Consider the following 262,873-nt stretch of genomic DNA (forward strand, 5'->3'; position numbering starts at 1 on the left):
CTTGGAAGAATGTTTGTGAGAAGATTTCAGGGATTGTTTCTCCAACAACCTGATTCCAAATTAAATCTGTCAGGAAGGTAAAGATGTGAATAGATTCCACAGCTAGGAATGCTTTTCAATGAATACTTTTGCTAGGCTTTGCTGCCTTTAGTTCTCTCCAGCAGGAACACCTCCCTTCCCCCTCCCCCTACCCCCTCACCTTCCCAGCTTCAACACAGTCTCTACTTGAAGCAGTCACTGAATAAGCCCTTTTGCACTGATGCTCTAAGCATATAGGGCAATTGCTAGATATCCAGTTCATGGAATGTCTGTCCACCCAGCACTGAAGAAGCCTACTTTCCTTTCAAAAGGCAGGGAAAACCCTTTCAAGCCAAAATCACAAGTCATGGCTAGAATGGATCGAGAGGGTGATTCAGGTTATCATACTGATGGCTAATGAGAGAATTTATTTTGCATGTCTACATTTTTGTAAAAGGTTTTGATTTTTTTGCCTTCTCAGTGGGTAGGGGAGGGGAAGGAATGAGGGAGAGAATTAGGAATAAAAACCTTCTCTGTTCTCCCATTACCATCCTCTCCCCAACACAGAAAGGACAGTACTCAAGACAAGGGCAGAGGGAGAGGACTCTGAGATAGCCGATCAATCCTTCTAACACAGTTCTTGTTGACATACAGAATTTATAAACCACACAGTGTAATACCACTTCCTCTAGTCTGGAGGGCATGTTACACAGCCTGGGGGAAGTCCCTACTTATCAGATGACTCAGTAATCAAGGACTGTGCTGCTCACTCAACACTTATGAGATCTGAAGGGTGTAATCAGCCATTTCTGTATCTCAATGCATCAGCTCCTTACATCTGGGATGGGTACAACACTTACTCAATATGCATGTAATGGAAAATGAGTGCCAATTAATGCCTGGATGGTAAAACACCCCCTCCTTTCCCTGTGGCCCCTGGATATATACAATATTGCTGAAAACTCAGAACCCAACTTCCTCTATGTTCACGAAGTAGTCATTTGGTGCTTCCAACTAATCTGAGAAACTATGAGACCCTTTAAAGTAGGAGATTCTTAACTGGGGTCCATTGGAAGGGGGTGGGAAATGGCATCTTTATTTTCATTAACCTCTAACTGAAATTTAGCTTTTAATTCAATTACGAAGTCTTTTAAAACACTTTGGGGGCGGGTAGAGACAAGGAAATCAGGGTTAAGTGACTTGCCCAGAATTGTACAATCTGTCAAGTATCCGAGGTCAGATTTGAACTCAGATTCTCCTGACTCCAGGGCCACTGCTCTATCCACCACACCATCTAGCTGTCCCTTAAAGCACAATTTTTAAAGAAGAAATGCCTAGGTGTCACCAGATTGCTGAAGGGGTCCATGACACAAAAAAGGTTACGAACTCCTATGTGAGAGATACAGAAGCATAAATTGTGCCCAAGAAGCCCTTGCTAAGCACTTGAACAACATTGGAGGGTTACTAAAGAATAGATGAATATGGAACAGAAACGTTTGCAGACTCACTGGGCTATGGGTTAAATTCTTAGACCTACCGAAGAAGCGAGAGACTCAGGGTTCCATGTTGACAGATAGATTGTTTAGTGGTGTGGTAGAAGTGGGGTGGGATGGGAAGGGGCAGCACAAGATGACTTTCATTTTGTTTCATTTTGGTGGAGCAAGATAAGGCTTTGGGAATGTGTGAGAAACAGAGGAGGAGGTCAGACAAGGAAGAAATGCTTGATTTTGGGTGAAACAGGATGAAGGTTGGGAGATGGGAGAGAAAAAGAAAAAGAAAACAATGGAAGGAAAAATATGTTTGAAGGTCTAGAATTTAAATTTAACCTCCTGAGACAACTGGTTTAAAAAAACATTTTTAGTGACTTCCCTGAAAGATTAACAATAAATTCCTGGTTTTGAGTAATAAGGAAAAGTAGGAACTAAATAAGTCATTCTAACCAAGTTGGCCTGGTTGAAAACAGTCCAGAAGAATGGAGTGTTTTCTTCAAGGGCTATGTTACTATGTTTTCTCTGTGATATACTATTTGTTTTATCCCCATTCATAGAGTAATGGCTTTTCAGGGGATCATATGATCATCTTCTAGCAAGCCAAGTTTTTTGAGCGTACATACTTGGCTCCTGGTAGCAAGAATACTTACTTTTGAAAATTGTAGTTTCCAAGATTTGAGCCATTTCCCCTCCTCCTCAAAGCAGTTAGCAGGTAAAGAGGCAACATGGTATAGTGGGATGAAAGCTACCCTTAGAATTGGAAAGACCTGAGTACAAGTCTCACCTCTGGCATATCCTGGTTATGTCACCCTGAAAAAGTCACTTAACCTCTCCAGTAATTTAGGCCACTGTCTGAGACCACGTGTTGCAGAGAAGTGCTGAGCTGCATTGATAGAGGGAGCTTCCACATCAATGAAATCATAAATCCAATCTCTATTGCTATCTCTACGTGTATCAAGTATTCCTAGGTATCATCCATGCAGGGCCTCTCCAGGGTATGAAGGTACCAGATGGTGACACCAATCAAGAGGGGACCAGAAGTGTGGAGTCATTGCCAGGGAGAAATAGAGGAGAGGAGCCCTTGCCTTCATGAAGAAGGAGGAGGACCGTGATTAATGGTACTGTGAGCCAGGTAGATTATGAAGTTTCCAAGAAAGATGGGACCCATCAGATCATCTCACATAGGAGTCTAGCAACTTGTTAGACCCTTTTTCTTGGCAAAGATACTGGAGAAGTTTGCCATTTGCTTCCCCAGCTCATTTTGTAGATGAGGAAACTGAGGCAAACCAGGGTCAGGGTCACACAGCTAGTATGTGTGTCTGAGGCCAGATTTGAACTCTGGAAGATGAATCTTCCTGACTGCGGGCTTGACACTCTAGCTTCTGTGCCACATAGCTGCCCCATTAGACTCCTTAGCAGTTAGAATTTTTCCCCTCATTTGCAGGGATGAGACACCCATTATGGTACCATAAATCGAGCAGACACAGAGATGCCTGTGAGTTGTGGACAGGCTCAGTGGAGGAGGAAGGTAAGCTGTCTTGGCTGTTTCTGCTTGCATGCTAGTTAGTGGTTTTTGTAAAGTTAAATAGAACCTCTCTTATTTTCAATGTTTTGTTAGTCTGATGCTAAGAACTCCTTAGGGAACTCAGCCAGATTCTCATGGTTACAGGGGAAACCCTGGGTGTTAACTATTGATAAATCTCCAAGATCATCCATGTGAGGTTCAGGTTGCATTTCTGAGACACGGGTTACGGAGAGAGTAGGGCGAGGTGAAAAACTCGTTTTGGGAAAAGAAGGAGCTAACATTTATGAAGTAAGTGCTTTCTATGTGTTGGAGCTTTATAAGTGTTACCTCCTTTGGTCCTCACAACAGCCTCGGAGGTAGGTGTTATCATCACCCCCATTTTACAGGTGACAAAACTGAGACAGAGATTAAGTGATTTGTCCAGGATCACATAGCTAGGAAGGTATGTGAGGTTGAACTTGAACTCAGGACTTCTGACTCCAGGCCATGTGCTCTAACCTCTGAGCCACCCAGTCCCACCTCTTGAAGTGTTTTCCTGTTTATCTCTGAAGCTCCCTGGAGCTTACCCCACCCCAAAGGCTTATCATTATTATTCTTTTGAGACAATTTTCTTCATTTTCTTTCCTTTTTTAAAAAATTAAATTGTTTGTTTTCAGTTTTCAACAATCACTTCCTTAAGTCTTAAATTTTCTCCCTCTCCCTCTTCCCTCCCTCCCTCCCTGAGACGGCTTGCCATCTTATAGGGGTTCTACACATACCTTCTTATTAAAAACATTTTCACATTAATCATGTTGCAAAGAAGAATGAAAACAAATGAGAGAAACCATGAGAAAAAACAGAACAGAGCATAACAAAAGAGAAAATAGTCTGCTTCATTCTGCGCACTGATTCTATAGTCCTTTTTCTGGATGTGGAAGGCGTTTTGCCTCGAGTCCTTTGGAAATGTTTTAGGTCCTTGCATTGCTGTGAAGGGCTAAGTCTATCAGAAACAGTCCTCGCGCACTGTGGCTGTTACTGTGTGTAATGTTGCTTCTTCATTTTCCATCAGAGATGCTGCATTATTTTGATTCCAGGAACTTCATGCTCCCCCAGGACGAGCTCTTCACTTGCACTCTCATCACCAGGCAGATTGATTCAGCTTTGATGGGAGGGGGATGGAGCAATCAGCTCCTCTGAAGCCCTTATTTATAGCTGGCTTAGTTCAGGTAAATCCTGATTTTTCACCAGTGCCTCTGCTTAGTTTTGATTTCATGAAGATCAGGCCCCCCGTTGCTCCCCGTCTTTGCTTTCAGCTTCTTTTTGTACATTGTAAATATCCCCCATTAGATTGGAAATTCCTTGAGATCAGGGACCATCTTTTTCTTCTTTGTATCCCCAGCACTTCGCACAGTGCATGGAGCAAGGATGGTGCTTAATAAATGCGTATTGACCAACTGCTATCCCCTCCACTGCTTTCCCTCCTTGAGGCTATTCTGGATTCACCCAGATTTCATTTATATAAAAATAATAGTGATTTGGGAGAAAAGTCAGAAATCTAGGGGGAAGCCCCAAGCTCTCTGTCTCCCTTTCTTTCTCTTTCTTTCTGCCTCTCTCTATGTCTCTCTGCCTCTTTCTTTCTGTGGATAGAGGGCCTCTTTCATAAGAGATAAAATTCCAATAGTCTTGAGTTTCCTTCAAAAAGATTCTTTCTGGGAACACAGCAAATGAGCTTACTATCTCAAAATAACACTATTCTGTAAGACTTGAAACCGTTTCTAAATTGTAATGGAATTTCTTATCTCTAACATAATTACTAAGTGAATTCTCCTTTTACCTCCATTCAATGGAATGGCATTCTTAAGGTCCCTTATTTGGGTGGGAAAGGATGCTTTCATGGACATTCTCAAAGAGACTATTTTATCAGACTTTACCATGTGAAAAGGGGAAAAAAAAAAGACATTGAACCACTTCCAAAGTGTGGTGGAATCTCATCTCAACTCTCACCCTCCCCTCTTTTCTTCTTGGAAAATACATGCTCTGAGTTTGCCTGTGAAACCAAGTTTTCCATCTAAATAGTGGCCAGAGATGAATGGAGAATTTGTGTTCTAAAGTATTTCTGCACAAAGTAATGTGCATCATAGTAACAATAATCATGTTATTGGACATGAAAGGAAAGGCTTTTTCCTTAGACCTGATAATATATACCCTTCACAGAATCATGTATGCATTTGTTAGCATCTGAGGGAAAATTCCTGGCACACTGATTTCCTACATGATGGATACATAAATGAGAATTTCATTTATCCACTAATGAGTCTTAAGTGTGTGTAATTAGCATCAGGCATGGTCTCATTGGTTGGACTCTGGAATCTGTGTTACTAGTAATATCTTAAATGCAATTGTACATTATTGCAGCATATGCTATTCTGTTGCAGCCTACAAGATCATGACCTTGTTAGAGAAATTAATATTCAGCTATGGACTTCACTGATAACTTTCTAAAAATGGATCTGATTGGATATGAGGAAAAGGAAGAATATTCTTGGAAAATCGGTGAGTTTAAGACACAGAATACATTAACCCACAAATTCCCTCTTTTAAAAAATAGACTTTTACGATTTAAATTGAGCATAAAGAAGGTATTCAAGCAATATTGCTTTGTAACCTGGCAACCTGGACGTGATGCTTCAGTTTCCTAGACCGTTTCAAAGCAAACTCTCTGAAGACTTGATAGCAATAGGTGAAAAATCTGCCACTCGTGAAGAACTCTTTGGTTGAGTTTTAGCAAGCAGACTTTAATCAAACATTGTTAATATCCCCGTTCTTTTTCTAAATCTTGATGTTAGGAATGCTACTAATATTATTTGATAACGTCTAGGTAAGTAATTGTGTGAGGAAAAACGCTTGTATTTATGTCTCACAATGCGAGAAGAAGACTCAAATTTGCTGACAGAACTGCCTAGCGTGTGCTCTTGTTAAAACCAAAAACAAATATATCCTGGCCCAGATTGCACTGAGTGAACTATTTAGTTCTCTATTGCAAAAAGACATTTTTTCATGGAGAGGCTTTAGGAATAAAGATTTTTTGCAAGCAGAGCACCTCTAGAACAGATTAAATTTGGTAGTGGTGGTGGGGAGGACAGAGCTTTAATTAGGGTGGGGAGATTGGGGCTTTGTTCCAGGGTGCTGAAATTTAGAGTGCTGCAATCCTTTAGCAACACAGAAACAACTGAGCTTAACACCTAATTAACAAGAAAACTTAATCAAATTAAGAAACTACCAAGATATCATGCTGACTCAGGCTTCTGTTACCTCTTCTCCTTCTGCCCTATGACCATAGGCCTCTTCAGGTTACCTTTGCCAATGATTTTCATGCAGCTTGCCCCAGGAGCATTTTCACTACTTTCTTTGGATTATAGCTTTATAGTTATAGCTGTAAATGGGTGGGGAGGGATGTGGGCAGGGAGCCTACTGCCTAAAACTGGAGAAAGTACAGGTCAGGCAGAAGAAAAAGGAAATGCTGGAATTAGTGTGTATTGAAAAAGACATCTAAAATCAAGGCTAAGGGGCAACTTTGTTCCCAGTCTATGTGTCCCTCTTTTATGAATTTCTTTCTTTTCATTCCCTCCGTAGAACTTCCTCTATTGTTCATTTGAACCAGATTTCACCTTAATAAAAATATGGAGTTAATTAGTCCCTTAGGTACAACCTGGTTCACAAGGTTTCCTGACATTTAGAGCCATCCATTTAGAAACCTGAAATGCCAGAGCCCAGTTTGTCACATTCTATGACCACCCACTCTCTTTTCTACCAATAACAACTAGAGTCTCTCTATCCTTAAGGAAATGTCAGAAACCTTCCTGCTGAGTTAGTTACTCACAGACTAAAGTGCAGTGCTTAAAAAAATAGTTTCCAACATTCATTTTTATAAGATTTTGAGTTCCAATTTTTTTTCTCCTTCCCTCACTCTCCTCTCCCTTCCTCAAGACAGAAATCCATCTGATATATGTTATACGTGTACAATTATATTAAATATATTTCCACATTAGTCATGCTGTGAAAGACAGATCAGAACAAAAGTGAAAAATCCTAAGAAAGAAAAGAACAATCAAATAAAATAGTCCGCTTCCACCTGCATTTGGACTCCATGATTCTTTCTTTGGATGTGGATGCATTGTCCATCATGAGTCTATTGGAACTGTCTTACTTAGATCCTTGCATTACTGAGAAGACCCAAGTCCCTCAAGGTCAGTCATCCAACAGTGTTGCCGTTACTGTACAGTGTTCTCCTGGTTCTGCTTACTTCACTCAGCGTCAGTTCATGTGTCTTTCTGGGTTTTCCTGAAGTCTGCCTGTTCATCATTTCTTATAGCACAGTAATATTTGTTCAGCCACTCCCCAGTCAATGGACATGCCCTCAATTTCTATTTCTTTGCCACCACAAAAAGAGGTGCTATAAATGCTTTTGTACACATGGGCCCTTTTCCATTTTTTATGATCTCTTTGGGATACAGACCAATAGTAGGATTGCTGGACCAAAGGGTATATGTAGTTTTATAGCCCTTTGGGCATGACCCACACCACTTTTAGCAATTTCTTTAAACATAGGCAGGTACAAGTCACCGGGTCCATGACTGAACTATATGTCAGAGTACTTAAAAAAAAGAAAAAGGAAACAATGGACTAATTTGATTACTAAGCCGCCACTGATAATGTTTGAAAAGTTATAGTATCATGATTTACAGCAGGAAGGTACCATGAGGATATCTAGTCCAATCTTCTTATATTACAATGGGAAAACTGAGGCCTTGAGAGGTTAGGTGACTTTCACAAGGTCATATGAGTGTTGTTGATGACAAGATTTGGACCCTGGTCCCTTGACTCCAAAACCAGAGCTCTTTCTATCATACTACACTGTCTCAAATCATAGAGAGTGGGGGAGTAAGGTGTTGAAGGATAGTAGAAAGTCAAATGTCAACCTGATTTTCCAGAGAGACATGCAAAGAGAGAGACACAGACGGAAGGGAGACAGAGAGACAGACAGAAATAGAGAGAAGAGGAAGAAGTGGAGGAGGAGGAGGAGGAAGAAGGAGGAAAAGGAGGATGAAGATTCTTTGAACCACAGGCTGATGATTTGGCTTTGGATTCTTTTAAAATTCTGATATAGTACAATCTATATTGAATTGCTTGCCTTCTCAGTAGGGATGGTTGGGGAGGGAGGAAGAGAGAGAAGTTGGAACTCAAAGTTTTAAAAACGAACTGGGAAATAAGATATACAGGCAATGGGGTATAGAAACATATCTTGCCCTACAAGAAAAAAGAGGCTATGGGGATAAGGGAAGGGAGGGGTGTGATAGGAGGGCAGATTGGGTGAAGGGGTAATCAGAATGCAAGGTGTTATGGGGGAAGGGGAGAGATAAAGGAGAAAATTTGGAACTCAAAATCTTTTGGAAATGAATGTTGAAAATAAAAAATAAATAAATAAATTTTAAAAAAATAAAATAAAATTCTGGTATATATTATTAAATGGATGACCTTTGAATCTGAAGGATTTCCTTTAGAAAGGGAATCAGTGATACTTTAGCACCAACAAGATTTACGTATAACGGATATCGTATCGCTTGCCTTCTCCATGGGTGGAGGAGGGAGTGGAGGTGGAAAGAGAATTTGGAACTCCAATTTTAAAAAGAAGAATGTTAAAATAAATTAGATAAATAAATGAGAAAAAAAAAGAGCTAGGGATAGAAAGAAAAGCAATAATCTTGTTCTTGCTCTCGAAGAGCTCATTGTTTCCTGAGGAGACAACATGCAAAGGACTGCATATAAACAAACTATAATCACTCAAGCAACAAACATTTATTTAGCAAAAAACCTAACATAATTTCAATAAAAACTTCATTCCAGACTAGTCTAATTTCCTTCTTTTTTTAAGATCAGGTCCATATTATCAGCATCATACACCTGAGTTTTAGCAAGGCATTTGACATAGTTTCTTATGACACTGCAGAGAAGACAGATTTGAGTTAAGAATAATAATTGAGCTAATAGCAGTGATAATCATAATGACTGACGCTTGTGTAGTACTCTCATTGGATTCTTATAACACCCCCCTGAGGTAGGTAGTACACGTATTATTATTCCCATTATATGTTTAAGGAAATTAAGGTTTAGACAGATGAAATGGCTTGTTAAGGATGGAATAGTAAATATGGTAGGGCAAGGATGTTGCACTGTATTTTGATATGTTTTGTTCAACATTTCCCAATCACGTTTTAATACGATTCTAGCCACAAGGGAATGTTGGAGCGTGTGGCCTTCGTGTTTGACACCTCTGAAGTAATCCATGGAAGCTCATCACACTCACATAGTTTTTAATCTTGAACGTTTTGCTATTATATTTCCTCTCACGGCCAACAATAGAGAATGCTACCGTTAATCTTCCCAAATTCCTACTTCCCACTCCTCTTACCCCTAGTATAGAGGTAAGTACAGGGGAGGAATCATAATTCATAACTCACAGGTCAGTGGTAAGAGCAAGTAAACAGAAGTAATAACAAGTAATGACAAAAACCAAGGTTCTATGTCTTTTGCCTCAGTCTGAAATCTGTAGAACATGGTAGCATTTTCATGGTAGGCAGAATCCTTCTGGAACTCCTGGATTCTTCAGGGATGCCATGGTCCTACTATTGCATGTATATTCTTTCCATCTCTCTGGACCAACTGCAGTCAGCAGATAACCACTCTGTCTTCTCTCACTCATACCTCCCATCATGCCACTTTTTAAACCTTCTACCTTCCCAAAGACTCCCCACAATCAGCCCCCTCCCCATAGCATTGTTCTGTAACTAGATATGCAGTCTTCTGGGAAATATAGTCCAAGTCATTTCTCCAGGTGAGAAAAGGTCTCTGAACCTGCCCTAAGCATCATGGGAAACAAAGTCTCAGAGGCTTTTCTTCTGTGCAATGTTCACTACACCACATTTTCTGCCGGCTGGAGGCTGATCTCAAATGATTCCAAATGACTATAACAGAGATCCATAGCTAATGAAATGAAATTGAATAAAGAGAGATAAAAGATTCTATACTTGGGTTCAACTGCACAGACATGGAATGAGGGAATGGGGAAAAACATCTCAGGATTTTAGTTGACTATAATATCAATCTGAACTTCAGTGTGATATGGTGGCCAAAAAAGCTAACAGGATCTTGGATTGCTTTTATGTTCTGATGAGGGATATAATGGTCAGTCCTGGTCAGACCACAATGCAGTGAAGAGTATTGTGTTTGGTGCTGGACTCTACATTATAGGACAGGCATTGACAGACTGGTCCATCTCCCAGATTATTAGGATCATGAGAGGGGGGCTAGAAATCATGTTCTTTAAGGAATGTTTGAAGGAATTGGGGATACCTAGTCTGGAGAAGGACGTGATTGAGGATGTGATGCAATAGCTATTTTCAAGTATTCTAAAGCCTGCCATATGGATGAGGGATTAGATTTGCTCTTCTTGGTCCCAGATAGTAGAAATAAGAATGGGGGCCATTGCAGCTAAAGAGATTTCAGGTCAATGTAAGGCAAAGTTTCTAATGATCAGAGATGTCTAAAAGTGCAAAGGAAGTGCAATTCTCATCATTGGATGTCTGAGCAGAGGCTAGGTTACCACTCCAAAGATATGTTATAGAGGGAATTTCTATTCAGTTATGGTTGGACTCTAAGGTCCTGCAAATCTGAAATTCTATCATCCTGTGTAGAAGTACCGATGATGGCATGGTTATGTTTCACTTTCAGAAGAGTATAGGATGTCAGATGAAAAAAAAGTCTGTTCACAGGATGAAAAATGAAGAGACACGGTCACAAAGAAACATAGGCTAAAATATCCAGTCATGCCGTTTCCCTGGAGATCATAAGATAGTGTGGTTACCAATCTTTTGCTTCATCTATTCTGATTCTGTATTCATGCTGAACAGACAGATTTTGTTTCAATTTCCAGGAGAGAGGCATAGGATTATCTAGGGCATATCTTGGATCAAGTGCTTCGCCATTGTATGGATGAAGGCAGTCCTACAGTAGCGTCATTGTGTCCTGCCTTGGACATGTGAGAACCATCTTGTCCTTTTGAACCTTAGAGACAGGGCATGATGACTTCCTGAAAGAAAGTTGGAGAAATTTCCCAGGGATCAGGTCACTAGGCAGACTTTTTGCATTTCCAAAGGTTGACATAAAACATAAGAAACATCCAGAAAAGTACAAAACATCTCTTTCTCTGTCACTTTGTCAGCTCTCTAGTTATCTTGTGGGTCAGTTTGACATTGTATAGAAGGAACTGATAAAAAAGTCCACCTATGTTTCCAGTACTGCTCATCTTCTGGGTACCAACTTGACTATTTTACATAAAAAGTCACAATAGCAGAAGTATATACTGGTGCTGTGTGCTGGTATTTTATTTTTTCTTGCAAAATATGAATACATAGGCCATTAAAATGATGTATCAGGTAAAGTGCCTTATGGGAGGTTTGCAAAGTACAGGTAAAATACGGCCTCTTTTTCCTCAGTTAAGGTATATGACTTGGAGTGAAAGGTACCCAATCTACTCTATTAATCAATAATTATAGTCAGAATAATAATAGTGAGGATGGTGATGATAAAAACAATTGGCATTTACATAGCGCTTTTCAGGCTTTTCAGTTTGTATCCTGTACTCTTCTGAAAGTGAAGCATAACCTCACCATCATTAATTCTTCTACACAGAATGGTCGAATCTCAGATCTACAGGACCTTAGCATCTATACGGAGCTGAATAGAAATCTCCTCTATAACGTATCTCTGGCATAGCAATCTAGCCTCTGCTCAGAGACATCCAGTGATGACAATCCCACTTCCTTTGCACTTTTAGACACCTCTAATCATTAGGGAACTTTCCCTTGTTTGAGCTGAAATCTGTCCAGAGATTTATTTTTGTTTTTCACATGTTTTCTCGTTTTTCCTCATATTATCCTATGGATAATAGATGTTATTATTATCCTTATTTTACATATGAGAAAACAGAGGTTAAGTGACTTGCACAGGGTCATGCAGCTGGTCAGTGTCTGAGTCAGGAGTCAAACTCCAAGCTAACTGCTCAGGCCTGGAGAGTCTAGGCTGGGGTAACTTTGGGGCATCTATCGGTTTCAGCCTAAATTGGAAATGTAACATGGGTCAGATCTATGGTATATTTTGAAGGCTTGAGATTGTCTTTCCTGACATTAGTGCTCTATGTAGATCATGTCTTTGTATCAGTTTAAACTTTAAGCCTTCTAGTCTGGTCATGTCCTGAAAACGAGTTTCTAACAATCAATCAATTCATCAGTCAGTCAATAGATATCAGGCACCTGTCATGGCCCTGTGCCATGGTCAATCCTTTGAGGGATATCAGAGCAGCTTAAGGCACAGTCCCCACCCTTAAAGAGTTCCTAATCTACTTTGGAATGGTACCAAGCAGAAAAGAGAGTGACGAAAGTTACACACAAAGCAATTTGAAAATAATATATAGAAGACAGAATATAATTTGTGTGATACTGACTATAAAATTTTAGGAGTTTAAAGAATGAAGGAGATATTACGTGTTAGAATAATGCAGGAAAATTTCAGAGAGGAGTTGAATTGAATGGTCTATGTGGATTTATGCAAGCAGCTATGTGGTGTAGTGGATAGAGTGCCAGGCCTGGGTCAGGAAGAGTCATCTTCCTGTATTCAAATCCAGCCACAGGCACTAGTTGTGTGACCCTGGGCAAGCCACTTAACCCTGTTTGCCACAGTTCACTCATCTGTAAAATGAGCTGGAGAAGAAAATGGCAAACCACTCCAATACCTTTCCCAAGAAAACCCCAAATGGGGTCATGAAGAGTCAGACTCGACTGAAAAAAGACTAAACAATAAGGTGTATGAAGCATTTGTGGAGCTGGACATTTCAGGCAAGAAGCCAGAAACAAAGACTTAGTGCCTGGGATTGGCTTGCTGTATAAAGAGCCCAGTGAGAAAATGTCCTGAATCTAGTGGAGGGTTTCATGTTGGAAGGGAGTGTGGAGTCATGCAGGAGACTAGCATTCATCGTTTTAGTTCTGTGTTTACTCCATAAAGCAGTTATTTGATTTCTTTGAGTTTTAGCTTCCTAATTTATTTTACAAAGGAATGAGATAGTAATCCCTGTGTCACAGGATAATTGTGAGTAAAACTCTTTCTAAAATAGCACAGTACTATTTAAATGTAACATTATGATGTTAGAGAGTAGTCAATTCCTTTTCGGAGGGTGTGACTCCATTTAGGATCTCTCTGGCAGAATTCCAGTTTTCTTTCCAGTGTGGAGGCAGCTCCTTTGAGGATGAAGAGGAAAGCTATTTGGCTTATGCAATTTAATTTCTCTGACTCACAGAAGAGGAGGCTGCCACAAGTGTGGACAGCATACAGCTCATCCCCTGACACTAGTGTCATATGATTTTCTTAAGCAACGAAGGAAGATATTTCAGCTAATTCGTGAACCATTGGGCTGGAGCTAGGATGGCACCGAAGTATTCTATGGAGGTGTTTATTTATTTTAATTAAATTTGTTTTTGTTACATTTTAGGTTTCAAACTTTCTCTCTCTCTCCTTCCCTCCTACTCATTAGAGAAGATCACCATATAACACAGTTATCTATATCTATCTATATCAATGTATGCATGTATCTATGTATATATACACATATGTATATATCTATATATACTTTTATGTTTATATACACACATATATGTAAAACTATACTATACACACTTTTATTTTTCAATTCTTTTCCTGGATGTAAATAGCATCTTCCTCTGCAGTCCCTTTGTAATTGACTTGAACATTGATAATACTCAGAATAACTTAGTCATTCACAGTTTTTTTCAACAATGTTGCTGTTACTGTGTACAACAGTTTCATGGTTCAGCTCATTTCACTGTTCATTCATGTGGGTGTTATAATTAGAATTATATGTTTCTAGTTAGTGAGGTGTCTATGGTAATGTGAGACAGGAATATATATAAATATGTCTTTCACTTTATAGCAATAAATTTTTTCCCTTAGTTTCCTTATATCAGGCATGGCTATTTAAGTGCAACCTAAGGACCAGTCCCACCTCCTCAAGCCCTGGACTCACAAAGATGAACCCAACATCAGGGGCTGGTCCCAAAAGCTTGATTTTCTTTTTGGCTCATTATGTTGTTAAGCAGAGTTTTCTCTGGGAAATCTCCAAATGTAGTTCATGCTAGGTTTCCATAATATAGGCAACAGGGGACCCAACTCTTATAAAGCTCTAAAGGTAATAATTGGATATGAATATGAGATAGTCTCTATTGCACCCTAGAGAAAATGCAGAAAGCACAGAAGGCTCATGGGAACTCACAAATATGAAAAGGCACAAAACATTTAGAATTGCCCGTAAGACCCTCTTGGAAGGTAAATATTCTTTAGGGCTATTAAACAAAGAACCATTTATCCATTGGACCTGCACTGTCCGTTAGTCAATAAGCATTTTTTAAGCACCTTTTATGTACCAGGCACTCTACAGAGCACTGAGGTTACAAAGAAAGCCAGAAGACAATCCCTGCCCTTGAAGAGCTCACAATCTAATGGGGGAGACAAGTAAACAACTACGTGTAAATAAGATGTATGTACACACACATACATTCACACATGTACACATATATGTACACAAACATACATATGCACATATATACCTACACAGACACACACACACACATATACAGGATAAGCAAGAAATAATTAAGTGAAAAGGTGCTAGATTGAAGAGGGATGCGGAAAAGCTTCTTACAGAAGGTAGAATTTTATCTGGGACTTGAAGGAAGCCAGAGGAGCCAGGAAGTAGAGATGAGGATGGAGAGCATTCCAGGCGTCACAGACAGCCAGCGAAAATGCCTGTTGAGAGATGGAGTGTCTTGTCTTGTTCAGGGAACAGCAAAGAGACTGATGTCACTGGATTGAATATTATATAGGGGGAGGGGAGGTATCAGGAGACTGGAAATGTAAGTGAGAGAACTAGGTTATGAGGGCTTCGAATGTCAGAGGATTTTGCGTTTGATGCTAGAGGAAAGTTGTCTGGACAGCTCCTAGTAATAGGTGGTAGTTATCTCTTGCTCCTCTACATCACAACTTTAGGTCCCTTGCTAATTTTCCTCAAACTTTGAGTGTTTGTGGGGGATCCTCTTCTCTCTCCCCAATATACGTGCTGCTCAGCTAGATTCCAAACACTCTAACTTGAGATTACTCATGAGGCAGTCCCCAAAGCTAGTGTTACACAAGAAATATCCCTTTTCTGACTAGTAGGCAAGACTCTGGCATTACACTGCCTAGGAAATCAAAATCATCTCTTTCTATACATAGGAAATTGGGTTTTAGAATATTGTACATGAAAGGCAGAAGGGTAAGCATGGGTCCACTTCAGCCATGTGTTTCTGCAGGAACTCTTAGTACTTCACTCGTGATCAAAGGCTGCTGCCATTTCTCTGGCTAGGACAGTGTATTCTCCATACTCTAATGTGTACTTAAAAAGAACACAGAAAAATAGTCAGGAATCCAAAATCTAGGAACTTCCCTCTTAGCCCACGTAGTCACAAACAGACAACTGGCTTCAGTATATGCTTCTGCCAAAAAGCATAATTCTGCCATTACTTAGTCTTAGTGTGTTGGGAGAGGGAGTGGTGGTGAAGGAGCAGTCTACTTCCCATGTGAACTCCAGAAGAAAAGCTCAAGGGAAAAGAGGGGGAAAAGTGAGTGAGCTGGTCTCTTAGCTCGCTTTTTTAGGCCATGAGAGAAGGGTGATTCTTCTCACAAGTATTTATCATCCCAAGGATTCTAGCCAACCAAATCGTGTTGTATTGGAGGTAAGCCAATTCTGCGAGAATTGCTAAGAGGTGACTCCAAATATGTCAGTTCATCTTAGGACAGCCTAAGTCTCTGAGACCTGATCAAGGGAGGCATTTGGCCATTTACTAAGGTGCCAAAGACAATATCTATGTTCTATAGCAGGGGTTTAGTGCCCATGAATTTGGTTTTTTAAATTGATAACTGCGTTTCAATGTAACTGGTTTCTTTTGTAATCTTACTTATTTTATGCATTTATAAACATAATTCTTAGAAAGGGTCCACTGCCAAGGCTTCACCAGATTGTCTAAGGAGTCCATGATGCAAAAAAAATGTCAAGAATCCCTGCTCTACTTGGAAAGAGGTAAATTCATTAAATTGCTTGGGGAAACTCTGATCAAATTTCCATATAAGAAAATGGAAATTTCAATTCTATGTATTTCTATTTCCTTTTCTCTATTATTATCATAAAGGTTAGAGATGATGATTATTATCAGTAACTCAATTTTTTATAGCACTTGATTTTCACATAATTCTAGCCTATTTCATTTCCATATTAAACTGTGGGTGATGTATGTGGAGTTCTGCTGGACACGTAAATGACCCTTAGCCTCAACTGTCATGCAGATTAAAACCTTCCAGGAAACTAAAATCAGCCCCAGAAATGAATTTCAGAGAAGAAGGGGATATAAGCTCTCAGAAGGAGGAGAATTTAACTGTACAAATACCAGACGGAGCAAGAATGTTCAGAAAAGCACTAGGATGTAGTAATGGTCACTGCTTGTTATCTGTATCACCTTGCACAAGCCCCTTAGCTTCTGGGCCTCAGTTTCTCATCTATAGGATGGAATTATTCATATTCAGGCTATCTACCTCACAGGGATATTATGGGGAAAGAAATAAGAGACTGTGTTTAAAACTCTTTGAAGACCAAAGCACCGAATAAATTTAAACTATGTGCAACTGGGTATTCAGAGTGAAACCATAATTGGGAATCATGGAAGTTTTTGTTGCCACAGCTCTGGAAGTGACTAGGCCTATTGAGGTATTTGAGTGTGGAGAGTATTCTCTCTGGAATGGGATCATTGCAACAGAGCAAAAGATTCATTCAGGGTGTAACAGGACAGTCAGAAAGGCAGCTTCCATGTAGCTTCAAGAGTAGTCTGGAAGGCATCAGCTCCAGCAGATGCATGATGTCTGATGTTTGAACTGGGGACTGTTCAGGTGGCTGGAACTTTCCTTTCTTGACACTGCCTATGGAATATTCCCTGCACAGATGTGTGGTGAAACTGTGTTTTCCCCGGCAGGCTTCTGGAACCAGTAAAATAAAAAAATCTCCCTCTGCCTCTCGGTTTTCCTTCTGTCAGCAAATACCAGAAATTTTGTTTCTAAGTTTCTATATTATTTAAATTTGTTGTAACTTAATATTAAATCTGTATCTTTAAGATCACTTTCCTTTATGTAAAAATCCATCCTGGTCATACTCGATGTGTATTACGTATCTCTATATAGTTTATTCCCTGCCAAGAAAGGGAAAATGGTGGAAGCCAGTAGTTAGCTGAAAAATCCACAGAACAGAGATCTAAGTCTCTGTATAAATGTTGAAAATTTTCTGTGGGATGTTATGATTTTGTTAATAACCTTTTGTCTTCTATACATGTACCAGGAAATGCAAATTTTCTTCAAAGAGCTTACATTTTAAATAGAAATTAATTTAAACATGAATTTGACATAATTAATTTATTTAGTAGCTCCCTACATTTTTATTTTATCATTGTAAAGCATCATTTTGAGGAGGAGTCCATAAGTTATATCAGACTAGCCAAAGGGTCTGTCTAGGAATATGCTGGAGCCAGACTCGAGAACTGATGGTTACATTTTCAGTTTGAGCATCTATAAGTTAGGAATTGACAAATAACAACTTGATTTATTGTTTTGCTGATTGTCTAGACTTGTGAAAGTAACATAGCTATTGTGAGAGCTGTCCGTCACAGGAACCTACAGGGATGCTGTTGCATGACTCGAAATGATACAGAATAGACATATCTCTAGGCTTTTCTCCCCCCACCCTTCTCAAAGGGAGACTTCAGTCCCTTCCAGAAGGGAAAGCAGGAAATTGGGGCCAGAAGCTTGGCTACTTTACTGTCTTCAGAGAGAGGGAATACTGGGCTAGAATTATGTCTACCTGCCTCCTTAAATATTATTAGTCTGGGGGAATGTGATTTTCAGGTCCAATCTAACTTCTGATCACTGTTTAATTAAAGGGGGAAAACATGACCCCAAACTTTATATCCAAGGTTTGGCCCGTTTCCCGTTCAACTACCAGTTCCACAATTTAGAGTCCCACACATACACAGTATAACAAGGAAACTCCTTTATCCAATTTGATAATAAAACAGAGATACTAGACAATACAGGTAAAGGAGCTCTTTCATTGTGAGTGAAGTAACTCAGCTTAACCAAGAGGGAGGCTCTCAGGGGAAGTTTCCTGAAGTCTCTAGTGTTGCAAGCTAGGGATAGAAGCATGGTAGAGATTCCCAGCTTCTCTTGTATCTTCCCAGAGTCTGTTCCTTCAGCCACCTGAAGTGGGATTGGCCTTTTCCCCCTTTACTCTCAAAGCTGTCCACCAGTGTCTAAAGCATTCTGCAGAACCTGAAGAAACTCTTGGGCATGAAGAAGATCCAAAGAAAACTGAAGAGTTCTCCTCTCACCTACTCTTGCCAACTCTCGCCTGCCCCTCACACAGGCATGGGGTATTGATTTTCCCCAAGAAGGAAAGAGTCCTGGAGTATTGTTCTCTGTTCTGGGTACCACATTTTAATGGAGACATGGACAAACAGAAGGGTGGCTGGGTTAGGAATTGTCATGAGGAATGGTTGAAGAAATTGGGGCTGGTTAGCTTGGAGATGAAAAGACTTACTGGGGGACATGCAAGATCCCCCTATATATGTGAAATGAAGTTATGTAGAAAAGGGAACGGTTGTTACACAGCACAGAATTAGAACTAATGGGTAAAAGTCATAGAGAAGGCAATTTCAGGTCAGCATAAAGAGGATCTAACAATTAGAAAATGTCTAAATTTGGAATAGGTCACCTTGTGAAGTAGTAAATTCCCATTCCCTGGAAATGTTTAGGCAACGGCCATATTGGCCTTTGGTGGGGAGTGGTGTGGAGGAAATTCTTGCTTTGGCTGAGATATTAAATGAGATGATCTTTAAAGGTCAGCTGAGATTTTGATTCTATGTTTCTTTCTAGGTTGGTTGCCAAGAAACAATAGACGTCTACTGAATTACTGTAAGTCTGGCGAACTTTTCCAGTGAACCAGAATTGGAGAAAAGACCAAGATGGAATTATTTATTCTATTTGGATCCAGTGTGGCAAATACTTTGCTCAATATCCCCCCCAAAAAACCCCCAAAACTTCAATTCCTATTAATCTATTCTTATACATGACATCTTTGTCTTTCAAAGGATCTCAATTATTGTAGCCCCCAGAAAGTACGCCCACTTGGCCATAAATATATTCATTTTGTACCTGCGTCCCACTGAGATTTTGAAAGAGAATCTATCCATCTTTTCCACCTGTTTCCCCTTCCAATCAACATGTGACGTTTACTGAATGACTAACAACAAATCTAACTTCTTGGGGCTCTCAGGTTCCTTAGGTGTAAAAAGGGCAATGATACTTGAACTGACTATAAGTAGGAGAAAAAAACTTTGTAAGCCTTTAAACCCTATGGGCAGGGAGTTCTTAAATTGGGGTCTAGGAACTTGTTTTAAGTTCACAGATTCATAAATTAAATTTGAAATTATAATTGTTTCAATATAATTGACTTTGTAATCCTACATAGTTTGTTTTACATATTTAAAAACATAATTCTGAGGAGATCAGAGGGTTTACTAGACTGGCACAAAATAGGTTATAAACGCCTGCCCAATAGAAATGTGAGTTAAACTTATCTTCCCTGCTCTCCCCTCTTATTTATCCCTTTTCTCCCTCCAGTCCTTTCCCCTCCTCTACCAGTGCCAAGCATATGCAATGCCATTTAGTAATGAAAGGCAGTCATTTAGTTTGGGAGGCAGCTAGGTGGCACAGTGGACAGAATGCTAGGCCTGGATTCAGAAAGACTTGAGTTCAGATTTGATCTCAGACTCTTACAAGCTGTGTCACCCTGGGCAAGTCACTTAACCTTATTAGCCTCAGTTTTCTAATCTGTAAAATGAGCTGGAGAAAGAAATGCAAACTATTTCAGTATCTTTGACAAGAAAACCCCAACTGGGGTCACAGAGAGTCAGACACAATTGAAAAAGAACACATCATCAATCTAGGTTTTATGATCTAATCAGGTACTTATAATCCTAGTAAACTACAAGTCGATGTATTAAAGTGATTATCTCTTGAGACATTACACAAAGGTGTTTATTGAATGATGTTTATTTTAGGGCTGGTTACACAGCAGATGTTTAATTCCATGACTCATGCCTGTCCTTTTCCTTGAATTAGTACCTTGTATGTACTAATATAAAAGGTAGAACTGTGTTCTTGGGCATCAAGTTATTGACATTCCTTTCCTCCAGGTTTGGAAAGACACAGTTGAAGTAGTATTGGAAAAGAGGCAACTTGATAAGTAAGAAGTGTGCTTGACTGGGAGGTCAACTCCCAACAGTTGGTCCTCAACTGTTAGAACAAGGACAATTTGCTTAGCCTCTTGGAGACTCAGTTTCCTGATCTGCAAAATGGGGGAAAATAACACTTGCATTAATTACCCCAAGACCTATTGTTAAGAAAGGACTTAATAGACTGTTAAGTGTTGTAGATATGAATGAGTTATTATCACTTGAACAAATCTTAGAACTCTGCCTCTATCATTATTGTAATGCAAGAGTTGGCACAATTCTCTATGCATGCCAAGTCAAGTTTGTGTGAGTATATATGTATGTATCTGTATGTGTATATATCTGTACATGTATCTGTATCTGTATAGATATGTATATATGTGTGTATACAATCAGTCCTCAACATTCACATGTTTAACTTTTGTGACTTCAAGCATTCATGTGATTTTATCAGTAACCTCATTTTCACTTTTGTGTTGGCAACTCTGCCCTTTCTTGGTTATGAACAGTAGAGAATAAAACAAGATTTGTGCAAGTTTGTAGAGTGACTGGCATCCGACTAGGTGCCACATTGGTCTTGTTCATACTACCATTGTAAAGAGCTCTTCATGAATTCACTGTCAATTTTTTATTGTTTGCATTTAAAACTCAAAGTTTTGCATTGCAGTTTTTGTGTGTTCGTCCTTCGTTCTTGAAGAGGACCATGCCATTAAGATGATGACATGACTTGCAGTTCACTTTAATTTGAGGTAGGGAGGGCTGTGCAAGGTCACCAACCTCACCTTCTTCTCCTGAGCCATCTGGGTCCAGTGGCCTGATATTCATCAGGATGGTTGGAGAAGGCCCAGGATGCAATGGGAGACCCTGGCCTTTTCAGGCTTAGGTCTTATCACAATCTTACTTTGAGTGAGATACACCCATTCAATGAACAGGCTTCTTTAAGTTACTCAAGGGATGGCCCCTTTAATAATAAAAAAAAATCAAACTAGGAGGGGAAGACCCTCAAGGTTTGTAAAAGAGAAACAATGGCTCTTTAGTTATTACATCCACTCTGTGCTAGGTGGATGGGGACTTGATGTCCAGTCTGTGAACTCCAGAGTGAATTGGGTTTAAGGCTTGATCTTTGAGCAAGAAATGTTGCAGCTATGTCCCCAAAGAACAGTGGAAGTCCTTTGGGGTCTATGCCCACGCATCAGCAATGCAGATTAGTGACAAAATAAAAATGTTAAATGAAATTTGTGCCAGTGTCTGTAACCTCTGTACGCTGAGAGCTTGGTGTTAATGAATCGACAATTCATTATATCTGCAAAAAGGAAGGAAAGTATTTATGCTACAGTAGACTTCATGTATGATGAAAAGTGAATATTGTCAGAAATCAATGAGGTTTTTTTTTGAGATATCACAAAATGTCACAAAGCTCTAGGGAATTATAAGAGAAAAATTACTTTGCATGTTATCAATTTTATTTTGTACACTGCATTTTATAGGTTAATTCATGGTTACTGTGTCAGGAAAAACGTTTATTACCAGAATTAATGTTTTGTTATGAAGTATTATATCTAGAAAACTATATTTTCAGTAATCTCTAGTGAAAGATAGTAGTTTTTGTTGTCCCAGAACCCTAAGCCCTTGCTTCCCATAGGTTCCATGTATCAACAGTCAATAATTTTTTGTGTTATTTCTAGGAACATTATCCCCATGAATGCTGAGGATTTACTGTGTGTGTGTATGTAGGTGTGTATGTGTGTGTGTATGTGTGTGTATGTGTGTGTATGTGTGTATGTATGTATGTATGTGTGTGTGTATGTGTGTATGTGTATGTGTGTGTATGTGTATGTATACATATCTTTGGGGGGGCATGCACTTAGATGTGTAGGGGACAGTTAGAGGTGCTCTTGGCATTTGGGGGCATCTTTTTCATTTGGGGCTTCTTAGAATGAGTCAGTTATAACGAAGGATGGAGTGGTTCATAGTGTCACATGAGTTAACTTCAAGATGTTAGGGGGCTAGTGGAAATAAGGAAGAGCTATGTATCTAAAGCAATGGGGCATAAAGCTTCCTGGGCTTATCTAAAGTTACTATGATATCATAGCCTCAGGCGGCCATTGGTTATAAAGTGGTTGGAAATTAACTCAGAGGTGGTAAAGGTCACAGAGAGAGAATTACCATTTTGTTTAGTGTTTGGGAGAGTGCATGGATTGAAGGTAATTGAAAGGGGGAGCATGGAATTTGGTTGGGGGAGCCTAGAGTGACTGGAAAAAGGAGACTATCCAATGAAAGTCAGAGAGGGAGAAGAGAATGTTAGAATAAATGTGCTACTACTGCTGCTCCGGGGCTGAGCACTGTGCCCCAGTCTGTGAGAGACTGGGCTTGGGGATGAGGTGGAGAGTTGGGTCCTAGGGTTCCCCTGACTATCGTCTATCTTTCTATCTATCTATCTATGTATCTATCTATGTATCTATGTATCTATCTATCTATCTATCTATCTATCTATCTAATCTATCTATCTATCTACCTATCTATCATCTATTTATTTATCTATCTACATGTCTGTCTATCTACCTGTCTGTCTATCTCTAGTACCTGCATAGATAGTTGGAATGAGAATCTATTAATCATATTTGGTCTAATACTCTTTTGGAAGCTTTTTAAAAGCTGTTTTGGGAAGAGAGTTCCAGGAGGGAGAGGTAGAGGGGAATCAGAGTGACCTAAGATCTTGATAATATTTGACAGTGAGAATTAAGGTTGTTATAATACTGTATTACCAATGCTACTGTCAAGACCAAAGATTCTTAGCTGGAATGGACTCTAGCAGTCATTTACTGTAATCCCCTAATTTTAGATATGCAGAAACTGAGGCCTAGAAAGGTAGGATTTCCCCTCCCTCTTTCCCCATGCCCCACCCACCTCCCCACCCCCAACTCTGGAAGGAATGATCAGATTGGTACAGAGCTTAGCAATTGCAGGCATTCTAAGCAATAATAAGAAATAATACATTACATTCTTACAGCCCATATCACATTTGCTTTACCCACTTCTCAGAGCTCCCCAAGAGCCATTCCCCTTCCTATCTCTCAAGCGTTAGGGAGAGGAGGTGCTGGCATTTCTAGGGCATTTAACATTTAGGCTATTATTCTTACATTTGCTTTGGAGTACACCTGACCTGACTTGGGCCATCAGGGCCATTGATGAGGAAAGGCTACCCTTTGCTAGGAGACCAGCAGCTCCTTGAAATGTAGTTTAGGGACATTTTTGGATATTCTCACAGGAAATGAGCCGTATCAGTGTCAGTGATGAACCTCAAGCAGGAGGCGAGGCTTCTGATGAGCCTAAATGTGCTCAGAGCTCAGCTGTTTGGGATTGGAAAGAAGTGATCTTGGTAGCAACACTGATTTTTTTAAAATTTAATTTTTTTAAATGAACAAAAATCTATTTTTTCTCCCTCTCACCTCTTTAACCATTTGAAAAAAAAGCCCAAAGAAAAACAAAATCCATGTAACAAATATATATATAGCCAATCAAAAGAAATTCCACCAACGGCCACATCCCAAAATGCACCTCATTCTACAACGTGAGTCCGTCACTTCCCTGTCAGCAGATGGGTAGCACGCTTCATCTTTAGTTCTCTGGAACTGTGGATGGTCCTTTTATTGATCAGACTTCTTAAGTCTTTCAGCGTTGTTTGTCTTTACCATGTTGTTGTTGCAGTTGCGTATTTATTCCATTGTATTGTGTGACTGGTTCTGTTGACTTCACTTTGTATCCGTTCATCCAAGTCTTTTCAGGTCTCTCTGAAACCATCCCTTTCATAAAACAGTGACATCCTATGGCGTTCACATACCATTATTTCTTCAACCATTCCACAACTGATGAACACTCTCTTAGCTTCTAATTCATTGCCACTACAAAAAGAGCTGCTATGAATGTTTTTGTATATATGAGGTTTTTTCCTCTTTCTTTGATCTTTTTTGGGATGGAGGAGTAGTAGGGGTATTGGTAGTTTAGTAGTGCTATTGAAACGAGGGCTGAAGACTACCTTGAAACTCCTAAATTGGACCCAGGTAACTTGATAGATTTGATGGACATGCTTATCCCCTCCACAATAGATTGCACAGGTGGGAAGAGGGGAAGCATGTGACCCAAAGGCCTGGGGATGAGAGCATTCAAAATCAGGCAATCTAGGCTGTAGCTCATGCATCTGGAGTATTCCTGGATCTCCAGAAGTAGAAGCACAAGTAGTAGAAGACAAATCAGAGTTGTATTTTTCAGTCCGGAGCCCCAAGTCATCTAGGCTGCCAATGTTGTTGGGGTTGGCTGCAGAGAAACATTAGTGGAAATGGCTATTAATGGTCTGATGGAATTCTTTAATTTCCAGCATGCAGTTGCACTGGACTGGCCTGAATTCATCATTTTGATATGGGTAGCTCAACCAAAAGAGAAGACATGATATAACCTAAGGGAAAACTCTTTCTCTAACATTTGAGGGAGGCAATCTAGAAATCAAGGGCAAATTGAGAAGCTGGCTTCCCTTACATGTCTATAGCTTCCAAAGCCTTTTCATGTGTCTTTCCCAAAGTGTGTCTAGAATCTTTCATGTCTTTCTCCCTCAGTCTCTGACTCCCAACTCCACTGCTTACACAGATAAAGTGTGTAGCATCCCATCTTGCTCAGCATCACAGCACTTAGCACCATATCTTGCTCAATATTCTCTCCACCAATCAGGAGTCAGGTCGCCTTAGGCATATGCGGTAGTTCTCAAAATGCCCCAGACTTGAGTGAAAGTCCTATTACATATGTTTGTGTACATTCTAATTCATGCTATGCTATCATGATCTGCCTAATGGCCTTGCTCTGACCCTTTATACCTGCTCGATCTTTCAAACCCTACAGCCTGAAATTCAGATCCATTGCTTACTTTGACAGCTGATATTAGATCAATCTTAACATTGTTTGAGTTTGCGTAGTGTTGGTTCCTTACCTTGCATAATCGTAATGAAAGCTCTTTTTTTGTATTTTTATTTATTTGGTTAAATATTTCTTAATTACACTCCTTTACAGAGGTATATTTTAACACCTCTGGTTTAGAAAACTTCTTTCTTACCACAAGTCTGTAAATAGAAACCATTATTTACAAATGGACACAGGGAATCACACAGACAGCTGTTGTCCATGACCCAACATGTCAGATAGAATTTCTTCACCCTTTATCAGAACTCTTTTCTGGTGATAGTGGATTGGGATAATCTCCCTTGATCTTTTGCTTTTTATTCCTCCACTACATTCCCAGCATTGCTATAGGAACCAGGCATTTGATTGCTGGAATATGACTCAGAGAAACAGCTGGTAGAGCAAATCACTTAATCTCTTTGGGATTTGTTTTCCTCAATTGTAGAATGAGGTAGCTAGATTATAATCTTTCTCATTCTTCTAACAGTCTATGTTTTTAGGAGGTAACTAGTCTCATATTTTAAAAAAAGATTATACATACACATACTTATAATACTATATATGATTATATAATTTATAAATATGTATATAAAATTGTTGTTATGGTTTAGCCATTTAAGTCGTGTCTGACTTTTTGTGACCACATCTGAGGTTTTCTTGGCAAAGATATTGGAAGAGTTTGTTATTTCCTTCTCGAGCTCATTTTACAGATGAGGAAATGGAGGTAAACAGGTTAAATGACTTCTCTGGGGTCGTATAACTAATAAATGTCTGAGGCCAGATTTTAATTCAGGAAGATGAGTTTCTGATTCCAGGTCTGGTACTCTGTCTACTGCCCTCTCAAGCTGTCCTCCCCAATTTTTTTAGTATATATATATATATATATATATATATATATATATATATATATATATATATATATATATATATATATATATATATATATATATATACACACATATATATGTAAATACATATGTATATGTATAGAAGTATGTATGTTTACATTGTATAATATATGTAAAAACTATTTTTAGTACTAGCCTACATATATACATATATATATGTAAAATCAATCTGTAATATTCCCTTTACCTCTGACCCTCTTTTCTCCTACATACAGTCTCTATTTCACATATACCCCTTCGAGTTGCTTGTAGTATTTTATTTTCCCCTTTTTGTGATATTTCCTGCCCTACTTGTTTCCTTTAAGAACATCTTTTGATGTAATTTTAATATGTTAACTTCTCCCCCAAAATGTTGGAAGTAGGGTGTAAGTATTCTTTACTTCCTAGGATGGCCTCAAATCCCAAACACTGTAAGGAATGGCCCTGCCCTTTGCAAACTAATCAATAGGAGTCTGGATCAAGGATATTTTGAAAAAATATCTTGCTTGGTCACCTACTTTTTATATTATTAGAGTAGGTAAAAGAATAAGCAGAAGTCTGTTACCATTGGAGATCCTTTCTACTGTTTCAGTATCATGAGATTCTACCTATTTGGGAGAGGCTGTACCATGGCTCATTTTCCCTTTTGTCAAGTAAAGAGAAATGACAGGACAGCTCTAGTTTCTTCTCAACAGGAAGATTGGGTTTTTTTTCCACTCTCCCCTTTCCACTTGACTTTGGGCAAGTGACAGAGGTGTTTTTGGATGATCATCATCATCATCATCATCATCATCATCATCATCTTCTTCTTCTTCTTCTTCTTCTTCTTCTTCTTCTTCTTCTTCTTCTCTTCCTTCTCCTCCTTCTCCTTCTTTCTTCTCCAGCTGCATAGTGGGAAAAAATAAACCCTATTTGTTAGGAGACAGATTCACAGTTAAGATTTTTTGGGGGGCGAGCTACTGTTTAGGAATAATAGTGGTGAAATTTTTTTTCAGAATTCTAGTCTCCTACAATCAATCTCACTTATTTATTTATCAATTTATATGGAAGCTTTTTTTATTTCTTAGGTCAATGTCATTTCCCCGGGACTCCCCTCAATCTATATGGAATCCCTCTTTGTACCAAAAAACTCCCCCCTCCCAAAAACCCACATTTAAGCAAAGTAAGTTGATACATTGGCCGTATAGTGTCTGCCTTAATCTGTACCTACTGTTTACCACGTCTCTACAAAGAGGAGAGAGGCATGCCTTACTACCAGATTTCTTAAGTTACAATTGGTCACTATATTCATCAGAGCTCAGATGACTTTCAATGTTTTTCTTTACTGTTGTCTCACAATAGATCTCCTAGTAATTAATACAATGGGAATTTTACCCAAGCTCTACAGTAATTCTTCAGACTGTGTACCATCTTTCTGTATTATATGATGCTATAACAGTAAGTTGTGACAGCACATTTTTAATCTGGATCAAATTAAGCTTACTTGGTTATCTGTTAATCTACTCTTTCATAAAACTTGCTTACTCTAAGTGAATTAGTTTTTCCATTCATTCAATAAGATAGGATTCATTAACATTTTGGATGTATTTTTAGACAAAATTGTCTACAAGTAAATTTTATGCTTTGCATCAAAAGCAGTCTATGACCTTAGGAAATAGAAAAGCTTTTAAAATTGGAAATGAGTGTATAGGCACTTAGCCAGTGAGCATATGAGTGGAACAATCTGCAACAGACAGCATTTATTGGGGAACAGTGAAAAGAAATTAAGGAGCCAGAGTAAGGAGGAGAAGGCTGTGAGCTAATCAGTCTCCAAAGTGGGAATGATGACCTGACCCCAAAGGGGGTGTGATTAACCAGCTGGGAGGTGGGACAAATCTCCACTACTCCCAACCTTAACCCTCCAACAACTTCACCCCTTCCTTCCCCCATGAAAGCTCACAATTTCCCTATGTGAGATCTGAGTCTAACACAGGCTCTGTGGGGCAGGTGCTGCTGGAAAAGAACTGCCTCTCCTCTCTGCAATTTAGGTGGGGCAGAATGAGTCAAACAGGATGAGTTGGCCCAGATGGGCGTGATTTTCATCACAGATCTTAGTATGTTATCTTAACCCCTTCCAAAATTTCCTATTACTTTTAAGGACACTACCGTCCATCCAGTCATCAAGCTTCACAACCTCCAGGTCATTTTTGACTCCTCCCTCTCACTCATCTCACATATCCAATTGGTTGCCAGATCTTATCATTCCTATCTATACAACCTCTCTCTTTTCTGTTCCCTTCCCTTCACTCACACGGCCAGCAGCATGGCCCAGGCTCTCATCACTGCCTTTTAAAGTTTTATATTTTTGTTCTGCACTCAACAAATGCCAATTAAAATGAGCATTTTTATACAAAGTAGAGCAGTAAATGAGGGTGGTACATGAAACTCCAGAACTCTATTATGTACAGATTGCTTTTCCTTTTCAGTATATAATTGTTACTTTCAAAACTGTTTTTCTGTGTTCTCTTTTGTGTTTCCTCCTGTTTCCGTCTGTGCATAAAAAAATGCTTCAATGATAACTCTGGGGCCAAGCAAGACAAGTTTAATGCCAGTTCTTCATGGTTGATCTTTATTTTTTTCCTAATTAATTAATGTACTTTCAGTTTTCAACGTTCACTTCCACAAGACTTTGAGTTCCAAATTTTCTCCCCATCTCTCCCCTCCCCCACTGCAAGGCAGTGTGTATTGTGATCACCCCTTCTCCCAATCTGCCCTCCCTTCTATCACACCCCCCTTCTCTTATCCCCTTCCCCTCTATTTTCTTTTTTCAAATTAATTTGTTTTCAACAATCATTTCCACATGTTTTAAATTTTCTTCCTCTCCCCCCTCCTTCCCTCCCCAAGACAGCATGCAATCTTATATGGGCTCTACACATACATTCTTATTAAGCACATTTTCACATTGGTCATGCTGCAAAGAAGAGTTAAAACAAGTGAGAGAAACCATGAGAAAAACTAAACAAAGTATAACAAAAGACAAAACAGTCTGCTTCATTCTGCGCTCTGATTCTGTAGATGGATGGCATTTTGCCTGGAGTCCTTTGGGAATGTTTTAGGTCCTTGCACTGCTGTGATGGGCTAAGTCTACCGGAAACAGTCTTGCTACATTGTAACTGTTACTATGTATAACGTCCAGGGCGGAGGAGCCAGGAAGCCTGGCTGTCCTAGCTCCTCCCAGGCAGCAGAGGGCGTGGCGGAGGGGGGCGTGGCCAGGAGCTGGAGCCATATCAGTGGCTGGAGCAGGCGAAGGGGCGGGGCTTGGAAAGCAAGGCGGAGTCATGCAGGCCTCACTGACGTCTCTGGCCAGAAAGGACGCGGTTCAGGCCGCAGCCCGCGAGCTGCTCGACTTTGTGAACCGAGGGCCCTCGCCCTTTCACGTGGTGGCGGAATGTCGACGCCGACTCCTGCAGGCCGGCTTCCAGGAGCTCCAGGAGACGGAGAAATGGGACGTGCAGCCCGAAGGCAGGCACTTTGTGACCAGGAACTCCTCCGCCATCATCGCCTTCGCAGTGGGGGGCCGGTTCTCCCCGGGCAATGGCTTCAGCCTCATCGGGGCCCACACGGACAGCCCTTCGCTGCGGGTGAAGCGCAGGGCCCGGCGGGACCAGGCAGGCTTCCTGCAGGTCGGGGTGGAGACCTACGGGGGCGGCCTCTGGAGCACCTGGCTGGACCGGGACCTCACCGTGGCCGGCCGAGTCATCGTCAGGAACCCCGCGTCGGGCCAGGCTGAGCAGCGGCTGGTGCACGTGCAGAGGCCCATCCTGCGCATCCCGCACCTGGCCATCCACCTTCATCCTGCCGCCCAGGAGAACCCCGAGACCCACCTGGTGCCCATTCTGGCCACGGCGGTCCAGGAGCGGCTGGAGCAAGGGTTGCCTGACTCGGAGCCCCCTGCGGCCCCCCCGGACCGGCACCAGCCGGTGCTGCTGTCTCTGCTGTCTGCCCAGGTGGGGCAGCGCCCCGAGGACATCCTGGAGATGGAGCTGTGCCTCGCGGACACTCAGCCCGGCGTCCTGGGAGGCGCCTACGAGGAGTTCATCTTCGCCCCGCGGCTGGACAACCTGCACAGCTGCTTCTGTGCCCTGCAGGCCTTGATCGAGTCCTGCTCAGCCCCAGCGGCCCTGGCCTCCGAGCCGCACGTCCGAATGGTCGCCCTGTATGACCACGAGGAGGTCGGGTCCCGCAGCGCCCAGGGGGCAGCGTCGGCGCTGACGGAGCTGGTGCTTCGGCGCATCTCGGCCTCGGCCCGGAACGGGACCGCGTTTGAGGAGGCCGTGCCCAAGTCCTACATGATCAGCGCGGACATGGCCCACGCGCTGCACCCTAACTACCCGGAGAAACACGAGGAAAACCACCGACCCCTGTTCCACAAGGGCCCGGTGATCAAGGTGAACAGCGGACAGCGCTACGCTTCCAATGCCGTTTCTGAGGCATTGATCCGAGAGGTGGCTGCCCGAGTTGGGGTGCCCCTGCAGGAGTTCATGGTTCGGAATGATTCCCGCTGTGGCACGACCATTGGGCCCATCCTGGCCGCTCGTCTGGGACTGCGGGTGCTTGATCTGGGCAGCCCCCAGCTGGCCATGCACTCCATCCGTGAGATGGCGTGTACCTCCAGTGTGCTGCAGACCCTTACTCTCTTTAAGGGCTTCTTCGAGCTGTTTCCAGTTGTGAGCGGCAGTTTTGCAGTCGATTGAGGCCTCTCGGGAGTTTCTCTTCCTTTCCTCACCCCATTAAGCCCAGACTGTCAGTTCTCAGCAGATTAAGAACTGAAATATTAAAATGAATTTTCTATAAAAAAAAAACTGAAAGGAGGACAAGAAACATCTGTTTAGCTTAAGCCTTCTGAAACCTTAATTTCTGGAATGAGAAACCAAAATAAAGACTTGATAAGCTGCTTTGCATGTGGCCTGAACAAGTCCTTTGTGTTGTGTTTTAATGTAATTCAAAAGTCCTGGGACCAGTCTTATAACCTAAAGAGTGAAGATAATACTAATGGAAACTCCTTGCATTTGCCAGTAGAGAATTTACTAAAAATGACTCTCATTATCTCTTATACAAATTGGAATTCTTGGCTTTGAAGGAGACTGTCCTAAATTCAAAGACTGTGTATACAGAGCTAAATTCCAAGAGTGGGGCAACTATATATACATATATATATATATAGTGTAGAGGCATAATGGGGATTAAGTGATTTGCCCAGTCACACAACTAGTAAGTATCTGAGACTGAATTTGAACTCAGGTCCTCCTGACTCCAGGGCTGGCGGTCTGTCCACTATACCATCTAGTTGACCCCAATGAGTTTTATTTTAACTAGCACTGAGTTGGATGCTTTCTTCCACAAATGGATATTAGGTCTGTCAATTCAGCAAACACTATTGACTAGAGAAGAATAAGGTGGGAGGCAGAGGCTCTGTTCTGTAAGCCATGTGACTCCAAGGACAGGTGATATCTGTAGAAAAATTAGAGGTTATTCATGATATCCTAAGGAGCTGTGCTGTAGTCAACTGGAAACAAACCTGAGGGTCTGAGACTTCCAAGAGAGGATATACCACAAGTGAATGTGAACTTTCTTTCACTGAACCATCCCCTGTGGTCTCAGTTGTCCTAGGGTAATTGTCCTAAGAAAAGAACCCAGTCAGCTGGGCAACTCAGTTCATCCTCTTCCTCTCCAAAGGAAGATAAATTTTGATGGCCAGAAGCTGCCTAGTTAACTTGGGGTTTACTAGCCAGATTCCTTCCTTCCTTCCTTCCTTCCTTCCTTCCTTCCTTCCTTCCTTCCTTCCTTCCTTCCTTCCTTCCTTCCTTCCTTCCTTCCTTCCTTCCTTCCTTCCTTCCTCCCTCCCTCCCTTCCTCCCTCCCTCCCTCCCTGCCTTCCTGCCTTCCCACCCTGGAGCCCAGAGATTGGACCACAATAGCTCCCTGCCCAAGCTCCACTTACTGGCTATATTTTGGGCCTTTCTGGCTCAGAGTGAATGTCAATAGGTCTTCCTCTCCCAATTTGTTTTTGTTTTTGTTTTTTTTAATTTAAGGGCCCATCCCTTGACTCACTTCTGAAAGAGATATTAGTGATGTAAAGAAGAATTAGAACCAATGAGAGAAAACACGACACAGAAGAAATTCTTTGTTTCCCTCATGCTGAGTCATAAAATTTCCCATCTTCCTTAACCTGCCCTTATAAAAACAAACTCCTGTCCCTCTGTAAATTGCTAGTCCTTCTTCCAGGCCTACCCTGCTGCTTTTGCCTCATAGAGCTCCCCTTGGTTAAGAGAAAGTCATCTAAGTGAATTCTTTCATGCCTGAATCACACTCTCCCAACTCTGACCTCTGCACTAGGTCTCTTAAAGAACAAGCACAATTCACATTTATAGACCCGAAGTTTTTACTGACTCCAAGTCCAATATACTTTCTACTATACCTATTCAGAAAGTCACTGTTTATAAGAGAATATAAAAGAAAAAGCAGTCTAGCAAAACCTGACAGTAAGTTAGCTGAGTGACAGTATATTCAATATTCTACACTCATGGTGCTCCAAGACATCTAGGTGGCACAATGAATGGAGTGTCGTGCCTGCAGTTAGGAAGACTCATCTTCCTGAATTCCAATTTAGCCTGACACTGACTGTGTGACCATGGGCAAGTCACTTAACCCTATTTTCCTGAGTTTCTTTATATGTAAAATGAGCTGGAGCAAGAAATGGAAAATGGTTCCCGTATCTTTGCCAAGAAAACCCCAAATAAGGTCACAAAAAGTCGAACATGACTGAGTATCAACAACACAGTGCTCCAACCCTACAAAGAAGGGAAGGAACTCTAAATTCTCACTTATTCTTTGGGGCCAACTTAGTTATTATAATTACAGAGCGTTGGGTTTGACTTTGTTCTTTCCAAGATCAACTCGTTCTTGGGATTATCCACCTTCCACCTCAGGATGACCCTGCCTTGAGGCCTGAACACTGATTGCTGAGCTACTTCTGGGAACTGGAATTTCCTGAGAAGCCCCAATCATACTGTTCACTTCATTCTCCTTCTTGGACAGCTCTGCTTTCCCACCAGGTCACTACTACCTCCCCCTCCCCCCTTAACAGGGATGGAACAATTTTTTTTTTTAAGGACAATGAGGGGAGCAAACTTACTTTAGGTTAATTTCCTCTGAGAAGAATGTCTTATGCCATCCAAGTATGTTCTTTCATTATCCTTTACCTGGATAGTGGTCCCAAGTCAGTGGTGAATGCTTCTCTGCTATTAAGAATTTCATAATAGTTATCAATAAACATAAAAACCCACAAAAATCTTTCATAAGGCTCAAGCCTCCAGGTGAGGTGCAGCTTGTCAAGCTGTTATTCCTCTCATAAAATATATTAATCCATTTATGGTGAATTTGGCCCATGGATAATTCGTTCAGTTCCTTTGCCTTCCTTTCCCCTAATTCTTCAACCTAAATGGATTCTAGTCCCATAATCCTTAGGTGAGAAGGTTCCTTTTGGAGCTGGCTCTGTATGACAGCATTTTCCACTTCTGTTTTCATTGGCTCAAATTCCTCTTTTATCTTTAGCTTTGCCTAACAAATTTAGCCTCTTAGGTCCTTTTTGTCTCTTTACTATGTCTCTTTGTTCATTCTTGTACCCTTTAGTCCAATTTCTTTTCTCTTTTTTTCTGAAATAATATTAGCCTATACACATGAAGGAATTTATTTAATTACTCAGATTTTTCTTGTTGTACTTACTTACTCTTTCACCCTGCCTACCAGCAGGTTGGCTTCCCAGAGTTAGGCTAGTTATAGTTTTCCCCTCAGGATTCTAGGGGGTAACCCTGAGTGGTTGGGGTCATCTTTCTCTAATACTATTGGCTTGAAACCCCATTCTCCCCAATGTTAATCCCTAGTAAATAGTGCTGCAGTATAATTTAGCCAATTAGTATCAGTTAGTTTTTACAAAGAGATATTTACTGCAAAGAGGTAGCAAGAAAACATCTTACCAAAAAACATTTTCCCCCAAATCTGAGGCTGTAGTCACACTTTCTCATCTAGTCCCTGAGGAAAGTGGACTCACCCTTAAAGCATTTGTCTCAAGAAGTTCACTTCCAAGCTCACTTTTGGAGATTAGGATTTCATGTGTGGGATATGCTGTTCTGGGTCACAGCTTGAGCAACTTCGTTTTGTGTTGCTTTTTTTTTGAGTATCATTCCACTGTTTCCCTTAATTTACCATATTTCACTGCATAATTGTTGCAGATTTTATGCCAAATTTTTTGCAATAAAGTGAGATGTGACCATTATGTGAAGCCTCTTTTTAAAAAAAATTGTGCTGATATTACTTAAAAATCATTTATTACCAAATTGTTTTAGGTACAAGATTAGGATGCATGGAATACTCATGAATATGCATTAAAACTGAATAGTCCAAATCTTTGTACATCATTTCTTTGCAACAATTGAACATTTTTCTGGTCTGAAAAATAAATTTAACACATTAGTTCTTATTGATTTGTGCATTATAGTAGAAATATTACACTTGAGAAAATTTACTACAGTGTTGCAAAGTACAGACTTATAAAATTTAATCTTCTGTGTCTGAAGATTCTGCACTGCTCTCATTGGTTTTGTTATCTGACCAGCCATCCTCAGGGCCACTCATATTCGATGTGTTTACTTTGTTGTCACTCGTCAGCTTTAGAATTATCTAGTGCTTTTGAAATTCTCACCCTTCTGAAGCTTTTCATGAAAGTTTCGTATGGTATGAGGTCCCAACTCTTAAATACTATGGTGCATCTTTCCAGTAGTTGTCATATGGTGATCACTGCTTATCATTGACTGGTTGCAGAAATGGTGAAAGTGGTATTTAACTGGTTTGTTTACATGTGGACAATGTCTTTGTGCTGAGAATTCTAGGCTCCCAGCTCCCAGTGTGCAAGAGGTATGCATATGCCACTGATGAATACGTTGCTGCTCTGTTTACCTTTTAAGCATTGTGACAAACAGAAGTATATCTTGTGACAAGTATGCAATGAAAGATTAGAAACCAATTGTGGGACTGAAAAAAACAGAGTGCAATGATTATGCAGTGAAATACAGTATTTTGACTTAGGAATCCTAGGTTAACACATTTTTTTTTTCCGTAAAAACAGAAGGACTTTCTCTTGAATTTATAAATATTGTTATTTCTTCTTTAAATTTTAAAATTTAACCACTACATGACTCAAACTTTTAATAATGGGGTTTTTCTTTGGTGATCATGTGTGGATTTTTTTTTTTTAATCAGGATTTTGTTGGGTATATTTTAAAGTTTTGGGCAGTTTCCCCAGACCTATGACTGCAAGTGACACTTAAGACATGGATTTAGCATTGAAGAGTTACAAATGAATAAAAGGAGAAAATATTTATGAAACATTCTTTCTTCCTTTTTTCTGTGTTCACATTGTGTAAACTTGGGCAAGACACTCAACTTCTTTTATGCATGGATTTCTTATTTGTGAAAGGAAGGGGAAGAGATTAGCAGATTCCTGGTCTCCCCAGAGTTTTATCAAGAAGAGGATATGAACACAGACTCCTCCTCACATGGCATTGTCTCCATGTGACTTTGCTCACTTGAGTGCTCTCTTTTGATGTCTTTGGCCCCCATGGGTTTGTCTTACTGTCTGTTGGCAGCTTCCTCTTTTAAGTACTTTTGTATTTGGTTTCCAATCTTGTGAAATCTTTTGAATTCAGTGTTGTACTTCCCTCTCTGGATCTATTCTTACTCACTTTATATCTCAGTGAATAGCAGCATCTTACAGATACACCTCAATCATTCTCATTGACTGAGTTGGCTGTTAGTTCCAACATCATGACTTCCAAGGTCTCTTCTAAGTTTAAAAAAATTTGGGTGCTTCAGTTTTCTCCCTTCTCTCTTTCTTCTCATTAATTTTCCTGTTCCTCTCACTTTTCTAGGCACACTTGTTGATATGTCCTTAGACTACATTTCATTCAGAGTAATAGAGTGATTGCCCCATTGTCCTCTTACCCTCATGAGACCATGGCACATTTTAGCTCAATATAAGGAAGAACTTAACACAGATATTTGAAAATAGAATGGACTGCCTCAGGAGATAATGAGTGTTCTGTCACTTGGAAGTGTGCAAGGAGAAGATGGGTAGTGAATTGTATGGGAGGATTAAAGGAGTAGGAGAAAAGGGAGGGAAGGGGAGTCTTAGAAACAAGATACTGTTGTGAAAGGATGCTCTGGATTTGGAATCTAATATTACAAGTCAACAGACAAGTCACTAAAGTTTCTGAGCCTCCGTTAATTGTAAATTGAGGATAATAATGCTTGGGGTAACTTGAGGATAATAGGATTATTATCAGTCAAATGAAATGTGTGTGAAGTCCTTTGTAAGTTTTAAAGCATTATGTAAACGCTGGCTATTATTGGAGGAAGGTTAGTTTTAAGTGATGGTGTAAATCAGGCAAGGATTTTACTGGTCAATGGTAAGAATTGTCAGGATAAGTGGTCACCAATGTAGGATGAGATCGTCAATGTAGATGTTGAAGTCTGTGGAACTGACAACAGGGAAAAAGATGGAGAAGAAGACAGGAAGCTCATTTCAATATCGTGGAGAAAAGTGTTAGAGTATTGGGAGAATTTTTAGGTGACAGTGAAAAAGACTGGGAGAGAGAGTGGTATAGCTGAATCTTATGAACTTTAAAGCTGAAGACAGTGTGTGTCAATGGAAGTTGGAGCAAGGGGCATACTAACTCTGCTGCCAGACCTTGTGAGTTAGGAGAAGTGATAAGAAGAGGAGTCAGCTCTTACAAGGGAATGTTAGAGATATGGAGTCCTCCGGGGGAAAGCCAGGTTTCTGTGAATGCACATAGATAACATGATTCATGAGGGAAGAACTCTGGTCTTGGAATCATAGGACTTCCGTCCTCTGTCACTGGTGTGACCTTAGGCAAGTCGGCTTACATCTAGCTTCAATTTTCTCATCTGTAAAAGGAGAAGGTTGGGACAAGATGACCTCCAGGGTCCCTTCTAACTTGAAATCTATCAAGCTATGGAGGGGGGATTGTGTTTTGGGCAAGAGTTGGCCTAAAGGATCCAGAAGAAGTATGGTATAGTGGATAGAATATTGGATTTGGAGTTGGGAGACTTTGGTGTGAATGTTGTCTTGCTGTGGGATCCAGGGAAAGTCACTTAGCCTCTTTAAAAGGCTGAGTTTTCCCATATATGAAATGGGGACTATAAAGTTTGTATTATCTGCTTCACAGGGTTGCTGTAAGAAAGATGATGTCTAATTTGTATAGTGTCTATGGGAAACAAAGGAAGAGTTCTGTGTCCACAGGATTAAAAATTCCTCCCAGTTTTGAGTGATAACAGCTAATCAGAGTTGTGACCTAGCAGAAACAGGCTCCTAATCAGGTAAAAGGTCAGAAACTTGTATGCATGCTTGAGGAGCTGTTTGAGGGGGAGCCTATCAGAGAGGAGAATGTTGGGGCAGGGGCTGCATTTAGCCAATGAAGGGCAAGGCAAGAGACTGAATTTCTACACACACACACACACACACACACACATGCACATGCACACGCACACGCACATGCACATGCACACACACGCACTACAGAATTATATCACTGATTATTGGCCATTACTGTAAGACTGGAAATCTCACTAGTTTTGGAGTCAGAGGACATACTGATACTTTCTACCGGAGTAAATGTTGGGCAAGTCACAACCTCTCTGGGCTTCCATAACTTTCCTCATCTATAAAATGATTGAACTGGATGGCTTCTGAAGTCACTTCTAGCTCTACAATATGATCATTACTTAATTACTTATCTGATAGGTTTATTGTTGTGTGAAAAATGTTTTATGAACCTTAAAAAGGTTTTATATATAGATATATATGCATATATCTATATATACACATATATCTATATATATGTATATATGTATGTATATATACATATATCTATATATCCACATATACATACATATATGTGTGTATTATAGCAATATATATGTTTTATTACAATAATTCTTGAGACCTCTTTTTACTCTACAAATCTGTAAAATTCTAAAAGAACTGTTTGTGGCAAGAGAAGGAACTAAACGTGAAGGTTAGAACAGAAGTAGGGACTCAGAGAATGAGAGGACAGGATTTCCAAAGAGACTTTACCTTGATAAAATAAGGTTCTTCCTACTCTTTAGGGATTAGGATCCTTACTCCCACACATCTAGCTAAGCAGAAGCATTAATGAGTGAGTATAGCCTTCAGAAACAAGTTATTTACCTGGATAAATAGTACTAAGCAGGCTGGGCAGTCCCATCAAATTACACGTAAAGATAAGTGGAAAAGAATGATGAAAATATCTCTTTGTTTGTGAATATGAAGTAATAATAGTAATAATTATACTACCCTGTATTTTCATAGTTCCTATCTCCAGAGAATGCAAAATATGAATTTGTACCTAAGCACATGTATTATGCAAATTAAACAACCAAGAAAATTTTATAATCTACAAAACCTAAGCAATGAGAAATATCAAAGTGTATTTTGAAGCTACATCTTTTCTAGGGATAGTGAAGCATGGACGTAATGGCCTCTAAGGTTCCTTCTAGCTCAACATTCGTGCTCCTTAAAACTTATTTATGGTTGATTACTTCTTTAGTTCACTAAAGTCTTACTCTGATTTTCTGTTGTGGTCTGAGGGTGACCCTGAATTTTTAAAGGCTATGGCACTGGAACATAAATTATGATTGGCTATATTGTTGTGATTGAAATTAAAATAAACTAAGACACAAACTCTGAACATGATCACTTTATTGGCAAAGAGTGAATTTGCCAATAAATAGAGTCTCAGCCTCCTCAGCAAGCTAAGACCCTGAATGAAAGCTGACGGATCACCTTTATAGACACAAGAATGAACATCCAAAAAATAGAAGGCAGCATGATAGATGGGAAAGACAATGTGATTGGTTATAAAATCAGAAGTGTCGTAGGTGTGGGAAACAATATGATTGACTGGGAATTGAGAATGCAGGGCTAGCAACGACCCTTCCTTCCGTCTTGCTAGGAAATTCTGCTTGATGTAGTCTACTCACAAGAATAACTAATGCTAAGTAGATTACAGATTTCCTCTAATTGCACAAGTATTTAGAGATAACAAGTTTATTTTAATTAAAGTGATTTATAGGGAAGCTTACCTTCTAAACTTTACTCAGAGAGGAAGACAACTTCTGAACCTACAAACTTCTGGAACTTAATCCAAAGAAACACGACTTAGGCAGTCACAGAAAATGTTGGCAGTGATATAGAATTGAATCAATTATAAAATAGAATACAATTTGATTTCCTTAATTTCAAAGTGGAAAAAGCTTCACGTATGGATTAGACATTGTGTGTAATTTCATGACTGAAATAGGAAAGTTTCTGTACAAGAAGGATGATCAACAGGTGCATGGTAATTTATAAAGACAATGTGCTAAGGTATAGTGGGAATGTATCTTGGTTATGGGGAGGGGCATGTCAACATAAATAAAATCAGGGATCCTGAAAGTATTTTAAGAACTTTTAAATTTATAAGTTGTGGCAAGTCCTAACTTTTCAATTACATGGAAAGCCACTAAGGTTCCAATTTTTACTCTATGAGCAATGTTATTAAGTGTTGGCTGATATTGCACCCATATCTAGATGGGTAGCCGTGGGGGATTGTGATAACCACTAGCCGTGGTAGTTGGCTTTGGTTGGTTGTTCTTCCTTTGTTTTTGAAGAGGATTGATGACATCACAATATTGAGTTCAGGGTAAAATGTGTTTGGCTGTGGCTGATCAGTTCTATATGAGTTTGGAAGATCTATCACAAGTTGGGCACAGGTAGTCCATTAGAACATTTGGGATGGAGATGGTTCTGGATTTGCACAGCTCATTCTTACTCTGTGTTACTGTGGTTTTGCTTTGCTCATGGAGTACATTGCCTTCTTTTTTTTTTTAATAAAAAAAATTTATCGAATTCCTATTCCTACTAAGTTCCAAGTGCTATGCTCAATACTAGGGATGGATGACAACTACAGAAAGACAGTCTATGGTCAAGTTCACATTTTGTTGGGGAAAGACAACATATTACAGAGTTTAGTTGCTGGGTAAATGAAAAGACTTTTAAAAGTTCTAAGTCCTAAAAGTGATAAGAATGCACCAGAAGGGCAGATTGCTTGGTCCATACAGGCATTTTTAGATTGTTGGCAGGCCAGATGATATTGGGAAACTGTAGGGCATAGAATCAGGGCAAATGGTAAAACCAGGAAGTCCTTAGAAAGCAGTGTCAGGGCAGATAGCAAGGTTTGTTTCACAGTCCATTTTACCTAAAAGTAACCCCATTAACCCGAAGTCATATGAGCAGTCAACCAGTCTGGATTGGTGGTTTGGGGCAAGCATTGAGCAAGTCAAGATTTCAGTTGGATCTGGCAGAGATGAAGATATCTGCATTTCTCTTTCTGTTATTAGTGTATGTGAACAATTTCTACAGGTATTCATAATATGTTTATAGGATAGTATACGATATTTTGTTGGTATTATTGAAGAAAAATTAAAATAGCATATAGAAAAACCAAGAAAACAAATGAAGAAAATGCCTAAAGATAGCCATGGAAGATAGCTGCAACACACGGAGGGGGAAAGGGTAAAGAGATCTGTTTGGAGATTATATTACGAGGTCAAGGAGAGTGGCACTTTAACTTTTACCATCTGCAAAGTATTGATTGAGTTCTCACTTTCTAGTTGCTTCTCTGGCTAATCTTTGAGCTTCAGCATTGCCTTCAACTTTCCAATGGGTAGGTACATACTTCCTCCCACTCAGCATTCATGTCCTGAGTCATGTTATCCAGCTTAGTGAATTGGTCTTTGTCGACAACATCTTGATTTTTACTTGTTTTCCAGCCACTTTCTTTCCAGGTGCCGATCCATTCATTCATACCTTTGGTGATAAGTTGATTATCTGTGTACACAGTCCTTATTTTGGGCCTTTGCTTGCTCAATCTCTTCCGTGGCTCGTTGCAATGATGCTCTCTGGTGGCTTGTTCTACTGATGCTCTCTGGTTTATCTGTTGCCCAGAACGTGTACCACTTATGTTTAGATCATGGTCTGGTCTCCAGTAGACACTGATACCTACTTGTGCTCCTTCTCTTCCATTATTTTTGCAAGCACCCTTGATATACACAGTATTAGGGTCTGATACCTCTTGTGACTGCCCATGCCAACTTTCAGAGCCTCTGGTCTCCCAGCCATAGTCCTACCTCCTTGGAATGTGTTTCCAGCTCATCTCCAGTCTCTCCAAAGGCTTGGTGACAAAAGAAAATGAGTCTGACTTCAGAGATGGTGACTTCAGTGCCTTCTTTGATGTAGGCACATCATGCTGGGAGGTCCTGTGTCAGTGTCTCCTGTGTCTCACAACTGATACTAAAGTTCTTCACAGAGACCTTGAGACTATCCTTGTACTGCTTCTTCTGACCACTTGCCTTCTGTGAGTCCTCTATAAAATAATCTTTTAGGTATGCATGTATTTGGCATGAGGGCCACACGGCCAGCCCATCAGAGCTGCATTCTCTGCAGTAGAGTTTGAATACTTGGCAGTTTAGTTTGAGAAAGGACCTCAGCGTCCAGTACCTTATTTTACCAGGTGATCTTCCTAAGACAGTTCAAGCGGAAGCAGTTCAGTCTTCTGGCATGGCACTGATAGACTCTCCAGGCTTCACAGGCGTACCGTAGTGAAGTTAGGAACAGTTTATTGCTGGCCTAGAGGGAAAGCTGAGCCAACACAGTGGTAGCTGGCATAGTTATTATGTGAAAGTATAACCAATGGATTGGGCAGGTCAGAAAGACACATGGTAGACAGTGCTATGTTATGGGTAGGAAAGCAGGTAGTGTGCAGGGAAATAAAGGATTGGTATGTGAAATCGTGAGCCTGACCAAAACCGCAACTGATTTAAAATGGATAGAGGGCAATTAGGTGGCACAGTGGACACAGTGCCAGGCCTATAGTGAGGAGGACTCATCTTCCTAAGTTCAAATCTGACCTCAGACACTTACTAGCTATGTGACCCTGGGCAAGTTACTTCACCCTGGTTTGTCTCAGTTTCCTCATCTGTAAAATGAACTGGAGAAGGAAATGACAAACCACTTCACTATCTTTGCCAAGAATACCCCAAAAGGGGTTATGAAGAGTCAAAACAACTGAAACAACTCAGTAACAACAACAAAATAGATAGATGTGAGAAGTGAAGACTGAGTAAGGGAGGAGCATATTCTGTCTATTGAAACCCTATCTTAAGGTCCATTTTGTTTAAATGTGGTTTTTCTGAAGCCTTATTTTGTGGCCCAGCATCTTGAAATTTTGGATACCTGTGCTTAGGGATTAGTCTATTTCTGTGTCACTAATAATAATGAATTTAAATGATTGTGTTTTAAAGTAAGAGCAAAGCAGTAGGACGGAAGTATGAGGAGCTCTGCCAGAGCCAAGAATTACTTAGCACTTGGTTTTTCTCTAGAGCTACGAAAAGTAGAAATGAGGAAAGGCAGAGGACGGGATAAAACATCAAAGCTTCTCAGAAATTAGCCTCCCTTTGCTGGTACCTATAGGAAAAATTACATAATGTCTTGCTCTATCATATCAACATGTATTTACATAGAAACAAATGTGCATATATATGTGTATATATATGTTTGTGTATATATTTATACTATATATATGTACGTACATATATATACTCTATATTTGTGTGTGTGTATATATATGCATACGTTCTTCCCTAGATTTTTGAAAGATACAGAATAACATTTTCCCAAATGTTCACTGACTTGATCAGCACTTACTCATGGAAGTTTCCAAATGTCAGGAATTTACTGCTATTGAAAGGCAACCTACCATAGATCCATGGGAGCTGTAGAAGTTTTTTTCCATCTGGAACAGTCTGCAACAATTGATCTTTCTAATCTTGTTAGATATTAGCCATAATCCAGGAAAGAGATGATTTTTTTTTTAAAAAGACTTCTCTTTTCTACTTCAAATAGAACACAATGATTTGCTTTTAAATTGATGAGATGGTTTTTCAAGTACATTTTCTATACAAATTGGGTATTTGGATAGAAATATTTGATTACCGAACCACCACGCACAGTCCAACAACGCAAAAACAGGTCGTTCCCAGATATTGGCTCTTTGTTTGCTTATGTTACTTAATGTTATCAGGCTACTTATTGTAATGACATTGATAATGGCTCGTGCATCTTTGTATAAGCAATAAACGGTGCATGATTGGGCATATTTATTTTAATTATATATTGAATACCATCTCTGTTACTATGGTACCACAACAAAATGGAGTTAATGGAGTAGAACAAAAAACTGGAAAGGTATGGTAGAGAATTTGCTCCTTTGAGCGGTGCTTCCTAACATGCTGGAATTGCTACCTACTATATCACTTGCTGAACATTTCCTTCTTTTCCTGGACATCTTTGTCTCTCTCCCCTCAAGTGCTATAGAGCATGTATATTTTTAGTTATATTTTCCTTATTTTATATATTCTTATGTATAAGTTATTTCCCCATATATCTGATGTTGAATCCAAAGAAAAGTTAAGCAAAAATGACTCTTTCAGCGTGCACAGCATTTCATACTCATAGTTCCTCCCCTTTATATTAAGAGGAGGAAAATCGCTTTCATCCTCAGTTCTCTTTCATTCTCAGTTTGTTTCAATAAAACTGACTTGAGGTATCTTTTACTATTCTTTCCATGTTGCTACTTTAGGCGCTGCATATATGATTTTCCTGGTTATACTTACTGCAATCTGCATCAGTTCATACAAACCTTCCCAGGTTTCTCAAAATTCCTCATATTCTTTATTTCTTAGGTTGTAATAGTAAATTAAATGAATAGTCATCACTTGTTTCACCATTTCTTAGCTAATAAGTACCCACATTGTTTTCCAACTTTTGGGTTAGCCCCAGTCCAATTTAATGTATGAAGACATTTAATGAACATATTTTACAGTATAAAAGCAATGATCATTTCTTCCCTTCCTCCAAAGAAAAAGGTCACAAAATATAAGAAATGGATTTATTTTTATATTCTAGCTTGTGGAAAGCACATTCTCATTTTCTTTTCATACCACATAGCAATTTATTTCATGCTGTTCAGCTAAAATATAGGTTACCTAGAATGATTGTTTTTAGTACTAGCAATAACCACTCATTGTGAACACCTGAGAAAAAAACCAAGCTAGTTTGAAATATTAAGGATTTGCATAAGACTGCCTCTCTAAGTAAAGTGCTTCGTACAGTGCCTGGAAAACAGTAGGTGCTATATAAATATTCATTGTTGTTAGTATTATTATTGCTTGAAACACCGTCTCCCCATGCCTGGAATGTTGTACCTCCTTATTTCACCTCCTGACTTCTTTCAAGGCCCAGCTAACTTCTGGCAAAACTTTTCCCATTTCCCCTTAATTCTAGCACCTTCCCTCTATTGCTTATCTACGTTGTATCCTAGATACATCTTGTTTCTACACAGCTGTTGGCGTGTTGTCTCCAGTACTAGTACTGGAGAAGAGGGGTTGTCTTTGGCCTTCCTCTGTATCCTCAGGGTATACACAGTGCTTGGCACATAGCAGGCCTTTAATAAATCCTTATTGCCCAACTGATTGGATATCCTTTCCAGGATCACAATTGTCAGGCTATCAAAAAAATGTATAACTTGTTTTAAGGGAAGAACTTAAAATCATGCTCCTTAAATCTTAGATCTTTTTACACATATCACTTATTTTATGAACTCTGATAATTTATTATAGACCAGAGAATGTTAGAAAAGAGTCTCTGTGTTAAGAGTAAATATTCTTAGGTTGTACAAATCAAATAATTTGGTTGGTGTTCTTTAAAGATTTTCTTTTAATTTTTAGTAGGACAAATTTAGTGGCAAATAAACATATAGGGAAATAAGAGAAAATGCATAAAAGAAGATCAAAGAGTAACCCTAGTGTCATATTGAGCTCAGCCTTAAAATAAAGCTGTGCATGTTATGTAGCAGGTATATGTCATATAGCATACAATTTTATGTTACATAACATGCATTTTAAAAAATAAAGTGAATTAAGGATTTCAGAATATGTCAACAGTGTTGGGGGAAAAAACCCTGAAAAACAAACCAACCACTGTCTTGGAAGTCAAGAAGCCTGAGAACTAGTCCCAACTTTACAGCTAACTCCCTGCAGGACCTTGGGCAAGTCACTGTGCCTCAACTTCCCCATCTGTAAAAAAGGGGGGGGTGAACTAAGGTGTTAAAGATTTCTTCCAGCTCTGTAATTCCACCAATCTATCTGACAACTTATTTTTCCTTTCTATGTAGGTAGTAGGTAGAATGAAAATGAAGGACAATAAAGTCAGTCCTTGAGAACAGTAGAATGAGGTAACAGAGCACTGGACTGAGAATCAGGCGACTTGGGCTCTACTGTCAGTTCTGACACTAGGTAAATCAGTCACTTCTCTGGGCTTCTGATTCCTTCCCTTCTTGTAAAATGAGGGGATTGAGACAAATGATCATAAAATCATAGGATCTCAGTCGGAAGGACCCCAAAAAGTCATCAGTTCTAGTGATCTCCAAACTTTTTTTCATCACGAATTCCTATCAGCAAAAAAAAAAAAAATTGAGCACATACCTTCAACATATGGATGTTACTTATTTATAAATTACAACATACAAGGGAGAGGGACTGGATCTGTGAAAACTCTAGTAATTTAGGTCAACACTTGCTTAGCAACTTATAGTGTTCGTGTTGCCTAGAGCACCGAGAGGATTTTTAATGATTTTGCTAGCGTCATCTTGTCAGTACGTATCAGATTTCGGACCTGAACTGAGGTTTTTCTGGTTCTGAGGGTCTGATGCCACACTGCCTTCATATAACATAATGAATGTGAAGCACTACCACTATTAGTAGTTATGAGCATTATACAACTTTTCAAAGTAGAAATTAAGGAAGGATGATACAAAGTTGAAATGAAATTTTATCTTAGAATATTATTGTATAGGGGAAGACACTGTCAGACCTGTACTTTAGGAAAATCATTTGGGCAGCTGTGTGGCAGATGTGTGGGAGAGACTTGAGGCAGGGAGACCAATTATGAAGTTATTATAGTAGTGCAGGCTGAGGGGATAAGCGTCTGAACCAGGGTGGTGACAGAATGAGTGAAGAGAAGTCAGGTGGGAGAAAATCATGGAAGTAAAAAAGATAAGATGTGGCATCTGACTGGATGTATGGGGTGAGTAAGAATTAGGCACAGAAGATGAAAGTGAGGTTGTGAACCTAGGGGATGGTGGGGGCCTCAACAGAAATAGGGAATTTCAGAAGAAAGGTGGGTTTTGGAGGAAAGATTTGAGATGCACAGCATCATCCATCCATTTCTGCTCGTCCTGTGCGACTCATTTAGTTCCTCCCCAAATGAAAAAAGGAGTGGGGTTTAACCCCCTAGTCACTGGCCTGGATTGCAGAAGCCAGCCACCCCTCTCCCCAAGGATAGTAGAAGCCATTTTCTGAGGGGTATCTGCTATAATAATGCAGTAACTTGGATTATAGAAGGTGGACAAATAGGGGAAAGCATCTGGTTAACTGTTACTTTGGGTACTAAGGTGAGTCATGTTTATGGTTAGATTATGATTGTCTAAAGGGCCAAATTCTTATGAGCTGTAAGCTTGTACAGGGAGGGATAGGACAGGAAGAAGAAATGTTGAGAGGAAAGGGTAGGTGTGATTGTGTTGGTGGTAAGCCTCATAGTTAGCTTTTATGAGATGGGTGAGATACAACTCATTCTTTCCATTGTCTGATTGGTTAATCACATACTTGTTGGGGTCAGGTTGTGGCTCTCCAGAAGTCCCAGCCCCAGCTTTCTAGACTACTGATCTAGTCCAACCCATACCACCAGAGGGATCTCCTCTGACAAGTGGTCCTTCAGCCTCCATTTGAAGACCTCCAGTGATGAGGAACCCATTACCTACTGAAGAAGTCTATTCCACTTTTAGATAGCTCTAATTATAGGCTAAAATCTACTTTTCCTCCACTTCCACCCATTGGTCCCAGTTCTGCCCTCTAGGGTTAAGCAGGGCACGTTTAATCCATCTTTTCTTAGGACAGCTCTTCAAATACTCGAAGATAACAATCATATTTTTGCTAAGTCTTCTCCTTGGGCTAAAGGTCCCCATTTTTCTACTAATTTTCATATGACACAGTTTCTAGGTTCCTTCTCTGCATGTGCTTCGGCTTTTCAATGATTTTCCAAAGGGACACCCACAACTGAATACAATGCTCCCTTTGTAGTCTGTCCAGGATACAGTACAGTGGGAAGGTCACTTGCTTTATTCTGGACATTAGCCTTTTATTATTGCAGCTAGGTGGCACAATGGATAGGGTGGCACCTGGCCTAGAGTCAGGGTGACATCTTTCAGAGTTCAAAACTGATCTCAGACACTTACTAGGGTGACCCTGGGCCAGTTGTTTAACTGTCTTTGCTTTAGTTTCCTCATCTGTAAAATGAACTAAAGAAGGAAATGGCAAACCACTCCAATATTTTTGCCAAGAAAATCCCACATGGGGTCATAAAGAGTTGAACATGCCTGAAAAACAATTGAACAATTACAACAAGCATTTTTTTTATTAATGTAGCCTTAAGATCGTATTAGGAATCTTGGTTTTTCTTACATGACCTATTTGGGTTTTCTTGGCAAAGATATTGGAGTAGTTTGCCATTTCCCTCTCTGGTGGATTAAGGCAGAGGTTAAGTGACTTGTCCAGGGTCTCAAAGCTAGTAACTGTCTAAAACCAAATTTGACCTCAGATCTTTCCAACTCTAGACCTAACAGTCACCCACTGAGCCCTGTACCTGCCCCATTAGTTTAAAACTTTATAAAAAAAAAAAAGAAATGAAGTTAAGTTTTGCATTGTTTTTTCTTGATGAATCCATGTTAGTTCTAGTGATCACTTTTCCCCATTCTATGTATTACTTTCCATGCTTGGAGTAATTCATTTGAGAAACTTACCAGGGGCCAAAATCAAATTCCCTCATCTGTACTTTGAACAATCTGCCTTCACTTTTTTGAAAATTTTGTCTACTATTTGTCTATCTCTAGTCCTGTGGTACATTTCCTATTTTTCTTTAATGTTTCAAGAATCTCTACAGGAGGTTCAATGAACACATTAGCTCATTTAGTATTGTGGTATATATTTTCTTTTTAAAAATTTTTATTTATTTAATTTTTAATTCATGAAATAAAAGAAACATTTCCACAACATAGTAGAAAAATAAAAAAAATTATTGCACATGAAACTGCAGATCTGTTATGTACAACTTGATATTTGTTTTTTGAATGTCCTTTGTTTTCTTTTTTCTTTTTTAAATTTTATTTATTTGTTTTTACTTTTCTTTTTTTAAAATTTATTTATTTAACTTTTAACATTCATTTTCACAAAATTTTGGGTTCCAAATTTTCTCCCCATTTGTCCCCTCCCCCTACCCCCAAACACTGAGCATTCTGATTTCCCCTATCACCAATCTGCCCTCTTTTCTATCATCCCTCCCTTCCCTTGTCCCCATCTTCTGTTTTGTCCTGTAGGGCCAGATAACTTTCTATACCCCATTACCTGTATTTCTTATTTCCTAGTAGCAAGAACAGTACTCAACAGTTGTTCCTAAAACTTTGAGTTCCAACTTCTCTTCATCCCTCCCTCCCCATCCATTCCCTTTGGGAAGGCAAGCAATTCAATATAGGTCATATCTGTGTAGTTTTGCAAATGACTTCCATAATAGTTGTGTTGTGTAAGACTAACTATATTTCCCTCCATCCTATCCTGCCCCCCATTGCTTCTATTCTCTCCTTTGATCCTGTCCCTCCCCAAGAGTGTTGAATTCAAATTGCTCCCTCCTCCCACTGCCCTCCCTTCCATCATCCCCCCCACCCTGCTTATCCCCTTCTCCCCCACTTTCCTGTATTGTAAGATAGGTTTTCATACCAAAATGAGTATGCATTTTATTCCTTCCTTTAGTTGAATGTGATGAGAGTAAACTTCATGTTTTTCTCTCACCTCCCTTCTTTTCCCCTCCACTAAAAAGTCTTTTGCCTGTCTCTTTTATGAGAGATCATTTGCCCCATTCCATTTCTCCCTTTTTCCTCCCGATATATTTCTCTCTCACCCCTTAATTTCATTTTTTTAAGATATGATCCCATCCTATTCCATTCACTCTGTGCTCTGTGTGTGTGTGTGTGTGTGTGTGTGTGTGTGTGTGTATGTAATCCCACCCAGTACCCAGATACTGAAAAGTTTCAAGAGTTACAAATATTGTCTTTCCATGTAGGAATGTAAATAGTTCAACTTTAGTAAAGTCCCTTATGACTTCTCTTTGCTGTTTACCTTTTCATGCTTCTCTTCATTCTTGTGTTTGAAAGTCAAATTTTCTTTTCAGCTCTGGTCTTTTCATCAGGAATGCTTGAAAATCCTTGATTTCATTGAAAGACCGTTTTTTCCCCTGAAGTATTATACTCAGTTTTGCTGGGTAGGTGATTCTTGGTTTTAGTCCTAGTTCCTTTGACTTCTGGAATATCATATTCCACGCCCTTCAATCCCTTAATGTAGAAGCTGCTAGATCTTGTGTTATCCTGATTGTATTTCCACAATACTTGAATTCATTCTTTTTAGCTGTTTGCAATATTTTCTCCTTGACCAGGGAACTCTGGAATTTGGCCACAATGTTCCTTTCTGGATCTCTTTCAGGTGGTGATCAGTGGATTCCTTGAATACTTATTTTGCCCTCTGGTTCTAGAATCTCAGGGCAGTTTTCCTTGATAATTTCATGAAAGATGATGTCTAGGCTCTTGTTTTGATCATGGCTTTCAGGGAGTCCCATAATTTTTAAATGGTCTCTCCTGGATCTATTTTCCAGGTCAGTTGTTTTTCCAATGAGATATTTCACATTATCTTCCATTTTTTCATTCTTTTGGTTTTGTTTTGTGATTTCTTGGTTTCTCATAAAGTCATTAGCCTCCATCTGTTCCATTCTAATTTTGAAAGAACTATTTTCTTCAGTGAGCTTTTGAATCTCCTTTTCCATTTGGCTAATTCTGCTTTTGAAAGCATTCTTCTCCTGATTGGCTTTTTGAACCTCTTTTGCCAATTGAGTTAGCCTATTTTTCAAGGTGTTATTTCCTTCAGCATTTTTTTGGGTCTCCTTTAGCAAGGTGTTGACCTGCTTTTCATGCTTTTCTTGCATCTCTCTCATTTCTCTTCCCAGTTTTTCCTCCACCTCTCTAACTTGATTTTCAAAATCCTTTTTGAGCTTTTCCATGGCCTGAGCCCATTGAATGTTTATTTTGGATAACTGGGATACAGAAGCCTTGATTTCTATGTCTTTCCCTGATGGTAAGCATTGTTCTTCCTTATCCAAGAGGATGGGAGGAGATATCTGTTCACCAAGAAAGTAACCTTCTATGGTCTTATTTTTTTTCCCTTTTCTGGGCATTTTCCCAGCCAGTTATTTGACTTCTGAGTGTCCTCTCCACACCCACCAAGCCTCCAGATCCACCCAGCTAGCGCTTGGGGTCTGAAATTCAAATGCTGCTTCCCAGCCTCAGGGAAGGGGCGGGGGTGGGGCTGCTATTCAGTGTGAGATTAAGTTCAGGTGCTCAGGTGGGGGCAGGGCCACCTCATGGGCCTCAGTTCCCTCATGGGGTTTATGCAGACACCTTCAACAATGGATCTGGGTTTCAGCCTGCTTTGGGAGCCCTTGTCTGCTGCTGCCTCCTGAGCGGGCCTGAGTTATGGAGACACCCCGCTTCCCTCTCGGCCAGCCAAAGAAACTCTCTCACTGACCTTTGCCACCTATGGGTGGAGGGACCTGTGTGGCCACTGGAGATTCTGTCCCTGGAGCCTGCTCGGATCTGCTCCTCTTGGTGCCTCGAGGCCAAGCCAGGGCTGGGCTCCGCTCCAAGTCTAGTGCTTGATGGACCGTGTTGGTTTTTCAGGGCTCTCTGGAACAGAAATCTCCTCTGCTCCATTGTTCTGTGGCTTCTGCTGCTCAAGAATTTCTTGGGAGTTCTTCTTTACAGGTATTTTATGGGCTGTGGGTTTGGAGCTAGCATATGTGTATCTTTCTACTCTGCCATCTTGGTTCCTCCCCCCTGTTTTTAGTTTTCAATGTTCACTTCTATAAGATTTTGAGTTCTAAATTTTCTCTCCCTCCCTCTGCCCTCCCCCTTACCAAGACAGCATGCAATCTGATACAGGCTATACATGTTTAATGACATTAAATATATTTCCACATTAGTCATGTTGTAAAGAAAAATTAGAACCAGAGGGAAAAAACCATGAGGAAGAAGAGAGAGAGAGAGAGAGAGAGAGAGAGAGAGAGAGAGAGAATATCCTTTGATCTGCATTCAGATTCTATAATTCTTTCCCGGGATGTGGATAGCATTTTCCAAACATGAGTTTTTTGGAATTGTCTTAGATCACTGTATTGCTGAGAAAAGCCATGTCTATCAAAAGTTGTCTATCAAAGTTGGTGTTCCAACAACTTTGCTGTTACTGTGTACAATGTTCTCCTGGTTCTGCTCCCCTCACTCAGCATCAGTTTATGTAAGTCTTTCCAAGTTTTCTGAAGTCCACCTGCTCATCACTTCTTATGGAACAGTAGTATTCTATTACATTCATATACCCCAGCTTGTTCAGCCATTCCCCAATTGATGGGCATCCCCTCAATTTCCAGTTCTCGGCCACCACAAAAAGAGCTACCATAAATATTTTTGTACAAGTGGGTCCTTTTCCCATTTTTGTGATCTTTTTGGGGTGCAGACTTAGAAGTGGTATTGCTGGGTCAAAGGGCATGGACAATTTTATAGTCCTCTGGGTTCTTGGTATGTATTTTCATTCAGGCTGGTTAACTTGAACTCACTGAGGATAATGAGGTGCTCTCTTATCTTCTCAGTTACCTTGGGATTCAATAAGCTATTAACCATATTTGCTTTATTTTTCCCAGCCCCAAAATAGTTTTCTTTGGCAAAGAAATTGAAAGCAAAATAAGAATTAAGGATTTCTGCCTTCTATCTCTCATTGATGGTCATTATTCTATATTCCCAGAATAGAGGCTCTATCCCTTCTTTGATCTTTCACTTAATCCCAAAACATGGTGAAAAGAGAATTTTTATTACTCTTGGTGTGGTGAATTTATATCTTGTTATGGTCCCCCCATATACTGCACCAGTTAGTAAAGTAAGTATATAAGTAGCCAGTAAGGGAATAATAAATAAGAAACTGAACGTAAGAGTGTAAAGGGGAACAAATAAAGGTACTAGCCAAAACAGACTCTTAAATTAATTAAGGCTAAGTCCAGAGATAGAGCCCAGCAAATGGCCCTTTGTCTGCAAACTGCCTATAAGCTCCAGATATAAGCAGTAAAAACAGAAAAAACATTATGCTAATAAGGGATCCCTAATCCCTTAGCCTTAATAACTTTGAGATGATATTGTTATACTAATAAACCAACTCCTAATGTGATAACCATTCAGAATCCTATAAAAAAGGGACCCTAAAGCATTGTCCCCTGAGTACTTCTTCAAAAGATTGAGTCAGGCAAACAATGGTAGAACTTTCGGTATCTTGCTTCTTAATTTGGTACTGACCTGGACTGAAATTTGGCTCCTATAATCAGTTTTCCCACTCATCTTAGCCTCCTAGATTTGGGGACTCTAGGTAGATATCATAGCACCAACCCAGCTGAGTCTTTTCATTTATGCTTGTGCATTTCTTATACGAGACCGCACCCTTACAAAGTAGGGAATCTCCTTCCATTACCTTAGTGGATACCTATCTCCAACATCTTTTGGCTTTTCTCCAGTGATATTTAACAGTATTACTGATTTTCTAAAGTAGACAAGATGGCAGGTAGCCCACGGCAGGCAGTTGCCAGTTCCTCCTGTTTGGCAAGTCATTCAGCAGGGAGCTTCAGAGATCATTGAGCTGTAGTGACAGTCTTCTAAGACCTCTGAGGGAAGCAAACTCTTAGCTTGGGCATTAGTGTCAGTAGCCTTGGCCCCAGACAGTACCTGAAACTCTGCCAGATTCTTTTGCCAGTTGGGTACAGGATTTCCCAGAGTTCCTGGACCAATTCCAGTTGTTGCCGGATTTCTAGCTTCAGAGATTCCCTACAGACTTGACTAAGGTGTCTGGACTAGAAAGCCAGAATTAGACCTGGGATTCTCCCTGCCTCACTGAAAATAGCCCTCTATTGGACTATGTAGCTTCTCTTGCAAACTCAGAGAGGTTTCTGATGCTCACTTTGGAGCTGAGATTGCTAATGAGAAAATTTATCAACTCGAGAAAGGGCAGTATATGTCAGCCTGAAGGTCTGGATCTTCAAGTCAAAATCTACCATAAAATATCTTTCCTTGCTCTGGTAAATTTCTGGAGAATTTGTCATGGCTTATTCATGAAGAAGTAACCCTGACAGATCTGACTATTAAAGTGTTCCCACCAAGATCGAGGAAAATGCAAGGAGTGTCTGACCTTGTTAGGATATTAAAGTTTCATCGCTTTTCTTGACTAACAAAGTGCCTGGCACACAGTAAGCAATTAACAAATAACTGACTTAGCTTGAAGCATATGATGAATGCATTGGCAGATGTGGGATTCTTAACAAGTTTGCTGGTAAGCACCAATTGTTTGGTAGTGCCAGTCAATAGGCATTTATTCAATGCCTACTATATGCCAGGCACTGTGCTAAGGCCTGGGTATATCAGGTTAGGGGAGGAAATCACTCACCTCTCTTTTTCTCCTAATGTCACTGGCTGAATGATTAACCAGGTAGCTTTAATTGGTTATTATAAAAGGCTGTGCTGATTACTGAAAAAAGCAGCGTTTGAATTCAGGTCTTCTGACTCTGAATCTAGTGTTCTTTTATTATACCACACTAAAGTTAAAAAGGAAGCATGAACCTTGATCTGTATAATCTGATAATCCCGAGTTGACATTAACAGGTAGTGATTCCTGTCTGAAAAGTCTAGATTTAAAGAAAGTTTGTACAAGATCCAAGAAGCTTTGTAGAGCTTTCTGACTAAATACCCTCAGTCCAATTAACTAGTTAGTGAACAGAAAAATACTCTATCCTGAAAACAAAGAAGATCCCTTAGGTAGTCCATTTGTGGAACTGCTAATCTGACTCTAAGTGTGCTCTGGAGAAGCGCTGATTTCTAGTAAAATGCTTTGCTGATTCTTTCTTAAGTTAAAACCAAAATTGTATTTTTCTCACCTGATTCTATGTTCTGTTTAGACTGATGAATTCCATCATCTTTGCTTACCAAAAATTATTTTGGTCTGCATTAGCATAAAATTATACACTCTGCTAATATATGTTAGCACATTCCCCCCATATATATTTGACTGTAAATTCATCATTTACCTGATTGCACAAAATTGCAAACTGTTTCAACTCACTGTTACGGTGTAGTTAATGGCAGCTCAGATTTAAGTAGAACTTTATGGTTTACAAAGTGCTATTTTCACAATGACACTCTGAGGTAAATGGTACAGGTAATATTCCCATGTTACAGAAGGGAAACTGAGGCTCAGAGAGGTTCTATGGCTGCATTTGGAAACAGGGAATCTAGTATTGATAAGCTGTCATTTAGTGGCTTGAGACTCAGTTTCTTCATTTATTATATTGCGATAATACAGGCCTGTTGCGACACTCCAATGAGACATGTCAAACCCTTTGCAAACTTCAAAGTGCTAGGTTAACATTAGTAATTATCATTATTGTTTGTGCTAATACAGATTTTGTCTAAGCCTGACTTCGGACTCCAAGTCCAAGGCTCATTCTACTACGTGATTTCCCATTACACCACGTTTTCCATTCCAAATGCATTCTTCCCAGAACCTCCCTAGCATCAATAAAAAAAAAAAATGAAGCCACAAGGAAAACCAAAATCAATCACAAGGCATTTGAGTGCTTCCTGAGGGCAAGGCACTGTTAGGTGCCATGGGAGATACAATGATACAAGCCTAAGTGTCAACAAGTGATCCAACTTTACCCATCAAACAAGTGAGCTTTGGAGACATCTCTAAGTGGGAGTAGGTGGCCTAGAAAGATTTTAGTCAGCCAGTCACCTAACAAGCACGTATTAAACGTTTACTATGTGCCAGGACTGTGGTTTCAAAGGGGATACAAAGAAAGGCAAAAAACTAGACCACAGTTTTGAAATGCACAAAATGAAATGCACCGGACTGCAAAGTATTGTACAAAGTGTTACAAAGTATCCATGATACTGAGCTATCAAAGCACACCAGGAACACCTGACCGAGGCCCAGTTAAGAACCCCGGAAGGCCTACGAAGGCAGGGGCAGCATCTCTAAGACCACAGAGCCTGGGCGGTGACAGCCCGGCTCCCCCACCCCCCCACCCCGCGCCGAGGCCCCGCCTCCTGGGTCCCGCCCCCTCCTCGCGTCAGGGGCTCCGCGCGGGCCACCCTTAGAGGGCGCCGCCTGGAAGGGAAGTTTGGCTTTGGGAGGATTGAGACGCGTCCCCTCCCCCCGGCAGGACAGGGCGGGGCGGGCGGGTCCGCCAGTCGCGTTTCTCTCGCCGTGGCTGTGGGGAGGCTGCGGGCCGGGGGCACCATGTGGCGGGCAGCGATGCGGTAAGGCGGCCCCGAAGCCCTAGGGAGCCGGGCTGGCATGGGGCTCCGGCCTCTCCTCCCGGCTCCAAGTGAGGGTGGGGGACCAGGCGGGGCTCCCTCCCCCCCTCGCTCTCCCTTCTCTCCACGTCCCTCCCCTTTCCTCCCAACTTCCTCCTCCCTCCTCCCTAATTTCTCTCCCCCCATGATCCTGGTGTTTCTCTCCCCAGTCCTCCCTTTCTCCCCCATCCTCTTGCCTCCCTCTCCTCTCTTTCTCCCCATCCTTTCTTAGTCTTCCCATCCTGTTCCTCATCCTCCCATCCTCATCCCCCCATTCTTCCCTCTCCTCTTTGCTTTAAGGCCTGCCCCGGTCCCACCCTCTCCTTGCCCATGCTCCATGTGTGCCCTTCCTAGTTGGTAAAGGTGATGGGTGGGGGGTTTTGCCCCGTGGTGGGCAGCGCCTGCCGAAGCTGTCGGTGTCCTGCTTTCCGCTCCGGTTATTAAGCCCGGGCACGGATTGACAGACGGCAGGCGAAGTGCCCGGGGCTTCCAGGTCATCTCGGGGCTCCGTGACCCCTCCCCGTCCTGGCTGGCACGCCGCGGGTGACTAATGCCTTGACTATTTGTGCCACACCCTGCTTCTCCCTCGTGTTTTTGTGCACTAAGGGACCGCCTGGCCGGCGGACTGTATTGCCCTGGGTTGGTCTTGTTGGGAGTTTCAGCCCCCAGTGAGAAAACTGTGGCACGGGGCACAGGAATTTGATAAAAACCAGGCAGCACTTGGAAGGGAGGGAGGAGGGCATTTCTTGCCATGGTTTTATCCTTGGGCACAGGGTGTGATTGGAAACTGTTGTAAACCTTTCTCAAAAAGTAAGGATTTGGGTTTACATTGTCCAAACCAAGGGCCTTTGTTGGGCTTTTGGGAGCTTGCCAGGTTTCAGAGTAATGATGGCTCTGAAGTGCCAAGAGCAAACAATTCAGCATGATTGGAACACTTTCTGGAGAAGTGGCTCCGATGACTAATATTGACAACTGTGGCTTTGTGTGTGTACCTACATGCACGTGTGTGTGACCAAACTGTATTTTAAAGAGGATTTTCTTCCCGAGACACAACTCTGAAAACACTAAAGAACTGTCTTCTTGTCATGGCTTTGCCACTCACTAGGGGCAAGGGGTATCTCCGGTGGCCGTGATCTATATTTTGCCACTGGGCCCTGATGGCTCTGGAGGAGAAAGTGAGGCTGGTGACTTTGCACTGTCCTCCCTCACTTAAATCCAATCCATTTGCAAGTCATGGCATCGCCTTCCTAATGCCTTGGTCCTCTTCAAAAATGAATGACAATCAATCACGAACAAGTCACTCACTACCTCTGTACTCTCCATTTAGCTCCGTACCTCTGATTTGGGCAATTCGCTTTCCTTTTCTGGGTCTCAGTTTCCTCTTAGAATGAAAGCATTGGAGAAGGTGCTCTCTAAGATTTCCTTTCAGCTCTTTGATCTTGGGGGAGGCACAAAAAGCTTCCTAGCTTTCTAGATACTTTGTTTCCTTCTACACTGTGAATGATCTGGTTATATTAACCTAGACCCTCCCTCTCCTATCCATCTAGATGCCTAGGTTGTCCTGTATGCCTGGAAAGCTTTGTCCTGTCACATGTTCTTGTCTTCTTTCAAGACTCAACTCAAATCCCACTTTTTGCAAGGGACGTTTCCCTGTCTCCCCAGCTGCCAAAGGTCTCCCTCTTTCTTTCAGACTCCTTTACATCTGCTTTGTATATATCTTGTATGTACATAGTCACTTTAGTTTTCTCATCCTTAGAATTAAGTTCCTCTAGACTAGAGCAAGGACTGGTTTTTTGATCCTGTTTTATTGCAGTGCCTGGTACATAGTAGGCACTTAATAAATGCTTATTGACCGATATTCTGTAGGTTACAATATTGCAATAAAAAGTTAACTTTAGGAGACAGGATGATTGAATATTCTGTTCACCACTGAAATACTTCATTTAAATAAGATATTTCATTTTTACAGATCTTTTAAAAGGTGTCACATAATTTGAATTACCCTCTCATTGACTCTATACCAATTTCCTTTTGAACTTTTGGAGGCTAAAATTGTGAGGCAGTGGGGTGCCACAATATTCCTGGTTCTGGGACACATTAGCCTGGGTTCAAATGCATTCTCTGATCCTTAATCCCTGCTTTAGGTAAGTCACTTAACTTCCTGGGTCTTAATTCCCTCATCAGTAAAAGTAAGGCACTTGGATTAGCTGACCTCTGAGGGCTCTTTCCACTTTAGATTTAGGACCACATGAGATTCTGTAGCATTTCCCACGATTTTCTGAATAATTCAAGCAAAAGTTGTTTTATTACAAAAATATAGCACACATGTATATGGTACTTTAAGGCTTAAAAAAGCATTTTTCTTCACAAGAACCCCAAAATGTTATCATCATCCCCATTTTACAATATCAGAAAAACAACTCAGATAGTTTAAGTGACTCTCCCATGTTTAGACAGCTGTTAAGTAATCCAGTTTGGGATTAGAACACATATCCTTACCATAAATTCACCATTCTTTATATTGTACCAAGATGACAATTCCAGTGTCTGAGATGGTGTCTGATTTGTTTATACTGAAGACATGACAACAGATTTTTAGGGACAAGAAAAGTCTTTGGAAGTTGTCTTGCCTGATCCCCTTGTTTTACAGAAGAGGAGATTAAGGGCCAAATGATTTGCTCAAGGTTACATAACTAGTGTCAGAGCAGGTCTCTGACAAAATCCATTTCTTTCCTCACTCTTCTATGTAATAGCATATTATGAACAGTGATATAGTATCCTTTCTTAACTGCTATTAATAGTATTTCCCCTAACATACTACTCTGATGACTCAGATTGTCATAGAGTTTTCATAGGATTTAGAGCCAGAAGGAGAACAATCCCAGTATTTTATGCATGACGAAAGTGAGGCCCAGGGACGGTGGGTGATTTTTTTTCTCTCTCAGGATCATCCAAGTAGTTCTATACTACCTGAGCTTTAAGGAGATCGTACCTCGACGAAAAGGCTCTGACATTTTGCCTCTCTTAGCCACAGACTAAGTCAGTCAAATTCAGAGAGATTTTTTGCCACAATGTTGGTCACCAGGTGATGAATTTCTTTGGCCACGTTAATTCCTGCAGTCCATCTGCTAAGATGTGGTGGACTTGTATGATGTATGTTGGTGGTGATGTGGTATGCATGTTGGTAAAAATGACAGATCTTTATAATAACAAGTAACAGTAAGCCCAGTTTACTTAGTCTAAAAGTTAATTATTTATTGAGAGTGCTAGGAATCTGTTTGAAGCTGTGTTGACTTTTTTGGGGGGGCAACTATGACATCATTCAATAAATGATTGCTTCACTTGATTCTTTTGACCTGAAAGAGTCGTTGTAGTAGAAATCACCTCTCCCTCCACCCCTCGCTGTTATCTGAAGTCAGAAAATCTGACTTCAAATCCAAGTTCTGCTATATTACAGGTGTATGACCCTAGGCAAGTCATTCAGCCAGCATCACTGGGACTCCCCATCCTTCCTTACGTTCCAGACCTCTCAATCTATCCTTTTTGACTTAATGTATCCCTTAGATGTGCCTTCCCTTTTTTTAAATCTTCCCCCCTTTAAAAAAATTTATTTTTAGTTTTCAGCGTTCACTTCTATAAGATTTTGAGTTCAAAAAATTTCTCCTCCTGCCTCCCCTCCCCCCTTCCCAAGACAGCATGCAATCTGATACTGGCTATACATGTGCAATCATATTAAACATATTTCCACATTAGTTATGTTGTGAAAGAAGAATCAGAACAAAAAGGAAAAACCAGGAAAGGAAAAAAGGAGAAAGAAAAGAAAATATTATGCTTCCATCTGTATTCAGACTCCATAGTTCTATCTTTGATGTGGATAGCATTTTCCATCATGAGACTTTTGGAATTGTGTGAGATCATTGTATCGCTGAGAAGAGCCAAGGCTATCAAAGCTGATCCTTTGCCCAATGTTGCTGTTACTGTGTACAGTGTTTTCCTGGTTCTGCTTACTTCACTCAGCATCCCATGTGGCTTTTGAGGGAGTGGCTTAAATACTGGAAAGATGTGGTGCCATAATAAAGAAAAATTAGCTTATCTGCTAAGACTTTCTCATCTAATGTGACCTAAACTCTACCAGCTACATTCACTACTCATGGAACTGAGAAACTGGAAAGGGCAAGACTAAATATACTTATTTATATGATAAATCACAATTCTTATTCATTCAACAAACATTGTAGGGCTAATTGTGGAAGATACAGTTTCTACCCTCTTTAGACGGGTTCTTAACCTGAGGTTTGTGAACTGACTCTTTTAAGAAAAAAAAGTGGGTTTTTTGGTGATTTCTACTTTTTTATTAATTATTAGTTTTCAGTTTTCTATAAATCACTTCCATATATCTTAGGTTATTCCCCCTCCTTGCCCCTGCCTGCCTCCTCTCTTCTTGAGACAACGTGCAGTCTTATATAGGTTCTACACATACATTCTTATTAAATACATTTTCACCTTAGTCATGTTGCATAGAAGAATTAAAATGAAAGGGAGAAACCATAAAACAAAACAAAACATAACACAAAAGAAAATGGTCTGCTTCATTCTGCGGTCCACTTCCATAGTTCTTTCTCTGGATGTGGAAGGCATTTTGCCTCAAGAGTCCATTGGAAATTTTTTAGGACCTTGCATTGTTGTGAAGGGCTAAGTCTACCAGAAAAATTCCTTACACAGTGTTGCTGTTGCTGTGTACAAAGTTCTCCTGGTTCTGCTCCTTTCACTCAGCATCAGGTCATATAAGTCCTTCCAGGCCTCTCTGAAGTCTTCTTGTTCATCATTTCTTATGGCACAATAGTACTCCATTACATTCTTATACCACAACTTGTTCAGCCATTCCCCAATGGATGGGCATCCCCTTGATTTCCAGTTCTTAGCCACCATAAAAAGAGCTGCCAAAAATATTTTTGTACATGTGGGACTCTTTCCCATTTTTATGATCTCTTTTGGATACAGTCCTAGAGGCGATATTGCTAACTAAGTCAAAGGGTATGCACATTTTTGTAGCCCTAAAAAAAAGTTTTGATAACTGTATTTCAGTGTAATTGGTTTCTTTTGTAATCCTTTGGGGCAGCTAGCTGCTAAGTAGATAAATGTCTGAAGTCAGGAAAATGCATCATCCTGAGTTCAAATCTGACCTCAGACACTTACTAGCTGTGTGACACAGGGCAAGTCACTTAACCCTGTTTGCCTCAGTTTCCTCATCTGTCAAAAGATCTGGAGAAGGAAATGGTTTTCTTTGCTAAGAAAACCCTAAATGGGGTCACAAAGAATCAGACATTATTGAAAAACAACAGAACAACTTGTAATCCTATAGATTTTATTTTATACATTTAGAAACATCATCCTGAGAAGGGGCCCAAATTGGTGAAAGGGTCTATGACATACCAAATATTAAGAGTTCAGAATCTGGGAACTTATAGTCTGTAGCACCAATGAGATACTCACAGTGCCTATGGTGGCCATGAATGACACAGCGGAATTCTGAATTGTGAAATACCATAGGCTCTGTGCATGGAAGACAGAACCAAAACATTTATTCAGACGTCAGAAAGCCAGATCCATCATAGTAACAAAAATCTATATACAGTAACAATGCAGAGGACAACACCAGGCCCAAGCCTTGCCCTTGTTAGGTTTCCCACAAACCAATCACAAGCAGTCTCCCTTAAACAAAATCAGTCTCTTTCACTCACACTACTCAGCTGCCTGTATCCTTCCTACCTCTGACTGCTCTCTGACCAATTTCCTCTCAGCTCTGCTCTAGCTCTGCCTCTTCCTGCTCTACCCTTCCACCCATTCAGCAAACTCTTCCCACTGTAGACTCCATGTGACTCAGATTTCCATGTGACCTAGGTAGGTCACATGGACTTATCAATGGATGGGAAAGATCTTCCCATTAAAATGCAAAATTATTTTAACAATAAGCAAAAATATATTATCAATACATGGGGAGCTGAGACAACAGAACAATAAAAGGTGGTATCTAATTAGCATGATGCAAACAAGTACTGGGATAGAAAGAAAAGGTTCCTGTTCTCTAGTGGGGGAAAGGTTTCCCTCCATTTTAAACAATTCTGAATTCAGTTTATTTTCAGTTGCAGATTTTGTGCATCAAGCAAGGGACAGGCAATTCTTGGCAGATCATCTGGCCAAGAGACATTGAATAATAGAAGCAAGGGAACCCTTGTTATGGAAGGAGGTGAGTGGTACTGGATGGACCTTTGGTGATGATATGCCTAAAATGTCACTTCTGGATCTGATATGCCTCAATTACCTGAGTTAGAATTTTGTTGTACATCACATGGCTTCTCAAACATTTGTGTGAGGGTGTGAAAGACAGGTTTTTGGTCAGTAAGAATTTACTAAGTGCCTACTGTGTGCCAGGCATAAACGACTAGTGGCTTGAGATGTAGTAGATGTAGATGTAGCTGCCCTGAGGGAAAGCTTCATTTGGGATGTGGGCTGTCCTTCAGGGCTCTTTGGAGCCCTTTACTTGAGTGACATCCACCTTCCATGTTCTCCTGTTAGATGTGTGGGAACTGAAGGGGAAGCCATAGAAAGAACGTGCAGACTCATGGCAGGGGAGTCTGACTCTTCAGCTGTCTTAATGGCACTGGTAGAATGCTAAGCAGTGGTGGAATTAACATTTAATTGATCAAATTTAAATGAATAATTTCAAAGAACCTTCAAACTATGGATTGCCTTTATCTGTGCAGGTGTGTTTGTTATAGTTTAAAGTATGGTCTCTGAGATGGACTAAATTGGTAGGTTTTAAGATGTGAATATGTAAAATGTGTCCCAAAAGTCTTAGTGCAATTTTAAGGTATTAAAGCAAAACTATTATAAAGCCATTTAAGGTATTAAAAGGAAGAAAATAAAGCTTAAACCTGCACTAAGACTTTTTGGGACACCTCATATATTGAAATTAAAGTATATTATCTGTGTATTTACATACATGTATTTATACATTGTATTGTATGTATGTATGTGTGTGGGCAGCTCGGTGGTGCTGGAGTTGAGAAGACTCATCTTCCTGAGTTCAAATCTGGTCTCAGACACTTACTACCTGTGTGACCCTGGGCAAGTCACTTAACCCTGTTTGTCTCAGTTTCCTCATCTGTAAAATGAGCTGGAGAAGGAAATGGCAAACCACTCCAGTATCTTTGCCAAGAAAACCCCAAATGGGTCACAAAGAGTCCGACATGGCTGAGATACATGAACAACTACAAGTGTATGTGTATGTTGTGTACACACACACACACACACACACACACACACACAGAGCTCAATATTTTTTAAACCAACTTTGTTCACCTAGTAACATCTTAGTAGTGAACATTTGTTGGTCTTTGCATCCTCACTCATGGGTCTGTGTTGTAAGAGATCCAGATGTGCCATGGTGTAATAGATCCAGATGTGCCGTGGTGCAGTAGATCCAGATGTGCTGCGGTGTAATAGATCCAGATGTGCCATGGTGCAGTAGATCCAGTTGTGCTGTGGTGTAAGAGATCCAGATGTGCCATGGTGCAGTAGATCCAGATGTGCCATGGTGCAATAGATCCAGATGTGCCATGGTCCAGTGTGGATGGAGCCTTGGACCTTGCTCCAAGTGCTGGCTCCATCACTTGTATCCGGAGGCAGCTCACTTCATGTCTCATTTCTCACTTAATAATCTACCCCTTGGGATAATTACCTTGTACTTTTGGGAAGAAATATTTCATAAATTGTAAAGGACAATATAAATGCTTATCATCGTCATCATTGTTATTTCGTGCTCATATTGTCATCATTATTTAATTGTAGCCGACTTTTCTGGACAGTTGTCATTTCACATTTTTTCCTTTAGTCATGAGGATTAATTAGACTAATTTTTAGATATTACTATTATTTGACATTAATTGGTGGTACCCCCTGAAATGTCCATGAAGTCTTTGGGTAGAATAATCACCTATGTTTTGCACAAAGTGAAAATTCATGTCCATCTAGACACAGCTGTCTTTAACCAAATTAAACTGAGGGAGCAAGGATTTTACCTTCATTCTAGTTCACAGTACTGATGTATAAAGTGTGAAGTACCATTAGAAAGATAAATGACAAATCAGTCTATTATTTGAAATTGTATAATTTGTGTTTTCTGCTTCCACTGATACTGATTATCTAATAGACTTTTCCTCCATTCTTATAGCAGGCTCACCTATTCCTATGGCTGATGGTACGTGATAATTTGTGTGAATGCTTTTTTTTTCACTTTCCATTTTTAGCATTAATATTCTCTTGCTTTTTATGATGGAGGTTGGGAGGAGATATGAAAATAAAATAATTTTTAAAAAATTGCCTTTTGGCTTTCTTGCTTAAACTTGTTCAGCAACTGAGGGAGAAGTATATTGGAGCCTTGTTGCAAATCAACTTGCTATTACATAGATTTGGATATTTTTATGAATCAAATGATATTCTCTGAAACAGAATTTTTAATCTTATACTTCAAGGATTCATGATTTCCATGGAGTGTGTACTACCTTCACCAACACAACTTACAACCCTTCAGTAGCTTCATGGACAGTCTTCATGAACTGATATGGCTAAAGAATCCATTACCCTTTAGAGAACCTGGTAATGAGGCCTCTCTGAACTTAGCTAGGCTGCAACTTGGATTAAAAAAGATGAAAAAGAATTAAATTGCTGCTGGGAATGCATTTGAAGCCTTTCTAGTTTGGAAGGACCAGCTAAAGCAGGTGTGACAGGCTTCAAGAATCCAGGTGACCTTTATGTCACAGAGGGGCCCTGGAGGGAGCTTTAGAGTTGAGGAACAAAGTCTGCTCTAATTTTGCCTTGTTCTGGATGTTTGCACTGTCCATAGATCCAAAGGGGTACCAGAAGAGTCATCTAATTTGAACTATTATAATTGTACTGTTATTTGAGGCAGCTTGGTTGTGCAGCAGATGGGGCACTGCACTTCAGTCAGGAGCACCAGAGTTAAAATCTGATCTCAGACACTTACTAGATATGTGATCTCACGCAAGTTACTTCATCTCTGTTTGCCTCCGTTTTCCTGTCTGTAATGTATCTGTTAAAAACTACCCATCTCCCAGGGTTGTTGTATGGATCAAATGAGACAATGTTTGTAACGTGCTTCGCACAGTGCCTGTTACGTAGTGGGCCCGATATAAATGTTAGCTGTCATCATCCTCATCATCGTTAATGCAGCGGATAGGGCACTGGGCTAGGAGTCAGGAAGATCTAGACTCAGATCCGGCCCCAGACTTGTCGGCTGCGTGACCTTGAGTAGCTCATTTAACCTTTCTTTGCCTGTTTTCTCATCTGTAAAATGAAGGTGATAAGAGCATCTGTCTTGCAAGGGTGTTGTGAAGATCAAATGAAATGATATTTGTAAAGTGCTTAGCATACAGTAGGTGCTGCATAAATGCTTATTTCCCTTCCCTATTCTGTCCTATTATATTTGTTTATATAAGGCCTAATGATTAACACACACATTCTTTTGGGTATTTCAGTTCTTGAGGGATATTAACGATTCTAGATCGACTGTTTGACTTTAAATGGTAGCCTTAAAGTTAATCTTAGTTCTTCTTAATTTGGATCTCTGTCTTTGCCGTCTGCTAAGGGCATGAGTCTTTTTGCATGGAGCTTGAGCTTAATGGCTTGATTCTTTCATATTCTTCCAATTTACTTTGGTAAGTTTCACCAATTCATCTTTTTTCTTTCAGTTCGACATAAACTTCGGGAGATAGTAGGAATATCCAGACGCTGGAGGTATGTTGAGGATTATCAATGCATTGCTTGGTTGACCTCCTGGTCGCATCAGTGAGCCTTGTAGAAAGAGGAGGAGGAGGGTGTGTGTGGCTTTTTTGTTCTAGGAAGGGTGGTGGGTTTGGGAGAATCAGCATGTGCAGTGCTGTGGAAAGTGTGTTGTGCTGAGTCAGGAGAGGCCTACGTTGAAGTCACATCTCTGACATGTTCTTACCATGTTGGTCAGTCATCAAGCACTTCTGCAGTATTTACAATGTGCCAGGCATAGCAGGGAGCACTGAGAATACAGAGAAAGGGAGCTCACATGCTAACAGGCAAATAACCATGTATGTGTAAGTTATGTGTGGCGTTAAGGAAGAGAGAAGATACTAGGAAGGGAAAGGCTTCTGTCAAACAGAGGCTTTGGGCCGATTCCTGAAGGTAGCCAGGGAAACACAGAGGTAGAAGTGGAGAACGTTGGCGCATAGGGGACAGGCAGTGAAAAGTTGGGAAATCGCGTGTTGTGTTTGACGAGCAGCATCGAATCATAGAGGGGAGTAAAGTGGGAAAAGACTGGAAGTGTAGGAAGGGACCAGGTTGTGAAGGGCCTTAAAACCTCAATACAGTATTTCCTATTTGATCTTAGATGTGATAGCAAATCACTGGAATTTATTGAAAGGAGAGAAGTAATATTAATCAATCAATCAATATTTATTAAGCATCTACTGTGCTGAGGCATTTGGATCACTTAGTGGACAGAGCCCTGGGCCTGGAGTCAGGAGGACCTAAGGTTAAATCTGGCTTCAAGACACTTGCTAGCTTGTGACCCCTGGGCAAGCCTTAGTCTGTTGGAAAAGGAAATGGTAAACCACGTCATTGTCTTTGTCAAGAAAACTTCATGGACAGCATTGGTGCGCTCTAGTCTGTAAGATCATGAAGAGTCAGACCCATCCAGGCCCTATGCTCAGCCCTGGGGATACAAAGAAAGAGAGAAAGCAGTTCCTGTCCTTAAGGAGCTTACAAGTCTGATGGAGACAAGATGCAAACAAATGTTTACAGAGCAAGCTATGTTCAAGATAGATAAGAGACATTTATTAGAGGGAAGGCCTTGAACTTCAGAGGGGTTGGAGAAGGTTTATGGTAGCTGAATGGAGGATGGCCTGGAAGAGAGACTTGAGGCAGGGAGATCAATTATAAGGTGACCATTGGCAGTCACATCCATGTAAAATGAGAATGATTATACCTGTAGTGTTATTATCAGAAGAGTTAGCATGGCCTAGTGGCTGGAGGGCTGACGTCAGAGTCTGGAAGGCCAAGATTTGTATCTGACACAAATTAGCATGTGACAAACTAGGAAGTGTCCTCACCTCTCAGTGTCCCAGACAAGATTATGAGTTACTGATATGCAGTAGTGGAAAGAATTTCCCTGCCAGGAGTTCTCTATGTGTGTGACATCAGATTAGGACTAAAAAAATACTCCTGCTACTGACATCACAAGGTTGTGGCCAGACTGTGGACTGTGGACTGTGGTGCAGCAGAAAGAACGCTGGAGGACCTGACCCTGATCAGACTCTCTGGGGCTTGCTGGCAGCTCACTTGTCAAATGAAGGGGTTGAGCCAGATGGTCTCTGAGGTTCCTTCCAGCTCCAGTTTTATGATACTTCGTAAATCTTAAAGTGCCATGTGAACGCTAAGTTCTTCCTGGGAAATAGTCCTTATGTTCATAGGTTTATTCATCGATACTTGGCCCCTTCACTTGTTAGATCACATGAACCCTTCTTGTGACCCTTGCCCTCTCATTGGTCTGTTTTCTTACATGGAGAATGACTGTCATTATACTTGCCCTTCCTGACTTTGAGGCTAACATGAGAAAATACTCTGGGCTTCCTTATCTATAAAGTGGGGTTAATGCCACCTGCCCTACCAGGTTGTTGTAAGGATCACGTGAATTAACTTGTAAAGCACTTTGCAAACCACAAAGCACTGTGTGAATGCTAACTGCTGCTGTTATTATTGTCCTGACGGTTATCTATCCATGCTAGATACGTGAGCTTTGCTGTTTTTGTTTTAGTAGAAAATGCCTCTGATTGAATCTTGCCTTTATCAACCAAGAGTCTTTACTAGGAGTTTCTTTAACTAGAAACAGTGTATATATGTATGTGTAATTTTAATTATTTTAATGTGATTGAAGAGCTTCCCTACCCATTAATGGGCCTGGGAAGATTTGTTGGCAGGCCCACACCCTTTGTTAATGAGACATTGATTCTCAAGGGTTGTGATGCCCTCTGACTGTAAAAAATGTAAAAGCACTCTGAGGGTGAGATTTTACTTTGCAGCGTACTGACTGCAAGTGTTTGTTTGGCCAGACTCTGGGAAGCTCTAAGGAGCCAGTCCCCGGCTTTAAAAATCCAGATGTTGGTGTTTCCCTCTCTGCTAACTATGATCAGACAGTTGGATCTGTCTGTTGGTCTATGATGTATGTATTGCTTATGTCAGACATTTGGAAGCCTGTCTGTTGACTTTTGATTTCTCTGTATTTTCTCTGACGTTCAGGGTGCTGACGTTTCCCTCTGAACTAAGTGAATGATACATGTGTTTTATTAAAGTGATTATTGACCCCTCAAAAGTTGCCTTTCCTTTTATAAATGCAGATCTAAGAACCTGTGATAGCAGCTCCCCTGTGTATGTTAATATGCTTACTGTTACAGGGACAAGTCACTCAACCTTTCTGAGCCTCAGTTTTCTCCCCTATAAAATGAGAATAATCCCTTTCATGCCTTTCGTTATGGGTGAGAGGTGAGAAACTGAGTAGAGCACTTTGTAAATCTTAAAGTGCTGTATACATGTCAGATATTATTCATGGCTGTAGCGTCTGTCTAGTTATCCCATTTGCATGAAACTCCCTTAGTTCCCTTTTTTTAAAGCACTTTTAAGCTCTTTTAGAGTACTTTAAGGTAGAGTATTCGCTTTAAACTTTTACTGTAAAGTACTTTTAAGCAGTTGTCCTAGGAACTTTTCCTAGAGTAGCTCTATATTTTCCTCACAGGGTGGGCTGGTGGGGGTTGGTGGAGGAAGGAAGACTGGGGAGGTGGAGGACATAAGAAATGGGGGAGCTTAGTACAGATAGGAGAATGGGGAACCTGGTTTGCAGGGGTGTGTTGACAATATTCCTGATTCTGTGTTACGTACATCTTGCTCCCTTTCTTCCCAGTGACCATGTGAAGATTATGGAGGAGAGAAAGTCCCTTCATGGTCTGTTGCCTAAGAGCCAGGAGGAGCTGCCTCCAAGGAGAATGAAGGACAGTTATATCGAAGTTATTTTGCCTTTAGGAACTCAACCTATATTACGGGAGAAATATTTGACTGTATTCAATAGTGTAAGGTAACGGTTGTTTTTTTTTTTCTTTATCTATGGTTTGAACTTTAAAAGGAAATGAATGCCCTGTGGTTTCCACTTGTTAAATCCCACTTTCTTTTATTTCCAGATTCGGCAGGATTCTTGAAGACCTTGACAGCTTAGGAGGTACTGAGGTGTGCCAAACATTTCTGTGCACAGTTGTAATGATTACTATTTACTTAGAACCAGGGAACACTGTTGAGGAAAGGAGCCATCAGAAATTATCTAATTCTTTTCCCTTCCTTCATATGATTCAGCCTGTGTAGATGACTATACCGGATGAGGAGAGACTTGAGGCAAGGAGACCACTGATGAGTTTACAGCCTGCTGTATTAAAAAGTTTGTTCTTAAACCTTCCTCCCTGCTTTAGACTTCCACAGTTGAACCTTCAATTTCTCCAATATTTATTAAGTCTGTGTGCAGTTGTTGCGCTAAGTCCTGGAGTGGAAGAGAGTAAATATGACGTATTCCTTAGTCTCAAGAAACTTAGGGTCTAGTCCTAATATATAAGGTGTTCCAGAAGCTTCTGTTATTATTATTAGTCATAGTAATAATTATAATAAGAGCAAATTGTAATTGTAAGTTATTAAGGCTTAAAGCTGCGCCAAGATTTGGAAGGATGCCCTCTTGAGAATTTGCAAACCATTTTCGATGTAACCCCAGGCTTCCTTTCCCTCAACCAAACAAGGCAGTTTCTTTTTAGTCCTTCTTCATTGACATTACAGTCCCAATGCATGTGACTTCTCAAAGGTCTAGAGCAAGGGTGTTCTCTAAAATGTGGATTCAGTTAAAAGGTGGCACTTAAGGATCTAGAAACCCACATGTGATCTCAAGGCAGGAGGTTCTTCATCCTGGTCTCGAGTTTAGCATCTTGGCAGTTTCATTTAAGTTGAGTTCTTTAAAATCAGTAATCTCTGTTTTATATACTTGATTTTCAAAATACTGTTTGTTGTGCCTTGGGAAGATGTCTGTAAGGGGAGCATCCTGTGCCAATAATACTGACCCGCTTTCTGCAGATTAGTAGATTTTGTGTGTATTGATGCTTCTGTTTTTAAACCAAATAGTTTCTTGAACTGATAGCTGCTTGTCTTTATTAGAGACTCTTAATATGCAAAAACAGTATTTGAGCCTTACGAAGTGATACTTTGTGCTTATGCCTACCCTTTTGTTGCCAAGGCTTATTTAAACACATATATTCTAGTACCAGCAGATGTTGGTAAAACGTCTTAGGAGGACATCAACAGTTGAATAAATCAACTAGTTTTTTAAGGTGAAAATAGAATATTAACACAATTTACCAAGTGACTGGTCAGCAGTTGTGATTGTATACAGACCTAAGGGTTGGATGGGAATGAAGCACCTCTGTTTCATGTTTTGCATGGAGTAAGTGCTTGGCAAATGTTTGCTGAATGAACTAAGAATGAAATGCTAAAAGAACAAAAAGGTATTAGAAGAGCTAAGATCTGATGGCACTATAAAATCAGAGTATTTGCATCATTCATATGAAACACTAAAGGAAAGTTTTAAAAGATGCAAATTTTGAGCTTGTTTTTCATAAAGAAAAATAATAATTAAAAAAAATTAAAAAATCAGAGTTGAAAGGTATGTACCTTAGAAGTTAGCTGATCCTACCCATACCGAATAATATTCCTTCACAAGTGGTCTTGAGTCTTCCATCGGAAGATTCTCTAGCCCTTCCTTCCCGAAGTTCTAAGTCCTTTGGACAAGGCCAAACAAAGCCATTTTCTACTCCATTAGAGACTTGCATCTGGAATGGTATTAACCCATTAGTTACTATTCTTTGAATCCCATGCTTCAACCAGTTTGAAGTTCACCAAATTATTGTCATTGGTGCCTCTCACCAATCCTGTGGTGCCTCTCACCAATCCTGTGGTGCCTCTCCCATTTTTCATAATATTTTAGATTTTACTAACTGTGGTCTAGCTGTCATATCAGCAAGTACTTTAACTATGAAGCAATTTGTCTGGACGTAAGAACTTTATTGGAGGTAATTATCTTACCCTTTTCTCACTTTATCAGTTTCCTTTGGGCCCTTCTTTGTTCTATTTTTTATTCTTTTTGGTAGAAAAAACAAAAGTAAAACACAATTGAGTAGTTCTATCTTCCCTTAGTTTTTCTGCTGCTATCAGATTCACTTTCAACAGTGATCTGATCTTTTCTTTGATTTGACTCCATTGTGCAAACATTTGTTAATCTTAATCTTAGTGGTTTCCTTCTGAGATTCCCCATTTTATCCTGTATACATCTTGTTTGTACCTAGAATTAGCACAATCCCTGGCACATAGCTGACTGACTGATTTGTTGATCTCTGTGTTAGAAACTGAGGATATACTAACAAAACTGAAAAACAGTCTGTAATCTCAAGGTGCTTGCTTATATTCTGCTAGGGAATACAACAGTATCTCTGTGGAGATACAGATGCATAAATATAGATATCTTTACATAGACTATATATGTGTTGAAATATATCAATACACATGTCTACCTGTCTGTCTCATATACATGTATAAATATGTATATGTGTATATAGATATGTACATGTGTGTGCATACAAATACACACATACACACACATATATTATTTGAGGAAGAAGAAAATACTAGCAGTTGGAATGGGAATAAGGAAAGAGAAGATAGGTGCTGAACTGAACCTTAAAGGAAGCTGAGGATTATAAGAGGCTAGTTTTTTACTTTGACACAATTTGGCAAAGTATATTCCATGTATAGGAAACAGGCTGTGCAGAGGCCCGTAAGTGGGAGATGGAACAGCACCTAGGCTAGTTTGTCTGGAACAAAGAACATGTGAAGGAGACTGAATGAACTATCTGGAAAGGTCCGTCAGAGCCACATGGTGGGGGCTTTAAATGTCAGCCTAAGTAACTTGCGTTTTATCCTCTAGGTGAAAGGGGATCACTGAAGATACTTGACCAGAGGAGTGAAATAGTTAGACTTGTGCTTTGGGAAAATTATTTTGGCAACTCTGTGGGAGGTAGATTTGAGGTAGGGAGGATTCAAAACAGGGAGATCCAATAAGAGACTGTTGGGTTAATCTAGGTGAGAGCAAAACTGGTGACTGAGTCGAGAGGAGAGGACAGGACAGAGGAAGGAGATGTTATGGAAGTTGAACTGAAAAGTCTTGGCAGCTAATTGGATGGAGGAGATGAGGGAGATGGAACAGAGTCAAAGATGGTGCTGAGTCTGTGAGCCTGGTAGTGTTCTGACAGGTAGTGTTCTCAGTATTTTCCTTTTACCTCAGCAGTAGAGTTTTGTCAAATCCCAATTTTTTGGTCCTTCCTTCCTCAAAAGCTTCATCTCAATTTGTGCTTTGATGTTCCTGACATTCTGATAGAACATTTCCATTTGTTTGTATCCATCCTCAGTTTTGTCTCAGATTCAAAAGATCTGAGTTGACAGATGTGCATCTACCACTGTGCATCCTTGCCTTATCTTCCTTTTTCTTTTAACATCCTCTGCCAGGCCTAGAGGCCTGAGGGCTACCCGAGTCTTCCCTTACCTCTGTCGGAGGTCTTCGGTTGGCCAAACCGGATGCTCGTATGAGAGAAAGGACGTTCCAGAGTCGAACAAGGGTTGAGCTTTATTTCAGGGTCTAGTTACAAGTGCAGGGGAATTCTTCCTTAGGAGGGAGCGAAGAATCTCCCAAGGAGGCAAAGATCTTACAATAAGAGATTGGAAGTAGAAGTATAAGCGGGGGGAGAGAGGGGGAGGGGAGAGAGGAGAGAGGAAAAGCGGAGCCTTGTTGTCCTCAGACGTGGCCCCTCCGCCCAAGAGAACTTTCAGGCTTTCCTGATCCTACTTAAACTCTCCAGCAGCATAGTTTGCATCTGAATACCGTGCTGTTAGATAACAATAGTGTGCCCAGATCCGGGACAATCTCGAGGGCGGGGAGAGCTCTCTCCCATCATGTTTCTCACGGGAAGAGGCGGAAATACACGAGATAGCTCGGTTCACCTCGATTCCCAGTGGTTTCCTGGGGGGGGCCTCGTGAGAACTCTAAGATTTAGAAGTTCCCACCTTTACCCGCCCGAGACTGTCCACCTGGAATTGAGCTTCCATCCCCAGCAATCCTCATGTTCTTTTGCTGGTGCGGATGCAAACATTCCCTCTGCTCCAGAGGTCTTCAGTTTCTTTTCTAGAGGGTCATCATTCTTAGAGCAGTTTTCTAGATTCCTTCCAGTAGTCTCATCCATCCTCAGATGAATAACCAGAAGTGAGTTGTCAACTGTCAGGTTTGACAGGCCTTGGAGGTTCTTGGTCATATCCCATATATGTTCCCAGATGTTTGTGTTGGGTATTTATTTAAGTGCATGATGACTGGTATATGGAGATGAGATTAAAAAAAAAACCCACGCCCTGCCCTCAAGAGGCTTACAATGCTACTGTCGACATCCTATATTCAACAGACAAGTTTGGAAACCATATCAGAAGGGACCAATGAAAGATTTGGGGACAATAGTCCTAGACAACATGTATAAATAGCTTATTTACTGGCCTTAATTGTGGACGATAGGAAAGAAAATAATTGCTTAAAAATTAGGAGTTTTTGTTTTTTTGATTTTTAGAAGGTGGAAAGTCTGTTCCTGCCTAAAGGAAGGTGAGAAGCAGATGATTCAAGCTATGAGTTGTAGTGGTAATGGACTAGGTAGAGGATAGGTGAGTGGAATAAAGTATTATTGTATCAGGATGAGTGAGAGGCCTAGGGTAGGGTCAAGATAGGTATGAGGATTTGTATCTTACAGAACAAGAGACAAGTCTTGATCAGGGAATTGCTTCATGGACCAGTACCTGAGAACAGGGAGCAAAAGAGATGTCTTAGCTTGAAAATTTCAGCTCTTTTAATTTTCAAAACTTTATAAAGTAACAGCAACATAATAGGTTCGAAAGAAGATTGAACTAGAAACCATGGATCCATGGTTAAAGGATTTTGCCACTGCCCAAATATGTGACTTTGGAGAGCTCCCTTCCCCTTTCTGAGCCTTTCTTTCCTTATTGCTAAAACAAGGTAGTTGAACCAACCTCTTTCAGTCAAAGCCTATGATTCTAAGATGAGATCAGCACCTTCCATAAAGTGGTGCCAGAGGAGGGCCCAGAACTTCACAAACTGCCATCTGATGTTTGTATGTTGTAAGTAAGGGAGCTGAGTGTTGAGAAATACTTTTACTTTCCTACCACTGACAAATTCTCTCATTTCTCCTTAGTTCTTATTAGCTATACTCACACCAAAATAGATTCCGGCAAGATGTCCCCTTTCTCTATCGTGACAGCCTTGGTTGACAAAATTGGTAAGTGCTCTCGTCAGTCTCTGCTTCAGTTGAATTCAGTTCAATTTCATTATTATTGAAATATTCAATAGGTATAGCTTGATTTGAGCAAAAACAATTTCCTTTCATATGGAATTTTATTATACTCAGTTTATTTCTTCTTGGTTTACTAGCAGGCCCTTTCCAAGACAGGATTAACTCTTCACGTACAGCTGTTTGGAATTGACTTCAAATCTTATTGTGTCAATTTTCTAGAAGTTAGCATGTCAGTCTGTCTTTCCAGAGCCGTCTAACCTAGATCTGGCACCAAGGTGACACCAAAGCAAAACTTCTCTGGTTGTCATCTTCATCACTTAGGTGCCTGAGAAACTCTTAGAAACTCTCCTAAGTGATATATTTTTTTAAAAAATGAAATTTTTTTCTGATAAATCTGATCATAAAAAAGCATATATTAGGAATACTTTAGAGGTCGTTTATTCAGCCCCTTGCTCCACACAGGAATCCCTGCTACAGTGTCTAGGGTGGATGGCCACCTAGTTTGTGCTTGCACACACTCAGCGAAGGCAGGTTTACTACCTAACGAGGGAACCACTCCACTTGTACGTAGCAGGCAGCTATGGGTGGAGTGCTGGACCTGGATTCCAGAAGATCTACCAGACACTTGCTAGATATGTGATCCTGGGCACATCACCTAACCTCTGTCTGCCTCAGTTTCTTCCTCAGTAGAAGAGGGGTAATAATAGTACCTATCTTCCAGGATTTTTGGGAGAATAAAATGAGATAATATTTGTAAAGCATTTGGAAAACCTTAAGGCAGGATGTAAATGTTAATTATTATTATTCGTATTATAATTTATTTTAAAAAAAAATTTTCCTTAGACAGCTTGGTATAGTGGAAAGAACTCTAGATCTGGAGTCAGGAAACCGGATTCAGATCATGGCTCTGACACTTATTAGCTGTGTGACTTTGGGCAAGTCAAGTCATTCATTCCTCTTAACTCCTCATTTGTAATAATCCTTGCACTACCCCCCTCCCAGGGCTGTTAAGATGAAAGGATCCTGTAAACCTTAAGGCATTATGTAAGTTGTTATGGATTCTTTTCATGCTATGATGGATCAGTGATTTCATAGGTCCTCAGTTGGTCCATGTTGTAAAACCTATCCATGCCTTCTCATCTTGGAGAACTCTTGTGTGTCATAATATAATAATATATTATTACACTGAGTCAAATGCTGCCTCTCACTGGTATGTAATATTCCCTGTAAAATATTTAGAGCTTTTAAGGAAATAGACCTCTCCCCTAAAAGAGGGCAATTAACTTAACTTGGAGCCAAATATGAACTAGGAGAAGTAAAAATGGGCTCTTTTAAACACACATGCCTCTCTATTTTTCTACCTATTAGAGGAGAGATTCTTCAACAGGAGTTGATTTCAGGGAAATCCATGAATTGAATGGGGGAAAAATGATATCTTTATTGTCACTGACCTTTGGTTTCATAATCCCATGTATTTCATTTTGTGCATCTAAAAGTGTCAGTTTGAGAAGGGGTTTCATTAAGGGGTCCCAAGAAAAAAAGGTTAAGAACTCCCTCTCTAAAGAGTTACAAGGGGAAGGCAGTAGGGGAAGCCTTGTTGCTCGAGAGATGGCTTATCCTTCCCAGTTCCTGGATTTTTCTCTGGAGACATTGCCCAGGCTCCTTTCTCTTCCAAGGATAAGCCAGATAGGAAGACAGCTGTGTAGCCTCCATTCATTTCAGTTTGTAACAAGCGTTTGTTGAGCACTTGTTACGTCTAAATTTAACCTGCCTTAACTGCCTTCTTCGCTCAACTCCCCAAACATTCTCTCTGGCAATCCAACTTCAGAATAGGGAGAAGGGGGCTGGAACCTATTCAGTCAAGTTTCTCTGTGTATTTTTTTTTCAGATTTATGTAAGAACGTCATAAGTCCAGAAAATGATATTAAGTTCACTGGACACGTGAGTTGGGTTGGAAAGACATCTATGGAAGTCAAGATGCACATGTGTCAGGTGAGTAGCTGCTGAATTCCTGGTTTATGTGAATCCTGTAAAAGGGTGGATTATATGACCTCTGATGTTGCTTCCAGCTTCAGCTCTGTGAACTTATGATCCTATATTTGCTCCTCTACATTTATGCCAGGCTAGTAAATTCCTCCCCACCCCCAGACAATTGGGGTTCAGTGACTTGCCCAAGGTCACACAGCTATTAGGTGTCTAGTACCTAAGGCCAGATTGGAGCTCAGTGCTCTGTCCATTGTGCCTCCTAGTTGCCCCCAGTTAGTTCCTCTTAAAAGAATAAGCTGCACCCTTCATCAGAGCTGCCATATTGCCAGCAGCTTGCTAGTTGGTGACAGGAGGGAATAAGGGAGGACAAAAATGTTTCTCACCCTTACTGGGAAAAGCAGTTAAAAATGTACTGTTGGTAGCCGTAACATCCTCTTTACATATGTGGGGGCCCACATTGTTTCATGTCTTCCGACCCTTTTGAAATTACAGACAGCAGCTTCTTGTTAAGGCATTTTTCTAGTTTTGCTGGAAGAATTACACAAAACAGAAATATATTAAGAATAAACAAATAGCCATACGTACAGTAATAATTACAGCTGACATGTATAGCATGTTAAAGTTGATGAAGGGCTTTACATGTGCTGCTTCATTGGATCCTGACATAGTCACCAAAGTCACCTCCCCAACTTCATTTGATCCTAAATGTGAGTAACAGTACGGTATAGTGGAGAGAATGTTGAACTTGGAGTCAGAATACGGATGTCGGAGGCCACCTCAGGCACTTGGTGGCCTGTAGGCAAGTTAGCTTTAGCTACCTTCTCTGTTAAATGGGGTGTTAAATGATTGTGGTGCCTGCTTCACAGAGTAGTGATAAATGGGATTTGTGAACGGTGTAGCACGATATAAATGCCAGTAGTAATTGGGAACCATGGTTTTTCCAAGTAGTTATTGGAAAGAGGAAGAGATTTGACAGTAAGAAGTTAGGGCATAGCTTTTATGTTTTTACTGCAAAGAGAATCCACAAAATCTATTACCTGTGAACTAATTTAGCAGTACTTCAGTACTGTGATCTCACTGGTGTGGTTTGGCATAAGGACCAGCGTTGTCCTTCTTTCTTCCCACCCACAACATGGGGAAGCTTTACCTAAATGAAGATAAAACTGCCCTGATTGTCCCACATGGTTGGCCCTGGATTTTCTGATGAAATGGGACACTTGTAGAGTGCTTAGCACGATGTAGTAGGCACTTAATAAATGCTTGTTCCCTCCTTCTTGGTCATCTAAGGGCATAAAAGTCTCAGCCACGTGGAATCTAGACCCCTTGGACTTGGTGGATTTCTGAAGCACATTTGAGTAACCCTGCTTGCCCTGCCCTGCTGACCAGATGGGTCTGCGTGGAGACAAGGAGGACTGTTTCCAAAAGAGCTGAGTTCCCCTGTGTCCTTGTTGTACGTTCTTTTCATGTTAGGGCAAAATCAACCTCCGTGTATTAAATGGTCAGTGACTTTCAAGTACCTCATTGTGTCCCAACCTTGAACCTGATCTAAGAGATGCTGGGGTCAGAGTTGTTCTCCACACATGGGTGTTCCCTTATCAGTGATGGAGCAGACAAATTTTTAAAAAACTTTTACAGTTGTTTCCCCCATTTCATCTGTTTGTATATTCCTTCCAGTTTCTTCCTTAAGTGCTCCAGGGATGATCTCATCCCCTTGGGTCTCTGGCCAAGCATTCAGAAAACTTGTTTTTGTAGGCAGTATCACATGCATGTGATTGCCCACTGACTTCCCTTTTAAGATTTAAAAAAGGGATCCTTTTTTTTTAAAAATTGGTGTTGTTCTGGTCTGCTGTTTCTTTTTACCTGGCAAAGTGCTCAGACATTTTGTGATTGATGTAGATTCTTAGATTTTTTTTTTTGACAATTTAAGCCATTTTAATATAATGCCTTTTGGTTTACAAAGCACTTTGAATATGTTATCTCTTTCAATACAATTGATTTACATAAGTTAAACTTCCTTAGGAGCTGGTAAAGGTCATAGATTTAGAGTTGGAAGGGATTTCTGAAGTCATCGAGTCCAAATCTCTTATTTTATAGATGGAGAAATTTAGGCCTAGAAAGGTTAAGTGAGTTGTTCTAGGGTCATGTAGTTAGTATGTGAGGCAGATTTTGAAGCTGGTTCTTCTTGACTCCAAATCTGGCATTTTATCCATCGTACCACCTGGCTGGTGGGATTTATGTTAGTATCTGTTCTTTTATTTTTTCCATTTTTCAGTGTCACCAGCTTGTTTAGATAGGTCTTGATAAAGAGTAGAAGACTTAACTTCATAAGGCTTATCTGACCGTAGGCCTGTGGGAGTTAATTGGTAAGATTAATTTAACATTTGTGAAAAACTTTGGAGCATTGTATGGGAGAGGGGTTTTTTTTTTGATAGAAACTGTGATTTTGTTGGTATAGAGAACTACTGAGGAAACTCCCTTCACCGATGCAGATGAATCCCTGGTGTGTCATGTATAATCTCAGAAAGTTGCCTGGTACACTGAAAGGTTAAAGGGCTTGCTAGGGTCCTTTACCCAGTATGTGCCAGAGGCAGGACTGGAATTCAGGTCTTTCTGACTCTAGAGCTCTCCACCCACTATCCCATGTCAGTCAGATGACTAAGTAAGGATGATGTAGATGTTCATAGTTATTTTCACATGATTATTTCTTAAAGCGATAGTACTAATTTGGAATTGTGGCATTATTTATGGTCAATATCTGCTCTATCTGAACTCCTTCCTTTTTTATTTTAGTTACATGATACGGTTTACCAGCCTGTCTTGGATGCAACATTTGTAATGGTGGCCCGTGATCCCGAAAACAAAGGGTAATTATTAATCTAGAATTTTGCAACTGTGTAATATGTCACCAGTATTTTTTTTATCATTTTTTATTCCACAGGAACTAAATTTAATTTCTAGGTTAATTGATTTAGTTATTTCTAAAGTTCATTTATTTGGTTAAGAAAAAGCTAGATGCCGTAATCTGCTTACTCATATACTCATATACTCTTCTTGTCCCTTCCCCTTCAATTGACTTTAAACATATTTTGCCTGTTTTTGAGAATATTTGTTACCAATATTTTGTTCATATCAGTAGAGTGAATCACAAATCAAATTTGAGTTCCATCTTGACGTCTTTAGCTGTGTACTAGCTTTGAACACAATCAGTCAAAGTCTTAAAAAAATATTGTTGAACGAACAAATGAATACCAAATACTATGTGGCTAAGTTAAAGCAGAAATCTCACTTCATCCAAGTAATGTACCTGGTGTGGGACAGTTAATCCATATATATTTAAGGATATGTGCTTCCTATAGCAGACTTTTAAAGCACGCCATATTTAATTCAGTGTGGTCTAGTATAGCAAATTCTCAAACTTTTTGGTCTCAGGTTCCCTTTACAAGACTTGAAAATTGTTGAAGACCCCAAAGATGTTGTCATTTTTCAGTCATTTCTGACACTTCATGACCCCATTTGGGATTTTCTTGGCAAAGATATTGAAGTGGTTTGCCATTTCCTTCTCTAGTCCATTTTATAGATGAGGAAACTGAGGCAAACACAGTGAAGTAACTTGTCCAGGATCACACAGCTAGTTAGTGTCTGAGGGGAGATTTGAACTCAGGTCTTCCTGATTCCAAGCCCAGTACTCTATCCAGTGCACCACTTAGCTGCCTCTGAGTACCCCAGATAGCTTGTTGGTTATGTGTATGTGTATATGTGTGTGTATTTATGTATGTGTGTGTGTGTATACACATACGTGTATATATGTACGTATGGGTGTATATATACATATATAGTATATGTGTGTATATATGTATATATACACACCTACACACACACTCATATATATATATGTGTGTGTATATATGTATGTATACATATATATATATATATATACACACACACATTGGTATTTGCCATATTAGAAATTAAAGCTGATAAATAAAGTATTTATTAATTCATTAAAATAATGATAAGCCTATTACAGTTAACATAAATGACACAGTTTTATGAAAATAATTTCATTTTCCAAAACAAAAATTAGTGAGAAGAGTGGCATTGTTTCACAGTTTTTGCAGTTACTTTAATGCTTGGCTTACTGGAAGACAGCTTGATTCTCCTATATGTTCCCGTGTCTACTCTATTGTGATACGTTGTTTTTTTGTTGAAGTATATGAAGAAAATCTGGCTACACACCTGTGTCATTAGAAAAGGCAAGAGTATTTTAATAAGGAAATGACGTTTTAGTGCTGTTATGAAAATGGTTTTGACCTTGAGGACCAGCTCCGAAAGGGTCTTAGGGATTCTCAGAGATCTGAAGACTACACTTCAAGAAGTGCTGGCCTCATGGACAGAGAATGTTTCAGAGACATGGAGACATGAGGCCAAGCCCTGGCCCTGACCTGTATAGTACACGGGCAGGTCACTTCTAACCTCTCAGTACTCCAGGCACCTTTCTCAGTGTATAAATGCCAGAAGATTGGTAGAAGGAGTTTCTTTATCCGCTATTTCATTGTACTGGTGAGATCCCAAGTGTAGTCCCTGCACCTGGCCATATTGGATTGCTTACAAGTGACCCCTTCCAGGCCAAACTCGTTTTTCCCTCCATCCTCATTTTCATTTTGGCAGAGGGAGATCTGGATTCAAATTCTGCCTCTAGCTATTTTGGGGGTCACAAGGAAGTCACATGACTCTGGCAGTTCTTTAAGACTGCAAGAAAGAGGTAAGTTGAAAATCTGAATCAGTGGAGGGAATTTCCATGGCAGAGCATTTCTTCATACTGTTGAAATCAGAGTCCTGGACCAGAAGAGGGGTCGGGGGTTAGGAGACGTTATCAGAGTGCTTGTGAGTCGCTGTTGATATTTGGGTTTTGTGGTAAGATTGTTAAAATATATAATATTGCTCAAATAGTTGGCTAAACATATAATAAATATGTATAAATATTTAAAGATAAACGTATGAATGAACTCGTGGAAACGCCCTTGACGGCTTCAGGGAGAGGACTGAGAGAAGTTCGCTTTTATTGCCTTTTAGCTTTTTATTGTCCAGGTGCTTGTGCCTTTGATAAAATAAAGAGTCCTTGCCCGCCGCAAGAGTCAGTGAACACCTGTATCGTAAAATCTTTAGGAGTTTGTTCCTTTTTATCAGTTACATGGAGAATAAGTTGGAAGATTTGGAAAAATGAAAGGACAATTGTACAACCTCCACTTTGACTGAATAATACTATCTCTTGACATGCATATATACATGTATACACATGTAAATTAAGGCATACGTATATTGACTATGTATGTGTATATGTATACCATATGTGTGTATGGATACACACACACACACACACACATATGCATTTATTTTTTTCTCTCCTCTTCAGGCCAGCTTTTATAAATCCACTCATCCCCGAGGGTCCAGAGGAAGAGGAACTCTTCAAGCAAGGAGAATGTATGCCACTTTGTATATAATAGCCTAAGAAAACAAACTCAATAGAATCCTGGGGAGATTTTAAGATTGTTTACTGAAATTACGTGCTAATCAAATGTTGTCTTCATGTGGGACATTACTAATTTGTCAGGTTTGCTTCTTAGAAACCTCACCCACTTTGACCAAGAACTTGGATTGAACTATAAACCCTAAATTGGAATGAATATTTTTAATTTGTTGAATCCCAAATTCAAATGCGGATGTTTTTACTGATTTATAAACTGAGCCAAAGTCTTTCCGCCCAAGGACTATGTAATATGATCTAATAAATTAATCAAACTTATTGAATGATTTCTGAGCTGTGGGGCACGAAAGGCAACAAAATATGAGTATAACACACGACCCCTGCCTTCCAGGAGACTGCAGCCGAGTGGGTGGGGGCCTGGGGTGGAGGTTGGGAGATAGGGAAAGAACAGGAATGATACAAACAGCACAAAACAGAGTGTGACAGTGTATGAGGTGCTAAGGGCTATGGGCCATCAAAGGTAAGGGAGATCACTTCTGGCTGGAAGAAGCTGAGAAGGCTGCTTAGAAGAGGTGGTATTTGAGCTGGACCCTTTTTGCATGAAATTACCTACATAGTGCTTTTAGATGAATGAAGCATTACTGTACTTCATGTGAAAGTGTACTTTGGTGGGAAGAAGATAATTCAATTTCTTTTATTATAGAGAATTAATAAATCAAAGGCAGCTAGGTGGCCCAGAGTCAGGAGGACCTGAGTTCAAATGTGACCACTGGCTATGTGACTCTGGGCAAGTCACTTAACCCCAGTTTCCTCCTTAAAAAAAAAGAATGAATACATCAGCTTTTAAATAAACTCTATCCTATATGCTTCCTTAAACCACCAGTTTAGAATATAATAAAAATAACAATGTTGCTGAACCTGTATTTCATTTGGATCCAGCTATTACTCTCGACACTGCATAATGCTGTAAGGATGGAGACATTTAGAGAGACAAGATTATATTAGTTGCAGCTGATTGTAAGAGTATAGTATAGACTTGGATACTGCTTGCTATTCTAATGGTGGTGCGTTGTGGGCTTTTTGAATTTCCCATTTTCTAGTGAGTAAGGGGAAGAGGATTGCCTCCACTACTGCATCCTTGTTGAAGATGGCCCCCACTGCAGAAGAAAGGCATGCAATTCACAACATGTTCCTTAATACGCTGGACCCAAGGCAAGTTGGGGCAGACAACAAAGAGAGGGAGGAGAGTGTCTGTTGAATATGAACTGGTGTACATATTTTAAAATGATTAATTAGCATTGAGTCATTATCCAGTGCCTTATGGTATCATGGAGGTGACCGTGGGATCTTAAAGACTAGGTCAGTGGAATACAAACATTGGCAGGAACAGTTTCTTTCTAGGAACTGAGATGTCAGTACATACGTGATCCAAGAATCACTGTGTCTGGGTTTGAAGACTCCCATCACCAGAAGACTGGCCACCAGGGGGTGAACCTTTTCATCCATAGCGACTTAGGAAATTTTCTGTCTGGTCTGCATTGGTGGAAGTGGAACCTTCACTGATGAAATAGGAGGTCCTTGAAGAATTGGAGTGTCTGGGGAGCTGCGTATTTTTCCACTTTGTGTGGCAAAAATGCGATTATCTGATGGGAAATGTGTCTGCAGCCTGTGTGCAGCTCCTGGAGTGCCCTGGGCCTGGTTCAGATTGCTCTGATCAGAGCTCGCACTGGCATTAGATTCACAGAGAAGATAATGTTTCCTTACCTCTTTCTGTCATCTCAAACACAGAAAGTTTTTAGACCTTATTAATATATTGGAAGGGATCTCGAGAGTTTCTCTCTCTGTCTCCAGGAAAGGAGTGTGATGTTTTTACACTTACTTCATTAGCTCTGATCTTAATTGTTCTTCAGTAAATTGAAGATTAGTTTTAATGTTAGTAGTGGCTTCTTCAAGTACTTGGTTCTCTAGTTTCTGAAACAAAAAGGACATTATAGGAGGATATAATAGGAGATGGTTTCGGGGTCACTGCCTTTCCTTGGCTGTTCCAAGTTGGGAAGCTGTGCCTTCACTTATTCAACAAGTATTCGTTAGATCTCTGTGGTGTCTTCAGTACTGTGCTAGGCACTGAGAATAGAGAGACAAGACCAAAAGGAGCCCTGCCCTAAAGCAGTGCTTCTCAAACTTTTGGATCTCAAGTATCCTTATACTCTTAAAAAATTTTGAAGATCTCAAAGAGTTTTTATTTATGTAGGTTATATCTATCAGTATTTACCACATTAAAAATGAAAACTGATAGCATTTTAAGATATTTATTGATTCGTTTAAAAATGACAATAATAAACTGATCTCATGTTGATTTAAATAACTTTTATGAAAATAATAATTTTTACAAAACAAAATTTGGTGAGATGAGTAGTGTTGTTTTACATATTTTTTTCCAACCTCTTTAATGTCTGGTTTAATGGAAAACTGCTGGACACTCCTATCCAGTAGGCCTCCTATAGGAGAGGATACCTGACCTGAGCTTTGAAGGAAGCAAAGGAAATGAAGGAAAACAGAGCTTTCTGAGGCAGAGGAAAGGAAGAAAGGAAATCCTGGAAAGGAGGTTGGAATGGATACCAACAGCTTCCAGAGATGTCCAACTCATACGGCAGTCAAGGACCCTAATTCCACTCTCCTTCTGACTTGACTCAGCTCTGTTTCCACATCGTAGTTCACCATTTATACCTTCTAGTTGCTAGGTATTATTGCACATCTTGTGATAATCCTTACATATTTTTGTGCCAGGGATTTTTGGTGGAGAGTTTTACATACTTAGTAATTTACCATAACTTTTTAGAGAAGGTAAACAGTGAGGAAGAGGAAGATGAGGCAGCAAAGATGAATTGCATCGAGAGCAAAGAGCTAGCTAGGATTGTGTGGGAAATCATGGGAGAAGGACGTGAAAAGTACAAGATATGTTTGACTACAAAGGAGTATATCTTGTGTTTTGTGTAGCACCACCAGCAATAAAAACAAAAAACCCAGAAGAATGTGATGGAATCTCTTGCTTTTGGGCTCATTAGTGGCTAAAGTCTGAACTCAGTTTGCTCTTACTGTTCAGTCATGCAGTCCTGTCCAATTCTTTGTGATCCCATTTGGGGGTTTTCTTGGCAAAGCAGATGAGAAAACTGAGGCAAACAGGGTTAAGTGACTTGCTCAGGGTCATGCAGCTAGTAAGTGTCTAAGGCCAGATTTGAACTCAAGTCTTAACCCCAGGCCTGGAACTCCATCCAGTGTTTCACTTAGCTGCTGGTCTCAGTTTTTTAATTTGTTAAAATGAGAGACTACATGATTGCCAAAGTTCCTTCCAGCCCTAAAATTCAGCGAGTCTGATTTATTTTAGGGCCTAAATATTTACAAATAAGGATTGTGCTATAATGTACATGATACTGTGACAGTCTATGTCACGTTATTTTTTCCTATTGATGAAATGTCTGTTATTCGTAGGGCCATTAAGTTTTCTTCATTTTCCATAACGCTGCCATATCCAAAGGTTTTTTGGCCTTTTTGATTTTCCCCCTGCCGTATTTCCTGCTCCCATCATTCTCTTTGCACTCACATGACCCCTGCTCTCGTTCAGGCATTGGGACTGTTACCTGGTTTTTTTTTTTTGTTGTTGTTCTCTTTTCCCATTTTTTAATTTAGACCTAAATGATTTATTGTATTAATCTAAGACTGCTTCCTTAAAATGAGTTCTCTTTGAGAGGAAAAAAAAACCTGTCAAGGCATACGTCAGAAAGTGACACTTTTATGTGTAATACCACATGCAGATTTCGTACAAGGCAGGATTTGTGAAAAACAAAACAAAAAACCAACGCAGCCTGGATTTGCAACAATGGGGCAATTTTCTGATTCCTTGATTGTTCCAGAAGTCTCTTGTTGAAGTTTGTATCTTATTAATAAAATACTGAAATAATTGAACAAACCTTAATTTGTACAGGACTGTAAGTTTTCAAAGTCGAATTTTACCTCCAGATTCGGTGTGGATGGAAGATACAAAATTGAAGAGCCTTGAGATATGCCATCCTGAGGTATTATCATGGTGTGGGTCTGTGCTTGTCTATGCCTGCTGGTGAGTTATTCACACGTATGTGACTGTTCGGAGAGTCCTTCTTAAGGCTGGATTTCTCCTGTTTCCTTGGTACAATTCTTTCTTTGATTTATGTGTTACATGTAAGTTTGTGTATTTTACACACAGGAACGGAACATTTTCAATAGAATCTTTGGAGGTTTTCTTATGAGAAAAGCATTTGAACTTGGTTGGGCGACTGCTTGTAATTTTGCGTAAGTCATAATGTATATATTGACAGTAATTCTAAATATTTTGGTGAGGTCTAGATGTGCTTTTCCTAAAAATAAAGATTTCCAGTTTACATGCTGGAATTGAGTTTTCATTGAAGAAAAGTATTTCTGTTAATTCTCATATTTTAGACCTTCTGAGAGGAGGGTGCTTTTTGGCGTGGGTCTGATGTCAGAGTGGCTCCTTTGGTTTTCCCAACATGATAATAGTTTTTTTCTTTTTAAAACTGACTTTTGTTTAATAGTGAGTCCACCTGGCATAAGGAAGAATGAATGAAAAAGCATTTATTAAATGTTTGCTGTGTACTAGACTTTGTGCTAAGCTCTGGAAATACAAATACAGAAGCAAAGACAGTCTGCCTTGAAAGAGTTTACATTCTAATAGGGATGTCAGCACACATAGGAAAGTTGTGGCCCCAGGCAGGGCACTTTGGTCCTTTGGAGATGGTGAGTGGGGCCTAGTTGATTTGGATCATGATGGCAGAGTTGGAGATTAGGGGCGGCTGGGTTGGCAGGGGCACACGTTAGGGTGTAAGTTAGCTGGTGAGACTGTAGAGAAGAGGACTTGGCATTAAGGAATGGAGTGAAGCATTTATTGGGGTTTTCCTGAAATTATGGGTCTGGAAAGGCCATCACCATCCAGACTGTGGGGTCCCAGGGCCAAAGAGAAATAGCTTGAAACGCAGCTCTCTCTCTCCCGTCAATAGTGGTACCAGACCTTTTCTGGCGGCGGTAGATGACATCATGTTTCAGAGGCCGGTGGAGATTGGATCCCTGCTATTCTTTTCTTCCCAGGTGGGTGTGAAATGAGCAATTAAATAATATTTCCTTTGTTGATTGGGCAGTAAAGGATGGAAGAGGAGATGTGTTTCTATATCTTAGGGTTATTTTTTCTCTTATAACTACCTTGTTTTTCTCATTCTTAGCCATGTGGTGGACTAAGTTACTCTTTCTTTTTAAATATACTCGCTTAGGTTTGTTTTACTGAAAAGAATAACATCCAAGTTAGAGTCCACAGTGAAGTCTCGGTCCCTGGTACTAAAGAGCACAAGACGACCAACGTCTTCCATTTCACATTTTTTGTTGAAAAAGATGTGCCGTCAGTGATTCCCAAAACTTACGGAGGTAAGCAACAATGGGGGATGTTTTTAAGGAAGGGGAAAACATTGTCAGAATTTTGTGTCCTTGTTACTTATTATATTTAGACATGCACACACACGCACATTCACTCACTCATACACAAAGCTCTCTCTGTTCTGATTCCTGGACACAATACTTTGTATAGTAAATTCTCAGCCTCCAGCTTGGGTTTAAGAGCCCCTGCCAAAGAAGGCGGGTGGGCCAAGTGCATTAGCATGTGTCCTTTCCCGCTCTTGTTTTTCACTCTTGTTTTTACATCATCTTCATTTTCCTTTCCTTCCCCACTTCCCAGTGAGTCATCCTTTCTAATGCGGAAGAAAGTAAAATAAAAGTAGTTTCTGAAATTAACCAAGGCATGAAAGCAAGTCTTGTGGCATATGTAGTTTTCGTTTTTTATGTATAGTCTCCCATTTCTGCAAAGAAAAGGAGGGAGCTAGAATGCCTACTGCTTGTGAATAGCCCATGAGGACTCATAGGAGACACTCATTCCTACTATTAGTGGATTGGTGGTAGCAACCAGAGCCTGCTGCACAATCAGCACCTCCGGCCTGTGAGCAGCAAGGTGGGAAGGTTTTCATACGACTGTTCGAAGGTCCCTAAACTTCCATCTTGCAAATGATCAAGGAGCTTCCATTTGATCAGGGGAACAGAGCATGTTTATATTATTAGCTATTATTATTATTAATATCTTCCCCTTCATTTTCTAACATGAATTGGGTGACAGATTGGAGCCAGGAGATACCCTGGGTGATCTTCAGTCTAGCAAATCATTGTCAGACAAGCGTCTTAGAAGATTTTGGTGGCCTGTTACTGTCACTGGTTCACTTGTTTCCATTATCTACTCATGTCCTGATTTGCTGAGATGTTTTATGTTTCTCAAGTAGCAATCTTTCTTTTGTTTCAGATTCCATGTTATATTTAGATGGTCAGCGACATTTCATGGGCATAATGCATCAAAAAAACCAAAGGAACAGCTATTATCCAGTGACACCCTAAAAAATGCTACTTTTTGGAAACTGAGGATGAGAGAGCATATGGTATTTAAGGAGGGCAAGAAAAGAATTGTGGGGACTAAAAAAGCATTCTCATCTTCATGGAGAAGAATCACACCTGTCAGAACTGCCAGAAAGGGGATTTTTTAATAAAAAAACAAACACCAACCTCTTAAAATAATTTAAATTGTGTTCATAGCCTAATTTAGTGCGGTATTGCTTCCATTTTCTTCTCTGCCAAAGAAGCAGGACGAGCTGATTTCTCTAAACATTTGGGACCTATTATTTTGCTGCACGTGGAGCACTAGTGCATGTCAACATTAAAGGTTCACTCTCATCATTTTACCATTTATTAAACCTTTGTGGCATTGTTGCTGTTCTTTTACGTAAAAGTCTGGTGAGATCTTGTTCTTCAGTATTTCTTCTGCTTCCACCCCAGGCAGCCTGGCACAGTGCTGGACTTTATGTCTTGCCTCAGATATTTATCAGTTATGTGACTCTGGGCAAGTCACTTAACCTCTCTGTGGCTCAGTTTCCTCATCTGTAAAATGGGGATAATAATTGCACCTGCCTCAGGGTTGTTCTTAGAATCAAATGCGATAATATATGTGAAGTGCTTTGAAAACCTTTAAAATGCTATGTAGATGTTAGCTTTTATTATTGTTTCCCCTTAGTTTTCTGACATAGAGAGTGGATGGATAACATTGGGGTAGGGAATGCTTCTTAGCATTCTTGAAGATTTGTAGGAAGCTGAAAGATAGGCTCTCCCACCCCCTTCCACCTTTTGTAGCTCCTCGCTCTCTGCAGGACTCTGTTCATTGTTACCTTCCAGAAGCCTTTCCGGCTCTGCCAAGCCCACAGCAGACCCTTTATTTATTTTGTATGTATGTACTTCTTTGAAAACTCATTTTATTCTCTTCTTAAGATGTAAACTCCTTGAGGACAGAAACTGTGTTACTTGCACATCTTTTATCCCTAGTGCATGGTGTTTATTAATTGTTGGAGCAGGAACAGACATTAGCCGTAGCTGGGGAGTGGTAGATTTGGGCCTAGAATCAGCACCCCCCCAACTCAGCCCCTGGGTTCTTTCCACTCATCCAAACTGCCTTGCTGTTAAGTCTGATGTGGCAAATTAGATTAGGCCTGATTGTGAATTTCAAGATAGAAACTTGTATAAACTGCACAGTCTAAGCTGAGGCAGGAATAATTGAGGGTGGGCCAATATCCCCAGGAGCAGAAATAGTGCTTTGACTGAGGTTAGGACATGCCCAGTGAGTTCAGCAGGCAGTCACTCCTTTGGGGATAAGGAATGGTACAGGTCAATTTCTGAATTTCAGAAAAATACAGTGAAAAAAGTGGAAAGATGTTGGGATTGGAAGCTCAATTCCGTGTGGACGGTCTCGGGCGGGTAAAAGTGGGACTTCTAAATCTTAGAGTCTTACGAGGCCCTCCATGAACAGCGGGGATTTGAGAAGGTTAGACTGAGCTAGCTCGGCTAGCTCGGGTATTTCTGCCTCTCCCTGGGAGATACGTGATGGGTGGAGTCTCCCTGCCCTCGAGGTCGTCCCGGATCTGGGCACACTATTGTTATCTAACAGCACGGTATTTAGATGCAAACTATGCTGCTGGAGAGTTAAGTAGGATTGAGGAAGCCTAAAAGCTCTCTTAGCACGTGTGGAGCCAAAGAGGACAGTAGGGCTCCGCTTCTTTTCTTTCCTCTCTCCCCTCCCCCTCTCTCCCCGCTTGTACTTCTACTTCCAATCCCTTAAGCTTAGCCTCCTTAGGAAATCTTCCCCTCTTCCTCCTAAGGAAGAGCCCCCTGCACTTGTAACCGAAACCCTGTAATAAAGCTCAACCCCTGTTCGACTCTGGAACGTCCTTTCTCTCATACGTTTATCCGGTTTGGCCAACCGAAGACCTGGGACAGGTAAGAAAGACTCGGGTAGCCCAATACAGGCCTCTAGGCCTGGCAGAAAGAAGTGAGAAAATCCTGGGAAGTTCATTTGAGATGAATTGTGAAGGAGAGGATGGAATAGATTGGGAGAGCGGAGAGCTGAGAAAGGGAAGGTTTGGGGCGGAAGGAGACAAAGGCAGAACAGAAACAGCCTTGGATGGTATTTGTAAATTTAGTTCAAGGGATACCTTGCCAGGCTTATTTCTTAATACCCCCTTAGCCTACTCTACGATCTATTCTGATTTGATTCACTGTACATGTTGAAAGGCTTTGTATTCATTCATACATTCATCAAATCCAAGTTATGAAATTTCTACTGTGTGCCCAGAGGGCTGGCCTTGGAGTGAGGAAGTTCTTGGAAGTAACTTGTCCAAGTTGTTGGAAATGACTTGTCCAAGGTTATTAGCACCAGAGACAGGATCAGAAGTTATACATATTGGCCATTTGAATCAGGGCAGCTCACTTGAACTCTTAGTAGGGCGGACAAATTAAGCCCCTAAATTACAGAACAGCTGCTGATCCGCATTTTTAAAGGAGGTCCTTAAACAAATCAGGTCTAGATTTTTAAAAAAGCCAGACACCATGTCCAGTCTAGGTTTGAGGGGTAAAAAGATAAAAAGAAAGCAGTCTCTGTCCTCAAGGATGTTACATTATACTGAGTGAAAAATGGGGGAGGCAGGGAGGCAAGGAAGAAGCATTTATGAAGTTCCTACTATGTGCCAGGCACTGTGCTAAGCACTTTGCAAATATCTCATTTGGTCCTCATAAAAACCTGTCAGTGAGACAGTCAGTAAAAATTTATTGAGTACCTACTATGTGCCAGACACTGTGCTAAGTACTTGGAGATAGGTGCTATTATTATCACCTCCATTTTACAGCTGAGGAAAGTGAGACAGAAAGAGGTTGAGTGACTTGCCCAGGGTCACACAGTGAACCTCTGAGCCCAGCCCAGTGTCTATTGACTGTAAGACCTAGCTGTCACGTACATCTCTACACAGCAGGTGGGGGGTGAGGAGGTGAGGTTGGATCAGAGGAGTCCCTGATCAGATTGAGGAGTTCTTTGATCAGCTTGAAGAAGTGACAGGATATGAGTCATTAGTTTCTGTTTCCCCCACCCCCAAACAATCTGAGGAACACTGAGAACCCCTCCTGACTTGGCTCTCTGAAGAATCAGCCACTCTTCCTTGTGGCATATAAAAGCATGCCAATTATTTTCTTGCGGGCTTACACCTTTCCTTTATTTTGCTGCTGCTTTCAAAATGTAATAAGGTGGGGGGGAGGGGATTGGGTTCCTCTGTCTCAAGGAGAAGCTGCAGTAGTGATTTGCAGTGAAAGTAGTTGGCAGAAAAAGGTGAGCTCAAAGTTGTCCTCAAAAGAGAGGAGGTAAAGGACTGTTCCTTTTGCATTTGGGGGGTGACGGCAGAATTTGAATTTCCCAGAAATACCATCTCAGAATTTAGTAGCAGAGAAGGGAGCAGGCAGATTTCAGAAAAACCTGGACTTACATAACTGATGCTCAGTGAAGTGAGCAGAACCAGCAGAACACTGTATACAGTAATAGCAACATTTGTACATGATTAATTGTGATAGATCAGAATTGGTAGCAGAGAAGAGAGATTTCTTGGGCTACTCCTGCTTTGAGAGTTGCCTCATGGGTAATTCCAAGGCCAGAAGTTCCTGTGTTGAATTTGGGCATTGGCACCTTCTAGAGAGGAAAAATTTCCTGATGCACCCTACACTTTGGAGAAGGAGGAAGACAGTCCACGTTGTTCCTGAACAAGATCCTGCTAGGAAAGCAAAGCCAGTAAGTTTCTTGGACAGCACAGGTCTAGTGAGAAAAGGCTGTTCAGTAAGCTCCTAAGGATATTTACTTTCTGGTGGGAGTCTGAACCACAGAATGTCTGAGAAGTCTGGGGAAACTGTGTAGGGACTCTGGAGAGCAGAGACTCATTCGTATGACAGAAGAGTTCTGTGGCCAATGCCTCAGGTTCCCAGCTCTTGGGAGTCCTGTAATATCTTATGCATTTTCTGTGGGGTGAAATAAAGGCTGTAACATTTGTATGTAGCGTGCCTGTGTGGGATGTAGCAGGCAGTGTGGTTCAATGGAGAGAACACTGCTTCTGGGTTCAGGTTCTGCTTATGATACTTAGGACCAGTGCAATCTTGGGTAAGTTGCTTCATCTTCCAGAGCCCCTTTTCTCCTCTGGCAAATGAAATGGTTTCACAGGATAGCCTGAGGTCCCTTTCAGAACCACATCTGTGTACCTGTCATCCTGTCAAGCTGTATCTAAGTCTTTGAGACTCAATTGAATGAATCCAGGAGGAGGGAAATTAGCCAAAGGAAGAGAGAGTGACATCTCAAGAATCAAACTCCCAGGACTGAACCCAGCTCAAAGGAGTCCAAAATCCTGAGGTGATTTCCTCATCTTTCAAATAAGGATAACAGTAACAGTATGACCTAGGGTGGCTGTGAGGATAAGTAGGTATTTGTAAAGTGTTTTTCAAACCTTAAAGCACCATGTGTTGTTATTCTTATAATTGCTTATATGGCCTATAAAAGAAGAATCAGAACAAAACAGAAAAACCACAAGAAAGAAAAAACAAAAAAGGTGAAAATAGAATGCTTCGATCTGCATTCTGACCCCATAATTTATTCCGTAGATGTGGATAGCATTTTCCATCATGAGTCTTTTGGAATTGTCTTAGATCCTTGCATTGCTGAGAAGAGCTAAGTCTCTCACAATTAATCATGCACAATGTTGCTATTACTGTACACAGTGTTCTCCTGGTTCTCACTTCACTCAGCATCAGTTCATGTAAGTCCAGGTTTTTCTGAAATCTGCCTGCTCATCGTTTCTTATAGAACAGTATTCCATTACATTCATAACTACAACTTGTTTGGTCATTTCCCAACTGATGGGTATCCCCTCAATTTCCAATACTTTGTCACCACAAAAAAAGTTGCTACAAATATTTTTGTACATATGGATCCTTTTCTCTTTTTTATGATCTCTGTGGGATGCAAACTTAGTAGTGGTATTGCTGCATTAAAGGGTATGTATAGTTTTATAGCCCTTTGGGCATAGTTCCAAATTGCTTTCCAGAATGGTTGGATCAGTTTACAGCTCTACAAACAATGCATCAGTGTTCTAATTTTCTAACATCTTCTCCAACATTTATTATTTTCCTTTTCTGTCATATTAGTCAGTCAATCTGATAGGTGTGATGTGGTACCTCAAGAGTTGTTTTAATTTGCGTTTCTTTATCAGTAGTGATTCAGAACATTTTTCCATATGAGTATAGAAAGCTTTAATTTCTTCATCTGAAAACTGCCTGTTCATAGCCTTTGACCATTTATCAATTGGGGAATGACTTGTATTCTTATAAATTTGGCTCATTTCTTGATATATTTGAGAAATGAGACCTTTATCAGAGACACTCAGTGTCAAAATTGTTTCTCAGCTTTCTGCTTCCCTTCTAATCTTGGTTGCATTAGTTTTGTTTGTGCAAAAACTTTTTAATTTAATGTAATTAAAATTATCCATTTTGCATTTCATAATGTTCTCTATCTCTTATTGGAAATAAATTCTTCCTTTCTCCATAGGTAAACTTTTTTAAAAAAATTAAATTATTTTATTTGTTTTCAGTGTTTTACAATCACTTCCATATATCTTAGATTTTTTCCCCCTACCTCTTCCTCACTTCTCACTCCCTCCCTGAGATGGTATACTATCTTATGTAGGTTCTACACATACATTCCTATTAAATATATGTTGCATAAGAATTAAAATGAATGAGAGAAACCATAAAACAAAACAAAATATAATGCAAAAGAAAATGCTCTGTTTCTATCTGTGATCCACTTCCATAGTACTTTCTCTGGATATGGAAGGCATTTTGCCTCAAGAGTCCATTGGAAATTTTTTAAGTCCATGCATTACAATGAAGTACTAAATCTGCCAGAAAAATTCCTCACACACTGTGGTTGTCGCTGTGTACAAAGTTCTCCTGGTTCTGCTTCTTTCACTCAGCATCAGTTCATATAAGTCCTTCCAGGCCTCTCTGAAGTCTTTCTGTTCATCATTTCTTATAGCACAATAGTATTCCATTACATTCATACATATCCCACAACTTGTTCAGCCATTCCCCAATTGATGGGTATCTCCTTGATTTCCAGTTGTTGGCCACCACAAAGAGAGCTACTATAAATACTTTTGTACATGTAGGACCCTTTCCTATTTCTATGATCTCTTTGGGATGGAGTCCCAGAAGTGATATTGCTGCATCAAAGGTATGCACATTTTTGTAGCCCTTTGGACATAGTTCCAAATTGCTCTCAAGAATGGTTGGATCAGCTCACAGCTCCACCAACAATGAATTAGTATTCCAATTCTCCCCACATCTTCTCCAACATTTATCATCTTCCTGTTTTGTCATGTTAACCAATCTGATAGGGATGATATGGTACCTCAGAGGTGTTTTGATTTGCATCTCTCTAATCAATAGTGTTTTAGAGCATTTTTTCATATGATTATATATAGCTTTAATTTCTTCCTCTGAAAACTGCCTGTTCATATCCTTTGACCATTTATCAATGGGGAAATGACTTGTTTTCTTGTACGTTTGACTCAGTTCTCTATATATTTTAGAAATGAGATGTTTATCACAGACACTAGTTGCAAAAATTCTTTCCCAGTTTTATGCTTCCCTCCTAATATTGGTTGCATTGGGTTTGTTTGTGCAAAAACTTTTCAATTTAATGTAATTAAAATTATCTGTTTTGCATTTCGTAATGTTTTCCATCTCTTGTTAGAAATAAATTCTTCCCTTCTCCACAGGTAAACTATTTCTTACTCTCCTGTTTTGCTTATGGTAAGACCCATTTTAACCTCAGCTTGGTATATGGTGTGAGATGGTGGCCTATGTCTAGTTTTTGCCGCACTATTTCCAGTTTTCCCAGCAGTTTTTGTGAAATAGTGCTTTCTTATCCCAGAAGCTGGAGTCTTTTGTGTGTGTCAAATGGTAGATTACTATAGTCATTGACTACTGTGTCTTATGTACCTAACCTATTCCACTGATCCACCATTCTGTTTCTTAGCCAGTACCAAATACTTAGGATGATTGCCACTTTATAATGTAGTTTTAGATCTGGTGTGGCTAGGCCACCTTCCTTTGCATTTTCCCCCCCATTAATTCCCTTGATAGTCTTGACCTTTTGTTTTTCTAAATGAATTTTATTATTTTTTTCCTAGCTCTATCAAAGAATTTTTTGGTAGTTTGATTGATATGGCAATGAATAAGTAAATCAATTTGGGTAAAATGTCATTTTTATTATGTTAACTTGGCCTATCCATGAACAATTAATATTTTTTCAGTTGTTTACAGAGCTGACTTTGTATAAAAAGCGTTTGGTAATTATGTTCCTGGGCTTGTCTTGGCAGGTAGACTCCCAAAATTTCTCTGTCTTTTGCTGCTTGACTTTGTTGGTAATATATAGAAATGCTGATGATTTATGTGAGTTTATTTTATAATCCTTATCTCAAGTAGGTTTTTAGTTGATTCTTTTGGATTCTATATAAGTATTCTAAATCACATCTTTGGCAATGAGTGATAGTTTTGTTTCCTCATTGCCTATTTTGATTCCTTCAGTTATTTTTCTACTCTTATTACTATTGCTAACACTTCTAGTACAACATTAAATAATAGTGGTGATGATAGGCATCCTTGTTCCACTCCTGATCTTATTGGGATTCTAGCTTGTCCTCGTTACATATAATCCTTCTCCTTATTTTAGATAGATACTACTTATAATTTTAAGGAAAACTCCATTTATTCTTGTGCTCTCTAGTATTTTTAATAGGAATGGGTCCTGTATTTTGTCAGAAACTTTTTCTGTATCTATGGAGATAATCATATGATTTGTTAGTTTTGTTATTGATATGGTCAATTATGGTGATAAGTTTTCCTAATACTGAACCAGCTCTGCATTCCTGGTAAAAATTCTACTTGGTCATAGTGTATTATCCTGGTTATAAATTACTGTAATCTCTTGCCTAATATTTTATTTAAAATTTTTCATTAATATTTATTAGGGAAATTGGTCAATATTTTTTTTCTCTTTTTTGGCACTTCCTAGGTTAGATATCAGCACCATATTTCTATCATAAAAAGAATTTGGTAGGACTCCTTTGCCTATTTTTCCAGATAGTTTATATAGTATTGGAATTAATTGTTCTTTTAATGTTTGGTAGAATTCACTTGTAAATCCATCTGGCCCTGGACAGTTTTTCTTAGGGGTTCATTGATGGCTTATTCAATTTCTTTTTCTAAAATGGAGTTAAGTATTTTTTTCCTCTTCTGTTAACCTGGACAATTTATATTTTTGTAAATATTCATCCATTTCACTTAGATTGTCAGATTTATTGGCACACATCTGGGCTAAATAGCTCCTAATTATTGCTTTATTTTCCTTTTCATTGATGGTGAATTCATCCCTTTCATTTTTGATACGAATATGATTTTTTAAAAAAAAAAAATCAAATTAACTGAAGGGTTATCTATTTTATAGGTTCTCCCTCATAAAACCATCTCTGTTTTGTTAGTTCAATAGTTGTCTTATTTTCAATTTTATTAAATCTCTCCTTTGATTTTCAGAATTTCTAATTTGTATTTAATTAGGGATTTTAAATTTGTTATTTCTAGTTTTTTTTAGTTGCATGCCCAATTTTGATCTGCTTTCTCTATTTTATTTATTTAAGGATTTAAAGACATAAAATTTCCTCTAAGAACTACTTTGGCTGCATCCCAAAAATTTTGATGTGCTATTTCATTATTGTTCTCTATGTGTCTCTTTATTGTTTGTATGATTGTTTGACCCACTCATTTTTTAGGATTAGATTACTTAGTTTCCAATTAATTTTTAATCTATCTTTCCATGGCCCTTTATTGCATGTAGTTTTTTATTGCATCATGATCTGAAAAGGAACCATTTAATATTTCTACATTTTGGCATTTGTTTTTATGCCCTAACACATGGCCAGTTTTTGTGTAGGTGTCATGTAGCACTAAAAAAAGGTGTATTCCTTTCTATGCCCATTCAGTTTTCCCCAGAGGATTATCATATCTAATTTTTTCTGAAATTCTATTCACTTCCTTAATTTCTTTCATTTGTGGTTAGATTTATCTAGTCCTGAGAGGAGGAGGTTGAGGTCCCCCACTAAAATAGTTTTGCTGTCTATTCTTCCTATAACTCACTTAACTTCTCCTCTAAGAATTTGGATGCTATACCATTCAGTGCATGTATGTTTAGTATTGATAATTATTTCAGTGTCTCTGGTACCTTTTAGCAAGATGTAGTTCCTTCCTTAGCTCTTTTAATTAGATATATTTTTTTCTTTTGTTTTGTCTGAGATCAGGATTGCTGCCTCTGCTTTTTTTCCTTCAGCTGAAGATTATGTTCTGCTCCAGCCTTTTAACTTGCCTCTGTGTGTAACTCTCTGCTTCAGATGCATTTCTTGCAAACATATTTGTAGGATTCTGGTTTTTAATCCACTCTGCTATCTGCTTCTGTTTTATGGGAGAGTTCGTCTCATTCAATTCAGTTATGATTACTGTGTATTTCCCTCCATCCTATTTTATCCTGTTGATAATTTTCTTTCCTCTCACTGTCCCTTCTCACTAATGTTTTGCTTCTGACCACTGCCTCCCTCAATCTGCCCTCCCTCTCCCTTTCTTTCCCCTCCTACTTCCTTATAGGGTAAGATAAATTTCTATATCCAACTGAGTGGGTATGTTATTCCCTCTTTGAGACAAATATGATGAGAGTAAATTTCCAACAATGCTCAACTTCCCTTCCTTTCTTTCCCCTCACTGTAATAGGTCTTTTCTGCCTCTTATATGATGTAATTTACCCTATTCTGCTTCCCCCTTTCCTCTTCCAGTACAATCCTTTTTTCACCAGTTGATTTTTTTCAGTATTATCAGTCAGTTTATAACCACACCCTCTATGTATGCTCCTTCTAACCTAATAGAGATACAGTTCTCAAGCGTTACGAGTATCATCTTCCCATGTAGAGATGTAAACAGTTTAATCTTATTGAATAACATTTTCACCTGTTTACCTTTTTATGTTTCTCTTGAGTATTGTATATGAAGATCGAATTTTTCTGTTCAGCTCTGGTCTTTTTGATCAGGAAAGATTAAAAGTCCCCTAATTCATTGAGTATCCACCTTCTCACTTGAAAGATTATGCTCAATGTTGCTGGGTAGTTTCTTGATTGTAATCCAAGCTCCTTAGCTTTCTGTAATATCATTCATATTCCAAGCCCTCTGATTCCTTAATGTTGAAATATTAAGTCATTGTGTAATCCTGAATGTGTCTCCTTGATGTCTAAATTGTTTCTTTCTGACCTGAAAATTCTGGAATTTTGCTACAGTATTTCTTGGAGTTTTCATTTTGGGATTTCTTTCAGGTAGTGATTGGTGGATTCTTTCAATGACTATTTTACCCTCTGGTTCTAGGATATCAGGGTAGTTTTCTTTGACAATTTCTTATAAGATACTGTCCAGGCTCTTCTTTTTATTATGGCTTTCAGGTAGTCCATTAATTCTTAATTATCTCTCCTGGATCTATTTTCCAGGTCAGTTGTTTTTCCAATGAGGTATTTTATATTTTCTTCTATTTTTTCATTCTTTTGATTTTCACTGATTCTTGATGTCTCATAAAATTATTAGCTTCCACCTGCCTAATTCTAATTTTTAAGAAATTATTTCTTCCGTTAGCTTCTGTATCTCCTTTCCATTTAGTCAATTTTACTATTTAAGGAGTTTTCTTCAGTGGATTTCCCCCTCCTCTCCCCATTTGGCAAATTGTTTTTCAATCAATTTTTGTCCTTCCTTTTCCAAGCTATTGACTATTTGTTGCATAGCTCTCTTTGCTTTTCCCAATTTTTCTTCTACCTCGATTTTAAAAATCTTTTTTGAGCTCTTCCAAGGTGGCTTTTTTTGTTTTGATTCCAATTCATCTTGAGGCTTCATGTGTAGGCATTGTCCTTTTCTGAGTTTGTTTTGATCCTGTCATCACAGTGGCTGTAGTCAGGCCTCTTTTCTGCTTTTTACTCATTTTTAAGCCTATTTTGTGACTTTTAAAGTTGAGCTCTGCTCCTGGAGTACAAGGGGGCCCTGTCCCAAGCTTCTTGCACTAGGGGTCAGGAGCCCTGGTCACTGGCTTTCTGGACTGGGGCCTTAGGTGCTGGTAGCTTGCCTACTGCCCTGGGGTGGCCTGCCTTTGTTGCACCTGTTGTGGAGGTTCCTGGGTTGGCAGTTTACCTGCTGGCTTGCATGGACACCATGTGTGCTGGGCTGTACTCCTTTTATCTATGAGACAGAGCTTTCCTGGTCCTTCTAAATTATCTTAAGTTGGAAAATTGTTCCACTTGGCCTTTCTGTATGTTCTGTCACTGCAGAATCTGTTTAGAGGCTTGATTTAACTGTTTCCGAGGGTAATTAGGGAGAGCTCAGGCAACTTCCTGGCTTTTCTCTGCCATCACCTTTCCAAATATTATTTCTCTAGTTGACACACCTTATGATCTGACCATATTGGCCTAGTGACTGTTCCACACATGCCATTTCATCTCCTACATGTGCCTTTGCACTGACTGCCCCCCCACCCCCAGCCTGGAATGAACTCCCTCCTCTCTGACTTTTGAAATCCCTTTGAGACCCTGCTCAAGAGCCAACTTCCATATGGTCTTTCCTGATCCCTCTAGCTGAGCTGCTGATGACTTGACCTCTAAGACACCTTGGATTCACTTTGTATATATCTATATCTATATCTATGTATACAGGTGTATGTGTTCTTTTCATAAACTCCTTGGAGGCAGAAACTATTTTTGTCTTATCTTTGTATCCCTAGCACCCAGCACAGTAGCTGGCACATAGTAAGTGCTTCAGTAAGTATTTGTTGATGTATTCATGATACTTTTGGTGTACGAAGAAACGTTTTAGGGCAAGTAAGAGGGGGCTCAATGGGCACTACATTTAATAACTTGTGACCCTGAGAGTACATATAGAAACTGAAAGAATTTAAGGGTATCGATACATATGCAGAGATGATGGATAATTACATATTTAAGGGCTATCATGGATCTGAAACTCTTTGAAGTGTATATAATACAACAGAATTATTTATTTCATTTGCATGTGCCAAACAGACTCTACAAGAATTCCTGTCTGTCAAACAACTGTGCTGAATTCTCAACTTCAGCATTACAGTGCCTTTTGATCATATGGATTTCTTTTTTAGAAGCAGAGTATCTTTGCCTGCCTGTTCTCAGCAGGGAATGAAAACTTGAATACTTGTCCTTTTCATGTTTGCAATGAAAGAGAACAGAATTCTCAGTAGATTTTCCTTCCTCATCGTGAGTCATCCAAGAAATACTGCTGTCCCCTTTGAGCTTTCACTGTACCACATATAATTTATAAAGAAAAAAATACTTGGTGTTGTAATGCCATGTCCCCTTCTTTATCAAGAAAAAAAAATACCTGGCGTTGTAATGTCATATCCCCTTCTTTTTCTCCTACTAAGATGCCTCCCAATCATTACAAACACAAAGTAGTATCAAAACCACTAAAATTTTATTTGTAACCTTTGAACTAGACATGACCTGAGCAAACATTTCAATTTTGTTTATCGAAATACTTCAGTTTTCCAGCTGGATCTGGAATTATCTGTAGAAGAAAAGAAGAAAGTCATTAATTTATTCAGAAGATACATCGTTACATCCGACGTAGAGATTAGTCTCACTTTACCTGAGGACCGTTCTGCAGACATTTATGTAAAGTGAATTTGCCTGCATGTGGGGAAAGAAGAAAGGTAGGAAGGGGGGGGGGGGGTCTTGAACCATTGGAGGGAGGCGGCTGGCACAAGGCTTAAAGACATGACAGAGACGTGAGAACAGAAAAAGAAACACAAAGGGGCTGGGAAAGACATGTCGAGCACAGCTAGAACTGAGAGGAAGAATACACAGGGGCCAAATATGTGGGGACCAGACACCAACATGTGGACAGACAGGACAGATGGGCAGAGTGGAGCAAAGGTTTCAAGCCAAGCCCCCATTCCTAGGGTTGGCGGCAATTTCTCTGCTGTTCTGCTTTCACTGGCAGGATTTTTGGTTTTTTTTTGGTTGGAGGTGGTGGTGTGTGGGAGGCTGTGGAGTGTGGAGCTGAGGGGCAGGAGCAGGGACAGTACTGTACAGTAACAGAGGTGTGCTTTTGTACAATGTGAATTTATGTAAAGCGAGAATTGTCTGTACATTTATTTATGTCTTCACATCTGAAAACACTTGACTGAGCAGTTGCCCTTCACTTGTCTGTTGAAAATGATGCTTATTCCTATGACTTAAATTCTATATTCATATATGATCAAAGGATCGTAGGCCTAGAGCTGGGAAGGACCTGAGAGGCAAACTGTCATTTTATTGATGAAGAAACAGATCCAGGGAAGTGAAGGGGCTTGCCCAGGATCCTAGAAACACTGCCAGCAGATGGGTACATTTGGCACAGAATGAGTAAAACTAATTTCTTTATATTCATCCATTTGAAATGCTCCAGTGACAAATCTATAATTCATTTAATTAATTAGCATCTGTATACAAATTCCCTCAATATACTTACAATTCTTCTTTTGGCCACCAGGCTTTCATAGCTTCTTCAGGTTTGATCTAATTAAGTCAAGGACATTGAAAGAGCATGTCTACAGATGTTAATGTATTCTAAAAGTAATTTCCTCCTAGAGAAAATTTCTGGTTAAGTGATCTAAGCTATCTCAAATTTTAATGGGAGCATTAGAGTTCTTCTAATTTATAATTTTCGGAGGTGAAAAAGGTCAGTGATTCTTAAAATCTGAAACTGCTGCTAAACTTAAAAAACATAAGACCTAGCAGAATACCTTGGACAAAGTTGTTGTCCTATAAATAAATACTTGATGAAGTATATTCAAGAATAAGTACTGGCTGCACTGATACTTGGCTTAGTAGCTAGAAACCCAAAGGTTTCTGAAGCAATGTTACACTTCACAACAGCAGTTTCTGACAAGTTGCACGCAAAGTGCTTGTAATGAAATACAATGAAAAAATACTAACACATCACAAAATTTCCCTTAATACTAATATGATATTGAAGAAGACTTTTGCCTTTGTTAGTGTAAAATGTACAGGTAAATAACTCTCCACAAGTAAGTTAGTCAAATCCAAGTTCATGGCATGACTTTTACACCTTAAAGCATACGCTAAAATACGCTTTTGCATTTCATTGAGAATTTTTACTGACTCTCTAGGGCTTTATGATTTAAGGAGGAATTTGGTGTAATGGAAATGGGCTTCCCATGGTTCTGTTAAGAAGAACTTCGTGCACTGTAAAGAGTGTATCAGCGTAAATTCTGACTAGTGATACTGACTGGATGTCAGGAGACTGATCTGTCGGCCCAGCTCTGCCACCTCAGCAAATTGGTATTTTCTATGCTAAACAAGCACGAGTTCCCCTCCATTGGGAAATGATACTGGATGTAGTAAACAGGCTCTAAGATACTGTCAAAATTTAACAACAAAATGGTGGAACTGGCTCAAAGTAGTGATTCTCAACTTTTTCTTTCCTTTTGCTCAAAGACTTATCCTAAAATTTACAAGGTAGCTCTGACCTAAAGGGCCTCCACTCACTCCTTCCCTAAAAGGTGACAAAAGAACAAGGCCACAAAGCTTTAGCTTAGATGTAACCTAAGTCAGGTTTACTCAGTTTTTTTCATTTTTGGAACTGTTATGACTATTTCTTGTTTTGGACTACAGAAAACAATTTTACTAAGTAAGGGTCCACATTTGAACCCTGAAGAATTCTCTAACTTATCCCAATATCTCCATAATTTTCCTCCCTTCTAAAAAGCACATTTCTCTTAATGCTTGGCTTCCAAATTTACCCTATCAAAACTGGCTTTCTGTTTCCTCCAGTTCCAACTACCTTCCCTAGAGGCCTAAGAAGTTTTACCCTCAGACATTTCTGCCTGTCAATGCAGGTTTATTTGCCCTATTAACAAAATCAAGATGGTGCTACCATGAGAAACAACCTTCCAAGCTTGGCTGGTTTTTGCTTCTAGTCCCAAGCCAAATCAGTTACACTTACCGTTTCACTACCAGGTTTCCAGCCAGCAGGGCAGACTGACGGGGAAGAAACAAACAAACAAATGTGAGCTTAAAAAAATAACCTGAGTCCTTTTAAAACAATGTGTCTTTTAATTACTGGAACTGAATGTTGCTGCTACTTACAGAGGACTTCTGGGGGCCAAGTGTTCTGCTTTTATGCGAAACTGTTTTCCCTTAGTGAGGAATTTAAAATGCTGAACTAGCCAGCAGAAAATTGGCTTACTTTCACACACTGCCAATTTATGTTTACTTAAATTTAACAATGAAAAAAATGGACTGAATTAAGTGCTCCTCAAATATTAGTTAGAAAGTCTGTTCATGAAAAAATATGAAGGGACTTGAGCTAAGTTATTTATAAAGAATTCTTACCATAATGCAAACTACATAAAAGTTAGGACTTTGTACCCAAAGGCATAGTTCCCTCACTAGTCCATCAAAAAGAATATTTGAAAGACAAACAAAAAAGGAACTTTCCCTTTAACCAAAGTGCATATTAAGCCAGATACTAACTTGTACTTTTAAGGAAATTATGATCAATACCAGAAGTTGTACAACCTGAAATTTTAGTTTAGTTTGGTCGCTATTAAAACTCCCTAGAGAAAGAGGACTTAATGATAGGTATCCTTTAAGTGTCACAACAAGGAGACACGTCTGGAACAACAGGCAAATACAGAGTGCTTGCTGCATTAAAACGGTAAGAATATGTCAAACTTTAATTATAGAAACCTAATCTGAAAATAAAACACTCACAAATGTATGACTATTTTCAGTAAATCTTGAGAGTAACCCAATTTTAAATTGTGTGGGATTTAAGTACTTGGATTCTTCCCTTTTTGTAAGTTTGATTTTTATTTTCTCCCTGATATGGTATGTAAGAATGTATTAGTAATAATCTGTTAAAATGAATTTTATAAACAAATTCAATCTGTCTTAAAATTGAAATGAGTTAGCTCTCAATTTGAGCTCAGTTTGATCAGAAGACTAAAATTTCTGTACTTAAATTCATTTCAACACAAAAAAGGAAGCCGCATTGCTACTTTTTAGACTAATGAGACAAAAGGTCTGTGATAGCTGCCAACTCTAAAGCAACAAAGAAAAGAAGGGTACCTTCTCCATGTTTGTCAGTGTACTGGAATGCTTGGACTAAACGAAGTGTTTCATCGACTGATCTGCCAACAGGAAGATCATTCATCGTAATCTGTCGTAGGATCCCTTTATCATCAATAATGAAAAGGCCTCTGAAAATTGAAGAATAGTTAAGAGATGACACTCCTTTTCAGTGAAGGTAATGTTATTCCTCTCTCTCTGATGTCCAGGATGGATGACCCTGACGCACAATCTGAAACAGCCCCTCGGGACCTTTCTCCTTTAACTGTACACAAGTATATTCTACCACCTTTTAGTCTCTGCTAAGCAATTAATCCACAAATTTTTGTTATGCACTGATTATGTGCTAGGCACTGCCAAGTACAAGGAGAAAAATCAAACATTTTCTGCCATGAAGGAGTTTACTTCTATAGGAGGGAACAATGAGTAGTTACGTAAATGTAGACAAGATAAGTATACACTGAGGGAAAAAAGGGAAATGATAATAAACACTGTCACCCAAGAACTTTTATCACCTGTTCTACTTAATTATATCAGTAAGAATCTGAAAGCAATATTTACTCTGGAGTGACCCAAGATAATCCCCAGGCAGTCTCTCTCCTCAGTCTTTGACAGAAGCAGCCCTTCGCCCCCTCTCTTCCTTCTTCTACTTCTTCAGCAACTTTCCTTTTCTACTGGGTCTCTCCCTACCTGCTTCAAACAAGTTTTTCCCAAGCTCCACTAGACCCTCCCAATCCTGTTTCTTCAAGTTATGGTGTCATTTCTCCTAGAAAACCCATCTCCTCATTGCTCCTAACCTCCTTCCCTCCCTTCCCCATCAGCCATTTGCCACCTCACCTCCCACTTCATCTCTCAGCTGAAACTGCTCTCTCTGGAGTTCACAATAATCTTACAGTGAGCAGATCTGACAGCCTTTTCCCAGTCTTCATCTAATGGGACCTTTCTGGAGCCCCTGACAGTGACGGCTACCCGCTCTCTTCCTGGATACTCTATCCTTTCTAGGATTCTAGGACAGTATTCTCTCTTTATTCTCTTTCTACCTGTTTGACTGGTCCCTCTCCATCTCCTTTGCTGGCTTATCCATGACAGCACTTGGGTGTTCCCAAAGACTTTTGTACGGGGCAACCTTCCTCTTTCCACTCTCAGTGGTCTCAGTAACTTGCATATACATTTAATTATCACCTCTATGCCAATCAATTATTAATCAGCAAAACCTTTATTAAACACTTATGAGTCAGGCACTAGGCTAAGCACTGGAGATACAAAGAAAGGCTTTCTAACAGGGGATGAAACATGCATAAATATAGGATCTAAATAATATATAGGATACATACAGAGCAGAAGGAAGTTTAGGGAGAAAGACTCCATTTGAACTGAGTCTTGAAGGGAGTCTGAGATATCAAGAGGGAGTGGACTGCAGCCATGGGAATCAGTCAATGCAAAGGCTAGAGACTGTAGGGGACCAGGTACCATGTGAAGTTAAGAATGAGTTCTGGACACCACTTCATTTTCTCAATATGACTGATTAATATTTTTCTTTCAATTTTGTTTACTACTATTTTCGATTCTTCAAGGATGTAAAATTTTATCAGTAAAGGTTTTCCTTCCATTTGGGAACTGTGGCTAAAATAATTCAATACCACATTCCTGACTTAGCTAGGATAATCCTCAGATAGTCATCCAGGCCACCAGTGGGCTTGCACTGAAAGCCTTTCCTGCAAAAGCTTGTCTCTGCAGCCATAGTTTTAGAGAACCCAAGGTCCCCGCTACACCAGGATAGAAATCAGAATAGGAATGAACACGAATCATTAGTATTAACAATAACAGCTAGAATCTATATGGCATTTTAAGCTTTACAAACATCAATCTCTTTTTATTATTATAACAACCCTGGCAAGTAGGTGTTATTATTCCCATTCTACAGATGAGAAAAATGAGACAGAGGTTATGTGACTTATTAAATTAACATCTATTAAAATCGGAGTTTCCCCCCTTCAATATTCTTCCATATTTGTGTCTATAACAAGTTAACTATTTGGATTTTAGAAGATAGTACTAATAAGACAAGGTCATGCGATAAACACTGGTACAGTAAAGACTAAAGATAGAATCTATCACTTTTATTGGAAAAATAATTCATACTATTAATGTTATTAAAATGTGACAGAATTATTATTATCTTCCTATATGTGGAGGACATCACTGGCTCAAAGCAGCTTGTATCAGGTAGCTTGTTACTGGACTAGAAAGTGAAACAAAATTAAGTGGAAGGAGAACCTAATCTTAAAACTGGCATAACTTCCGAGCAAAGTTACTGACTTCGGGGAATTATCAGAAAAGAAAAGCAGAGCTCAAAAATAATTCTACCTACAAATCCAAATTAAGTTCTTCAGAAGATTATTAGCCATCTAATGCTGTTTAAACCAAATTGTTATAAAATTCTCTTATTTAACATAACAGAACTAGTGAAACTGTTCAGAGAAACGTCTCTTTAACTTTCATTCACGCCAATGGTGAGTTGGTTTTCAGTATATCATATGTGCATACATATAGCATATTTCAGTGTATAGTATACACACACATATATGATGCACTGAAATAGCTCATTTCAGTTCTTATTATATGTAAACATACAAAGATATTTATCAACACTACATTCATCTAATATTCCAAGAACATTTACAGCAGTCTTACAGATCTAAATAACTGTATTTTGAACAAACTTTGTTACTACTAAACCAAAGAAAATTCATTTTAAGAGAAGTAGAGAGGGAAATATAGTTGGAAGGTACCTAAGAGTGTGACCTGAGTCCTCCAGATAAACTCCATAATCCTTTGAAATCTGGTGTGTCAAATCTGAAAGAAGTGGAATTTTCATTGGCCCAAGGCCTCCTTGCTTCCGGGGGGTATTAATCCTTTAAAAAGAAAATCAAGTGTACATTTCTTAGAGAGTGTGATTCTCATTAGCTAAAAACAGTTAAACCTACACAGCACTTGTGAGTTTGGAATCATCTCCACTTTATATACAACAAAGTAGAGCGCAATGACAAATACAGGACTGACTGACCTTGAGCACCCTCATTTCCTCTTTACTTGACCCTTGAAGATTTAGCAGAGTCACACCTTCTGCTCACCTCTAACTGAAATGTCTAGTGTCTGCTAACAAACCTAATTCCTTTGGGCAGCATCTTTAACATTTTTCTAACAAACACCTGGCAGGCTGGGTAACTTAGGGACTGTCATCATTCTCAGTTAAAGATGAGCAGGCCTGGGAAATGACTAGTCACTGAAGTCCAGGTTTCCTCACTCGAACCCTAGTCTTCAGTTCTGGTGTCTATGGGCCTAGCTTCCACGTACAGGTGGCACTGAGGGCTAAAAAGACTACTGGTCCCTAGTCTCTTTAATATAAAACTGAAGTGGAAGTAGGGATCGTGCCCATCGCCGGGCTGCTTCTCCTAGATTATCACAGGGTCATCTCCCCTGAGGTGAAAAGGATATGCTGCTTTTTTTTTTTAGTCCAACCCTTTCATTTTAGCAGTGAGGGAACTGAGGTCTCCAAGCTCACAAGGAAGAGCTGGGGTACTCAAGTTTCAGAAGACTCCAAGTTCAGCATTTTCAGCTGCACCATGGTGCCTCCCCCTAAAAAAATTTGCCAATAAAATAAAAAATTTCAAAGATTTTACTTTCTCTCGGCTCAAGGTACAAATCAAATACAGACACAACTTAAAAATTCCAGTGTTTTTACCCCTATCAACATCACATTTTTCCTTTCTTAAAAAATTCAGTTTAATTGAACTATTTTCTTTTCCTCCCATCTCTCCCTGCTTCTATTTTAAGAAAAAAGGACATGTAATAAACATTCACAGTCAAGCAAAACAAGGCATTTGTGTTGTAGCTGTATCATACTTTTTATCCTTTCTCCTTCCCTAAGTTTTCTCCCCTGGCAATGGTTTTTATCAGCAACTTTCCCCTCCTCTTAGGAGGAGTTTGACCCATTCCACATTGGCCACATTCAAAAAAATGTATTTCATCTTTTTGTAGCTTTTACATTTAATTCACCTTTGCCTCAATTTAAAAAGTTAACAGTTTTATTTTAAATAAATCTATAATAATAATAAATAGAATCATATTTTAATTTGATGGGACCAGTAGTTCATTTTCTACTTTATAAACCTATTATTACTGAATATTGTGATATAGAACCTTATTGTGTCATAAGGGAACTCAACCTATTATAAATTTATATATATACATATATATTTTTAGTAAAAAACATGTAAAGGTAAGTCACATACCATGCTAAGTGGGTAAACTGTGAATCAACAGAGCATGCAACCACTTCAGTATTTATAGTTTTGAATTCTTCAATTCTGTCACTAAAAGCGATAATTTCAGTGGGACACACAAAAGTGCTGAAAGTCAGAAAAAAAACAAAAAGCAATTCAGTTTTCTTAGAATATTCACATTTGTTTAGTACCAACATAAGTTCCATTTTCTCTAGAACATTCTTTAGATTCTAACAGGTGTAATATACATTAAAATAGCAGTTTTATATATGAAACTATGACGCAACAATCAATTAAGAAGATACTTTTAATCAAATGCAGTTTAATAATAATGATTCCCAATTGTACTGCAAACTTTTATGTACTAGAATTTATCAAAGACTATCAATTGATCCATTTCTTTCAAGAATCCTAGAATTTATTTTAATGTGCTACCCCTCCTCACTCCACTCCCCCTCATTGATCTCCGATCTAGTGAAGACACTGGCCTCCTTCTGGTTCTTTGAACAAGACACTCTTTATCCTGAATGTGCATTGTCACCAGTTGTTCCCCATGCAAGGAAGGCTCTCCCTCCTCAACTCTGCTTCCTTCAAGTTCCAGCTGAAACCCCACCTTCGACAGGAAGCTTTTCTCCATCCCTCTTAATGCCAATCCTTTCTTGTTCATCATTCTCCAGTTTATCTTGTCTATAGCTTGTTTGGACGTAGTTATTTACAAACTGGGTCCATTATTATATTATAAGCTCCTTGAGAGAAGGAACTTTTACTTTTCTTTGTATCCCCAGGGATCAGAACAGTGCTTGGAACTTAAATGTTTATAGACTCACTATTGCAAGGAACTTATCCAACTTCTAGGTGATTAAGAATTTCTACATCCCTGTGTCTTCCCCCAAAAGGATTTCTCCCCAACCTGGGAGAAATATTGTGTATACTGGGGGTGGTGTGGGGCTGGGGACTTCATTATTCTTTTGCTCAATTTAGGTTCTCCAACACTTTGATTCCTCAGGCAAATTTTCTCAACTGTCTTAGGGGAGATAAATAAAAACAGTGGCAGAAAAAAGACTTACATCACTTGTTCTGTTCTTGGTGGATTGTTGGGTGCCCTGACATTTCATTCCTTTGTTTAAAAGCATGTTGGGACAGAATCTCAGGAATCTTTCTTATGTGCTCAGGACAGGAGAACTGACACTACTTTGTACATGCAGAATGCTATTTATTTCTTATTTTCTACTGAGTTTTTTTTTTAAATAAATCAGAATTGCAAACACATTTTCAATTGCATCAGACTACTGTTAAAAAATCTGTTTTATCAATCCATATTTTTTTTGCCTTTACAGCAAAAGCAGCCTAGTCTTATCACTAAAGAGAATTCTAAAAGTTCAATCCTATTTTCTGTATAGGCGAGGGTGTGCCAGAATTAGCTCTAACAGGACAATCTGATTGCTAAATTTTCAGAGTGAGCACCTATACCTCAAAAACTGGAAACTGCTATAATTCAGGACTTGATTTATTGCTTTGTTATTTTAAAAAGTGTTAATAATACAGATTAGCCTTAAAAGTGGGTGGTACTATGAAAACCAAGTTGTTAAACACTTACCAGCACACTCCTATCTATTATGTATGTTCATATACAGGTATTTTCAGCTTGACCTTTATTAGAGGTTGTCATGTACCAACTGCAGCTGTTCAAATATTAGACTTTTCTTACAGATCTAAAGCTAAATAGCTTAATTATGACACATACTCATGCTCTGTCTCAGTAAAGTTGATTTGGTAGAATTCAGAGTGAAATACCAAATCCTCTCAATTTAGAGAAATCTAAGAAGGAATTGATAAAAATGGGTTTATGTAGTCTCCCAGTAAGCTTAAGTCATAATGAAGAATTTCCATGCTAATTCTAACGAAACAGTAACATGAATTTGTGGCAGATAAGCCAGGAAACATTTTCCTATTTCCTTTTTTGGTATCATAAAAATATCAACGAATTGTAATTTTGTCAATGTGGGTACCTCCTCTATGGATGTTGGTAAAAATCCCTCACTACAGCACAGTCTTTCAAATCGCCGGAGCTGAAAAACACACTACCCTGAAGCCTACATGGTAATGATCCTATCAGAAGTTAGCTCAGCTAGTTTTTGCAATCCCTTACTGGGTCTGAACTCAAATGTTTTTCAGCTTAATGGCATCTACCAGAGCTTATGCTCCCCTGTTGTGGTCTCCCAAGAATCAAGAGTCATCTCCACATGGTGATGAAGCACTTTAAAAGGGCTTTAATGGAGAATTAAACAATTACTGTATTCAAATAGGAAATTAGGGATTATTTTTGCATACTCTTATTTTCATGTAGTTTGAAAATGTCACATTTGAGCATACTCCCTGGAGAAAAGCAAAGCTCAGTTAAAGCCACTCAGTTAAGTGATTTGCTCATGGTTCCATGGCTTGTCACAAATGAGAGTCAAAACCAAATTTCCCTTCTGACTCTATTTTTTGGGACAAAATTTCTTGTGTATATTACTTTGGAGAGTCTTACTTACAAGTCAAGTGGATAGAAGAAGAAAACCAAATATTTTCCTCGATAATCAGTTAATTTGAGCTCCTTAAATTCTCCATTTATCACAGCTGTTCCTTCCCAATAAGGTGCTGACTTAGAAACTTAAAAAAAAAAAAAGAGAGATTGCATAGTGTTAATCTGACTGGTTATGTCACATAGAGAAAGTTGTTGGATTGTTGGAGGAACTGCTGGAGGTAGTTTCTTAGGAAATCACCTTTCATGCTAATGAACTCTTTAACACAAAACAGGGCCCAGAGAGTTACCTAAGACTCCAGACAGTTTCAAATGCCTGTTTTTGGGAAGATGGTTCCTAGGTATAGGAGATATTTCCCATGTCTGCTTAACACAATCTGTTATTAGTGTTGTATCTTGATGCCACTTATCAGCATGTTAAACCTTCACTAAAATTGATAATAAAGTGCAAATGAGGCAGCTGTTTGACTTCTGGAGATGAGTAAGACAATGACATTTCCCTGAAATTTCTGGAAAGCAGAGGTTACCTTTGCAATACAGTACTCATCATGATAGGTATTCAGCAAAGATCCATAAACAGGTACCAGGGGTAGGGAGGAGAGCTTAGTTAGAAAGCTAATTTTCAACTCATTCTTTCTTTCCAAAGCCAGTATCTATTTACAAAATTTCCAAAAGTGGCACTTTCAAGGATAGGTAAGGAGAATCCAATAGCAGGTTTGAATTGAATTTTATGTTTTGTGCCCAGAAAGATTTGAGTATCAAAAAGATTACTATAATAAATGATGAAATTACTGTCATCAATGATCAAAATAAGAAGTTATTAGAGCTCAAAATATGGGGATGCTCATAAATGATTAATGACAATTACCTAGGTAAATGATAGAAAAAAGAAAAAAATTTGTTTTTGTTCAGCAAGTTTTGATATTTGCAAAGTCAGGATCCTGATTTTATCATTACTTGGAATAAAAGTATTTGGAAAAACCACGTAGGCATTCAAAGGCGAAGCTATATTGATTGTATATGAATTGAACTCCAGATACAGTTCTTTGAAGCATTAATTTGCTAAGTGGCTATACAGAAATGAAGCAGATACATAAAAGTAAAAAATGTGTTTTCAGGCAAAGAGGACAGTGGGTTGGTTTAATTTTTTAGTAAATGCTTACCTGCCATAAACATTTCAAGGTACCTTACTATGCTAGAGTATGCTAGAGAAAATCAGTTTAAGATTTGGAAATTATAATAGTTCAGAAGTGACAGAGTAATTTTTTCAAAATGAAGTCCCTAATTATATGTTCACTGAATAATAACATGGAATCTGACATAGCAGGCTTATAAAACATTTTTTAAAGTTAAATGCATGTATATCTATATATTTCAGAGATCTTTAATTCTGTTGGTATGGAAAGTTCCTTCAATATAGATAGCATTCCTTCAATACTATGACATATTATCTTTGAAATTTACTGTGGTTGAAAAAAAAATGGATCACTCAACAAAACTGGTGATGAATTTCCCTGAACTCAGAAAAATTAACAGGCTCTTGAGAATCAAGGGTCATCTCCATATCATGATACTCCATCTGAGTATGATTTCACTGGGAAACAGGTAAACATATAGAATTATACACGATAACTTAAAAATACGTTCTTAGAAAGCAAAATGGTAGGACCAACTTAAACTCTTACCAGCTGTTGGAGCTGTGGAAGATTTGTCTCTCGTTACATTTATTCCACAGTGTAGGAATGTAACCACTTGGTGGTGGTAACAGTAACAGCTACATTGGATTTTAAGGTTTTACAAATTATCTCAAGCATTTGTCTCCAATTACAAAGCATATGGCTTTTCTAAACTACAAGCGTGTCTCCCAGCTACCGTCTTGGTGGATTTAATCAGGATCAATCCACAAGCATTCCTTAGGTCTCTTCAGCACTGTGCTGTGCTGGGGATACAGATATATATATACCTGTGACGTAAAACTAATTTTATCAAAAACACTGAAAATTGTCTTCAGTGTTTCCCCGCAATGCTGTGGTCCTAAGCTCTTCCCAAGGGCACATCATCTTTTTTCAGCACTTGAACCTGGTATGATTTCACTGACGTGTCCTTCTCTAAACAGATTAGAAAGGCAAATAAATAAGTGTAAGTTCAGACTGGCTGGGTACGAAGGTTTGTGAACCCCGATTTGTAAATCCCAGTGCCCCGGCTCCATGGCCTTCTCCATCGGCCCCATCCCCACTGTTACACAGCTCTGGGAGACACAAAACAAGGGTGAGGAACGTTAGAGTTACTGGTCTCCACTGCCCTGTGGGTACAGGACCACCCATCCGGGGCTGCTCGGGGGTCTGGGGGCCAGAGTCCAGTTCTTTCCTTCTGAAGCTGGGGAAACTGAGGTGGACTTTAGTACGTACCACTTCGTTTTAGCCTGAATAACAGTGGTAGTCGTAGGTGTAGAGATGGATGGGAATTTAGAGGCCATCTGATCCGGGGGGTGGGGAACCTGAGGGCACACGTGGCCCTCTAGGTGCTCAAGGGCGGCCCTCCGAGTGAATCCCAACTTTCATTATCCGGGGTTCCCCACGCCGAGGATGGGGAAACTGAGGCCCAGGGGCAAAGCCGGCCCCGGAGTGACTCCATCCAGGCCCGGGGCTCGGGGCTCCCTCCCCTCCCCGCGCCGGGCCCGCACCTACTCTTGGCCTGGCTGAGGTGCAGGGAGTGGTCCGACACCGGCACGCGGGCCGCCTCCCCCGGGTACACCTGGCCTCCGGCGTAGAAGTGGCACTCGCCGTCGGGGGCCCGGGGCCGCTGCTGCTCGGCGGGCTCCTCGGCCGCCCGGCCCGGCCCGGCCTGCAGCAGCAGCAGCAGCAGCGCCAGCAGCGGCCCTCGGGGCCCGCCCGCGTCCTCCATGGCCACGCAGGGGCAGCGGCTCCGCTCGTGGGCCCTCCGCACGTCCGCGCTCCGGGCAGGAGGCCGCTCTGGGTGCGCGCGCAGCCGGGCGGGCCCTGGGGGGGCGGGGGGCGGCGGAGCGGGGCTCAGGATGAGGGAAAGGGGCGGGGAGCGCCTGAGCGACGTGTCAGCGCCCGAGGCGCGCCCCTCCCCCGCCCCTCCCCGCCCCCTCCCCAGCCCTGCAGCCTGGGCGCCCGGGGCCAGGAGCCGGCACGTCCCGCTCGGAGGCGCGTCTCCAGGCTGGGCACCCTGCGGGCATGCTCCCTTTGTGCGGGGGCAGTGCGTGGCACGCGTGGATTCTGTACTAAACCGGGCTCGGTGGCGCTGCCTCTGCCCTCCCTGCTGCCTCTGGTCGGGCCGTCCTTCTCCTTGTTCCCAGCCTAGAACCCGAGCTGGCGGCGCCTCCAAGGCCGGCCCGCCCGACCCCCTCAGACGGGTGGGGGAACAGACGGTGCCATTTGTACCGCCAACAACTGTTAGCCTGTATGTGGCGCCTAAGGCCTGCAAGGGCTTTACCAAAGGTTCACTTGGTCCTTAACGCCGGGAGGTGGGGGTTTATCCTCATTGTACAGATGAGGAAACTGAGGAAGACAGGGGGTCGATGACTCTCCTTGCTGGGACGTGTCTATCTAGTATCTATCCAGAATACCGCCTAGCTGCTCTATTCAGATCCAGCCCCTGATTTCGGAACCAGTGTTCTTGGACTGATTTTACAAAGATTTTTCTTCGTTTCCAGTGATAGCTTCTAAGAGAAGTACAGATGTCAGATAATACAAAGTCATAAATACGTGGAAAGAAAACATCTGACATGCACTGATAGAAGATACCTAATGAGATGGAAAAGATTCCTTTGAGAAAGATGATGTCCCAGTGTTTCCTTAGTCTTTCTCCGTGGAGCCAAGAGTTCTGTGTGCTCCAGGTCGCATAATCAAGTCTGCGGTGGCCATGGCTCCACATTGCATCTGACTTTCCAACTATTCATAATGTTGGCTGACTTTTACCTAGTGCTTTGTGAAAATGGATACCTTGATTCGCGTGAGCCCCCCAATTGCTTAGGCTTACAGTTTTAAGATTTATATTATTCTATTACAAGGTTGTCAGATGGGTCATATGAGTGGGCCAGTATTGGTCTAGGCAGCATTGGAGATGCCCTTTGTGATGGGATTTTGAGGTCCCTCTCCAAAATAGAATCAACCCCATTGGTCAAGTTTATGGGTTGGGAACCTGGGCCTTGAGGCCATATGTCCTTGGTTGTAGCCTTTTGACTAAATCCAAGTTTTACAGAACAAATCCTTTTATTAAGGGGATTTGTTCTGTGAAGTTTGGATTCAGTCAAAGGGTCACACCTGAGGACCTAGAGGGCCACATGTGACCTGGAGGCTGCAGCCTTCTCGTTCCTGGCTCTGCTTGATAATTGAAATTATACCATTCTAGTCTCATTCCTTTGTGCTAGAAATTGCCTTGTTTGGTCCCTTTTTTTAACTTTGAGGACAGCTTGTTGTTAGTACTTCAGTATGACTCAGTTTATATGAACATTGTTTCCTTGACTGGAAGGACTTTTTTTTCCCCAGAGATGTTCTTCCTCTTTCCTAAGGGGAGTTCTGCATCAAGGAGGGGACTTTGAAAGGCCAGAAGAGATTTCAGAAAGAGAAGGTAGGATAACTAGGGCATAGCAAATAAACTTTATATATGTATATCAACATTTTCCCTGTCTTCATGACGAGTGAATTCTAAGACACTTTTTTTCTTGTGGTTTTTAGAGAGAATAATTATGCTCCTGCTAGGCTGAAAGCAAGGGACTGTCATTAATTTAAACTTTATAACCTTTCTGCACATGTCTAACACACCTCCAGGCAAACTATAGGTGCTTAATTGTGGTTGTGGCTTGTCCTACCTTCTCAAAAAGAACCATGACATCAGGGAGATGAGGACATGACTTACAATTGACTGATGTGAGGGAGGGAGGGCTGTGTAAAGTCACCATTGTATTAAATATATTACGGAAGGTTTGTAGTTGAGAAAGCTTGAATGGGACCTGATTTTGCACTGAGAAGAGTGTTGTCCATCCCATGAGATAATAGGTCTATGAACCTACCCTTCATACTCTATATTCCAATAGTGACAGCTCATTGAGAGAATAACAACATAATGGAAGAAAACATAGAATAAGCCTTCAAAGTAGCTCAAAAGTGTCACAAGAAAGAAGGCCAGTACTGGGGGCAGGGGAGCCAAAGAAGAATGGAGGATTTAGAGCTGACAAAGACCTTAGAGCTCATCTAGTCCAATCCCTTTGTCTCCCAGGTGAGGAAGTCTTGCCTAGAGTTACCCCAAAAGTTGGTGACAAGAGTCTAAACATTAAAAAGAGCGCAAGTCTACTGATTCCAAATCAGTGTTTTTCTGCCCAAGTCCCAATCTTGCTTTCAGCTAGCCTTGTGTTAATACATCCAACCATGTGGTAAGTGAAAAAAACCCCCACACAATGTGTTTGGAGTCAGAGGATGTGAGCTTGACTCTGGGATCTGCTATTGACCTTTGTGACTTCCTTGGACATGAATTTCTCTTTCTGTAAAATGAGGAGATTAGATTAGATGATATCTAAAGTCCTTTCCAGCTCTTGATTCAATATTATGCTACGGCTGTGTTATATTTGCATACTGATTTACATACATTACTAGAGACCATCCTTTTTAAATTCATCCCTGGCCTGAAGGTTCCCAGGTGCTGCCCAATATCTGTCTTCTTTCACCCCTTCCTGGTCTGTGTTTACAAGCTGGGTGAGGAGGAAGGGGATGAAGAAAGATTTCCTAGGAGTTTGAACAGAATGGCGCAAGGGGAAGTATGGTTTCTTACCACAGATGCTATCAGATAATTCCTCGATCTCATGAGTCCCATAGAATGAGGCTCTCTGGCGCTGTAACTCTCGTTCTCGCTCCCTCTCCCACTCCTGCCCCTCCCTGGCTTCCTGTTCCACATGGAGGGGGAGTGGGGATATGGGAGGTCGGTTCTGGTGTCCAGGAGCTCGGCCTAGACCGGTTCCTCGATGGCGGTTTCGGTGCTCCAGGGTGTCCACTGGGTGTTGACGCTGGCTTCAGAGGAAAGTTTGGACCTGGGCCTGAATTAATGTTGGGGAATTCCCCAGGAGGAGGTTTATCCTTATGGACAGTTCTGCCTCCTTGCTCTTCCACTGTCTTGTCTCAAAAAACAGCTGATCCTTTTCGCATCAGTGACTGGCTGGTTAGTCCCCAGTGCTCTGGAGACCCTCTCAGACCAAGGCTGACCTTGCCATCCCATAGGTGTCACTGTGGAAACAAGGGCAGAATTGGAATTCTGAGCTTCCCTCTCATTCCATTCTGGCTGTTCGCCTTAACTGCCACATTGCTGTGACCTAGAACTAAGCCATGCATCCATCCATCAACTCATATTAAGTGCCATATATTTACTATATGCAAGCCAAATTCTATGTGAGTGGAGAGCATGGAAGATGGCTAAGATAGGGTTCCTTCCCTCAGCCGTTTTACAGTCTAGCTAGGGGACCTAGAATGGCCAGTCATTTTTTGATCTCATGATGGAAGTAGGTAGCAGGAATATAACAGTTGGAGAATTTAAAATGTGTGTGTGTGTGTGTGTGTGTGTGTGTGTGTGTGTGTGTGCCCATGGTTACAAAGATAGGGACCGGATTTGTGATTTCATTGATAGAGGACTCCTGATGACACCTTCTCTGCATGGTAGAGACTTAGACAGCTGCCTAACCTGCTGAGCCCTAGTCTAGAGTCACATGGCCTATGCTGGTCAGAGACAAGACTTGAACTCAAGTGTTTCTGCAGTGAACATGCTGCCTTTTAAACACACACACACACAGACACACACACACACACTTGTATACACACATATTGTGTGCATCTATATGTAAATATGTATATATATACAATATTTTCTATTTAATTTATAAGTAGGAGAGAACATTTGACCCCAATCTATCTTTCCAGTCTTATCAAACATCACTCCCCCACCTATAATCTGGCCAAAGTGGACTTTGTCATGTTCTTTATGTTCGGTACTCCAGTATCCCTAATATGTTAGTTGAATGTCTAAATTTCTGCATAAGTTTATGACCTTTGGGCAGCGAGGTGACCCTGGAGTCAGGAGGACTTGAGGGACCCTGGGCAAGTCACTTAATCCTGATTGGCTCAAAAAAATATTTATGGCTTGGATCATATGCATATGTGAAGTAAGTAGTCATCTAGGTGGGGTGATTTGAAAGACTCCAGGGAGACTCTCCTACTAATAGTATCTTCTCCATCTGCCTGACCTACCATCTGGAATACACAATTAGACATTCGGTCTCTTAAGATCCAAAATTGTGAGTAGCAACATAGCATTTTTTTTTCAGCAAATAGTTACTGAATATCTATTTGTTATTCAACATATGTAGTCTCATACTTTTAGTTTCCCTTTTGAATATAAGGTACTTGAAGTTAGGATCTCCTAGCTTCTTAGTACAGTGCTTGGCATATAATAAATGCTATCTATCTATCTATCTATCTATCTATCTATCTATCTATCTATCTATCTATCATCTTTCTATCAATCATTTATCTATCTATTCATCTATCTATATATCTGTCTATCTATCCATCTGTCTATCTATCATCTATCATCTATCTATCTATCTATCTCTCTATCTCTCTATCCATCCATCCATCCATCCATCCATCCATCCATCTATCCATCTATCTATCCATCTATCTATCCATGTATGTATGTATGTATCTCTATCATTTTTCTATCAATCATTTATCTATCTATCCATTCATCTATCTATCCATCTATCCATCCATCTATCTGTCCATCTGTCTATCTATCTATCTATCTATCTATCTATCTATCTATCTATCTATCTATCTATTTTTCTATCTATCTATGTACTACATGGCTCAAAGTCTCACCTTGTATAAGAAATCTTTCCTAGTCCCTTTTAATGCTAGTGCCTTCCTTCTGATGTTCCTGCATAGAGCTTTTTTGTAGTTGGCTGTTTGCATGTTGTCTCCCCATTAGACTGTGACCTCCTCAAGAGCAGAGACTTTCTCTTGCCTTTCTTTGAATCCCTGGTGTTTAGCACAGTGTTGGAGTCACACGCTTGATTTGACTTAATGTGAACTTAATTCTTAGATTCCTAAGTCAGATGGGAGAAATGAACTAAAGGAATTAGCGTGAACTTGATCAAGTCACTTAATTGATGGCTTCTAGTTTCCTTAGTTCTGTAGCTGGTGCCCCTATGTTCCCCTTCCCCCCATTTCTGTGGATATCCTTGGAACTAGAAATTTTTACACAGAGGGAGATGGCTGGAGGATAATTTTTGAGTCCCAACCCAAAGTGGCAGTAGAATAACTAGAGAGTGAAAGCTGCTTTGCTCTGAGGGGAGCTCTGGAGCAAAAAGCCAGAGACAGATTAAAAGGGGGCACATGATAGGTCCCTTTTTGGATTTTCTATTCTTTTCCTTTTTTTTTCTTCTGCTGCTTCTTTCACAGACTTCCTTCTCTGACCTGGTGGGAGTGTCCTTTAAGATGGCAGTGCCAGAGGCAGAGACTAAGTGTATGTGGTATGAGGGGAAGAGAGTTATTGGACAGTCAGTACCATCTAGAAACAGCCAAAGTGCAGCAGCCAGCATAACTCTCATGTGTCTGTTCTACAGGAGGATGAACTGAGTGAAACACTGTCTTCTCAGTTTTCTCTTGTTGCTCATGCATGATTCTGCGATAGAGACCATATACCCCTTCTTCTATTGCTTCCCCATGAGTCATCAGTGAGTGCTGTAGGAATGGATTCTCTCTGCTCCCAAGAGATCTGGGAGGACAACTAAAATATAAGCCAGGAGATGGCTGGAGGTGAACATTGCCATACAGGAACATTTGGCCTAGTTCTTTCCCCCCTTTATTCTATATACAATAAGCTATATGCTTATAGTCTGCTAATATTCTGAATCGTTGAAAGCAGGGAATAGTGAATCTAGATAGGGCAGAGGCTGACGAACTAGGTTACAGATAGCTGATTTAGTATTATAATATTTTGAATAATATTGAATTCAGTCCCCTAGATTAATTTCAGACTTTGCTAGCTAAGGGCTAATCCAGTGGTGATATACTGTTACTTTTAGGAAAGGACTGTCCTTTAGAGGCACGGAATTACTAGAAAGTAATTTACAAGTTATGACTGCTGGTTCAAGTAGCCTGCCACCTGGTGGGCAATTCAGATTTTGCATGTCCTGTCTGGATAATTAACATTGTCTTTCTATATAGGTTTGCTGGTGATAATAACAAGTCATTATCCAGGGGTGTGGATTACTGTGGATTGACTTTACCAAAATTTGCTCTTGAGCCCCTACCTCTGGCAAACTCTGTCTCTTCCCTGAGCTTACAGTGACATGACCTTAATGAGACAGCAAGCCAATTTTGGATATCAGCAAGGAGGCTAGTTTGGCTAGAAGTTGTCAACAAGCATTTATTAAGTATCTACTATGTGTCAGGCACTATATTAGCAGTAGGGATACAAAGAAAACCAAAAACAGTCCCTACTCTCAAATAGCTCACAGTCCAATGAGAAAGACAACCTGTAAACGATTGTGTATGAGCAAGACATAGAAAAGATAAATTGGGAGATAATCAAAAGAAAGAAGGTGCTAGCATTAAGGGAGACTAGGAAAAGCTTCTTGTGGAAAGTAGGGTTTTACACCTGAAGGAAGACAAGGAAATCCAGAGGTGGATGAGGAGAGAGAAGATTCCAGGAAAGAAAAACAACCAGTGATAACACAGTCAGGAGATGGGGTATCTTGTACAAAGGGCAGCCAGAAGACCAGTGGCATTGGATTATAGAATGCATGAAGGAGAATAAAATGGAAGATGACTGGAAATGTAGGAAAGGGCTAGGTTATAAAGGCTTTTAAAAGATAATTTTGTAAAAGAAAATTTTATACTTGATCCAAGAGGTCACAGGAGTTTATTGAATAGAGGGTCAAACTTTTGTTTTTGAAAGGTCAATTTTATGGTTCATTGGAGGATGAATTGGAGTGGGGAGACACTTGAGTCAGGGAGATCAACCAACAGGCTATTACAATAGTGCATGAGTGATGTGGTAAGGGCCTGTATTGGGATGGTGACAGTGTCAGAGGAGAGAAAAGGGCATATACAAGAGATATTACAGAGACAGAACAACAGGGCTTTGTGACTGATTGGATATGGGGGGGAGTGAGAGAGAGTGAGAAGTTGAGGCATCTAGGTTGCATCTATATTGTCTGGGTTACAGGGAGGAAGGAAGAAGGTAGTATCAATAGTAAATAATGACTTCAGCTTTGGATATGTTGAAGTTAAGATGGGACATTCAGTTTGAGATGTCTATTAAATAGTTAGAGATACAAGATTGGAGATCAGGAGAAAGGTGAGGAATGAATACGTAGATATAAGAATCATCTGAATAGAGATGACTATTGAATCCATGGGAGCCATTGAGATCACTGAGCTAAATAATACATAGAGAAAAGAGGGTTCAGGACAGAGCCTTGGGAGTTAGCCATAGTTAATGGGCTAGTTAGTGTATGGAGGTCCAGAAAAGGAGACTGAGAAGGGGTGGGGGGGTCAGACTGGTAGGAGAAAAATCAGGAGAAATCAGTATGACAAAAACCTTAGAGTATCAAGGAAAAGGGGCTACTGATGGTGTCAGAGGTTGCAGAGAGATCAAGAAGAATGAGATAGAAGAAAAAGTCATTAGACTAAGAGTTGAGAAACTACAGCAATTGAGAAATCATTGGTGGGGCACCGAAGTGGGAAGCCAGATTGCACAGAGCTAAGAAGGAAGTAGGAGAAAGTGGAGACATCCGTTATAGACAGCCTTCTTAAGAATTTTAGTCGCAATAGGGAGGAGAGATATAGAATGATAGCTGGCAGGGATAGATGGATAAAATGAGGGTTTTTCAAGGATGGGGAAGACACAGACATGTTCATAGGCAGTAGAGAAGCAGCCACTATGGACCAAGAGATTGAAGAGAGTGGGGGTGATGGAGAAGGCAATCAACTGGAGAAGATGGGATGGAATGAGAGCACATTTAGAGGAGTTTTGCCTTGGCAAGGAAGAGGGCCAACACCTGGTATCAGAGAAAGGTGAAGGAGAAGATAGTGGCAGAAAACATCTGAGTGATGTGAGATGTGAAGACAGGGAGAAGAGGGAGCTCTTAGTAAATGGCCTCATTTTTGTCAGTGAAACCTGAGGCAGGGTTCTCAGCTGTAAGAGTGAGGGAAGGGAGAGCCAAGGGAGGGTTGAGGAAGAACAAAAAAATAGCTAGAACATAAAAATACATGAATGGTAGTTATATACAATAAACCTGGAAAGTTTGTTGGAGCCACATCTTAAAATACATAAAATGTCAAGCAAAAAGGTTTGTATTTTATCCTAGAGGCAACAGTGATTGATATTTTTATGAACAGAGGAGTGACATGTTCAGATATGGTTTAGGAAGAGTATTATTATTACTTAGAGAACTGAATAGGGGAGAAAATGGAAGCTGGGAGTCTGATTAGGAAGCTATGACAGTAAATTCAAGTTAGAAGTGATAAGGACTTGAACTAGAAAGAGCCAGATAAGAGATGTTGTGGAAGTAGAAACCATAAAATGTATCATCTGATTGGATATAGGAAGTGAGGGAAAGTGAAGAGTTCAGGATATATGTGTGTGTATGTACGTCTATTTCTATATCTATATATATTTGCAAGCCTCCGTGATCAGAATGTTTGTGCTACTCTTGACATGTAATATGGGATTCACTGAAGACCCAGTCCTGGGAGCACATGCAGGGGCTCACATGGCTTTTTCATAAGACTGCTTCTGGAAGTGTGTGATGACCTGGAATGGGGAATTTGGCTCTCTACTTCAGAGCACACACAGGCATGGGGTGGCATTTCCCCTGTTCTTTTCATGCGTGGTGAAGAAAGGCTCTTTTTCTGAGCTGGAAATAAGAGTACATACAAAAGGCCTCAAGGGAGAAACTTGCTTCCCTTTTTTCCTACTGGTCATGAGGAGTGAGAACATTTCTGAGTTCTGGAGAGCTTGTATATGGGGGGTGATCTTCCTCCCTTCCTGTCTTCCCTTGTTGCCCATCAAGTTGGTCCACGAGCACATGACCTTCGAGGCAAGCCTGTATCTGAGATGGAGCCACCCCCTCTTTCTGTCTTCTTCAGGGCCTTGTGAGACTTAGAAGGGTTAAAGGAGCAGTGGTCTAGAGATGGGAATCCCTACCAGAGTTTGCTGGGCCTGATGCTTTAGGGCAGCCCACAGGAGAGAAGTGCTTTACTCACTTCAGCAGTAGATAAATCTGGGAGCTCAAACACCACAGGTTATTATTATACCTAGTTTACAGATGAGGAAATTGAGACAAATAGAAGGTAGGTGACTTGCCCAGGATCACGTAGTATTTGTGTCCGAGGTCAGATTTGATTTGGAGGTTTTCCTACTCGAGGTCTAGTGGTTTGCCATCTAGTGTAAAGGCAGGTAAAATAGGATCTTTGGCTGTTTTTGTTTTATTAAAAGTGCCTTGAGTTGGATTGAATAATGTGATTAAGGAAGATTTTTCCCACCCTTTGATGGGCTTGCCTGTTGTGGGAAGCTTGATTAGGGGAGTTGTTTTGTAGGAGAGTCGAAAGTACCTTCTGTTTTTTCTAAGAGGGTTATGCCCTGTGGCTCTAAAAGCTGTATAAACACTGAGGGTGAGGTTTTACTTTGGGGCTACTGCCTGGAAGTGTTTCTTTGGCCAGAGAGGCTCTGGGAAGCTGCTAAGGAGCATGACTGTTGACTTTGAATTTTTCTGTATTTTCTCTGAAATTTTGATTTTCTCTGATACCTGTGCTCGATTAAAGTGATTGTTAACCCCTTGAAAGTTGCTTTCCTTTTATGAATGCAGATCTAAGAAACTGCGGTAGTGGTTTCCCAGTGTGTGTTGGGTTGCTCCTGTTACACCTAGCTGCTACCAGAATGGAGGCATGAACTGATAGCATTATAAGAATCCCATAATTCCTCCTTGCACTACTGGAACACTGAAGGGGAGATGTAGCTACCATCTGGGGAATCCAGCTTGCCAGTGTGAGCAGGAGTTGTGAATAGTGCCCCCCAGAGTCTAGAGTTAATGACAGTGTGTGGGATAAAAAGACTCTTACTCAAAATCTTAAATAAATGAAGAGACTTCTCAATAAGAACAGAAAGAAATGGATTTATTACAATTCTTGAGAAAGGGACGTCCCTCCACCAGGTAGGGGAATCTGGTGGAGGGAGGTAACTTATAGAAATTGAAGCACAATTTTTATTCCCTAACGCAGAGAATCCCACCTCCCCACTATCCCACCTCTCCATTGGCTGGGAGGCAGGCTCACAATCTAAAAGTGAAATACTAGACAAACCCCGGGAAATCTTCATCTATCCTAACACAATTACCTCATCTAATATCTAACTTAACTGCTGATGTGGCTTTAGAAAAGAGGGGAGGGGGAGAAGCAGGAGCTGGTAGTGCTGATGTGGGGACAGTACAACAAACAATGGGGAGATTTGAGTCACTTCCAAGTTTCAGCTACAGCCCACAGCACTTTCACAAAGAAAGCTGGTACCTGGTAAGGGGAGGGGGGATACATGAAACTCAAGTATCCAGGGAGAGAGGCCTTATGGAAGAGAAATTTTATTTAGAAAATCCAATATTCCCCATATTTTTATTATGAAAAGTCTTCACAATCTCCTCATCTCACTCAACAGGAATAGTGAAGTTTGGATAAGGGTTAAATTTAGGAGGGAAAATACACCAGTTGATTACAAAGTAGGTGCTCTCCTCAATGGTTATGTTGTTAAATCACCCCTGGAGGAACATTCTTGTTTATGTTTATCATGGTGATCCCACTTGGGCCTTTTCACAGATTTGTGAATTTTGTGTGACCCCAGTTGTAGGATGGAACGCAGTGGGAAAAATTCTTCTCTCATTCTCTATGGCAAGGTTCACATTAAAAAAGAACTTAAGATCGTTTTTGCACTTTTGGTTGCTATGTCATACTGATGGGGTTCAGGAGGGGAACCTTCCTGAGCACCCCTTGAATCATCTCATTTGATCTGGCTTTTCTTACTCAAATCTAATCTTCCCATTTGTTCTGGCTATCTCCAGAAGCCCATGGGTTTTCGTTATCTCTGTGCCCAAGTTTCTTTTGCACTTCCCACCCTTGATCCTATCAAAACCCCATTCCCCAGGCTGCTGACCACTCCCATCAAGATCCTCCCTAGAGTCTGTCTGTATTCACCACAGGATACCAGTCATTCCCATACAGCCCCTGTCAAGACCATCCCTGGGACCCCAGACTAGTTGGTGGCACCTAGATCCTTCCCTTCTACAGTCATTTCTGTATTTAAGTTCCATCTTGCCTCCATGAAGGCACTCAGATTCAATCCAGCTCAGACTCTGTCCAGCTGAGATTCTATCTGGCCCACTTGTGAATACAAGTGTTACAAGTGCTTAGGCTCCTTAAGAGTCAACCCAGTATGGCGAATCTTTAATAAACTTTGTTTTCTTTGGCTTTAAGAAGACTTGAGTGCAGTTCATTTGAGCAGGACCTGGCATTTGGGGTCCCCAGTACCCCTCACACTTCAACAATACCACTGACTCAAGTAGAACAAGTTCACTCTAATTCTCAGTGTTTTTTTCACATTAGTTTTTGTCTAGCTAGATTTTTTTTATCAGATATTTATTTAATTGATTTTTTTTTTGAGCCAGAGGGAAGGAATCTTCATTTGTTTATTTTGTTAGTTAGCTTAAAATTTTTTTCATTTATCAAAAATGTGTTTTTTTCCCTTTCATCTTCCCCTAACTTGTAGAAAGAAAGAAAAAAAAGAAAAATGAATAAAGGAAAAGAATTAAGGAAAAACAGAGAGGGAAGAAGGAAGGAAGGAGAGAAAGAAGGAAGGGAAGGGAAGAAGGATGATCCCTTATATCAGCATTGTCAAACCCAACAAATTTCCACTTGGCCATGTTTAAAAATGCATCTTTTATTTTGCATATCAGTCCCTCTTTGGATGTGTGGTGAACAGCTTTCTTCTTCATCACTCCACTGGTTGATCATTTAGTTCATCAGAGTTCTTAAGTCTTTAAGAATTGTTCATTTTGACAGTATTTATGTTATATTATAAATTGTTCGTCTGGCTCTTCTCAGTCCCCTCTGCACCAGTTCTTTGCAGATCTCTTTGAAACTGTCTTTTTCTTAATTTTTTTTATAGCACAGTACTATTCCATTACGTTCATATACCAAAATTTGTCCAGCTCATTCCTCAATTGATGGACACTCTTTTTGTTGTTATTCAGTTGGATTCCTGTTATGTCTGACTCTGTGTGACCCCATTTGGGGTTTTCTTGGCAAAGATACTGGAGTTCTTTGCCATTTACTTCTCCAGATCATTTTACACATATGAAAACTGAGGCCAGATTTGAATGCAGGAAGATGGCTTCTTCTTGATTCCTTTGTGTCACCTAACTGCCCTAGGTACCCCTTTAGTTTTGAGGGATTTTAAATTTTTTTTAATTTTTTAATTTTTCAATAGTTTTATTTATTTATTTTTAGATTTTGCCATTCATTTCCACAAAATTTTGAGTTCCAATTTTTCTCCCCATCTCTCCCCTCCCTCACCCCATAACACCTTGCATTCTGATTACCCCTTCCCTCAATGTGCCCTCCCTTCTATCATACCTCACACTTCCCTTATCCCCATTTTTTCTCTTTTGTTGTATGGCAAGATAAATTTCTATACCCCATCACCTACATTTCTTATTTCCCAGTTATGTGCAATAACAACTCTCAACATGTGTTTCTAATACTTTGAATTCCAACTTCTCTCCCTTCCGCCCTCCCTACCCATTCCCATTGAAAAGGCAAGCAATTCAATACAGGCTATATAGGTGTCATTTTGCAAAAGACTTCCATAATAGTCATGTTGTGTAAGAGTAACTATATTGTCCTCTATCCTACCCTATTCTGTTCTCTCATTTGACCTTGTCCCTTCCCAAAAGTGTTTACTTCTAGTTACCTCCTTCTCCCAATTACCCTCCCTTCTATCATCCCCCTTACCCCACTTGTCCCCTTCTCCCCTACTTTCCTGTAGTGTAAGATGGATTTTCATACCAAGTTTAGTGAGCATGTTATTCCCTCCTTAAGCCATATGTGAAGAGAGTGAGCTTCACTTTTCCCCTCTTACCTCCTCCTTTTTCTCCTCCATTGAAAAAGATTTTTCTTATCTCTTTTATGAGTGATAGTCTGCCCCATTCCATTTCTCCCTTTATCCTCCCAATATTTTCCTCTCTCATCCCTTAATTTAATTTAATTTTTTTTATGGATATCATCTCTTCTGGTTCAACTCAACCTATACCCTCTGTCTATATATGTGTGTGTGTGTGTGTGTGTGTGTGTGTGTGTGTGTGTGTGTGTGTGTGTGTATAATCCCTCCACCTACCCAAATACTGAGAAAAGTCTCAAGAGTTACAAATGTTATCTTTCCATGTAGGAATGTAAACAGTTCAGCTTTAGAAAGTCCTTTATGATTTCTCTTTCCTGTTTACCTTTTCATGCTTCTCTTGAGTCTTGTATTTGAAAGTCACATTTTCTATTCAGTTCTGGTCTTTTCATCATGAATTCTTGAAAGTCCTCTATATCATTGAATGACCATTTTTTCCCTTGGAGTATTATACTCAGTTTTGCTGGGTAGGTGATTCTTGGTTTTAATCCCAGCTCCTTTGACTTCTGGAATATCCTATTCCAAGCCCTTCAATCCCTTAATGTAGAAGCTGCCAGATCCTGCGTTATCCTGACTGTATTTCCACAATACTCGAATTGTTTCTTTCTAGCTGCTTGAAATATTTTCTCCTTGACCTGGGAACTCTGAAATTTGGCCACAATATTCCTCAAAGTTTCTCTTTTCAGGTCTCTTTTCAGGAGGTGATTGGTGGAGTCTTTCAACATTTATTTTGCCCTCTGATTCTAGAATATCAGGGCAGTTTTCCTTGATAATTTCATGAAAGATGATGTCTAGGCTCTTTTTTTGATCATAGCTTTCAGGTAGTCCCATAATTTTTAAATGGTCTCTCCTGTATCTATTTTCCAGGTCAGTTGTTTTTCCAATGAGATGTTTCACATTATCTTCTATTTTTTCAATCTTTTGATTTTGTTTTGTAACTTCTTGGTTTATTGTATAGTCATTAGCTTCCCTGAACTCCATTCTCATTTTTAAAGAACTTTGTTCAGTGAGCTTTTGAACCTCCTTTTCCATTTGACTAATTCTGCTTTTTAAAGCCTTCTTCTCATTGGCTTTTTGGACCTCTTTTTTCTATTGAGTTAGCTTATTTTTAAAGGTGTTATTTTCCTCAGCATTTTTTTGGTTCTTCTTTAGCAAGCTACTGTCTCTTTTCAAGGTCTTCTATGGCGTGAGTCCATTTCATATTCATTTTGGAGGTACTGGAGGCAGAAGCCTTGACTTCCTCTGACAGTATGCATTGTTCTTTCTCTTCTAAAAGGATGGAAGGAGATACCTGTTCACTAAGAAAGTAACCTTCTATGGGGGGGGAGGCAGCTAGGTGGTGCAGTGGTTAGAGCACCAGTGCAGGAGTCAGGAGGACCTGAGTTCAAATCTCACCTCAGACACTTGACACTCACTAGCTGTGTGACCTTGGGCAAGTCACTTAACCCCAGTTGCCTCATCCTGGGCCATCTCCAGTCATCCTGATGAATATCTGTTCACTGGATTCAGATGGCTCTGGAGGAGAAGTGAGGCTGGTGACCTGCATAGCCTTCCCTCACTCAAAACAAAGTCAAGTGCAAGTCATGTCATTATTTCTCTGATGGCATGGTCTTCTTTGGCAATGAAAGATGAGCACACACATTCTATGGTCTTAGTTTTTTTCCCCTTTTTTGGGCATTTTCCCAGCCAGTTACTTGACTTCAAAATCCTTTGTCAAGAGGAGGGTCCTGGTGTTCTTCCTTTCCCCAGAACCGTGCTCAGGGCTGAGCTTCAGATCCCCTGCTCAATTCCCCCAGAGCCTTTAAGGTGATCTGCTCAGACAATGGACCCAGGTTGCTTTGGTGCCCCATATCTACCAGTTGCTCGCTGCTGCTGCTGCTGCCACCACTTCTGCTACTACCTGGGGCCAGTGCTGGGGGGACCCTGCTACCCTCTCACCCAGCTGGGAAAGCCCTCTCACACTGACCTTTGAAGCTTTCTTTGTCACTTATGAGTTGAGGGATCTGGGACCCTCCCTTCTGGGGATTCTGCCCTGGAGGCCTGTTGCAGTCCTGTTCCTCCCCTGATGCAAGGCCAGGGCTGGGCTCTGCTCTGCTCAGTGTCCCATGAGATAGACCTTTCCTGTTGGCCTTTACCTTTGGCTGGAAATCTCTTTCGCTCTGTTATTCTGTGGTTTCTTCTGCTCCAGAATTTGTTGAGAGTCATTTTTTACAGGTATTTTGTGGGCTGTGGGGAAAGCACTAGAGTATACGCGTCTTTCTCCTCTGCCATCATGTCTCTGCCCCCCAAGGGATTTTTTAGTACCGCAAAAAACAACTGCTAAAATATTTTTGTACATATAGGACCTTTTCCTTTTTCTTTGATCTCTTTGGGATATGGATCTAGCAGTGGTATAATTGGGTCAAAGGATATACATTTTTTAGTAAGTCTTTTTTCATAATTCCAAATTACTTTTCAGAATGCTTTTCCAAATTTACAAGTACACCCAAAGTGAAGCAGTGTACCTTTTTCTTGTATCTCCTTCCACATTTGTAATTTTCTATTTTTGCCAACTTTGCCAGTTTGATGGATGTGGGGTGAGAACCTCAGAATTGCTTTAGTTTTCATTTATTGAATTATTAGCCATTTGGAGCATTTTTTTTTCACATGGCTTGGGTTTCTTCCCTTGAGAATGCCTGTTCATAGCCTTAGATCATTTATCAATTGGGGAATGACTCTTATTCTTATACATTTGAATCAGTTTCTTATACACCTTGGAAATGAGAACTTTATTGGAAAAATTTTCTGCAAAGATTTCTTCCCAAGTTAACTGTTCCTCTTCTAATCTTAGCTGTGTTGGATTTGTGTAATATTTTTTTAAATTTTACATAATCAATATTGCCCATTTTATTTTGTGAACCTCTATGTCTCTTGTTTGATTATTCCCTATCTATAGGTCTGAGAGGTAGTTTCTTCCTAGTTCTTTTGTTTATGATGCAACCTTTTATGTTTATATCATATATTTGTAGCTTCTCTTGGAATAAGGTGTGAGGTCTTGGTCTAAACCTAATTTCTATATACGGCTGCTGCCCAGTTTTTTTCATAGCTTGTTATCAAATAGTAGTCTTTACCTTAATATCTCTATTTATTCTTATTAAATATTATGTTGTTAGATTCAGCTAAGACTTTTGAGAACTTTTTGGATGCCAAGTTGTTAGGGGATTTTTCTTAATTGTTCCAAAATCATTGTTACTGTATCTTCTACACATGGGTCCCAGAAGTACCCCTGAATCCATGTAGGCTATATGTCATTGTAAAATGTACGAAGTGTACTAGCTTTATGTCTTCATCTAAGTTATTAATTAAAATATTGAACAAAAGAAGACTGAAGACAGATCCCCGATGGCTTTTATTGGAGAGTTATTTCTACTAATCATATTCTCTGTGTTCTATCTTTAAATCAATCCTAAAGCCAATTAACTGCTATCAGCCAGTCCCCATCTCTCTGTATTATCTACAGGAATTTTATGAGAGTCTTTGGTCAGATGCCTTGCTGAAATCTAGACAAATCATGTTGGTAATTTTAACTTTATCTAACCTATAGAAAAAGGAAATGAAATTCATCTTCCAGGAACTTGTTTTCAATGACTTTATTATTAGTACAGTCTGGTAGGCCATGTGTCAGCATTGGGGTTCATGTGAGCATAGATTTAGAACTGGAAAAGGAGCCATGGAGTCCATCTAATTCAAACATTTATTTAAAAAAAAATGTGAAAACTGAGGTCCAGAGAAGTTAAGTGAATTCTCCAAAGTCACTCAGGTAATAAGTGACAGAAAGAAATGGGATTTCAAGCTCATGCCTTCTGACTCCAAATTCAGTGTTGTGTCTCCTTTTCCTTCCCCCACCCCTGCTTCCTATTGCAGCATAAAGTGATGGGTAGGAAAGCACACTGGTATTTCTGCCAGTACCTGTGTTGCTGGGATTTTTGACAGAGGTTAAGTATTGCCATCATGCCTACTTTATCGAGGCTGGACCCCTAATATTTTCTGTACATAAAGCACAAAGTAAGTGAACATGAGTCGAAAGAGATAAAGAGTCAGGAAGGACTCTTGTATTAAGATAGCATGGCTATGTTAGTTTGGGATACCTGACGTCTTCTCCCTGTGTGCATTATTGGATGTCGATGCTGCTCATTCTGCGTGGGAGTGGAGTCCAGGAAGTCTCTATTGTGCATGTTTCCCCAACAACGTTCTGGGCATCTTTGAATATATTATTGTTTTGTAGTTTCAGTTGTGACTGACTCTTCATGAGCCTACTTAGGGTTTTCTTGGCAAAGACCCTGGAGCAGTTTGTCATTTCCTTTTCCAGCTCATTTTACAGATGAGAAAACTGAGACAAACAGGGTTAAGTAACTTGCCCAGGGTCATGCAGCTAGTAAGTATCTGAGGTCAAATTTGAACTCAGGAAGACTGGTGCTCTATCCACTGCACCAACTTGCTGCCCCATTGGATATATTACTGAACTGCTTTGAGATCTTGGCATGGTTAGCACTACTGGGGAGTTGGTTTCCCCAAGTCAGTCTGGGAGATAGTTCTATGACTCAGGTCCAGAGGTAGCCAGACCTTCTGAGGTGGTTTCCTCCTTTTGGAGGCATACCTGGTAGAACCCAGGAAGGTGACCCTTATTTAGCTTATAATTTGGTAGAGTTTGGCTTGTTTTGCTCCTCCCCTCATCCCCCATTTCCTCTGAGAACCTCAGAAGCTCATGTTTAGCTTTCCGTGTGTGTGTGTGTGTGTGTGTGTGTGTGTATGTGTGTGTGTAAAAGGGTCCCCAGAGTGTTCATAAGCTGTTAAAGGTGACAGTATCTATCAGGAAGGGGTAGTGTGACGCTCAAATGAGATAATGGATGTAAAGTGTTTTGCAAACCTTAGAACACTATATAAATGCCAGTTATCATCATTGTTATTATTAATTATTAACCCATCCTCACTAGACCTCCAGTCTGGTGATGACTTCATTCCCTGAGCCTTCTACTGAAATTCTATTGAGATGGGGCAATGTTTATAGAGAAATACAGGGGTATGCTAGTAAATGTTTAACTAAAGGGCGGGGGAGAGGTGGAAGACATATGCACATACTTTTAATCTGTATTATTAACATTTTCTTAAGTTTAGAAAACATGGAGAAAACAACAAACCAGTACCTGATTTATAGTGACTGGTGATTTTCTGAGGTGTAAATGGTCACACTGAACATTTAACAGTCAGCTGCCTTCAGCACACCCTTGCTGTTGGGTGCAAGGCAGCCTTAATTATAGCCTCACAAACAGAATGCAAATACACAAGTGACTCATAGTGGCTACTGACCAATCTAAATAATTCCCTTTCTTTCCCAGCTTCTCCCCCCCAGCCCCCCCAACTATAGTTTCTTTATCCGTAAAATATCTCTAACCACATTCATGTTGCAGTTCAATTGTGTCCTACTTTCTGTGACTCATTTGGAGTTTTCTTGGCAAAGATACCATTTCTTTCTCCAAATCATTTTACAGATGAAGAAACTGAGGCAAACAGGGTGAAGTGACTTGCCCAGAGTCACACAGCTAGGAAGTGTCTGGGGCCAGATTTGAACTCTTGCTGATTCCAGGACTGGCACTATCCACTGCACCACCTAACTTCCTCAGCAGCATTCATACCTCTGCTATTTTCTTTTCAACTCCTGCCTTCCTCCCTTCCTTCAGTTGCATTATGATTGTCAAGTGCTTAATGCCCTTTTACTTTCTGTATATTTAAAGATCCTCTTTTATTGGTTGGGGAGTTTCTTTTTAAAACTGCTTCTCCCTTTCTATTTCCCTCATCTTATCTTTTGCTTATCCTGACCTATCATATTCTGTTCATGCCTCAGGCTAGCCTTTTTTTTTTCTCTCCCACATTTTCCTTTTTCTCACTTAGATACCTGATATATCCAAACACATCTGGATGTCTTTTCTCTCTGTGTGTGTGTGTGTGTGTGTGTGTGTGTGTGTGTGTGTGTGTGTGTGTGACTACATTCCTTGCAGTGACAGTTTATGAGCCTCTTCCCAATGGGTTTTGAATGCCAAGCTCTGTCCCCATCCTCCCCCCCCCCCCCATCTCCATTCCGACTTTTCTGGAATCTGCCAGCAGGAAATCAGTGTATCATCTTGTGTGGGTGTGGGTGTGTCTAAAGTGACTTCAACATACTGTGCAGCTTGCATTTATTTCCTCATGTCTGACTGAGTGGGCAGTACCACGGAGCACCGCTAATGCCCGTGTGTGGACAGTCTGTGTCTTGGGTGTCTGATTCCTTTAATATTCCTAGGTTTTGGATACTGCCATTATCTAGCCACATTAACAAGTCACTTACATTTTTTGCATCCATAATCATTAAGGATAGGCAAGCCAATCTATGGGCGTAGAGGCCTGACTGTTCCAGGAGTCTCTCACTCTGCTCTTGTTTCTTACCAGGCTGCAATTCATACTCCTCTATAGATGCCAGCCTTAGCTGAGAAGAGGAGCCAGATCTTCCTGTCATTACGAATGTGAGTCTTCTACCTCCTGTTGAACCTCTCCAGCCTCAGGTGACAAGAGAAAGCTTCCCTTTGACCTCAGTGTCCTGTTGCACTTGTCTCTTGAGGTAAGAGGAAGGGGAAAGTAGATGGAGAGCAGATTTTCATCTGCTGTAAAGGTTTGATTTCCATTTCATGCTTTGCCAGTCTCTTGAACCTAATCTCCAGCCTTCTCTGGGAAAAGGGGTAGCCCATTATACTCAGTGATGAATATTCTCACATGTAGTCATACCCTTCACATCACAGTAACTCTGAACTCCTATAGATCATCATCCAACTCCACCCCTCCCCCATTCCCCAGCCCCTTATTTTTTATTCTCATTCCCTTTAACCATCTCAGGCAAAAGACACAGGACCCTTCCACTCTGCCCTCTAGAACACCCGAGTGATAGGGGGAGAACCTGGGAGTGGCAATGGGGAGCAAGGAGTGGCCATGGGGAACAGTTCTCCTGCCTTGACCAGCAAGCCAGCAAGGAGAATGAATAAAGGTGCAGCCGGTATTGGAAAGGGTGGGCAGGGAGGATGAGTTATCAGAGATTAGCTTTCAGTGACTGCTAGAAAATGGAAGGAAGGTGGGAAGATATAGGTTGAAGGGAAACTTACTGCCTTTGAATCAAGTCTGTGCTTTTCATATCTACCACCTCAGTCACACGCAAAGAGATCAGCAAATGCACCATCTCCACATTCAAGGATTCAGAAATCCCCTTCTCTAATCATAACCTCTTGGCTTTTTACCTCTCTTGTTTTTTTCTTACAAAATTCTACTCTAATTTTCCTTCCTTCCTTCCTTCCTTCCTTCCTTCCTTCCTTCCTTCCTTCCTTCCTTCCTTCCTTCCTTCCTTCCTTCCTTCCTTCCTTCCTTCCTTCTTTCCTTCCTTTCTTTTTTGAGGCTATTGAGGTTAAATGACTTGCCCAGTAAGTGTGTTGGGTCACATTTGAACTCAGGACCTCTTGATTTTAGGAGTGGTACTCTGTCTGTCTAAATTTTGATCTTCATTCCCTTGACTCCTTAATTCACTTCTCCCCCAGGCCATCTCCTCAGCACTAGCCACTCTCTCCTCTTTTCCCTATCTGACTCCTTTGTGAACCAGTTAACTTCTACTCTGTCCTCTTCTCTTGAATCCCTGGCTGAGTGCACAATGTCAAGTCTCAGCCTTGGATGACTCAGCTCTTATACACATGCTGCTGAATGTAGGTGGGGAAAATCCACACAACCCTTTCGACTGGATCTGCTACAAATTTATGTTACCCAACCCTCAACTGGGCCCTGGGGGCTACTAGACAATTTTACTATGCCTCCCTTATCAACTCACAGTACCACTTTTCATAGAGATTCCTCAGATGTCACATGACTTGACCTCCCTCCACTCTCTCAGCTGAGAGCCTTGCCTCATATTTTACAGAAAAAATTGAGGCCATTTAAAAATTGAGCTCCTTCTCCCCTCTTCCTCATCTGATCTTATTCAGATGCCCTTTGCCACTATCTGCTCCTCCTTCACCCCTGTCTTCCATGAAGAGATGACCTTACTCTTTATGAAGTCCTTATTTTCTTTCCCCCTCTGCTACTTCACTTGGTGGTCTCATCGGCTCCTATAGATTTAATTATTATTTCTATGCTGATGATGCTTAAATTTAAATATCCTGGCCTAATCTCCCTGCTGACCTCCAATACTGCATCTCCAACAACCTTTCAGACATCTCAAACAGGGTGTCCAGTAGATATCTTACACTCAACATGTACAAACCTGAACTCATCTTGCCTCTTAAAGTCTCCCCTCACATTATTGTCGAATGTCTCTCTCCCCTTCAGGCTCTAAACCTACATGTCATTTCTCCACTATTTCCCACTCCCCATATACCAACGCCATCAAGTTTGCCATTACAACAATTGATCGGCTACCTCAGATTTACTGAAATTTGATCACTAAAGTGGATTATTTTTCTCACGTTTACTGATTTCCCTCATTCATTCCCTGAACCAATATTTTCTCAGTGGTTACTACAGATAAAGGATTGTGCATGGCAACAGAGGAGATGTAAAAATAAATAAAGACTTCAGGGACCTTACACTTTAGTTATAGCTGATAAAACATACTCAACAATTCTTACATAAATTTGAATATAATTTTATACGAGGATAATGTCATATTATAATCATATATTGCTATCATATAAATTAGAATATTAAAATACATGAGGATTGCGGTGTAGTAGAAATCATCCCTCAGAGTCATGAAGACAAAATCCTGTTTTTGGTAAATTGTTCTTTATCCTTCATTTTGAAGAGGACCAGTGACATCATGGGGTGATATCTTGACTCGTGTGTGAATTGGATTTAAGTGAGACAGAGTTGCATAAAGTTGTCAGCCTCACATTCTCCAATCGAAATCCAGTGGTGAGACAAAAGTCAGGAAGACTGTCAGTGGCCCAGGATGCAATGGATGACCTTGGGATCTCAATGTCTGATCAAGCTCTAAGCTCTACACAGTGCCTGCTGCAGTTGCCTCCATGGCCCTTGGAAGTCTTAACATGCTGGAATAGACATCCCTCTAACTCACAAAGGGTTTGTCCGTTACCCTCAGTCTAGTTTAGCTTCTCTGCTGACATGATTTATTGTCCAGGCTCCAGCTTCTTGGAGCCTCAGGTGAGAGTTGGCTAAAAGATAGATAAGCAGCCATAAAAGGGCTCAGCAAGTCTTCACATCAGAGGTGCTAGTCCTCCCTGAACACCCCATACTATCTAGGTGACTAGGCAAATCATCAATTATCCTCTTAGTTTCCCATAACACTTTTTGAGTTTAAAAATTACGTATCAGTTACCAATCTTCATTGGCAGAGTATGGTAGAGACTGGGAAAAAAGTAGAAAGAAAATGAATGTGGATAGATGGCAGGCTGGTAGTTTGAGAAAATACTGGGACACAGCCATTACTGAAGCTCCTAGTCCACTTCAACCCTCAATGTTCTATGGGACAGTGGAGTCAGGGTCAGAAGCAGATGTTACTGGCATGTGTTTTAAACAAGTTAGGAAATGGAAAGACAATTGGAGCAGAAGACTAAAAGCTTGGGAAGTCAAGCACTGAGGTGCCAGAACTGCCTGTGGAGGCCTCCTGGGCTTTGGCTCCAGCAGCTCTCTCCCCTTTCTGTGGTCAGAATGGAGCCAGTCGCTTTATCTCCATTTAAGAGAAAAGGTTCCAGACACGAAAGGGACTGTTTCCCAGCTCTCCTTCTTGCTGCCTGAGATGGTAGACATTTAATCCAAAGTTTTTCTGTCTCTTGAAGTTAGAGTTCTGTTTTAATTTGTTGATAAGGATATATTTTTCGAGAAAAAAAATTAAGATCCATATTTACGGCTTTTGAAATAATGTTTGTCCTTAATTGTGAATAGAGAGGTTTCAAGGAAAGATTTATAGTGGTAGTATTGACATATGGAGAGAAAGACAAAAATCTGAAGCTTTTCTAGAATGTTATAGTTTGTATGCCTAAAGTGCAAGTCCTTTGATCCAGCAATACCTTTATTAGGTCTGTACCCAAAGAGATCACAAAAAAGGGAAAAGAATCCACATGTACAAAAATATTTATAGCAACCCTTTTTGTGGTAGTAGAGTTGGAAATTGAGGGGTTGCCCATCAACTGGGAAATGGCTGATCAAGTTGTGGTAGGGGAATGTGATGGAATACTATTGTACTATAAGAAATGATGAACAGGCAGATTTCAGAAAAACTTGGAAAGACTTATATGAACTGATGCTGAGTGAAGTAAGCAGAACCAGGACAATATTGCACATGTTAGCAACAGCATTGTGTGATGGTTAACTGGTAGACTTAAATCTTCTCAGCAATACAATGATCCAAGACAATTCCAAAAGGGATGGAAAATGCTATCCACATCCCAAGAAATATGGAGTCTGAATGCAGATTGAAGTATACTATTTTCACTTTTTTTCTTTCTTGTGGTTTCCCCCTTTTGTTCTGATACTTCTTCTACAACATGATTAATGTGGAAATATATTTAATATGCTTGTACATGTATAATGTATATTAGACTGCTTATTGTCTTGGGGAGGGGAGAGGGGATGGAGGGAGGTAGAAAAATTTGGAAATCAAAATTTTACAAAAATGAATGTTGAAAAGTTTACATGTACCTGGAAAAAATACTACTAGAGAAAAAAAGTTATAGTTTGGTTTTTTCTTTTATCCTAAAAGAATAGCACAGGGATGCTGTGCTAAAAATGAGAGAATCTTATGGGTTTTTAAAAATTAATTTCCAGAAGATCCAACTCATCTGGGTTTGGGGTTCTACTGCCCTCAGACTAAAATGAGTCAGGTCAGCATTTTTGCCCTTTGGGGCAAGCTGGTATTGTTGGGTCACGTTCCCTTGTTCACCCTTTCCTACATCCCTTCACAGTTGTGCAGAGCAAAAAGCTCTTTACATGGGTGGAGTCAAGGCTGGTGACCAGGAAGCAGGGATGCCTGATGGAGAGAAGAAAGATATGGCTGAACTTGGCCAGCAATGCCTCCCTCCCAAGAGTAGGGGCGAGAGAAAGAAGGGAGTGCTTCCCCCTTTCAGCTTCATCTTTAATGTCACGCCCATGCAGACTCAGAAGGCAAGGAAAGTCAAGAATCAAAGCGATCTCAGCCCAAATGATAGACTGAAAATCAGGGAGAGAGAAAAGGCGATGGCGCAGGCTCCTAGAGGAAAGGGGAGGGACACAATGGCGCGTTTCCACACTTCTCATTTTATAGCACTTTGTACTTCCCCATGCATTTTTTTAAGGGAGCAACAGACCTATGTGCATTTTCTCTCTCCCTCCCGCCCTCCCTCCCTCTCCCTCTCCCTCTCCCTCTGTCTCTCTGCCTCTCTGTCTCTCTCCCTCTCTGTCCCTCCCTCTCCCCTTTCCCTTTACTTTTTCTTCTCCCTCCCTCCCTCCCTCCCTTAAGCACTAGCATCAATGGATTCATCTGTCCTCTATCCACAGATGATTCCCAAATCCACCTGAATATCTCAGGCATCTCAGACTCAACATTTCCAAACTATACTATTTACTTTCCCCTTGAGCTCTTATCTTTTGAAGTCTGCCTCCAGCCTATTGTTCCAAGCTGATGATACATCACTTCTCTTGACCAGCTCTATTTTCCTGCCAACTGTCCTGCTTTTTACTCTCTGTAGGGGAGATTTCTTCTCCTCTCTGTGTTTTTGCAGTGCTGGAATGAGCTCCCGCCTAACTTCTGCTTCTTGGAACTCTTAGGTCCTTTTGAGACATAGTCTATGTGACACCTGTGAAGGACTCCTTTCCCATTTGTTCCAGTTGTCAGTTTCCTCCCCACACCTTACCAGAAATTCTGTATTTTGCATATAGCTTGTATTTTTTGTGAACAAGTTCTTTCCCCTTAGTCACTGAGGGCTGGGACTTAGTATTCGTAGCCCATGAATCTAGTATAATGCCTAGCACATCATAGACATTTTGATAAAAGCTTGTTGATTGATTGACTGATTAAGGTAGGTTTTCTGCTGTCCAAGTCCTGCTTTTGCTAGCTGTACAAACGTAAATAAAACACAGATCTCAGTTTTGTTACCTGTAAAATGAGGTTGCTGGACTAGAGCTGTAAGATCACAAGACCTTGGGACTGTAGGATTTTGAGCTGTGACTTTAGACATCATCGAAGTCAACTTCCTCATTTATACAGATGAAGAAATTGAAGCCCTAAAAGTTTAAGTAACTTATCCAAGTTCGCATCCACATAAAACATTTGGATTCTATGGTTTCATTGGCTATTTTATTTTCCTCTTAAGCTTGACACTTTGGAAAATGTGGAACATCTTGGATTAGGTTGGTTCTACTGACTGTACCTAAATTATTTCTGTGTAGCTGAAAACTTCCACTAGATGGTAGCATCCTATTATCTCTTGAGTTTTATGAAAAGAAAAAGATAAAAAGTTTCCGAGGCTCCAAAATGAGGTTAATCATTCTGGAAAAAGAAAAGCTGTATTTGACGCATTGCTTCTTTAGGAGAAGGGCAAATGTAAGGAGGTTTCAGTTTTAAAGAAAGAAAGTATTATTTATGATGATTGTCCATATATAGCCTGTATCAGATTGTATGCCGCCTTTTGGGGGGGACATTTAGAACTCAGAATCTTCTAAAAATGAGTACTGAAAGCTAAAAATAAATAAATTAATCAATTAAAAAAAGGAAAATATTACATATGTCAAAAACTTTTTTTTTTATTGCTCTGCCAAAAGATAATGTTGTTCTTGCAAGTTCTCTACTGTACTCCTAAGGAGAGAAAGTGATGTCTAGGTTTGGCGTCATTTTGTACAAAACCACTAAAGAACCTTCCAACGCTTGTTATTTCATAAATACATTAGTGTACTGTATTCAATAGTAGTTATTTATTGAGCGTCTTCTATATGTAAAATGCTATGCTAGATGGTAGCCTTTTGACTGAATCCAAATTTTACAGGATGCCTTTTTTCTTTAGGGGTTCTGTGAAGTTTAGATTCATTCAAAGGGTTGCCCTTGAGGACCTAGAGGGCCACATGTGGCCTTAAGACCACAGGTTCCCCACCTATGCCTATCCTTTCTTCTGACCTCCAATTTTGTATCTCCAACTACCTATTGGACATCTTGAAATGAATGTCCTATAGCTATCTTAATCACTGTCTTTCCTCCACAAACCTTCCCCTAACTTCCATATTATGGCTGAGGGTTGTTATTTTTTGTCCTTCATTCTCAGAGAGGACAGATGGCATCACATGGGTGAGGTCTTGACTTGTGGTGAATTGGATTTAAATTAAGTGAAGTAGAGTTGTGTAAAGTTGTCAGTCTCTTTCCTCCAGTCATTGAAGTCCAGTGTCTAGACAAAGGTCAAGATGACTGATGGTGGCCCAGGATACACTGGGTTGGAGCACCACCATAGCAGTCACCCTGGTTTACAACCTATATGTCCTCCTCGCTCTTACTCATATTCGGAGCAACTAGGTGGTGCAGAGGATAGAGCACCAGTGCAGGAGTCAGGAGGACCTGAGTTCAAATCTCACCTCAGATACTTGACACTCACTAGCTGTGTGACCTTGGGCAAGTCACTTAACCCCAATTGCGTCATCCTGGGTCATCTCCAGTCATCCTGATGAATATCTGGCCATTGGATTCAGATGGCTCTGGAGGAGAAGTGAGGCTGGTGACCTGCACAGCCCTCCCTCACTCAAAACAAAGTCAAGTGCAAGTCATGTCATTATTTCTCTGATGGCATGGTCTTCTTTGGCAACAAAGGACGAACACACACAACTCCTTATATTCAATCAGTTGTTAAGTCTAACATCTCTCTTATCCTCCCTTTCTTTCCTCTGACACTGCCCCCACCATCGGGCAGGCTCTCATCACCTCACTCCCGGACTGTTGTAGTAACTGGCTAGTTGGTCTCCCTGCCTCATGTCTCTTACCATTCTAATCCATCCTCTACTCAACCATCTAGCTGAACTTGCTAACACCCAGGTCTGACCATATCACCCCCTTATTCAGTACATTTCAGTAGCTTTATTGCCTCTTGGGTCAAATATAAAATCCTATTTTGGGCTTTTAAAACCCTTCATAATCTTGCCCCTTCCTACTTTTCTAGTCTTGTTACACCTTATTCAACATTATATCCCCAGAAATCCAGTGACAATGGCCTCTTTGTTGTTCCTAACTCATAACATCTCCTGACTCCAAGAGTTTTCAGTGACTTTCCCCATCTCTGGAATGCTCATCATCCTCATCTTTGCCTCCTAGCTTTTGTGACTTCCTTCAAGTCTCAGCTAAAGTCTGAATTTCTGTAAGAAGCCTTTCCTATTCCTCCTTAATCTCAGTACTTTCCCTCTTGAGGCTACCCTCAATTTATTCTGCATATATCTTGTTTGTATAGATTTGTTTGCGTGTTGTCTCCTGCATTATACCGTGAGTGTCTTGAGATCAGGGACCAACATGTTTTGCCTTTCTTTGTATCCCTAGTGCTTCGTATGTTGACTGGTACTGAGTGAATGATTAATAAATATAAGTTAACTGACTCATTGTAATAGCAGTTTTAGGTTAAGTTACTTAACCATACCTTAAGTCATTGTGTCCGTGGGCACTTGGGAGACTTTTTTGTGTTTTAGCATTTCCTTTGTGTATAGGAACAAAAACCTCTCCCATGACTTATTTGCATTGTACATTGAATAACTTTTTTATTCCACCACTTGGGGAGATCTAGATGTGAGCCAAAACCTAAACTATAATTAAATAATCACTATAGTCAGGGAGTTGGGTTTAAATTGTTGAAGAGTTTGAGAAAAGAGTCCCTAATCCCTTTCATTAGAGTCCAGGCTCCCCTAGGAATAGACTCAAGTCTTGACTGTGTACGTGGGCCCAAAGCAAACAGACATCTTAGGAAGTGGGATCAGGTGCAGTGCCTGAGTCTGCCTGCGTCCAGCAGCACTTCCTGAATGTTATTGCATTTGCATTCAAAATATCTAATCTGAAAGAAAATTGCAGGTCCCTTGTCAAACACTTCCTTTAGCATTGCGTTACTGGTTCGTAAACAAAAAAAATACTGACCCTAAATCCTCTATAAATTTCTATACACAGAGTATCGATTTTTTCATTGAGTAAAAAAAATAGTATGGTAGGAACACATGGAAAAATAAACACATGTGAACAGCGGAAATGAAAGGAAGACTCTTCTGGTTTCCTTGTCTGTTTCTTTCAATTCTTTAGAAAGGAAGATTCAATTTTATATTGTACATAAAGAATCCTTTCATTAGATACTAAAATTATGCACAAGAATAAAGTTTATATGATATGAATAAAGCCTCTTAATTCCAAATAACATTCACAAATTAAAAGTACTTAAATTAAAAACATACAATTCAAAAGTTATTTTCTTAGTGATCTTAGGAAGGAGGTTTTATTTTCATCTCCCTGCTGAAATGATCAATGCGTGTTACTTGTTTGTGGGCTGACCAGAGGAAGTGTCATAGTTATATGCTTTCTATCACTTTATACCCCTAAATCTTATGGGGACAAAATATAATCCCCCCTCCTTTTTTTTTTTTTTTTTTTTAGTATTCGGACAGGAACAGACAAGTACTCATCTCCTTTGTCTAAGAACTGAGCACAGTGAGCACAATATGTAAGAATCCTTAGTATTGTTTGGCTACTATGGTTATTTTTAGGACATTGCAAAATAATTGTGTTAGAAAATTTAAACTCCCAAATTGTTCTGTTTCGTATCAGTATGGAAAAGATTTACAGAAAAAAATGGATAACCTTCTTAAGAAGCCTTTGGAAAGAAATCAGGTTGATAATAAAATGGTAATTTGAAATGCAATGGTAAGTAATATAGTGGAAAATAGACATTGATAGGGAAGGAGTTAGGCGTAAATGACTCCTAATTTGCCTACTAAAGGAAATCTAGATTCATGGAAAAGCAAGGCTGCAGATGTCAGCAGTGGTACATGCTGCTTCTACTTTTCTGATAGCCAGAGAGGAAAGACCATATAGGCAACTAAGCTAGGGAAAAGTCATGTACAGGAAGGATAGTTCTTTGTGGAGAAAAAGGTAAGATATAGAAGTGAAGAAATCTTAGGATACTTAAAGGAAGTAGATAATTGCTTGAAGGAGCATACTTTAATGTAATTCCCAAACAGCAAAGCAAAGTGAAATCCAAAAGTAGTAAGCCACAGGACTTTTGACCCCCAAGAAAGGATCCAACAGGAACTCAAGTTGTTTTCCACTTAGATTTCCACTTAGATAGGGAAAGTCAAGGTTTAAGTAATCAGTGATTGGAAACAGTTGAAAAAAACAATTAAAAAAAGCAGTTGAAATTTAGTAATAAAGGTTCTAGACAATACCAAAGTCTTTGTACTTAATTGCTTTTTATCGTATATAGACCTAAATTTGTTCTGAAAAACCCTAATAATTTAGAGACAAATCAATATTTTTGTTATTTTAATAAGGAATTACATTTTTAGGTGAAAGAAGTCCAAATGGCAATTCTTGCCAATTTTGCTAAATTCTTTTTTCCCTTCCTCTCAGTTATTTCGATGCTTATTTCAAGGACGCTGCCTTGGAATTAAACAGGAATAATTCACCTTTTGTCTCCCTTCTCTCCCAAAAGCCATTCCTTGGGTCTAATATATAACCCTTCCTCATAGCCAGCCTTCTGAATTCTTGTCTTCCTGCTAGGCTCAACTCTATCACTTTGCTTTGTCTGAAGCTTTCCCTGATTCTCCTAGAGACGTTGATATCCTCCAGTTTTTCGGTTTCCCTTTGTACTATATTCATTCACGTTGTATTCCATAAATAGAATATAAACTCCTTGAAGACAAGAGGACATTCTATTTTTTTTGTGTGTGTCCTCTGCCCAGAACAGGCTGACAGGAAAGGTCTATCACACTGGGCACAGAGCGCAGTGCAGCCAGGCCTTGGTCATGCCATGGCAGGGACAGGACTAGAGTGGGCTTCAAGGTGCAACCACCAGCAGCTGCAATTACCAGATTCCTCAGCCCACAAATGCCAAAGGCAGCTTCAAAGGTCAGTGAGAAAGCTCTTTCACCTTGGTGAGAAGGGGATGCAGCAGTCCAGTTTTAGTCCCAGGCAGTAGCAACTTCCATTGTTGGAGCCCTGGCCTAAAGACCCTGAGGGAAGTGAGCTACTGATCTGGATCTCAGCCCTGAGTGGTGGCCCTGGGGTGAGGAGGAGTGCCAACTGACGTGGTGGAGCTGGGGGAGGCTCTGGAGAGGGAATTCTATTGTCTGATCCTGGGCAGAAAAGAGTGCTTGTAGTTGCTCCCAGACCAGACTGCAGATCAGGAGAGGAGTAGACTTCTCTCCCTTGATTGTGCCACCTTGGAGAAACTGAGAACTTATAGGTCCCCAAAGTATACCCTCCTCCTGACAAAGAACTCAAAAGTCAAGTAACTGGGAATATGCCCAAAAAAGGGAAAAAAGAATAAGACAATAGAAAATTACTTTCTTGGTGAGCAGGTATTTTCTTCCATCCTTTTGGATGAGGAAGAACAATGCAAAAGATCAGAGGAAGACCCAAAAGTCAAGGCTTCTGCATCCAAAACCTCCAAAATAAATATGCAGTGGTCTCAGGCCATGGAAGAGCTCAAAAAGAATTTTGAAAATCAAATAAGAGAGGTGGAGGAAAATTGGGAAGAGAAATGAAAGTGATGCAAGAAAAGCATAGTGAGTCAACAGCTTGCTAAAGGAGACCCCCCAAAAAATGCTGAAGAAATTAACACCTTAAAGCCAATAAGAAGAAGAATGCTTTAAAATGCTAATTAGCCAAATGGAAAAGGAGGTTCAAAAACTCACTGAAGAAAATAGTTCTTTAAAAATTAGAATGGAGCAGATGGAAGCTAATGACTTTATGAGAAATCAAGAAATTACAAAACAAAACCAAAAGAATGAAAAAATAGAAGACAATGAGAAATATCTCAATGGAAAAACAACTGACCTGGAAAATAGATCCAGGAGAGACAACTTAAAAATTATGGGACTTCCTGAAAGCCATGATTAAAAAAAAAGAACCTAGACATCATCTTTCATGAAATTATCAAGGAAAACTTCCCTGATATTCTGGAACCAGAGGGTAAAATAAATATTGAAAGAATTTACCAATCACCTCCTGAAAGAGATCTGAGAAGAAAAACTCCTAGGAATATTTTAGCCAAATTCCAGAGTTCTCAGGTCAAGGAGGAAATATTATAAGCAGCCAGAAAGAAACAATTTGAGTATTGTGGAAATAAATCAGGATAACACAGAATCTGACGGCTTCTACTTTAAGGGATCAAAGGGGCTAAAATATGATATTCCAGAAGTCAAAAGAACTAGGATTAAAACCAAGAATCACCTACTCAGCAAAACTGAGTATAATACTTCAAGGGAAAAGATGGTCATTTGATGAAAAAGAGGACTTTCAAGCATTCTTGATGAAAAGAACAGAGTTGAATAGAAAATTTGACTTTCAAACACAAGAGTCAAGAGAAGCATGAAAACGTAAACAGGAAAGACAAATGATAAGGGACTTACTAAACTTGAACTGTTTACATTCCTACATAGAAAGATAATATTTGTAACTCTGGAGACTTTTCTCAGTATTTGGGTAGGTAGAGGGATTATACACACATACACACACACACACACACACACAGACAGAGGACACAGAGTGAGTTGAATAGGAAGGGATGACATCTAAAAAAGTAAAATTAAGGGGTGAGAGAGGAATATAATGGGAGGAGAAGAGGAGAAATGGAATGAGGCAAATTATCTCTCATAAAAAAGGCAAGGAAAAGCTTTTTCAATGGAGGGGAAAAAGGGGAGGTGAGAGGGAAAAAGTAAAGCTTACTCTCATCACATTTGGCTTAAGGAGGAAATAACATGCACACTCAATTTGGTATGAAAATCTATTTTACACTACAGGAAAGTAGGGGAGAAGGGGATAAGTGGAGTGTGGGGCGGATGATAGAGGGGAAGGCAAATGAGAGGAGCGGAGTACTTAGAAGTAAACACTTTTGGGGAGGGATAAGATCAAAAGAGAGAACAGAATAAGTAGGATAGGATGGAGGGAAACATTGTTAGTCTTTTACACTATGACTATTATGGAAGTCTTTAGCAAAACTACACATATATAGCCTATATTGAATTGCTTGCCTTCTCAGTGGGAATAGGTGGGGAGGGAGGAAAGGAGAGAAGTTGGAACTCAAAGTTTTAGGAATGAATGTTGAGGATTGTTTTTGCATGTAACTGGGAAATAAGAAATACAGGTAATGGGGTATAGAAATCTATCTTGTCCTACAAGAAAAGAGAGAAGATGGGGATAAGGGAAGGGAGGGGTGTGATAGAAGGAATGGTAGATTGGGGGAAGGAGTAATCAGAATGCATGGTGTTTTGGAGTGGGGGGAAGGGAGATATGGGGAGAAAATTTGAAATTCAAAATCTTGTGGAAATGAATGTTGAAAACTAAAAATAAATAAATAATTGAAAAATAAAAGAAAAAAAGAATAGTGGAGACATGGGTATGTTTGTAGGCAGTAGGAAATAGTCAGCAGGCAGAGAGAAACTGAAAATGAATGAAAGAGTGGGGGTGACAGAGGGGCCAATCTATTGGGCGAAATGAGATGGAATAGGATGACTTGAACAAGTAGAGGGTTAAGGAATTCCTTGGTAAGGAATAAGGCCACTTCATCATGAGGAATAGGGAATTCACAGTGAATAATCTCAGTTTTTTTTCCTATAAAATAAGGGGCAAAGTTCTCAGCTGAGAGTTGGGGGAGGGAGCCATGGGAGTTTTGAGGAGGGTTGAAAAGGTTTAGAAGAGTCAATGTGTAGAGTGGGATAGTGAGTTGATAAAGGGGGATAGTATAATTTCCTGCCAGCAGTGAAGATAAAGTTGAAGCATTGTGACAAATTTGTAGGGGACCCAATAAGAATGGTTGCATGATTTTCCCCACCTTAGGTCTGCAGCACATTTGTCAGAGAAAAGGTGACCAACAGTAGGAGTAATCCAAGGCTGAGACTTGACTGGGCATAATCAGAAGTACAGTAAGGAGGCTAGAGATTCAAGAGAGGAAGACAGTGTTGAGCTGAGCTGGATAACCAAGGTGTCAAGATGAGGAGAATAAGAGAGAGCAGGAGAGATGACTGGGAGAGAATTGATGGGTCAAGAGATTGAAGATTATGGTGTGGACAAAGAGTGGAGTGTTCAAGAGGAAAGGATTTGATTACAAAAAAAGAGAGGTAAAAAGCCTTTCAGCATGCTAGAACATGGAGGTGGTATATTTGTGAATGATTGCAAGATCAAGTGACAACCATTATGTGTGGCTCAGGTGGAATGAAGGAGTAACTCATGGGAAATGAGGAGGTTGAGAAACTGAGTAGCGAGGATAGTTGAGGGTCAATATGTATATTGAAGACTCCTAATATGAGGTCAGGAGTTGAGGAGGAGACAAAAGTTACAAGCCACGTATTGAACCCATTGAGGAAGAAAGGAGAGTGATCTTAAGGTCTGTAGACAAGAGCTACCAGGATTTTGATAGGTGGTAGATATGAATAGTGTGAGCCTCAAAGGAAGAGAGGTTACTGAATGATGGGAGAAGGGGAAGAACCTGGAAATGTCCCAACTCCCCTACCTTGACCAGTGAGCTGAGGAGAATGAATGAAGGTGCAACAACTATTGGAAAGGGACCCAGGAAGGCTTTGTTATCAGGGGGAAGATGGCTTTCAGTAAGAGCTAGTAAATGAAAGAAGTAAAGAAGAAAAGATTTAAGAAGAAGGGAAGTTCCATAAGGCATTCCATAGGGCACATTGGAAGAGCTGGGTAGAGTTAGGTTGAAACTTTGGGGCGAGAGGGATAAGAATGAGAGCGAGTGGCAATGCTAGCATGTGAGGGGTATGACCAGGTATGAGAACGTTTGTCACTGAGTGGAGAGTGCCACTCCTTTAACTTCAAAGGACAGGCAGAGTAGAAAATGAGAGGTCTGAAGCCAAAGGAGAGTTGCTCTTCTTTGCACTGGAGGCTCTCTACATCCCAGATAGGAGATCAGTTTGGCAGTAGGAAATGGAAATTGTCTTTTGCTGGCACAGATGGAAGTGGTTACTTTGGGCCAGATGGAAGATGCCTGGCCTGGGCCCAAGCAGTCTTTCCTCAGTGGATATGCTACTCAGTAGGATGTAGAAGGCACTATCTGTTGGTTTTGGATGGGGAAGGCCCAAGTTTGTTCCCTTATGCATTGTCTCTTCTCTTACCAGAAGACTACCAGTCAGGGAATAGTTAAGTTCGGAATGGAAGAATGAGGTCACCCAATGCCGTTTGAAGGCACCCTCAGTTCTAGGTACTCAATTGTAACTAATTGAAGAGATTCCTGTTCATCACAAGGTTAGGAGACTGGAGCCATTTCAGAACCTCTGCCCATGTTCCAAATGTTTCCAAGGCATTTCTATTAGATATCCTCATGACTCTCCAGGAAACCGACTCCCCTGACTCTTTATGTACAGAATTACATCAGCGGGTCCTCTGCATATATGTGGAAGGACTGGGCTCATTAGCCAGTCTCCAGTTAATGCTTGCCATTGGCTCTCATATTAACACTGGCTCTGGATGAGAGGGGACCAATCTCTTGTTACACTTGCGCCGTAGTTTCCACTCAATACCATAGTTTATAAGCATGTACCTTGTTGGAATGAATAAAAGACTTTATAGAAGTCCTTGTGTATTATGTTTATTGATTACATTTGTAGCATGATTTGAGGGAAACCATTAAGTTTCCCTTCCTCACTACTCGAGAACCCAAGCCAAAAATATCCCCTCTAGATGTCACACTCGATGAAATTCAAGTATTAGACATTCACATCTTTGGATGGAGCATTACTCGCTGCCTCATTTAAAAATGTAAATGTTTCTAGGTGTGACACATTGCAATAGTTTGAATGAATTTATCAGATTGATCTCCTCTCTGACAGAAAAGACATGAAGCAGCAATGAGAGCATTGGAAGACCAGTGGGGGCAGAATGTGGGGTGGGAGTGGTGTGGTGATGTTTACAAAGCTTGCATACTTCGCAATCTCACTGGTGCATCTCCATCAATAAGACCTGTCGCTTCATCTTAGAAAGAAATTCACTTGGTCCTAGACAAAGCCGTCTTGGTTATCACGCCCTACCTGTGCTCTTCTAGGTGGGAGGAAGTTGCATCTTTGATGTGTTCCATTATCCTTTCTGGAACTGAAGACAACTTTTCTTTTTGTTCATGAGAAGACCTCTGTGACCTAATGGTAACTTCCAGTTTTTTAATTTATGTTCAAGGATTTTGTTTCCTTCAGGAACTTGAAAGCCCTGCCAAAGACAAATACCACTGAGACTCCTGAGGAAGTACTTTTAACTTTTAAGGAATGGGCTAAGAATAAGCCAGTTAACCAATGATTAGTGGGAAATGATAAAGGCTGGGTGGGGAAGATTGTCTAGTAATTCTTAAGAAAAAACACTGTGACTATTATAATTATAAATATTATTATATTTTATAATACATTATTATAATATAATATTATAATATAAAGAAAAGGCCATCTTTGAATTTGATACTATAGGCAATTGCTCGAGTCATGGACCAAGTGGCACGAGCATAGTTTTAAAGAGGCATTGTTCAGTGACTTTATTTGGGATCTAGGGGAAATGGTGCTGGATTTGGAATTGGCATCTCCACTGCGACTCCGCTACTTTCTTTCCTTTGTGAGATTAGGCAATTCTCTTCAGTTTTCTAGGCCGTTCTTTCATTTTCTGGAAAATAAGGGAATTGGGTTAGACAGTCTTTTAAGTCACTCCAAGCTCTAGATCTATGACTTGGATCTGGCATTCCGCTCTAGAGTTGTCATCCTCTGATCTCTTTTGTGGAAAACCTTTTTTGGAATTTATGGTTTCTATGCCTTTCTCTTCAGTCTTGACCCTACCAGAAAGAGGAGCTACTGTAGTTAGGTATTTAATTAACAAGTATTTATTGAGTGCCTACTAAACATTTGAAGGAAGAGGAATAAGAAATATAAAATAACGAGAGAAACACTCTATTTCCTGAAAGTTAAGGAATCCAGTTGGAAAAGGCAAAGCACATACTCAGCAATAGCAGTTGGAACACTCAGAAGTTCACAGGAGATAAAATCCAAGAACTGGGCCAGGAGTAAAACCTCTTATCTCAAGTATCTATGCGCAAATCCTACAAGTACTAAAAGTGAGTGGAGGCAAGCTTAAGTTCATAAGTATAATTGAGACTTGGTGGAATGAAACCTACCACTGGAATATGGCCCTGGAAGAGTATACCTTATGCAAAGAAATAGGCTATGTAAGAGGGGGTAAGATGCATAGTGAGAAGACACACTCATGTGAGTAAATCCAGGAATCAGAAGAGGAAGTATTTGGGTAAAGATCAATGGAAGGGAGAAACAGAAGTAATTTTGTCTTTGGAACATATAGTGATTCTCAGACTTTTTGGTCTCAAAAAGAATTTGGTTACACTTTAAAAATTATTGAAAAATTCCCCAAAGAACTTTTGTTTACATGGGTTATATCTAGCAATACTTATTGTATTAGAAATGAAAATATCTTAGTATCATTATGAAAATAGTTTTTGATCTTACAAACCCTCTAAAAGAGTCTTGGCTATCCCTGGGCACTAGTAACTACACAATTTCAGTTTTTTAATATGTAAAATAATACCAACCTAGCTCCTAATATCTTTCCTCCCTCCTTCCCCTTTCTTTCCTTCTTTCCTTCCTTCCTTCCTTCCTTTCTTCCTTCCTTCCTTCCTTCCTTCCTTCCTTCCTTCCTTCCTTCCTTCCTTCCTTCCTTCCTTTCTTCCTTCCTTCCTTCCTCTCTTCCTCCCTTCCTTCCTCTCTTCCTCCCTTCCTTCCTACCTCCCTTCCTTCTTCCCTTCCTTCATTCCTTTTCTTAAGAGCACAGATAGAAAGGAAATAGACAAAGGATCTAGGAAAGAGATCTCAAGTTTGGAACAAGAGATTCTGGCACACAGCTAGGAATTGGCTATTGGGGCGGAAATGTAAGAACCTTGAAGGAACAGTGACCCCTACTTCTAAGGGCTTTTGCCAGAAAAGGATAGGAAATCCAGACATAGTCTCATATATACCCTAGGTTGTAGGAAAGCAGATTTTGAAGGGTTCAGAGAAAGGATTAACAGGATCCTATGGAATAAAAATCTACAGGACAAGTCAGACCAGGAGGGATGGGTAACTCTTAAGAATGAAATTCTGAAGACCAGAAGAGAAACAATTCTAGTGAGGGGGAAAAACCAATGTATATTTACAGAGAATCCACTAATCAACATATATTTTAAAAAAAGATATGTACAGAAGAGGGGGATAAGGGTACATAACAGAGAAGGAATATAACTATATCACGATTGTGTAAAAACAGTTTAAAGAGGGCTAAAGCTCAGAATGAACAAGCGAAGTTAAGATCAATAAAAAAGATTTTTAATTTAAAAAAATTTTTTAGTAAGCTATACTGGGGGAAAAGGAGGATCAAAGAGACTATGGCACCAGGGCTTGGGATGAATGGGAGGATAATAAATGACAAAACAGAGAAGTCACAGTGTCAGTCAAGAGCAAGCTCCAAAACCCCAAACGATTTCTAGAATGTTGTGAGTTTGTCAGACAAAAGAGCTGGATAAAGCTATAGCACCCTTCTCAATTCACTGTAAGTTTCACATTATATAGAGTTCAAACAAGGGCACAAATTGAGGGACCTCTACATAGGCAGTTTCCAAAAAGGATGATTTCCAGATGTTGTCTGAGATATACATCACCAGGTAAGTATAAACATTAAACAAAGTTTGTTCAAAGTTAAAACACCCAAAGCAAGATTTGGGTGGGATTTAAGCATTCTATGCATTAATCTCTGGTCAGTCAAACCAAAACTTCACATTCTGGGTTAAATAACATCTAGCCATATAAATCTAGGTTCAAATAATGTTAATAAATAATAAATTATAAAATATTTTCCCCACAGTAACTGCTCTTAATTTTTCTTTTGGCTTATCTTTCAAGGACAATGACCTTTATACTAGAAATGATGGAATAAAAGTAGATAAAGGGGAATTGATATTCCAAATTAAGTACAGAGATAATGAGAGAGCACTTATCTGCCCTTAATGAATTAAAACTACTAGACCCAGCCGAATAACATCCCTAGATACTAAATATATGATTTCTAAGTCACTGTTGGCATTATTTGAAAAAATAGTGGAAAACAGGAGAGATTATATAAGACTTCGTTGTTATTCTTCAGGTGTGTCTGGTTCTTCATTTGGGGTTTTCTTGGCAAAGATATTGGAGGGTTTTGCCACTTCCTTTTCCAGATGAGGAAACTAAGGCCAACAAGCTTAAATGACTTACCCAGGGTTACACAGCTAGTAAGTATCTGAGGTCAGATATGAACTCAGATCTTCCTGACCCTCAGTCTGGTGCTCTATTCACTGCACCACCTATCTGCTTATTTAAGACTAGAGAATAGCAAATATTGTCCTGATTTTCAAAAAAAAAAAGGAAGGGTACAGAATCCACAAACCATAAGATACAGAACCTCACTTTGATTGCTGGAAAAATAACATATCTTTAAAGAGATTGTTAGTGAACATCTAACGAAGAAAGTGAAAAAGTGACAAAGTAACAAAGAAGCAACATGACTTCATTAAAGACAAATCATTCCAAACTAATCTTATTTCTTCTAAGACAGGACTAAGAAGCTAATAGATTAGAGGAATGCATATTTTATATAAATTTTTGCAAAGCATTTGGTAAGTTACCTCATATTTTATGTGGAAAAGATGGGGAGAGATGGACAAAAGCAGTGATGTCAAACTCACATAGAAGTGAGGGCCACTGAACCATACAGAAGGATCTCTGTGGGCTACGTATTGACTTACAAAGCCATATATTAACACTGTCTATGTTTTACTTATTTTTAATTTTTTTTATTAAATTTTTCTAAGGTATATTTTTTCTTAGAGAGCTCATCCATGCATAACTCCTTCAATTTCTTTTTCTAAGTAGGGTTATTTAAGTATTTATTTTTTTCTTTTGTTAATATGGGCAGTTGATATTTAAAAAAAAATTCATCTGTTTCATTTAGATTATAGGTTTTATTGGCATGTAGTCAGACAAAATAACTCCTAATAATTGCTTTTGTTTCATCTTCATTGGTTGTTAATTGACTTTTTCATTTTTTGCAATTTTATTAATCTATCTTTTGTTTTTAGGATTTACTTTTTGATGTTTAATTGGGGGTTGTTAGATGTTATTCTAGCTTTTTCTTTGGTTGTTGTTGCATGTTCAATTTGCTGATCTGCTGTTTCTCTCTTTTATTAATCTAAACATTTACAGATATAAAAACTAAGTATTGTTTTGTCTTCATCCCACAAATTTTGGTATGCTGCCTCATTGTCATAATTTTTAATGAAATTATTGATTGTTTTTATGATTTGTTCTTTGATTCACTTATTTTTTCAATTAATTTTAATCTATGCTTTTAAGTCCCTTTATTGAATGTAGTTTTTATTATGGTCAGAAAAAGACACATTTACTATTTCTGCCTTTTTGCAATTGTTTACAAGCTTTTTATGCCCAAATACATAGTCTATTTTTGTGAAAGTGCCATACCCAGGTCAGATATAGTTATACTCTTTTCTATTCACATTCAATATCCTCCAGAGGGCTATCATATCTGACTTTTCCAAAATTCTATTCATCTTCTTAACTTCTTTCTTATTCATTTTTATGGCTAGATTTCTCTTGATATGAGAGGGGATAAATTGAGTCCCCTACTATGATAGTTTAACTACCTATTTTCTCCTATAACTCATTAAACTTTTCCTTCAAGAATTTAGGTGCCCTATTATTTATTGCATATATATTCAGTATTGCTATTAATTCATTGTTTATGGTACCTTATAGCAAGATGTAGTTTCCCTGAATATCTCTTCTGTTTGTATTTGCTTTTCTTTATCTGAGATCATGATTGCTATCCCTGCCTTTTCAGCTGAAGCGTAATAGATTCTACTCCAGTCCATTATCATAACTTTGTGTATATCTTTCTGTTTCAAGTGTATTTCTTGCAAATAACACATTGTTGGATTCTGGATTCTAATCCATTCTGCTATCTTCTATTTTTTGGGTGAAATCATCCCATTCACACTTGCAATTATGATTGCTAAATGTGTATTTATCTCAGTTCTTTTTTCTTATATGTATATATATGTTCTCCTATATGTCTTTTTTTTACCCTCTCTCCTCCTCAAGGATCTGTTTTGCTTCTCTCCAATGCTTTTCTTAATCTGATGTTTCAACTCCTCCCCTTTCTTTTAACCTTTTCCCCTCCTAGTTCTCTTTTGGGTAAGATAAATTTCTATACCCAAATGTGTGTAGGTATATTCTTCCCTCTTTAAACCAGTTCAAATGAGAGTGAAATTCATATGTTACCTGTTCTCTTACCCCACCTTCTCCTCCTTTATGGTATAAACTCATTTCATGTCTCATTTATGTGAGATAATTTCTCCCATTCTTCCTCTTCCAATGTTCCTTTTTCTAAACCTTCCATTTTTTTTGAGATCATTCCAATGTGGAATCACACCCATGCCTCTGTCAAATAGACTCCAACAGTCCTAGTAATGATAAAATTCTGTGGGGTTGCATATGTCTTCTTCTCATATAGGGATGAATAAAGTGTAAATTTGTTTAGGCCCTTATGATTTCTCACTCTTGCTTACCTTTTTATACTTCTCTTGAGTCTTACGTTGAATGTCAGATTTTTCTGTTCAGCCCTGGTCTTTTTATGAGGAATGCTTGAAAGTCCTCTATTTCATTAAATATCTATTTCTCTCCCCTCCCCTCCATGGGATTATGCTCAGTTTTTCTGGGTAGGTTATTCTTGGTTGTAATCCTAGCTGGAATATCATATCCCAATATTTCTACCCCTTTATATTGGTAGCTGCTAAAATCTTGTGTGATCTTGGCTGTGACTCTGTGATATTTGAATTATTTCTTTCTGTCTGCTTATAATATTTTCTCCTAGACCTGGGAGTTCTGGCTTTTGGCTATAATGTTCCTGTAGGTTTTCATTTTGGGATGTCTTTCAGGAAGTGACAAGGAGATACTTTCAATTTCTACTTTATGCTCTGGTTCTAAGGGATCTGGACAGTCCTTCCTTTATAATTTTTTGAAATATGTTGTCTAGGCTCTTTTTCTGATCATAGCTTTTCAGGTAGTCTAATGATTCTTTAAATATCTCTCCTATTTTCTAGGACAGTTGTATTTCAGAGATATTTCACATTTTCTTTTATTTATTTTTTGGTCTTTTGACTTGGTTTTATTGTTTCTTGATGTCTCATGGAGTCATTAGGTTCCACTCGGCCAATTTTAGTTTTTAAGGAGTTATTTTCTTCAGCAAGGTTTTGTATTACATTTACAAAGCTGTTAATTCTTTTATCATAATTTTTTTTTGCATAGCTCTTATTTCTTTTCCTATTTTTCCTCTGCAGCTCTTATTGAATTTTAAAATAATTTTTTGCCTTTTTCCCCCAGTCTTTTTAAGACTGCAAGGAATTATTGTTGATTCTAGCACATCATAAATACTTAATAAATGCTTGGATTGGGCCCAATCTACATTTTTCTTTGAGGTCTTACTTGTAGAAGTTTTCAAGTCATTTGTCTTCTGTGTTTGTGTCTTGAGTTTTCCTGTCACCAAAGTAGCTTTTTATGGTCAGGTTCTTTTTTTGCTTGCTCGTGACTTTGGACTTTACATTAGTGTTGGCCTCTGTTCCTCTCTGGGGAGTCTTTCTGACCTGAGATTTTGTCTTTCATGTCTTTCCACTGCTTTAATAACTCAATCAGGGGGCTTGTAAGTTCCCAAAATGGTGTGATCTGGTGACAGATCTGTTTGTTTCTTATTCTCTCCTAGTTTGCAAATTGCCAAACCAGATTGAATTTTTTGACTTGTGTGTGTTTGAGTTTTTGCAAACTGCTGCTGGACTCAGTCATAGATCACTAGGAGGTTCTATAGGTGCAGAGCAACTAAACTGTTGATTCTCTCTTGGTTTTCATCTTCTGTTCTAGTCTACTCCATTGTAGGCTTATGTGTGGAACTAAAGATTAGATCTCTAACCTTCTCTGTTCTTGGATTAAGAGTCAGCTGAATTTTTGAAACTTGTTCCTTATATAGGTAGGGTCCCTTCTTTCTCATGAACGTGATTTCTCCTCTCCACCTGGGAATTGTAAACTAGAACTGGGTAAGGGAGCAATGGAGCTGCTAGATGGTACCCATTCCTGTGACCAGTGCTAGTACAGGGGTCCTTTATGATCTCTTTCTATCCCAGGTGTCCTTAGACTTTGGGTAATTCTCTGTTGCTGCTGCTACTTCCATAGACTGCTGCTACTTCTTCTTGCTGCATTCCACTTCTGGCCAGTCACTACCTTAGTGTTTGTAGACCTTTCTGACTTCCTAAGCTTCCCCAGGCTAGAAAAATGACTCATGATTTTTTTCATTGCTTTTCCAATCAGAATTTGGTCTGGTGTTCTTTATCATTCATTGTAGGGGAAGATATGAAGAAGTTATGGCAAAATTGCTCTCTCTCACTGGTCACCTTGTTTCTACTTTCTCCCAATTAAACTTGAAGTTTTGATTAGGGCAGTATTGGTGATTGTTGTGGGTCAATGTCCAGGCAGTGTGTTTGACACCTGTAGATGAGAGGATAATGAAATTGGAAGGATTCAGAATTGGCTATATAGTCAGATTAGAAGAGAAGTTGTTAATGTTTCAATGATTTTATGCTTTAAAAAAATTATCAATGACTTGTATAAGGCATGCGTAGCATGCCTATTGGGCAACTAGGTGGTGCAGTGGATAGAGTGCCAAGTATGGAGTCAGGAAACCTTGAGTTCAAATCTGACACAGAAACTTACCAGCTGTGTGACTCTGGGCAAGTCACTTAACCCTGTTTGCCTCAGTTTCCTCATCTGTAAAATAAGCTGGAGAAGGAAATGGCAAATCACTCCAATATTTTTGCCAAGAAAACCCCAAATGGGGTTATAGAGAGTCAGACAATAAAGCACCAAAACAAGAACAAGAACCAGAGCAACAACAACAGCATGCTTATCAAGGTGAAAATGATACTCAGCAGGGAGGCAGAGCTTCAGGTCATCTCCAAACCTTCTTCTCCCACTGGAACTTGGACCATTGCCCCAGGGACCTTGGGGCCACATTATTGAAAAGAGACCCCAAGGTCTGAAATAGTTTTAGAAAGAAATTTATTAGGTTATTTGGTAGAAGAGAGCAAATCAGAAAGGAAGAGTGACTGTTGTCCAGGCTCGTGAGGGTTTATGCTATGTAAGATTTAGATAAGGGTGCCTGCACATAAAACAACCACTCATTCATAGTTAAATGTAGCAGCAAGCACCCTGGTACATGCAGAGTGGCCTGCTAGCACAAGTTCTTAGATCTGCTTTTCTAAAAGGATAGCAAGTTTTGAGGGGTAAACAATCTCCTTTAATCACATAGACCAACAGTGAAAATACAAGCAGAAAAATAAAGACCAACAGACAGGGCTTCTAACTGTCTGACCATAGCAATACATACATCACAGATCAACACACAGATCCAGCTGTCTGACCATTGCATACATACATAGTTGCTAGAGAGAGAAGCACCAACATCTGGGTTTTCAAAGCCAGGGCGGCTTCTTAACAGTTGCCCAGAGTCTCATCTGGCACATGAACCTTCTTCCAAAACCTAAGCCCAAAGTAAAACCTCACCTCAGAGTATACATACACTTTTCAGAGCTGGAGAGCACAACCCTTGAGAACCAGTGCCTCATTAGAAATTAACAAGTGGTATGGGTCTTCCTACAAAACAAGTCTCCCCTAATCAAGCTTCCCTTAATGAACTCCATGTGAGGCCTATTCATGGGTGGGGAAGATCTTTAACTCTCACTAACACTAACACTAAACAAAGCAAACTTGCCAAGAGAACAACTTGAAGTCAAGGTAAATTAAGATAGATATCTGTAACTGTAAGCATTCAATAAAGTTTGGGTGAAGTCAAAGCACAGGCTTGGGTGGATCCATTGCAAGTCTTGGGTATGGTAACCTAAAACAAGAATGCTTTAGGCAGACCAAGGACCTGGGGAAACCCAAAATACCTTGTAGCTATCTCAGTATTCCTAGGGAGCTATTGGAATCAGGTGACATTTTAGATGTAGACAACCTTTAATCATATAGTGTTGGATTTAAACAGAATAACAATTTTTTTCCCCTGAACAATATAAACAAATTATTTTTTCCTACATGAATTTTCCTTCATCTTGATCTGCCCTAGGCTTATCTATCATACCACTTCCCTAATATCACCAAGTCATGTGTCCAAGAATCTGTTCTTCTTTTTTCACCAGAATTCAGATTCCCTCTTCTGGTGCTCTTGTTACCCCCCTCTTTTCAACTCTAGGTCCTTTATATGTGTTATATTTCTGTATTCAAATGTAATCTCCTTATGGTTAAGAACTATTTATTTGTGCTCCTAGTCATCAGCATACCACATGATATATACTAAGTGACTGACACTTTTTTGGGGTTCATTCATAGTTAACATATTAGATGATAGTGTCAGTAGTCAAAAGATTTTGACAGACTTGATAGAATATTGGACTAAATTTAACCTGAAATTCAATACAGATAAATGTAAAGTTTGTATACTTGGATGTATAAAGTCAACTTCATAAGTGTAAGCTGGGGTTAGATATTTAAATAAATGTTTGCCTAAAAATTTGGGCTTTTTGAATGTACTTCAAGTTCAATATGAGTTAAATGTGATATGACAGCCAAAAAACCCTGTCTCATTAAGAGAGATATAGGTCCCCAGGAATAATAAGGTGATGCTATCTATATTCCATATACACATACATACACATACACATGTGTATAAGCACATATACACATACACATACACACATGCACAACACACACACATACACACACAGATATACATATAAATACATATGCATGTGTATATATACATAAAAACCCTGTTTAGAAGAAATTTGGAATAATGCGCTCAGCTCTTTAGCACAGTATAAGGACCCAGATTACTTGGATAACACCCAGAGCAAGGCAGCCAGGACAATGAAGGGCATCAAGCCCTTTTCAGGTAAAAACAGATTAAATAGACAAACAAGCAAATAAACAGATTAAATAAATAAATACAAAATAAACAGAAATATATGATTTTATAAATTAAATAAGGAAAAAAGCTTGTCCGATCAAAGCAGATGAAAGCTAATGGTTTGCCCGGGAGAAACTTGGGATGGGGCAGGAATGGTAGGTATTGTCATGTATTTGAAAGGTTATTGTGGGATAGCAGGATTAGACTTGTTTTCTTTGCTCTCTGAGGGTAGAATCAGGAGAAACAGGCAGAAGCTGAAAAATGGGAGACTTTAGACTTGATATCAGAAAAACTTCCTGATAATTGGAGTTTTCCAAAAATGGACTTCCTGGAGAGGTGATAGAGGTCCCCTCTCATTTGGAGATATTCACATACCGACTGAATGACCATTTTTCAGAAGACTTGTGGTAGGGATTCCTGTGTGGTATGTGTTTGACCAGATGGCTGTTGAGGTCCCTTGAAACTTCAACATTCTATGCTCCTATATGATTCTTTGTAATCTGCGTGAAACTGACGGTTTAATCCATGGGAACCTATTGATGCATTGGGAGATGGGGGGGTGGGGGAGAGAGAGAGGGAGGGAGGGAGGGAGAGAGAGAGAGAGAGGGAGGGAGGGAGAGAGGGAGGGAGAGAGAGAGAGAAGGAGGGAGGGAGAGAGGGAGAGAGACATGGACAGACAAACTGATAGAAAGAGACAGAGAGACAGACAGAGAAACAGAGAGAGAGAAAGAGACAGACAGACAGACCTACAGACAGAAAGAGATGGAGAGAAACAAAGAGAGAGACAGAGAGAGCACAGAGTGGAGGAGAACATTCATGACAGTCTTCGGTACGTCCCTGAATGGGGGGGTGGGGAGGTGGGACATAAATGATGATCCTGAAAAGGATTCTCAGAAGGATTAGTCAGGCAGGTCAGAAGGCATATGATAAGACAGTGTCATGAAAACCCAGGGACAAGGAATTAGGAAGCAAAGGTTGTCATTGCAGAGGTCAATCAAGAAGGACAAGAACTAAAAAAAAAGCCATTGGATTTTGCAACAAAGAGATCACTGGTGTCTTCAGAGAGAATGATTTCAGCAGAGTAGTGGAAACGGAAGCCAGATTGCAAAGGGGTTGAGAGAGAAATAGGAAATAAGAAATTGTGGGCAATAAGTTTAGATTTTTTTTTCTAGGCGTTTGGTCATGAAAGAGAGGAGAGAGTGAGGAGGGTATAGCCAACTGAAGGTTTTGTTTTGTTTTATTTTAAGAGTGGGGGAAATATGGGCATGTTTATAGGTGGCATAAAAGTAACCAGTAATTAAGAACAGTTTGAAAATCAAGGAGGGGGAGGGGATGATTAAAGTAGCAAGCGTGCAGGCCCCCCACCCCCCGACAAGGTATGGGCTACTTAAGCCCCTGAAATGAGATAAAGGAGAGATGGATGGGGAATGAAATTGAGGTGATTTGAAGTGTGAAATACTGGATGACAAGGAGTTGAAACAGATGGCTTTTATTTTTTCCATGAATTATGGGGAAAATATTCTGCTGAGAGAGACCCAGGGAGGTGATAGATGGTAAGGGGGTGGATTGAAAACAGGAGGGTTGCAATACCTCCTATAGGGATTGTGGATAGATATTTCCTCAGAAAAGAGGATTAGGATTGGTTTGCAGCAGTGAATGTATCTTGTTGAACAGCGATAACAAATTATTGAGGTCCTGATCAGCAGAGTTGTGTGACTTCTTCCATTGGCATCCTACAGCATGGAAACAGGATTGGAGGAAGCATATGGTGGGATTAATATAGGATTAGGGTTTGGAACGGGATGAGTAGTAATAGCATGATGGGGTGAGAGACTCATAGGCAGAGAATAATAAAAGATGGGAAGGGTCAAAGAATGGGTCAAGGTTTTGAAGGGAGAAAAGTGAAGCCAGAACAAAGGTGATGGTATTGGGAAGCAGAGACGGATAGAATGGCTGAAACACAGGGAAAATGCAGTGATAGAAGGCAATGGTTGAATTCAGGGATTCCTCAGTTATACACACTAGGAATGGGGGTGGGGTGATCTTAGATTAAAGATATGACCATCCCAGTGTGTGGCTGAATTGAAAGGAAGGGTATAGGTTATAGACGTTGAAGTTCGATAAAAAAGATGTTTTAGAACCTGTTCTGCTATGACTATCTTGATTAATTTTCATAGTGTCTGGTTTGTGGCTTCTCTGCAAGGATAGATTTACTCAGAATTTTGTACCAAGAGTCATCCTTCCGGTAAGGAATGTCAATAAATGGATAATGCTTGCTAGAGAATATGTACACACATATAAACAATTACACAGAGCTATATTAATAACTGATTATTATATGGCCTCCCTCATATCTTTGTATACTGGAAATTTGTTTCCTCCTCCCCTATTGAAATCTGAGTTAGCATCCCAAATGTAGAATCTGAGGTGGAAAGCCATAAGCATCTTCATCAGAAGGGCTTTGGTCTGTCATTTGAGAGAACAACCTAAGACCACCCTCCTGGCAAAGATTAACTCATTTAGAAACAAGACTCTCTGAGAAGTCCTGTTTTCTATAAATTAGTTACTTTTCTGCATACCTATGTAGCCTTAAGTACTTTTCACTTTTCTTTGCTTTTACCTCTATAACTGACTTAGAAGGTTTCCCACTGACTTCTAGTTATAATTTCAGAGATAAGTGTTCTCAGAGGTCCACATGGCCCCAAAGGGCCCCAAAGCACTTGGGATTATAGACCAACATCTTTCACAACCCACCTTGTGTCCTGCCATGAATAACTGGGGGCAGGGCAATCCGGTCCTATGCCTCTCAACCTCCTTAATCACTTATAATGCTCAAAGATCCCAAAGCATAGAATTGGAATTGAGGGAATAGGTAACATTTTCTTTCTCTACCAATCACCACCTTCAAGCTGCTCAGAAGTGACGTAGCAGCCCCAACACATCAGAGCAGAATCTTTTCCCATACAAAAACATAGCCATTTTGGGGGCTGCCATATCACCTCTCCAATATCTGGGCAGACTCAGAGGACCCTCTCATTTGCAGTCATCAATATCCTTTAATAAATTTCATGTGGACACAAGCTTTGAGACTGTGTTCGCGACTTCTCACTTCCTTAGTAAAGATTCTGGTTTACCTTGTCAATCACTGATTAAAAGAGGCCTTTGCCATTTAATATAGAAACTGAAACTGGGAGGAGAAACTGATTACGCCCTCTAATTTTTAACTCCTAAAGTTCACACAAATTGCCCTCATCAAAATTCATTTAAATGGCCTTAATTCACAGAGAATCAGCAGTATTTAAGGGGACATCTTTTCGATTAAATTCCCAGAACTTTAAGTGTCAAAATTAAAATGAAGAAGACTGGAAGTCAGACACTGAACTGTGGAGAAAAGAGGGAGAATGCCTTGGGATCAGGAGATAACATCTTTCAGGCCCTGGATAAGGTCACTTTGGCTTCCATGTACTTGTACTTCTGCCCAGGAGGTATGGATGTCATACACTGAGGTCCACATCTGTAATACTTCGAAAAGAAAGTAATATTTGTCCTGATCAGTTCTAACACAATAGAGATATTTGTTGGATCTGGATATACCAAGTTATGTAGACAAATGGCAACTCCCATAGTGCTCGTATAGGGTTTAAAGGTAGATAACAGATACAGTTATGAATAGATAGACATACACACATGTGTGTATACATATACATATACATGTATAGATATATTTATAAATAGCTTTCATAAAATGGCTGAAACACCATTGCTACTTGAAATCCATTATCCAATATAGCAGGGCATGCCACATATTCAATCCTTATTTTTCTCTGAGTCCAAATGGAAAAGTTCCAGATATGGTTGCCTGGGAGGCACAGATTAATTTTTTGGAGTACTGTATTTCACCTGACCCATTTTTTTGACATTGGTTTGGTGGACATCAGCTTCTGCTGAACCAGTTCTCCATTTCATCTTTCTTGGGCATCCATTAAGCATATGTCCACCTAGACCACTGTTTTAACAAAATACAAGCCCGCTTTTCCAGTTGAAGTCTGGTGCTACAGTTTTTGTATCAGTTTATTTTGATTTTTGGTTTCCTGATCCTTTGAGGAATTGTTTTACCTTGTTCCATTTCTTAGCAGGCTTGATGCTGAGTGAATGGAGCAGAACCAGAACATTGTACACAGAAATAGCAACATTGTGTGATGATCAACTTTGATAGACTTAACTCTTCCCAGCAATACAATGATCTAAGACAATTCCAAGATACCCATGATGGAAAATGCTAAGAGAAAACTCTGCATTCAGAAATACAGATCGAAGCATACTCTTTTCTCTCTTTTTCTTTCTTGTGTTTTTTTTCCCTTTTGTTCTGATTCTTCTACAAATGACTAATGTAGAAATATATTTAATATGATTATATGCGCATAACCTATATCAGAGTGCTTGCAGTCTTGGTGAAGGGAGAGGGGAGGGGAGGGAGGGAGAAAAGAATTGGGAATTCAGAATCTTGTAAGAGTAAATGTTGAAAACTGAAATAAATTTATTTCAAAAAGATAGGTCTTCCTCACTCCAGGCCACCATCTATCTACTTTATCTACTATCTATTCTAGTAACTCATGTTTAACATTGTTAAATTTGTTTTTTAACATATGTTCAAGCTGTGAACCACCATGTCCAGCTAAGGGCAGCCCACAGAAATCAATCAGTGTCTCAAGTTAATATTAAGTCTTTTGGTATGTATCGCCAAGGCAATATTCATAGCACCAATGAGGACTATAAATATGCCAGTGTAGTTCTGAATTGCAAAGTATAACAGACTCTCCATATAGAAGGCAGAAGAAAAACATATATTCAGACATCAGAAAGCCAAATCCCAACACCAGACAGTCAAATCCATCAGAGTAACCAAGAAGTTAATACATATTAGCATTGCAGGGGACACCATTTCCAAGCCTTCTCCCTGATGCTCCCTCTGCCCCCAGGGGCCTTCCCACAACCAAACATTCACAACGCTAGCTGTACCCTGCCCGTGTCTTCTCTCTTCTGCTCTAACTTCTCTCACCAACTTCCTTCCAGCTCTGCTCTACCCTTCCTGTTCCACCTGTTCAGCAAGCTCCTCCCACCACACATGACTTAAGCTTCCTTGTGATTTAAGCAGATCACCTGGGCCTATTAATGGGTGGGAAAGATCTTCAATAAGCAAAAATACATTAACAATACATTTGGCCCCAAGACCTTTCTTAATCATTACATAGGTCAATGGGGCAGCTGGTGTCGATAGAACTTTAAACAATACAACAGAGCTCACACAAAAATAAGCACATAGACCAACATCTTAGGTGGGACTTGAGCACAATCACCCCATCATTCCCCCTTGAACAAATGGGGCTTAAAATCTTGGGGAAAGGGGCGAAGATCTCTTCTTCTACAGCTCCTTCCTGCTGAAATTGGATGTAGAGCTGTCACTGCCCTAAGAGGTCCCATTCAAGATTAATTCTTTAGCTGGCATCCAGAGCTTAGTGGATGCCAGATCCATGGGTGACATGGTGACATCCAGTCATGTACAGGGGTGATACCTGGCTTAAGCTATCAGGTATCTGCAGGTGGAGGGTACTAAGGCTGCAGGAAATAAATCTAGCAAACAAGTTTAATAGACAGAAAGCCAAAAAGAAACAAGGAGACAGTAACCAGAAGCAAGGCAGGTAGGGTCAGTGGCGCTTCTGGAGTCCATGAACCCACTATCATAGCCTCATTTGTGGTAGACAGGGTACAGTTTGGTAATCATCTTCTGAATAAATGACAGTTACAGTATTATCTTTCCCATGTACTGTAATTTCTTCAACCTTTGGAACATCATCTGGCTTTCTGTTTTACCCAGACTTTAGCTCCTCATTTTATTCAATCAGTAGAACCCAACTCTTCAGTTCCTCTGCTAGTTATTTTGGAAGAAGGTATCACAGTGGGCATCTGCGTTTCAGAGCATTATGCAGTCTTCGTTACTTCCTCCTTTAACTTTCTCAGACGGTCCCTAAGTGAATGCCAGGGGTCTATCTCCACTAGGTCACATAGAGTCAGAAGGATACTGCTTACCCTGCTTTTTGTTAAAAATGTTTTAAAAATTTTAAAGAAAAAACCCCACTTGTAATATATATGTAGGAAAGCAGAAAGTTTTGCATTTTTCTTTAAAATTAAACTTTTTCAGAATTATTAACTTAAACATTAACATTTTAATGAGCAGAGAATTTTGTATGAAACTGAACTTGTGTACAGTTAAAAATTTTTTTAAATTTTAATTTGTTATAATTTTATAGGTTTAAACATAGACATACTATATAAATATAAAAATGTGATAAATATGAACATAAAATTATAAATTTATAAATTATATTATAAATTAAATAAATATATTATATATAAGATTAATTTAAACTCTTAAATTAAATTCACCATGATAGCAATAGAACCGTCCTGCTTGTCTGTGTCCCCTTCTAAACTTCTGCCTATTCCTTGCTGTGTATTTTTTAAAAATGCTTTATGGGTGATATTTTCTATTTTTTGAAAAAAATTATATCTATCATCAAAAGTAGTTTTTGGGAGAACATGACACTCCATTTTTATGCTATGTTTGCTGTTATTATATTTCTTTCTTTTTCTGTGTGACACTGAAAGTATGAAATGTACCTTTCAGTACTTCCCTTCCCCTAATCACTTTCTAGTTACAAAAGAAAACTCTTAGAACAAGAAATCAGTCATTTTTGATCTAAGAAGGCATGCATGCCTTAGGAGCTTAACAGACTCTAATTAACAAACTGACTGATAAAGAAGATAGTTTTCTTTGGTCTGGTGTAAGTGCCTATGCTAAAATCCTTTGTAATAATTTCAGCATTCTTTTTTTTTTTTCTCTTAAAAATGTGTCTTTTCCTTTCTTCAAGCCCTACCAGAACTTACTCAAACTGCTTTTTTTCTAAGCCTGCATACAGAACCTTCTTTATGTTACCCAAAGTGTGTGTATGCATGTATATGTGTGTGTGTGTATATATATATATGCATATATACATATATAATATATATATGTGTGTGTGTGTGTGTGTATGTATGTATGTATATGTCATCAGTGGAATTGTGAAACATGCATATCCGTTACCGATGGATGGGGTGCGTCACATCTTGAGTGTGAATGGGATAAAAAGACCCTTACCCAAAATTTTAAATAAATGGAGAGCCTTCTCAATAAGAACAGAAAAAAAAAGATTTATTACAATTTTCTAGAAAGAGGCGTCCTTCCACCAGGTTGGGGGAATCTGATGGAAGGAGGCAACTTACAGAAACTGAAGCACAATTTTTTACCAGAACGCAGAGAATCCCACCTCCACACTATCCCATCTCTCCATTGTCTGGGAGACAGGCTTACAATCTAAGCGTGAAAAACTAGGTAAACGCTGGGAAATTTGACCCTATCCCAACACAGTTACCTCATCTAATATCTAACTTAACTGCTGATGTGGCTAAAGAAAAGAGGGGAGGGGAGAAGCAGGAGCTGATACTGTTAATATGGCAACAGTACAACAAATGAAAGGGAACTTCCAAGTTTCAGCTACACTTGGCAGCACTATCACAAAGAAAGAAGTGGGGGGAGACCCACAGATCCTAGATACCTGAAACTCAGATATCTAAGAAAAGAGAGACCTTATTGAAAAGAAATTTTATCTAGAAAATTCACTGTTTTCCATATTTTTATTATGAAAAAGACTTTACAATATCCTTATTGCACTCAAGTGGATAAACTGGAGTGTCTACCTGACTGGCTGTAGCCTATGCTGGCTTCTTTGTGCAATGGTTAGCAAGGACCCTGAAAATTCTTGTAACACCAATTCTTGTAATCACCTTCCTTACCCTCTCTTAGTACCCTTCCTTCCCAATCATAGATGTTTTCTCTTGGGACCCAAATTGTACAAAGCAAATAAATGCATTGGTGATGTTTCATTCTGCATTTCTAGTCCAGAAATATTTAATATAACTTTTTGAAAGAAAAGGATTTTGATGGATATGAGAGAGATCAAGGTGGATAGAAGGGCATGTACAAAAATATTGAGGCAAGAATTAACAGGTAATAATGTGGATACAAACGGTGACCTAAGAGTTAAAAATAATATTAAGGATTGATTTTGTGAAACCTCTGGTTTATTTTCTAACCTGAAGGTGCCCTAAAGTCTTCCCTTACCTCAAAACTTTCCCTTATCCTGGACCATAAAATTCCTTGTCCCCACCCCTCATCCTGGGAATGGGATTTCCTTATCTCCCTTATCTTGCATCATTCATAGTTCTCTTCATGCGTCTTTATCTTGTAAGATTTAGCCCTAGATCTCCAACCGCATAAGGAAACCCCAAAATAATCCTACATAACTTTCATCCTTTTCCCATATCACTGCCTTTGTTTAGCTCCTTGCTAAATCTCAGGTCTGCTGCTTTTGTGTCAATAAAGCTCCTGGTGACTACAGAGGAGGTCTAAGTGAATTCATTCACATTTTGAACCCATATCTCTCTCTTCAACAGTATGATTGACTTGGCTAGAACAGGCAATTCAGAACTTCTAGTTTTAATGAAACAATAGATTAGATTGGAGAGCAGATATATGGTGCAGTAGATAGAGTGCTGGGCCAGAAGTCTGCAGGACTCATCTTCCAGAGTTAAAATCAGGTTTCAGACCTTTACGAGTCGTGTGACCCTGGGCAAGTCACTTAACCCGGTTCACCTCAGTTTCCTCATCTGTAAAATGAACTGGAGAAGGAAATGGCATACCATTCTAGTATCTTTGCCAAGAAAAATGGGGTCACAAAGAGTCAGACGGGACTAAAAAAGTAACTGAACAACAGATTAGATTGGATAAATCCTTCAATGCTTAGAGTGAAGAGTTTACTGAGACCTTCCCCAAAAGGTGTCACTGTAGATTCTTGTGTAGATGAGTGACAAGCTAACTGTATCCTTTGAGGAAGATTGTTATGCCCATATAGCAGTCCCTCAATTTCCCCATGTGTAAAATAGGGGTAAAAAACCCTGACATTACCTACCTAGAAGGATTATAATGAGGATCAAAAATTGCATATAAAACACTTGGTATAATGTAAAACTCTAAGTGCCACCAGCTATTACTTATTCAATCTAACATCACATTTAATAGAAGAACCAGGAATTGAGTTGTTATCTAGTCATAGATTCATAGATTCGGAGCTGGAATGGACCTTGAGATCATTTCGGCCAGCACTTTAATTTTGCATATGAGGTAACTGAGTTCTAGACATGTAAAGTGACGTATCATTCAAATACCTCATTTCCACCAGGGTCTATCATCCCTACTCTGAGATATCATTTTATCAGTGCTAGAGCCCAGGGCCCCAACATCTTTGGAAAGTTACATAGGCAGGTACTCCCTGCTTCTTCTTTGATTCTAATCTACACTCCCCAACCCCCCACAACTCCCTGTGAATGCAGAATTGGCTTTGAGGGTCTGCATGTGGACATCTTTAGGTCACTCGTTGAGAGCATGGAATTGACTTCAGAGTTCACTTTTGCTCCCTGATACACTACACCCACCTTCCACAGGCAGGCAACTGCTCATTCTTCATCTTTCTTTCCGGCTCACACAATTGTTTCATTTCTCTCATGCATTTACTCACCACTCCATATTGTCACAGATACGCTCAGGGGTTACATTTAATACCATCATACCAGACAAATGTCACAAGAACATCTTGATATTCTTTAATAGTTGGAAAAGAGTGATATAATTAATAATTTTAGACAGGTATACCAAAGCTACCTCTTCTACTAAATGTGGTCTTGGACTGAATCAGTAATAACTGGTGGTACTTAAAGAGTTTTACATTATACCGAGTATATCTGTTTGCCTTCCCCTGGAGTTCTCAACCCTGCCTCCTCCAAACGGTTGTGATAACTGTGTGACAATGCAGAGTCAGAAATCTCAAATGAATGAAAAATTATTCTGAAGTGGCAATAGCAATGCCTGTCGCATTCCCGTATAGGCACAGAAAGTATCTAGAGTAAAATTAAAAGTCTGTATTTAAGTGTAAAGTAAATTTAATCAAGTGCTGAGTATCAAATTAACATGGGAATTGCCTAAGGGAAACACAAATATTTTAAGTTAGTTAATGACTAGCTAAAGCTGCAAGAGATTTGGTTTTACCTGTTTCAATTAACAACATCAACTGTATTTGCAGCTTAGAAATTGCTTCTCTTTAAATCGTACTTAGCAATTTGGGCTTAGAAATTTTCTGTTCTATATTTGAGGGATCATTTGAATTTGAATTTGTCGCAGATTTGTCTCCCTTGTCTTTTGCTATAGCCACTTGAATTATTCCAGTTGAGTTTGTGTAAGTGATTACTTTTTATATCAGTCTTCAGGGAAAAGAAGTGTAATAAAACAATTTTACCAGTAAGATTCTACTTGTTAATGGGTTTACTTCTTGCTTGGAGGATCTGTGATTTCACTAATGCGGATGTTCTGTCTGTGCATGCAGATACATCACAGCTTTTCCACACTTTAGTAGACAGTCTTCATGAAGTGCTGTGCCTGAAAAAAATATTAGTTGGTGGCTGGCTTTTGGGGAGGAAGTTCTCTGAATTTACCTGGGCTGATCCTCAGATGCATGAACCCAGTTGGTTGCCAGAGCCATGTTCAACTTCATTCCAGGTTAGACTAAGACTTCCCTAAGTTGACCTTCTGGTGGCAAAGCTTTCAATCATCCAGGGTCATTTGCATGCCATGATGAAGCATCTGAGCCGGAGTTTGGTAGAAAGTTGGTAAGTATAAACCAATATGTTCACAGAATCTCAGTGTCGGAATGAAACTTAGAGTTCATCTCAGCCAACCTATTCTTGAAAAAAAACCAAGTCTTCTGTAATAAATCTGACAATTGGTAATTCAACCTCTACTTAACCATCTTCAGTTTAGGGGAACCCATTACTACTTTTGTCCGGTCTACTTTTGTATTATTTGAATTCTTAGGAAGTTGTTTCCCTTTTTTGGCCTCCAGTCTCACTGGATTTTAAGACACATTTCAGACACATTGAAATGGATGGCCAGTAGACATCTTAAACTCATCATGTCCAAAATGGAACTCATTATCTTTTCCCTTACTTCTTACTTACTTCTCCCAACTTCTACCTTCCCTCTTTCTGTAGAGGGCAACACCATTTTCCCACTTATTCAGGCTCACAACCTAGGAGTCATCCTGGATCCCTCACTATTTCCCATCTCTCATATCCAATCTGTTTCAAAGGTCTGTTGATTTCACTTTTGCAACGTCTCCTCAGTTATACCCTGTTCTCTCCTCTGACAATGCCACCATCCAGTATAGCCCCTTATCACCTCATACCTGAATTGTTGCAAAAGCCTGTTGGCAGATCTACTTCTCTTAACTCTCTCCCCACTCCAATACATCTTCTATTCAGTTACTAAAGAGATTTTCCTAAAGTTCAGGCCCTATCATATCATTCCCCTGCTCAATAAACTCCAGTGGCTTCCCATTGTCTCTGCATACAAAATTTTCTGTTTGTATTCAGTCTGTTCATTCTTTCCCCATCTCTCCCTCAACCCTCTCCTTTGTGGTTTTCAACCATAAATCTCCCTTGACTCTCCTGGGCCATGGACTCTTTTGTGCTTTGTATTGGGGTGCCTTGGCACTGGTGTCTTGATTTTCCTCCTAATAAAACTTTTCTACTTTTAACTCAGCTTGGACTCCTCTGCATTTTGAGGGGTGGGTTTTGTCTGGTTGACATTTCCAGTGTCAGGAATTCATATGTAATAGCATCCAGATTAAAAAAAGTTGTTTTGTCTAATAGCATTTCTGCTACAATGGGTTCTCAAATTTCTCAATACAAAAGAATTTAGAAATACAATAATAAAACACCATGTATTTAAACATGAAACAAAACTTATTACCAGTCAGATGACATCAATCTAGCTGAATGCATTTCTAAATTTTCCTATATAAAAAAAATCATCAGTCTTATTAGCTTTGGCATTTTAAACTCATTTTAGAGTTATCCAGCATGGAACATTTACATTCAGTTAAAGAAATGATAATAATATAATATAGTGTTTGCCATTTGCCAATCATTGTATTAAGTACTTTACAATCATTATATTATTTTGATTCTCCCAACAACCCTGGGAGATGAGGATCATTATTATTTTTCTCTTTACAGAGCAAGAAATTGGGGCAAATGGAGACTTGCTTAACATTACACAGCTAATACCCTTCTGCAACTAGAATGTAATTCAAGTTCCCTTACATTCTTTTCAGCATTTTTTCAATACCTTGCTTTAGGAACCTGACCTGAGATGTGAAAGTGTATTGATAATGCATTTTTTTTTTGTTTTAGTATAATCAAGTGCCTCTGATTAAATAATGTGATTAAAAAAGATCTTCCCCACCCATTAATGAGCCTAGGAAGATTTGTAGGAAGGGCCATACCTTCATTAATGAGGTACTGGTTCTCAAGGGTTGTGATGCCCTCAGGCTCTTAAAAAATGTATAAATACTCTGAGGGTGAGGTTCTGCTTTGGGGCTTACCCACTGGAAGTGTTTTGTTTGGCTATACAAGACTCTGGGAGGCCACTAAGCAGCCCCCCAGTTTTGAGAACTCTGAAAGCCAGTTGGTACTTTTCTCTCTGGTAACTATGTATGTAATGGTCAGACAGTTGGATATGTCTGTTGATTTAGAATGTATGTATCGTTTATGTCAGACAGTTGGGAAGCCAGGTCTGTTGATCTGTATTTCTCTGTACTACCTGACTTTATTTCTGTAATTCCAGAGTGGCTAAAGCTGAAATGACAGAAGAAAGTGTCCTGTAGCCTCTTAACAATTTTTCTGGCTGGCTGCATTTTAATCTTTCAAGGTAACAGAATCTACAAACAGCACAAGCACAATGCAAGAGAAAGAGTTTCCTACATTTTACAAAGATACAAACAATATAAAGTTATGAAAGGTTATTACAATGAAGTTTTCCCCACAATTAGTATGTGCTAAGTAATTATGCATATAGTAACATTCAGACTTTTAAGACCATATCAATAAGTGAAACAATTATATAACCATGTCTTCATTGAGGCTCACAATATCAGGTTTAGTTTGGTTTAATTCAATTCAGTTCAATTCAATAAGCCCTACTATGTACTAGATACTGTCTTAAACACTGGGTATACAATAAGAAGAAAAAAGATAGTTCCTGCTTTCAAGGAGCTTACAGTCTAAAGAGGGAACATAATTGTGAGGAAAATACTCTTTTATTTATTATTAGTATTTGAACTACCTTTATGTGGCTAGATATTGTTTAACCCAGAATGTGAGGCATGGCTCATGCTGATCCCAATGTTAAGATACTATTAGGAGAGACCCTCTTTTCAAGAGCTAAGGCTTGGCAAGCAAGCTGTGCCCTGAGTGTAGCATAACAACAATCCCCCAAGCTTCCCACCAACAATCCTGCTTAGGAAGGAGGACCTCACTTGCAAGCTGTTTCCCTCACTTTGAAATTAACCTTCTGTTGGCTTCCTGACTCTCCTGTCTATGATCTGTTCTGCTTGGCTCTGGCCATCCACAGGTTGGAGGCTCATTTGGTCTGTGACATTAATTGGTGTCAGAAGTGGGATTGGACACAGAACTGGGCCATTGGACTCTCTGGTACCAGAGGGAAAGGATTAGGTAGCACTGGAGATTTATTTCTTTGGAGTCCAGACTTTCTTGTCTGGTGAGTTCTATGCCTTTCTATGTACTCCAGTCTCTGAGCTTCTGCCTTAATAGAACTTGCCATTCTTTGCAAGGAAAACTCCAGGGGAAAACTCTGGTGACCTGATTTCATCTCAGGATCACTCTGGTAAGGATATCCTTTCTTAAACTGCACACCTTTGTTAATTGGTTCCTCTGCATACCTCTGTGTTTTTAAACTGCATGCCTCTGTAAAATTATAACTGGGTGCCTCTGTTGTTTCTTAAACTGCATGACTCTGTAACTGTGTGGCTCTGTAAAACTGGCTATGGACTGTAGCTACATAGTTTGTTAGAATTGTTTGTGTCTGTATCTCTCTTGTCATTTTGTCTGTATTTGTGTCTTTGTAAAATGTAAAATGTCCGTGTCATGTTTGTGCTGTTTATAGATTCTATTACCTTCAAAGATTTGAAATGCAGCCAGCTATAAAAATTTCTAAGGGCTGTAGCTAAAAAATTTAGAACACTGGGAAAGATTAATGAACTTTCATACTTGAAGCAATTATCCCGTTAAGTAGGCCTAACTCTCACTTTAGGTTTTCTGCAGGAGATTAGGTTATAAGAAAAGAGAAAAGGAAAGGAAAAAAAAACCCTGGAAAACACATTTTTCCTCTCATTTCAACATTTGCCAAGCTGAAATTACAAAAATAAAGTCAATTAATCAGAGTTGTAGAACTGCTAAAAATAAGTTGGTAGATTTTGGAAGTTTGGAGATTAATCATTTTAAGATTGCTGGGGAAAACTCTTGAGACTGGATAATTCCAAGAACTCATTCCCTTCTGAAATATCTTGGTAAGTTTTGGGATACCACTGTGTAGAATTTATTTTAAGGAAAAACAAGGATTAAATTTCATAAATTTTATAAATAAATGGCAAGATTAATAACCTCATTGTTCTAGGGCAAGGAAGAAAGGCAGCTAGTTTGGAAGTAATTCCAGAGTAAAGAAAAAAAAACATTTCAACACTTTGCACCTTATAGCCACCTCTTGTTAACCCTTCTTTGCCCATGTAGAGACCCTCTCCATCTCCAGATACAGGTTTTGAAAAAAAATGCTACAAAAACTAGGGAAACTTGAATTGCATTTGAGTTGCAGAAATTTATTAGCTGTATAATCCTAAGCAAGTTATATTATCTCTGTTTGCCTCAGTTTCCTGCTCTGTAAAGAGAAAAATAATAATGATACCTACCTCCTAGGGTTGTTGTGACAATATAACGATTGTAAAGTACTTGACGTAGTGATTGGCATTTGCTAAGCACTACATTATTATTATTTCTTTAATTTAATTTAATTGTTCCATACTGGATAACTCTAAAGTGGTTTTAAAATGCCAAAGGTAGTAAGATCAATGATTTTTATATATGATAATTTGGAAATACAACTGATGTCATCTGAAGTTTTGTTTCATGTTTTAAATACATGATATGGTTTGTATTATTATTGTATTTCTAAATTCTCTTGCATAGTGAAATTTGAAAGAGCATTGTAACAGAAATGCTGTTAGACAAAACAACTTTTTAATCTGGATGCTGGATTTTTAAAAGGATGTGATAAAAATAAATATTTGAAAATTGTTAACTATTTAATGAGGTATATTTTGTTTTAAGGAGATAATAATAATATATAATAGCAAATTTTCATTAGAAATTCTTGGCTATTATGAAAGTGTATAAGGTGGTTTAAAGATGTAGCTTCAGTCTACTAAATGATGAATCAGCTATCAGGTATTTGCTGTATGTCTGAAACCCCAGAATATGAGTAGTTTTAATTTATAAGTAAAGGATAAATGAAATGTTCACTGTTAGGGAAATATCAGGAAAGATATTCAAACCTTAAGCTGTGGTTAGTGAAACTTTGCTATTTAAGGTAAAAATTCCTGGGACTATAATTTCCTACTGTTTTGAGTTTTGATTATAGGGATAGTTGTCTAACTTGCTATGAAGTCAATGCTAGAAAATGGCATATGCTGTAGTCTGGGAATTGCTAAAGGTGGATGTCTGTGCCTGGAAGAAGTTTTGAGGATGACTCTGGCACGGCCAAGGTAGGATCCTCATGAGTTTATTTCCCCATTGTGCTACTTCCTTTCTGAAAAGGAAAATGCCCACTGGTTAATCCTGAGTCTTGTTTTTAATACTCTGTGACTACTGAGTCATGCCTGGAATCAAATAGAGCTAAGGGAGTTTTCCTTCCCTCTTCCCCATTATGATAGATGGCATTGTTATAACTATGTCCTACCTTTTCCTTTTATAGCAAATTTCTATAATTAAGAAGATTTATAAGCACAATATTGAATCTATTAAATAATAGATTGATACTGGAATATCTCTAAGTTATTATAATAGGATGCAAGTAGGAACATCTTAGAATTTTAACCTGTGTTTGTGGTCAAATTACAATATAAGGATGATATCCTACTAAGGGGAAAATGATTAGACAAAGTAATAAGACAAAGATAGAATGTGAAAAGTTTTCTAAATAAATGGAATAGTAAAATTTGAGAAAGTAACAGGTTTAGACTGTTTTCTCTAAGAACTATATGCAGATGTTTATGATTGGCTTCCAAATTTATGTATCATGGAAATTCAGGCTTTGAGTATGTTTTAGTAATAAGTTCTCAAAATTGGATTAAGGATTTTCCACAAAAATTGTATTGGTAATGGTAAAGAAGGTGAAATTATTTCCCATCTGTCTGATAATTTTAAAAGGCAGAAGAGCTCATTTTACATTTGGACCCTCGTAATTTTTTTTTAATAATTAATTTATTTGTTTTCAGTTTTCAATAATCACTTCCATTAGTTTTAAATTTTCTCCCTCTCCCTCCCTGAGATGGCATGCAATCTTATATGGGTTCTACACATACATTCTTATTAAACACATTTTCACATTAGTCATGCTGCATAGAAGAATTAAAAGAATGGGAGAAACCATGAGAAAAACCAAACCAAACCAAAACATAACAAAAGAGGAAATAGTCTGCTTCGTTCTGCATTCTGATTTCTATAGTTCTTTCTCTGGATATGGATGGCATTTTGCATCATGAGTCTTTTGGAAACATTTTAGGTCCTTGCTGAAGGACTAGGTTTGTCAGATACAATCCTCATACATTGTGGCTCTTAATGTGTACAATCTTCTCCTGGTTCTGTTCATTTCACTCAACATCAGTTCATATGAGTCTTCCCAGGTTTTTCTGAAGTCTGCCTGTTCATCATTTCTTATAGCACAGTAATATTCTCTTGCATTTATATACCACAACTTGTTCAGTCATTCTCCAATTAATGGGCATCCCCTTGATTTCTAGTTTTTGGCCACAACCAACAGAGTTGCTATAAATATTTTTGTACATGTGGGACCCTTTCCCGTTTTTATGATCTCTTGGGGATACAGCCCTAGAAATGATATTGCTGGGTCAAAGGGTATGCACATTTTTGTAGCCCTTTGGGCATAGTTCCAAACTGCTCCCCAGAATAATTGGACCTTCATAAATTTTTAAAGGATTCTTATATCAGCTACAGGATTTAGAAAAGGATAGAAATAGTAAATAGTATGTAAACTGAAATTCTCTGAAGTTTCAAAACTGTAGAAACAAATTTAAATGGTTGTACTTAATTATATTGTCAGAATTATTTAGGAACTTCTAGCTTTGAAAGCAAAGAAGCAGAACCCTTTTTAAAAGAGCTGGTCCTGAGAATAAAGCTTATTGTCTAAGGAAAGCTATCTAGTGAGCAGATAACTGCATGAGACATCTAGGACTCGGAACTTGTTGAATAAATGGATATTGAGAATGGGTCACTAGGATACAAGGAGATGATGTTAATATTGGTGATAATGAAGATGTTTATGTTTAAATTTTCTTAGTTACCTTGGTGCTATGTAAATTTCCCTTCTCAAAACTAGTTTATTGTGAGCCCTCTAGGTAGTCTGATCTGTAACCTGACATTAATGTAACATGACTTACTGTAATTATGTGAATTTATGAAAAGCCTCATTGCATTATTTGAACCTAGCCTTGCATGGAAAGGGAAGTGGAGCATCTCTACGTGCTGCTTGGAGATACTGACCACAACTCAGATTCAGAGATTGATGCAAGGAGTTTTCTTACAATTGTACATGTCAAGCAGTCCGTATGAAAACTGGCAATCAATCATTGTTTCTACAGACCCCTGCCAGATCTTTCTGACTACTCCACAGCTGCCAGACTTGTGGGTGTATACTCCTGGATCATGTCAAGAAAGCCCCTGTTCCTGAGTGGAGGACAGAACCATCCAGGGACCTCAAGGTTCATCAAGTATAGACATGCGAAGAAGATAGCTATCCCAAGATTCCAGACAAGGGCTGAGTGCACTATCCTAGTTTCCACCCCCCCCCCCCCTTTCCTTTTGTTATGTGCCCAACAACCCAGGCCCTGATTCAAGTGTGTATGGACATTTTCTGCCTCCACACTCTTGGTTCTCGTTTCTATTCTGCTTATAATAAATAATGGCTAGACAAGACCTATTACTCTATCTGCTTGTGCTCTTTGCCCTGTTGGAAGTTTTGCAATGCTGCCTGGGACACACTTCCCCAATAGATCCTCTCAAAGAACTAACCCCATGGGTGACATCTTGTCCTGGCCCAACTGACCTCTTGTGGCATCTTGGTTTATACCTGCACTTCTCCTTTTAGATCCTCTTCCTTTGGCCTAAAGGGGGAAATGTCAAGACGCTACTCGAGACATCTTGTTTTCCAGAGGTAAGGTCCAGCAAGCCAGCTGTACCCTGAGCTTGGAACAACAACGATACCTGTGCTTGGAACTGCCATCAATTTTCCATGCTTGTGACCACCAAGCGAACCCTGGTTCTGTGCCCTGCCAAACAGCTCAATGTTGTGGTCCAGCTGTGAACCTGAAGACTGCTTACTCAAGACCCAAGAATGCCTGGGTTGTGGTCCAGCCATTTGTGGTTTTCACACTTAAAAAAACCCTATCCTGCCATAAGTGAGTGAGCCCCCTTGTTTGGATGAACTTCACTTGTAAGCTGTTTTCCTCACTCTTAAATTAGATTTCTATTTAATTCCTGAATTTACTGTCTCTAACATGCTGTTTGGCTCTGGCCACCGAAAGGTTAGAGGCCAGTTTGGTCCAGTTGACACCAGAGACCCCAGAAGTTGTGGCATGGCATGCTCAGATCCCACCTAGGTCTTGTTTTGGACCCAGCCAAGTAGCTTGTGTTCTGGTTTAGTTCATATTTTATTGACTGTTTATAGTTATCTGTTGATGTATGTAACTCAAGCAACATCAGGGAACTGCCCTTTTTGGCAACTGTCTACATATGGGCTCCTTGTCTGCTTGTTTGAATGCTATACAATGCAAAACTCAGACTTGAAAGGGGAGTGCAAATCCATTTAATAAAATTCTTCCTAAAAATATTTTCAGGTTTGGAGTTTTGTTCTTGATAGACATAGTACACAAACTGGAAAAAGCATGGGTTAAGGGACCATAAGGGGTACCTTGTGCAGGGGCATCAGTTCTTTGGAGTTTAAACTAAGCAGAACTGCTGATGGAAAGTGGGGAGTCTAAATTTAGCCCTGTATAAAGGAAAACTTTAGAAAAAGTTTAGTGCTCCATCCTCCAGCCCTGCAACTGGAAGAGAGATCATACACATGGTGAATATTAAACAAACCCATATATTCAAAATATATCAAATTGAAGTTAAAGAGGTTTTACAAATAAGATTATACCAAACAATGCAAAGTGAATGAGCTTTCCCACTGGGATTAAGATATCTTAGGGAGAGAGAGAGAAAGATGGAGAGAGAGAGACAGAGAGAGAGAGAGAAACAGAGAGAGGCAGAGAGAGACAGCGACAGAGAGAGAGAGAGAGACAGAGACAGAGAGAAAGAGAAAGAGAAAGAAAAACTGAGCCAGAGGCAGAGAGGATGGAGACACAGAGACAGACCTACAGACACACACACACACACAGAGGAAGTGAGAGAGAGAGAGAGAGAGAGAGAGAGAGAGAGAGAGAGAGAGAGAGAGAGAGAGAATTTCTAGACTGGAAAGTTAGGACCAGGGATATGTTTCAGGTTCTGACTCCTCTATAGAGAAGTTTTTCTTAGAGTCTTTCTCTCCTTCCAGGGGAATTTTCCCAGAAGAGAGCCTGGAATCTACTTGGCCTTTCCCAAAGCAAGAACTGGTATCTCTCCTCTCCCAAGATGTCACCAACTCTTTGTGAACACACCCTTTGTGTTCGTCATTTGTTGCAGAAGAAGACCATGCCATCAGAGGAATGATGACATGACTTGCACTTGACTTTGTTTTGAGTGAAGGAGTGCTGTGCAGGTCACCAGCCTCACTTCTCCTCCAGAGCCATCCGAATCCAGTGACCTGATATTCCTCAGGATGACTGAAGATGGTCCAGGATGCACTGGGACACTTTGGGTCCTTTAGGCCAAGGTCTTTGCAGGTACTCACTTAGGGTGAGGCAATGCCCATTCATTGAATAGGGCTGTTTAAGAAGTAGTCAGGCATGGTCCCTTTAATGAGGTCAAGAAAAACAAAGACATCAGGCTGGGTGGGAAACAGCAACAGTTAGTACTGATAATGACTCTAAAGCTAGGGGGGGTCCAGGAGCCCTTGGCAGGGGCCCCTTGGAGTTCCAGTTATAGAGTGTAGTAGGTTGAAGGTTTTGGGAAAGGACAGGGGACAGGACAGGGGAAAGGAAAGGGAAGGGAAGGGAAGGGAAGGGAAGGGAAGGGAAGGGAAGGGAAGGAAAAGACTAGTAAGTGTCAAGTGTCTGAGGCCGGATTTGAACTCCAGTCCTCCCGACTCCAGAGCTGGTGCTCTATCCGTTTTACTCTGCATCACAAAGTCACTGAATATCATCTATAATGATAAGAAAAAGAACTTCTAACTCCTACTTCCATTCTCACGGAAGCATCTCAGAGTGGTCACAAAGCTGACCCAGAGGGAGGGTATAACTGTGTTCAGAAACTTCCATCATCCAGACATCTATAGGGTCTTTTCTGTTCAAAGCAGAACAACTAATTAAATTTTATCCTTCGGAAAGTGATGGGAATGACAAGGGGGAGCTTATTCTGAAGCAAATCTCTAGAGAATTGGTTAGTGAAAAGGAGAGCAGAGGGAACTTAAGAGATAGTGACTACAGCTTTGAGATGAGTAATATGAAGAAGGGTTTTGTGGGACTGCAGTTAAAAAGAGGGGGCCCTCTTCTCTGACTTCTGGTTTCAAGACTCTTAGACCCCATCAGGCTCCTGGATCCTAAGTTTTACAGGGATTGCTTGTGTAGCCATTATACCTAAGTAGGTAGGTTAGTTTTGTGTACTTTGTTCATGTTACTACTTGAAGGGCTGTGAAGGTGTTGCTAAGAAAGCAGCTGCCATTGACCTTGTGACATGAAGTCAGCACATAACATACTTCAAGCTAAATAAAACTATTCTCCAACCTCAGTATACACTGCTTGCTCCTGATTTGTTTGACCATTCCTGGCTGGATAGTCATCCAGGTCATACCCAGGGTGTCCTAAGGATCTCTCCTGTGCCTTCTCTTTTCCCTCTATACTATCTCACTTGGCAACCTCCTCAAGTTCCTATGAGAATCACCTCTATGTAGATAATTCCCAGGTTTATGTTTTTAATCCTAATTTCTCTCCTGAGTTTCATGCAAATCCTCACTCATTCCCATTTTTCCTGTGATTATTGAGGGAACCATGATCTTCCTGGTCTTCCAGGCTTACAACCTCATTCTCATCCTTGACTCTTGACTCACTCATGGCACACATTCAATCTGTGGTTATATTTTTACATCTCTGGTATATGTCTCTTTGAATTGTAATTATAATTGGACTCCACCTTGTGAACCAAATCAATTATTGTCCTCCATGTGTGCTAAGTTTCTTGTAAATCATGTGCATTCTGGTGGACTAGGGGGCACAAATCACAGCGCTCCCTATTTTCTGAATGTGCATACCACAAGGTTGAAACAGGGGGATTGTGGGCAGAACATGTCCAGAATGTTCCCACAAGGCTCCTTGTCCCAACCACAGTTTCCCTATGTGCAAATACTCTAAACTACAACATCTTTGTTCCACCCTCAGTTTCCCTGTTCTGATTGATCAGTCAATCAGAAAGAAGCAACATCCATGTTGCCCAAGATTATGTAAATTTGCTATGGGTGTCCTTGACGGCTGAGGAACCTTGGATCCCATTTATTGGTACTTGCTAGCTTTGCTAATAAATTGTTTGTGCTCAGAACTTTGTTGCCTCAGTTTACCTTTATCACGGATTTCAATCTCGACATCCACTTTTCTCAGTTCACACGGCCACCACACTAGAACAGACTCTTGCTTTTCATTTGTTTTTTCCCAACTCAAATCTCTCCCTATTTCAATTCATATTCTACTCAGCTGACAAAATGGTATTTCTAAGGTGAAGTCTCCCACCTCACACCACCCTAAGGTTATTTTATTAACATATCCAAATCTTCTCAAAATTATTGGTAAACCTTCAAAGTTACATTTTAAAGTTATCACCATCTTTTTGATATTCTGTTGGTCTGGAAATGTGGAGGTCTGGATTTTGTCTGGAATTTACCAGAGATCTTGACAGGAACTCCTTGATGGCATCGCCTGATTTAGCACATATTACCAGGATGCGAGTTGTGGTTAATATATGACAAGGCTTGTAAATTACTCTCCTTTGATCTTTGGGATGGTTTGTGCATGACTTCAAATTTCACCTTTGCAATCTTATTTCATGCTATTTGCACTTTACACTGGTTCTTCTAAACTATGCTTCTTACTATGCTGACTAGAAAGGGGTGTGGTAGTCAGAACAAGATACAGTTTTAATACACCCTGTCAGGTTATGTTCCCATCGGTCAAAAGAGAGTGTTCTTCTTCTTTTTTTTTTTTGATATATACTTCTTTATGAATGACAATCCATCTCTTTGCAGAGGCTGCTCCCATGCTTTTTATAGAGTCTTTCCTCCCTTTTTCATTTTCAAAGCTCAAATTTCCTTTAAACTCAGTTCAAGTGCCATTCCTTCTATTAAAAAAAAGTTTTCTCCTCTCTCCTCTCCCTAGTTACTAGTGATACACATATATATATGAAATACATGAAGTAATACATAATGCATATGTTATATTTCTAGACATTGTTTCCCCAAACAGAATATGAGCTCCTTGAGAGAAGAGACTCTTTTCTTTTGGCTTCTGAAACATCAACATCAAGTACAGTGCCTGTAAGATAGTGGGTACTTAAGAAATCCTTGTTGAGTGAATGAATGAATGAATGAATAAATGCCTGAGGGATGGTGACAAAAGAGGAACTTGTGGGAAGTGGCGCATGCCTGCTGTATTTCAGAAGGGGTCAAAGTAAGGTTAGGACCTAGTGGAGATGGGTCCCTAAGAAAGTGTAACCTTGAGTTTAGAGCACAGCTTAAGGTATGTGGCAAATGTCTGCTGCTTCGAAGAGATTGAAGCTAAATCCTCTTTCTCCCTTCTCCTCCCTCCACCCCTACAATTTTTAAGAAAGCACTTACAAACTATGCTAGTCTGGAGCCTTTGGACTAATCTAAAAGAGAAATCTTATGAGTCTTTCTTTAACCATCACTCTTGAAGCACGTGTCATGTGCTATCTCTCTCTAGATCAGCCCAGAAAGAATTCCTCCTTGAAGCAGTTGGGATGATGACTGGACAAGGGCAGAGGGCCCTTGATAGATCCACCTTGACTAGATTAGGTTAATCAGAAAACTAAGACAAAGAAGACATCTCTTTGATTGCCTCAATAAATGGAAGCATCTTTGGAATTCACTTTTGACCAGTTAGAAAGGAGAATCCTTAAAAGGGGTGGCCAAAGAGGAGTTAAGTGGTTTTAGGAAAATGATTCTCCAAGGTCATGCTGGAAGATGTGACTATTATTCTATTTGATGAAGCAAACTGTTATCTGAACTTTTATCTCACCCTGAGCTCTGTAACTACGTTTATCCTATTGTGAATTTTCCTTGTGGGGGACACTATAAATTGTATCCTCAAAAATGGTTTATTAGAGAGATCTTCAGAGTCATAAGGTGGCTCTGTCTTTGGTTGTCTCTTTCTCTAAGAGAAATGCCGAGATTGGATAATCAATATTATTTTTGGCAGGCTTGAGTCTAAAACGTGGAGTACAAAATTTTCTCCTACAACATATTTCAATTCCGAAGCATGAAATCTATTTCTTTCTGATTACATACACACACATTTATGTATGTATACCTAAGCATATATACATATGCACATATATTTGTGTGTGTTTATATATATCTATATCTCTCTCTCTAGATACATATACCTATACCCACATATATAATAACATCCCCTCTATTTTCCTCCACCAGACTTGCACTCACAGATTGGGTCCTAGAAGGTGGCTCCTCCCTAACCTTCTAGGATATCCTGTTTGTGGCTACTTCTACACAGTTTTAAAAACTGTGGCTTATGAGCCATTTTCTTCCCCCTAAAGCCCCCAAGTAATTTCTACTAACAATTATCCAGTAGATAAAATTAACTCTTAGCGAAGGCAAAGATAGTACAGCACAAATAGTAGCTACGAAACATTTCCCTGCCAAAAGCTGGGGTACATTGTTCCAGAAATACACACAGCATCCATGGGAAAAGTAGCCTCAAATTTAGTATATAATGGTATTGAGGCACTGTAGCAGTAAGCACCTCAGCGTATACAGGAGAGGCACTGCACAGGTTCTTAGATCTGCTTTTCTAAAAGGAAATCAGCCTTTGAGGGGTCAACAATTACTTTAATCAAACACATGGGGCAGCTAGGTGGTACAGTAGATAGAGCACCAGTGCAGGAGTCAGTGTAGTTCAAATCTCACCTCAGACACTTGACATTCACTAGCTGCATGACCTTGGGCAAGTCACTTAACCTCAATTGCTCCATCCTGGGTCATCTCCAGTCATCCTAATGAATATCTGATCACTGGATTCAGATGGTTCTGGAGGAGAAGTGAGGCTGGTGATCTGCACAGCCCTCCCTCACTCAAAACAAAGTCAAGTGCAAGTCATGTCACTATTTCTCTGATGGCATGGTCTTCTTCGGCAAAGAAGGATGAACACACCTAATCAAACACATATATAAACAGAGAAAATGCAAGCAGGACCAACAGACAGGGCTTCCAACTGTCTGACCATAGACAACACATACATCATTCCCAGAGAGAGAAACACCAGCATCTGGGTTTTCAAAGCTGGGGGGCTTCTTAAAATGCCTGCCCAGAGTCTTATCTGGCACAAGAATCTTCTTCCAAAAGCTAAGCCCCAAAGCCAAACCTCACCTCAGAGTGCATATACTCTTTTCAGAGCCGGGGGGCATGACCCCTCAAGATGCAGTGCTTCACCAGCAATCAGCAAAAGATGCGGGCCCCCATACAAAAACAAGCCTCCCCTAACAAAGCCTTCCTCAGTAGCTCCACCTGAGGTCTGTCAATTGACAGGGAAGATTTTGAACTCCCATTACAGGCACACATGCTGGCTACATGTAAACATAACTCAAAACTCCTGGTACTGCATGGACTGGAAGCTCCATCTCTCTACAGTCTTCACATGCTCATTCCTCTCCTCTACCCTTTAGAATCCTTAGGTTCTTTTAGGGATTATTCAACGTGCTATCTTCCTTGCCTTTCAAAACACCCTAGTTAAAGGCATCTCTGGCCTCAGTTTATTGCAAATTTACTTATTTGTTTCCATAGTATCCTAGATCTAGGCAGCTGATGGTATAGTAGATAAAGAGCCAGAACTGGAGTCAAGACAACCTTAATTCAGATCTAGTCTCAGACACTTACCAGCTGTGTGACCCTGGGCAAGTCACTAGCCTCTGTCTGCTTTACTTTCTTCATTGGAAAATGGGGATAATTATAGCACCCACCTCCCAGAGCTGTTATGAGATATGAGATAATAATTGTAAAGTGCATAGCATAGTGGCTGGCACGCAGTAGATACTATAGAAATGTGAGTTATAATTAGAATGGGAAGGAAAGTCAGAGATCATCTGGTGCATTCTCCATCATTTTATGGATATAGAAAATATAGAAAAATCACCCAAGCAGTAAGTGTCAGAGGGAGAATTTGAACCCAGGTCCTCTGTTGGTGTTGATTGTTCATGTCCAACTCTTTGTGACCCCATTTAGGGTTTTCTTGGCAAAGATACTGAAGTGGTTTTGCCATTTTCTTCTGTGGCTCATTTTATAGATGACGAGGAAACTGAGGCAAATAGGGTGAAGTGACTTGCCCAGGGTCACACAGCTAATAAGCATCAGAAGCTGGATTTGAATTCAGATGAGTCTTCCTGACTTCAGACCCTGAACTTTATCCACTGCACCACCTGTGAATGGGAGAAAACCAAACCAAAACATAACAAAGGAGAAAATAGTCTGCTTCATTCTGCATCCTGACTTCATAGTTCTTTCTCTGGATGTGGATGGCATTTTGCCTCGAGTCCTTTGGAAATGTTTTCAGTCCTTGCATTGCTGTGAAGGACTACATTTATCAGATATAGTCCTCACATACTGTGGTTGTTACAGTGTATCATGTTCTGGTTCTGCTCACTTTACTCAGTACAGTTCATAGAAGTCTTCCCAGGTTTTTCTGAAGTCCTTCTGTTCATTTTGTTTTTGTTGTCATTATCAGAGTTTTACACTCAATAATAGCAACAATAACTAAGATTTCTATAGCACTTTAAGGTTTACAAACCATTTAATAAATATTATCTCATTTTGTCTTCAAAATAACCCATTAGGTAGGTGTTGAAGAAACCGAGACAGACAGAAATGTGGCTTATGAACCATTTTCTTCGCCCTGAAACTCCCAAGGAATTCCTGCTAACAATTATCCATAGTCATGTGACTAGTAAATGTCTGAGGCTGGACTTGAACTTACGTCTTCCTGTTTCTGGGTCCAGGGTTTTATGTACACTTAATAAATGCTTACGAAGTGAATTGAGTGGCAGAGCTCCCATCTCAGAACTCCAAGTCCAGTGCTTTCTTTCTCCATGACAATGCAAATGAAGCACCTTAGGGAGCTATTATGAAATTAAAACTTTCATTAAATTCATTAAATACTGGGCAAAAATGTGTTAATTTTGTATTGTCATTTGTAAAATTAATATATGAGTGAAATATAAAATAACATTACTTAAGTAAATAATAGAACATTTAATGTACACATACGTGTATATATACATATACACATACATACATATATATGCACACATACTATACACACATATATATATACATGTACTTTTTTTTAAACTCAGTTTCCAGTTTGTACTTGACAAATTGTTTGGTCACCTCTTAAGCTCTGATCTGTATTAACTGACATATTTGCCCATAAAAGACTGAATATGCAAATGAACTAGAGGTAGATTAGAATTAGTAGGAAAAAGGCAGAGGAGGCCGAATGAGGGGAAAGCCCACCAAGTGAAAAAGTGATTATCTTAAAAATAGCAATGGGTTTAATTGTATATGTGATAAGAAAGGAGAAAAATTTCGGAATCAATTTAAGTACAGACTGCTTAAAATAAATAGGGCTTAATAATGGGAGGACAAGTGCGCAGGGTTCCTTCTTGGCAGGCATTTAAGGTGTTTGAAAATAAAGCCAATTTAACAAAGTAATAGAAGAAATAGAACTGTAATGAATGTGTGGTTTTACCACAACAAAAAAATAACCGAAAGAAAGCTGCTGGAAATGCAAACACAGGATCTGTAATAATGGGGCTTTCTACTCCAGAGGCTCATTTTCCCTGTTGTAATTAAACTGTCAGTGTGTTTCAATGATAAGCCCAAATTCTCCAAATTTTATAACTTTGCCAAGAAAAGGAGCTTCGGGTTAAATGTGGGCAAATAGTCTTTCCTTTTACAAATAGTCTTTCTTAATAGTTGTAAGGGCAGTTAGGTGGTCCAATGGATAGTGTGTCACTTGAATTCAAATGTGACCTTAGACACTTCTTAGCTGGGTAAGTCACTTAACCCAACTTCCCTCAGTTTCCTCATCTGTACAATGACCTGGGTAAGGAAATGGCAAACTAGTATCTTTGCCAAGAAAAGCCCAAGTGGGGTCACAGAGAGTCAGGCACAACTGGACTACTACAATGATAGTTGTACCTGAAGTGACAGATAGAGATGTGGGCTTATTTTAGAGTCACTAGCAAAGATTTTTCAGTGGGTAGGCCATGTAGTATTTTGGAAACAGTGCTGAGCTTGGAGATATAGCCCCTGAGTTCATTATTCTGATCTACAGCTCACTTTCTGTGTGACCTTGGGCAAATCATTTTCTTTCTCTAGGACCCAGTTTGAAGAATATATCATGTCCAGGGTCCCTTCCAGCTCTGAATCTAAGGTCTTTTACCTTTCCCTGATGTTGAGGTGGGGAATACATTCCAGGCCCTGTGCTAAGCGCTTTATGAATATTTCATTTAAACTTCACAACAACTCTGAGGTGGATGCTGTTATTTGCCCCATCATAATTTTTATAGCTGATGAAACTGAGGCAAATAGGTTAAGTGATTTATCTAGGGTCACACAGTTAGTGTCTGAGCCTGGATTTGAACTCAGATCTTCCTAATTCTAGGTTCAGCACTCTAGGTTCTATCACTGTGTTACCTGTTCACCTCTGGGCAAGGGAACTTGAGTTCTCAAAAGGTTATGAAAGGCAACATCTGGAAGGTTCTACCAAGAAGTAAAAGTTTCAACTATGTGTTTATTGCCTAAGCACCAATCAAACCAACTTCAGAGAGACTCATCACCAAAAAAAGACTGTTCATAGGTAATTGTGGTAGGGAGGAGAAGGAGAGGACAGAATAGAAACTCATGTAGGCTGCTGAGGGATGGAGAGGTTGTAATAGGAATTTGTTGAGGGAATTTGCTTACTGATAGAAGCATGGATTTCTTGAATTATCCGGAATCTCTCTTCAGAGAATCCAGGAACTCCTAGTTCAAGCCATTGAGGTGGTTACTTGATAAGAGCAAAGGGTCTTTGATAGATCCACCTTGGCAATTAGAAATCTAAGAGAAGGAAGACATCTCTTTGATTACTTCAGTAAATGGAAATATCTCTTGAGCTTGTCTTGGACCAGTTGGAAAAGAGAATCCTTAAAAGGGATGATCAAAGAGGAGTTGAATGGTTTTAGGAAAATGACTCTCCAAAGACATGCTGAAGGATAAGGGACTATTATTCTGTTTGATGAAGCTGGTTATCTGATTTTTACTTTCCCCTGAGCTCTGGAACTATGTTTATCTTATTGTGAATTTTCCTTGTTGGGGACAGATACTATAAATTGTTTCCTCAAAAATGCCTTGTTAGAGAGATTTTCATAAGGTGGCTCTGTCTTTGGTTGTCTCTAAGAGAAATGATTAGATTAGAATAATCAAAATTAATCAAAATTAATTTTGACAGGCAGGGCATGTACCTAAAGCATGAAGCACAAAATTTCCTTCTATAGTATATTTCATTTCTAATGTACTAAATTCATTCCTCCATTATATGCCTATATCTATATCTTTCTATCTCTATCTCTATACCTATACCTATACCCATATCCATATCTATATCTATCTATACACATTTATATATATGTGTATACACACACATATGTATATGTATATAAGTATGCATATATGCTTTCTCTCTCTCTCTCTGCTCCTCCACCAGACTTGCACCAGTGTTCACAGACTGGGTCCCCAGAAGGTGATTGCTACCTAAACTTTGTTTGTGGCTACTTATATATATGTCTAAAAATGTGGGTCATGGACAGTCCTTCCTCACCCCATTGTGGTTCCTATTAACAATCATCTAGAAGACAAAATTAACTCTTAGGAAAGGCATATAAGCAGGAACAGTTGGTTATAGAAAGTTATAATCCTCTTAAAGACTTCAATCCAAGCTTATCTGGGATGTCCCGTGCAGGGGGACTTCATGAAGTCTTTGAAAGAGAGCCACACTTGAGGACCTAGAGGGCCACATATGACTTTGAGGGTACAGGTTCCCCACCCCTATGATCCATACAATGAGGCTGCCCAGGGATGTGGAAGAGGGCTATGTATTTTATAGAGAGGGCAGGGATCTTCCTCTGGCACTCACTTTGTGCTTAGACATAAAAGAGATTCCCACTCCTTTTGTCATGAGTGGGTTGGTATCAATTAACTAGGACATTAGTCTTTTGGTTAGGTAGAAGGCACATGTCTATTGTAGAGATGACTTATGACAGGAATAGCTAGGCTCTAAAAACTAGAGGTTTTTCAGACTACCACAGTCAGACATTATGGAACAGAGGAATTATTCTACAAGATCAGCTGATATAATTCTTTTAAACCATGTGAACCCTGTAAAATAGAGGTTCTTGATTTGGAATACATAGATTTTCCACCCCTCCTCCATGGATAGATTTTAGGGGGTCTGTGAGTTTGAATGAGGAAGAAAAATGATCTCTTAATTTTCATTAGTCTCTAACTAAAATTTAGCATTTCCATCAATTATTTAAAAACATTATTCTGAGAAGAGACAGCTAGGTTGCAAAGGGGACAGAGCACTGCAACTGGAGTAAGGAAAACCTAAGTTCAAATCCAGCCTCAGATACTTCCTACCTGTGTGATCCCGGGCAAGTCACTTAACCTTTGTCTGCCTCAATTTCCTCAGTTGTAAAATGAGGATAACAAAACACCTGCCTCTCAACATTGTGAGGATCAGATATAATATTTGTAAAGCACTTGGCACAGTCCCTGGCACATAGTAGGCTTCTTTCCATGGACTTGAGCAGCATAAAGAATCCATGACCTAATGAAAGTTAAGAACACTTGTCACTTTTCTTATGCACAGGCCACCTATTACTTCCTGCTTATTGTAAAAACTGTGTTATTTGGCACTTTACTGATCAGAAAACTGAAAAAACCAGTGTTCCTGATCTTTCTTCCATTCTCTCTCAGCAGAAGAAACCTTAGATATTATCTAGTCCTCCTCTCTCTCCTCCCCTCCCCCTCACGTTTTTAAGTGAAGAAACCTATAGAGACCTGCTGAAGGTCCTAAGACCCATTCACCATGGTGCCAGATGTTGATTCTGAGGTCTCTGATTTCTAGCCCAGCAGTCTCAATTTAGAACACTGAACCCTTTCAACACAACACACATTCATTTAAATGCTTACTCTATAGGGCACTGCAGAGACAAAGATGAATTAGGATGCATTCCCTGTCTTTGGAAAGTTCTTAATCTAATAACATCTTTGTCACCGATAAAGTCACATTGGATGGTATTTTTTTTTATCCCAGTTAAATGCACAGAATCAAGGGTGGGCTGTTAAATTCTTAACAATTGACTAGCTGGAAAAATACTCATAGCACATATCTAAACATAATCTGCATTTTCTTCATCATTTTCTTAAGTCTAGACAATCAACAAAATGATAAATCAAGTTCTGACATATAGTATTGGTCAATTTCCTTTTTTCTTTCATTTTTATTTCTTCTGGTAAATATTTCCCAATAACACACTTTTTAAAAACAATCATTTTTAAAAATTTTGAGTTCCAAATTCCTTCCCTCCCTCTCACCTCCTTGAGAAGGCCAGCTATTGATAAAGGTTATACATGTACAGTCACACAAAATAGACTTACATGTTGCAAAAGAAAACACAAACAAAACAACAAAAATAAAGTTAAAAAGTATGCTTCTATCTTCATTCAGAGTTTATTAGTTCTTTCTCTGGAGGTGGATGGCTTTTTTCATTATGGGTCCTTTGGAATTGTCTTGGATCATTATCTTGCTCAGAGTAGCTGAGTCTTTTGCAGTTGATCGTCCTTATAACATTGTGTGCAATGTTCTCCTCATTCAGCTCACTTCTCTTTGCATGAACTCATGTAAGTCTTCCCAAGTTCTTCTGAAACAATCCTGCTTATCATTTTTTTGAATAGCACAATATTATTCCATCACAATCATATGCCACAACTTGTTCAGTCATTCTCCAATTGAAGGGCATCTCCTTAATTTCCAACTCTTTGCCACCACAAAAAGAACTGCTATAAATATTTTTGTACCAATTCTGTTCATTTATTCTCTTTGGGATGCAGACCTAGTGGTTGTATTGCTGTGTCAAAGGGTATGCATGGCTTTATAACTCTTTGGGCATGGTTCCAAATTGTTCTCTAGAATGGTTAGACGAGGTCACAACTCCCTATTAGTGTCCTAATTTTTGCATATCTCCTCCACATTTGTTGTTTCCTTTTTTTGTCATGTAAGCCAATTTGAGAGATGTGAATTATTTTAATTTGCATCTCTCTAATTGGTAGTGATAGAACATTATTTTTTGTGACTATTGAAAGCTTTGATTTCTTCCTTTGAAAATTTTCTGTTCATATCCTTTGACCATTTATTAACTGGAGAATGGCTCTTATTTTTATAAATTTATCTCAGTTCCCCATATATTTGAGAAATGAACATTGGTCAATTTCTGAGGTTTAAATTCTCATGCTGGTAATTTATCAATTAACTCTAAAGGTCACTCCAGCGCATCTTTAAAACAGTGCTATGTGTATAAAGTCTTATAAAGAAATGACTTCCTCAGTGAATGAAGAAGCATTTATTAGAAGAGCTCATTTATTTATTAGAAGGGTAGTATTGCTTTCAAAGAGCTCACATTCTCATTGGGGAGACAGGAAGGATTTCCTATCCACCTGTGCTGGCTTGCTTAGGAGGAGAGCATGCTGCTGATCCTCCAGCACAGCCCACACTGCTGGGTGAGGAGGGAGAGAATCAGCCAGAGGCAGGTGCTGGATTCAAGCTCTCAGAATAGCTGTTATGCTCTTCTAAGTTTTTCCCATACTCCAATTGACTGTCTTGTGCACCCTGATGGGGTGTCTGCCAGGGCTGTGCTAGAGTCAGTTTTAACCTGTTTTAGAGAACTGATTGTTAACTCTACAGAGTGAGCCTTGGAAATAAGCAAATGCTATAAATCCAGGCTAAATTTATTGTTTTACTGATTATCCAGACTTGAGAAAATGTTAATAATGCAGAATAAGCTTAAAACTCCACAGTGGGTACCTTTTTTCTCCCTGGGGAGCAGGTTACTGCACATTTATCAATAAATCCCTTGAGTTTATGCATCCACTTTGGAGACCACTGGCATAGTAGATGGGGCACTGGATTTATAGTCAGGAAGACCTTGGTTTCAGTCCTATATCTGACTCTTCCTGGCTGTGTGACTCTGGGTGAGTGATTTAACTTTTCTCCATATCTCTAGGGGATAAATAATAGCCCCTATCTTCTGGGGTGATTGTGAAGATCAAATGAGATAAACCTTAAAGTACAATACAAATATGTGCTGGGGCAGGTAAGTGGTGCAGTAGATAGAGCACCAGACTTGAAGTCAAGAAAACTGATTTTCCTGAGTTCAAATTTGGCCTCAGACACTTCCTAGCTGTGTGACCCTGGGTAAGTCACTTCACTCTTTTTGCTCAGTTTCTTCATCACTAAAATGAGCTGGAAAAGGAAATGGCAAACCACTCCAGTATCTTTGTCAAGAAAAAGCCATGAACAGAGAGGTCATGAAAAGTTTGAAACAACTGAATAACAATAAAATGAGAGTAAAAAGAGGTTCTACATTACAAAAAGGCCCGAACCTTACAATAAACTTTGCTGTGTAACTCTCTAATGGACATTTCAATGTATTATAGCTAGTATTTGTGTAGATACTATCATCCCACTAAAGTCTAAGGTCTTTGAGGCCAGGAACCTACATCTTATTTCAAAATTTGTTTCTCCTGGGGATAGAGCAAGATGGTGGAGTAAAATCAGAGACTTTCTTGAGCTCTCCCCCTAAACCCTTCCAATTACCTATAAAAATGACCCTACACAAATTCTAGAGCTACAGAACCCACAAAATGACAGAGTAAAACAAATCTCCAGCCCAAGACAACCTGGAAGGTCTACAGGAAGGATATATTGAACTGGGCTAGGAGCAGAGTGTGGTCCTGCATGAGCTGCACCTGAACAAATGGGGCTGGAGCAGGACTTGGAACTGAATCACTGGCAACTGTGGCAGTTTCCAGACTTCTAAGCCCACAAACACCAAAGACAGCATAGAGGTTCAGTAGAAAAATTCTTTTGGACCTGGGTAGGGGAGAGGCTCAGTACTGCTCCAGCCCTGGGCAGGGGAGATGGTGGCAGCGATAGCAATAGCTGCAGCAGCTTCCAGAGCTCTGGGCCAATAGACACAAGCAGCTGATACAAAGCCCCTGAAGCCTGGGACAGTACACACATGCCAACTCTCACTCCCAATGGAAGCAGAGTCCTATCTTGACAAAGAGTTAAAACAAGTATTTGACTAGGAAGATGAACAGCCAGAATAAAAAAAACCAAACAACCCAGACTATAGAATCTTACTTTGATGACAAAGAAGATCATGAAACATACAACCAGAAAAAGACAACAAAGTCAAAACTCCTACATCAAAAGCCTCCAAGAAAAATATGAATTGGTTACAGGCCGTGGAAGAGCTCAAAAAGGATTTTGAACATCAAGTAAGAGAAGTAGAGGAAAAATTGGAAAGAGATATGAGAGTGATGTAAGAAAACCATGAAAAATGAGTCAATAGTTTGCTAAAGGAGACCCCCCAAAATACTGAAGAAAATTGTACCTTTAAAATGAGACTGGCCCAAATGGCAAAAGAGGTCCAAAAAGCCAATGAGGAGAACAATGCCTTAAAAAGTACAATTGGTCAAATGGAAAAGGAGATCCAAAAACTCCCTTAAGAAAATAATCCCTTGAAAATTATGAGAAATCAGAAAATTATAAAACAGAACCAAAAGACTGAAAAAATAGAAGAAAACATGAACTATCTCAATGGAAAAACCATTAGCCTGGAAAATAGGTCCAAGAGAGATAATTTAAAAATTATTGGACTACCTGAAAGACATGATCAAAAAAAAAAGAGCCTAGATATCATTTTTCAAGAGATTATCAAGGAAAACTACCTTGATATTCTAGAGCCAGAGGACAAAATAGCAATTGAAAGAGTCCACCAATAGCCTCTTGAAAGAAATGCCAAAAAGAAAACTCCTAGAAATGTTGTAGTCAAATTCTGGAGTTCACAGGTTGGGGAGAAGATATTGCAAACAGCCAGAAAGAAACAATTCAAGTATTGTGGAAATACAATCAGGATAAAACAAGATCTAGCAGCTTCTACACTGAGGGACTGAGGGACCTGGAATATGATATTCTAGAGATCAGGAGAACTAGGATTAAAACCAAGAATGAGTATAATACTTCATGGGGAAAAATGGATATTCAATGAAATAGAGGACTTTCAAGCGTTCTTGATGAAAAGACAAGGGAAGCATGAAAAGGTAAACAGGAAAGAGAAATCACAAGGGACTTATTAAAGTTGAACTGTTCACATTCCTACATAGATAGATAGATAGATAGATAGATAGATAGATAGACAGACAGACAGACAGACAGATAGATAGGGGGCACATGATGAGTTGAATATGAAGGGATGATAGCAAAAATAAAATTAAGTGGTGAAAGAGGAATATGTTGGGAGAAGGAGAGAGGGGGAGATAGAATGGGGTAAATTATATCACATAAAAGGCAAGAAAAAGGTTTCACAATGGAGGGGAGGAGAGGGGATGTGAGAGGGAATAAATGAATCTTTCATTGGATTTTGTTTAAGGAGGGAATAATATACACATTCAATTGGGCATTGTACCCTACAGGAAAATAAGGGGGAAAGGGATAAGGGGGAGGAGGATGATAGAAGGGAGGGAAAATTAGGGGAGGGGTTATTCAGAAGCGAACACTTTGGAAAGTGGCACAGGAGCAAAGGAGAATATAGAATAAGTGGGGGGAGGTGAGATCAGATGGAGGGAAATTAGTTAGTCTTTTACAACATGACTATTATGGAGGTGTTTTGCATAACTTATACATGTACAACCTATGTTGACTTGCTTGCCTTCTCAATGAAGGTGGGTGGAGAGGGAAGAAAGAAGAGAATTTGGAACTTAAAACTTTAAAGACAAATGCTAAAAATTGTTTTTACATGCAACTAGGAAATAAGATATATAAACAATGAGGTGTAGAAATTTATCTTGCCCTATAAGGAAGTGAGGGGGGGAGGAGATAAGGGGGAGTGATAGAAGGGAGGGCACACTGGGGAAAGGGGTAATCAGAATGCGTGTCATCTTGGGGTGAGGGGGGGAGTGATGGGGAGAAAATTTGGAACTCAAAATCTTTTGGAAATGAATGTTGAAAACTAAAATATAAATAATTAATTTTTAAAAAGTTTCTTTCCTAGTATCTTGAAGAGTATTGCAAATAGTAGGACAGTCCACAAACAAGAGATGCTTAATGCATGATTCTGGTACCCAGAGAAGAAATAATGTTATCAAGTTTACAAGCTATAGTTGATAAGTTGCAAAGAGGAACCAGTGCCTGATTGTTTAGAATGAAGGATTCACTTTGAACACAACATTCTGTCTCCTGATTTTGTGCCTTTGGGTTATCTGTCCCCATGCCTAGAACACCACCTCAACCTCTTATTTGCCCTGACTTCTTTCAAGACTCAAAGCCCACCTTCCAAAGAAGTCTTTTTCAGGTTCCACCAGCTGCCTTTCCCTTTCAGATTTCCATTTACTCTTTATATATCTTCTATGTAACTACTTAGTAACATAGGGCAGCTAGATGGTACAGTGAATAGAGCGCTGGGCCTGAAGTCAGAAGACATCTTCCTGAGTTAGAATCTGGCTTTAGACACTAGCTGTAAGTATGTATCTGTAAAATAATCTGGGGAAGTAAATGGTAAACTCCAGTGTCTTTGTCAAGATAGCCCCAAATGGGGTCATGAGAGTCAGAAGCAACTGAAACCCATGAACAACAAAATGGCTCCAAATCCCCTATGTTGCCTTGAGTACAATAAAGCCTTCAATTAATATGCGATCAGTCACTGAAAGTCACATAAACTTTTTCCTATCAACCTTTTTTCTTTGTGGATGGCACTGTGGAAGAATTTCACACTGCGATATCATACTTACATAATGGACCCACCCACACATGTTCTCCCACAGAACTTGCTCTCGGTTGTTTCTTTGCAAAGGGTGTATCAAGGACAGTCTGTCTTTCAAATGAAAAGCATGAAACTTCAATTGTCCTCAGATCTAGAAACCATTTTTACAATTTAAATCTTTAAGATCTGTCTTGTTTCATAACAGTCTTAAAGTTTGTCATTTAAAAAGATAACTCATTTGCTTCCTGAAGAGCCTATGTATGTGTGTGTAGGGGGTGATAATAGAGATTACACATAGGCTGGGCTCACTCAAGTTTTATTTTTGAGGTGATATTGCTCAGAGATGAAAATGGCAAAATGATCTAATGTTAATAGGTTTCTTTTCCTCACAGGACACTTTTTATTACATGTCATATAAGATCAATTCGAAGAGAAAACACAAGGTCAAATACAAGGCAGATACAGTGCCCTGAGAATGAAGGCCCTGGCTTTGAAAGCAAAATGAGAAATGGACCAAGTCAAGACATCTTTAAAGTAGTTCATATCTTTCATGTTTATAAATAAGAGCAGGATACGGATTGAAATGGAAACAGGCTCATTAGGTGATGGCGGGATGACTTTAATGTAAATGTTTCATAATCAGAGCTAAGAACATGATACATGCAGTGACTTCAACAAAGTAAATGGAAAGAACCACAAAAATAAAGTGAATATTGCAAAATTATAAACGAGAAGCATGGCTTGAAAGAAGAAGTGTGAAAAGACATCTCCATTCCATCCCTTGGAAGAAGTAGGATGGGTCCACAGGTTTTGTACATATTTTCAGGACTTTTTTTTGATATACTGATCAGTTACTGCTTTCTCCTCTTCCTCCTCTGTCTGTCTCCCTGTCTATCTATGGCTCTGTTTCTGTCTCTCTCTTTCTCCTTCCCTACCTCTCTCATTTTTAAAAAGATACTATTTGTTATATGGGCTTGGTCTCTGGGAGAGGAGGAGGTAAAGAATATTGGGAGAAATGATGGAGATATAAAAAAAGACATCAATAACTTATTTTTAAAAAAATACACCAGACTTGGCTATAGCATCATTTTAAGGCATTATAGGATAATATTGGAAAGGTACAAATGAATAGTTTTTTTCTAGTGCTGTGGGCTTTGAGCTATCTATAAAGAACCTTTAATTTTCAGATCTAAAGGGTATTTATTGAAACACAGAGCTGCATATGGGGTGTGGAATGTCACGTCAAATACCATAATCAAAGCACCCCAGAGTGATGTATAGGAAAGCAATTTTCTTTTAAAGCCTCACAAAACTCAATGAGCTATAGAGGAATCTTTGGACTAGTTTATTAAAGAGGCTATGGGGACTGGACTCAGGGTCAATATCATATAATCCCTGAAGTGGACAGTTATGTCCTTGTTTCATTCTTGAAGTCATCATGCAAGTGGCTCTATGATGTGTAAGTTAGAAGGTGAGAAAGATAGGAACAGGGAGAGAATACTCAAGTAGTTTGGGGGGCTAGGCATTTATGATGGGGTATTTTCTGTGTACTGCACATCCCATGGGGCTCTCAGAAGGAAAGGATTTGGAAAGGATTCTAACTGATCTCTCCTCCTCAGAAACAAAGGTTGGTAAGTGCTGGGGGAAGTCTCTGTTTTGCAACTGGTAGTAGTTGTTTAAAGTTACCCTTGATAATGGGATTCAGAAGCTTTAGGAAAATTCAATTCAATTTAACAAGCATCTATTGAGCACCTGTTATGTGTCAGGTGCTAGGTACTAGGGATACAAAGCAAAATTGAAATAGATTTCGCCATTAAGGAGCTTATGTTTTACTATAGGAAACTGTCTTTAGTCCTTGAAATTCTTAAGGAAGTCTCTTTACCATTATCCTGGGAATAGGATATTCTTGGAGACACTGGGGATATTTTTTGAAGCAACATGCCCAGTAGTCACTGAAAATCTGTGGATACTTTATGCATAATCTGAATTCTTTATATCCGGCAGGTCCAGGACCATAGTGAATGCTGGAAGTTGTTTCCTCATGTGGTTTATTAATTGTGTATTCTTCTACCATTTTCCTGAGAGGAATGGAAACATTCATGTGACCCAGGATTGCTTGTATACTGGGCCAGGGCTAGGCAGAGTTCCACTGTAATCAGACCTCTTGGGCTGTTTCCCCTTGGGGCATGAGTTCTGGGACTAGAGGTTGGCTGAGTGGAAAGTAAATAGATGATGGGAGGGAGAGAGGGATGTGGGAACAGTTAACTTTGTCAAATAGCTTGGAACTCTCCACAGGCATCAGTTTGTCTGAACTACACTCCTCAAATATCTTCTCTGGAAGTATTAATTAGTGTAGGCCATTGCTTTTTCTTTTTGGCTGAATCTTATCTCATTTTCCTCTTGATCTTTCCCTTGCAAAATTGGTAGGATTTAGCTATTGAGATTTGGCAGCATTTTCCATATTTACTTTACCACGAGGGTCACCAGAGAACATTGATCCATGGAGAGAAAGGCAGCTGTGAGGGGGTGGGGTGGGGTGGGGGGACCAAACTCACTGCAGCTGTACCGTCTGGCTGTACAGACACAGCCCTATCTGCCCCATATCCCCCTTCTCCTTGTACTGCAGTGTTATGTAGCAAGATTCTGAAGGACCAATCTCACACATACCAAAGATGATTGCACTGTCTTTAAATATACTAGAGACATAATGTTTTGGTGTGGGTGGAAATGCCATTGCCTTTGGTCAGCCTGCTTTTTCCCCTGATTAACTCTTCTGGATGCTAGCGAAAACAGTCAAGAGATTTTTTCCTGAAAATTTGTTGAAATTACAAGTTGTCTCCAAGTTTTAATAATGCTATTTTTGCTTTTTTTTAGAAAAAGTACTTATGTCCTTGAAGACTGCATTTTCTTTAATTTTTTGGTTTTTTGCTTACTGTCTTTGGAATCTGCAATTTTCTTTCTGAGTGGTATTATATACCAAAGAGAAGAATGTCTTATATATGGAGTTTTTTTCTTTTTTGGCTTAAATTCTTTTGTCATTCTGAATTTTAAAGATAAAGATTTTGAATTTGAGAGATCAACAAACATGAACATTTTTGTAGTTCTCCTTTAAGGATAAGCAATAGAGCATCTTAAACCCTCACCCCAATCTATACTTCTGAGAAGGCATGGACATTCTTTTAATTGGCTGCTGACCTGAAATTCCAAGGAGCCTGCTAAAGGGGCAATCCCTGACTCTCAAGGGAGCTTCCTCCTATTGGTCTCCAAGTGTAAGGATGCCCTCCAAGGGTTAATATGGGTACAACTGACCCACCACTGGACCCCAAGTCATGAGCACATGGCCTCTTAGGGAAGTGTGTGTCTGGAATGGTGTAGCTCCAATGCGATATTCGCAGCATCTATGGTAGCTATGAATATGACAGCACAGTTCTGAATCACAAAATATAACAGACTCTCCACATGGAAGACAGAACAAAAATATTTATTCAAATACCACAAAAGCTGAATCCCAACATCACAAAACCAAATCCACCGTAGCAACAAAGAAATTCATCATAGTAACCAAGAAGTCTAGACACATTATCAGGTCTTCCCACAAACAGACTCCTCTAAGCAAAATGCCCTTCTCTCACGCACAGCCAGCTGCCTGCTTTCTCTATCCTTCCCATCTCTGACTAGTCTGACCAATTTCTTCCCAGCTCTGCTCCAGCTCTGCCTCTTCCTGTTCCATCCTTCCTGCTCCCCCCCTTACTGTTTTACTCATTCAGCAAGCTCCTCCCACCATAGACTCATGTGACTCAGACTTCCATGTGACTCAAGCAGGTCACATGGTTCTATTAATGAATGGGAAAGATCATCCCATTCCATTAAAAATACATTAACAATGCATTTGGCCCCAAGATCGTTCATGTCTATTATATGGGTCAATGGGGCAACTGGTATCAACAGAACTTTACAACAACATAGCAGGAATAACACAAAATAGGCACATAAAACAATATCTTAGGTAGGGCTTGAGTACAAGCACCCCATCATTCCCTCTTGAATGAATGGGACCTAATATCCCTTGGGGTAAAGGGAAAAGGTCTATTCTTCTATAGCTACTTCCTGCTGAAATTGGATGTAGAACTGTCCCTGCCCCAATTGGTCCCATTTGAGGGGTCAGTTCCTCCGCCAGCATCCGGAGTTTGGTCGAAGCCAGGTCCAGTTGTGACACAGCACATCGGACAGGGGGTGACATCCAGCTTAAGTGATCAGGCATCTGTAGGTGGAGGGTATAAAGCCTGGAGAGAACAAATCTGACAAACAAAGCGAACAGACAAAAATCCAAAAAGAAACAAGGAGACAATAACCAGAAGCAGGGGTCAGACATGCTTCTGGAGCCCATGAACCCCCCATTACAGCCTCATTCACTGTTGTTTACTGCTTTCCAATTTGCAGTTTTGGCGTCATCATTCTGGCTAGAGGTATACTTTCTTTAATCTGAGCTGGGGCCTGGTCAGTTTCCTATTCTCCCTGGAGGTGTGGCGAACTTGGATACAATGTTTCAGGAGAATCTGTAGGGGCAGTTCTTATTTTCCTGCTCAGTCTAAATATCAAGCCCCCTTGGTACATTTCATATTGTTCATTAGGTGGAATGCCATCTGTTCCTCCAAAATCTACCCTTGCTTTCAACAGAACAGTAAACAATTCTTTTCTTGTCAGTCTATTCTGACTTTGAATCTGCTGGCTATTTACTCTTCTCTCTTGAGGAAATTTATCTTTTTCACTGGTACTCACCACCCAAGTACCAGTGATTCTCCCATCCTTTGGGTGAACCTACTCAAAATATCTGTGACTTCCTGCTGAGAAAAATCCTCATTTACCTTCCCTGACACTCTGTGGTCCCTCTGATTCTCCTGCTTTCTTCTGTCAGAGGTGTCTCTGGCTACTGAGGAGCCTTTTATTAGCTATTGCTAGCCTTGCTAATAGATTATGCTTAGAAACTTGTACCTCAGTTTCTCTTTATTGCAGATTTTTATCATGATAATTAGATAGCACATGGGACCTGAGTGATGAATCCTCCATCCCAGGACATGCTCTACAGGACCCTTTGGAGGCTGGACTTTCCCTTTACCTCCAAGTCAAATTTTCTCTAAGCTAGGGTAAACTCTTGAAAATATTTTAAACCAGTCAAAAGCTTTTCTGTCTTGCATAGAACAGTTTCTGATAAAGAAGAGAGAAACTCTGTTATAGATAGAGCAATCTCTGTCACAAGAGGAGGAAAGAGATTTATTTCTTCAACAAACTGAAGAATCTCTTTTGCAAATAGAAGATCATCACCTATGCCTAGGAAAAGCTTTAAGGTACTTAGTTATTATACAAGCAGAATGGCAAAATGAAAAAAGGCCTTAGAAACTGATTGTATGCTCTAGACTTTTAGCAGAAAACTTCAGAAAGGAAAGAAAAACTTAGCAGAGAGATTTTCAAATTTACAACACTAGCAACTCTTGTTTCCAAGTGGCAGTCGGCCAAGGCAAAATAGTATTCAGTTGATAAGACATCACTTAAACTTTAAGTGATTATTTGGGTTTTTTCCAACTGACAAATTCAAAAATTTAAGATTGAGAATCAGTCTTTGGGACTTTCTTATTAACCTATTAGTCATGAACCAAATACCAGCTCTGGCATGATAATTAGGGGCAGCTACCCCAAGGCTTCTTAAGCATGATGCTGTTAGCAGCTTCAAAATCAAGGGCTACTACTTGGAATACTATGATCTGCTGGGAGGGACCCCTTGATAAGATTTCTTGGGCTTTGTTAGATCCATGAGCCAAATACCAGGTCTGTGACTAAGCTCCCAAAGCTGGTGCATCTACTTGTCCAGGTAAACTGGACCACAGTAGAAAACAAGGGATTCAGCTGAAACATGTGAACATTTGTAAGGGAACTTCTGAGGAATAAACCCTTAGTGGGAAGTTTTTCCTCCCATAGCAATCCTGAATACTGTAGCTCTACTCAACTGGCCATAATCAACTTATAGCAGTCTGAAAGGAAAAATTCTTTTTTTAAAAAATTTAATTAGTTTATTTGTTTTCGATTTTCAGCAATCACTTCCATTAGTTTTAAATTTTCTCCCCTTCCTTCCTGCCTCCCTCCCTCCCTGAGACAGCATGCAGTCTTACATGGGTTCTACACATATATTCTTATTAAATACATTTTCACAGTAGTCGTTGCATAGAAGAATTAAAACGAATGGGAGAAACCATGAGAAAAACCAAACCAAAACAAAACACAAGAGAAAATAGTCTGCTTAATTCTGCATTCTGTTCCATAGTTCTTTCTCTGGATGTGGAAGGCATTTTGCCTCAAGAGTCCTTTGGGAATGTTTTAGGTCCTTGCCTTGCTGTGAAGGGCTAAGTCTATCAGAAACAGTCCTCGCACACTGTGACTTTTATTGTGTGTAGTGTTCTCCTGGTTCTGCTCATTTGACTCAGCAACCGTTTATATAAGTCTTTCCAGGTTTTTTTGAAGTCTGCCTGTTTGTAATTTCTTCTAGCACAATTGCATTCCATTACATTCATATACCACAATTTGTTCAACCATTCCCCATTGATGGACATTCTCTCGATTTCCAGTTCTTGGCCACCACAAAAAGAGCTGCTATAAATATTTTTGTACATATGGGACATTTTCCCATTTTTATGATCTCTTTGGGATACAGACCTAGAAGTGATATTAATAGATCAAAGGGTATGCATATTTTTATAGCCCTTTGGGCATAGTTCCAAATTGCTCTCCAGAAGGGTTGGATCAGCTCACAGCTCCACCAACAATGAATTAGTGTTCCAACTCTCCCACATCTTCTCCAGCATTCATCATCTTCCTGTTTTGTCATGTAATCATTTGGAGCATTTTTTCATGTGACTATAAATAGTTTTAATTTCTTCCTCTGAAAACTGCCTGTTCATATCCTTTGACCATTGATCAATTGGGAAATGACTTGTATTCTTGTAAATTTGACTCAGTTCTCTATGTATTTTAGAAATGAGGCCTTTATCAGAGATACTTGTAAAAATTCTTTCCCAGTTTTCTGCTTCTCTCTTAATCTTGGTTGCATTGCCTTTGTTTGTGCAAAAATTTTTCAATTTAATATAAGCAAAATTATCCATTTTACATTTCATAAGGTTCTCTATCTCTTATTTGGTCATAAATTTCTCCATTCTTGAAAGGAGAAATTCTTGAATTCCATGCTTTGACTGGGATGCGGGGAGGGGGGGGGGGGTCACTGCCCTCTTCCATGAGGGCCCAACTGTGGGGTCAACTTCCTAATTACCTAATTACCCTCCCCTGAGCCACTTTTGATTATTGCTGCTACACTTTAATATCCCTTTAACAATTGATGTTGGAGGCAGGTAACAATATTCCTATGGGAAACCCCCACCAGCTGGAAAAACTGTTTAAATCCTGGAGTCAAGGCAAGCTGCCAGTTCATCTGGGAATGATGAAAATGCACACTACTTTGTTAAATTAATTAACATTTGATCTAAGATTGCTAGAGATTTCAGTTGATGAATTATTTTAGTCTGAATTTGACTCTTGATTATTGCACATCAGAGAAGCCAAGAATGGCCATTGAATAATCTCAACCCAAAACCAAAAATGGTATGGGGCAGCCCTGGTTGGATATGGCCACATCTCCTTAAAGTGCCTGCATCTGACTGTCCTGTTCTGACTATACCCTCTTCTTTTGCTCCTCACCCAAGTCTTCTTCCAGGATGATCAAAGATCATCATCTTTCAGGAAAAGGGACTGGCTGTTGGTGGTTTTACTCTCCAAAAGAGATTTAAACCTGCTGTCACCCAGAGCAGAAATGTGACATTGTTAAGACTTTATGTTGATCCCAGAAACTGACCAATATGAAGGACAAGACAAGGAGGAGGAAAAGAAACTTAGAATCCTCAGGCAATCTTGGTCACTGCCCAAATGCCTAGAGCTTTGCCACAATACTTCAGGGAATACATATGCTTTTATTGCCATGAAAGTGTCTGTTTTATCTGAGCTATCTTATCAGCAAAGGAGGAAAAAAAAAAAACCCTGTAAGAAGTAAAACTTTTAAAAGCCTTTTGAAAGGGCAAGTCTCTCTTTTCTCTTTATATTTCTACTACTGGCCATGTTGGAAATTGTGGAGATGAAAGACAGCTGCAAAAATTAATTAGCGACTAGGTTTGTGACTAAAAGAAAAAACTTCTCTACTGAAAATTTATAAATTATAATTTGAGTGTTTTTTGTGAGTATTTTGAGAGGTTTTTTTTTTGAGGTATTAGTAAACTTTGTAAAGTTTGATACAAATGAAAATTGGCAGATCAATTAGGTTACTTCACAACTTTAAGAACTTTAGTATTCCTTGAGACTGCTGTTAAAACTGTAGTTTAAAATTTTAGAACTGTTTTTGTTAATCATGAAATCTGTTCAAGAGAAATTCAGTAAAATTCGTAGAGGTGTTAAGAACTTAGGAAAATAGTACAGAAAAAAATAGAGTAAAACTCCTGTGAGTTTATATAATTCCAAAGCTAAGAACTAAAAAAAGTTTGCTATTTAACATTGAAGTAATATATTGGGGAATTAAAGAGTGAAATTCAATCTCTAACTGATCAGATATCACCTGAGCAAAAACATTCAGCACTCAGAGCAGTCCATCCCACTTTTTGATCAACAGATTAAGTTCACTTTCCCAAAGCAGTTTCAGTTTGCCACTCTCTGAGTCTAAAGTTTTTGGGTGCCACTCTGTAGAATTAGTTTTAACTTTAGTGTAAATTACAAATTCTTTAAATGGTACACTTAGAAACTGCACTTGAAAGGAATGACAGATTTATTGTAGGATGGCAAAGTAATTTTTTTTTATCCCTAATTGAAAGGCAAAACAGGGAAATTTTAGACCACCTTCAGTTTTCTCTCGCCAAAGGAATAAAAGTAAGTAAAGCCGGAATTTGTTTATCCTTCTGTTGCTCTCTGCTTCTAAACAACCAACCTGAAGACACCAAGATATTGGACTTACAGATTGAAGGTGAGGCCCAAAGTGCTCCCAGAGACATTCAAGCTTGTTTTAAAATAAGAAAGCAACTAAAAAATAAGTAAAATTTAGGGCTTTTCCATGAAAGCTATGATAAGTTATGGAAAGAATTACTGAGGATGGAATTTAACAAGAACATAGATGATTGGTCAAATTAAGAAAACAGAAGAAATGGACAGCTTTTGAGTGGTGTGAAAGGAAACAAAGAAAAAGTTACACCTTGAACCCTTCAGAAAATTAGTTTCCATCAGACACTGATTTTTCAGAAGTGCAATTTCTGATGGTTCTGGTTGATGTGTAAAGTCAAGATTGAGTTTTTAATAAAAGATAAAACTTTGACTTTACATATTAATTAAATTATAATAAGCTGCTTTGGCATTAAACAGTGAAAGTGACATAGAGTCATTAGGGAAGGCTGTATCAGTTTCTTTTAAACAACAAAGGAACTGTGTAAGTATACTGCCAAAGACTCTGTTGTTTAACTTCCATTTAATTGAACCAATGTGGTATTCACAATGACTTCTCAACAGTTGTAGTCTCACCACCACTTTTCAACAAGTTAATTTTATAAAATTAAAGCACAAGCTGATTCATAATAGTGGGCCCTGAAATTTGAAATCCTGGCAGCTAATTGTCCTTGTGAAAAACTGAGACTTTAAATTGTTAACATTAGTGATTACACAGCTATATTTGATTTAGTTGAATCCAAAAATTAAATTAGTGTGATTAGGATGTCTGTTAATTTCAAATAATTAGAAAATTAACTCCTCTTTGATGAGAGACAAACTTAAAACTCCCAACTATATAATTAGATACAACAATTTAATAAGCTACTACAGTGGAAAATGGCAAAAACCAAAATCTTTTACAGGCAAAGAAGGAATGTTTACAAGTTTGTTTACACACTTAAATATCAGCATCAAAATGAAAGTTGCTTTTATACCATAACTATAAATTGAGAAACCATAGTTAGGTGTGGCCAGTTCCCCCTGGTCATTGCCACATAGGTTCTTTTGTGAAATACATGGATAAATGCTTCTCTAGCATAAAAGGAGATAAATGACTTCTCCAAAGTCATTCTACTTCCTGAAATCTGTGACACTCTATAATTAGGACCCAGGAGAGACCTTAAATTTTGTAGTTGTGCTGAGTGAGTTATATTTAGGTTTATTTGACTACAACTTATAAAAACTGAGATTGTAATCAATTCTAATTGACCAAAAGGCCTCAAAAAATGGGAATGAACTATGCATTTGTAATCCTTTGAGAACCTCCAGATGTGACAGCATTGCAATTAATTGGCTTTGTGCAATAAAAATTTGTACTAAAGTATAAAGGAAAATTCACTAGAATGAAGATTCAACCTTTCGACAGTCTTGGATGTGACTGGGCAATGAAGACCAGGGGAATTTAGCAAGCAGAGGAAAGTAACAGACTGATAGATCAGAATATGAACTGGGGAGTTTTGAAGGGCTGTAAAAAAGTCTGATAGGATAGAAAAAGAAAGGGAGGAAGAAAATGCAAGCCTATAGAGATGAGAGAAGAATGGATAGAGAGTTAAAGGAAAGTTGGAGCATATTTGTGCTAATACAGGGTGAATGGAGTGTTTGAAAGTAAATAATTTTAGAGGTTTGAAAAAGGAGATTTGAGGAAAGGTTTTCATCCCACTGAAATAAAAAGATCTGAGGAATTTTTAGAGAAATGCCTCTGATAAGTACTGCATGGATCCCTTCCCCAACGAATATAAGATTACAAAAAAAATTTTGTAAAACTTTAAAGGATTAAGTGAAAGTTTAACAAATACACATTAACTAACTGATTGACAGAGAAAATATCGTTTCTTTGGTCTGGTTTAATAGTTAAGGCTTTTGTAAAAAAATTTAGTGACTTTTCCTGCCAGTGTTATAGCCAAAAAGCCTCTGGGTGGGAAGTTAAAAGAAGTTAAAAGTTCCTTTCTTTACCTGCACTCCTAAGGTACACTGGTAGGGTTAAGTTAGGAAAATAAGAGGAATTGATTTGGCACTTGGGTGATTTAAAGAAATAAGGAACCAGTTATGGGGAGCTGAGAGTGCCACCATGAAGTTTTTGAACATGGACTAGTTAAAAACTGTAGATCCTGGGGGAAAATAAGAGTTAAATATTGCCATTAGTAGTGTAAATCAAGAATTGACTTGGTTGAAAATTTTCTCCTGAAACTAAAATGTAATGTAGTCTCATTTACAGTAAGATGTGCTTTTTGCATCTACCTCCCAGGGTAGCTGGGAGAAGTACATAATTATGAAGTGCATAGTTTGTGCAGAGGATGAGGGCTGTCATATTCAGACATTATAGGAATTCATACAAAATGCTCGGCCATGTAAAAGGTGCTTTTTAAAAATGGCATCGTAAGATAACAAATTTGAGAACTGATACATTTCAGACATTCAAATTGCAACCAAAAAATCTAATACTAGACATTTAAAAGTACTACAGAAAGTATGACTCTGAAACTCTGGCATGTAGTAAGCACTAAATAAACTGGTTAAGTGTGATTACTCCATCATGGATTAAGATGAGACTAGTATTAAAATGTCAGGGCTAATAAGATAAATGATTTTCTAGACAAATAAGATAATTGTATCTGAATTCTAAATAAGACAATTCAATATAGATAATTTGAAAACACATTGGACTGAATTAATATCACCTGATTGATAATGTTTTAAATACATAGCATTATGTATGTTCCTATTTATCTCTAATATCTTTCTTATATTGTAAAATTTTAGAAACCATTGTATCAGAAATGCCATTAAAAAAGTAACTTCTCTTTCTATTTGGATGTGGTTATGAATTGAACTCTTGAAAGAATATGACAAGTACATTTGAAAACTGTTAAATATTTAATGGGTTGTATTACATTTTAAATTAAAAAAAATAATGACTCATTATTGGGAGAATAGAATGACAAAATCCTTCTAAGAAATTCTGTTCTGTGAGGTTCCTTGGGATTTCCTACACAGGCTGGGTCATAAGATCTTACAAGTTATGTGAAATTAAGCAGAATCGACCCTGCTCTGCTCCTTGTTTTTCCCTCATATAACAAATTTCTTTTATAAGGGAAAGGGCATAATGATGCCTCTTTTTTCATTGTAATAAACATATGAGATAAACTCTGTCCATGATTTTTGAATGAATAATACATGCTGGTATAATATTACTATAGTGAGGAATCATTTTAAATTGTTATTTGAATTACAAATAATAGACAGCATGAGGCCATGCAACTGATATTTTTTTATAGGTGATCAAGACTATAATATCCTTTCATTATGTTAATATAATCATAATATCTTCCTAAGGGGGAATGGATTGGAATCAAATTTAGATACAGATAGATAAAGATGAATGAAGATGAATGTAAATTTTTTAAAAATTAAATGGGGCACACAATTTTTAGAAACTACAAGATAATGTGTGCGCATGCCATTGGCTCCCAAATACAAATGACATTCATGGAATATATTCTTTGGCCTATTGGTCTATTTTCTGGTTTTAGAAACTTAATATATTTTTTTTTTTTTTATAAATTTTAAGCTCTGTTTTGTAAAAGGGTTTTAGCAAAAATACCTATGGACCCTTGCATCAGACAAGAAGTCCTTCTGTGAAGACCCGCCTTCAGAGCTGCCATTAACTGAGACTTACTCCAGAATGACATCATGAGATGTTGTTTTCAGGGACCACATGAATACCTGAGACATCTGAAACTTAGCTGGAGATTAAATGGACATTGGAAGTGGGCTGCTAGTGTACAATGGCACTTGATTATTGTATTACCTGGAAGCCACTTAAATTCTACCTTTTCCATGTACCTTTTTCTCTGTAAGGTTAATTTACCAAAGGGGACTGTTCCCAGTGGATTTTGTCAACATGCTGGACATAGGTAGCAAGGCTATAGCACTAAAAAATTCCTGAGTCATGGGAACCAATTTCTGTCAAATCACCTTTTCCTGTAGCAGTCAACCAATGCCAGTAATAATCAAACCTCTCACAGTTAATTCTATATAAAATATATTTTGAATTTTGTAAAAAAAATTAATTTATTTTTAGTTTTCAACAGACACTTCCACAAGATTTTCAGTTCCAAATTTTCTCCTCATCTCTCCCCTCCATCTACCCCAAGACAGTATTCATTCTGATTACCACTTCCCCCATCTGCCCTCCCTTCTATCACATCCTTCCCTTTTCTTATCCCCATCCCATCTATTTTCTTGTAGGGCAAGACAGATTTCTATACCCCATTGCCTTTATATCTTATTTCCCAGTTGCATGTAAAAACAATTTTTAACATTCGTTTCTAAAACTTTGAGTTTCAACTACTCTCCCTTCCTCCATCTCTGCCAATCCCTACTGAGAAGGTGAGCAATTCAATATAGATTATACATGTATAATTATGCAAAACACTTCCATAATAGTCATATTGTGAAAGATTAACTATATTTCCTTCCATCCTATCCTGCCCCCCCATTTATTCAATTCTCTCTTTTGACCCTATCCCTCCTCAAATGTGTTTACTTCTAATTACCCCCTCCTCCCATTTGCCCTCTCTTCTACCATCCCCCCACCCTCTGCTTTCCCCCTTCTCCCCTACTTTCCTGTAGTGTAAGAGATTTTCATACCAAATTGAGTGTGCATGTTATTCCCTCCTTAAGCCAAATGTGATGAGAGTAAGCTTCACTCTTTCCCTCTCACTTCCCCCTCTTCCACTCCATTGAAAAAACTTTTTCTTGCCTCTTTTATGTGAGATAATTTTTCTCGTATTTTTCCCTTTCTCTTCCCAATTTATTCCTCTATCACCCCTTAATTTTATTTTTTTAGATATCATCCCTACTTACTCAACTCACCCTGTGCCTTCTGTCTATATGTATATAAACCCTTCAACTACCCTGATACTGAGAAAAGTCTCAGGAGTTACAAATATTATCTTTCCATGTAGGAATGTACACAGTTCAACTTTAGTAAGCCCCTTATGATTTCTCTTTCCTCTTTACCTTTTCATGCTTCTCTTGATTCTTGTGTTTGAAAGTCAGATTTTCTATTCGTCTCTGGTGGTTTTAACAAAAATGCTTGAAAGTCCTTTATTTCGTTGAATGACCATTTTTTCCCCCTGAAGTGTCATACTCAGTTTTGCTGGTTAGGTGATTCTTGTTTTTAATCCTAGCTCCTTTGACCTCTGGAATATCATATTCCACACCCTTTGAACCCTTTCATGTTGAAACTACTAGATCTTGTGTTATCTTAGTTGTTTTTCCACAATACTCAAATTGTTTCTTTCTGACTGCTTGCAATATTTTCTCATTGACCTGGGAGCTGTGGAATTTGGCTACAGCATTCCCAGAAGTTTTCCTTTCAGGATCTCTTTCAGGATGTCTTTTACCCTCTGGTTCTAGAATATCAGGGTGGTTTTCCTTGATAATTTCTTGAAAGATGATGTCTAGGCTCTTCTTTTGATCATGACTTTCAGATAGTCCCATAATTTTTAAAATGTCTCTCCTGGATCTATTTTCCAAGTCAGTTGTTTTTCCAATGAGATATTTCACATTGGGTGTTAATTTTTCATTCCTTTGGCTTTGTTTTATAAGTTTTTGATTTTTTCATAAAGTCATTAGCTTTCATCTGCTCCATTCTAATCTTTAAGGAATTATTTTCTTCAGTGAGCTTTTGAACCTCCTTTTCCATCTGGCCAGTTTTGCTTTTTAGGGCATTCTTTCCTCATTGGCTTTTTGCATCTCTTCTGCCATTTGGGCTAGTCTATTTTTTAAAGTGTATTTTCTTCAACATTTTTGAGTCTTGTTTAGCAAGCAGTTGACTCATTTTTCATAATTTTCTTGCATCTCTCTCATTTCTCTTCCCAATCTTTGCTCTACTTCTCTCACTTGATTTTCAAAATTCTTTTTGAGCTCTTCCGTGGTCTGAAAATAATTAGTATTTTGAGACTTTGGATGGAGGAACTTTGACTTTGTTGTCTTCCTCTGTTGTATACTTTGGACTTACTTGTCACCAAAGTAAGATTCTATAGTCTGATTCTTTTTTCTAGTTTTTGCTCATTTTCCCAGCCATTTACTTGACTTTCAAGCTCTTTGTCAAAGTAGTTCTCCACTTCCAGTTGGGGTGAGGGGGTTTATTGTCAGCTACTTGATCCCCCCACAGTCTATGGGCCTAGAGCTCCAGAAACACTAGCTGTCACTGCTCCTGCCCCTGTGGCTGCTGCCATGGGTTCCTCCTCTGCTGGCTCCTCTACCTCCTTGGCGGCCCTGGGGCTGGGGCCAGCCATACTACTCTCTCACACAGGTCTCACAGGTTTTTTCTACTGACCTTCCAATTTGTCTTCAGCATTTTGGGGTTGTGAAGTCTGGATATTGCCACAGGTGCCCAAGATTCAGTACCCCCAAGGCCTGCTCTGGTCCTGTCTGTGCTGGTGTAGCCCATGCTGGACTGTACTCTGCTCCTAGTGTGGTGCAATAGACACTTCCCGGTGACTTTCCAGGCAGCCTTGGGCTTGAGATTTACTTCACTCCATCATTCAGTGGGTTCTGAAGCTCCAGAATTTGTTTAGAGTCATTTTTTACAGGTATCTGGCTGAATTTGGGGAGAGTGCTAGCAAGTCTGTACTGTTATCCCACCATCTTGACTCCACCCTCTTTCTGTACAATCTTGTGCCCTGTAATTATTACTTTCTATTGCCCCATTGATAATTTAATTTCAATTGATATTGATCATGCCTGATCATTATCAGTTTTGTCTATAGATGGTGATATAATGGAGACATGACTTTATAGAATCAAAGGGGGGAATGTGAAAGTTAGATTATTGCTTGATTAATAGTTAAGCACTTTAGTTAACCATTGGAATTAATATCTATGGATCAGATTTGGATTTAATTGTGTAGACCTCACTAGTGGAGTTTGTCACAGTTTAGGTTTTTTAATTTTAAGGGCAACAACTGATCCTGTCTCTTGAGGGACATAAGGAAGATGGATGGAAGATGAATCAACCTGGTCAGGAGATATTTTGCCTAGCACTGGGCTTCTCTGGTATTGAATGGTATCTGGTATAGGACTTTCCAGAAGTGTTGTTCAGTTCTGTGTTTTCCATGAACTTCCATGTGTTTTCCAGATTCTGGAAACCCCTTCTTCTAAGTTAGCATTATTAAGCAAAATGTATAGCCCACCTTTCACTTTTCTTATAGATCAGTCATAGTCTCAGTTTACTTTGCATCACTAGACCTTATGGAACCAACTGTATAAAAGCTCCTCTGACTGTCAAATGTGTCTCTGGCTACCGAGGAACCATTGACTTCCTTTTATTGGCAATTGCTAGTCTTGCTAACAAATTGATCATGCTCAAAAACTTGTGCCTCAGTTTCTCTATATTGCAGATTTTTATCACAACACAAAAGGCAGGTAGGTGCTTCTAACCACTTCTTCATTCCATGTGAACATATTTGTTTTGTACTTCTCAGTCCAAAGACTAATCTTTTTGTGAGAGAAAATCAACAAAAGGAAAGTTGAGCATAGCAGTTTGCTTTTTATTATCCCACCCATTGTTAGTGGTTCTGTCAATCATTCAGTCAGTTATAAGGACTCATCAGGCATCTACTATAGGTCAGATACTATGCTTTTGCTCCTAACAATTAAACAAACTTTTTGGGTTATTCTTAGCATTTACAATTAGCTTATTTTGAATATTAGTGGTCCTGACACTATTCTGATATGGCGTTTCTCCTCTTTTGTATTCATCCTCAGTATGCCTCCATTACTTTTACTTTGTGTACATGTCTTCTGAACATGTAAATTGTCAAGGGTGGCCATATAGTGGGTGTTGAACATCAGCATGGGAAATGAAAAGTACTGTATCTTAACAAACAGCAAACTCCTGTTTCCACATGTGGGAGCCATACCAGTATCAGCGCTCCATGAGCATCTCAGTCATTGACTAGTTGAGGCAAAGCTCACACTCACCATCAAATCAGAAGGATGTGCAAAGATGACATGAAGACACTGAACAATTGCACCTGACAGATGAATGAATGAAAAAAGGAAAATGTGATCACAGTAACTACAATAAAACATTGATATAGTTCTTTAAGATTCACAAAGGATGACTTGTGTGTGAGGTGAACGGAGTTGGAGATGAAACCCATATTCTGAATTCTCAATGAGATAAGGTAGCCTGATTTTTCCCACTGGATTGTTAAGGAAACCAGAATTTGTAGGCAGAGCCATTTCCTGGGATAAAAGCAGAACCAGATGGAAATAATGGAGGAAAGGAGTGAAAGGGAAGGAAGCAATCGTTTATACATGGCCTGTTGTGTGCTAGGCACTATGCTAAATCCTTCACAAATATTATCTTATTTGAACCTCACAACAGCCCTGCAAGGTCGGTGCTGATATAATCTCCATGTTATAGTTCAGGAAACTGAGGCAAACCAATATAAATAATGAGTGTTATTTTCATGTAATCATTTCAGGACCACAGAATTTCTCCTTCAAAGGAGAGACTTTAAAACTCGAACTATTTCTTCCAGAATACCCAATGGCAGCTCATAAGTATGTTTCATGACCAGATTTATCACCCTAATGTAGACACATTGGGAAGATGCTTAGACATTTTGAAAAGTAAATGATCTAAAACAGATCCATCCTGTGCTGCTCTCGTTCCAGGCTTAAGTGCTCCCAAATCCATTAGCAAATAACATAGCAGAGCAGTGGAAGAGTGACAAACCAAGGGTGTGCTGGCAAATGTTTAACAACTGACTCTCCAAAAAAGTATGCTTGACTTATTTTAAAGTTTAATATGCATTTTTAATACATTCTCCATAAGTTTCTTAAGTATGGACAATGAAAACAACAAAACAAACCCTGACTTTTAGTGTTTCCCTCTTTCTGAAATATTCACACTCAAAATTATGCAATTAACTCTTGTCACCTGGTATGAGCTGGTTCCAGCACAGCCCTTTACAAAGTCCAAACCGAAGAAGCATACGGATTAATAATGCCATGAATATGCCATGAATAATATTTAAATTCACTCTCTACACTAAGGATGAATCACTTCTGCTATTTTGTCAGGACTTTTTTTTGGGTTTGCATTTAATGGATTAAATGAATTACACTCAAGCTACCTTTAGCCCTTTGGTGATTAAATGAACATTAGCAAATCTTTATCTTGTCTTGATTCATAGTTTTAATGCAAGAGCAGGGGCTCGAAGTCTCATCTAGAGTGTTGTGAAGCTCTTTAAAATCAGTGACACTTATCTGCATTTATCATTTCTCCCTTAATGGTTTAAGCTGTCAGATAGCTGCAGGATTATGTAATTTTTTTTTTTTTTTAGTATTTTAGGCTCTTTCCCCCTTTTTACAGTGATGCTAATTACCCTGATTAAAGCTGCTGGCAAGTTATTCTTGAAAATATATCTTCTAGCCAGGCTTAAATCTGAAGACACCTTAGATGGACAAGTCTGGTTGTTTGAACAAATATGGGAGCAATAAATATTATGGCCATCGCTACCTTTGTACTTCTGTTGGCAGATTCTCCCTTCAAGAAAAGCTTAGGAGCATTTTGCATGACTTCTCTGGAAAATTCTGTAAATCTTTATAGAATCTTTATAATGCACAATTGTTATGTTGTTGTTGAGTTGTTTCAGTTGGGTCTGACTCTTCATGACCCCATTTGGGGTTTTCTTGAATAAGAGGGGAACACTATTTTTTTCTCCACTCATTTTACAGATGAGGAAACTGAGGCAAACAGGGTTAAGTGACTTGTCCAGGGTCACACAGCTAGTAAGTATCTGAGGTCAGATATGAACTCAGATCTTCCTGACCCCCAGCCTGGCACTCTATTCACTGTGCAATCTAGCTTCCCTAAATCTTTAATGAAATATTTTAAATGTTTTAGGAAAATATTTTTTGTTATTCCACTTTACCCATGTATAGTTTATTTTATTGTTTGTTTTATTTTGTTAATGTGACAATTACATTTGAAAATTAAAAAAAATATTATGGAATAGTTTATATTTTTGCTTTTTTAACATCTGACATTATGTAGGAAGAGGTACATTTTGTGGGTGATGCAGATATGGGACAAAGTACTGCTAAATGAATGTTCACAAGTTGGCCCTAACAATGCAGAAATTTCCTTGGTAGCCAACAAATGTTAACTGAAATAATTTTTGAATGTGTAAAATTTTAAAAAAATTAAAATCATTATTTCATTTGGAGAAACCTTTTGTGATTTGTGTTTATTGACCCATCACCATTTTTTGTAAAAGTTTAATTATTGTAAAGCAGTTGTCACAACAAAATGACCAAAAGAATGTTGAAACAACATTAATCAGAAAACACTTTTCTGAGAGAAGTTAAAAGTCTGAGAAACAGAATTTCTGGGTAATTAATAATCAGTTTATTAATTAGGCTAACAAATAATCAATAAATTGAAGTCAGTGGTCTCTCTCAGTAACCAAAGACAAAACCATGGAGGTTACTAAATACTTTAATGCTTTTGGAAAAAGCGGTGCTCCTGACAGGTGAAAACATACCCTAATTAGTGAACAATTAATGAGATGGTGGACATATTAGTGAGGAGATGGTCTAAAAGTCTTTAGCTCCTCCTGCTGAGAAAGTGATTTGATTATGTGGTTCAGCTGCCTTCAGTAATCTGGACAAAAGAATCCATCTCTACCCAGACAACTCTAGTTAGTTTTCTCCTTCATAAGCTGGGTAACCTTAGACCATGATAGAGAATAGGGAAAGGGCATAGACTTGCTCCCTAAGGGTGAGAATTCACCTAGATTTGATTCTGCTTGTAAGGTCTTCTGGTTGGATGGGATTCTATCCAAGATCATGGAGCATGTACCCAGAGGATTTGGGCAATCTCATTTATTATAAATATCCCTCAGAAACTGACTGAATGATCTGCAAGGGCTGGTCCCTGAATGAGAAAATAGAAATGAAAAGCCTCAATACAATTTGATAATTGATGATTAATAGAAAATAATAATTTCTCTAATTCCAAAAGAGAGGGATGGCTATTACCTAACAAGGCAGTGATTCACTTACATTAATGTGGTCATTGTGTAGGTTTTATTATGTCATCTGCATCAATTCATACAAGTCTTCCCAAGTTTCTATAAGTTCTTTATATTTGTCATTTCATCCTGTAATGTATTAAGGTTGATATTCATTGATAAAAATAAAAACTAATTTGTAAAACTGGGGAGAAGATGGTGGAAGACTGAAAACCATTACCTCCTTAAGCAATAAATAGCAGTGAAAGCAAAACCAAGTCCGTAGAAAGTTTAGTGTGGAACTCAATTGAGTCACACTATTCCAAGACATTTAAAGATGTAAGGCGCATAAGGACGCTGACTTGAAAATGTTACATATTTGTCAATGTTTCCTCCTCCTCCTCCTCCTCCTCCTCCTCCTCCTCATCCTTGTTGATTGCATTAGAAAACTAATGTCTTAGGTGAGCCAAGATTGTTGAGGAACACTGAAAACAAAATCTGTCTATATCTACGTCCATATCCAATTGTATGTCTATATCTTCACAGTGTTTTACAAACGAGCTTTTATCATAAGTTGGTGTTGACCTAAGTACTGTTCCATGTGAAATGACAAATATAAAGATTTAGAGAAACTTGGGAAGACTGGTATGAAGTGATGAAAATGACAGAGGAGAAGTCAAGGGAGCAATGGCTGTCTATTTGTCTATCTGTCTGTCTGTCTGTTTTTCCTTTTAAAGCTATATTGGAGAAAGAGGAAGATCAAAAAAGGAAGAAGATGGCTGCTCAGAGTGAATAGAAAGATGATAAAGGTTAAGTCATGCCTGAGCCAACCCAGTGGGAGGAGATAGATGTGGTCTGGGAGATCTGACACTTTATCTTTTCAGTTGAGAGGAGGGAAAGTACTCTTCAGCCAAGCTCTCCACTCTTTTGAGACACTTGCTGGTTTGTCCAGAAACTGATTGATCTGATTAAGAATACATTAAACTACAAAAGAAAGAGGGAAATGGAGACACTGTAGAGGTAGAGTGACTGATTAATAGTGGACAGAAGGCAGAGCTCCTCAAAATGTATTTTGCTTCTATTTTCTCTACCACAGAGAATAATCTTTGGAGTAGAAAAGAGAGAGGAAAAATAGGTGGTAGGGAGTTGAAACCCAAGATCAGTAAAATGCCTAGCTACATTCATGGAGTTGAAATCACTAGACTCAAGACAATTACATCTTTGGTTACTGATAGATTTGGCAGAGGTATTTTCTGGACGACTTTGATTCTTGACATATTGTGGCAAATGAGAAAAATAACACAGGAATGGAGGACAAGTTTTGTTCTTATTTTTTTAAGGGAAGGTATTGGAATTTCAAAACTACACACCATTAATCTTATCTTTGCTTTCTTGAAAAATTCTAGATCATGTTATGAAAGGAATTGGTTGCGAGCAAATAGAAAATAAAGTAGTGATTACAAAGAGCCGTTACGGATTCATCAAGAAGAGGTCATATCAGACTAACCTTATTATTATTTTTTGGAAAGTATTGCTATTGGTGGATCAAGCCATGAGCATGCCCTTTCTCTCTCTTTCATATATATATACACAATATGTATTTATATACACATACGCATATATGTGTTTGTATGTATCATGCACATTTGTATTTGTGTATATATTTTTATATTTATACATACATACATATATTTTAACCAGATTTTAAGAAAACGTTTCACTCAGTTTCCAATTTCTGATGATATTCTTGTTGAAAAGGTAAAGAGACATGTGCTGGATAATAATATAGCTACGTGAATTCACTGGTTGAATTGTTAGACTCGGTGATTATTCATTAGTGGTTCTAAGTTACCTTGGAAGGAGTTTTCCAGGGAAATGTCCTAAGGATATGTGCTTGTCACTATGATGTTAAACATTTTTATCAATGACATGGATAAGGGACACATGTCATATTATTAAATTTGTGCCTAACACAAAGCTGGAGGTAGACAGCTAGAATGTTGGGTGATAGAGACAAGGTCTGAAAAGTTCAATAGTATAAAATATTGAGCTGAATCTATTAAGATAAAATGTGATGGTGATAAAAGGAAAGCCTTCATTTTGTAGTACAAAGTTATGGAGGCATGGTGAGATAGCAGTTTGTCTGAAATTGATCTCGGAATTTGTAGCAGACTACAAGTTCTGTAAGTCAACAGCGTGATATGGAGACAAGAAAGTTAATAGGATCTTGGGCTGCATTAAGAGAGACATAATGTCCAAGACAGAGAGGTAAAAATCCTACCTCAAGGTTCTGCTCAGATACCTTTTGGAGAATTATGTTCATTTTTTTGTGTTAGGTTAACAAACTAGTGAGCAACCTGTTTGGTGAAGGGCTACCAGATAATTCATATGATGATTGGTTGAAGAAACTGGAAATCTTTACCTGGGAAAAGATTTAAGGAAAACCAGAGACATGCCTTCAAGCATTTGAAAATCTGTTATGCAGAAGAGGGATTGGACTAGAAAAAGTTAGAATTAGGAAAAAAAGATAGAATTTGGAAAGTGGCAAATTTCAGCTGATGCAAGGAAAACCCTCCTGACAATTAGAGCTACCTACAAGTGGTATGGACTACCTCATGAGTTTGTGTGTTCACCTCACTGAAAATATTTTAAAGATGTGTTTTTCTTGATGCTTAAAAATTGCTGTTACTTATTCCCAATCCTGTCCTCCCCCACAGTCCCCAAGCCTTTTCTTGCAACAAGAAAGCACAGTTTGGCAAAACAAACCAGCACGTTCATCCATACATATGTGACAAACTATGAATGCCTCATTCTGCACCTGTAGTTACCACTTCTCCCCCACCGCCCACCCTCAGAGGAGGAAGGCATTTTTCTTAAGATGGTTTTTTGAAGTTGTTTGGTTATTGAATTGAACAGGATTTTCAATTCTTTCATTGATAATTTCTTATATATTAAAGTGGTCATGGTATAAATTCTTCTCTTGGCTCTACATATATCACCCAGTACATGTCTCCTCAAGCGTCTCTGAAATCTTTGTTTGTCATTTCATATGGTGGAATGATATTCTACTCCATTCACAAGCCACAATTTGTTTAGCCATTCCTCAGTTGATGGGAATTCACTTCATTTCCAATTTCTTGATACCACAAAACATGTTGCTATATATATTATTATGAATATGAGATCTTTCTTCCTATCTTTCACCTCCCTGGGGGTATTAGCACAGCACGTGTTTCCAATTTATTATTTTTTTTTAGTGTCATCCCTGGAGACTTTCAAGGAAATGCTGGATGAATGCAGTAGAGTAGCTAGAGGAGGGGTTCTTTATTCAGATATAGCTTGGATTTGATGCCTTTTTGAGTTTCTTCTAATTCTGAGAGCTAGTAGTTTTGTGAAGGACTCTCATGTGGAATAGGGTCTTTTCTTGTTTGGTCCTAGAAAAACTCAACTAAATTCAATAAGAAGTATAGAAAATGATATTTTGACTCCATGTAAGAAAAATAAAAACTTCCTAACAACTAGAGTTTACCAAAAAACAGGGAGCTGCTTGTTTTTGAAAGGTATTTGCCACTATCATAAGGCATTTCTGTCTCTCTTTTTAAAAGTCATATTAACAAATGGTTTATCTATTTTACTGTTTTTTTCATAAAATCAGCTCCTAGTTTTATTTTTTAGCTCAATGATTTTCTTATGCTCAATATTATTAATCTCACCTTTAAGTTTTAGGATTTCTAATTTAGTGTTTAATTGGAGATTTTTAGTTTGTTCTTTTTCTAGTTTTTAAAAATTGCATATGCAATTCATTGATCTGCTCTTTTTCTGATTTGTTGATATAAGCATTTAAAGATACAATTTTTCCTTTGATTATTACTTTTGCTATATGCCATAGATTTTGATATGTTGTCTCATTTTTATAATTCTCTTTAATGTAATTATTATTTCTATGATTTGTTCTTTAATCTACCAATTCTTTAAAATTAGATTATTTAGGGATAGGTAGGTGGTACAGTGGATAGAGCACTAGCCCTAGAGTCAGGAGGATCTGAGTTCAAATCCAGCCTCAGACCCTTGCTAGTTAGTAACTGTGTGACTATGGAGAAATCGCTTAATCCTAATTTCCTCACAAGAAAATAAATTTAGGTTGTTTAGTCTCCAATTAGTTTTTTCTGCATTTCCATGGTCCCTTATTAAATATAATTTATTGCGTTATGATCTGAAAAAGAATGCATTTAATATTTCAAATTTTCTGCATTTAACATCTTTATGCCCTAACATATGGTCAATTTTTGTCAAGGTATCATGTACCACTGAGAAAAAGGTGCATTCCTTTCTATTTCCATTGAGTTCCCTCCAGATATCTATCACGTCTAAAATTCTATTCACTTCCTTACCTTCTTTCTTATTTATTTTAAGAGCTTTTAAAGTTCTTCCAAGAACTCTTTTTGGACTTGTGACCATTTGAAGCTTCTCTGAATTTTAAATTTCCCTATTTTCCTCTGAATCCTCTCTCCCATAATGCATTTCCAACACAGGTTCTGTAAGTAGAAGGATGATTCCCTACAGACAATGAGGTTCTCCAGATGTTCTTGCTTGAGTTAGTCCTTGTATCTGAGATAGACACTTCAGATGGATAATGGAGGGTGATCCTAGAAGTGAATAGGAGCAAGACTGGGAGCTGGATTGTGGCTAGGAAATTGTGCAGTCCTTTCAGTCATACTGAGTTCTTTTCTGGTACAAAGATCTCTGGGGTAATGCTTTATGATTGTGAATCTTGGAATATTATGTTCTTTGAAGAATTAGGGTTGTGGGTGCCCCCCCCCCAAAGCCAATGGGAAGATTCATGGTTGGTACAAGTAGGCTGCAATATATTTCTGATAAAGAGACTCACTAAAAAGTGACAGAATGGATCTCCCTGAATAAATTTATGATTAGAAAATAGAATGAGCTGCCCATGTTGTGAGGCAACGTGGCATAGTTGACAGAACACTGCACTTGGAATCAAGAAGACCTGAGTTCATATTTTACCTCAGAAGTTTACTAGCCGCACTACTCTGGATAAGATGCAACTCTACTGAATCTTAGGTTTTTCATCTGTACAATGGACATAAAAATAACACTTCCCTCACTGGGCTGTTGTGAGGATCAAATGACATAATGCACACAAAATACCTTGTGAATCTACGTTAAGTAAATGTCAGCAATCGTTTTATTGTTGTAATGAAAATAATGGAAAGACAGACTAAGATACGCTGGTATCATTCCGTCAATCAAATGATCATTGTGTATTAAGGGCACTGTACTAACATAAAAGCAAAATGCAACTACCCTTGTCCTCAAGGAAATTACATTTTATCAGAGAAAATAACACACATCGAAGTATATACCAAATATTGCAAAGTAATTGTGAAGGGAGAGGCATTAGAAGCTGTGTGTGTGTGTGTGTGTGTGTGTGTGTGTTAGAAAAGGCTTCACATTGGAAGTGACCTAACATAAATAGAAGTATGTAAATATAAACATACATATGCATACATATATTGTATGTAAATGTATGTGTGTGTGTGTATATATATGTATATAAACATATAAGACTATCTTTCTGCCTGGGAGGCAGAAGTGAGAACAGTGTTTATTCTGGGTATGAGAGACAGTTTGTGCACAGGTGGGGAGAGGGAGGTGGAGGGTCCTATGTGAGGAACAGCCATCTGGACGGTTTGGCGGAATTGTAAAGTCTGTGAATGAAATTGCTAGTTCAGGAATGAGGCGATGAAAGCCTGTGCCAGGGTAGTGGCAATGTCAGAAAAGAGAACTGGTACGGTAGTATTGGAGAGAGGTTACCAGGATAGAATTTCTTAGCTATGAGAGCAGTACAGCACAGTGACTAGAGATATTGCCTGAAAGATGGGGGGGATCAAATCCTGACTCTAGCGCATATAAACCCTTGGGGAAATTATTTAACCTCTCAATAGGGAGGCAACACTGTAGGTTTCTCTCCACAGATGGTGAGGTGCCTCAGTGGATAGAGTGCTAAACCTGGAGTTAGGCAGATCTGAGTTCAAATCCAGCCTCATACACACTTACTAGCTGTGTGATCCTGGACAAGTCATTTAATATCCATTTGCCTCAGTTTTTTCATCTGTGAAATGGGGATAATAGTAGCACTTTATCTCCCAGGGTTGTTGCAAGAATAAATTGAGATATTATTTGGGAAGTGCTTTGCAAACTTTAAAATGCTATGTTTATGTTGGCTATATAGCTATTTATACATGTATATTTCTGTATTTATATATTATATGATACATATCTCTCTATCTGTGGCTCAAACTGTATATAAGGTCATTGGAATGATCTAGGTGTATGATCACTTTATGACTCTCAGGGTTCCTTGAGGGAATTGTGGCAAATGGGTGGAGGCAGCTGGACTGGAGAGAGTTATGTTTTTTTTCTAATTTTCCAAAAGGAGAAGACAGATCTTTCAAGCCACAGACAGGTAAGTTTGCTGTAGATTCCTGGATTTTAGCAAGGAGTTTGACAGATATCCCATGGAATACTTGTGGACAGGATGGAAGAAGATTTGTTTGATGTTGACACAGTTCTGTGCATTCAGAACTGATTGACAGATCAGATCCAAAAAGTATTGTGTAACAGAGTGTTATCAGCCTGGAGAGTAGTCTCTAGTGGTACGTTCTAGAGATCTATCTTTGATCTTATGTTTTGCATTTTTTCAATGACTTGGATGAATGCTAACTCATTTTTACTTAATAATTCATATCCATGTGGAGATTTAATATTTACAAAGTATTTCCCTACAACATACAGAATAAATATGTTTATTAAATTTTCAGATGATATAAAGTTATGAGAATTAGCTACTGGATGGAAGAACTGATGTCCAAAATGGTGCTTGTAGTGAGGTGGGATTAGGGGTAAAAATGGGGGATGATGAAATTGAATGGTAATGATAGTAAAAATCCTCTTTTTGAGTTCAGGGAGCACACATTGAGCATCAACTGCATGAGTATGGGATGGAAGAGGCATACTTGAAACTAATTCCTGAGAAAATAAGAGAAGGAGGGGAAGGAATGGGAGGGGAAAGGTGGAGAACATACAATCGCAATAAAGAGTTCATTTCAAAGGGTTCATTTCATGAACAGAGTGTGTCAGATAAACAGTCAACGTATCTATGCTTCCTGTACCTTGCCTTCAGATGTGGAAATGACCTCTCCAGAGTGAATCCTGTCAAAGGTCAGACATTGTTCCATTTCTGTCTTTGTATCCACAACACTTAGCACAGTGCCTGGTATGACATAACTGTTCATTAAATCTTATTGACTGACGGATCAGGCTTCTAACTTGTGTCCTTAACTCCTGGATTTTGATACTTCAAATTAACTCTGGTTCTGATCTTTGTAAATACTCCAGTGGATCCCAGTTTGGACCCTGTTCCTCTTTCCTTAAAAAAGAGTTGCTTCAGTCATTCACATGTCTTGCTCCTTTTGCAGGGGTGGGAACCTGCATCAGGGTTTGGATTCAATCAAAGGACCACACTTGAGGACCTTGAGGACTACATATGGCCTTGAGGCCTCAGGTTTCCCACCCCTGCTTTAGAGGATACATTTTTGCTTTCCTGGCCTCCTTCACTGGACTTTTAGTTTGCATTGCAACATGCCCTCCAGCTACTGTGCAGGGACTCAGCCCCTCTGCTTCAACATCTTTTGACCCTTAAGTCTACTTGTTCTGATTCTCCAGTCTAAAATAGACCACTGCATTCCTTCCCTCTGTCTGGTTCTGACCTGGACTTTCTTTCTTTTGCTCTGAAATGAGAGCTATCTCCTGAGACTAGCGCATCAATGGTTAAATCCTTGCCCATGTGGCACCAGATGACTGGCACTGACACCCAAGGTCATGCAGTTAATTCATGGAAGATTTGGGAATAAGAACCCAGACTTCCTGATTCTCATTACAATGCCTTTTTCATTTTACCATACCCCCCTTAACTTCTATCCATGCCATCATTATTACTTCATGGAAATGTGATTGATTACACTGACCATTCATTCCAACTTCTAACTCACTAAATGAATGTGCTCTGAAAAGACTTTAAAAAAATTTTCCCTGATGTTTCATTTCTGCAAAATGAGGAATATCCATCCCTTTCCTATTTGATGCTTGATTCATTAAGACTTAGGGATGGAAAAAAAAAACCACTCATAATTCTCCCAGTGAAAGCTAAAATCTGGGAGAAAGACAAGAGTGCCCAGAAATACCGTTTTCTCAATGCAATGTGTGTTTGCTTTTCAAAAATTAGTTTTATTTTATTAATTGACAGAAGTTATTTTCTTTCCTTCCCACACCTTTGGAAAAAGAAAAGTAAAACAAGTTTTCTGGGATAAATATACATACTCAAAACAAATTCCCATATTAGCCGTGCCCAAAAAATGTTCCATTCTGTACCCTGAAAACTGCCACCTTACTGTTAGAAGTGGATGGCACCTTTATCAATGAGTCTTTGAAATCATGCACGGCCATTGTGTTGATCATAGTTCTTAGAGCTTTCAAAGTTATTTATACTTATAGTATTATTGTTTGTTCTATTTCTGCTAATTTCATTCTTAGTCAGTTTGCAAAAATCTTCAAAATTGTTCATTCTTATAATATCGATGCCATAATTTTAATATATCATATATGCTATGCACTTACATATAGCTTTTATATATTTTATATAATACGGATGCTATATTTTCTGATTTTACTTACTTCATTCTGGGTCCATTCATATATATCTTTCCACATCTCTCTGAAATTATCTATTTCCTTATTGCTTATAATACAATATTTTTCAATTATATTAATGTACCATAATTTGTTCAGTCACTCTCCAATGGATGGGATTCCAATTAGTTTCCAGTTTTTTTTTTGTCACAAAAAGGAGCTGTTTAAAATATTTTTGTACATATAGGACCATTTCCGTCTTGATTTTTAAAAGTATAGGTCTAGCAGAGATATAGCTGGGTCAAAGTATATGTGTTTTCATAATACTTTTCTCACAGTAACACATTTTTATATATCCTTGAAAGGGTTCATGACTGGGACAAGAAAGGGTTGCCACTAATTGCTCCATTACTCAAAGAGTTCTGCCAAACTTCCCTCAAGGTGCTCTTGTCATGGCCTTCACTGCACTTTGAAGAGGCTCCCAATCTCCCTTCTCTTTGCCCATGTGTAGCTGTAGCATGTGGTACCTAGCAGAAACTTTCCTCTTTTCCAAGCCCAGAAAGTTGTGCAGACATTGCCCTTCTCCATGAATCTATGGTGTTTAAGGATCCCATGCTGCCCTACTGGGGGCCATTACCAGAGACTCACATTTCTATTCTGACAGCACGCTACATAGGAAATTCTACTTTCCATTGTCTTCATGTGATAGTCCTAACTAAAGGCAAATTCTTGTTTTAAATTTTATAGCAGTTATGAAAGAATGCTTTAATTGGGGTGGCACTGGGTTTGGAGTGAGGATGGGATCTGTTTTAAGGTAGCATCTTATACTGTAAACATATACTATCCTATGGTTTCATTTTTAAGAGTTCAGCAGCAGATCCAACATGTTAAGATCATTTCAGAGGATGATTCTGCCTTCTGAGAATTTATATTCTTAAATATATCAAAAATAGAATATGGATGGCAGATGGAGCCAACATGGCAGATTAAGGAAGTACTCAACCAAATTCTTCCCAATTCCCCTCCAAACAACTCTAAAATAACACCTTAAATAGCATTCTGGAGAAGCAGAACCAACAAAAGGTTAGGTGAAATAAATTTCTAGCCTAAGACAATCTAGGAGATTGACAGGAAAGGTCTGGTTAACCAGAGTGGTAGTGGGTCCCTGGAGGTCAGTTCAGGCAGCCAGGCTGTGCTACCAATGCATTGGTAGCAGTAGCAGCAACTTCTGGAGCTCTCAGCCCATGGATGGTTGGATGGATGGGTAGATGGTGGTGGTGGTGGTGGTGGTATGTATGTATGTGTGTGTGTGTGTGTGTGTGTGTGTGTGTATGAAACAGCTGGTTGGAAGGAGATTGTGAGGGACCCTTTGCTAGTTCTGGGCTCAGAACCCTGTTGCATTGTTCACACGCATTGTTCACAGTTTCTAGGTTTCAAGTCACAATCCCAGGATGGAGTAATAGCACTTGAGGTGGTAAAGGATCAGGGGCCAAAGTACAGATTGAAGGTGGAGAGGCATGCTTATTCTTGCTCACACGGGACTAAGGACTCTGGTTTCTATTCTAAGACAGACATGAGCACTAGCAATTGTGGCTGCAGAAGAGTGGGGAACCTGGTCACAGTCCCAGGATCAGGAGGAGTAGTAGCACAGGGGACTACAGGGGAACAAGGTCCCTTCCTGGGTAAAGATGAGAATGCAGACCAGGAGAGCAGTGACCACAGCTCTCCCTAGATCATATCCACATTGAAAACACTGAAAATCTATAGATTCCTAGAGCTAACTCTTAAAACAGCAGCAAGAAAGACCTGAAGCTTGGGTCTATGCCCTCTCTACTCTGGGAGCAGAGCCTAACTTTAATATAAAGTTAAAAATCAAGTGACACTTTAGTTTGGGAAAAATGAGCAAACAACAACAAAATAACCTGACTATAACAAATTCCTATGCTGACAGAGAAGATAAAGATGCAAACTTAGAAGAAGACAAAGATGTTAAAGCAGCTATGTGCAAAGTCTCAAAGAAAAGTGCGAATTAGTCACAGGCCCAAAAAGAGTTTCTGAAAGAGGTCAAAAAAGATTTAAAAAAGTCAAATAAGAAAGGTAGAGGAAAAATTGGGAAAAAGAAATGAGAGTGATGCATGAAAACTATGCAAAGAGAATCAACAGCTTGATAAAGCAGGCACAGAAAATACCAAAGAAAATAACTTAAAAAACAGAATTGGTCAAATGGAAAAAGAGGTAACAAAGCTCTCTAAAGGAGATAATTCTTAAAAATTAGAATTGGGCAATTGGAAATTAATGACTCCATGAGACACTAAGAAACAACGTGAGAAAATCAAAAGAATGAACAAGCAGGAGAAAATGTGAACCATCTCATTGGAAAAACAACTGACCGGGAAAATTGAGAAGCAATAATTTAACAATTATTGGACTCAAAAGTCATGATCATGAAAGTCATGATCAAGAAAGAGTCTAGGCATCATATTTCAAGAAACTATTAAGGAAAACTGTCCCAATATCTTAGAACCAGAGAGTAAAATAGAGATTGAAAAAATCCACCAATCACTCCTTGAAAAAGATTTCAAAATGAAGATCCCAGGAATGCAAGTAACTAGAAAGAAGCAATTCATGTATCATGGAGCTACAGTCAGGAGCTACAGTCAGGACCACATAAGATTTGCAGCTTCCACGTTAAAGGATTGAAGGGCTTGGAATATGATATTCTGGAAGGCAAAGGAGCTGTGATTACAACCAAGAATATCATATCCAGCAAAACTGAGTATAATCCTTCAGGGAAAAACAGATATTTAATGAAATAGAGGATTTCTAAGTATTTCTGATGAAAATAACACAGTAGAATAGAAAATTCGATTTTCAAATAAAAGATACAAGAAAAGGTAAACAGGAAAGAGAAATGTTTATATTCCTATATGGGAAAATGGCAATTGTAACCATGAAGAAATTTATCATTATTAGGGTAGTTAGAAGGAATATACATAGAAGGTACAGATGTGAGTAGAATATTATAGGGTGATTAAAAAGATCAAATTAAGGCGTGAGAAAAAGGGATGCACTGGGAGAAGAGGGATGGGAAGGGAAGAATGGATTAGATCACCTCACATAAAAAGACTGAAAAGGAAGAGCTTTTATGATGAGGAGAAGAGGAAGATGGGGTGACAGGCAATTCTTGAACCTCAGTTTCATTGGAATTGGTTCAAAAGTTTTTTTCCCTGCAGAAAACTCTGCCTTCTGCATTTCCTCCAGATTCAGTTTCTTTGTACAATCACACTACTATTAAAGTTATGGCACCTTTCTTTTCTGTTTGCCAACAGTACCAAATACATCTAGAATAATTTAGGAGAGATCTGAGAATGGACTACGCAGAGATTAAGGGTATTTGGGAATGTCTCGCCCCTGCCTTTCCCCTCCAGTCACTAGAAGTGTTTTTATTTTCTTTCCAGTGACACTGACACTTCACATTCTCTTCTTTTATTTTTAGAAATGTAACAGGGAAATAAACAACAGTCTGTGACTACCTTGGAGCATGAATTTATAAATGCTTGTCAAACCTGTTTATGTATATACATTGTGTTTCCAAATGCTTTAAAAAGCTAAGTCAATAAACTGATTGAAAAGACAGAAGAACTAATTTCCCTCCAGATAATATTCCCTGAGGGAAATGAAGATGCATTTGTGGAAATTGCTTTGGTTTCTAAGTGTTAGGTGGGGAATCCCCAGGGGGAAGCTGATGGACAGTCTTTCATACATATTCATGAGCTCTGACTTCAGATACAATTTTATTTTGTTTTGTTTTTGTTTAGGTCAGGAAGAGATTGAAGAATTTCACAGTATGCCCCCAGGCCATTCATGCTACATACAACCCATTCAGATGAAGAGGCGTGTTTTCAGTGTTCCAACTCATGGATCTGAAGATGTCAACATCTCTCATGGCAGAGTCAGGTGAAATTTGTAATTTCCTAAGCACCTTTTATATTTTATTTGACTGGTAGACTACGGTGCCCTTGAAATGCAGAGTTAGAATACTAGAATAAGTGGTCTCGTTGGAATATGCAGAATTTTCAAGAAGCATTCATGAAGTACTTGCTAAGCATTAGGTATTGAAAGAAAGACAAAAATGAAATAGCTGCTGCTCTCAAGCTGTTCATCATTTCACCAAGGCAAATGACATCTACACAGAGGAGTAAAGAAAAAACACAAACACAAAGCAAATAGAAAAGAACTTTTTTTGGAGGAGAACCCTGAAAACTAAGGAGAATTAGGAAGGCCTCAGGTGGGAGGTGGCAGGGAAAGGTTCTAAGACTTGGAGGTAGGGAAAAAGTGCATTCCAGACATGGGCACCAGTTTTTACAACAACACGGAGACAGGAGATAAAATTTTGTTTATGGGGAACAGCAAATAGGACAGCGTGATTAAAACATAGCATGTATAAAGGGGAGTAATGTGGATTCCTTTGGGAAAGAGAGGTTCTAGCCAGATGGTGAAGGGCTTTTAAAGGTCTGTAGAGTTTGTATTTTGTTCTAGAGAGAGACATTGAACTTTTCTGAGTAGGGAAGTGATGTGGTTAAGCTTGTGCTCTTGAAATCTAAGTTTGATAACTGCATGGAAGATGGATTGGAGAGAGAGGAAACTGGAACTGGGTAGATTAACTAAGGGACTATTTCAATGGTCCAGGTGAGAGGTGATGAAACACCTGAACTTGGGTAGTAGTAGCCAGTAGGAGTGGAGAGAAAGGAATGGTTGTAAGACAGAAATAGCATTTTTAAGACTTGGGAACTGATTGGCAGAGAGTGGTGTGAAGGGTGACTCTAGGGTATGAATCTTGGTGACTGAAAGTCTGAAGGTTCCCTTGAAAGAAACAAGCAGGTGAGGAAGAGGAATACATTTTTGGGAAAAAGTCCTAAGTTCCATTTTGGATGTGTTGAATTTTATGTGTTATAGACTGAAACTTAGAGAAGAGAGGAAAACTGGTTATATAAATTTGGAAATCATTTTCACAAATGATGAAGACCATCTCCCCCTGACTTTGGCATACCCTCAGGGCATACTTTTCTTGACCCTGGGACTTTTCCTTCTTTTGCTCATGGAAGCAGTCATTGAGCTATGCTCTACTATGCCCATCAGATTTGCCATGTTGTTTGGAGAAAGGTGCTCTGCCAAGCAGTCTTTGAACTACTGATTGATTCCTTTCTGAATTCTTTCATGACCACTGACACCTTCCAGCTCCAAATGGCTCTCAGTACAATAGATTTATGTATAATGTTAATGACCATATTTCTTGTTAGACTTCTAGAAGAGTAGTGTCTACATCCTCCCTAATAAAAATCATCAATCACTCTTTCATGGATCTACTAACACAATCCAACATCTCTGCCTGATACTTGCAATGGTGGCATCTTCCATTGGTTAGAATGTCCTTTTCAAATTGCTAATATCTCCCCGAAGTGAATTTGTCTCCTCCATCAAAAGAAGTTCCCAATCTAAATTCGCCATAAGAACTTGCCAACAATAAAGACAAAAAGGGCATCCTTGCCAGTTCTGTGAAAAGGTCTATGACTGGTTCATGAAAGCCAGGTCATCCTGTCTTAAAAGGTCAGGATTTGTTCTTTGTTCTCACAACCCTGGAGTGTAGGTGAGGATAGGATAGTGGACTCAGACAATTCTTCTGATATAGTTGCTAATCTCAAGGAGCTCATCATTCTACTTGGGGAAACAACATCTATATGGAGGAATAAAGACAAAAAAATCAAGTAAACCCCAAACACAAAGCAAATAGAAAATAACTTATTTTTGGAAGAGGAGAACATTGAAAACTAAGGAGAAGTAGGAAAACTTCAGATGGGAGGTAGTAGGGAAGGGAGGGAAAGACCCATGTAGATAGTCTTTTTCCATATCAGATACCAGACAACATTAGATTCTCTAGCATGATGGGGAATGAGATGTTCTCCACAACCCCCACATTTCTGTCAGATTTTGGTGACCTCTGACTTTGATCCATTCTAAGTATAGCAGAATGACTTGGAAAGTCTTTGGATATAGTTTTGTATGATCTTGTGGCACATCTCAGTGTTCTTTGTGTCAAAGACCTTGGGCCACTTAGTACTATGGACTAGAATTATAGCTAAACTAAAAGAGATAGTGAAGCATGATGGAAAATGGGTTGGATTTGAAGTTAGAGGCTCAAATCCTAGCCTTTCCACTTATTTCTTGTTTGAGCTTGTGCTAGTCATTTAGTTTCTTCTCTGGACCTCAATTTCTTCCATTTTAAAAATGAGGAGCCTGGTTTGATGACATTGAAGGTCCCTTGCAGCTCTAAGTCCATGATCCTATGGATTCCTTTAAGTCCCAACTAAAATCCCACCTTCTACAGGAAGCCTTTCCCAACCTATTGTTATTCCAGTGTCTTCCCTCTGTTAATCATCTCCTGCATATCCTGATTATAGTTTGTTTTGCCCATACTTTTTGGCATGTCGTCTCCCCATTAAAGTGTAAGCTCTTGGTGGTCAGGGACTGTCTTATGCTCCCTTTTGTATCTCTATGCTTAATACAGTACCTGACACATAGTAGATACTTAATAAATAGATATTAACTAATTGATTGATTACCAGAGCCGCCATCAACTCAGGGAAGCCCAATGTAGACACATGGGAAAAGCCACCCAATTATACCAGACCTCTGCAGCTGTACTATTGCACTTTCTCTGTGCTTGAAGGATGGTGAGCTATGCCACAATTGTATGATTCACTTAGCCTTCAAATACCAGTAGGAAAATCTTGTTTATCTCTGTTTTTATATGTGGGCTATATAGTCAGCTAGTATGGGAAAGAGGGCAGTGCGGTATTCAGGAGTGTTGGTAGCAGCTGCTGTCTTCCTGACCCTGTAGTTCAGCTACCTCTCTTCCTTGTTAAAGGAGGATGAACACCTCTGGTGTGAGGGCTTCCTGAGTTCTTTTCAGGGCTGCGCAGCGCACCTTGGTATCCAGTCAGTCATCTGTGGCTCCAAGAAATTGTAGCACGCTTGGTAGTCACATCCTGGTAAAACCATCTCAGTAGATGGGATACACCAAGTTGAAGGTAAATGAAGGCCTCAAACCCCTTGGTGAGTTAGGGGAGTGTGTATCCCAAGCATGTGAGGGCTTCCCCCGGTGGAATGGGCAGATGAGAACAATTTGTCCCAATGGCTGTGAAGGTGGCTAAAGCAGGCACTGTGGAACACTTAGAGTTTGGTCAGACATTGAAGGAGTCAAGGTCATCCACTGACTCCTGGGCCATGGCCAGCTGTTCTGATTTTTGTCTTGTCACTGAACTTGTATGATGTCTCTGGAAGAGAGAACGACGCTGATGACTTTGTACAACTCCGCCTCACTTAAATCCAGTTCATGTACAAGCAAGACAGCATCTCATGATGGCACTGGTTGTCTTTGAAAAGGAAGGTCAAACAACAACATAGAAGTGGTTTAGATTAGAAGGAGGAACAGGAAAGCCACTTGTTTATTTTAAAAAATGCTATTTATTTACTTCATGATAATTTTGCCTGTTATAAAAAGCAGTTACTAAAATATACAAAGTAAACCTTTACAAGATCGACTTTGGATAACGTAGGGATAATAAGGGATAATAAATGTCATGATATAAAAAAAGCAACCAAATAGTTTAAGAAGGGAGACTATGCAAGAAATTTCAAAAGACATAAAATGCCTCAAATTCAACTCAAAAGCACCTGGATTTTACTTACAAATTATTTCACTCCAAAAGGAATTAGTACTCAGGTATGTTTTGAAAGCCACTTTTTCATGCATGGCTAGAGATATGGAAGAGAAGCAGAGCTATAACCTCAAAAAGGTAGAAGTAGGTCAAAGTATGAGGAAAGCTAATTTATGGTGGAAGGAAGGAGATTTCTCTGCAGGAATAAATTGTCTTACTTCCCATAATTTAGTAGGTTGCTTGATTTTTAACAGCATCAATCCTTAATTCTTCACATTGGCTGCCACATTTTTTTCAGTACTCATCTGCAACTTCAGATACTTGAATGCAAACTGGATTTAGGTATGTTTGCTAAACTGGCACATGGTCTTTCAACTCCTTTTGCCTTCATTAATTTAACTTGCATGGCAATAGTTTCTTTCCAAAATTAATAATCAACAAACAATAAAGATGAGCAATTGAAGGGCTGGAAGGGACTTCAAGAGCTCATTTAATCCATCCATAGTCTGAATCTCAGAATCACAGCCTTTGTCTGGAGTACGTTAGTGAGGGCAAACTCACAACCTTCCCAGGCAGCAGCCTATTCTATTTTTAGACAGCTCTAATAATGAGAATGGGTAGTTGGTGGTGCAGTGAATAGAGTTCCAGGCCTGGAGTCAGGAAGACTCATCTTCCTGAGTTCAAATCTGGCCTCAGACACTTAGGAGCTGAGTGACCCTGGGCAGCTCTAACCCTGTTTACTCATCTCTAAAATGGGTTGGAGAAGTAAATGGCAAACCATTTAGTATTTCCTTGGTTTTGCCAAGGAAAACCCATGAACAGAGGTCCACTGGATCACAAAGAGTTGAATATGACTGAAGTGACTGAGCAACGACAGCAACAATTATTAGGAAGTTTTCCTGACATCGAGCCTGAATTGAACTCTTTAAAATTTCCATCCAACGCTTTAAGTTTTGCTCTGTAGGACCAAAGTGAACAAACCCAAAGCCGTTTTCACTTAATAGGCCTTCAGATACTTGGAGAAAGCTATCATGCACCATGTCCATTGCCTTTCCCTGTCTTGTCTTCTCTTGGCTGAACATTCCTCACTTGTTCTCCTTCTAGTCATCCTTTGCTGCCTCTCTCTAGCATTTTGTTGTTGTTTAATTGTTTCTGACTGTGACTCCATTTGGGGTTTTCTTGGCAGAGAGATTCTAGAGTGTTTTGCCATTTTCTTCTCCAGCTCATTTTAGAAATGAGAAAACTGAGGCAAACAGGGTTGAGTGACTTGCCCAGGGTCACACAGGTATAATTTTCTGAGGCCAGATTTGAACTTAGGAAGATGAGTCTTCCTGACTTCAGACCTGGTGCTCTATCCAATGCACCATCTGCCCCACCGACTTTTAAATGTCTTTTCTAAAACGCTACCAGAAATGAATACCGTACTTCAGATGAGATATGACCAGGGATGGAGCCCAGCAAGACACTCACCTCTCTACTTCTGGACACCATGACTCTTAGAGAGACAGAATAGCATTGAGGAGGGCCTAGATTCAAAAACATGGTAGCTTTGTTTTGAAGAGCAAGTCATAAGCTCTAGGATCCCGTGTAACTCTCTAGGAGTACAAGTTACAGATGGAATTGCAGGTCTCATTTGGCAAAGGATGTTTTCTGTACTGGGGAGCAAAAAAGTCTGAAGACAAAGTCACAACTAACTCACCTTGTTAATCAACCAATCACCAAACATTTGCACAGTTGCTTCCCTCGGGAGCTCATGTTCTTACAGGTGGGGGACAGCATGTTCATAAGTAGAAGAACATCCATCAGCTATAAACAATAATTATTTGGGGTAAACAGTGGCAGGGGGAAGGGGGGTTCAGGAAAAGCCTCATGTAGAAGGAAATACCTGAGACGAACTTTGAAGGAAGCAGGATTCTGAGAAATGGGGGTGAGGGGAGGCTACACTACAGCATCTAAAGGCAGAAAGACAAGAGGTGATGGTCATGGTGCAAGAAACCACAAGAAGGCCAGATGGCCTGTCCCGTAGGATGAGGGAAGAGGAGTCGTTGAAAAGAGAATTTACTCTTTGTAGACTTGCAACTAAGTCATGAAGAGGAAGGAGGAAAAGGAAGAGAAGAAGGAGGAGAAGTAGAAGGAGAAGTAGAAGAAGGAGAAGGAGGAGAAGGAGAAGAAGGAGGAGAAGGAAGAGAAGGAGAAGAAGAAGGAGAAGGAGGAGGAGAAGGAGGAGAAGAAGACAACCACTACAATGGCAGAGGCAGCTAGATGGCACAGTGGATAGAACAACTGCCCTGGAGTCAGGAGGACCTGAGTTAAAATCCAGCCTCCAACACTTGACATTTACTAGCTGTGTGACCCTGGGCAAGTCACTTAACCCTGATTGTCTCACAGGAAAAAAAAAGAAAAGAAGTGTCCTATGTAAACATAAAAAAGAATAAATTAGGGTTCTTTGCTGCTCAACTATATTTGTGTCACTTAAAAGAGTGAAACGGTGAGAAAGAAATAAAGAAATAAAAGTTTCTTTTGAATGACCTCTATGTATCACATGATGGTATTTTTATATACACCATATGCTTTATCTGGGGGGTTGCTTCTTAGTTGAGATGGACCAAATTGGATTTCTTAGAAACAGGAAGTCTGCTGAGTTTTACACTGGAATAAATTCCTCTGGCTCAGTTGTTAAACTTTTCCAAATGGAGAATTGGGCAGAGCGAAGTGAAGTTCACCAGAGGGGAGTCCCAGACATAAATAGTGAGAGTTACTTTGTTCTGAACAAGTAGGAACATGTGTTCATCAAACATTTCCCCATTTCTTCAGGAACATGTCCAGGCTGACCTCTGCAGGGTTTAACGATGCTAAGTCATTGGTACAAGGATTCGTTATCTCTAAGGTGGACCACTGCTCTTTTTTGTTAGATTGTCCCTTTACTATGGCATGGTAAAAAATTATAATTGGTTTCTAGACTAGCTGCCAGGGGCTTGGCACGGACTGGGATTAATCAACATATCATTCTTGTGTTAACCTCATTACTTTGGTTACACATTAAATTTAGAGTCAATTACCAAAAAAAAAAAAAATCATGATTTTAATTTAGAATACAGCAGGGGATAGCAGCAACTCTCTTCCTAATTCCCTTCCTGTGATGTCGCACCTCATTCCTCAGGACACATCTCTCTTCAGTGTACTCATCTCTGTCTTCTTCAAACTACGAGCCCCACTGAGCTGAGTTGAGATGATACCTATAGCGCCAACTTGATAACAGCTAAACCATGGAGAGAAGCTACTGGATAGTAGCTGGCTAAGTCATGGCACCAAGCTTTTATCACCCAGTAAGCCCTAGAGCAAAGATGTGAGTGTATGGGCTTAGAACGGCTTCTCTCTCAGACCCCTTGATCTACATGTATTTCCATTGGCCTGCCAGCTTCGTTAGAAGAACTTGCTGACATAATGGGGTTAAGCTGAATATCCAAGATATATACTGAGAAGCACCCTGGTCAGCCATTAAATTGCTCTTCTTTGGTTCACAGCTTGAATTTTAATGGGGATTTAATTTCAAATGTCAGTCATGTGCAGCACGTTGTGCCCCAGGCAGTTCCATGAAGAAACCCAAATGATCAACAGTGGTATTGCTTTACCAATTTATTCGGGAGAAATGACAAGCTGACCGAAATCTCAATGGTAACCTTTGGTCATTTGCATTCAGGTAATAGGGGTGAGGAGAATCTAAGAAAGGCTAGGTTTCCTGGAGAGAAGCAATTTTCCTTCTCCAGGATTTTTAATTGAGCTTGGAGGCGGTGTTGGGTTTTTTTACTCCCCAAGGAAAAAAAGAAGATAGATAACCAATTGAGTGGCATGGAAAGAAACCTTGACTTGCTTCTCTGGAGAGAGATCCACGTCTGAAACCCATCTGTGGAGCAAGCTGACGATGCTGTTAACTTGACTCCATTGAGGATGCTCACTGTCAGTTTTCATGAAAATTCAATAAAGTCAGCTCCCGGATGGATGGAGCCAGCTTCCCAATCTTGCCTAGGGCTGGTCCTGCACCTGGTCATTTCATTGTAAGGAAGCAGCCTCCTGATGGTCAAATTATACCTGCTGCTAGGGGAAATGGGGTGGGGTGCATCAGATAATCTGAAAATAAAGGATTCAACCCAAAATACATTTATATTTATGTATTTTCTCTGATGCAGTCAGAGTCTTTGATTTGTATTCAATTCGGAGCAAACGTAGCAATTTGGAAGGTGTCATATTCATCAAATGCTGATATGTGACTAGATATGAATAACAAATGCTCCTGTGATCCTGGAGCCATGCTCTGAAATTCAGTTTGATGTAGTAGTATTTTATCATCAAAGCATTTATAGGCCGTACTAAGAAAATAAACATGAAGAGCATACCCTCCTCCCATCCCCCCACCCCCCTTCTTAGAAGAATTGCCCAGCTGAGGGGTGGCCCTTTGGAATGCTGGCCCTAGCTAACAAACTCCATGTTTCACCTCAAGAAGATCATTTTACTCTCTTAGGGAATAATTGTAAACCCTAACAGCCAGAAGAAGCTTCCCTAGGGATTGACTGAGGCATAACCTTGTTGTTTTTTTATCTTTGATGTTATCCACCTCAACTAATTCTCACTGAATAATTTCTTTTCCATTTCTTTTTTCTAAACAGAGACTAAATAACAGGAACCCTGATGAGGTTTTGATGATAAAAGATGCATACACAGGGAGTTATTAATAGGATTTGTATCAACTTTATAGAATCATAACACTTTGGAGCAGAAAGGTATTTGGAGGTCACTTAATAATGGCTAATATTTATAGACGACTTGAAAGCTTGCAGTAACACATACAAACACATACATGTATTCTTCATAACCATCCCATGATAGAGATACCACAAACAGTATTCATCCCATTTTATTGACTGGATAACTGAGGTGCAAAAGAGGCTAAATGAATTGTCTTCCGCCACACAGCTATTACATCTCAGCTGTGAGAATCCTTGGCCAAGCCTTATTATTTCTGCCTTCACAGCATCTCTCCTCTAGGTTTCCTTCTCTCCACTCAGCTGCTATCCCAACCTTCCTGCTGTTTGTTTCTCAGGCACAAGACATTTCATCTCTAGACTGTATTCTTAGCACACCTTTTCTCTGGCAGTCTCCCACTCTGGGAATACTCACCCTCCTCACCTCTGCCTACTAGCTTTTCTGGCTTACTTTAAGACCCTGCTCAAATTCTACCATCTGGAGGAGAGCCTTTCCCAATCCTCCATACCCAATCTTCACTTCCCAGGGTCTTCCTGTTGAGATTAACTTCCATCTATTCAGTATGTTCCTGGTTCTTTGCATGTGGTCTTCCCCATTAGAATGTAAGTTCTTTAAAGGCAGAGAATCCATTTTGACCTTTTTTTTCCTATCTGTACAGCATAGTAGGTGCTTAAGTGCCTGTTGAGATTCGAACCTGAGTCTTCTTGACTCTAAATATTTGATCTTCTGTTGCAGGCTCTTTAATTTCCTCTTTTAGCTCAATTTCCTCATTTATGGATATGAAAGATGAAGAAACTTAGCCTGTCACCCAGCCAGTAAGGGTTAGCGTTTAGGTCTCCTGGGTTTGGTGTTCATTTTTAGTTTTCTGCATTTTCAACAGTGACCTATGCAATCCATTTCAGAATGAGAAGGTGAAAGAGGTTGTTCTATAACCTCATAAAATTTGGTTGCTGGCTTAGAAAAGAAATAGCCATTTCATCAGATATTGCCCTATGCTTCCTCAAAGACTTCTGGGAGGTTCCTGCTGCTGGATGAGGTTTCTCAGTTAGCTAGATGCATAAAGAAATCAAATATTGGACAGACTTCTGGGTCTAGTGTCAGGAAGGCCTGAGTCTCAAACACTTCTTAGCTGTATAACCCTGGGCAAGTCACTTAACCTCTGTCTGCCTCAGTTTCCTCATAGGTAAAATAGGGAAGATATAGTACCAACTTCCCAAGACTGTGGATAAAATGAAATGACATTTGTAAAGTGCTTTGCAAACTTTAAAGTGTTATACAGATGTTATTATTATTAATTACTACTACTACTGTTGCTGCTGCCACTACGAAGTGGTAGTTGTTATTTAATAATGACTACTTTTTAGTAATTTAGCAAATTGGTAATTACTACTAAGCATTGGGATACAAATACAAGCAGGATAGCCTCTGCTCTCAAGGAATTTACCTCCTGATGGAGAAAGAAAACAGACAAAGGGGATTAGGAGGAGAAGGATATCTAGATGAACACAGGATAATGAGACTGTAGGAAAGGATCTGGATGCCAGGAAGGAAAGAGATAGTAAAAAAAAAAGGTCACCTTAGATGCCCTCAATAATTTCATGTCCATGGACCCAATGTAAAAGCTATCTCAGAGACAACTTTGGCAGTTGGGATGACCAATATCAGTGAGTTTTGAAAAGTTTGACAAATGGGAGAGGTTCAGAAGGATTGAAGAAGGTCAAAAATGTGCAGGTTTACAAACAGGAAAGAGGACAGATTTTTTCAAATTATGGTGTGGTGAACTTGGTATTGATTCCTGTAAAGATTCTAGAATATTAATAAAGGAATGGTTTGTGAGCATTTATAAAGGAAGATTTATCAAGAACAGTTCATGTAAAGCTAATCTTCTTCCTTTCCTCCTTACACACTCCCTCCCTCCTTCCCTCTCCCTCTCCCTCTCCCTCTCCCTCTCTCCCTCTCTCCCTCCCTCCCTCTCTCCCTCCCTCCCTCCCTCCATCTCTCTCTCTCTCTCTCTTTTTCTCATAATAGTAGTAGCTTGACTAGATGAGTAGATCAGTAGAACACTAGGGACATGGCATACTTGGATTTCAACAGGGTATTTGACAAAAATGGTTTGATAACCTAAGAAACATAAAGAGTCAAAAGTCTGTGGTCTGTACAAAACCTTCTGCAGGATACTTTCTTTAAGAAGAGTAATGGGAATCTCTGGCCATAGAAAGTATCATATAACATCACTGCAAAAATTATTTTATTCTAATGGACAGAAAAATTAGTTGAACATATTGTAAAGGGAAATCCAGTACTTTTTAAGGTACCATTTGGACTAGATGACCTCTGAGGTCACTTCCAGTTCTGAAATTCTGTGATTCTGGTTACTGATCTGGGAATCATTTCCAAATCAGCTGTTTCTTTACAGTAAGAATATTGATTGGTTAAGATGAAAGATCAAAATGAATAGAAAAAGAGAAAAAATAGAAATGCAAAGAAGTTAGTGTGCATTTGAGGCAACTTAATCTGACCGAATTATGGGAAATGAATACAAGGATGGACATTGGTTAAGACTCTTGCCATTTCATAAGGAATTTTAGTCAGCATACATTAATCTCTACGATGAGGAGACCAAAAGAACCTAGAAATTGCCTTACCTTTGAAACACTTGATCCCTTGACAAATCAAGAGACATGGAAGTCACACACAATGCCAGTTTAAAATACAAACTTCTTCTTAAAGTCTTAGTGGGGAAAATGGTGGAATATTATTATTGGTGTTATCTCATGAAACAGTGAGAAGAGGTAGAGGTAAAAACAAGTTTACACAAAACTCGGTGAAGGAACCAATGAACAAATCACCCTGAGATATTATCTTACTATTAGGATGAAATTGTAAGAAGAACAAGAAACATGAAAATAGAAAAGGTCGGTTAAGATTTCTATAACCTACTTTTCTCTATCAATGACAATAAAGCTGCCACATTTGTACTTTAATGTCATAGCTCTCAATAAACTGCATGGAAAAATGACATTTAAAAAAGAAGGAAAATGGGGAGAGGAACTAGACTAAATTAAATCTGCACCAAGGAGGTCGGTGTTTGGAGGTCTCACACTTTTCAAAGTGTGAAGGGATCAGTTCCCGAGGCAGAGGATTTTCAAGAGGTAAGGAGCCAAATACTTGTAAAGAAAATTGCGGACACTATTATTACTACTAAAAGCAATAAAGAAGATACCAGCAATTTCCAAACCATATCTATGAACCCAATCCATATCTATGAAATCTTTCTGTGAATAATGTACACATAATTGATAACATCCTTGATGCATGTGTATAAAGGGAATTAGGCTTTTAAAAATAATATTCTATTACAGGTGACAGCTTTATTGTCACCCAAATGATTATAATGGATAGAGTATAAAAGATCCAGTTTTGTTGATTTATTGTTGACTATAAAATGCACTTTATTCATTAGTACAAATTCCCACTTCCAAAGTTTTTTTCAGCATATTTTACTTGTATATATTCATTCACATATTTTACTTGTCTGTATTTATAGAATTTTAATGTAATGATTAATTTGATGATCCTTTGAATATTAAAAGCAACAAGGCATAAAGTAGAGAGATATACGTGTCAAGGATATTTGCCATTGTCACCAACAACGTCCAGGACAGAGTCTGAATCAAAGAGATACTCCATATAGATAGCAAGAGTTTCCAGGTCTTTCTGTTTACCTATGGCATTAGGCTACTTCCATGCCATAAATCATTCATTATTCAGCAGGTTTTGACATAACTACCTGCACTATCTTGAGCAAGCTGACTATCTTCTTGGGGCTCAAAATCCTCATATGTATAATTAGGGATTTTACTAGATTATTTTCAAGGTCCCTTTTCAATTCTAAATTTATGATCCATAATCCATGAACTATCAATGGGGAGAAAAAAACACAAGTTGATGAAGAATGTCCCTTGTCTAGACTGATAAACAGTTGGGTGGACAACCTCTTGAGGTTGTCATCAGTACGTGGCACTATGCATATATTACACAAAAGATGGAAATGAACATGGAACAGTTTGACTAAGAAGGCTGGATTTGTGAAATTATACAGTGTTTATCATCCATTATTCCCTCTCTCCCACAAAAAATAACAATAAAAACCCCAACAAATTGCAACTACAATCCATCTTTCTGACACCATTGTTTTTCCAGCGATTCTTTATGTAATTCCTCCAACAAATTAAAGTTTCAGGGTGTTGCAAAGCCAACAGAGAGGTGTATGGTAGGCATGAGTAGGTTGCATCATATTACCAGGAAAGGATTATACAAAAAAAGTGATGAAAAGGACATTTTTAGAGACTTATATGCCTGGAAAAGAATGTAGGTTGAGCACATAGTGAAATGAATGGCCAGGTTCCAAGAATATTGATTAAAGAATTGATATCAGCCTGGAGGTCTCTAGTGCATTGTTATAGGAAAGTGTCCCCTGGCCCTGTGATGTTCAACAATGGGCTTCATGAATGACCATATGAGTAATAGTTAGCATCTGTACCATGCTTTTGGGTTTGAAAAGCGCTTTGCAAATGTCTAATTTGATCCTTACAACCTCCTTGGGTGGTAGGGGCTATTTTCATTCTCATTTTCCAGATGAAGACCCTGAGACAGAGATTGAGTGATTTGTCAAGGATCATATAGTTAAGTGACTGTCTGATGTAAGAATTTTAATGCAGGACTTTCTGATTCCAGGTCCAACGCTCTACCCACTATACCACCTAGCTACCTACAAGGCAGATACTGATAATGCGCTCATTTAATTGGCAGATGCCATAAACATAACGCATGTAATGATAGGACTCCAAGTGATCTCTGCAGGCTAGAACAATGGTTTGATTCGAATAAGGAATCCAATAAATATAGTCATGTATAGGTTTAAAAAATCATTTGAACAAATACAGGCTACAATGCAGTTAGACAAAAGTTCATAAGGAAAAGATATGAAGACTTGAGTGGGCTGCAACCTTATTATGGATTCCATTAATTAAGAAACAAAGAAGTAGGGAAATAGTAGTCTCTCTGTACTTTGACTTGATCAGATAACATCTGGAGTATTGTCTCAGCCCCTGGTGTCAAATTTTAGAAAGGACATAACAAACTCCACAAAGTAAAAAAGTCCAAATCAAATGCTTCATCATGGTGTAAAGGTCTTTGTATGGAGGATAAAACCTGGCATGGTAGAAGGGATGCATGTTCAGGTTAGATTATATGTCTGAAGTCCCTTTGAACGGACAGATTTTGAAGGAATGAAAACTATTATGAATCATTTTTGAACATGTTCTCTTTAAGGTTGCAGCAGACCATTCGTATGAAAATGTCCATCAGTCAGTTGGAAATGTTAAACTACAATCAGGGGACCTGCAAGATGGTTGAACACTTGCTTTCAATAAACTTTTTTAATTCCCAAATCCCAAAAGGAATGAATTATGTATGAGATCTGAGCAGTTATAACTGCTCAGATAATAAGATAAGATAGAACTTGTGCACAAAGTAAAAACCTCAAGAATTAGCACTGGACAACTAATAATTAAAGCTCTATTCAGTGTCCAAACTCCTAATTACTCACCAATGACAGCTGTCAATTGCAGTGAGCTCAGTCAGGTTTATAGGCTTGTGACTCAGGTTCTAAGTGCAGAAATCCCTCATGGTAGAGGCTCTGTTTGAAACTAGACATAGTACAACATCTCATATCATACTACCAAGATAAGCTCAAAATTAGTACATAATTTAGACATAAAGGGCGATATCAGAAGTAAATAAATGGAGCATGGAAGAAAAGACCTGTTATATCTATGGATAAGGGAAAGAATTCATGACCATACAAAAGATAGAAACATTCATAGGAAGTAAAATAGGTAATTTTGATCACATAAAATTGCATTTTTTTTTTAGAAAAAAAGTAGGAACCTGGGGAAAAAATCTTTGAAAAAAATTTCTCTGAAAAAGGTCTCATTTCTAAAATATATAGAGAACTGAGTCAAATTTACTAGAATAAGAGCCATTCTGCAACTGATAAATGGTCAAAAGATATGAATAGTTGGTTTTCCAAAGAAGAAGTCAAAGCTTAAATAATCAAATGAAAAAATTCTCTAAATAACTAACAGAGAAATGCAAATTAAAACAACTTTGAGGTACCACCTCACATGCATCAGATTGACTAAGACAACAGAGAAGGAAAATGACAAGTGTTAGAGGGAATGTGAGAACATAGGTATACTGATACATTGTTGGTGGAGTTATAAACTAGTCCAATCATTCTGGAAAGCAATTTGGAACTAAACCCCCAAATCTATGTAAACAGCACACATTGTTTGACCCAACAGTACTGCTACTAGGCCTATACCCCAAAGAGTAAGAAGGTCCATATATACAAAAATATTTATAGCAGCTCTTTGTGTGGTAGCAAAGAATTGGAAGCTGTGAGGATGCCCATAAATTGGACAATGGCTGAACAAGTTATGGTACATGAACGTGATAAAATACTATTATAGAGTAAGAAATGGTAAGGGGTATGGTTTCAGAAAAAACCTGGGAAGATTTATATGCATGGATGCAAAATGAAGTGAGCAGAACCAGGTGAACAATTTACATAGTAACATTAATATTGTAAAGACAGTCAAATCTGAACGATTCAGTAACTGATCACCATAATGACTCACCTCAGTTCCAAAGGACACATGAAGAAACATTCTATCTACCTTCAGAAAGAGAACGGGTGGCCTCAGAATGCAAACCGAAGTATATTTTCTTCTGTTTACTTTTTCTTGCCCTTTTTTCTTAGCATATGACTAATACAGAAATGTGTTTTACATGTCTATGCATATTTGTCATGAATTTTATTTTTCTTGCCTTCTCAATGAGTGGCAGAGGGGGAGAGGAGAAAAAGAGAATTGGAACTAAAAATAAAACAAAATTGAATTAAAAAATAAAGAAAAATACAGTATAAATTGGATTAATGAAAAGTTATATGAAAACAAAGCATCTTATGTAATCTGTCAATGAAGATGAGAAAATAAAAGTATTTCCATATTAAAAAGAAAAAAGAAAAGGCTACTGGATCTGGAAATTAAGAGGGCACTGGGAGCCTTAGAGAGAATATTGTCAGTAGATGGTGGTGATGGAAGTCAGATTAGAGGTAATTTAGGAGTGTGAAGGTGGTAAGGAGGTGTAAGCAGTGAGTGTAATTGAACACTTTAGCGATGAAAGGGCAGAGGGAGAGGCTTGAGATTTTTTAAGGAAAAGTTAGCGTGGGAAGTGTTACTTTCCCACCACCTATCTTTCTATGCTCTCCATGTATCTTCTGACTAATTTATCTTCTCATTAAATCTTTAACTTGTGTTTGGATATCCTTCCATTCATTTCCTCTTGCCATTCTACACTAAAATAGTTCTAAAGCAAAACTCTCATACATGTGAATATATGATTCTCTCCAATCAATTAATCAACAAGAATTTATTAAACACCTACTGTATGCCAGGCACCATGCTAAGCATTGGGGACATAAAGCAAGGCAAACACAGTCCCTGCCATTGTACGCTAATGCAGGAGACAGCATGTAAATAAGTAGATTCATACACTACATGTGGACAATAGATGGAAAGTAATTGGAGAGGAAGAGACACTAACAGCTCCAATGACTATGAGAAGGTTTCCTGCCGAAGGCATTTGAACAGTCATGAAGCAAGCTAGGGATCCTGGGCAAAGGCTTAGGGGTAGGAGATTACTGTGGCCAGGATAGTCTGATTTAGTGGATTGAATTGAGGGAAGTAAATTGTCAGGAGTCTGAAGTGGGAAAAGGCCAGACTGTGAATAGCTATAGATGTCAAAGGACTTTTATATATTACTTTTTAGGACCTTTTTTGAAAGTGACCTAGTCTGACCTACACCTGAGGAAATTCACTTTGGCAGCTGATTGGAGGATGGACTAGAGGACGATTAGAAAGTTCTGGTGAGGAGTGATAAAGCTTAGAGGAGGTTGGTGGCAGCCTGAGTTGATAAAAGGGGGGTGGATATGAGAAATTAGAAGAATAGGATTTGGCAACTGATTGGATATGTGGGGTGAGAGTGAGAATGAGAGTGAGAAACTGAGAATAACACCAAAGATGACAATGCCAACCAATCAAATTCACACTTCTCTTGGATTGACTCTGATAGAGTAAAAGAAAAAAAAAGAAAAAAAGAAAAGGAAGATAGAGCAAAAGAAGGGCATTTTAAAATGCAATTCTATTCACCCCATTTTCCTTCCCTTTTGATTTTTTTTGGTAATTAATTGACTAAGAAGGATCTCTCTGAAAGTTCATTAAGGACTCCACAATGTTCATAGGAATAGAAAGTCTGGCAAATTACAGGTTCTTATAAAATGCTCATTGATTGATTTATTATAAAGGAAATTTTAAAAGAGGAAATTGATCATGATGCTAAAAGTTGAATTTATTTTTAGTAACTCATAACTTTATACATCTTCTTTTAAGTGACCACCCAGCATCACCACAAGCTGGTGACACTGGAGGGGCTTGGAAGACATATATCAATTTCAGAAGAAGGAGAAGTAGGCATAAGGGAATTTTATCCTGTGTAGTCTCAATTTCCCACATTCTAATTTTAGTGGAATGACTTCAACTCCTTTTTAACTGTCTATTTCAGTAGCAAATGATAGTACAACATCCAGGGGTCTGTTGGCAAATGTTTAATATCTTTCTGTCTCTCTAATATATATATATATATATATACATATATATATATGTACATATGTACACACACCTACAGTTAGACACATTGTACCTTGACCCCAACATAGTGATGCATTTTGGTTTTCTTTGAGCGTGAAGGACAACAACAAACCAACACACACACACACAGACACACACACAGACACACAGACACAGAGACACAGAGACACACACACCCCTCCTGGATCACTGCCTTGTCATAGTAGGGGGGCTAGTATATCTCAATGAAACTATGAGTTATACTATGAAGGGTTACCCAAGAAGACAGGTCATAGTGGAGAGTTCTGATAAAAGCTGATCCACTGGAGAGGGAAATGCCATACCATTCCCGTATCTTTGCCAAGAAAATCCCATGAACAGTATTAAAATGATAAAAGAGATGACATTGGAAAAGTAGAGAACAACTCTAAGTAGCTCCAGTACTAATGAAGTGGCTAGGCCAAACCTGAAAGGATGATTAGCCTCAGATGCATCTGGTGACAAAAAGAAAGTCTGATACTGCAAGGATCAACATTGCATAGAACCTGGAATATAAGATCTATGAACCAAGGTAAGCTGAATTTGGTCAAACAGGAGATGGAAAGATCAAATATCAACATCTTGGGTGAGAGTGAGCTTAAATGGACAGAAATGGGTGAATTTAATTCAGGTGATCATTACGTAAACTAGTATAGACAAGAATCCCTTAGAAGAAATGTAGTCATAGTTAACAAAAGGGTGAGAAAAACAGCACAGGGGCCTAATCTCAAAAATGACAGAATGGTATCTATCTAATGATCGCAAATCTAAGGCAAACCATTCAACATCACAGTAAAACAAGTCGATGCTCTAACCACTGATGCCAAAGAGGTCAGAGCTTATCAGTTTTATGAAGACCTACATCTTCTAGAAATAATACCTAAAAAAGATGTCACCTTCTTCATATATGTATGTGTATAGTTTTATGCATATATGCATGACACATTTTAAAGTTTAATCTTCATTATTAACATTTCCCCCATTACCTTCAACCAACAAGACAAACGAAAATTCCAGCCCTGGTTGGTAGTATTTGTCAGTTTCTGAGGTTAATACACACTGAAAATTTACCAGTCTTTGGGAGCCCATTATGAGTTGGTTCCAGCACAACACTGATTCCTTTCTCATTCTCATTCCAAACATGGCTCTTCTCTACCCCACTCCCTTTGATCTTTTTTTTAAACCTGGGCATATCTTGAATGTACAAAACTTGAAATGAAACCTGAAGCCTGAATATAAAGCAAACCAAAATGAATTTTCAGATTTCATCAGAGATGTAGGATACGAGGAAGCATGACTGCGAGTGGGCTTTAGCAGCACCATTTTGATAATAGATAAGCATAAATAAACTTAAAAATATGATTGGGAATTCCACGATTCAAAGCTTACAAATTTTGAGAAAACCACAATGTTGGAATAATTGAAATGATAAGTAAACCAAAAAGCCGGTACACATGTACATGTTACTTAAAATTATAGACACGAAGCAGTATAAAAGATATTGTTTAGAGGAAGGTGTTGACTTCAGCTTAGTAGTTGTATGATCGTGGGTCCTACATACTTAACCTTTCCAAGTTTTAATTTCCTCATATATATGAGAGGGGAGGCAAGTAGGCTAATCATATCATGAGAATGAGAGAAAACAGACAGGAGTGCCACCTAAGTGGCAACTTCCAAGAGACAAAAGAAAACTAGAGGAAGCACTCTGAATTTCTATAGCTGTGGACAAAAATCACAAAGGATGAGAAGGCATGGCCAAGTAATGAGCTGTCCTGATGAAGGGAATGGAAAGAATACTGGATTTGGAACCAAAAGACCTTGGCTCCCTGCCCCTAGTAGATTCAAAAGTCATAGCCACATAACATATTCCATAGTTAATAACCATATAGCAGGAAAAATACATGTGTTAGGAAGATGGGTTTCTGTTTCAAAGAGAAGCTTGGATTATTCATAGAGTTGTATAATTTCCCAAATTAGGCAGCAATTGGTTCCTTCTCCCTCTCCTCGTCCTCCTCCCTCTCCTCCTCCTCCTCCTCCTGCTTAGTAATGCTAGGAGCACTCCCCATGTTAAACTCCCATTTGTGTGTTGCCTTCCCCTATAACAATTTCAATTCCTTGAGGACAGCCAGTGTCTTTCTTTCAGCCTATGTTTATATCCCCAGTGCTTAGCATCATGCCTGACCCATAGTAAGCATTTAATGAATGCTTGTTGATTTAACTAGTTGTCCTCTATGACCTTAAATCAATCATTTAACCTTTCTAGGACTTAGTTTCCTGATCTGTATAATTGGATAGGGGATTTGCATACAAATCTTCTAAGGACTCTTTCACCTCAAAGCCTACCACCCTATAATCATACCCACAGAGATAAAATCTAGGATCCAGATTGTATCCTAACATTTGAAAGGATGTTGTCACGTGTAAACAGTAGATGGTGCTATTGACTAGTTAGAAAATCCTTTAGACAAATTCAACTTTTTTGAAGCTACTCTAATAATAAATCAATAAACATTTATTAAGCACCATTAAACATATAATTTAAAACCATAGTCTGAGGTATCGATCACTCAGTTAACAATTAAGTATTTATTGAGGACCCATTTTAGTCCAAAGGTAAACAGTGTGAACAGAACTTAGTTTTTGTCATCAATAGTGTCCTTCTCTTCATGACCTCCTTCAGGTTATCTTGGTAAAGATACTGGACCAGCTTGCCATGTCCTTCTTCAGTTCATTTTACAGATGAGGAAACTGAGGCAAACAGGGTCAAATGACTTGCCCAGTGTCACACAGCTGGTAAGTATTTGATGTCAGATTTGAACTCAGGTCGTAGTGACTCCAGGTTCTGTGCTCTGGACTGCACTTTAGGAACTGATAAATATATTAAAATCATTTATTATGTACTTACTATGTTCTAAACACTTTGCTAAGCACTGGAGATATGAATACAAAAGCAAAACAGTCCTTGAGACTCAAGAAATTTACATTCTGATTCTGGAGATGACACATATAGAAAGTGATGGGCAGGGAAGGAAATGAATTGTATGAGAAGTAACAGAGATGGCAAGCAGAGCAATAGAGTGGTCCGTTGACATGGCTTTCCCAGTGGCAATGGTAGTAGTGATTTAGTTGTGGTTCTCAGAGAAAGAGGTAAAAAAGAGTTGAAGGTAGAGAACTAATGTAGTGGCAAGGCAGAAAAATGGAATGAAATGAGGATGAGACTGGGGATGTCCTGGGGAGCATAAAGCATAATCCCAGTGGATTAGCTTCCTCTAGGTGAGACCTCTGGTGGTCTAATTTGGAAGATGGAGCAGAAGTAGTAAGGAAAAAGGCCTTACTGTAACTGTGGTCTTCTTGTGAGTATTCAAGCCAACTCTCTACATTACAACCTGCTCTTACAGTTTTGGGGCAGGTAGGTGGCACAGTGGATTGAGTGCCAGACCTGCAGTCTGGAAGACCTGAGTTCACTAGTTGTGTGATCTTGGGCAGCTCACTTAACCCTGTTTACCTCAGTTTCCTCATCTGTAAAATGAGTTGGAGAAGGAAAGGATAAACCACTCTTGTACCTTTGACCCCAAATGGGGTCATGAAGAGTGAAACAGGACTGAATAATGACAACTTCCATAGTTTTCCATTTTGTGTGATTCTTGTCTATGTTTGCCTCTCCATGTATTGAAGCCGTCCTTTGGGTTGCTTGTCATCATAAAGATTACAGTGTAGCATGTTGGCGATCTATCTTTGCCTCTCACTGCGTTCAATCCAATTCAATAAATGTTTTAAAACAACTGTCTAGGTGTTGGCGCCACAACTGGCCCACCTCCATACACATCTTTGTTGATATCATTTATATCTCTTTTCCTTGGCAATTTATCATTGCTAATAATCTACAGCCTATTGCTTATCTGAACCACAGGTTCTTCTTTCTGTAATGCATAATTTTTATTTTCTGGAGTTTTGATAGTCCATAATATAGAGCCATATAGAATCACTGGAAGAATACGTGTTAGCAAGATGGGTTTCTGTTTCAAAGAGAAGTTTGGATTATTCATCCAGTTGTATATTTTCCCAAATTAGGAAGCAATTGGCTCCTCCTCCTTCTCCTCCTCTTTCTTCTTCTCTTTCTCCTCCTCCTCCTTCTCTTTCTTCTCCTTTTTCTTCTGCTTCTTTTCCTCCTCCTCCTCCTTCTTCTTCTCTTTGCCCCCTCTCCTTTCTCTTGTTGATCTCTCTCTCTCTTCAAATTTCCCCCTTACTCTCTGGAAAATATGATGCACACAACTGAGGTACTATAGTATGTAAATATAGAATCAGATAACAAATTTGAGGGCTTTTCTGAATACGAGGGTTCTGGATCCTCTGAGGAGGAAGTAGATGCTTGTCTTTGACCTAACATTTGTGACAAAGATGGAAAGGGAAATTGAGAATAGTCAGATAGTAAATAAGCACTGAGGAATCACTTATGATGTGTCAGGCACTGTACTTAGCACTGGGGATACAAAGAAAGGCAAAAGCATAGTCTCTGTTCTCAAAGAGCTCACATTCTGATGTAAATAACATAGAGACCTATAGATATATCTATCTCCCTATATACATACATATATGCATATATGTGTAAGTATGTGTATATATCTATGTGTATATATGTATGTATGTGTATATCTACATCTTTCTATATCTATCTATCCATCTATCCATCTCTCTTTCTCTCTCTCATCTATCTATCTATGCCAGTCTGTGAGTGGAAGGAACTATAGCTAAAGAGAACAGAGAAAGGTCTCCTATAGAAGGTAAGACTTGAGCTAAGTCTTGAGGGAATATAAGAAAACCTAGAGACAGATGGTGGGGCAGAGCATTCCAGGAGTAGGGCACAGTCAGTGAAAAGATGGTCAATGGGGTGTTGTGTTCAAGGAGCTACAAATAGGTTACATAATTGGATAGTAGGTTGTGTGTAAGGGAGTAAAGTACATGAAGGCTGAAAAGGGGTATGAAGGAGCCAGTTTATGAAGAACTTTAAACGCCAAAAGGAGGAGTTTAATTTGATCTTGGAGGTAATACGAAGTCACTAGAGCTCACTGAGTTTGGAGGAAGTGCAATGACATGGTTAGACATACAGTTTAGGAAAATCACCTTGGAAGCTGAATGGAGAAGTTTGGAATTGAGAGAGACTTGAGGTAGGGAAATCAGTTAGAATGGACAAAACTCTCATGCCTTCCCAGTCACCAGTGGAGTGAAGCAGGGCTGTGTGCTTGCTCCCATGCTTTTTAGCATGATGTTTTCAGCCATGTTGACAAATGTTTTCAATGAGGATGAACATGGCATCAAAGTCAACCACCATACTGATGGTAAGTTCTTCAATTTGAAAAGGTTACAAGCCAAGCCCAAAGTGGAAGGAGTGTTGGTGCATGATTTTCTGTTTGCAGAGGATTGTGCACTCAATGCAGCCTCTGAAGCTGAGGTGCAACAAAGTATGGATCAATTCTCTGCTGCCTGTGCTCATTTTGGCCTAATAATTAACACCAAAAAAACACAGGTGCTCCATCAGCCACCACCACACCATCCATACATGGAATCATCAGTTACAGCAGGTGGAGAAGCGTTAAATGCTGTGGATAAGTTCACCTACCTTGGTAGTGTACTTTCCAACGATGTATACCTTGACAATGAGGTTGATGCATGCATTGCCAGAGCTGGCTCAGTGTTTGGGAGGCTCTGAAGAAAGGTTTGGGAGAGAAGAGATATTAGACTGACTACCAAACTGAAGGTCTACAGAGCCGTTGTGCTGACCTCATTGTTACATGCTTGTGAAACATGGACATTCTACTAGTGCCATGCTGGAAAACTGAATTGCTTCCATTTGAACTGTCTTTGGAAGATTCTGAGGTTCACCTGGCATGATAGGGTACCAGACACCGAAGTCCTTGCTTGAGCTGAACTGCCAAGTATTCAAACTATGCTTCAGAGAGTGCAAGTTCAATGGGTTGGCCACGTTGTTCAAATGCAAAATGTATGCTTGCCAAAAAGACTATTTTATGGAGAATTTGAATGGGGCAGGTGATTACATGGTCATCAGAAGAAACGATACAAGGACACTCTCAAGGTCTCTCTCAAGAACTTTGGATTTGACTGTGCAACATGGGAGACACTAGCACATGGGGGACCACTCAGCATGGCATACCCACATAAGAGGAGGTGCTGTGTTCTTTGAGCAAAGCATAATTGAGACAGCACAAAATAAATACAGGATGAGCAAATTTGGAATATCCACTCCAAATATTCATATGGACTATCTGCCCAAACGGTGGTAGAGCATTCCAAGCTCATATTGGTCTGATCAGCCACAGTCAGGCACACTGAAATTTCACTTTACAATGGTGATGTTATTTTGGTCCTCTTTGAAGATGAAGGACAACCACCAACAAACCAACCAACCTATTGCAATAGTACAAGTGAAAGATAACTACAAGAGAAGGAGAAATACTGAAAAGATATTGTAAAGGTAAAAATGACAAGAAATGACAATAGATTGACAGTGTAGGATGATTTAAGGTAAGAATGACTCTGAGATTATAGGTCTGGATGACTCGCAGGATGGTCATGTGTAATAGTAATCACCCTGCTATACACAGGGCGGGGAATGCTATCACAGGTTCTTAGATCTACATTTATAAAAGGAAAGACAACTTTTGAGGGGGTCAACAATCACTTTAATCAAGCACATGTATCATTCACTTAGTTCAGGGGAAAAAGTCAGCGCCCTGAACTTCAGAGAAAATACAGAGAAATCAAAATCAACAGACATGCTTCCCAATATCTGACATAAGCAATATATGCATCAGCAGACAGATCCAAATGTTTAACCATAGTTACCAGAGAGAGAAGCACCAACATCTGGGTTTTCAAGCAGAGGAGGTACTCCTTAGCAGCTTCCCAGAGTTTCATCTGGCCAAACAAACACTTCTTGCCAGTAAGCCCTAAAGTAAAAACTGCACCCTCAGAGTATTTATACATTTTTTAGAGCAGAGGGCATCACAGCTCTTGAGAACCAGTGCCTCATTAACAAAAGGTGTGGGCCTTCCTATAAATCTTTCCAGGCTCATTAATGGGTGGGAAAGATCTTTAATCACATTAAAATAATTAACAATACAAATACCTATACTGTTTCTAATTACAGATACTCTTGTTTCTATACTTTACTCCCAGTAAAGACTTTTGGTTGATAAAGGCAAGATTCAATCAGAGGCAGTTGATTATACTAAAACAAAAACAGCAAACGATCCTACTTTGCTTGTCATTACAATCCACTCTTCCAGGATCCTTGGTCTTACAATCTAAATGGCCATGGACACTGGAACAAATGGAGGCATTATACTTCTTGACTATACTAAAACAAAAACAGCAAAAGATCCTACTTTACTTGCCATTACATGATGCCATCAAAAGTAATAGGGAAGTTTGAAAGAGGGGAGGATTTGGGGGGAAAGATAAGTAGTAGGTTATTTTTTTACATACTGAGTTTGAGATAGTTTCTCCAAGGCAATATTCACAGTGCTGGTGGTGACTATGAATATGCCAGTGTAGTTCTCAACTGCAAAGTATAACAGACCCTCCACATAGAAGACAGAAGAAAAACATTTATTCAGATACCAGAAAGCCAAATCCCAGAACCAGAAAGCAAAATCAGTCATAGTGACCAAGTCAATACAGATTATCATCTCAGGGGGCAAAGCCATTCCCAAGCCTCCCCACCCCTTACTGGGACCTTCCCACATTCAAACACTCATAAGCCTAAGCTGTGCCTGCCTGCCTGTGTCCTTCCCAGCTCTGAGTAGCCTGACCAACTTCCTCCCAGCTCTGTTCTACTCTTCTTACTCTACCCATTTAGCAAGCTCCTCCCACCACATATGACTTAGGCTTCCATGTGATTGAATCAGGTCACATGGGCCTATTAATGAACGGGAAAGATTTTCCCATTTAAATCACCATTACAGATATTTATGAGACATCCATTTGGAGATATCTAAAATGAAGTTGGTAATGAATGACTGGTGCTCAAGAGAGACTATAACTGCATGTATAGATCTGGGAATCTTCTGAATAGAGATGATCATTGAACCCATGCAAGCTAATAAGATCCCTAAGTAAGACCAAGAGGGAAAAGAGAACACGGTTTAGGACAGAGAATTGGGGGACATGTTTCTTAGATGTTGAGACAATAGATTTCAAGGGGTTCAAAGAAAGAATAGAGTAGCCCAATGTGGATGGGAAGCTTTTAAGAATTAAATTAAAAAGAAACAAATAAAAAGAATTCAAATGAGGAGGGGAAAGGTGTGTGTATATGTGTGTGCACATGTGTGTGCAAGCATGCATGTGTGAAGCAGATGGAATTGTCAAAAGATAGTGATGTGGATATACAGGGAATTCATCAACCAACTGAGACTTTAAAAAGACGTGTACAGAAGGGGGAAACTGAGGCAAATAATAGAGGATAAGTGCAAAATTATTGCATGATGCTTTAAAGAATAGTCTCAGAAGCATTAAAGCTATGAATTATCTAGATTAATCAGAAGAGGATCAAAGCAATGTTAGGACCACTGCTCAAGGTAAATAATTACCAATGATGGAGAAAAGGCATAAATGCTCAATTTTTATTTTGGTTATGTTTTTTTTTGCCAAGGAGAATGATCTTTGGATTGGAAGAGACAGGAGGAAAGGTGACTAAGATAGAGTTAATACCACAGTTTTACATATAAATACATTTAGAAATGAGGTTCTTAACCCTTTTTATGTGTGTTGTGGACCCCTTTGGCAATCTGATGAAGTTTGTAGCCTCCTCTTCAGAATAATGTTTTTAAATGATTTCAGTAAAATACATGGGATTACAAAGGAAATTAATTATGTTAAAATTCAGTTATCAGAATCTTAAAACCAATGAGACAAGTTCACAGACCTCAGGTTAAGAACCTTGAATTAAGTAGATTTTGATGCAAAAGCCAGACCTAAAGATTAATCATTACTTATTTGATGTTAACTTGGAGAAAGGTCTTTAGAGGAGTGGGTCTGTGCTTGGTCTTGTAGAATTAAGTACTTTTATCAATGACTTGGATAAAGTTTTAAATGGCATGCCTCTCAAATTTGCAGGTGATTCAAAAGTGAAACTAATAGCTAATGCACTGGATGATAAAAGTCTAGATTAAAAAGGCTCTTAAAACTTAGAACATTGAGCCACAATCAAATAAGATGAAATTTAATAGGGATAAGTCTAAAAATCATACATTTAGGTTCACAAAATAGCCACACTGGTACAAAGTAGGAGGAAGTGTGTCTAGGTAGCAATTCAACTGAAAAATATTTGGGTGTTTTAGTGGTTAGCAAGCGAAACACAAGTAAAATATGTGATACGCAAACTAAGATAGCTAATGTAAACCTAGTTGAAGTAAACAAACTTACTGAAGAAGGTATAATGTCTAGCACTATGGAGGTGGTGATTCTGTTATGCTTGGTCCTTGTAAAATCCCATTTGCAGTGCTGTGCTCAGTTCTGTGCTCCACATTGTAGGGAGGAAATTCATAAGAATAGTGATAAGAAGAAGAAATGGATGAGAAGCGTGATCAGAAGACAGTAATCACAATGGTGGAGAGTCTTGAGATTATGTCCCATGAGGATCTGGAGTGCATGGGCTGTTCAGGGGGGACTAGCACCTCTGGTGTGAGGGCTGCTAGGCCCTTTTCAGGGCTTTTCATCTACCTTTGCTATCCACTTTCATCCAACACTCATCTGTGGCTCTACGGAGCTGTAGCATGCTCAGCTGCCATATCCTGGTAAAACTGTCTCAGCAGATAGGCTAAACCAGATTAAGGATAAGTGACAGATCTCAAACCCATCTGTGTTAAGGGGATGTCTACCCTAAGTACATAAAGACTTCCTCTGGTGGAATGGGCAGATGAGAACAACTTGTTCCAGTGGCCATGAAAGTGGTTGAAGTAGGTGTTAGGGAGCACTTAGAGCTTGGTCAGTCACTGAAGATGCCAAGGTCATCCACTGAATCTTGGTCCATCACCAGGCAACCTAACTTTTATCTTACTACTGGACTTGTACAATGACTCTGAAAGAGAGAGTGAGACTGCCAACTTTGTGCAGCACTGCCTCACTTAAATAGTCAAGGTATACCCTGTGATGTTACTCTTTGAAATGAAAGACAAACAATACATATGACCAAATGTTGAGTTAATTAGGGATTTTTGACCTGGAGAAGAGAAAAGAGGGATATGACAGTTTTCTTCAAGTATTAGAAAGGTTATCACATTGACAAGAAAATAGACATGTTACTTTTGACCCAAAGGTCAGAATTAAAGACAATGCATAGAAGTAGCAGAGAAGCAAATTTAGATTTGATGTAAACACAAATTTGCCAACCGTTGGAGCCATCCCTAAGTAGAATACACTGTCTCTGTATGCATGATCCCATATGTCTATTGCAGAGGGGATTTATGTTACTTATATGTTGCAACCCAGTCATTGCAATGAAGTACATGTGGATAGCTTCATTTTTCTTTAACACTCCATTTGATTCTTTGGAGACTGTAGCATTGTGTCATGATACCAGAATCAAATACTAGGCTATTTGTATTCTGGTATTGGTCTCCCCATCCCACTAACCAACATACAGACAGCTCCTTTATTAGGGACTTAATTTAAACCTAGGGGTTTAGTCAGATGGGTATGATCTTCCCCCCCACCCCCAATTATAAACTACATGTGTTTTCGACTTCCCTCCTAAACTTAATTTCTTCCTCAAGCATTTTTAGACTTAACTATTAACATTGTCTCTCATTGCTTTAAATGTGCCAACCTGCCTCTGAACTCTTAGTCTAGCTATAAAACTGTAGTGGGCTCTATTATTGTCATTTTTGAGATTTGTGATCCTAATACCACCATCCCTTTAGCATTAAGCTTATCCAGAGAAAACTTGTATTCCTTCCTCCTTTCAAGTCAAGCATTTTAAAAATCCTTATGATATACCAGGCACATGACTGAAAACAGCAACAACATTTGGGGAATAGATTTTCTACTTCTGTTCTACCATTCCTTTCTTGAATGTTTCACGCAGGTAGGGGAAGATATCAAACAACAGAGGTTGAGGAAAGGAAGGCTTCATTTTGGCCAACATCTGTTAGTTGGTGCTGTTTGACAAACATCCACTATTCCGTGCTATATAACTTCAGAGGCAGCATGGTATAGTGCATAGACAGTTGGTTTTGAATTCAGGAAGACCCAGGGTCTAGTCATGCCTTTTCTATATAATTGACTGTGACCTAGGACAGTCACTTAAGCTCTCAGAACCCTCCACAAATATTTAAGATGAGATGTAGTAGCATGCATAGTGTGAAGTTGTTCACTCCTGGGCAAAAGCTAGGCTTTAGAATAAAGTTTGCTGCTTCTGTGGTGGACTTGAAAAGGAGGCGCTGTGGTGAAGCAGAAAGAATAGTTGATTTAGAATAAAATGATTTTATTTACAAAGATTATGAAAACCGGGGCAAGGAATCAAAGATCATTCTTTCATTTATTTTCAATCTCTCCCTCTCTACTGACTCATTCCTACTGCCTACAAACTTGCCCATGTCTCCAAATGTGAAAAAAAGAAAGCCCCAAAACCCCAAATCCTCATTTGATCCTTTCTGCCCTGTTAACTATATTCCTAGAGCTCTCTTTGCCTTTTGTAGCAAAGTTCCTCAAAAAGGGTCTACAACAGGTAGACTTTCTCTCCTCCACTTTCTCTCCTTTCACACTTGTCTTAACCTTTTACAATCTGGCTTCCAACTTTGTCATTTCACTCAGACTGCTCTGTCCAAAGTTACCAAAGACCTCTCAGTTGCTAGATCATTCTCACTCCTCATTCTCCTTGACAGCCTGTGCAGCCTCTACAACCTTTGACACTGTTGTAAATTACTCTTTCCTCCTTGTTACTCTCTTTTTTCAAGGTTTTGGCGACACCATTCTTTCCTGGTTTTCCTCCTACTTATTTTACCTCTCCTCTGTCTCCTTTACTGGATCCTCCTCCAGATCACACCCACTAACTCTAGGTGTCCCTCAGGGCTCTGTCTTGGGCACCTTGAGCTTGGTGATCCCATCAACTCTCATGGATTTGATTACCATCTCTCTGCTGATGATTCTCAAAGATACCTTTCCTGCCTCTTTCTTTCTCCTGACCTCTAATTTTGCATCTCCAACTACCTCTCAGGTATCACAAACTGGAAATCCAGTAGACATCTTAAACTCAATATGTCCAACTCATTATCTTTTCCCCAAACCCTCTCCTCTTCTACCTTCTTTATTACTGTCAAGGGTAACACCATCCTCCCCGGCCTTCAGGCTTGTAATCTAGGAGCTATCTTGTATTCTCTCACCCACATATACAAACTGTGGCCAAGGTCTGTCAATTTCATCTTCGCAACATCTCCCCAATGCTCCGTTTTCTCTCCTCTGACATTGTTACCACTGTGTTGTAGACCCTCATCACCTGGATTATTGCAATAGCCTACTGATGGGTTTGCTTGTCTCAAGTCTCTCCTCACTCCAATTCATTCAGCTACTAAAGTGATTTTCCTGAAACGCTGGTCTAATCATGTCACTGGCCTACTCACTGAATATAATGGCTTCCTATTTCTTCTAAGAGTAAATACAAAATACTCTGTTTGACATTAAATACTCTTTATAACCTAGCCTCCTCCTACCTTTCCAATCTTCTTACACTTCAGTTTCTGGCAGGTACTCTTTTATTCTGTTTCATGAACAAGATACTCCATTTCTTTGCTCTGGGCATTTTCTCTGAGTGTCCTCCATGCCTGTAATGCTGTCCCTCCTCAACTCCAATTGTTTATCTCTCCGACTTCCTTTAAGTCCCAACTAAAACCCTACCTTCTACAGGAAGCCTTCTCTAGCCTCTCTTAATTCCAATGTTTTCCCTCTTTTAATTATTTCCCATTTATTCTACATATAGTTTGTTTTGCACATATTTGTTTAATGTTGTCTCCCCCATTAGATTTTAAGCTTCTTGGTAGCAGGGATTTTCTTTTGCCTCTTTTTTTTTTTTTTTTTTTACCAGTACTTAGTACAGTATCTGGCTCATAGTAGGAGCTGAACTGTTGTTGTGTTCGTCCTTCACTGCCAAAGAAGACCACGCCATCTGAGAAATGATGATATGACTTGCACTTGACTTTGTCTTGAGTGAGGGAGGACTGTGCCGGTCACCAGCCTCACTTCTCCTCTAGAGCCATCTGAGTCCAGTGGCCAGATAGCCATCAGGATGACTGGGGATGACCCAGGATGCACTGGGAGACCTTGGCTCCTTTAGACCAATGCCTATGCCAGTGCTTACTTAAGATGTTTATTAAATGAATGAATGGATGACCATAGGGGCACAGGTGGTGGTATGTTTCCATTGCTATTGCCCATTGAAGGTAAAGGAAGCAAAAAAAAAAAAAAACTGATTTAGGAAGTGAACAGAAGATTAAGCAAATGGAGTCCAAGAGTTGAAACTGGACTTTTGGACTGTAGGTGAACATGTAGGTGAACATGACAGATTTCTGGTCATAGATGGAATACATTTACCAAAGGCTGGTAAAACTGTATTTGCTTAGTGTTCTGCAAATATAATCAAAAGATCTTTAAGAGAAAAAAATGATGTCAAATGAGATAAATTGCATAAAGCTCTGTGCAAACCTTAAAGTACTAGGTAAACTCTAGCTAGGGGGCACAGCGGATAGAACTCTTTGGCTTGGACTCAGGAAGATCTGAGTTCAAATCTGACCGCAGACGTTTATTAGTTCTATGACCTTGGGCAAGTTATTTAACCTCTCTTTGCCTCAACTGTAAAATGGGGATAAAAATGGTATCCTCCTCACAGAGTTATCATGAGATAATATTTGGTAAGCTTCTAGCTCGTAGTAGGTACTATACAAATGCTTATTCCTTTCCCCCTGTCTCTTTGCCCATCATTGTCATGAAAAAGAGTGGGGAGGGAAAAGACAGTCATGTATATTTCCAAAGCTAGATAGATACCAGAGAGTGTAGAAGCATCAAAAAAGCAACAAACATCTGAGGGAACCTGAAACTCAAGGGAGTTAGGACCCAAGAAAGGAGCCAGTCGTAAAACCATTGGATTCAAATGGCCAAAGTTTAGGTAACAAGCAAAAAGTGCTATTGCAAACGGGAAAATTTGACTTACAGGGGTCATTGAGAGTTGATGCAATGAAACCTTCAACTGGATTGTGGCTCTGGTTGGGTAAGCTTTATTCAAAATAAGCAAGAGAGATAAAATTCAGAGGGGGTAGAAAGTATACTTAGGTAAGAACACTGAAAATCAGCTGGGTGAAGGTCAGTTGAGGGAGAAATAGAAGTGATTTTGTCTTTAAAGTATACTACATACTCCTTGGACAACATGGGGAAATAGATGAATAGTTTGGGAAACAGAGGACAAGCCTAAGGTAGAGATAGTAATGTGGAAATTGAATTAATAAAAGAGCTAACATTTCTATAGCATTTACTTTGTGCCAGATACTGCGATAAAACACTTTACAATGATCTCATTTGATCCTCATAACAGCCCTGAGAGGTAGGTGCTCTCATTATTCCCATTTTACAGATGAGGAAACTGAGATAAACAGAGGTTATGCAATTTACCCTGGATTACACAGCTAGTAAGTGTCTCAGGAAGGATTTGAACTCAAGTCTTCCTGACTACTGGTCTCATACTCTATCCACTGCATGACCTACTGCCCAGATATCTTTTAGAACTTTCTCTTTGTAAAAACAAAGGCTCTAATAACTTCTTGACTTGCTTTAATATTAATTTTATCCTTCAAAAGGTAGAGGAATGAACAATTTCCATTCTGTAGCTGATTCTTACTAATGGGGTGGTACTGATGGCTGGGGCAGAACTGGTGGGAACCTTGGGGAGAAGTCAGCACTCCCTCCTAGAGTTTGGATAGAGAAGAAGAAGAAATCTGGGCAGAATTTGAAATAGAGGATAGATTAATTTTGAAAATCACATTTAATACAACTCAGAGGACAGATAGGTAGGATCTTATGGATTAAAATCCTTCAGGGAAGTCAGTCTAGGAGGGATGGAAGATTCTGAAGAATGAAGCTCTGAAGACACAAAGGGAAATAATTCCAAAGAGGGGGAAGTAGTTTGAAGCGACCAATGGAGAAGCATAGGGAGTTAGCCAATCCTCTTATGTTTAAAAAGCATATGTGTATAAGATGGAGGAAAGGCCAGGGAACAGACAATGAATAAGAGCATGGCATAGCCCTGTAAAAATTGTCAGCAGCACTACCATTCCAAAGAAGTTTGGCATGGAAAGCTAAAGACTAGGAAATGAATTTTTTTTCTTTTTAGTTATACCAGGGAAAAAATAGGATCAAAATAAGAATCCGACCTTTGTTTGGTGTGGTTAAGTCTAAAAGAACTGATCAAAGAGGAAGAAGGCACTGCTGCTTATTCTCATTTCTGTTTTCTCTGCCAAGAAGATGACTTTTGCGTTGAAAATGACAAAACAAAAATGGTTAGCAGGGAGTTCATATCCATGAAAATGAAGAGAGCACATAGAAGCCCTTGATGAATTCAAGGCACCGGATCAGATGAATTACATTTTCAGTTATGGAAACCTGCCAGATGTGGTTGTGAACCACTGTCAGTATCTGAAGAACTTTCAAAAACAGGGGAGGTACCACTCAACTGAATATGGGCAAATATCTCAATTTTAAAAAAATAAAGAGATCGGATTCAGAAATCTATAGTTTTAGGAGCTTGACTTTGAAAATTCTAGAACCAATCA

At 39.3% G+C, this 262,873-nt stretch overlaps 2 protein-coding genes, 1 long non-coding RNA gene and 1 pseudogene across 4 annotated transcripts; 3 read left to right on the forward strand and 1 right to left on the reverse strand.

Annotated features, from left to right (window-relative positions):
* Positions 1-29,565: 29,565 nt before the first annotated feature.
* On the forward strand, positions 29,566-31,278 carry LOC140503133 (aspartyl aminopeptidase pseudogene; annotated as a pseudogene).
* Positions 31,279-55,912: 24,634 nt separating this feature from the next.
* Positions 55,913-88,748, forward strand: ACOT9 (acyl-CoA thioesterase 9). Its single transcript, XM_072615270.1, is given in 17 exon segments — positions 55,913-56,063; positions 62,243-62,346; positions 64,333-64,359; positions 65,870-65,915; positions 69,103-69,273; positions 69,377-69,414; positions 74,525-74,608; positions 76,512-76,615; positions 79,400-79,473; positions 82,023-82,090; positions 83,195-83,306; positions 86,077-86,167; positions 86,335-86,420; positions 87,143-87,230; positions 87,410-87,560; positions 88,480-88,532; positions 88,534-88,748. Coding segments are annotated over 17 exon segments (1,347 nt in total). The 5' UTR covers positions 55,913-56,043; the 3' UTR covers positions 88,564-88,748.
* Positions 88,749-101,134: 12,386 nt separating this feature from the next.
* On the reverse strand, positions 101,135-115,104 carry PRDX4 (peroxiredoxin 4). 2 transcript variants are annotated; one of them, XM_072615271.1, is made up of 8 exons: positions 114,316-114,605; positions 111,639-111,756; positions 109,114-109,230; positions 107,611-107,733; positions 104,819-104,949; positions 103,692-103,726; positions 102,195-102,241; positions 101,135-101,249 (listed from the first exon to the last, which is right to left on the reverse strand). In XM_072615271.1, the coding sequence occupies exons 1-8, from the start codon at positions 114,530-114,532 to the stop codon at positions 101,246-101,248; spliced, it is 792 nt and encodes a 263-aa protein (XP_072471372.1). In that variant the 5' UTR covers positions 114,533-114,605; the 3' UTR covers positions 101,135-101,245. The 2 variants fall into 2 exon arrangements, with proteins under 2 accessions (XP_072471372.1, XP_072471373.1); XM_072615272.1 differs by lacking the exon at positions 102,195-102,241 and having other exon boundaries at positions 114,316-115,104.
* A 2,355-nt stretch (positions 115,105-117,459) lies between these two features.
* Positions 117,460-175,258, forward strand: LOC140507231 (uncharacterized). The gene is made up of 4 exons (XR_011968252.1): positions 117,460-118,142; positions 134,327-134,495; positions 143,505-143,571; positions 172,987-175,258. It is a non-coding gene; the product is annotated as an uncharacterized lncRNA (long non-coding RNA).
* Positions 175,259-262,873: the final 87,615 nt, after the last annotated feature.

The sequence above is a fragment of the Notamacropus eugenii genome, chromosome 5 (assembly GCF_028372415.1).
Source record: "Notamacropus eugenii isolate mMacEug1 chromosome 5, mMacEug1.pri_v2, whole genome shotgun sequence".
NCBI lineage: Eukaryota > Metazoa > Chordata > Mammalia > Diprotodontia > Macropodidae > Notamacropus > Notamacropus eugenii.

Coding starts and splice junctions, on each gene's coding strand:
- PRDX4 (XM_072615272.1), bottom strand. CDS start 114,532: ATGGAGGACGCGGGCGGGCCCCGAGGGCCGCTGCTGGCGCTGCTGCTG. Junction 107,734..109,113: donor CAGTTTACCCACTTAGCATG/GTATGTGACTTA, acceptor TTCTTTTTAAAG/GATTAATACCCCCCGGAAGC. Junction 103,727..104,818: donor CACTGACAAACATGGAGAAG/GTACCCTTCTTT, acceptor CTTCCCCGTCAG/TCTGCCCTGCTGGCTGGAAA.